Source organism: Hypanus sabinus, chromosome 2 (assembly GCF_030144855.1).
Source record: "Hypanus sabinus isolate sHypSab1 chromosome 2, sHypSab1.hap1, whole genome shotgun sequence".
NCBI lineage: Eukaryota > Metazoa > Chordata > Chondrichthyes > Myliobatiformes > Dasyatidae > Hypanus > Hypanus sabinus.
In genome coordinates, this window is record NC_082707.1 from 95,474,951 (window position 1) to 95,748,661 (window position 273,711).

Consider the following 273,711-nt stretch of genomic DNA (forward strand, 5'->3'; position numbering starts at 1 on the left):
TAAGAAGCTGTTCCTGAAATATTGAGTGTGTGTCTTTGCCAGTTGTAAATTCTATAACTAGGGTTAAAACACTTGCATTGTCTCTACTAAGTCCTCAAGAGTATTGTGTTTTAAAATAAGCTTGTAACTCTCAAACTTCAGCCATCACAGAGTGATTCTAGTCAAATTTTCCTAATAGATCAGCCCACACTTCCCAGGCAAGAATATTCTTGCTAAAGAAGCCTCCACTCAGCACATCTACATGGAGTGCTGTCGCAGGAAAGCAGCACCATCAAGATCCTCCAGCATCCAGACCATACTCTCTTCTCATTACAGCCATCAAGAGCTTCAGGACCCATACTACCAAGTTCAGGAATGGTTATTGCCTCTCAATCATCAGCTCTTGAACCAGAGGGATAACTTCACTCATCCCAACAATGAACTGTTCCCACAACCGATGGGCTCTCTGTTCGTTCATGTTCTCGTTGTTTATTACCATTACACTTGCACAGTTTGTTATTCATTGATTCTGCTTACAGTTACTGTTCTATATTTTGCTAACTATGCCCACAGGAAAAAGAATCTCAGGGTTTTATGTGGTAACATGCAAGTACTCTGAAAATAAATTTTACTTTGAACTTACCACCAGTACGTCTTTGGACTGTGTGAGGAAACTCACAAGGTCAAGGGGAGAACGTACAGACAGCGGAAGAAATTTAAGGTGATTTCCAACAAGAAAATGAATCTCAGGGTAGTACGTTGTGACATATGTAATTTGATAATAAATATAGTTTGAACACCACCAAAACCATACATAGCATACAAACAAAAGAAGTTGGAGTGGCCCAGCTAACCGCGTCAACTGCCTTACCATTCTGATTTAAGATGACACCACTGAAGATGGGCGACAGCTTACTAGTAGTTCATAATAAATACAACTAAATACTTTTAACAACACTTTCTCTGTGGAAATTGTGGTAAATGGTCACTACAAACAATGAAAAGGCAAGTGAAGGCAAGGCTGACTTAAGGGTTGAGGCGTGCGGTGCAATGCAAAGTTGGTACGAGGCCAAGGCATATTTGAGACAGAATCAGAGTAGGGGGCAAAGTTAGAGCAAGCGGGGCAGAGGAGTTTTGGAGCCCAGCCACCAAAACCAAGAGCAAGGTTTGATTCATCCAAGTACTGGACTGATTTGGAAAGATTGGGTACGGGCCGGAATGAGGTAGTGGGCTCCATTGCCCAGAGCACATTGATGCAGTGGGGCCCGGGTCCTAGTGTGTGGTGTGACCTGGCGTTTGGACACAAGGCCAGATGGACTGAAAAGGCAGGGTCTCAGGACTACAGGCGCGGGTCAGGCTGGTTCTGCTCACTGCTTCGTGACATTTACTCCACTTTCCATGGTGCTGATGCTGTGTCCTGCTTTGGCTGCTCTGGGCTTCGTGTCTGTGAGCTTTGTTACAATTTACCCCGCCATGCAACAGGCTGAGGCTGTGGGCCCACTTTTGTTCTGAATGCTGGTGCTTGTTTTTATTGTTTGCATGATTTGCAGTTTGTTTCCTCTCTCTGCACATTGATCTTTTTTTTAAACTGGTTTCTTTCGAGTTTTGCAGCTGCCTGTAGCAGACAAATCTTAAGGTTGTATAATTTATACATACTTTGATAATAAATGTACTTTGAACAATACAGCAATACAGATTATTACTCTGCCCACTATAATCTTTCACTGCCTTCTTTATCAGTGCATCTCCACTGATTTCACATTATTCAAAGACTGCTTCCAGCGATCTTTGAAACAGAGTGTTAAAAGATTCATAACACAAAAAATTGCATCTCAGTTTGAAGATAGTTATAGATAAGGATAACTTTTATTCTCAAGAGAAAGACTAATTTTAACAGTATTAGGCAGGAACTAGGGAGGGGTGATCAGGAGCACCAGGATAAATTAACATCTAACACATGGGAATCTTTTAAAGGCCAAGTGGTTATGAGTTCAGTTCCTATGAGGATACATGGTCTGGGGAACCTTGGATCTCAAGGGATATTGTAAGTTCAGTCAGAGAAAAAGAAAGCTGGTTTAGGAAGCTGAAATAAGACAAAGCTTGATGAATATAAAGAAAACAGGCAAGAACTTACAAAATTGGGGCTGAAAGGGACAATGAAATATACTTAGCAAGAAGGATTAAGAATCCAAAGGAACTTTATACATAGCAAGAGGGTGACAAATGAAAGGGTAGATTCACTTAAAATTCAGGAGAGAATTTATGCTTGAAGCCAGAGGAAGTGGCTGAAGCTCTAAATGAGTATTGGTATTCATCAAACAGAAGGGTACGGAGAATATAGAGATCAAAGAGGGTCATATTTAAATTCTGCGTTAGAATCAGAATCACTATTACTTGCATACTGTATGTTTTGAAATTTGTTGATGGTATTAAGGAGGTAATATGTAAAACATGAAGATATACAAGTCCCCAAAGGCTTGATGAAATCTATCCCAGGAGAGTAAGAGAAGGACATTGCTGAGGGTTTGACAGAAATACCTGTGTCTTTGCACAATGTCTCAGGAGACAAGAGAATAGCCGATTTTGTTTTTTTAAGGGCAATAAAGATAATCAAGCAATTTATAGACCAGTGAACTTTACATCAGTGTTAAGGAGATTATTAGAGAAGATTCCTAGACACACAAGGAAAAGCACGTGCTTATTACTGAGCATGGTTTTGTGTGGGGGAGGTCCTGTCTTGCACACTTGTTGCGGTAGTAGAGACAATTGATTAGGATAGTGTAGGAGATGCAGTCGACAGACTTTAGAAAAGTATTTGACAAAGATTCACAGTGAATTCAGAAGTTGAATACAAAATTGGCCTTGTCAGAGAATACAGAGTATGGTAGAGGACCATTTTTCTGACTGAAGGTCTTTGACAGTGGTATTCCATAGGAATCTGTACTGGGCTCCTCTGTCATTTAATAAAATTATTTTGATGAAAATGTAGGTGGTCTGATTAGCAAGTTTGCAGACAATTTTAAAAATGGTGGCATTGTGTATATTTTAAGGAAGGATTTACCAAAGGTAACAGCAGGATTTAATTCAGTTGGAAATTTGGGTGGAGAAAAATCAAATGGAATTTAATCACAACACATATGAGATGGTACATTTTGGGAGAACAATGAATGCTAGTATCAAGGAATCTTGGGGTACAAATCAGTATGTCTCTGAAAATGGCAACCCAAATTGAGAGGGTAGTAAAGAAGGTGTACAGCATGTAGGTTGTGATGTAGAGTGTAAAAACTGGGAAGTCACATTGTAACTGTCTAAAACTTTGGTTAGGCCACTTTCAGAGCTCTGGTTGCTGCCTTAGGTGATGGATGTGGAAGCTTTGGAGACAGTGCAAAAGAGGATCACTAGGATGTTGCCTGGATTGGAGAACATTAGCCATGAGGTTGACGAACTAAAGTGTTTTCTACAGAGTGTCAGAGACTGAGAGGCAACCTGGTAGAAGTATCCAAGTCACTTACCCAGGTTCTTTTTAAACAAAGTGGTATGTGGTATGTTAGGAAAGGTGCTAGAAGCAGATATAATAGCAACATTCAAGAAGCATTTAGACAGACACACCAACAGACAGTGTGATGAATAGTGAGACACAGATGATGAGCAGGCAGATTGAATTAGTTAGGTTGGTATTGCAGTTGGCACAGTCAGTGGACAGAAGAGACTGTTCCTGTGAAGTACAGTCGGTCCTCCTTATCCGCGGATTCTGAAGTTCTCTCTCCAGCACTCATTGTTTGAGCACGTACAGACTATTTTTTCTTGTCATTATTTCCTAAACAATACAGTATAACGCCTATTTACATAGCATTTACATTGTGGTGGTGGCATCCGTCGGTCTCGAGAGACCATGGATCTGCGCCTGGAGTTTCCAGGGCGCAGGCCTGGGCAGGGTTGTATGGGAGACCGGCAGTTGCCCAAGCTGCAGGCCTTCCCCTCTCCATGCCACCGCTGTTGTCCAAGGGAAGGGCACGAGGACCCATGCAGCTTGGCACCGGTGATGTCACAGAGCAATGTGTTGTTAAATACCTTGCTCAAGGACACATCATGCTGCCTCAGCTGAGGCTCGAACCAGTGACCTTCAGGTTACTAGTCTGATGCTTGCCCACTAGGGCACGCACCAACACGTTTTACATTGTATTGGGTATTATAAGTCATCTAGAAATGACTTAAAAGTACAGGCAGTCCCCGGGGTATGAATGAGTTCAGTTCCTGAGTCCATCTTTAAGTCAGATTTGAAGTCGGAACAGGTACATCCGGTATTATTTAGTGTCAGTTAGTCAAACGTTTTCTTAGTACACAGTATATATTTTATCTTTCTATGCATATAAAACACTTAACATATGTATTTCAATAATATGAGGAGAAAGCATTCTCCTCATATCTTCCCACCAAGTTGCCTTTCACTCTTTGAAATTCCAGCAGAAATGGACCTAGCCTATCCTTTCTTCATAACCCAACTTGCCAATGCTAGGCTTTTTCCTCAACTGCTCACAATAAATTGAGTCCAAATTATACAGAGTCCACCAGAAGTGGTCTCATCAATGCTCATACAACTCCCCCCTTTTGCATTCAAAACCCTTCACAATAACTAAATACCCAAGTTACAGAGATACAATTTCTACAAACTTCCAAATAATTCTAGAGGTACTGAAGACCAAGAAAACTTGATCCTTATTCACAAGAGGGAAAATAAAAAGTACTATATGAAAGTGAGACTAATATCCATTATTGAATGAAATCTTACAATTGATTGAGACAGAGCATTTGGAAAGTCATATCTGATCAGAGTACCACAGCTTCATGGCAGCAAAATGATACCTGACAATTTTATTACAAGCTCTTTGAAGAAATGCCTGCCAGAGAGAAACCAGTAGATCTAATAAGTACAGATTTTTAGAAAGTATTAACAATGCGTCACAAAAAAAAGGCTGGTTTGCACAGGTTGGCTAACTAGCAAACAGCAGCAGATAAATGCGAATTTTCGAGTTGACAACTGTAACCAGTAGGGTGCTACAGTCACTGGATTATAGCTTACAATATAATTATTTAAAGGAAGGGGATAAACTTCAAAAGGGGGCTTGGGAAGGTAGCAGGTAGTGAGCAAGATGCAAGCAATTTAGAGATTCTGATAGGTGAAGTGAGCAAGAGGTTGATAATGGGAAATGGTTCACTTTAGATGAAAGAATGAGAAAACATATATAAATAAGCAAAGACTGCAGAAAGTTGTGGCCCAAAAAATACTGGAGTCCATGTACATGAACCAAAGATAGCTAGTATATAACTGCAGCAGATAATCAGGGAGGCTAACAGAATGCTTGTTTTTATTTGAGTGAGGTTGGAGTATAAAATGGAAGTCTTAAATAACTGTAAAAAGTTTGAGAATTTAGGATATCTGTACAGTTTTGGCTTCTTTATTTAAAAGAAAGAAACTTTAGCAATGGAAGCAGTTCAGTTAGAATAATCAATGTCCGTGCAGGATTGCCTCCCAAAGATTGAAAATGTTGGACTCATTCTATTTGAATTCAGAGGAAGGAGATGATCTTATTGAAACATACCAGAATCAATGTGGATTGGTAGGGTAAATGCTGGGGGGGTATTTCCCCTCACAGGACAGTCAGAAGAGAAGTTTGGTCTCTGAATAAAGGTTTAGTGTGATATGAGGAAGTTCCTTCTCTCAAAAAGTTTCCGAGTATTGCAAATCCTTGTCCTGGAAAGCTTTGAAGGCTGATTTCTTGAATTCATTCAAAGCTAACATACATTTTTAATCATTAACGAAACCAAGGGTACAGTATAAAGAAAGTGGAGAGGAAAAGTTGGATCTTACTAAGTGGCAGAACAAACTTGAAGTTCTTTATTTTTATCGGCTTAACACTTAACTTTCCGAGTTACTTGCTGCACCTTGCACACTAGCAAATCATTAGACACCCAACTCCTTCTGCAATCACTTATTCAGACAATATGCTTTTTTACCTGCTAAATTAGACAAGTTTACACTCCCCACATTATACACCACTTATCAGATCTTTGCCCACTGACTCCTCATATTCTCTTCACAATTTATTTCTCTACCTGCCAATGAATCATCAGCAAACTTAGCAACCGTCTTTCATCCCAGCTGTAAAAGGTTGAGGCATCAGCATAGATCCCTTTGGCAGACCACTCATTGGTTGCTCCAACCAAATGATCCACTTGTGCCACTGTTTTATGAGAGAGAGCCAATCTTTAATCCACACCAATATGCTACTTAGTATTCTTTATATTGTTCTGCAATAACCTTTGATGAAGTACGCTTCTCAAGTGGCTTTTGGAAATTTATGTACATCCGCTTGTTTCCCTTTATCCACAGTAAGCATTCCTTCTTCAAAAGTACTTCAATAAATCAGTCACAATTGCCTTCCTTTTCACAGAACTTTCACTGAAAGGCCTTGATAGAGAGAGGATGTTTCCGATAGTGGGAGAGTCTAAGAGTAGAAGACACAGCCTCAGAATAGAAGGACATCCAGTTAGAACGAAGATGAGGAGAAATTTCTTTAGCCAGAAAGTGGTGAATCTGTGGAATTTGTTGGCACATGTGGCATTGGAGGCCAAATCATTGAACATATTTAATGCAGAGGCTAATAGATCAGGGCATGAAGGGATGTGGGAGAAGGCAGAAGATTGGAGCAAAGAGGGAAATGAATCAGCCATGAAGTGGCAAAGCAGACTCGATGGGCCAAATGCTCACTCTGCTCCTATATTTTAAGATCTAACTACACTGACTCTTTTGATTACCTTAGTATTTTTTGTGCTCAGCTGTAACATTGCTTTTAACATTTTTCTATGACAGATGTTAAGCCAACTAGCTTGTAGCTCCCTGCTTTCTGTTTCCCTTTTTGATTAAATGAGTAATATCTCCTATTTTAACAAACTATTGAATTATTCTCTGAATCTTGGAACTTTAGCACAGTAAAACCATAAAAGAAGTGGCTAATGCAGTAGTATATAAGTGTATTATGAAGTTCAACAGGATATGGGAAGTTTTTCAGCCTGATGTTCCAACAATTTACTCAGTAACACCTCCCTGGTGATCGCAATTATCCTGAGTTCCTCTTGATTTCTGATTTACTGCTATTACTGGGATGTATTACAGTGAAGAATAATGCAAGATGCCTGTTTAATTCATCTACCATTTCCCTATTTCCCCTTACTGATTACCCATACTCATGTTCTGTGGAACAAACATGCACATGGTTAACTCTTTGCTAAGCATCCAATTTTTAAAATTTATAACCTGCTGTGTCTCGTACTCAAAGCGCTCATCCCATCTAGCCTTTGGTACCCCTTTTCTTAAACAACAAACTACTTACAAGAAGCACCAGAAAATGTTTGCATTCCTAACTGCCTGCTGTACCTGTATATTAACTTAGTTATTTATGTGCTTTTAAGTCTCTCTGAATACCAACAGTTATGTGTCTAACCTTTACTGTTCTAACCCGAACAGAATAGTTGAAGAGCTGAATGTCAGGTAGTATTGTTATGTCGAGGCCTATCCACCAGAGCTGAGAAAGTGAGAGGACTGCCTACCTACCAGATTCCATCATCTACAACTTCTTTTGTCATTCCAATTGCTAATTGACAAGGTTACCTTTCAATTCCCAAAATTACAAACCAACTTCCTCCTTGCCGTAGCTGTCTATATCCCTTCTGGAATGTGTTCTTCTCACAGTTCATCTCCAAACAGTGGTTATGGGATACAAACTGCCAATTCACAAGCACTGATATTTGTGGCAATGCACTCATTATACTCCACCAGCTTTAAAAACGATCCACTTATTCCTTTTCCATTTCTAGCTTGTCATAGCATTTTGTTCTTTGGCAGGCTTTTTGTGTTGAACATGACTTAATTTAACGATGATTCCATACAAGTGACTATGCAGGATCTTCAATGCTGCTACAAATGGTAATTGGTTTAGATTGAGGCAAACAGATGAGGTGTAATTGGTTTAGATTGAGGCAAACAGATGAGGTGTAAGGATCGCAACAAGATAATTGAGAGATAAAGTGCTCATCCATATCATATAAGAGGCCTTTTCAAGAATTGTTTAACAGCTAGATATAGTTTTTGAGCCTTGTGGCTCATGTTTTCAAGTTTTTGTACCTTTTGCCCAATAGAAGGATGGGGTGGGGGGGGGGGGGAAACTTAGGTAAAAAGGGTCTTTGTTTATACTTCCCACTGCCTTGGGAAGCAGCTAATGCAGTCAGAGTCCAAGGAAGAGGTGCTAGGTTATGTGATGGACTGAGTTATGTCCACAACTCTGAAATTTCTTGCAGCCTTGGAAGGGGGAGTTGCCAAACCAAGCTGTGAAGCATCTGCATAGGATGTTTTCTGGGAATCATCCATTAAAATAGCGTCAAGCATGTGGACATGGCAGCCACATTGTTAGGGACACTGGCTTTCTGATGACACCGATATTGAGATATTCATACTGCCTGCAGATCTGGAGAATTTTGCAGAGGTAGTAATGGGGGTACATCCCTATTTCTGAGGCAAGGATCACAGACTGCATCGCCAATGTGGACTGGACAGAAACAGTGACAAACTTTTGAGAATAGCAGAATTTGAAATAGATTCTTCATTATTTGTCTCAGTTGAAGGAGCAAAAGCTTTTGCACAAAAAATTTTAAAAGACCATGTACAGTGGCTAATATTGCCTCATACACTTGAACAGCAAATGCCACATCCACTACAAATAGAGACAAGCAGAGTCTGCACTGAAATCTTGGAAGCAGCACTGTAGCCAGAGGGAGGTGGCAATTAAATCCTCTCCTGTGTCAAACACGAAGACCTGTCTATAATTATTCCGTGAGCTTATCTCCTTCCCTGAGGATGGTTGCTCAGCATGCTTGCCACTTCAGAGACAGAGCCATGAATCCTTGATAGCAGTACTTCTCTGCCATATTTTCATACCTCGACAGGAATCTGAGCTATAGAACAGTCTTCTCAAACTCTTGCTGGGGTATGGTTGGGCCCTGGTTGGATGCATTGAATGGAGTGTGGAGTGCCCCTTCCAGCTGAACTTGATGACCTTTATCGATCTCTTCCATCCTTGGCTTTACATTTGGGCCACAGTGCCATCAAGACTGTGAGCAAGTTCTTTCCATCAAACATCTGTAATTTAGGTTATGATTTTTGTTAGTCTTACAGTATGTTTTTTCAAGGCTGCATTAGAATTCCTTGTCCATTGCTTCTAAAGTCAGGGATCATTAGCTAATGAGAGGAGCATGCTGACTTTGTGACATAGTGAGATGAAAGGACATGATAACATTTGGTTCATTCCACAGGAAATATCACTCAAGTATAAAAGTTCCATGTAGGAGGCATTCTCTGCTTTTCCCTTCCAGGTGTGGATGTCATCTTGTTTTTTTAATCTGATTTATTGCCTGCTGTTTGATCTTACTTGGGATGGTAGTATCCATGTGCAAAATTTCCAAGCTATATTTGAGAGTGACACAGTCTGTTTCTTCTGGGTTTGTTGTGTGCACCTTGACATTTCAAGTCCTCTAACTATATTTTGTGGAATGGAATTCGTCTGTGTGAGATTTTCATTAATGTGGAGTGCCACTGGCTGCCACAATATTGACATAAGGAAATCTTGGAGCTATATAGCAAGGACATACCAAGCAATTGGAGAACAAGTGCAGACCAAACATTCATGTGGATACCTGTATACTTTCTCACTCACATCCTAGCTGCACAAAGCAGCATTCTAATTCCTTGGACACACACACACTTGCTTATACTCTCTCTCAATGCACCCCACCAACCTCCTACCACTCTTAACACATCTTCACCCTCCTTCTCTTTTCTATACCAACCCAACTCTGCTCCCACTCTCATAATCTCTCAAACTCATGTCCTTAAATAGTAACTCATTAAATGCTTTGTTCTGAAAACAGTCATTGTGACAGTACTTATTTCTTATTACATCTGTGATGCTGATGAAAGAAAATTAACTACCAAGGTCTCCAAACAACAGGACCACACATTACATGAACACCCAATCAGAAAACTTCTCAGTCAATGGCGAGCATAGCCAAATTCTTCCTCAAGAACCACCAACCTTTCTTCATGAGGAAATTTTTAAAAAAGTAATCTGTTTTTGGAGCCTGGGTTTTGAAGATAAGGATGCATTTTTGATTAACTCTAGCTTTTACTTAACTTCAGAAAATGGGAACCTAGTAATTGCTTCAGGCACTAATTCTCAAGACCATGGTCCTTCTAAAATCAGTGGATCTTCCAAGATCTGACCTCGCAACGAGGATAGAGATGAACATATCTGTGTCAGGATGAAATTTGACTTTGTAGACGTCACTGCTTCCAAGATATTGGGGTCAATCTTTGGAATCTTCGGATGGTAACTGCTCGAAGCATCCACCAGGTAGTTCCTTTCACCAGTCCCTGACCTGATACCTAAGCTCATAGAAGTGTGTTATCTCCTGTTGTTATTTCAGCTACACAAATCCACCGGAAACTTGTATTTTGCATCATTTATTGCTAATAAGCCTGCATAGAAAATAACAAAGAACAATTCCAGTGAAATGTCAAATACATTGAACTGTCAAAATGCACAGCTAATTTTGGTGGAATTAGTGTTTCTAGATAGTCTCTCCTAACAAGGATCATTTGCTTCTCTCCGGTCCTGTGGGTTCCGAAGTGGCTAATAAGGCTAACGCGGGACTCTGTTCAGATGGAGCTGGTGAGTAGAGATGGGAATTGATGGGCTTCTGCTGCTTTTGTTGGGTTGCTGCTGCTTCTCATTGACATTCTTAATGCTGCTCCCTTTTAAGTGATCATGTAGTGTTACACTCACCACTAACTCAGAAATTCCTGGCCCATTATAATTTAAAATGGAGAACTAACAATTGTCCCATGGAGGCTTTGAGAGCATCAAGTCATTTCCTTCTGAGCTCAGAGTGTGTTTTAGGGAGGTTGTGTCAGGTTTGCAAATTGTGTGCCTGCCCATGTCAATTGGTTAAATGTATTCAGAGCCATGATGCTGGCAACATTAGTGTTGGCTTGACACAGCTAATGGTTTGGTTATCCTACCTGTGATTTGGAAATTTTTTCAGCGACAGCTTTGGTGGTATCTCTCCCATGTTTGTTGTGGGTAGTGATGCTACATTTGTCATGGGAAGAGGTTACAGAGAGACAGAATAAGATTCATGAATGTGCACAAAGCCTTCCTAAAGAAACGCAACATGGGAAACTCTAGGCCACAACTACTTTAAAGAACTGCCTCCAGGATAGCCTTGAGAACTAAGGACATGCTCTGGGAGCACACAAGAGGTTCTGTGTGAAATCGTTTTCCACATTAGTCACTGCAGAATGCACACAACCACAGTGGAACGGTCAGTCTCAAGGCTCTGTTTAAAAAGGCTACATCTCGGAAGTATACCAGAGGTCAGGGATCACTGTGGCCTGTATACGAGAGCTTTGTGCTAGGTTTGAGGTTTTGATCTTCAACCACATTTTTCAGATGTCCATAAGGATGCACTGGTACACTGAAGTCAAGGCTCATCATTAATGTCTGTCTTTACTAAGGATGACCATTGAAATAGGAGAACAGCCAACATATTCTGGAATCTGCTCATGGAGCTACATCATCCAGAGATGGTTTTACACAGCAGAACTACGGTGGTACAGGATGAACAGTTTGTAGATGTTTTATGAATTGACCTATTTTAGTGAAGGACTCAATAAAGTGACTCCATGCAGTCACATACTCAAGCACCACCTGTTTACATAGCTAAATAATGGAGGCTGAAATTACCTTCTTTCCAGAATGAAGGTAGATTGAGCAGCTTTTTATTTGCCCTGTAAATTAACTCCACTCTAGTTGGAAGCAAGGTGCAGTTTTGCAGGGAGTAAAACAGCTAAATATTAATGTGACTGGAGCTTTAATCCAACATGTCTTTCACAAATCCTAACACATCAACAATGAAACACTAAGATATCAGCTCGAAACTAATTAGAATCTTTCAGTCACATTTGACAACATACAGTAGAATGTCTCACACTACACTTATGACCCTGCTCAGCACTAATTAACAGTTTTGTCATTTCCTTTACTTGAAAGGAAGTTGTTTTACAATGACAAGCTTTTCTCTGGTGCAAGTATATCCCACTATATTCAGGTTGAATCTATACAACATCTCAAATGGTCTGACGGAGGTTCACTGCTGCCTTGTGCTCTTGCTTTCGAGAGCTGATCAGCTTAATGCTTTCCATGCGATAAATTCTACACTTCAACTTGTGCACATACTGGTGCTTTAAGGAAATTAACCTTGATGACACCAAGCCACAGAATGATTATACTTTCCATTGAAATTTCCAAATACCCAGTACTGCCCGGTAATGCCACTTGCTGAACGAACACTATCTGTCAACAAACCTCTAAGTACCACTGTGCCATTCCTCTATGGGTTCATTTACATTGTTAATACATGCTGGTATTTATCTACATTTTATTCCAGATCTATACTTCTAACTTTGTTTATTCTATATAGCTATTAAGCGTTGTGTTTTTGTTGCATGTAGCACCAACACACCACAGCAGTTTCCCAATACATGTAAGTAAAGTTGAATAAAGTTGTCATGAATAAAGTTGAAATATATGTGAATAAAAATCGATCCTTGTCAATATCTACTAGTGACAGAAAAACTTGCTGGAAGTCTCAAGATTTTCATTTTAGAACTCTATGGCATTTGGTTTGGTTATTGACATGCAGTGTATCAGCCTGCCTTGAAGAGAAAGGAAGGGAAATGAGATCATTTCACAACAAACATCTTCATCAACAAAGAAAGAGAAAATCTATCCTCAGGCACCAACAGTCTATATCATTAACCTAAAGCCCCAGGCACAAGCATCATCATTACTAATGGATTCACAGCAACACCCTTTCTTCAAATGAATCATGGCTAGAGCTCAGTACCAATGTTTCTTTAACTGTTGGCACTCAGTAGGTCAATATTTAGAGTGCTGTGATGTACCCAAGAGAATGTAAGTGGGAGTTATGTAGGGAATCATGTATGTAGACAGAACAGAGGCATTCAGCAAGCAGCCTCTTAATTTGTATTTTTTCTACATAATAATGAGAAGCTAACACAGGAGAGTGACGACAGTGTACCACACAGGAAATACATACAAGGTAGAAAGGAAACTGTATACAAGATATGAGGCAGTCCTTTGTAAATACGATTTGTCAGCAACAAAAGATGTACCTTTTTTCAAACCAGAAAATTTGCAGAAGCTGGAAATCCGAGTAACACACACAAAATGCTGGAGGAACTCAGCAGGCCAGGCAGCATCGATGGGAAAAAGTACAGTCGACGTTTCGGGCTGAAACCTTTCTGCAGGACTGAAGAAAAAAGGCTGACGAGTAGGTTTGAAAGATGAGGGGAGGGGAGAGAGAAACGCCAGGCGATAGGTGAAACTTGGAGTGGGAGGGATGAAACAAAGAGCTAGAAAGTTGATTGGTAAGAGACAGAAGGCCATGGAAGAAAAAAAGGGGAGTAGGAGTACAAGAGGGAGTGATGGGAGGGGGCAAGGAGATAACAAAAGAGAGGGACAAGGGGATGGGAAATGGTGCAGGGGGGTGGGGAGGCATTACTGGAAGATGAGAAATCAATGTTCATGCAATCAGGTTGGAAGCTACCCAGACTCCCTTGTCCATTCGTCCCTCCCCACTGATCTCCCCTCTGGTACCTATCCTTGCGAGCAGAACAAGTTCTACACCTGCCCCTACACCTCCTCCCTCACTACCATTCAGGGCCCTAAACAGTCCTTCCAGTTGAGGCGACACTTCACCTGTGAGTCTGTTGGAATCATATATCGTGTTCAGTGCTCCCAGTGTGGCCTCTTGTATATCGGTGAGACCCGACATAGATTGGGAGACCGCTTCGCCAAGCACCTACGCTCCATCCACCAGAACAAGCAGGATCTCCCAGTAGCCACCCGTTTTAATTACACCTCCCATTCTCATTCCAACGTCCATCCATGGCCTCCTCCACTGTCGGGATAAGGCCACACTTAGGTTGGAGGAACAAGACCTTGCATTCCATTTGGGTAGCCTCCAACCTGATGACATGAATATCGATTTCTCAAACTTCCGGTAATGCCTCAACCCCCTCACTATTACCCATCCCCTTGTCCTTATCTCATGTCATCTCCTTGCCTGCCCATTGCCTCACTCTGGTGCTCCTCTCTCTCTTCACCCCCATCTTTTTCTTTCTGCCATGGCCTGCTGGCTCTTTCATCAATCAACTTCCTAGCTCTTTTCTTCATCCCTCCCCCTCCAAGTTTCACCTATCACCTGGTGCTTCTTTCTTCCTTCCCACCCACCTTTCAAATCTACTCCACAGCTTTTTTTCTCCAGTTCTGCTAAAGGGTTTCGGCCCAATACGTTGACAGTACTTTTTTTCATAGATGCTGCCTGGCCTGCTGAGTTCCTCCAGCATTTTCTGTGTGTTACCTTTTTTTCAAATCTCCAATACAGATAGCACTGAGAAAGAATGTACAGTGCTGGCTTACAACAGTAAGAACCATGTACAAAGATCATCCAGTCATGAGCAGCCCTTCACTGGTTACAGTGGTATTTGGCTAAAAACTGCTCCATCAACAGTAGTATACAATAACTAAAGTAATGACTCAAGGAAGTGATTTTTTTTAAGATAACCAAATGCGAACTTCAACATACTCAGCTTCTTCATTCACAATGCTGCCATTACAGCAGCCAGAGTTCACCTCACTGCTATCTGATTCCCAGTTTAGTGAATTTCAAACCTTGGTATCGTTATCACCCATCAGTATTTTCAAGTTACAAACTGCATCCAAGGATCCAGCATGTTAACTTGTGACTGCATCAATTTCCTGAACACAGTCAGCAATGATGCCCGATGCTGACTATCTACCATATTCCTGAACTTGCAGGTGAAGAAGTCGTCTCAAATGAGAAAAAAACAATAATGTCATGCATATTTTCTCCACAATATATGCCATTTGATGGAAAACCAGATTCCTGGTTACATCATCTTAGAAAGCATCCTATTACTGCAATTTTTGGCTTGATTGATTGCCCTCTGCAGCTCGGCAGATGAGTGCATTTGCTACTTTAATGGCTAGAAGATCTATTTTATTGAATTGGAAAGAGATGAATCCTCCAACTACATTTCAATGGTTTTCCCAAACCGTATGCTGTTTAAATTTAGAAAAAATTAGAAGTGGTACCTTTGATCCCTCGGTTAAATTTGAAGAAACTTGGTGGCCTTTTATTCAATACGTTCATAGAATGTAATTTGACCTTTTCCGATTCCTTTATATCATTCATTAATTTGAGTAGAGGAACGGAGTTGACGACACTAATGATTTTATTTCATTTAATAGAATAGCCCTGCTTTGTTTAGTTTAGTTTCGTTTATTTTGTTCTTGATTTTTCAATTTGAGGTTTTTTCCATCTTTTTATTTTTTTTCGTATCTTGTTTATATCAAGGGTTTGAGAGGTCAATTATATTGGCTTTACCTATAGTTTTTACTCACGTATTAATTGCCAACAATGTAATCCCACTCCCTTTATACTATTAAGACCTTTATGTATTTGTCTTTGAAAAATTCAATAAAAAGATTGAAAAAGAAAGCAAGCATCCATCTGGATACATTACAGCTTGGTGCGGCAACTGCTCTGCATGTTACTACATGAAACCAGCCTCCACTCCATGAACTCCGTTTATACTTCTCTGCGGCAGTAAAGCAGCCAGCATGATCACAGACCCCACCCACCCAGACATTCTCTCCTCTCCCCTCTCTCATCAAGCAGGAGATAACCAGAAAGCACGCACCACCAGGTTCAAGGACAGGTTCTATCCTGCTTTTGTAAGAGTATTAAATGTTCTCTAGTCTGGCCTCTTGGCCTCATTATAGTCTCTCCACACTGCACGTTCTCTGTAGCGGTTAGACTTGATTCTGCATTCTGTTGTTTTACTTTGTTCTACCTTTGTGTAATGATTTGACCTGTATAAACAGTATGCAAAAGCTTTTCACTATACCTCAGTACAGAATGAATAATAAACATCTTTTCACAAGGTTCCCGAGGTGACCGTGATGGCGAGAAAAAAGGGAAGGCATCTGAAATGGCCCCAACCATTTCATACAATCTCTGGAAGACACTCTGAAGTCAGAGTTCATTTATCTCAGTTCAGCTTAAATGGATTCACGACAACTCTGAAGCATGTGGCTAGCACATAACATTATTCAAAACAAAATAAGCATAGAAGACAACAAAATTCGTTGCATAAATGTAGCCTTCTGTTAAATTTGTATCTATTGTATCTGCTTAGAAGCACAAATCACATTGTGGTTTCAATTGGTTAGTAACTGAATTTTAGATGCATTTCCCTTCACATTTTCTCAGAATCTCCCAATCAGAAGTTTCAGTGCACCTTTTCCTGTTAAAATACAAGAACTGGTAGTTCAAATTGCAGTGACTGTCTTCATTTTCCTCTCAAGTGGAACTGCATTGTTTTCTTCTGGGTCATTTCCGTAATGAGAAATTTTCCACACTAGGCATAGTTTTAAAAGCATCCTAGGCAATTTTTTTCTGACTGGCTCAGATCTTGAGGCCCAAACCGATGGTCTCTCACAAATTTGATCACTGCAAGCATAGAACAGTTGCTTCATTGATGAACACAAAAGTCCATAGACCTTAGAATCCAAGCAACACACTCAAAATGCAGGAGTCAACAGGTCAGGCAGGCAGCATCTAGCAGTCGACATTTCAGGCCAAGACCCTTCTTCAGGACTAAGGAGGAAGGGGGGAAGATGGCAGAATAAAAAGTTGGGGGGAGAAGGGAAGCTTTCTGGAAGGTGATAGGTGACACCAGGTGGTTGGGAAAGCTCAAGGTTTGGAGAAGGAGGAATCTGATAGAAGAGGAGAGTGGACCGTAAAAGAACGACAAGGGGGAGACACGGGGGAGGGGGAATAACAGGCTGGTGGGTATCACAAAGTCATAACCCACAGAAACAGCCTCTTCGGCACCAAAGATCTGTTCAAAGATAAATTCTACTCTAACTCAGTTTATTCTTTCCACATTCCCATCATCTGTCGCCATCTACACTGGGGTAATTAATTTACCAAACTGCAGCTCTTCCGGACATGGGAGGAAACTGGAACACCGGGAGGAATCCATGTGATCACAGGGAAAACAGACAAACTCCACACAGTGCCCAAGGCTGGAGCTGAACCCTGGTCTCTAGGATTGCAAGGGAGCAGCTCTCTCTAGTAGCTGTGCCACTGTGCTGGCCTTTTGAACAAACTTGCTCAAAAGCCTGAAGATATTCACAGTGTTATGTCCGCAGCCCCCTCCTTTGTGAGAATCGCAAGAGCCCTAGTTGAGGGGGGGGGGGGGGGTCAGTAGACCCAGGAAGTGGGAGAGAGAGAGAGACGTGCTGAATAGACACAGGAAATGGGACAGAGAGAGACGTGCCGAATACCGTGTTCCACCGGGATGCAAAATAAGGCGACATTGACTATTGGCTCATGGAGACCACGTGTAAAGCCCTCGGGCAAGGTGGGCTGGTTGAGAGAGAGATTGCATCATCTCAACCTGATTGACACTTGCGACCCCGTGAGGAAGTATAAAGGAGGGTCTGGGGGGGACAACTCCTTCAGACGCACCAAGAAGACACGATAGCGATCCTGTCGTAGCGGGAAGCCATTTTGAAGGAAGCCACGTGTGTTAGATTCCGCGCCTGGAGTGTGGCTGAAATCACGGAAAACCGCCTTTTAACTTACATCGGGGGGAGCCCGCTCCCCTGATTCAACGGATTTGCTTCATAAAGACCCGGGCAAGTTTTCCTTTTCTCACCAATCTCTCTCTCTCTCTCGCCAACACGTGAAACCCAGCGATTCCCAAAAGGCTGAAGCCTGCAGACTTCTGAGAGACTTTTATATTTCCAACGGACAATATATTATCCCCTAGACAACAGTAGAGCTTATTTCTTAATGATGATTATTACTATATGCGCGCTTTAGATTGAGTATTGATGACGTATATTATCTGAATGTTTGTATTAACCTTACTTTTGTGCCCCTTTATAAATAAAAACGTTTTGAAAATAGTGCCATCAGACTTCAACGGACCTCTCTATCTTTGCCGGTAAGTGATCCAGTTATGGGATACGTAACAACAGCAAGTGCTCTTTGTGAAACCATGCAGAATCCCTCTTAAAGATGAACAATATAAGTACTATCGGGAACAGCTAACAAATTATCAGCACTGGAAATATTTCAGGAACAAAGTTGTTTTAAGTGAATTAGTAATCAAATCAACTAATTTCCTTCTGGTGATATGAGAATGTGCAGCATTCCCATGTATTCAGTCTGTGCCTACACCGCTACCACTAACTGTAGATCAAACACGTGTTACTTTGCACTGGCCTAACCACATCTGAAGGCGTTGCTTTCCTGTCAGTTGCTGAACAGAAACCCTGAGGAAGCAGCCAATCAGGATCACGCTGAATTCTGTTCTCAAACCTGCCTTTTTTGGTGCTGCCGGTATCATGGTGCCCACTGCAACTACAGCACGTTGATGTTTCAGCAAGATGCAACACTATTGGTCACATTAAATTTACCTTTGCGCTGATAAAATGGCAATGTGGTATGCTGGTGAATTAGTAATCCAGTATACTGGACTGATAGTGTTGAAAATAAGCACTGAAGTAGACTGAGAAATTGAATTTACCTCAAAATAAAAAGGAGCCTTGAGGATGAAATTAAGTGATTGTTGCAAAACCCAACAGGTTAACAAATGTTTATCTTACTTTACTGAGACACACGGAGCGTGGAATAGGTCCTTCCTGTCTTTGAGCTATGCTGCCTGGCAACCTGATTTAACCCTAGCTTAATCACAGGACAATAGAAAAGCAACAATTAACCTACAAACTGGTAGGTCCTTGGACTGTGGGAGGAAACCAGAGCACTTGGAAAAAAACCCACACATTCACAGGGAGAATGCACAAACTCCTTACAGATGACGTCAGATTTGAAATCCAAACTGACACCCCAAACTGTAGTAGTGTTGCTTTAACCGCTGTGATTAAGGAAGCAGTGCAGCTATTGTATAATCTACATCTGGTGTCAACCTCACAAACATGAGTCTTTGCCAACCTATGAAAAAGGGTTATGAAGCCACTCAGTCGTATTAAACCACTGCATACAAGGAAAAAGTAACAAAATTTAAATTATCCTTATTTTATCAGGATAAATGTACAAGTGTTTCCCACTATAACAGACCATTTAGTAGGTGATTAGACAAGCACTTGATCCATATTTTGTACTAGTGTTGAAAGACGGGATTCAGACAGATGGATGCCCACTGGTTGGCATGAATGTAGTGTCCTTCTTGGCCTATTTCCACTCTGATTCACTGGAATAAGTACAGGAGATCCATCTCACAGACTAGTCATAAGTGTTCAAAGCTCAAAGTAAATTTATTATTACAGTACATAAATGTCACATACAACCTGGAGATTCATTTTTTGCCGGCATACTCAATAATTACAATAACCATCACAGAAATAATCAAAGACCACACAAATAGGGCAGACAACCGAGTGCAAAAGACAAACTGTGTAAATGTAAAAAGAGAAAAGGAATAGTAATTTAAAACAAATAAACAATAAATATTGAGAACATGGGACATAGAGTCCTTGGAAGCGAGTGCACAGGTTCTGAGAACAGTTCAGTGACGGGGCGAGTGAAGCTGAGTGAAGTTATCTCCTCTGATTCAAGACCCCTGATGGCAGCAACAAGAAGAGAGCACATCCTGGGTGTTGAGGGACCTCTTATGATGGATGCTGCTGTCCTGTGACAGCACTCTGTGTAGATGTGCTCAGTGGTGGGGAGAGCTTTACCCATGATGGACTGAGCTGTATCAACTACTATTTATAGGCTTTTCTCCTATAAGGGCATTGGCGTTTCCATACTATGTTGTGGTTGTCAAAGTATTAGATGTCATGTGGAATCTTTGCAAAGTTCTAAGAAAGTAGAGGTGCTGCTGTGCTTTCTTCATAATTGCACTTAAGTGCTGGACCCAGGACAGATTCTCGAAAATCAAAACACCGAGGAATTTAAAGTTGCTGACCTTCTCCACCTCTGATCCCCTGATGATGATTGGCTCATGGATCTCCAGTTTTCTCCTCCTGAAGTCAATAATCAGCTCCTTGGTCTTGTTGACATTGAGTAATATGTTGTTGTGGCTCCACTCAGCCAGATTTTCAATCTCCCTCCTATACGCTGATTCATCACCACCTTCGATTCAGCCTACAACAGTGGTGCTATTGGCAAACTTGAATATAGCATTGGAGCTGTACTTAGCCACACAGTCAAAGTATAAAGCAAGTGGAGCAGGGGGGTAAGCACAGTCTTGTGATGCATCTGTGATGATGGCGATTGTGGAGGAGATGCTGTTGCCAATCCAAACTGACTGGGGTCTGCAGAGAAATAAAAAAAGTAATCAAGGATCCAATTGCACAAGGAGGTATTGAGGCCAAGGTTCTGAAACATAGTGACTAGTTTTGAGTGTATGATGGTATTGAATGCAGAGCTGTAATCGATAAAGAGGATCCTGATGTATGCACCTTTGCTGTCCAGATGTTCCGATGAAGGGTTCAGTGAAGAGCCAGTGAAGTGCTGGTAGGCAAATTGAAACAGATCCAAGTAGCTTTTCAGGCAGGAATTGATGTGTTTCATCACCAATCTCTCAAAAGACTTCATCATGGTGTATGTTAATGCTACTAGATGATAGTGAGGCAGATTACTACACTCTTCTTCAGCACAGGTATAAATTAAACTTGCTTGAAGCAGACTTCCAAAGTGAGAGGATAAAGATCTCAGTGATCACTCCAGCCAGTTGATCAGCACAGGTCTTTAGTACTTGGTCAGGTAGTACTCCGTCTGTGACGGACAGATTCGCCCTCAGAGACTGAAATCACAGGGTCATCAGGCGATTGTGGGAGCTTGTGATGGATCCTTCATGTTTTGACGGTCAAAGCTACCATAGAAAGCATTGAGCTCATCAGGAAGCGAAACCCTGTTGTTACCTATCTCGCTTGATTTCACTTTTAAGAGGTGATAGCATTCAACAGCTGTCACAACTGTCAGTCACAATTGAATCAATGAAGGATATCACAATTGTCACCACAAACTTACATTACTACTATGCCTAGAGAAACAAGTCTATTATAAAACTAGCACCTCAAAACCAGACATTCACAAAGGAATGCGAATCATCAGCAGGAGAACAGCAGAGAATAACAATCTGTAAATTAATGATCAGGCATTTCCAACCTGACTCATTATATACACTGTTGGTATAAAAAGGGACCCAAGAAATCAAGATGCCAATATGGGAACACTTGAAACATCGAGAGTAGAGGAAACAGTACGACTATAAGCAGAATGTAAGTGATTCAACAACCAACAGATCAAGTTCAAATACTGCAGCTCCATCACATCCAGTTGCAAACATCACAGGCTTTCTGAGGGGCTGAAACAGTTCCCAGGAAGTCCCATTAAACAGAATGAGTTGAACAGGTGTATGTGTGTATTCTCAGCAGAACATGAACAATCACAGTTCAAAAAGGAGTTTGTCCTGGAACAAACATTTAACTAAAAACATAACGATCAATTGAGGGATCCTGTAAACAAATTGTCGCATTTAACTGCAATACAATTGCAACTACATTTCAAAGTAACTGACTGAAGTACTCTAGAACATCCTGGAGTAACAAGACGTACAAAGTTTTTATTTGACTTCTGTCTTGGCCTACCTCTGTGCCCCCAGCAACACAGCTGACAAGTCTTCAGTCATTCTGATGCACTACATAATGTGTAGAAATAGCCAAATGCACAAGGCACTTTAGCAACCTCATTCTGACTCACGCGCTGAACCTCTGTAACAAACTACACGGTAAGCTGAATTGTTCCAGGACTATGGTATCTGATAATAGGGATGTGCACTGTGCCCCCATGTGCACTAACCACAAGACAGCAAAAAATCTGTTGAACTAAATACCTCTCCATCAGCCCGATCCCAATCAGAAAAAAATGTCAACAATGCCATCAAACTCACCAATTACTTTCTCATTACTACAGCACAGTCTCAATATAACTCGCCTCACTTTATCTCATCACTAACGAGAAAATCTGCAGATATTAGAAATCACACAAAATGCTGGAGGAGCTCAGCAGGTCAGGCAGCATCTATGGAATAAAATACAGTCGACATTTCAGGCTGAAACCCTTTGGCTGAAGAAAAACAGCTGAAGGGTATATTTAAAAGGTGGGGGGGGGGGGGGGAGCACCAGAGGGAGGCGATGGGCGGACAAGGTGAGAGGGGGAAAAGGAGATGGGGAATGGTGAAGGAGCTGGGTAGGAAGGGAAGAAGTTTGAGAAATCGATGTTCATGCCATCAGGTGGAGGCTACCCAGATGGAATATAAGGTGTTGCTCCTCCAATCCAAGTATGGCCTTATCCCAGCAACAGAGGCCATGGATTGACATATCGTAAGGGAAATGGGAAGTGGAATTGAAATAGGCGACCACTGGTGGATGGAGCGTAGCTGCTAGGCAAAGCAGTCTCTCAATCTACGTCAGGTCTCACCAATATACAGGAGGCCGTACCAAGGACACTGGGCACAGTATATGACCCCAAACTCACAGGGGAAGTGGTGCCCATTATCGCCCTTTGATGCTCCTCCGACCTTTTTTTTTCTCTTCCATGGCCTTCTGCTCTCTCCAATTGGACTCCCCCTCTCAGCCCTGTATCTCATTCACCAATCAACTTCTCAAGTCTTTGCTTTATCTCTCCCCCTCCCAGTTTCACCTATCACCTTGCACTTCTCTCTCCCCTTCCCCCACCTTTTAAATCTACTCCTCAGCTTTTTCTCCGACTCCTGCTGAAGGGTTTCAGCCTGAAACATGGACTGTACTCTTTTCCATAGACACTGCCTGTGCCTGCTGAGTTTCTCCAGCATTTGTGTGTCACTTGACCTCATTTTTGCATGTACATCAAATACACTATTTCCACAAGATTGCATTTCATTGCAATTACATAGGATAAAATCTATAGCCCCTTGTTGTATTCTTCAGTGTGATTGACATTACTTCAGCAGAGTTATTTGGTACCATTGTGACAGAGATCAAGATTCCAGACTGATTATTTTATCATTGAATACATCAAACATGGACAGGCGTATTTGCACTGCTATTGATCATGTGAATTGTTTGAGTACCCACAGTCAACCCCCGAAGCATTATTTCTAAGTGTCTGGTGATGTTGGCCTCAGATAGCTTTTAAATTATTGATGTGAACTGCTTTGTCTGTGTCTGATGCTCGAGAGTTAAATGGTGCTCCAATCATACCTAAACCAAAAATATTGAAGTAAACCATGTAATTTCAGTTACTGAAACACTATTTAATCACCAGCTGATAACTTTGTGCTTAAAGTACAAAAATCTGATGTCACTTGGAGGTCAGAGAGATTCAACCAAGCGAGCCTCCCATCATCTGGCCTCTGTGTCTGTGTGTCAATCTACAGCTCCAGTCTCCATGTGGCTTGAAGCCCCAAATTATAGACTTCCCTCCTAACATAGGAATTAAAGTAATCTGCACTGTCAAAGATGCACTCTACGTATAGCACAGAACCATCCTTTCTTGTCTAACTATAGGCATGAATTCCATATTCATGTCTCCTTCACATGCTCTGTGTACCTGGTAGGTGACAGTAACAATCACTTGTGGGTGACAATCACTTGTGGGGAACAATCTTCAGCGGTGAGGAAACAAGTGGAAAAAAATTGAGGAGCAGGATCAATCTGCACTTGAAGTAGGGACTGCCCTGGAATGGTCAGCATAGCTTTAAGAGATATTCTATCTCAGCCTTTTATCAAAGAGGTAAAAAGATTGAAACAATAAGACTGATGTGGTCCTCAGCAGGGCTTTTGACAAGGCCTTATGTTTAAAAGTGGTCAGAGGTTAGAGGCCCTGGGATCCACAACAATTGGTACTATTATCTTGAGATACAGCAAGGAATAGGCCATCCAGCCCTACGGACCGCACTGCTAGTAACTCCCAATTTAACAGCAGCATAATCACAGGACAATTTACAATGACCAATTAATCTTTGGACTGTGGGAGGAAACCAGAGTACCTGGAGGAAACTCACACATTCCAAGAGGAAGATGCCCAAATTCCTTAAAGACGATGCCGGGATTGAACTCTGATGCCCCAAACTGTAATAGCATCATGCTAACTGCTACACTACTGTAAAGGGGGTTTCTTCTTTTTGTTAACTAGCAGGAATGCTAATTTACTGATAACAAGAATGGTATTCCTTTGTAAACCAAATGGGGATTAATGTTCTTTCTTCTGAGTCTGTAAGCTTTTGTTGACAGGCTTTTGGGCAGATTGGCACGAGGGGGTCGAGAGAGAGAACGCAATGCTGTAAGCTGGGCGAGGATTGGACCCCAAGCGGGGGTCCGAGGCCGGGAGGTACTCCGAGGAGGAGGGATGAAGCTAGATGTGCTTGGTTGACCACTCGGAGGGTCCTGAGCTGCGAGGCAAGGAGTTCGGAGGGGATCGAATGGCGGCCAAAAGACTTCAGTAATTGAGCTCCAACGGTTGTGCACGAAGTGGTTTGGACTTTGATAAGTTTGGCGCCTGTTCTTTATTTTTCCTCTTCAAATATACTGTATCGTTATTAATCACTTAGTTATAGTAACCTTTATAAATTGTACTCATTTAATCGCTTATGGTGTACTGTCTGTTTTTGGGCGAGGCGGGGACATCACATAGCATCCACACCAGCTGATTACCCAGTTTGGCGGGGCCGAAGGCTGCTCCCCCTAGACGGAAACGAGCTGAGCGAGCCTGAGGCGACCCAGGGGGTTACACTACCATAGTGCCAGTAATGATCAGTGTGGCTTTAAGAGGTTATCCTTTTGATAGTGGGGAGTGCAGGTTGGCAACAGAATAATATTGATCAGTTGACAATATGGGCAAAGAAATAGAAGATGGAAACTAATCCAGAAAAAAAAATGTGAATTGCGACATCTTTAGAGAACTAATGAGGCCAGGATTAATGTTACAACCCTAGGAAGTACCAAAAAAGAGGGAGCTGGGTATATACACTTCATGTCCACTTTATAAGGTGCATCTGTACACCTGCTCAGTATTGCAAATACAGTGGATTCTGGCTAATTGGGATGCATCAAGGCCAATACATTTGGCCCAATTGAGCAACTGTCCTAATTAGCTGAAAATTCATGAAAATAGTTTAAAAGTTATTAAAAATATAGTTTAACTGAGTAACAAATGATGTATTTAAATGAAATACAGAAGTAGAGTATTACTACCTCTACAGTACTATGTATTAATTCCTAATAGTTATCAGAAGAATCTATACAGTGTACGCTGGATTGACTGTAAATGAATAAAATCAACACAGACACATAGTGCAGACAACCATACGATGCTTTTGACAATTGTCCCCACCAAATCTCTTTTCGTTGTGAAATTCAAGACGATTATCGAATCTTCATATTCTTTGTATTCCTGAATTGAAGTAGGGAAATCATTTTGCTTTCACTCTGTTTCTGGCATCTCCAAGCCTGAATGCTTGAAAATGCAGTGAACAAAACAGTTCTGAATTGCCTCACTGCTATCAGTGACAAGAATCTCTGCTTTTTGAACACAAGCACATGCAAATGACACTAGTTAAAAATTGTTTGCTCTAAGCACAGATAGTCTGAACAGCCACACAAGTGCACGCTTCTGATGTTAGAAACTGTTCGGCAACAGTCTACTGCCCCAGTTAAGCAGCATAGTGTCCCATATAAACAAAGGGAATTCCAGCTATTTTCTTGATTCAATTTTGTTGGTGTTTTTTTAAAAAAAAAAGTGTTGCTCTAAAAAAGCGGCTGCCAGATTTACCAATGGCCCAGTTAACCAGAATCCACTGCATCTAATCAATCATGCGGCAGCACCTAAATGCATAAAAGCAGGCAGACATTATCAAAAGGTTCAGTTGTTTAAAGCAACATCAGAATGGGGAAGAGCTGTGATCTCAATGATTTTGACTGTGGAATAACTGTTCGTGCCAGATAGGTGGTTTGAGTATCTCAAAGACTGATCGCTTGTGTTTTTCACGCTTAGTCTAGAAATCTAGAGTTTACAGACATTGGCACAAAAAACAGTAGTGTGGCCAAAAATGCCTTGTTAATCAGAATCACGTTTATTATCACTGGCATGTGTCGTGAAATTTATTAACTTAGCAGCAGCAGTCGTTCAATGCAATATATAGTATAGAAGAAAAAGTAAAAATAAATAAATGAATTGCAGTGTGTGTACACTGAATAGATTAAAACCGTGCAAAAACGGAAAAGTGAGGTAATGATCACCATTCAGCAATCTGATGGAAGGGGAGAAGAAGCTGTTCCTGAATCGCTGAGTGTGTGCCTTCAGGCTTCTGTACATCCTCCCCAATGGTAGCAATGTTAATGAGAGAAGTCAAGGAGAATGGCAAGACTGGTTCAAACTGACAGGAAGGTGCTAATGACTCAAATAACCATGTGTACCAACAGTGGCGTGCAGTGGAGCATCTCCGAATGCACAACGCGTTGAACCTTTAAGCGTAGTGGTCGCCAACCTTCTTCAGCCCAAGATCCCCTACCTCGGCCTTAGTGAAAGGCAAGATCGACCTACTAAATCGTTTAGGGAACAAAACAGCTCAGATTGTACTTCTGACTTGAGGCCCTTTATTTGGGCTAATTGTATTTTAATTACATAAAATGTTTGTCAAACTTTCAAATTAATTTAACCAAGAAAACACTGTAACTGCATATTAAACAGGCCATAGCAGCATCAAGCTCATCCAATAACGCCTTGAATAAGCGGTGTTGAAGTGCTTTTGCTTGAATCAAGTTTATCAGTTTGACAACCAGTGTGATTACATGAGAAAAGTCCACAACTTTCCCAGCCAAGGCCTGCTGATGAATCACACAGTGATAATCCAAGAAGTCGGGAAAAATCAGGGTCATTACGACACATGGCTATAAAAACCAATACGTACACCGCACATTGCTGGGGCCCCAGCAGTAGTAATTGCCACCAGTTTATGAATAGGGATGTCATTTTCACAGACATTTTTTAAACTCATTGTAAATATTCTTACCTCTTGTTCTCTCCTTTAAGTGCAAAGCAGTAAGGAAGTCCTCCTTTTTTTTATATAAAATCCTGGAAAGCCATTCTGAGAAATACAACAAGCTGAGCTGTTTGCATTACATCCAGGGATTTATCGAACTACCGCGAAAAATATTCACAGAGTGACAGGTCCTTTAACACTTGTCGATCCACGTCCTCTGAGCAGCATGTTTGCTTGGCCTTCAACCCCGATTTCAGCTCCTCAACTTTCCTGATAATGGGAAACTTACTAAGACAGAAGTACGCAAGCTAATGACACCACTGTTTTTGTTTCCCATTTCTTGTACATTTAGGGAATGTTGGAATTTAAAGGGGGAGAAGGGTCGTAATGTGAGCATTATAAAGATAAGTTAATACCAATTAGGATCATGGAATTATAGCAATCCTCCTGCTACAAAAACTGTTCGTAAAGAGAGTTTGTTTCCAGGGTTGCGGGGTTTTCCTTCCGGTCTTTTCAGCCTGCTGCGCATTAGTGAAAACCTCGGTATGCGAATACCATTTTACCATCCTTGATAAAGTTGTTCCTTTTGGGCATGAAGTTGTTGAGTGTTTCTTTTTCAAAGTAGAGGTTACTACATATTTGCATCAAAAGGTTTATCAGGCATAATATACTGTGTATTTATTTTTCTTCTTTTTTTTCAGGATCTACTGCGAAAGTCTCAAGATTGACCGTCGATCACGATTGACTGATTGGCAACCACTATTTAAGTAGATGGGCCACAGCAGCAGAAAAGCACGGACACACATTCAACGGCCACTTTATTAAGTAAAACAGCTACTCTAATAAAATGGCCACAGAGTGCTTGTCCAAGGATCTTTAGGAACAGCAGTACAGAGTACAGATAAACAAGGTGATCAACTTGCATATGGAATACTTGCTTTCAATAGCCAGGATATCAAACAACAGATGGACCACTATTCATAATAAAACACGAATTACACCGCAGCTGGGGTACAGCATGCAGTTCTGAGCACCATGCAACAAATACTGGAGAGATTGCAGAGGAGATTCACCATTATGTTGTACAAGATGGAATATTTTAGCTAATTTTAACTGGAAAGACTGCTTGTGTTTTCTTTGAAGAGAAAACAGAGTGGTGACCTGATGCGGTATACTAAATTATAAGGGACACAGATTGGGCAGTGAGAAACAATTCCACTTCCAAGTTCAAAATTCAAAATAAATTTATTACCAGAGCACATATACACCACTATATAAAACACCGAGATTCATTAGCAGAAGTGTCCATGACCAGAGGGCACAGGTTGCAAAGAAGGGGTAAGGGATCCCATGTGGAGTACTGGGAAACAAAATGACAATAGAGATCCCTGATAGTCAGCATACATAGGGTGGTCTGAAGGGCCTGTTTCCATCCTGCATGGCTCTAACTATTGAAACGGTGTACAATGGAAGAGGGGAAACAATGGGGGAAAAGTGCAACTATGGAAAAAGCCGATCAAAGCAGATTTAATAAGTTGCAGAAAGAAAAAAGAAAAACACTGATGAAGAATTTACAGGGATCTGGAAAAAAGGGGGTACTCTGCAAATGGTTTGATTTAATCCCTTGAATGACAGGAATGCATGTCCACATTATGGGTGCGTTTTCCATCTTAAGTTACAGTTTGCCTCTTGCAGAAACCCCCATTCATGCCTTTTTTTTAAATCCTAGTCTGAATACTCCTAACATATTCCTTAGCTTCCATCTTCACTATACACAAAACAATTTCAGATCCCCTGCTGCCTGCGTTCTCACCCACGGAGCTCCAGTATTCAGTGACAGCTTTAAGCAAAATCTTCAAACGCCAATGTCCAGAAATCCCCCCAAAACACAAAGTTTTCTGTAAAGATGCACTTAAAATGCGCCTCGCTGTATCACTAACTAAACTTCATCTGGTAACTTTCCTGCAGAGTGCCTTGGGACACTTTACAATATTAAAAGGTAGCCTATAAACACAAGTTGTTTTGGTTGTTGTAATTTTTTTCAGAGTATGATATAAATGGTGTCTTTGTGTTGTGTGATTCAAGAGTACCAATAAAACTAAAACTACTGGCACCATGTAGAATACTCCCCAGCACATAAATAGGAGGATTCAGAAGCCTCAAGCCAAAAATGCCATTCAGAAAGATCATGAAAGATTCTTTCCTTTGATGCAACTTTCTAGCATTGCCTTCATGCGTCTTGATTCTCTTCAAACCCAGAAAAGGCTCAATATTCCTGTTCTAAATGAATGCAGTGCCAGGGTAAAGAATTCCAAAGATTCCCTACCGTAAATCGAGAACCACCTCATCTCATACCTACCAAAAAAAAAAAGGATCTGGACTCCTCAACCGCAAAAAAAATCCTCTAAAATTATTACGGGGTTTGTCAGGCAAGATGTAAAGTTACACACACAAAATGGTGGAGGAACTCAGCAGGTCAGGCAGTATCTATAGAAATGAATAAAAAGTCAACTTTTCAGGCTGAGACCCTTCTTCAGATATATATGGTGGCTGGTTAACTGGCTACTGCAAGTTGCTGTGAGCATTTGACATTGGCAGAAGGGGTGGTGTGGGGAAATGATGAGTGTAGAGGGGTGACATTTTGAGCCGAATGGCTCATCTCCTTGGTCACCAGAGTGCAGGGTGATCTTGAAAGGGTAATTCACTTTTGATGGCTCAGAGAATGCACACTATATACAACCCGAAATCCTTACTCTTCAATGAAACCCTGCCACTAACTCTCAGGGACAAATGATTGATTGTAACCAATTCTTCATTCAGTTATTAACATTGCAAATCATGAAATCTTCCCCCAGTGTCCTGGGGGCTCAAAGGAGAAATGAGCCACAAATTGCACTGTAACTGAAGCATTCTCAAATCCTACAATTCAGCAATGAATGACTTGCTCCCTACTTCCCAAAACTTCTCAAGTACCTCCAATACACGCCAGGAAATGCACTGGGATAATCTACACTCCTTTGAATGTGCACAGTTGCTCCAGCAAAATAGGTCACAATTACCCACCATCTCTACACAGCAAGATCCAAAGACGGCAGCTGACCAGATACAAAAAATGGGACAATTAACATTTGAAATAAGTATATCACTGGGAAATAAGTTCCAATTTGGGAATTGAAGGGAAAAACACAGGTTGCATTAAATAATTAGGTCCGTAATAGGGTAGGGGAACAAAAGAACATACATAGAAACAGAAATCTACTGCACATTACAGGCTCTTCAGCACACAAAGCTCTGCTGACCATGTAACCTACTCAAAAAACTGCCTAGAATTTCCCTGCCACATAGCCCTCAATTTTTCTAAGTTCCATGTACCTATCTAAGAGACTCTTAAAAGACCCTACTGCATCCACCTCTACCACAGTGGCTGGCAGTACATTCCACACACTCACCACTCTGTGAAAAGCTTACCTCTGACATCCCCCTCGTATCTACTTCCAAACACCTTAAAACTATGACCCCCCTCGTGTTAGCCATTTCAACCCTGGAAAAAAAGCCTCTGGCTAACCTAAATTGGTGAGGTTAATAAAGCCAAAAATCAAGTAAACCATGAACAGTAGTTTTGGAACATGCTTAACTTGTGATGCATTATAAAGTGTTCTGGTCTGCTTGTGTCATCAAATTATGGGGGACTGATGAAGATCCAAAAGATTATAACATAAATGAAGATTAAATAGTCCAGAGCACTTTTTTTTTTGAAGTAACCAGAGATTTATTAATACTTATTAAATGTTTGATGTTGAAACATTTTCTGCCTCGCCACCTTTGGGAGGCAATATGAGAGATCACTTATAAATCTAATGGGGAAATCAGAAGGAGCTTCATTACTCAGTGTGGTTAGAAAGTGGAACCTGCTGTTAAATAGTGTGGATGAGATAAATTGAACAGAAGCATTCAAGGAAAAGTTAAATAAGCATGCACGAGCGGTGAAGATGTAGGTTATGGTGTTAAAATAGGATGAAAAGGGTTGGGAAATTTTCATGAAGAGTATCAACAGCAAGCCAAGAAGGGCCACTTGGACCAAGTAGTTACCAACATCTGCAGCAGATTCCAATAGGTTTCCGAGCCAATGGGCAGACCTCCTTCTGCCACGGATTCCTCCAATTCCATTGAAATTTTTATGGAATTCAGGGCCTTGTGACTCCAACAAAGCCACTGATTTAAAGATTTCTATGAAGGTGTGTTATTGCTTGTGAAGAAAAATGTTACTGAAAAGGAAGCAACCAAACAGGTCACATCGTGTCTGATCAAAAGGTTTAGAGCTATGACAGAGTGTTCTCCCCCCCACGCCAGCACTCTGCACAGGCAGACAACCGTGCAGTACTGGAATTTGGTGCTCCAGACTGCAGCTGTCTCACATGTCAAGGCTCATCTGTTTATGAGGATCAAATCTATCTGCCAAGTCTCTTCTTGTTGTCAGCTGCAGCCCATGCTCTCAAAATGGAATCCAAACATCCAGTTTAAAGCTCAAGGCTATATAATTCCTCCCATAATCTTTGAACACAGTTAAAGCTGTGTTCTTCTAAAGCTGAAATTTTCTCTTCACATTATGTAATCTTTAAATGTGGTGTAATCATCCTATCAATCTCATTTTACTTGTAACCCATCCAATCTTCCCTTTGTAACTACCACCCACTGCCCTGATCTCTTCTTGGAAGTATTCATTACATAACTGGACAGCTAACCATAGACTGAGACTGCAATCATAACAGTGACTTCAACTCCACAGCAGTTTAGACCAAAATGGGTAATGGAGGTGGGTAGGGTACTACTGTTGCTAAACTTTGAACAGAAAGTGAAAATTCCATGTCAGATAAAGAGCAAATCCATAAGCTGCAATGACAATAATACTTAACTCCAACTCTAATTAACCCTTCCCTTTAACAGGGACAATGTAATTGGACACAGACAAACAACCTGATGTGCAAAGGAGGAGGAGCTAAAGACAGTACCACTGAGCGACTTCTCCTAGTCCATCTGCAAAACAGTTTAAATTCTTCTCTGTAATTTCCTTTTCAAGGTGGTTGGGGGCCTGATGGAGTCCATAATCTACAGCGGCACTCACTGCGGTTCTTCACAGCTCTCTGATCAGCCTGGAAGATGTGCACATTTAGGGCGTGGCCTTGTGCAGCTCTATTGACAATCCAATTCCTCGCCGAATGAAGTGCTGTGGAAAATCGGAATATCGAGACAAAGGGTGTAGCAGTCAGAGGCCTCTACGCTCGAGCGACTGCTCTCTCTCACACAATGGTAGGAAAGAGTTTGTTGCCAGAGAAACTCAAATAAGTGATGCTGTAGTGTGTAACATTGAAACAGCAAGCTGTTGGCAGGAGTGAGTGCACGTGCACGAAGACAGACACACACACAGTGGCACGTCAACACGCTGGAGGAACTCAGCAGGTCAGGCAGCATCCGTGGAAACGAGCAGTCAACGTTTCGGGCCGAGAACCTTCGTCAGGACTGGAGAGTATAAAGAAGGAGGGGGGAGGCATGTCAAACTGCTGAGATGGACTGTAGCTTTTCTTGGTCTCCAGATGACTGTCTTTTTGGGGGGCTTTGCTATTGCTTGCATGCCAGGTGGTGGGAGGGATGAAAGCTGGGGTTTTAAAGTTTTCCTGTCATTCATTCTTTGAGGTGCTTTTCCCCCGTTTCACAGATGTCTGCAGAGAGTAATAATTTCAGGTTGTATACTCTATACATTCTCTGATATTAAGTTAAACCATTGAACTTAGCCAAGACCTAATTTATATGAAACAGTAAAATTAAAAGGCTAATACATTTCTTTGCAATATTCTCACGTCACTACCTTGTCTACGATTTAGAGAAGCCAATGCCTCTATGATAGCCAGCTAAGAGAATCTTATATTGCCCATATTGTACCCCAGCTTAATAGGAAATGTCCCATGCTAACCTGATCCCAGTAGGAACTGTTATGCTTCATGCAATAAACAAAACATTTAATGAACAGAAACTGTAAACTTCAGTAAACTTGCTCCATGGAGAACAAAAATTATGTACCCTGATTAATACTCAACATAATTAAAAATAATTTCTCACAGGATTTATTTTCTATCTTGGCTGATCCTCCCAACACTTTCAGGTTGACTAGAAAGCTGGATGCAAGAAACCCAATGTCAGGCACACTGGTGTACAGCATTCCAGAAAAAGGAATTTTAAAGAATGATAGCACTGCCCGATCTCCCCTCATATATAACATGTTTTTAAACAACAAAATTAAAACCTATTACTGAAAAGATCCTGCTCACATCACCTGATGTGGCTATACCCCAAAGGATCATGTTGTTCATGCTCTCCAAAGACTCACTGGTCTCATTGTATATTACTTTGTTTTGATTTCAGATTAACAGATTGAGTAAAGCAATAAGAGAATTCTAAATACTTTTGAGAACAAAAGATCTCAAAATATCTGTTCCCCAAGAGGGTGAACCCTCGCAAGGCAACAGGCCATGATGGAATACCTGGCAGGACTCTGAAAACCTGTGCCAACCAACTGATGGTAGTGTTCAAAAACATTTTAAATATTTTTACTGTTGGAAGTTCCCACCTAAATTACAAGTTCAATTATGCCAGTGCCCAAGAAAAGAAGGGTGAGCTGCCTTAACAACTATCGTGAAGTGCTTTGGGAGGTTGGTTATGGCTAGAATCAACCCAAGAACCTGGTTGCACTGCAGTTTCCCTTTCACTACAATAGATCTATCACAGATGTGAACTCGCAAGCTCTCCATGCAACCTTGGATCACCTGAACACAAATATGCATGCCAGGATACTGTTTACTGGTGACAGCTCAGCATTTAGCACTATCAATTCTACAATTCTGATTGTAAGGCTCCAGATCCCGGACCTCTGCAACTGGATCCTCGACTTATTAAGCAGAAGACCACAATAGGTGTGGATTGGAAATAATATCTCCACTTTACTGACAATCAACACTGACCCACCTCAGGGATGTGTGCTCAGCCCTCTGCTTTACTCTCTCCATCTATGACTGTGTGGCTAGGCACAGCTCAAATAGCATCTATATATCTGCTGATGATACAACCACAGATGGTGAATAGAGGGCATACAAGAGGAAGATATACCAGCTAGTTGAGTGGTGCCACAGCAACAAACTTGCACTCAACATCAGTAAGACCAAAAAATTGACTGTAGACTTCAGAAAGGGTAAGAGGAGGGAATATACACCAGTCCTCACAGAGGAATCAGAAGTGGAGAGAGTGAACAATTTCAAGTTCCTGGATGTCAATATCTCCAATGACCTAATCTGGACCCAACATATTGATGCAGCTATAAAGAAAGCACTACAGTGGCTATAGTTCATTTGGAGTTTTAGGAAATTTGGTATGTCACCAACAACACTGACAAATTTCTACAGATGTACTGTGGAGAGCATTCTATCTGGTTGCAACACTGTCTGGTATGTGGGGGAGGGAGCTACTGCACAAGATCAAAGTAAGCTGCAGAGAGTTATAAAATTTGCAAGCTCCATCATGGATACTCGCCTCCGTAGTATCCAGGTCATCTTAAAGGAGCTGTGCCTCAGAAAGGCAGCGTCCATCATTAAAGACCTCCACCACCCAGGTCATGCCCTCTTCTCATCAGGAAAAAGGTATAAGAGCCTGAAGACACACATTCAACGATTCTGGAGTAGCTTCTTCCCCTCTGCCATCCAGCTTCTGAATGGATAGTTGACCCATGAACATTACCTCACTACTTTTTATTTCCTATTTTTTCCCCTACTTATTTAACTATTTAATATATATGTTTTACTGTAATTTAGTTTTTTTCCTCTTATGTACTGCATTGTACCGTTGCTGCAAAGTTAACTAATTTCATGACATATGCCAGTGATATTAAATCCAATTCAGATTCTGAAAAGGGGCAGCAATAACTCACAACCTTTCACCAATTCATGTAATTGTTCTCAAAAAATTTCATTAGTAATCTGCACAAAGTAGCCTAATACAAAATGATGGCAGTTTGCAATCTTTATTACTTCTCACCTGAAAAGGAACAAAAAAGTGTGCCAGCGAACTTGTGCAAGAATTCCACACAGAGTCAGCTGCTAAGAATTGTGGAAAAGCAAAATTAAAGAAAAAGTTAACAAAAGATAAGGTGGCTTTTGCAGAAGCAATTTACAAGAACAATTCAACAGATGAGGGAACAACAACACACACAAAATGCTGGTGGAACACAGCAGGCCAGGCAGCATCTATAGGGAGAAGCACTGTCAACGTTTCGGGCCGAGACCCTTCGTCAGGATTAACTGAAAGGAAAGATAGTAAGAGATTTGAAAGTAGTGGAGGGGAGGGGGAAATGCAAAATGATAGGAGAAGACCGGAGAGAGTGGGGTGAAGCTAAGAGCTGGAAAGGTGATTGGTGAAAGTGATAACGAGCTGGAGAAGGGAAAGGATAATGGGACGGGAGGCCTCAGGAGAAAGAAAGGGGGGGGGGGAGCACCAGAGGGAGATGGAGAACAGGCAAATAACTGAATATGTCAGGGATGGGGCAAGAAGGTGAGGAGGGGCATTAATGGAAGTTAGAGAAGTCAATGTTCATGCCATCAGGTTAGAGGCAACCCAGCTGGTATATAAGGTGTTGTTCCTCCAACCTGAGTTTGGATTCATTTTGACAGTAGAGGCGGCCATGGATAGACATATCAGAATGGGAATGGGACCTGGAATTAAAATGTGTGGCCGCTGGAAGATCCTGCTTTTTCTGGCGGACCGAGTGTGGGTGTTCAGCTAAATGGTCTCCCAGTCTGCGTTGGGTCTCACCAATATATAAAAGGCCAGACTGGGAGCACTGGACGCTGTATACCACACCAGCAGACTCACAGGTGAAGTGTCGCCTCAGAACAGATGAGGGTGTTCAGTTATGTGGGAACACTGGATAAACTGGGATTATTCTTCTTAAAGGTGGTTGCGAAGACAGGTATTTAAAAACATCACTGGCAGTACAGAGATAAAAACTTCCATTGCCAGAGGGGTTAAGGAGAAACAGACTGAAGGTGCTTGACAAAAGAACTAAAAGAGAAATGAGGAAAAATATTTTTACACAGCAAGTGAGTGGTCAGTTTCAAGGTTGGTCCAAATGTATCATTCAGATACTTACTGCAGCATCAATTTGAAGGGAAAGGACTTGCAGGACTGCAGGGAATAGAACTAGCTGGACTATCCTTACAAAGCTAGTACAGACTCAACAAGCTGAGGGGCCTTCTTTTGCATTGTAACCATTCAACCAAGATCATCCCTATTTGACAATTACATCCCATACTCAAGGGGTCTCATATGAGACTGTTCTGCACATACTTAGTGGAAGCCTAAATTCCTGGTTACTTCTACAAAACTTGCTTCAATACATCTCTTCAAAGAACAAAGTACTATGGATTCCAGTTAATTGGACCATTGGTTAATCAGGGCAGTCGCTTATTTGGGACAGCACTTTAAAAAACAGGAAATAGCCGGGATTGGCTTCATTATTTGAGACATGATGCTACTTAATTGGGGAAGGGCACTGTTGAACTATTTTTAACTAGCGTCAAACGTGTGCACTTGTGTGGCCATAAAATACTGCACTGTGCTTAAAGCGAACAGTTTTTAAATAGCATCAGCTGCAGGCGTTTGTGTTCAAAAAGCAGTGATTTTTGTTGGCAAGAAATAAGATAATTCAGAACTGCTTTGCTCACTGTGTTTTCAACCATCCAGGCTTGGGAATGCCAGAAATGGCCAGGAGTGAAAATGAAACTATTTCACTACTTCAACAAGTTAGAAACTATGAAGATTTAGAAAGTATTGACAATCAACTTGAATGTTACAATGACAATTCTCTGAATCAAAGAACTGTAGTGGCACTGATAGTGTACTAATTTGTCCTGTGCTTTATTGAAATACATAATTTGTTGCTTAATTAAACAGTAGTTCTTTTTAAAAATACCTTTTTAAGTATTTCAATGAAACTTCAGCTAACTGAGGTAGCCACTTAATTGGGCCAAAATTTAGTAGAGCCAATGTTTCCTAATTAACTGGAATCTACCGTGTTGTCACAGCAGAAACCACAGCATCCCACACAGCCACACATATGCATGCAAACTCATTTACATACACTACTCACAGGTGACATGGAGTGGGGGGGGGGGTTGGAGGATAAGAATTCAAACAGGTTAACTGGGTCACATTTTATTATGAGATTAGCATCTCTAACAGAGTAGAACTCCCTTGGTGTCAGCCTAATCATGACTCATGTTTAAAACCCTGGTACATTCAATCCAACAGTTTAATGAATCAAAGGCCAACTGGCCTAGAAGGATACTTCTTCACTCACACACATTGTGGTTAGCACAATGCTTTACAGACAGGTAACCTCAGGTTCAATTTCCAGTGCTGCCTGTAAGGAGTTTGTACGTTCCTCCCATGACCACATGGGTTTCCTCCAGATGCTCTGGTGTCCTCCTACAGTCCAAAGATTAATTGGTCCCATGATAATGCTAGGGTTAAATAGGGAATTGTTGGGCATATCCATTATAGGAGACATAATATACACGCAGCAAAACACTGAGAAAAGCTAAACTGCTAACAAACAGAACTGTTAGATTCCTTAATTTATTTACACACTTCAGCTGTACATAACAACTAATGACCAAAAAGAGCATCTCAGAATAACAGGATTTCTCAACATAACCTCAGAGGAAGTAATACCAAACTGCACAAGGTGGGTGTCGCAGTGTGGCCATCTATGGGATCACCTTGTTTGAATTCATTTGCTACTATAACACACTGCATTACACTTACATATCCTCGCAGCAAATAACAGAGACCCTTCCTTCAAGAGGTAGAAGAAAGCAATGTCAGAAAACAAGGCTTGAAAGATTTTACTCTTTCAAAGAATGGGCTAATTCATAGAAAACTATTATTTTGTCCAAGAAGATACTGAATTGTAACTGATTAAAAAGAACTGCTAATGTAAAATAAAGACATGCCAGTGTTTAACGTTAGAAAGACACTTGAAAGAAAGGAGGCGGGAAACTGCCAGGTATGGAGAAATGAGCTCTAGCAAGGGATCTCTTTCCAGCCAGATACAAAGACGCCCCCTTAGAACTGAGATGATGAGGGAATTCTTCAGCCAGCAGTTGGTAAATTTGTGCAATTTACCGCCACACAGGGCTGAAGAGGCCAAGTAATTTGGTGCATTTAATGCAGAAATCAATGGGTTCTTCATTGATACATGGGTTAAGGGAGAAGACAAGAGAATGTGGTAGGGTAAATAAAAGTCACAACTGAATGATGGAGTAGGCTTGATGACCTAATTCTATTCCCTTGCCTTACTAACCAAGGCTGATATTCCAAATTAAAAGCAAACAGGTTACCAATTTGCCCAATTACAAAGCATTGGCACCAGTCTACAGGTGTAAATCACAGTTTATGAACCTTACAAAACAGTAGCACAGCCTCGGCCTGAAAGCAACCTCAAAGGGCCTTGCACAAACTACTACAATTTTGCAATTAACTTTCTGCTAACAGGATATAGTCTGGACTCATGTTATCAGACAATTCTCCGCTTTCAACGCTGTCTGAAAACTAACTGCTGCAAGAAAGCACTAACTTTTCGTCTGTAGAAGTTCCTGGCTCAACATGTATTAGCAGGTTCCCAAAAGCCACTTTCAAGTTGAAGAGAAAAGGAAGTAGCTCACTCGGAGTAGAGAAAAAAGGCTCTGCAGTTAAGGAAACAAAAGCAACCAGGACAAAGTCCAAAGTTGGGTGGGGAGTGGGGGTGGGGAGGTTCTGTTGAGCAAACTTCCAATGGCTCTCCAGGTGAATAACTAGCATTTGTCCTGACCTGCACTTTCTACTCTTAAAAGCTTTCCACTTATGCAAGAGGCAGTGGAAACTGAAGGAGGAAGCCACACAAGTACAGAACAGAACAAAGAACCTCAGTTCCTGTTATTGCAAAGCAACAAACCCATTAGGTGCAGCAGAGAAACTAATCACAGCAAAGTAAATATACCACCTTCGCAAGCCAGGTAAGTGAAGCTTGTTCTGTCGCTGATGCTGATAGTGATTCCGGTTCAATTTAAATTACCCTAAACTCTGCTCCTGCAGATAATTATTGCATTTGTGATAAGCACTACTTTTACTGAACCTCAGTCAAAACAGCAACATCCTCTATACCAGTTCAGTGCCATCACCCACTCCAATTCAATTCCCTCAATTCACATCAGCCAGTTCATTTCCATTCATGAGTTCCATGATGACTACTACTTTTACATAAATCGCAGAAACAGACTGCACATCATGCCAGTTTACGGACTTAATCAAACTGGCTAGAAGAACTTAGTAAACTTTACGAGACTTGTGGAGAGGCTAAAGGATTTAAGGTTTATAGAGCCATCACAGCTCTAAAATAGTATCCATTGTCAATGGAAGCAGCCTTTCATGACCACCTAAAGCACTCTGGAGCCATTGAGTGCTTTTAAACTGGAGTCATTTCAGGACTATAGGAAGTGCAGTAATTAAGAAACAATGTAGAGCACATTCATGCTTGCTCACTGGTAGTGTTGAGAGACTGGAGGCAATCTGAAAGACACACTCCTTTGCTTCACCCTGTGTAATAATGAGGTAATTCTAATGACATGTCTTCCCTAATCAATGGGGAATGCTTTCTCTTTTTATGCACTGCAACATTCAACCTTATCCCTGCCTGTATGCTACATACCACAACACTAGTTCATACAGTGATATATTCCTCAAACCCAAATCCAGGTCTAATGAGAGATGGCAAGCTGCAGAATAATGAGCACAGAACTGTCATACGCAACTGGATTTTTACTCAAAAGGTTCCAGGGAATAACGTTTAATAAAGACTAACTGGATAGCTCTAAAAACAGTACAGATACAATGGGATACCATTCTGCACTTAGATTCAAAGTTGCTCTAGTTTTTAAACCATGCCCATACCTGACCAAAATGCACCCAAGTCATTGAACCAGATCATGCCCCTTTGGTTTCCAAGGATGGACATCACAGACTCATTTAAAGTTCAAAGTAAGTTTGTTACCAAAGTACGTATATGTCACCGTATACTACCATGAGATTTATTTTCTTGCAGACATTTACAGTAAATGAAAAGAAACAATAGAATCAAAGAATAAACTGCATGCAACACAGACAACCAATGTGCAAAAGACAACAAATTGTGCAAGTACAAAAAGGAAAAAAAAACAAAATAATAATAAGTAATAAATATTGAGAACGTGAGTTACAGAATTCTTGAAAATTAGTCCATAGCGTGTTGGCACGTGGCCAAGTGGCTAAGGCGTTGGCCTAGTGGTCTGAAGGTCGCTCGTTCGAGCCTCAGCTGAGGCAGCGTGTTGTGTCCTTGAGCAAGGCACTTACTCTGCGATGACACAGGTGCCAAGCTGTATCGGCCTAGTGCCCTTCCCTTGGATAACACTGGTGGCGTGGAGAGGGGAGACTTACAGCATGGGCAACTGCTGGTCTTCCATACAACCTTGTCCAGGCCTCAGTCAACATTGAAATCGATGAACAGCCAAAGGAGAGAAGATTGTGTGTGGAATCAGTTCAATGTTGGGGTAAGTGAAATTATCCACACGGATTCAAGACCCTGATTGTTGAGAGAGAATAACTGCTCCTGAATCACAGGAACTTGGTGCTGTGGGACCTGAAGCTCTCATACCCCCTTTCCTAATGGCAGCAGTGAGAAGAGAGCATGGTCTGAGCAGTGGGGGTCCTTGATGATGGATGCTGCTTTCCTGGGACAGCACTCCATGTCAAACTGCTCAATGGTGGGGAGGGCTTTGCCTGTGATGGCCACGGCCATATGCACTACATTTTGTAGGCTTTTGCATTCAAGGACATTGATGTTTCCATACCAGGCCGTGAAGCAACCAGTCAGTACATTGTCCACCACATATCTACAGAAGTTTGTCAAAGTTTTAGATGACATGATAAATCATCTCAAATTCCTAAGTAGAGGCACTGCCGTGCCTTCTTTGTAATTGCACTTACTTATAGGCTGCAACCATGACAGATACTCTGAAATGATAACACAGAAGAATTTGTAGTTGCTGACCAGCTCCACCACTGAAGACCTGAAGAGGACTGGCTCGGGGATCTCTGGTTTCCTCCTCCTGTAGACAACATCAGCTCTTTGGTTTTGCTGTCATCTAGTGAGACTTTATTGCTGTGGAACCATTCAGCCAGATTTTTAATCTTTCACTTATATAAAGGCGGAGCAAAGTTAAGATGGTGCTAAATGGTGATTCCTTTGCTTGCACCTTTGGAAACAGCTCCATTTCCATCTTTAATATTTTTATTTTTCCCTTTCAAGGTTCTTTTGAAGACCCTGATCTGGAGTTACACGCTGACTTTGGTTCTTTGAGGGAATGGGTCCCCTTCTCGGGGTTTCAGTTCTGGATGTTGTTCAGCCTGAGAGTTTGGCTCAAATTCCGAAGCCTAAGATCTCGGGGCTCTGGAGACAGGTGGATCGAGGGTCAGCGTCACGGCAGGAAAACTGTGTGTTGTCAGGGGATTCGGGATATCCGCTGTGGGCCCAAAGACCCGGGATCTTTGCAGGCCCATAGCTCAAAAAAAGTGAATTAACGAACTTTTAACATCATATACCAGCAAGTTGCTTGTTATGTCTCCCCAATTGCTGGGAAAATGGAGACATCTTTCTCCTTATTAGGGAGAGAGAGCTTGTGGGATGTTGAGTGCCAGATGAAACATGAAGTGTTTGGGGTAATGGTCCTTCAATACCAGCTCCATAGCCAAGAAAGCCCAGCAGTGTCTCTACTTTCTGTGAAGGCTGAGAAAAGTCCATTTCCCCCCCCCACCACCCATCCTCACCACATTCTATAGGGGTTGTATCGAGAGCATCCTGAGCAGCTGTATCACCGCCTGGTTCGGGATTTGCACCATCTTGGATCGCAAGACCCTGCAGCGGATAGTGAGCTGAGATGATCATCGGGGTCTCTCTTCCCGCCATTACAGACATTTACACCACACGCCGCGCCCGCAAAGCTAACAGTATTGTGAAGGACCCCTCGCACCCCTCACACAAACTCTTCTCCCTCCTGCCATCTGGCAAAAGGTACTGAAGCATTCGGGCTCTCACAACCAGACTGTGCAACAGATTCTTCCCCCAAGCCATCAGACTCTTCAATACTCAGAGTCTGGACTGACATCCATATCATTTATTATTATATTGAAATCTGTCCTCTATTGTGCCTATTGCCTTGTTTATTAATTATTGTACTGCCCTGCACTGTTTTATGCACTTTATGTAGTCCTGTGCAGCTCTGTAGTCTAGTGCAGTTTTTATGTTGTTTTATGTAGTCTAGTGTAGCCTTGTGCTGTCTCACATAGTCTAGTGTAGTTTTGTGTTGTAGCACCAGAGTCCTGGAGGAATGTTGTTTCGTTTTTACTGTGTACCGTACCGGCAGTCTATGGTCAAAATGACAATAAACTTGACTTGAACTACAAGCAGGTCTGTGCTTTGCTCGTGCTTGGTGCGGCACCAACGCTTGCTGATGGGGGAGGGGGATTGGTGCTCACTGCCACTTACGTGTGGGAGGCAGGAGAGCTGAGGGAAGGGACTTTGGGGTTCCTATGTTTATCTGTTGTTCTTTCTTTGCAGCATTTCTCTGTCTTCTTGGATGTTTGCGAAGAAAAAACATTTAAGGACATACATTGTATACATGCCTCTGACACTAAGCTGGACCTTTGATAAGCTGATTCGTCACCATCTTTGATTCAGCCAACAACAGTGGTATCGTCAGCAAACTTAAATATGGGGGTTGGAGCTGCGCTTAGTCTCACAGTTACAAGTATAAAATGAGTCGAGCAGGTGGCTAAGCACACAGCTTTGTGGTTCACCTGTGCTGATGGTGATCGTGGAGATGTTGTTGCCAATCCTGCCGCTGGCTCTGTGTTCCCATGACAGCGTGGTTTCCTTCGGGGGCTCCAGTTTCCTCATACATTCCAAAGCCGTACTGTTTGGCAGATTAATTGCTCATTGTAAATCGTCCCATGACTAGGCTAGGATTACACTGGGGATTGCTGTGCAGCTCAGCTCAAAGGGTCAGAAAGCCTACTCCACGCTGTATGTCAATTAACAAATCCAAACTGACTGGGGTCTGCAAGTGAGGCCTGGGTGTCAGAATGGATTGATTACTTTTGAGGGGATGATCGTGTTGAATGAAGAACATCTTCACTGACCAGAGCTCCAAGGTTGAGTGAAGAGCCAATAAGATGGAATCTGCTGTGATGGGAGACAGATCCAAGTCAAACCTCAGGAAGGAGTTGATACGTTTCATCACTAACCTCTCAAAGCACTTCATCACAGTGGAGGTAAGTGCCACTGGACGATAGTCATTGAGGTAGATTACCACATTCTTTTTGGCTAACAGTATGATTGAAGCCTGCTTGAATCAGGTGGGTACCTCTGACTACTGAAGCAAGGGGTTCAAGGTATCAATGAAGATGCCAGTCAGTTGATTCGCATGAGTCTTCAAAAGTTTACTGTCTGGGCCAGATGCTTTCTGGGGGTTCACACTCCTGAAGGATGCTGTCAGGGCTGACTCAGAGACTGAAATTACAGGTTCGTCAGGGACTTTGGGAGTTTGTAAGTCAAAGCACGCATAAGAGGTATCAAGCTCATCTGCGAGCAAAAATGTCGTCACAAATTATTTTGGTTTCACTTTGTAAGAGGTGGCAGCATCCAAGCCCTGCAACAACTGTGCAACATCCATCTGTGATTCAAGTTTGGTCCAGAATTGCCATTTCTCACGTAAGACAGCATTCCAAAGGTTGTACCTGGACCTCTTACATTTTACTTGGTCGTCAGATCTTAACACCATTGGTCTGGTTGTCAGCAGATTACGGACTAAAAGAGCTAATGTGAGATGTTATAATTCATTATCATCCAGGATACAGATGCATTCTGATATATGTCTATAGGCCAACCTGAATGGCAATTGTTTCACCAGAGATGCTGCTTGATCTGCAGAATATTTTCAACATTTTTTTTATTATTATTCCAAATTTCAGCATCTATATTTTGCTTTTGTAACAGACCAAAGATTGAGCCTTACAATCAATTACTGCAGAAGTGGTGCTCTCTCCAACTAGGCTACCTCTTATACTCAACATTACTAATTCACAAATAAGAGTCTCCAAAAACCGTTTAATGCACAAGAGCAGACTAGCACACAAATGTAGAAGATATTCAAATGATGAAAATAAAAATACCATCTTGGTTGAGACCACACTACTTACCTCTGAAACAGAAGATCTTGGCTCAAGCATTAATTTTATTGACACACTGTGGTATTGAAACAATGCTACAATGGTAGTGATTCATTTCACAGTGCAATATTAAACTGCTCAGTCAAATGGATATTCAAGGTTCCATAACACACGATAAAGCAGCATGCACTATCATAATACCGGCCATCATCGACCATTCAACTAACAGCAACAAAATACAAAACATTACTTCCCTTGTTGTTTGTGAGTTATCGCATTAACAATAAGTTTCCATTCATAACAATAAGATCCTATTTAAGCAGTTATTTCTGTATAAATGCAGGATCGTTCTTTTATTTAATGCATCCAGGCGCGTCTTGATGAAAGCAAATCAACCTGTTTATTGCAATTGGGGAACACACACACTTCAGTCCCATTGTTCTTATATCCTTGTACTTTGAAGAGCAGACCCATGGAACTTTGAGAAACTAAAACGAGTGAGTACAAGTTCAAGCTTGCGTGCTGAATTGGAATCCTTCACCACTAGCTATGACCAAACACAAAACCTTTGCTCAACTCCATGACCGAATACAGTGCTATAAATACAATTACATGCCCAATATAAACCTCACTGCTTTACCGTGTACATTCTACCTGTAACTAAAATAAGGGCATAGAGTCATGCTGAAGGATAGCATTTTTTATGTTTCCTGATCCGAAACCCTCACTCACCGGTTAGTGACCTGCTTCAGCTTTCCAACAAAATAATTTCTTGACAAAATCTTCATTTGCTCAAATCACAGAAATCTCTCAACATCACCCATCACATAATGACACAAAACTTTTCCAATGTTGTAATATCAAGAAATGTCACAGATTCCCTCCCCCAACCATGTAATCGCTGCTGCCCTTGTAGTTGCACCCCCACTCCAATTCCCCTGCTGTTGGATGTCCATTCCCCCTCCACATCCTTGCCCTCAGTCACCCTTGACCCTCCACCTCCTTAAGTCACCTGTACCCCTTTCTTTTCGGACAGCCATGGTCTCTCCCCCACCCTTGGCCACCAGTAATCTATCATCCTCCTCCACATTAAGGCACCCATAACCACTCCTCCTCCCCCATCTTCGTACACCCACACACCCCTCCTTCCCAGCCTGGGGCACCCGTGCCCACTCCTCCTCCTTGGTCAGGTGTACCCTTCCTTCTATCTTTTTGAACACCTGCTCTCCCACCTCCTCCACACTCACCCCCACCTCAACCACCCTTGGGAGACTGTACCACCTCTTCTGCCACTTCAGGCACCCGCACCCATGCCCCCTCCTCCACCATCCTCAGTGTCTGCACCCCTTCCTCCCGTCCTCAGGCAAACTAACCTGCAGCCCTCACTCTTTCTTTTCGGACACCTGCTCCCCCATTTCCTCCACCCGAGGGAACCCGCGGCCCCTCCTCCGCTCAGGTGATCCCCTTCCTTTTTGGACGCTATTCCCCCCCCCCCTCGGCTCCCTCACCCCCTCCTCTTTGACCACCTGTAAACTCTTCGGACACCTGTGCCCCCACTCCTCCTCTGCCACCCGCAACCCCCTCGGCCGCCCCTCTCCAAATCTTCCGCCGTCGCATGCCCGCCCCATCCTCGACCACCTGTACCCCTTCCACTTCCCATGCTTCTCACCCGCAATCTCTCCTCCGCCTTCGGACATCCACACCCCTTTTTCCTCTCTCTTCCTCCTGCTCGGAACTTGGAGAACCCCGCTTCCTTCTTCCAGCAACAAACACTGGTTGCAGGCACCACCCGGCCCCCTCACATGCCTATCCACCCGTCCAGTTAGTGCCGCATTCTGAGACTAACCCCCTCTCTGTCCCCGACATCTTTCACTCAAAGGCAGCAGGTGCCGGTCGGGGCAAAACAAGCCGCCGGAGCCTCGCTGCAACAGCGCACACTCACCCGGTGTGTAGGGCCGACGCTCCGGCAGCTTGGGCTGAGCTGCTCCAGATTCCTGCGAACGGACAGACCGACACGAACACACAGGGTAAACCGCCACCGAATGGCGGAGGGAAGCGGAAGTCAAGCCGCAGCCAGGCCCGGCACGGCCCAGGAAAGGAAAGGGTGGGGAAAGGGGCAGTCCTTGACTGGGTCCGACCCAAAATCCAGCTCCTCCTTTCACCAGCTCTCGTCCCGTCTCAGACCAACCACAATCCCATTGCATTTCGGGAGATGCAGTCCATTCTCAGACCTTCGATTCCGAGCATAAGCGTCTCTCATTCAAATTGACTACATTTCCCAGAATGCACAACGGCACACCAGCGTAGCGCTTGTTCTCACAGGGATGTGGCGCCCTCTCTGGCCATTGTATGAATGGCACACTCATCTGGATAACGCGCTCTTCCCTCAAACTGAAATTCAGCGTGTCGTTCCCCCACAACATCATGACCAGTAGAAACCTGAAGAGATGCCACCCAAGTACACACAGACTCTGCTTAGTTACGAATGAAAACTAAAAAGGTGTAGATGCTCGAAATCTGAAGTCAAAGCAGAAACCTTCGCCAGCTCTGACAAAAGTTTTGCAGTTTCTTCTACCAGAAGATGCTGCACAACCTGCTGAGTATTTCCAGCGTTTTCTATTTTGATCTCTTTTTATCCATGGTCCACTGTGGTTATTTTGAGAATGGGGTTTAATATCACCAACATGTCATGAAATTTGATGTTTTGCAGCAGCAGGACAGTGCAATGCATAGAAAAAACTATAAATTACAATAAAGTATATTTAAAATTAATTAAGTAGTGCATAAAGAGAACAACGATAGTTCACGGGTTGGTTCAATGTCCGTTCAGAAATCTGATAGCAAAGGGGAAGAAGCTGTGTTCCTAAAACGTTGAGTGGGTGGCTTCATGCCCTTAGATCTCCTATCTGAGAGCATGCCCTGAGTGATGAGAGTCCTTAATGATGGATGACACCTTTTTGAGGCATCGCCTCATGAAAATATCCTGGACGTTGGGGGAGCTAGTGCCCATGATGGTACTGGCTTTTTCTGATCCTGTGCAGCAGCCCCTCCACACCAGGCAGTGATGCAACCAGTTAGAACACTCTCCACAGTACGAGGGTGAACATTTGTCAGAGGCTTTGGTAACGTAACAAATCTCCTCAGAGTCCTTATGAAATGTTGCCACGGATGTGCCTCCTTTGTAATTGCATTAATATGTTGGGCCCAGAATAGATCTTGAGAGGTGGTGGCCCCTGGGTAACTGAAACTGCTCACCCTTTCCACTGCTGACAGCTCAGTGAAGACTGGTGTGTGTTCCCTCATCATCCCTTTCCTGAAGTCCACAATCATTCCTTGGGCTTACTGATGTTGAATGCAACGTTGTTGTTGCAACAACAGTCAACCAGCTGATCTGTCCCATTCTTGTACACCTCCTCTTCACCATCTGAGAATCTGCAAACAACAGTTATATCATTGGCCAATTTACAGATAGTGTTTGAGCTGTGCCTAGCCACACATTCATGCATGTAGAGAGAATAGACCAGTGGGCTGAGCACGCATCCTTGAGGTGCACCAGTGTTGATTGTCAGCGAGGAAGAGATGTTATTGCCGATCTGCACTGACTTTGGTTCCCAATGAAGATGTCAAGACTCCAGTTGCAGAGGGAGGTACAAGGGCCCAGGTTTTGGAGCTTGTTGGTCAATACTGAGGGGATGATGGTGTTGAACGCTGAGCTGTATGTAATAAACAGCAGCCTGACATACATATTTGTATTGCCCAGGTGACCCAAGGCTGAGTAGAGAGCCTATGAGATTATATCTGCTGTAGAGCTGTTGCAGCAGTAGGCAAATTGCAGGGGGCCCAGGTTCTTGCTTAGGCAGCAGTTGATTCTAGCCATGACTAAGTTCTCAAAATACTTCATCGTAGTTGATGTGAGTGCATCTGAATGATAGACATTGAGGCAGCTCATCCTGCTCTTCTTGGGCACTAGAATGATTGTCCTTTTGAAGTAGGTGAGAACCTCCGACTGCAACTTTGAGAGATTGAAGATGTGCTTGAATACTCCTGCCTGTTGGTTGGCACAGGTTTTCAATGCCCTACTGGGTACACCACTGGGGCTTGCCACCTTGCAAGGGCTCACCCTCTTGAAAGATGTTCTGATGTCAGCCTCTGAGGCACAGGGTCACCAGGTACTACAGGGATTGACACAGGTGTTGTTTTGTTTTTCCTTTCAAAGCATGAGTAAACGACAGGAGCTCATCTAGGAGTGAAGTATCACAGCCATATATGATGCCTTGTAGGAAGTAATGGCCTGCAAACCCTACCGGAGCTGACAGGTAACTGATTTTGGTTCTAACTTCAATAGCGACTGCTTCTTTGCTCTCGAAATAGACTTCCTTAGGTTGTACCTTGACTTCTTGTATACAGACTGGATTACCAGTCCTGAATGGCATTGATCTAGCCCTCAGCAAACTGCCAATATTCTGCTACATCCAAGGCTTCTGGTTTGCATGTGTCCAATATGTTCGCAAAGTCATACACTCATGCACACTTGTTTTGTATGAAAATGGTGGCATATTCAATCAGATTCAAAGGTAAACACCCGAGTACTTTCCAGTCCGCCAATTCAAATAAGTTCTGTAAGTACTGCTCTTCCTCCCAATCACCACTGATACTGAGTCTTCAGTTTCTGCCAATACACCAGGAGTAGATGTACAGCCAGATGATCGGACTTGCCAAAGGGCGAGCGTAGAATGGCATGGTAGGTGGTGTAACAGTGGACAAGTTCTCAGCTCATCACACTGAGATGACACAAGAATATAGGACAGAGGTCCCAATCATAATTCACTGTATTATATTTAATGCAGTGATTTACTGGCAGCTTCTTGAACAGAAGATTGCTCATCATATGAAAGGAAAGATCTGCTGCTTCACAGAGCTTATCCACACAGCTACGCAGTGAGTTAAACAACTTCTCAAAAATCACCAAAGACAGAAGTTTTCTTTCAGCTTTTAATGAAATCTCAGTTGTAAAAAGATATTGTTGTTTCAAAGGCAAATAAAGAGAGAATGGAGATGAATGTCTTTCCACTGTGCTTCCAGTTGAATCAAAATTAACCCACGCAGGTAATGATATAACAAAGCAGCTTGCAGGCAGGAAGTGATGTTCATATAAAACAAACTGTGCCTCTGTAGGCCAGAACACTCCTCCTGGCATCCATAGAATGTCAAGTTTAACTACTGAGACTTTAATCCACAAGACATAGGAGCAGAATTAGGCCATTCAGCCCATCAAGACTGCTCTGCCATTCCATCATGTTTGCTCTTGGATCCTATTCAATCCCATACACCTGCTTTCTTGTCATATCCTTTGATGCCCTGACCAATCAGGAAACTATCAACTTCTGCCTTAAATATGGGCACGTACTTGGCCTCCACCACAGTCTGTGGCGGAGCATTCTACGGATTTACTACTCTCTGGCTAAAAAATATTCCTCCTTATCTCTGTTCTAAAGGGTCACCCTTCAATTGTGAGGCTGTACCGTTCAGTTCAGAATACCCCCATCATAGGAATCACCCTCTCCTCATCCACCCTATCTAGTCCTTTCAATGTTCAGTAGGTTTCAATGAGACCTCCATGCATTCTTCTAAATTCCAATGAGTACAGGCCCAAAGCTGCCAAACACTTCTCATATGTTAACCCCTTCATTCCCAGAATAATCTTCATGAACTTCCTCTAGACTCTCTCCAATGACAACACATCCTTTTCAAGATAATGGGGTCCAAAACTGTTCACAATACTCCAAGTATGGCCTGACTGGTGTCTTATAAAGGCTCAACATTATCTCCTTGTTTTGATATTCTATTCTCCTTGAAATAAATGCCAGCATTGGATTTGCCTTCTTTACCACAGACTCAACCTGTAAATTAACCTTTTTGGAGTCTTGCACAAGGACTCCTAAGTTCCTCTGCACCTCTGAGGTTTGAACCTTCTCTCCATTTAGATAATAGTCTGCACTATTGTTCCTTTTACCAAAATGCATTATCATACATTTCCCAACACTGTATTCCATCCGTCTCTTTTTTTGCCCATTCTCCCAATTTGTCTAAGCCCTGCTGCAATCGCATTGCTTCCTCAGCACTGCCTACCCCTCCACCGATCTTCATATCTTCTGGTTGGCTGCTGGTGACCAGTAGTGTTCCTTCAGTCTCAGTATTGGGACCACTGCTTTTCACATTGTCAACGATTTAGATAATGAAATTGATGGCTTTGTGGCAAAATTGCAGATGATACGAAGATCCCTTTTATTCCCACTTGTTGCCTCCTGCCTGTCAGCCATTCCACTATCCATGCCAGTATCTTTCCTGCAATGCCAATGGATTTTAGCTTGTTAAGCAGCCTCATGTGTAGCATCTTATCAAACATCTTCTGAAAATCCAAGTAAATGACATCCACTGCTTCCTTTGTCCACCCTGCTTGTTACTACCTTGAAGAACTCTAACAGTTTTGTCAGGCAATATTTCCCTTCTCAGAAACCATGCTGACTTTGACTTACTTTATCATTAGTCTCCAAGTACCTTGAAACCTCCTCCTTAGTAGTAGACTCCAACACTTCCACTGCAGTTGGTTGCTTTCCTCTCTTCTTAAAGAGTGGAGTGATATTTCAATTTTCCAGTCCTCCGGGACCATGCCAGAATCAAGTGATTCTTGAAAAATCACGACCAACACATTTGTTATCTCTTCAGAATCCTCTCTTAGGACTCTGGGATGCAGTTCATCTGGTCCAGGTGACTTATTCAACTTAAGACCTTTCAGTTAGCCTAGCTTTGTAATAGCAATGGCACTCACTCCTGCTCTCTGTTACTCACGGAGCTCTGGCACACTGCTAGAGTCTTCCACAATGAAGACAGAGCAAAGTACCCATTTAGTTCATCTGCCATTTCTTCCCCCCCCCCCCCCCCACTTCTTTGGCAAAAGAAGCATAGTCTCAGAGAATGTTTTTGAAAACAGTGTTTATTAACCAGTCTTGAACTGGTTTCACTTCAAAAATATCAGCCTTGATAAAATTCCTGGTGGGGTGAGCAAGAAATGCTGGGCCAGATAACCTCTTGTGGCAGGATCAGCCAGGTTGAGATCAGTAGGAACATAGTTCTGTTAGCTCTTCTGAGTTGATTGCCTCACACATTGGATTCTATTAAGTACATAAATGTCAAATCTTGTTTTATTAATTATATAACTGAGCACAACTCTGTTGTCAGTAAAGAACTTGATATCAGAATGTATGCAGGCAATGAGTGAACCCAAGTGCAGAGGAAAGACAGACTTCCATGTGGAGACATCAGCCAAATTGTTCATAAGAGTTCCAGTAAAACCTCAGTGGCTCGGCAGAGCAGCACCATGAGATGTAACACTCAAAGCTAGGACCCCACAATAAGCACTAATCAGGAGCCTGCTTAAGTAATCACAGAATATGGAAAATCCATGCCTGTCAAAATAAACACATCTAGATTAAACAGAAAGCACCAGGAATGAAAGATTCTCATTAAGACAACAATTAGCAAATTCAGGTGCTTGAGAAACCTTGAAGGCAAATGCTCTCTGGCTCTCTGCACAGGCCTGAAGAGCTCATGACAGTACTCCCCTCCCTATGGCTGGCATCTGACGGCCCAAGTAGACCTGGGGAACTCCAGACATAGAATAAACCTAGCAAACATTAAAACATGGAATAAACCTCAGAAACCTGAACGACCACACTATGACCTTGAAATCCTTGGAGAAAGCAATGAATGTAGACTAGAGAAGTTCAGAACATGGACTAGAGAAACTCAGAACATAGACCAGAGACACTTGGAAACCAACCAATGTCAAAACACCACTGTACCTCAATCTCATGCACCTTCAGGAGTGAATGTTGGCACCAAATTGGGGGTTTCCCCATAGCAGTTGCCATTAGAATTGTGGAGTTAACAAAGAAAGGTAGTTTTACATTAAGAACTTTACCATGTTGATGCCTCATGATGCCAACAAGTTTGCCCACCAAACTAAAATTACTACCCTCATCAGTTTTTCCACCCCATATTTCTGCTTTTCTAAGGAAGACATCATTTGTGTTCCTTGCACAAAAAGCTGGAGGAACTCAGTAGGCCAGGTAGCATCTATGGCAAAAACTACAGTCGATCTGTTGGCCTGAAATGTTAACTGTACTTTTTTTTCCATAAATGCTGTCTGTCCTGCTGAGTTTCACCAGCATTTTGTGTGTGTTGTTCAGATTTCTGGCATTTGCAGATTTTCTCTTATTTGTGTTATCTCGCTACTGGAATACAGGCCTTTTGAATAATTTCCAAAGAACTGAAAATGATAAACATAATTGACCAATTCAAGTAAAAGAGAGAAATCAATTAATTATTGAACTATTAACCTGGGATCAGTAGTACAGAAAGTGCTAGAATCTATTACAGGTATCATGTTTTCCAGCAAGTGTACTTAGAAAATCTTAAAGACAATGGTTAGAATCAACAGGAATTTATAAAATTAAAATTGCGTTTGGCAAATCTGCTGGAAAATTTTTGAATAACGGGCCTCAGGACTCACACCACCAGGTTCAGGAACAGCTCAACACCCCTCAACCATCAGGCTCTTGAACAAAAGGGGATAATAACACTCGAGCTTCACTTGGCTCATAATTGAAATGTTTCCACAACCTATAGACTCACTTTCAAGGACTCTTCAGCTCAAATTTGGAATATTTATTGTTTATTTATTTATTATTTTATTTTTGTATTTGCACAGTTTGTTGTCTCTTGCACACTGATTGACCGACCAAGTTGTGCACTATTTCAATGTTTGATAGGTCACCCCTCTTTTTTCCCTAAATTTCAGTGAATATAGGCCCAGAGCCATTAATGCTCTTCATATGACAGGTCATCAAATCCTGGAATCATTTTCATGAATCTCCTTTGAACTCTCTGTAGTGCCAGCACATCATTTCTAAGATAAGGGGCCAAAACTGCTCAAAACTCCAAGTGAAGAATCACCAGTGCTTTATAAAATCTCAATGTTACATGCCTGATTTTATACGAGGGGTGATTGATAATTCATGGCCTAAGGTAGAAGAAGTCAATTTTAAAAAACCTAGCACATTTATTTTTCCTACACTTACACATTTGTCCAGCGGTCATGTAGCATACGGATCCCTTCTTTGTAGAAGTCAGCGTCTTGGAATTCCAGAAGTGGTCCACAGCAGGGGTGATAAGTTCATGGCTCAAGGTAGAAGGAAATGAGTTATCAACTTCAAACTGCCTGTATAATCACTCAAAGAGTTGAACTGCACGTGCATGTAACGAGAGCTGTATAACTCATCTCCTTATGGCATGAACTGATCAATCACCCTTCATATTCTCGATCTCTTGAAATGCATGCAAACATCGCATTTGCCTTCCTCACCACCAATTTAGCCTGCAAATGAACCTTTAGGGAATCCTGCACAAGGTCTCCCAAGTCCCTTTGCAGCTCAGGTTTTTGAATTTTATCTCCATTTAGAAAATAATCAACCCTTTGATTTCTTCTAGCAAAGTGCATGACCATACAATTCCTGACACTGTATTCCATCTGCCACTTCTTTGCCCATTCTCCTAATTTGTCTAAGTTCTTCTGTAGCCCCTCTACTTCCTCAAAACTGCCTGCCCCTCCACTCATCTTCATATTGTCTGTAAACTTTGCAACAAAGCTATAAATTCTATTATCCAAGTCACTGACCTATAACATTAAAAAAAAGTCCCAACACCAACCCCTGTGGAACACTACTAATCACCAGCAGCCAGAAAGAAAAAAGCTCCCTTTATTCCCACTCTGCCTCCTGCCTATAAAACCCTGATTTATCCATTTAGTATCTTGCAGAATTCCAACAGATTTAATAGACAAGATTTTCCCTTGAGGAAACCATGCTGACTATGGCCTATTTTATCATGTGCCCCCTCCCCCAAAACCACATCCTTAGCTGACCTATAATTTCCTTATCTCTGCTTCTCTCCTTTCTTAAAGGATGGAGTGACATTTTCAATTTAACAGTTTTCTAGAACCATTCCAGAATCTCATGCTTCTTGATAGATCATTGCTAGTATGGCCACAGTCTGTTCAGCCGGCTCTTTCAAAACCCTGGGATGTGCACCACCTGGAGTCCAGGTGACTTACCTACCTCCAGAACTTTAGGTTTCTCAAGTACCTTTGCTATAGTAATCTTCGGGCCCCTTCACACTCTCAAACTTCCAGCATACAGCTAGTGTCTTCCACAGTGAAGACTGATTGCAAATGTTATGAATGTACCACAGCTCTGAGGGGCCGGGGGCGGGAGCAGCCCCCTCCTTCTGGAGAATCGCAAGAGCACTATTAATTTGGGTCTCAGACCCAGGCAAATAAGAGACAATGTAATGGTTTTGGCCAGGGCTCTTAGAGGCACCTGTGCTAAGGGCATGACCCTGCTACGTGACAGCTACCACGGATATGGACACCCTCGGGCAATGTGGGGGTGGGGATTGCATCACCCTACTTTGATGGACATCTACAACTCTGCAAGTCAAGATAAAAGGGGACTGCAGAAGGCGGTACCGCAGAGAGACGCACCAGAAGGACTCAATCGCTCAACGCTCCCGTGATAGCTGGAAGCCAGTCAAAAGCCACGTGCGCTCCGTAACTTCTCTACCTGGGCAGCGGGTGGCTAATAATACCGAGAAGGACTTCAAACTAATAACAGGGAAACAACGCTCCCCTGATTCAATGGAGTTGCTTTGTCAAAGACCCGGGCAAGTTTTGTCATTTCTCCTCACTTTCTCTGAAACACGTGAAACCCAGCGATTCCCCAAAAAGACTGAAGCCTGCAGACTTCTGAGTGACTTTTATATTTGCAACGGACAATATATTATCCCCTAGACAACAGTCGAGATTATTTCTTAATGATGATTATTGCTATACCCGCACTTTAGATTGAGGTTTGCTGATGTATATGTTCTGAACATTTGTATTAACCTTACTTTTGTGCCCCCCTTTATGAATAAAACCGTTCGAAAATAGTACCATCAGACTCCAACGGACCTCTCTATCTTTGCTGGTGAGTTATCCAGTTACGGGATACGTAACAACTTGGGGGCTCATCCAGGATTTGACACCAAATTGGGAGGCCAGTGAATCGGGCTTGTAGTCCAAAACTTGAATCTGGTTACGCGGGTAGCCAGACGGGAAACCAGCAAAGATGGACGTGGGTGAATTTATGAAAAACCAGACTGGGATTTTTGTGGCCGCTTGAAGTGGCCACCAAATCAGACTTGTTAAATTTGGCGAAGGGGTTGAACCTCGCAGAAGTGAGGTAGTCCATGAAAAAGTGGGAGGTACGAAGGGCCATAACCCAGTATTACATTGAGAAGAAGGTGTTTGAAGCTGAGGTATTGGAAGATATCCCTGAAGAGGTACCATCAAGTGGGACAGTTCAGTTAGAGGTGGAGAAATTAAGGCTGGAACATGAAATTAAGTTAAAAGAGCTGGAAGCGGCTGATAGAGAGAAAGAAAGGGCTGAGAGAGAAAGGGACAGGCAAAGACAGCATGAAATTCACCTAAAGGAGCTAGAAGCAGTTGAGAAAGAGAAACAGAGGAACATGACTGTGAGATGGAGAAGGTAAGGAACGAGCGAAGAGATCAAGAGTTAGACCGAGCGGAGCGGTTTAATGTTAGTAGGGAGTTGAGATTGGTACCCCCATTCGAGGAGACAGATGTCGATAGTTATTTCTTGCTTTTTGAAAAGGTGGCAGTAAATCAGAAGTGGCCAAAAGAGCAGTGGGTGGCGTTGTTACAAAGCGTGTTAAAGGGGAAGGCCCAACGAGCATATATGGCGTTGTCCCTGGAGGAGGGAGAAGCGGAGAATTATGCTGAAGTAAAGGAGGCCATTCTCCAGGCTTACGAATTGGTACCTGAGGCCTATAGACAAAAGTTTAGAAATTTAAGGAAAGGGTGGAATCAAACGTATATCGAGCTAGCCCATGAGAAGGGGGTGCTCTTGGACCGTTGGTGCACCGCAGAAAGGGTGGACGAGGATTATGGGCGTCTCAGAGAGTTACTGTTGTTTGAGGAATTTAAAAGTTGTGTTCCGGAGGAGATCCGGATGTATTTGAATGAGAGGCCGACTAGGTCTGTCGCAGAATTTGCTAGGTTCGCAGATGAATATGTCCTAACTCACAAGACAAAGTTTTCCTCAACAAAAAGTTACCCGAGACACCGTGGGAACGGTAGGGAAAGCCCACCGGCTAAGGTAGAAACTCAGCCGGGAGCTGGCCGGAAAAGTGAGGATACCAGGCCAGAAACCTGGAGATTTCCTGGTTTGACCTGTTTTAATTGTGGAAAGGTGGGACACATTGCATCTAAGTGCCCCACTCCGAGGAAGGAGCCGGAAAAAGGGAAAGCAGCTATCCCTATAGGATGTATCGCCTCGATAGGAAAATTGGCGAGAGGGCCCCCGGTAGATGGAGTACAGGAGGGGCGTGAGACGTTTAGTTCCGTAGGAACCGTGTCCCTGGAGGAGGGAGGCCCACAAATTCCAGTATGGATCTGGAGAGACAGTGGAGCTGAGCTATCATTGATTAGCCGTAAAGTGCTAGAGTTCGGATCTTCGACGGGAGAGGTAGCCCTGAGAGGCATAGGAAAATGGACCGAAGTGGTACCCTTGCATAGGGTCCTTCTAGATTGTGAGTTGGTGTCGGGACCAGTGGAGCTGGGGGTCCTGCCGGAGTTGCCGGGCGAAGGTGTGGATGTCCTTCTGGGGAACGACCTAGCGGGAGGGTAAATGGGAGCAGCCGTGAAGCTGACAACGCAGCCTGCGAGGATTGAGGCCCCTCCCTCAGATCTGAAGATATACCCCACCTGCGCGGTCACTCGCAGCATGTCGAAAAAGACAGCTGAGAGAGAAAGCAGTCTAAATCTGGCCAGTTTTGATTTGGCCAACACGTTTTTACCTACTCTGTACCAGCGAGGGTTCGAGGAAGGTAAACCGGAGAGTAAGGAGGGGGGAGAGAGTAAACAGGGGGAGGTAGACCTGCCCTTAGCCAGACGAGAGTTTGTACGGGAACAGGAAAGGGACGAGGAGCTGATAGCCTTGAGAGAGTTGGTTCTTTCGGAGACCGTGGTTGAAACCGAGCCCGAAGGTTACTACCTGAAGGAGGGTGTGTTGATGAGGAAGTGGAGGCCCCCCAAGGTGTCGGTCGATGAGGACTGGTCGGTGGTACATCAGAAAGTAGTCCCGAAAGCGTATCGGGACGAAATTCTGAACTTAGCTCATAAGGGACCGTTAGGTGGGCATTTGGGAATAACGAAGACAGTGGATTGGGTTCAAAGAGAGTTCTATTGGCCAAACATGAGAAAAGAGATCACTGAATATTGTAAAAGGTGTCATACCTGCCAAATGGTGGGTAAGCCGAACCAAGTTATCCCTAAGGCACCCCTCCAACCCATCCCCGCGTGCGAGGAGCCTTTCTCCCGAACCATTGTAGATTTTGTGGGACCCCTACCTAAAACTGCGAGGGGGCGGCAGTATATCATGACCATGATGTGTGCCGCTACACGATTTCCAGAGGCTGTGCCTCTGGGTAATATTAGGACCGCTGTGGTGGTGAGGGCCCTCATCAAATTCTTTACCACAGTGGGGCTGCCTAAGGAGATACAATCGGATCAGGGGAGTACCTTCACATCTAACGCATTTCGGCAGATGGTGACCCAGCTAGGGGTCAAACAAATTCTAGCCTCCGCGTACCACCCGGAATCCCAAGGGGCGTTGGAAAGGTTCCACGCTACACTAAAGACCATGCTTAAAACTTATTGTCAGGAGAACATTTGAGACTGGGATGAGGCTTTACCCCTTCGGTTATTTGCCGTCAGGGATACAGTCCAGTGCTCACTTGGGTTCAGTCCGTTTGAGCTCGTTTTCGGTCACAGGCCCAGGGGCCTTCTAACCCTCCTGAGAGAAAAGTGGTCTAGCCCAACCGTTCAAGTCAGTGTGATCGACTATGTTCTGAAATTCCGGGAGAGACTGCATAAAGTATGCGCCTTGGCAAAGGAAAACCTTAAAGAATCCCAGAAAAAAATGAGCCAGTGGTATAACCCAAGAGTGAGAGAACGAGAGTTTTACGTAGGCGACAAGGTTTTGGTCCTATTTCCGGTAGTTAACCATCCCCTTCAGGCGAGGTTTCAAGGACCATATACAGTGCGTAAAAAAATAGACTCGCTGAATTACGTGATTGAAACTCCCGATCGGCGAAAGCCGACCCAGTTAGTTCATATGAACACAATGAAAAGGTACCATGACACTACCCCCGCGGTGGTCGGTGCAGCCATGAAAACTGATCACAACCCGTTGGTATTCCTGGCCAATATGGAAAATAAAAACAGGAGGTTATTGAGCTGGAGTCTGATGCTGCAGGAATTCGATATTAAGATACAGCACATTAAGGGGAGTGATAATGTGCTAGCGGATTGTTTATCCCGATGCTAAAATAAGTGTATAACTGTATGGCTCTGTAATTAAAAAGAAAAAGCTTGGGTATTGTGTTAGATTAAAAACCATGTAAGACTCTGTACAACTCAGTTTTTAACCGCTGGTAAAAAATGTTTTTTTAGAGGGGAGGTGTTATGAATGTACCACAGCTCTGAGGGGCCGAAGGGGCGGGAGCAGCCCCCTCCTTCCGGAGAATCGCAAGAGCACTATTAATTCGGGTCTCGGACCCAGGCAAATAAGAGACAATGTAATGGTTTTGGCCATTGCTCTTAGAGGCACCTGTGCTGAGGGCATGACCCTGCTACGTGACAGCTACCACGGATATGGACACCCTCGGGTAATGTGGGGGTGGGGATTGCATCACCCTACTTTGATGGACATCTACAACTCTGCAAGTCAAGATAAAAGGGGACTGCAGAAGGCGGTACCCCAGAGAGAGACGCACCAGAAGGACTCGATCGCTCAACGTTCCCGTGATAGCTGGAAGCCAGTCAAAAGCCACTTGCGCTCCGTAACTTCTCTGCCTGGGGAGCGGGTGGCTGATAATACCGAGAAGGACTTCGAACTAATAACAAAGAAACAACGCTCCCCTGATTCAATGGAGTTGCTTCGTCAAAGACCCGGGCAAGTTTTGTCATTTCTCCTCACTTTCTCTGAAACACGTGAAACCCAGCGATTCCCCAAAAAGACTGAAGCCTGCAGACTTCTGAGTGACTTTTATATTTCCAACGGACAATATATTATCCCCTAGACAACAGTCGAGATTATTTCTTAATGATGATTGTTGCTATACCCGCACTTTAGATTGAGTTTTGCCGATGTATGTTCTGAACGTTTGTATTAACCTTACTTTTGTGCCCCCCTTAATGAATAAAACCATTCGAAAATAGTGCCATCAGACTCCAACGGACCTCTCTATCTTTGCTGGTGAGTTATCCAGTTACAGGATACGTAACACAAAGAACTTATTCAGTCCATCCACTATTTCCTTGTCCCCCATTACTACCTCTTCGGCATCATTTTCCAGAGGTCTGAAATCTACTCTCTAATATTAAGAAATCTTCTTTAATATTATTAGCTTCCATCTTTCCTTCTCAATGACTTTTCAGTTGCCTTCTACAGTTTTTTTTTTAAAAGCTTCCTAATCCTCTAACTTCCCACTAACATCTGCTGTTATCTGCCTTCTCTTTGGCTTTTATGTTGGCTTTGACTTCCCTTGTTAGCCATTGTGGCATCATCTTACCTTCTTCCTCTTTGGGATGTACACATCCTGTGCCTTTTGAATTGCTTCTAGAAATTCCGGCTATTGCTGCTCTGCCATCATCCCTGCCAGTGTTCTTTTCCAATCAATTCTGGCCAACTCCTCTCACATGCTTCTGTAATTCCCTTTACTCCACTGCAATACTGATACATCTGGATTAAGAGTCTCCTTCTCAAATTGCAGGGCAATTTTGATCATATTACATTAATTTTCCCCTGTCTAATCAATTCCAGTTCATTGCACAACACTCAATTAAGATAGCTGATCCCCTAGTGGGCTCAACCATGAGTTGCTCTAAAAAGCTACTTTGTAAGCCTTCAGTCCTGTATTCCCCCTTTCCAATTTTGTCCACCTTTTACATTGCAATTCATCCTGTTGACTGCAATTTTGCCCTATCATCAACCTATTCTTGTTCAAAATCTCTCTTCACACTGCTTCTGTTTGTGAACAAACTACCTCATCACTATCACTCTGATTCCCATCCCCTGCCAAATTAGTTTAAATCCTTCTGAACAACTCTAACAAACTTGCTGCAAGAATATTGGTCCCCCTCAGGTCCAGATGTAACCCATCCTTTTTGTACAGGTCATACCTTCCCCAGAAGACATCCCAAAGATCCTTAAGTCTGAACCCCAGTTCCACAGCCATCCATTCTCTTGCCAAATCATCATATTCTTACCCTCACTGGCATAGGCAGCAATCCAGAGATTACTACCCTGAAAGTACTGTTTTTCAACTTTCTACCTAGTTCCCGAAAATCTCTCTTCAGGACATCCTCATCTTGTCATTGGTGCTTCAATGTCAGGACATTGAAGCAGGGATCCGATTGCAAACCCAGCACTGTGCACACAGTGGTATTAATTGAGTAACAAATCCCGAGGTACAAAAAAAGTCAGGATCTAAGTTCAGGCAGAGATCAAAACATCCAGAGAAATCCAAAGACCAGAATCAGGCAGAGTCAATATTCAAATGGACAGAGTACAGATACAAATGCTGGAATGGCTCAGGAAAACTCGCTGGCACAATCTGGCAACAAACAGGTGAAAATACAGGACTGAGCTACACTGAGCAATAAACAGAGAGGCAGATGATAGGTGGAGCACAATGAGACACAGGTGGCAGCAATACAGGTAATAATGAGAAACAGATGAGAGACGGAGTACTCAGTGATACAGGGGCTGGAGTAGCGCAGGAACGGGGACAGAAGCACATGGCAATACAAAACCACAGACTGACAGCTAGGGGGAAACACACAAAAAGACAGCATTCACCTGGAGGTACTGACAACCAAGACTTCCAGTTGCACCCCCCTCTCCCTTGAGAATGCAATGCACCTGATCCGAGACATCCCTGACTCTGAAACGTGGAAGGACACATACCATTCAGGAGTGTCTATCATGCCACGGAACCTCGTCTGACTATGGAATGAATTGTTTGTATAAGTAATGAATAACAGAGATCCCAAAACTGACTCCTTGAGCACCCCGCTAATCCTCTATGGGGAGTAAACTCTCTGCTTCCTATCATTAAGCCAATTCTGAATCTATCTCATCAGTTCCTCCTGAATCCCATGCGACTAACTTTCCAGATCAGTCTGCCACGCGGGACCTTTACTAAAGGTCCATATGGACAAGCTCCATTATCCTACATTCATCTATCCTCTTAGTTACCTCTTCAAAGAACTCTAAAAAATATTCTTAGACATGACCTCCCATGCACAAAACTATGATGACTATCCAAGTCATGGTAGATCTTGTTCCTAAGGATTCCCTCCAGTAACTTCCCTACAACTGGAGTCAGGCTCACTAACCTGTAGTTCTCTGGCCTGGCCTGGCCTGTCCTTGCTACCCTTCTTAAACAAAAGAACAACATTAGTCTTTGTGGTGAACTACATATACCTGTCTGGACATGCCCCCCCCTGCTGACTGCTCCTGTGGCTCCTCCCACAGACCACGGTATAAAGGCGATTGGAGACAAAGACCATTCCTCAGTCTCCAGGATGTCGTGTGGTGGTCACTTGCTGCTTGTGCTTTCTTCCAGCCAATAAAAGCCTACCTTAATCCATGTCTCAGAGTTACTGATGGTGCATCAGTCTTCTAGAGCTTGACCAGTGACAAACGATGAAGCAAGTACTGTTTTTCGATAAGAGCCTCCACGATTTCTCTCCTAGCCTCCTATAAGGTCCGGGGTGCAACTGGTCAGGTCCTGGGGACTTAATCTTAATACCAATCAAGGGTGTAAATACTTCCTTCCACACAATATGCATATGATCCAAAATCTCCCTTCTTACTCTCCTCATTTCCCTCTAGCTGAAATCAGAATTTTCAACTTGTTGATGGATGTAAAAGTGCTTTTTTTTGGTAGGGCCAGGAACATTATAAATTCTGAGTTATTTTTATTATGGCTGTTTTATATCCCAGGGTGAATTAAAAATATCTCCGGTGTTTTTACTGTAATTGAAATGTTTAAGCAAGAATGTAAGTTAACCATACTCACAATCACTAACACAGCAATATCTTATGTCAGTCTTTCACCTCTGCACATTTAACTTACTTTTATAGTCCAATGAAACAAAAATAAATGGCTTTGAAGCCACATCAATTTTCTATGTTCTGCAGGAGTGTGAATACTGTATATAGTATGGGTTCATTTGGCCTCTGTTAAATTCAACTTATTTTTACCTACTTGATTATCAAATTTGAATGAAGAACTAATACAATCAGACACAAACCACAGAAGTGTAAAACAAAAGAAACATAGAATTATTCCAATTACTAGCAAACATTCTGATTTACTGTCTTGGATAGCATCCATCAATGCTACATACATGGCTGTAGTGGGATAGGTGCTATACTCCTGACATAGTGACTCAAAACTTCTAACAGTTTACAAAACTGTATTCAGAAGGTCTTATAATTCATAATATCAGTAACGTTGACAAGCTAGATGTGGAGACAGAACTGGGGCTGGTGTGCAGCTGGAGCCAAGAGCCAGGGATGTGGGCTTTGTGTGTTTCTGGAGTCAGTAACGTGGGCTATAAGCTGAACAGCTGGGTCCAAGTCATTGGAAACATGAGTCTGGTGTATAGCCTTATCAATGTAGGACAGAAGCTGGGAACATGGACCTGATTTGTGGCAGGAATCAAGAGCTAAAAGTAATTTAAAAAACTAGAAATGTGGCACAGGAGTCAGGTGTTTTAATTATTTAGCAAAACAGTGTGGAATTAGCTGTTCTGGCCCTTTAAGCAGCCAGTAACCCCCAAAACCCAATTTAACCCTAATCTAATCACAGGACAATTTATAATGACCAATTAACCTACCTGGTGCATCTTTGGACTGCAGGTGGAAACTGGAGGATCCAGGGAAAAGCCAAGCATTCCACGGGGAGGACGTGCGGAGACCCTTTACAGAATGGACACCAGAATTGAGCTCCAAACTCTGGAATATCCCAAGCTGTAATTGCGTCGCACTAACCGCTATGCTACTGTAGTGCTCAGGTTGGAGTGCAGTGTGAACACACGTTGGGTGTGTGCCTGGAGCTAGGAGTGTGGATAGGTAGGTAGCCAAAGACACAGTCTGAGAATGGGACCGGGGTCAAGAGCATGGATAAGATGCATAGCTGGAGCTGGGAATGTGGGTCCATAGGAGGACGAGGTCCTCCTGTGCTCTGAAGAATAAAGTCCCAACCTGTCCAGCTTCTTGTAAATATTTGTTGCACTCAGTGTCTTTCCTACAACAGGGTTATCAAGGTACTGCACAACCATTCATTTTGATTCTTTGCCTTGCAATATTGAACTAAATCATATTGAATTAATTCTGTAAGCAGGTGACTTCATTTGCGAATTGTTCTAACCATTAGCATTCTGAAAACAGGCAGAAGATGAGCTATACCAACAGTTTCCAACATTTTCAGCCTACATTCATTGCAGAGTGATTAGAACATAGAACTTAGTCCTCACTCTAGGAAGCCTGTGTAATACCTGATTTCCCCATGTTAATGGAAACACACAAAAACAACTTATTTTATCTTTAATCGTGCTTCTGTGAAAACATTATACCAGTTTTTTGCAGTTTAATTGGTGGAATTAATGACTCTCCAAGTAGTTTATTGTCACGTGCACAAGTGTGGTGAGATACAAATACAATAAAAATCTTGCTTGCAGCAGCATCACAAACACGTCAGTGAAGACAATACTCAGAACAGAAATTACACATAAATTATACAGATCACTGAAGAAAAACTCCAACCAGAGCCAGTACCAACATATTAAAAAGTAATGACCATGCCCATTTCATGTCAAAGGATTTTTTAAAAAGTTGAATTTCAATAGTAAAATATACTTTTTATATTGTTATGTCTACTGGATTGGGATTAGTTTCAGATTTTTCAATTTAATTACAACCAAGTGTGTGTACTTTTGTTTCATTTCTAGCTCCTATACATAAATCTGGCCATAAAACAATAAACAAGAGTGGCTGGGACTATAAAAGTAGCTATGCCAGTTTAGAAAAAAGTTCTTGAAAACAAAAGGAATTGCGAACCATTGCCATATTAGACAAGATTGGGCAATTAAAAATGGAAAATAAGGAAATGACAGGTACATTGACCAAAGTCTACCTATCTTTATGACAGTGGACACTAAAAGCAACCCAACAAAACATAAAATTAAGCAGCAAAAGGAAAGGAAGAGCTTAAAACAATTATTATCACAAGGTAAGTTACTCAACAGATAGATGCATCTAAAAGCTGTGAAGTGCCCTGAACCTCACAACTTGCTTCCTAAGGTCCAAAAACAATGGCAGCAGATGGTGGTTGTGATCTTCCTAAATTCGTAGATTTGGAATGGTCTTAGCATATCATAATACAATAAATGTAACACAGTATTCAATAAGGAAGGGGGAAAGAAAGCAGGAAGCTTCAGGCTTGTTAACCCAAGAGCTGTTGTTTGGAAAATAATGGGATATGTTATGATAGTTCCAATAGACAATAGGTGCAGAAGTAGACCATTCAGCCCTTCGAGCCTGCACCGCCATTTTGAGATCATGGCTGATCATCTACAATCAATACCCGGTTCCTGCCTTGTCCCCATATCCCTTGATTCCCCTATCCATAAGATACCTATCTAGCTCCTTCTTGAAAGCATCCAGAGAATTGGCCTCCACTACCTTCTGAGGCAGTGCATTCCAGACCCCCACAACTCTCTGGGAGAAGTTTTTCCTTAACTCTGTCCTAAATGACCTACCCCTTATTCTCAAACCATGCCCTCTGGACTCTCCCAACATCTGGAACATATTTCCTGCCTCTATCTTGTCCAATCCCTTAATAATCTTATATGTTTCAATCATATCCCCTCTCAATCTTAATAATCTTATATGTTTCAATCAGATCCCCTCTCAATCTCCTTAATTCCAGCGTGTACAAGCCCAGTCTCTCTAACCTCTCTGCGTAAGACAGTCCAGACATCCCAGGAATTAACCTTGTGAATCTACGCTGCACTTCCTCAACAGCCAGCATGTCCTTCCTTAACTCTGGAGACCAAAACTATACACAACACTCCAGATGTGGTCTCACCAGGGCTCTGTACAAATGCAAGAGGATTTCCTTGCTCTTGTACTCAATTCCCTTTGTAATATAGGCCAACATTCCATTAGCCTTCTTCACTGCCTGCTGCACTTGCTCATTCACCTTCAGTGACTGATGAACAAGGACTCCTAGATCTCTTTGTATTTCTCCCTTACCTAACTCTACACCGTTCAGATAATAATTTGCCTTCCTGTTCTTACTCCCAAAGTTTCAGAGCGTTTAGAAAAAAAATTCAAATGCACATGAGGATATAAAAAGCAGATAGATAAAGGGGAAACAGCAGATATAATCATGGAGTCATATAGTCAGACAACACAACCTTCAGCCCATCCTGTCCATCTTGACCATCAATTATTCACAGAGGATTTTTGGATTTCTAAAATACTTCATCACTGTTGCCATATAAAAGGATAAGGCACGAGGTAAGACCTTGTGGTGTTGGGGTAACATATATGATTAAGGATAGGCTTACCCACAGAAAACAGGGGATCAGGATAGATGGGATATTTTCAGATTGACAAGCAACAATAAAGAGAATGAATGTGTTGCAGCTGCACTTGCTGATTGAAAAAGTAGATAGACTGGTTGTGAGGAGAACAATGGAAAAAGATAGATGAGTTGAGAGGGCAAATATTTGATGGAGGATACTGTAAGGAGTATAAAGACAGGGAAATCCATTGTGATTCTCTTAGACAGTGCCTGGGATCAAGGATGACTTGCCCCCATTCCAGTTCTGTGGGTGACAACTTAGCCTAATGTGGAACGTGCAGACCCTGCCACAGAATCAGAGTTATTATCACTTTCTCATGTGACATGAAATTCATTGTGTTGTGGCAGCAAAGACATTAAATCACTAAATAAAACAAACAAATGAAGTAGGAAGACAGGTAGTTTGGGCGTTGTAGTATTCCTTCCTCCATTTTCAATGGGCTTCTGCAAGGCTTTGCTTCAGAGATTTGAGGTTCTCAGTGTCATGCAGAGTTCCTCCATTTTGATTGGTCGCAGGCCACACTGGGTTTGATGTGAATGTTATACTGTCTTCAGAGACCTTTATAAAATCCATAATGCTTTTCTTCTGTCCTCCTGGTTATCTTTTGCAGTGATAGATAGATAGTAGGATCATATGAACTTATAGCCTGCTCAACAAAGCTTACCGAATTAAGGCCTAAATCCTGGGCATGTTGACTGGGAAGTGTACACTATTGATGGTTCACCTCTCTGGAAGATTTGGAGTATTTTACAAAGACCACACTGGTGGTTTATTTCCAGTGCCTAGAAGTGCCTGCTGCAGGTGGTTTAAGTCTCAGAAATGTTGAGGAGTAGAGGGATCATTGCTGACCAATAGACCATGACCTTTGCATGAGGTTTGAGGTCTTTATTTTCAAGTTCCACTTTACTCTGACAACCAAAGGATGTGCAGGAACACTGAAGATACTAATTCACCTCCCTACTACCCACACCACCTTCCACCCTTTACTCCATGCTCCACTTTCCTCTTCTATCAGATTCCATCATCTTCAGCCCTTTGTCACTTCCACTGATCATAATTCCACCTACTGGCACTATTCCCATTCTCACTTCACCCACCTGCCCGTTACCTGTGTGTTATGTTTTGTAACTTCAAAACATTGAACTAATTCAAGACTCAAGAGTACAAAATGTGGGTCTAACTTTAAATTTATTTTTTATTGAGGCGACCACTATCACATGGTAGCATGATGATGTATGCAATCCACATATTTATTCATATAACCCATAATAAATTCTTTAAATGAACAGGAATGCTTAATGAACCTATATATATATATATATATATACATACACACATGCAAGTTTACTCAAACATTACAGAAATATTGAATACGCAACACTCATCCACGCTTAGCTGTAAACTCCAACTCAATAGAGAATGCATTTCAACTATATACATCGTATACTATATAATACAACCACTATATACAGGCATCCACAGTATAGTAAATTTTTAAATTGACCCATCCAAGCCTTAAGATTTAATCATTGTGGTGGATTTCTTACTCTTGTGGGGTAACGTCTTGCCTGAAAAGGGAGGTCACTCCCTTTTCATATATATGGTGTATATGAGCCCCTGCTGCAGCAATAACACAACTTGTTCAGCCTGGCCAGTTTCTGTTCAAGTGTTGCAATTTTATTCACGGTCACTTTCATTACTGACTGCAACTCAATTGCATCTCTGTCTGTAGATTCCATTGAAACAGCAATTTTAACTGTTCTATTAAAGTAAGTTGTGCCTCAGTCGGGAGTCATTTTTGAATACTTCCTTGTAAAATTCCACAAACTACATGATCTCTCTGTGCATCATTAAGACGATTATCAAACTGACAAGACTCAAGTCTCTTTAATTCAGCCACATATGCTGAAATGGACTCTCCTTTCTAGTAATTCTATTTATGAAACCTAAAGCATTCTGCAATCAACAATAGCTTCAGTCCTAAGTGTTCCTGCATCACTTTTACAATATCAACAAAACCTACATCTGCTGCTTTGGTTTTCAAAGCAAACTGTCATGTATTGCCCTGGAGGAGTAGCTGGGGTGACGGAACCTAGCTACTCAGCGTACCACACACTCCCTCATTTGTGCTTATCATCCTGTTTAGTGAATGGACAAAGTTCTCCCCATTTCTCTCTTTGCATGCTCCATGAGCTTTCTCACAATGGAAAAATTTGTTCCTACAAGAATGGAAACTTCTCCCTTTTTAACCAGATCCAGCCAGATCAACACTGGTGTGTCAATGTTGAGGTTTTATAAGGCACTGGTGAGACCTCACTTAAGAGTATTGTGAGTAGTTTTGGACCCCTTATCTAAGAAAGGATGAGCTGACATCAGAAAGGTTCAGAGGAGGTTCGCGAGATGATTCCTTAAATGAAAGGGTTACCCAGTGAGGACCGAATGATGGCTCTGGGCCTATATTTACTGGAATTCAGAAGAATGAGTGGGGATCTCATTGAAACCTATCAAATACTGAAAGGGCCTCAATACAGTGGATGTAGAGAGGATGTTTCCTATTGTGGGGGAGTCTAGGACTGGAGGCCCTCAGAATAGAGGGATGTTCATTTAGAGGAGGAATTTCTTTTGCCAGAGCGGAGTGAATTTAGAATTTGTGGCCACATGTGGCTATGGAGGCCAGGCCATTGGGTATATATAAGGCACAGGTTGATAACTTCTTGACTAGTCCAGATATGAAGGGTTTCGGGGAGAAGGCAGGAGATTTGGACTGAGAAGGAAATGGATCACCCAGGATGAAACAGCGGAGCAGACTTGGTGGGACAAATGGCCTAATTCTGCTCCTATGTGTTCTGGGCTTATGATCTAATTATCTCAGTTACTCCAACATCTGCTTCTGAAAACTCCAGTTTCAATGACAAGTAACCATTGTACGGGTACTCATCAGTGCTAAGCCCCCAAGTCTCAAGGGCACTGAGTGGTGTCAAGGTAAATGTGCAAACTACCAGTTGTAAAAGGATCTATAAAGCAAAGTAACTTAAGAACCTGTGTCAAGTATGGGTGTAGCAAAAACACCTTTAATCCATATGGATACATTAGAGCTTGGTCCCACTAAACCTGCAGGAATAGTAATTTGCACTTCATTTCCCTAGGTACACTGATTGGGATATACTGTCTTCTGGACACCAGCCCACTCCTTCACTGGATGCCTCCCTAGGTTTGCCTCTTTTCTTCTCTGTTTGATTATCCAGAGCCATCATCACGTAACAGTGTGCCCTTCACAACCTGCTCCACCCTCAAGCAATTTCTCTCAGACAGCTGAATGTCCCCTTTGTGGCACAAACAATGCAGCTGTTTCTCCAACCTGAAAAGCTGTGCAGACCGCTTCTCCCCTTCCTCCTGGAATGTGTGTCTAAGCTTCACCCTAAAATCAGCTGCACTTTCAGCAATGCCAAGAGTTTTCAAGTAATTAGCTGATGTGGCTAATGGGTCTTCTGCCTCTAGGAACCTCAGTATTTCAGCCACTGTACACTTTAAGCTCTCTACCAGTTTTTTCATCTTATCAGAGCACTTCCATTCATCCAGTTACTGGGATGTCTGCTCAGACCACGTGTTTCATATTCTTCTTCCCCAGTGGGTGTGGGCTCGACTCCAGAGAACACTCCCAGCCTATGATAATTTTGGCTCTCTGCAGTTACGCTTCAGCATTTATTAACCAGTGATGTCATAGCCGAAACCAGCTCAGATTTAAATCAACCGCTGAAGGAGCCATTATACCATTCACATCAGACAACCCCTTTCCCTTACTTCACAGAAGCCAGAGCAACTTGGCTTTAAAGTCTTTACCCTCAGCTACCTTCCCCCTTTCTCCTAAAATATGGACAACCCATGGCCCCACCTCTCCAAGGTTTTCTAACGTATCAGGCAGCGTGACTTCAGTCACATCACTGCTAGTCTGGAAAGTTGGGCTTATGTTCCATTGACCTTAGAAGAATGAGAGGTGATCTTACCCATAGGATTTTGCTTTTATGTTGTCTTTGGCTTCCCGAGTAAGCCATGTTTGCCTCATCCTCTCATTAGAATACTTCTTTGGAATGAATCTATCCAATGTCTTCTGGATTGCTCCCAAAAACTCCAACCAATGCCATTCTTCCATCATCCCTGCTATTTTCCCCTTCCAATCAACTTTGGCCAGCTCCTCTTTCATGCCTCTGTAGTTCCCTTTATGCCACTGTAATACTGATAACTCTGATTCTAGCTTGTCCCTTTCAAAAGTGCAGGGTGATTGATGCCTCCTAACGTTTCCTTTGCTGTAGGCTCCTTAATTATATCTGGTTCATTAGACCAAAAGATCATAAGACATAGAAGCAGAATTAGACCGTTCGACCTACGGAGTCTGCTCCACTATTTCACTATAAGCAGCACACCTGAGGACAGGGAGAAATTCAGAGTCCAGCAGAGGAGGACAAAGGGCTTAATTAGGAAAGGGAAAAAAGATTATGAGAGAAAGCTGTCAGGGAACATAAAAACTGACTGTAAAAGCTTTTATAGATATGTGAAAAGAAAAAGATTGGTTAAGACAAATGTAGGTCCCTTACAGTCAGAAACAGGTGAATTGATCATAGGGAACAAAGACATGGCAGACCAATTGAATAACTACTTTGGTTCTGTCTTCACTAAGGAGGACAGAAATAATCTTCTGGAAATAGTAGGGGACCGAGGGTCTAGTGAGATGGAGGAACTGAGGGAAATACATGTTAGTAGGAAAGTGGTGTTAGGTAAATTGAAGGGATTAAAGGCAGATAAATCCCCAGGGCCAGATGGTCTGCATCCCAGAGTGCTTAAGGAAGTAGCCCAAGAAATAGTGGATGTATTAGTGATAATTTTTCAAAACTCCTTAGATTCTGGATTAGTTCCTGAGGATTGGAGGGTGGCTAATGTAACCCCACTTTTTAAAAAAGGAGGGAGAGAGAAACCGGGGAATTATAGACTGGTTAGACTGACATCAGTGGTGGGGAAAATGTTAAGAGTCGGTTATCAAAGATGTGATAACAGCACATTTGGAAAGTGGTGAAATCATCGGACAGAGTCAGCATGGATTTGTGAAAGGAAAATCATGTCTGACGAATCTTATAGAATTTTTTGAGGATGTAACTAGTAGAGTGGATGGGGAGAACCAGTGGATGTGGTATATTTGGATTTTCAAAAGGCTTTTGAAAAGGTCCCACACAAGAGATTAGTGTGCAAACTTAAAGCACACAGTATTGGGGCTATGGTATTGATGTGGATAGACAATTGGATGGCAGACAGGAAGCAAAGAGTGGGAGTAAATGGGACCTTTTCAGACTGGCAGGCAGTGACTAGTGGGGTACCGCAAGGCTCAGTGCTGGGACCCCTGTTGTTTACAATATATATTAATGATTTAGACGAGGGAATTAAATGTAGCATCTCCAAGTTTGCGGATGACACGAAGCTGGGCAGCAGTGTTAGCTGTGAGGAGTATGCTAAGAGGATGCAGGGTGACTTGGATAGGTTAGATGAGTGGGCAAATTTATGGCAGATGCAATTTAATGTGGATAAATGTGAGGTTATCCACTTTGGTGGCAAGAAAAGGAAAACAGATTATTATCTGAATGGTGGCCGATTAGGAAAAGGGGAGGTGCAACGAGACCTGGGTGTCATTATACACCAGTCATTGAAAGTGGGCATGTAGGTACAGCAGGCGGTGAAAAAGGCGAATGGTATGTTGGCATTCATAGCAAGAGGATTCGAGTACAGGAGCAGGGAGGTTCTACTGCAGTTGTGCAAGACCTTGGTGAGACCACAGCTGGAATATTGTGTGCAGTTTTAGTCCCCTAATCTGAGGAAAGACATTTTTGCCATAGAGGGAGTACAAAGAAGATTCACAAGATTGATTCCTGGGATGGCAGGACTTTCATATGAAGAAAGACTGGATTGACTAGGTTTATACTCACTGGAATTTAGAAGTTTGAGGGGGGATTTTATTGAAACGTATAAAATTCTAAAGGGGTTGGACAGGCAAGATTGTTCCCAATGCTGGGGAAATCCGGAACGAGGGGTCACAGTTTAAGGATAAAGGGGAAGCCTTTTAGGACAGTGATGAGGAAAAACTTCTTCACACAGAGAGTGGTGAATCTGTGGAATTCTCTGCCACAGGAAACAGTTGAGGCTGGTTCATTGGCTATATTTAAGAGGGAGTTAGATATGGCCCTTGTGGTTAAAGGGATCAGGGGGTATGGAGAGAAGGCAGGTACAGGGTTCTGAGTTGGATGATCAGCCAGGATCATACTGAATGGTGGTGCAGGCTCGAAGGGCCGAATGGCCTACTCCTGCACCTATTTTCTATGTTTCTATGTTTCATCATGGCTGATCTATTTCCCTCTCAGCTCCATTCTCCTGCCTTCTACCCATAACCTTTTACATCCTGACTAATCAAGAACCTATCAACCTTAGCCTGTGACTCTGGCTTCCACAGGCGCCTGTGACAATGAATTTCACAGAATCACCACCCTCTGATTAAGGAAATTCCCCCTCCCCATCTCTGTTCTAAATGGTCGTCCCTCTATTTTGAGACTGTGCCCTCTGATTCTAGACTCCTCCACCAAAGGAAATATCCTTTTCACATCCCCTCTATCTAGGCCGGGGGTCGGCAACCCACGGCTCTTTTACCTCTGTGCTGCGGCTCCCTGTTGCTTTGGGAAATAATTGGTCTTTTGCAGCATCCGCGCCCATGGGGGCCAGGTTGAGGGAGGCTTAAAAGCAAGGCTGTTTAGTTCGAATGAAGTTATTCGACTGCAGTTTACTGACTGCGTGAGCACACCGCTACAATGTGTTTTTATCGCTATTAATATACGTCACCACTGCCAATACCTGACACCCGTCAGCGCGCAATTTCTTTAATTTTTCGATCCAAGGTAGGCCAACTATGGAGAATTCTAAAAAAAAGAAAAGTGACTGAAGAAAACAGAACGTTTAATGATACATGGACAGATTCATTTGCTTTCACTGTTGACGAGACTGGTTTACCGGTATGCTTAATATGCAATGAGAAACTAGCAAACAACAAAAAGTCAAATGTTGCAAAGCATTTCTAGAATAAACACGCAGCCTTTGCTCAAAAATATCCGGATGGAGATGAGAGAAAAAAAGCCGTTTCGGAACTGATGCGGAAGGTTGATCTGAGCAAAAATCATTTCAAGCAATGGATGAAGTCCGAAAAACCAACGACATACGCTAGTTATATTGCCGCTTAGGAAATAGTCAGGCACGGGAAGCAGTTTACAGATGGTGAATATATAAAAGAATCTTTCATTAAGATTTCAGAACATCTATTCACGGACTTTAAAAACGAGTGAAATTGTGCAGAAAATCAGGGATATGCCCCTCTCTGCAAAGACTGTCAAAGACAGAACCATAAAAATGGCAGAAGACATCACAAGACGGCAAATTAAAGACATCAATTCAGCTGTGGCCTACTCGATTGCCTGTGACGAGTCTAAAGACAAAGGTGATATTGAACAAATAGCGTTGTTCTGCCGGTATGTAAACTCTGCCGGGCCACAAGAAGAACTGATTGAGTTGATACCTCTAAAAGACCAAACACGGGGGGAGGACATCTGTGAGGCTGTCTTGAATTGTTTAAGAGCCAAAGGAATAAAGACTACCCACCTGGTGTCAGTAGCTACTGATGGGGGCACCGAATACGACGGGAACGCACAAGGGAATTGTGGCTTTACTGCAGAAGTCGCTGGACAGAAAGCTGCTGATTTTTCACTGCATCTTGCACCAAGAGGCACTGTGCGCTCAAACATTTCCTCCGGAATGCACAGAAGTAATGGATGTTGTCATTCAGATTGTCAATAAAATAATGGCAAAAAGTTTAAATCACTGTCAATTCCGTTTGTTACTGGACGAGCTGGAAAGCGCATATTCTGATCTCCTGCTGCACAACAAAGTCTGGTGGCTGTCCAGAGGGGAGGTGCTGAAACGCTTTGTCGCGTGTCTGGAAGAAGTGAAAACTTTCCTGGGCAGCAAAGGGCTGGAAAAGCTACACTTCATGGTAGACACGACAGCGCACCTGAACACGCTGAACACAGCTCTTCAGGGGAAAGGACGTACAGCCCTACACATGTTGGAGGAGTTTTAGCATTCGAGCGCAAGTTGACAGTGCTTGCCAGAGATTGACAGAAAGGCACTTTGTCTCACTTCCCCAATTTGAGAGAGTTCAAACAAGGTCACGACATGATAAGTTCGGAGTATTTACATTCTGCAATCATCGCAATGCAAACATCGTTTGGGAAACGCTTCTGTGAGTTCAGAGAGGAAAAAAAAACACATTATCCTTCCCGGTCACTCCCCCAAGCATCGATTCATCTCTACTGAATACGACTGCATTGGCAGGTGTGAGTAAACCTGATCTTGAGATGGAACTGGCCGAAATAGCCGACAAAGACATATGGGTGTCCAAGTTTAGACGCTTGACAGCAGACCTTGAAGATGTTGCCCGTCAGAAGGCCGTTCTTGCTCAGAATCACAAATGGAGTGATATTGAAAACCTCCCTAAACCGGACAAACTTGTGTTCGAAACATGGAATGCTATCCCCGACATTTATGTAAACATTAAAAAGTATGCGCTTGGAGTCCTGTCGATCTTTGGATCCACATATGTATGTGAGCAGGTGTTCTCCAACATGAACTTTATTAAAAACAAACATCGTGCACGCCTCACAGATGACAGCTTGCGATTCTGTGTAAAGATGAAGGTGACGTCATACAGCCCTGATGTGCAGATGCTGTGCGCTGAGGTCCAGGAGCAGAAATCCCATTAACCGTATGATACATATTTTAATTGCCTATTATTTTAGGAATATTCATATTTTTTCATTGTTCAGTGAAATAGTCCTTTTATTTTTCAGGTTGACAGCTGGCTGATGTTATTTTTGGTTTGCTGCTGGCGGAAAATTTAAGTTCAGCGTTTTTCATAAATACAAGAAGAACTCAAATAGACATTGAGTATTTTACTTAAAAGTAACCTTCAACCCAACGTCTTTTTTTCGGAGTTCAAAATGTTTTTGTTGCATGCAGAAATGTAATTTCGTTTTCTCTGCAGGAGTTCATCAATTTCATAAATGCAACACATTATAGTTTGTTTATACATAGCATAAAGGCAAAAAAACGTTGTATGCAGTGTTATTTCATTTTAAATGTCAAACGGGTTTTGTGGCTCCCAGTGTTTTCTTTTCTGTGGGAAACGGGTCCAAGTGGCTCTTTCAGTGGTAAAGGCTGCTGACCCCTGATCTAGGCCTTTCAACATTCAATAGTTTTCAATGAGATTGCCCCTCATTTTTCTAAATTCCAGTGAGTACAGCCCCAAAGTCTTCAATCACTGTTCATATTATAACCCTTTCATTCCTGGAATCATTCTCGTGAACTCCCTTGGAATCCTCTCCAATGTCAGCACATCTTTTCTTAAATAAGGGGTCCAAAACTGCTCATGAACTGCTCATGATACTCCAAGTGAGGCCTTACCAGCGCTTTATTCAGCCTTTACATTACATCCTTGCTTTTACGTATATTCTAGTCCTCTTGAAATGAATGCTAACATTGCATTTGCCTTCCTCAACACTGACTCAACCTGCAAATTAACCTCTGGAGAATCCTGCACAAGGACTCCTTATACCCTTTGCACCTCAGATTTTTGAACGTTCTACCCTTTTAGAAAATAATCTATGTTTTTGTTCCTTCTACCAAAGTGCATGACCATACACTTCATGACACTGTATTCCACCTGCCATCTCTTTGCCCATTCTCCTGATCTGTCTATGCCCTTCTGTAGCCTCTCTGCTTCCTCAACACTACCTGGTCCTCCACGTATCTTTCTATTATTTACAAACCTGGTCACAAAGCCATCAATTTCTTCATCCAAATCATTAACATACAATTTAAAAAGAATCGATCCCAACATAGACCCCTGTGGAACACCACTAGTTACTGGCAGCCAACCAGAAAGGGCTCCTTTTACTCCTACTCTTTGCCTTCTCCCAGTCAGTCAATACTCTATCCATGCTAGTATCTTCCCTGTAATACACTGGGCTCTTACCTTGTTTAGCAGCTCCACGTGCAGCACCTTGCCGAAGGCCTTCTGGAAGTCCAAGTACACAACATCCAGCAATTTTCCTTTGACAATCTGCTTGTTATTTCTTCAAAGAATTCCAACAGATTTGACAGGCAAGATTTTCTCTTCAGGAACCTATGCTGACTTTGGCCTATTTTATCATGTACCTCCCAGTACCCCAAAAGCACCTCCTTAGCAACCAACTCCAACATCTTCCCAACCACAGGTCTTTTCCTTTTTTTGTTTTATTTTTAAAACTTCCCCAATCCTCTAACTACCCACATTTTTTTGCTCTATTATCTGCCCTCTCCTTCGCTTTTATGTTGGTTTTGACTCCCCTTGTGAGTTACAGTTGTGTCAAACTGTCTTTAGAATACTTCCTCTTCTTTGAGATGTATCTATCCTGCACCTTCCAAATGTGCAGTCACTGGAGTAAAATAGTGAAGGTCCAAGGGCAAGATTGCTATATCATAGGGAAATGAGAAATTGTTCTGTTCCTTGTTTGAACCAAACGTGGCTTGCTCCCAGCACACCGGATTCAGTAATCAAACCCGAAGGTTCTCAATTCACAGGATGGACAAACTATTGATTCAGAAAAGGCAAAAGGTGGAGATGTGTGTTTCATGATGGTTGCGCTCTGATGAGGTGATTTTGTTGCACTCGTGTTCTCCTGACCTTGAATGCTTAACAGTCAAATGCCATCCATTCTATTGACTTACTTAGGGAATTCTCCTCCATAATTTTGACTGTAGTTTACATCCCACCAGTGGCTGACTATAATCAACTGCATGATGCTGTCTCCAAACAAGAAACAGTCCATCCTAATGCATTTCAAATCAGAGCTGTGGACTTCAACCAAACTTGTTTGAAGAAAACCCTATCCAATTACCATCGGCATATAACCAGAGGTCCCAACACACAAGACCACTGTTATACTAAGACAAGTATGCCTACCATTCCATGCCCAGACTGCATTTCGGTAAATCTGATCACTTCAATAGTTCCATTTAAAAATCAGAGAAATGTATCCAATATAGAACTTGAAATTCTTACACTCCTCAGACATCCTTGAAACAGAAGAAAAACCCCCAAAGAAGGGATGAAAGAAAAAAAGAAGCAAGAACCCCAAAGTCCCCTGTCCCCCTCCCACACACAAGCAGCAGCAACTCTCCCCCTTCCCCAAATTATTCTGGCATAAAGCATCAGCATTCCCATCACCCACCTTGCAAGCAACAGTGAAGCCTCCAAAGAGAGTCCATGGTCTACCGTATATCAAAAACTAAAACTGTTCACTTCAACTACTATTTGTCTCTCTTCTTCCCTCCCTCCAGATATTGCTCTTTCCATAGCAACAGGGAATAAAACAGTTGCTATTTTGATGTTACAGTCAGTCTGAGGCGTTACTTTTTCATTTCCAGATAACCTGACATGAGAGTCAGCAAATCAATTACCGAGTGCAGAGCCCTCCAAGGGCCAACCTCGCTGTCTTTGATGTTCCAACTCCCGCTATGCTTCAGAATGCGACAGCAGCGAGAATTTGTGTCCACAGGGTCACGCAGGCCAGGCATTGACCTGGACATACCGAGCTCCAAGAACGGGAACACGCCATCGTGAAAACACTGCAGTTTTTGAGTGCCGCTGTAGATCAAAGATTCTGATAGGACCCCAGCCACCCTGAAAAGGAAAACAGAGACATTTAGAATAGGAAGAATTTAACTGCTCACTGATGAGTTGGGAGAAGTCGCCTTCCGGTGCCATCTTTAGCTCTGACCACTCTTGGCTATCCTTCTACCTGCATATAGGCCAAGGTGAAAGGGCAACACTCCGGAAATTAGGACAACAAAGAGGTGTTCTTGGGAGGCAGAGGAGCAGCTATGTGATTGTTTTGAGTTAGTGGACTGGGTCGTATTTAAGTACTCCTCTGTGGATCTGAATGAATACACCATGGTTGTAATACACTTTATTAAAACAGTTGTAGATGAGTGTGACTCCACAAAATCATTCAGAGTCTTCCCCAATCAGAAGCCCATGAGATCTACAATCTGCTGAGGGCCAGATCAGAGGCATTCAAGTCTGGTGACCCAGAAAGTTACAAGAGGTCCAGATATGATTTCAGAAAAGCCATCTTAGAGGTGAAGTGGCAATTCCAGACTAAACACGAATCAACACAGTATGCTTTACTGTTATGGTAGGTTTGAATACTATCACCTCTTATAAAATTAAATCAAGTTTCATAGATGATAACAGGGCTTGCTTCCAGATGAGCTCAATGCCTTCTATGCTTGCTTTGACTGTCAAAACATAGAAGAACTATCATGAACTCCCACAGCCCCTGACATTCTTGCGATTTCATTCTCTGATTGTGCAAGCAGCAGTCAGGAGGGTTAACCCATAAAAAGCATCCAGCCCAGATGGGGTACCCGGCCAAATACTAAAGACCTGTGCTGATCAACCAGCAGGAGTGCTCGTTGAGATCTTTAAACTCTCACTTTGGCAGCCTGTGGTATTAACCTGTTTCAAGCAGGCTTCAGTTACCTAGTCCCTAAGAAGAATGCAGTAACCTGCCTCAATGACTGTCATCCAGTAGCACTTATGGCCAGTGTAATGAAGTGCTTTGAGAGGTTGGTGTGAAACATATCAACTCCTGCCTGACAGCGACTTGGATCTGCTTACATTTGACTACCGGAACAACAAACCACAGCAGATGCTGCCTCACTGGCTCTTCGCTCAACCCTAGACTATCTGGATGGCAAATTTTCATATATTAGGATGCTCTTCATTGACTACATCTTGGCATTCAATACCATCAACCCTTCAAAACTAATCAATAAGCTTAAAGACCCAGGCCTCAATACCTCCTTGTGCAATTGGATCCTGGATTTCCTCACTTACAGACCCCAGTCAGTTTGGATTAGCAACAGCATCTCTCCCATGATCTCCATCAGCACCCCAAGCCTGTGTGTTTAGCCCCACGTTCTACTTGCTTTATACTTATGACTGTGTGGCTAGGCACAGCTCTAATGTGATATTCAAGCTTGCTGACGACACCACTGTCGTAGGCTGAATCAAAGGTGGTGACGAATCAGCATTTAGGAAGGAGACTGAAAATCTGGCTGAGTGGTGCCACAACAACAGCCTCTTATTCAATGTCAGCAAGACCAAGGAGCTGATTATTGACCTCAGCAGGAGGAAACCTGAGGTCCATGAGCCAGTCGTCATAAGAGGATTGGGGGTAGAGAAGATAAGCAACTTTCCTTGGTGTTTCAGAGGATCTGTCCTGGACCCAGCAAGTAAGTGCAATTATGAAGAAAGCAGTGCAGTAACTTCCTTAGGAATTTGTGAATTCAGCACATCTAAAACTTGTTTATTATTCTATTAAGGATTTATTGAGTATGCTTACAAGGAAATGAATCTCAGGGTGACACATATGTACTTTAATAATAAATTTAGTTTGAACTTTTTCCTCACCTGAGAGTCACCCAGCAACCTGCCTCCTGCAATGTAGAGGTGACTACTTCACTGCAGCTTCTATCAATCACCTTCTCATTCCCCATATGAGCCGGAAGTCTTCCAGCAGCAGCTTCAGTTCACTAACGTGATTTGTAAGGAGCTGCAGATGCAGTTATGATGGAGTCTGGAGATCTCTCAGAATTCCCACATCTTAGAAGAAGACACCACTGACCCTGGACCCATTCTCACTGTGCTAGCTATGAACTAATAGACAAAGAAAGAAAGAAACCTACCAGAAATTTATCTTAGCCTTCGCCTCTTTTCACCAAAGCCTTAAACTAGCCACTTCTAAACAATAATTGGTGCACAGCCGTGAACATTGTGGATAAACACTGCTGCATGGACTTGGAGCTCCTCGTGGTAAGGTGTATACCGTTCTTTCTCCCGAGGGAATTCACGACGATAATAATTATGGATGTAAGCTATGATGGCCACAAGCTAAAGCTAAGTTAGCATTGGAAAAGCTACATGATAGCACCAATAAACAGCTCATGGCTCACCCGCATGGAATGATCATTGTAGCAGGGGACTTCAATCACACAGATCCTAAACTGGTCATGCCCAAATTTTACAAAAATGTGGATTTCCCAACGTGAGAAAATAACATACTAGACCAAGTCTACACAAATATTCCAGGTGCATTCAAAGCGACCCCATCTGCACACCTAGGACAATCAGACCATATCTCCCTCACACTGACCCCAGCTTACAGACCACAGATCTGCAGAGTAAAAACAACTATCAAGACAGTACATGTGTGGTCTGAGGAAGCCACCTCAAGGCTACAGGACTGTTTTGACAACACATATTGGGGCTTGTTCGCAAAGGGAGCAGACCTGGAGGAATATGCTGGTTCAGTCCTAGGATATATTAAGTTTTACTCAGAGAATGTAATAACACAAAAGACAGTTAAGGTGTTTCCCAAACAAAAGCCATGGATTAACAGCAATGTGAGGGCACAACTCAGGGAGCGTAATGCAGCCTTCAGGTCAGGAGACAAACAAACCTTCAGTGAAGCATGGAGGAATCTCCGCAGGGGCATCAGGGATGCAAAGCATAAATACAAATTGTGCATTGAAAATCAGTTTGATAACAACAACCCCCACAGTATGTGGAAAGGTATCAAGGTGCTGACAGACTGCAAAACCAATAATCTGCTGCCAGATGATGACGCCACACTGCCTGATATCCTAAACCAGTTCTTTGCCTGCTTTGATAATCAGTGGGAGGAGGCTGCTCCACTCATCAACCCACCTGATGATGATTCCACACTGGTCCTTAAGCAACACCAGGTGAGATCCACCCTGAGGAAAGTGAATGCATGTAATGCAGCTGGCCTTGATGGAGTGCCCGGCTGGATACTGAAAGCACGTGCTGACCGGCTTGCTGAGGTGTTTACAAGTATATTTAACCTCTCACCAACAAGCTGCTGTTCCAATATGCCTTAAAACCTCCACCATCATCCCAGTGCCTGAATGATTATTGCCCTGTAGCACTGCCACCCATAGCCATGAAGTGCTTTGAGAGACTTGTGCTCTCACACAGTAAAGCTATAATCCCACCTGATCTGGACAAACACCAGTTTACCTACCAGGCAAACCACTCCACAGAGGATGCAATCACAACAGCCCTCCATATTGCTCTGACTCACTTAGAGGAACCAAACACATATATGAGGATGCTATTTGTGGACTTCAGTTCTGCATTGAACACAGTCATCCCGCATAAACTGGTCAGCAAACTGAACACTCTTGGCCTTGGTTCCTCCCTGGATGTAAGATATAATGGCCATAATGGCCAGTTCAGTTTGCTGACCAGTTTATGGACTTCCTCACAGACCGACCACAGCAAGTCAGAGTTGGTGAGCACACCTCCACCACCCTCATCTTAAACACAGGCACCCCGCAGGGCAGTGTGCTGAGCCCTATGCTCTACACACTCTTCACACACGACTGCACCCTCGTCTACACCTCCAACTCCATAATTAAATTTGCGGATGATACCACAGTGGTTGGCCTGATCTCGGACGAGGATGAAACAGCCTACAGGCTCGAGGTGGATCATCTGACGGAGTGGTGTAAGCACAACGACCTGGTCCTTAACACTTCTAAAACAAAAGAGATGATCATTGACTTCAGGAAATCAAAGGACAGAGTACACACACCCCTTCCATATACATGGAGAGGTAGTGGAAAGTGTGGAAAACCTAAAGTTCCTTGGAGTTATGTTGTCAAAGCAGCTGACATGGACCACCAACACCTCGCTGACATGGACCACCAACACCTCGCTGACATGGATCACCAACACCTCGCTGACATGGACCACCAACACCTCGTTGACATGGACCACCAACACCTCGCTGACATGGATCACCAACACCTCACTGACATGGCCCACCGACACCTCGCTGACATGGACCACCAACACCTCGTTGACATGGATCACCAACACCTCGCTGACATGGATCACCAACACCTCGCTGACATGGACCACCAACACCTCGCTGACATGGACCACCAACACCTCGCTGCTTGTATAAAAGGCACAACAAAGACTCTTCGTCCTCAGAAAGCTGAAACAGGCCAAACTCCCACAAAAGCTGTTGCTTAACCTCTACAGAAGCACAATTGAAACCATCCTGACCAACAGTGCCACAGTGTGGTGTGTCAGCTGCACAGCCACTGAGTGACAAGACCTGCATCATGTGAAGGTGGCCCAGTGAATTGTCAGGATGGAGCTCCCAGGACCGGACACCATCTATTCCAGCAGACTTAGGAGGAAAGTAATCAGCATAACCAGAGACACCACACACCCCGGCCACTCCCTGTTTGACCCGCTGCTGTCCAGCAAAAGGTTCAGGACACTAAAAGCCAGACTGAGGAACAGCTTCTACCCCAGAGCTGTGGCCTCCATCACACCACTCGCACAGAACAATGACTGAAACTGTGAGCACACACATGCACACACAAGAACTCAAATACTTGCACTAACAGCACTTTGTGCATTCCTATGATGTTCTGATGCTGCTTCAATTTATTTTCTGCTACTTAGCTATCTAATATTGTTTTTCTATTACTGTCTTGTTTTTATCTACCACTTTGTTTGATTGGCTGAGAGGAAGCCAAACAGAGTTTCATTGTACCTATGTATAATGACAATAAAGATCATTCAGTTCAATTCACTTTCCCTTGCAACTGCCAAGTAATGCAGCACCTATTCTTTTATCTCTTTCCTTCTCATCAGCATTCACGTGTATTTCTTCCAATCAAGTTCACTGCATTCAGTGTTCATAATCTGGCTTCCTCTACACTGGAGAGACCAAACACAAATTGGATGATCACTTTGTATTCATTCCTCAGAGATGTCCCTGAGCTTTCTATCACTGTCACTTTAATTCCCCATTCCACCCCAACTCTGACCTATTGGTCTGTGATCTCCTGCACTATTATTATGAGGCCCATTGCAAGCTTGAAGAATAGCACCTCTGTCCTCTTGGACTCCATATTGAATCCTACAATTTCAGCTGACTCTATTTAATAGTTTTATTTTTTTTTATTGATAATAGAAATAGGTCCTTCCGGCCCTTCAAACCACGCCACCCAGTAAACCCCCATCCTGATTTAATCCTAGCCTAATATCTATTGTCTAAATGTAAAAAAAAATGGCTTGGCTCGATTTTTCTCCCTCTGGGAGTGGAGGGCACATCCAGCCAGATCTGCTGAGCATGTCTTCCAGTTCTGCATATTGAAGCTCCTACATTCCTTTATTTCTGTTCTTTTGTCCATGTTCTTTGTGCATCAAACATTAATTGGTGCATCCTTGGTACCTCTCACTCAAGGTGTATATATAATCCAACCTATCAGTCTGTGACTTCCTTCACTGTTATAACAAGGCCGATTGTAAACAGCATGAGAATGAAGTACAGATGTTCAATAAAGGTAGGAACCCTGAGTGAAAGATTTAGAGAAGGCTGAGTACTACAACTCTGACACATCACCAGTTGCCTTTGTAAATGGAAACCATGCAATCCGTGAGCACTTGTGCTTTGCCTTATAGTTACAATCTTGAATAAAGTATACCCTTCACCAGTTTTTAGTTGTGTGACTCTAATGGGATAGTGAATTTGACACCACCTTGGTTTTGAATGTATCCACCAGCCAAACAGTTTTATCATTACTTCTGAGATTAGATCCACTTTCACAGGAAGCTTGCAGGAGGTAAAACAGATTGAGAAACAAGTAACAACACTGCCATCTATCTGCCAATGTGAAAAATTGCCCAGGAATGGAATTGTGGGACCAGAGATACAGCACAGAAACAGGCTTGTTGTCTCACAGAGTTGGCAATAACCATCCACATTCATTTTCACAAATCTATGTTAATTCCATTATTCTTATTCTCTTCAGATCCTCATGCACAGGATTCTCTCCCATTTTTCACCATTCAACTACTGACTAGTGCAAAGTTACAGCAGTCAATTACCCAACCAGAATTCATGCCTTTGGGATGTGAGAGGAAACTGGATGAAATTGGTCACAGCAAACATACAAGCTCTCCCAAAATATACTAAGGTCATGATTTAATCTGGGTCTTTGCCACTGTGAGGCAGCAGCATATCTCTGCAGTGGTTGGAGTCTTCTGCTGTCCTGCAATATGTTTGTAGATGTTGGAGATCAAACATTCCATCCCTAAGATATCACAGCAAGAATTACTCATAGTGGGGTTCAACGTCAACCATCTTGAACAGCTTCATCACTGGTCTTTCCATAATAAGCTCAAAATTAGTGGCATTTGCTGATGATTATCTATTGGATTCACTGTCTGCAAAGACCTTAACTCAAAATGAAATTTTAAGCCCTATCGACAAAGGTATCTATGGGTACTCTCACTACAGGGAGATCATACTGCATCAACCTTCTCTTCAAAGACTAGTTTACTTCCATGTCTAGTCTCTGTGGTGAAGTCTAGCTGAAATATCCACTACTTGAGTGGGTGGTGGGTCCCCATCCCTACCAAGGAGGAGATACTTCTAGTTATCTAAGTTTGAACACAGATGAATTTATTTTTAATGATAAACATTAAAATTTAGACAAATAGTTCTTAACACACTTAACACCAATGGAGGATTTTTGATTTATATAAGATTTCCAAATTACAAAAGATTTATAAACTACAAAGGATTTACAAATACAGATATAATTCTTAGAACTAAAAGAATATACCATTAGGTTCCAGACGAACATGTTATTTGTCTCAGAAATTCAAGGTCAAGGAATGAATTTTGGTTCTTCTTTCTGTCACGCCATCTTTCTATCATTCTCCTTGTCATTCCTAATAATCTCCAATGCTTTCCAACATTTACACTGTTTTACACGTGATGTTTTTCTGATACTTTTGATATTATCTGCATGTGATGTTTTTCATGGGACAAAGTAATTCACACAGATGGTCTAAGGGTTTCTGGGGACAGAGATCCCAGACACCCAAAATTAATACTGTGAGAGCTGACTCACTGAGTACAAAAATATCCCAACTCTTCCTTGATCAACTCTACGTGTGACCATGTTTGATGTGCTAAATGACAAAATCAGTCTGGTCTGCAAACTTCCATTAACTCGGTCACAATGGTGCAAATACTTTGCCAGTGTTTTCTAATTTGAAGCAGGCCAATTAACATAACCCCATTGTTTTACATTGATTAAACAGGAGCCTACAAGACCTCATTGTTTACCTGTTTACAAGAAACTGAGTAAGGAATATTGGTTAGAAGTTTAACTTGGTCACTATCAACTCTGACCCTTTGGAAAGGTCATGCTGTAATGCTAGAAAGTTGAGGTGAACAATAAGCCTCTCAGATCCTGGAAAGTGACTATCCATCACAGTTGCACAATGTCCAGTTGCATTGGTAACTCTGTAGCAAAGTGCATGCTGTGTCTGGACAATATTAATGTATGAGCTGATAACTGGCAAGTCATGTTCAGGCCACAAAACTGCCAGCCAATGACTATTTTAACTGCAGAGTTTAACCATCTATCCCTCATATGCAATGATATTAGAGTTACTAAGTTCCCCAGTAATAATATCTTGAAGGTCAGCAATAACCAGAAGCACAACCAGAAGATCCACACATATGTGGATAAGGAATAGGCCAGAGATTGTGCATCCTGTGGTTAGTGACTGGGTGAATAAGTGTTGCTCTAACAACACTAAGCATGTTCAAAGCATCCAAAGGCAATTATTGTTGAGTAATAAATGCTATCGATTTTAGCAATGCCTTATTTCTTCAAAAATTAATTAAAATAAATCACTCTCCCTCCCCCCCCCCCTTCCCTATCTCCGACTAGTCATCCATGTCATGGATATCTTTTTGTATCAGGTAGCATCATTTGATTTAGATTGGTGGATAAATTCAAGGGATTAAGAGACCAACTCCTGCTTCTGTTTCCACATCATATCCTGAAATGCTAAATCTAACTTTCACCAAAACTTGTTCTTTCTTTTCGGTTTTTAGATCATCTATAGCAAATAAAAACAAAAACAATCACTTTCCTGCTGGAAAACAATTATGGATCAAGCAAAATAAGTCTTGAAAATAGAGAACACCAATATCTTTCTGGGTTCAGGAGGAAGGATCAATAGAAAGTCTCTGTAGAATCCTTTTTACATCACTGGATTGATATCTTTGCAACCAACATCAACATCAAGAATTGAATTTATTCAATGCAATTTACTTACCAAATCATTCCAAGATTCTTCATGGAATAATAACAATAAACTTTGAGAAGAAGCCCCATTACCAATCTTAAAGCAGATGATTAAAAGTGGGTTAACGAGATTATTTAAGAGGCATCTTACATTTTACAGCCAAGAAGTGACTAGCAGAGCCATTGATGGATGTTAAGGAGCAGCAAATATATGGAAATCAGGAGAGGATAAGGATAGCTTTTGTTAGGTCAGGAAGAGGACCTTTGTTTTTAGTCCTTAAACTACACTGCTTGGACAAGAATGGAACCAGGCAAATGTAGACACCAATTGAAGTATGTTGGAGGAGGAAAACAGTAAGGATAAGCAAGTATAAGCTGCCTCTAACACAATCTTATCAGATGGCATTAGTGTGGGAACACAATTAGAGGGATGCACATTCACTTTAAGGCAAAAGTTTTGAAGGACAAAGGGGAGTATTTTGGAGGCAGAAAAAATGAAGGACTGGCAAATTACTTTCTAGAGAATCATTAGAAAAAATCAGCAGGCAGATGAAGTCAGGTGGGGAAGGTATACGACGAGTAGCATGGTGCGGACAAGAAGGGACTCAGAAAGAACATGAGGGGAAACAGCAGAAAATAGAACAAGATTTGAGTTCAGGGATTGGTTGTTGGGTGGGGAGAGCCTAGAAAGGCACAATGCCACTGATGAGAAGTCTATGAAGTGAGGGATGGACAGAAGCTGAGAGTTTTAGACTCTGACCAAGTCCATTAGACCCTCTTCCTTGTATGAGAAGAGAAAGGAGAAAGGATATTGATGCAAAGAAGACAGGAGTTATCTCTGAATTCCAGGATAAAAAGGTATAAATGAATCTTTGAAATATCTGTCAAACCCCTCAATAAATATCTAAATTTAAGATGACAAGGATGAGAACAATCGGCGAGAGTAGCCTGAATGACAGATGACAAACTGTCCTTACAAATGAGGCAACACGTCACCTGCGAATCTGTTGGGTTTGAATACTGTATCCAGTGCTCCCAGTGTGTCCTCCTCTACATCAGTGTGACCTGACATAAATTGGAGGACTGCTTTTTTGAGCATCTGCAAAAAGTGGAATTTCCCATTGGCTAACCATTTTAATTCCTATCTCACTCTCATTCTGACATGTCAATTGAAGTCCTTCTCTTCTGCCACAATGTGGCCACTCTCAGGGTGGAGGAGCAATACCGCTTATGCTAACTAGGTAGTGTCCAATGCAATAGCATGAACGTCAATTTCTCCTTCCAGAAATTTTTTTCCTGCCCCTTCTCTCTTCTTCTGTTTCTGACTCTGGCCTTTTACCTCTTCTCCTCACTTGCCTATCACCTTCCCCTGGAGCCCCTCCTTTTTCACTTTCTCCCATGGTCCACTCTCGTCTTCTATCAGATTCCTTCTCCTCCAGCCCTTTACCTTTCTACCTATCTTCAACAAAATGTGCATTACCATTGCCCACTGAGTTGGAAGGTGTAGCAAAGGGACAGGAAGTATACCCACTAAATTCACCATCCCCCCCAAAAAAACTCAAAAGATATCAAAAAGTTTAATGTTTTTCAGAAAGTCAAATACACATATATACATTACGATGGCAGTGATAGCCTAATAAACTTTCCATGTTTAACTGTGTCTGTCCCAAATATCTCAATTGAGCAATTGGATGTTTCCTCTCCACATCATAGAAACTGCATTCAAACTGGGGCACTGTTTCTTGACAAGTGCACTCCACACAGATGCCAGTATCATGCATATTAATTCTGAACAGGGAATTATTCAACCTAGTATGTCCAATACATAAACATGTAAGTATAACGTCACATATCCTTTTATACCCCTCTCCCATTTGACTTCCCACCATCCTCTAAATTTTATACAAATGCCATCCTTTCTTTTCCTTATCCCAACTTTGTTGCCAAAGTAATTTGATGGACTTTTTAATTATGGCTTTCGTCTCCCCTTTATGAAAAGCCACTACATTTTTTCCTTAATTTTGTGATTACTTAGCAAGCATGTCTGCCATCTTGTTTCCTTCAACCCCAACATGGGGGGGGGGGGCAGGAACCCGTATGAAGTATATAGACAGGCCTAAACCCTAAAGCTTCTACAGATGTCGTCCAAGCTCAAGGAGAACGTCTGGCCTACAATTTGAAGTGCTTGATTTAATAGATGCTTAGATTGAGAATGAATCAGAGCACAGTAGTACATAATCAGGGCTTATTTCTTCAACCTGTTCAAAGGCTAGAATGATAGCCTTGGAAACAGAAACACCTGTACAACTTGTCACTGGATCTTTTGAAACATCCATGTAGATATGTAAGAATCCATAATATCTGCCCTGCATATATAACATCCTTGGCTGGCGAGCCAAGCTGGCACATGAGCTCCGGTAACTCTACCTAATAGCCACGTGACTCAGTGGTGAGCAGGCCCACCTTCTAAACAATATGCATCTAGGGTTGGTATGACTTAGGGTTCAACCAAACAGGAATGCTGGGAATTCCAATTAAAGAATCCTCAATTTGAGAGAATGCTGTGTAAATTCTGCCCATACACAATTATAAGTCGCCAAGAAATTAGATTGTACGCAAGCATAAAATTATCAAGAAAGTATACTTACTCATTTCAGCTTTATCAAGCAGTTAATAGGAAAAAGAAAGGGGCCCATTACAATTAAACCAGTCTAAATGTATACCCAGTGTTGGAATTCATGTCTGTAATGGTTGGGTGTACCACTTCACTCATCGTGCTGAATTCTCATCACAAATTACAGGTAGAACTTCCCTTCTTGGACTCTGTCTTGTGAAGCACTCCTTGTATTAAGGTCTTCCAATCACAAACAAGAATATCTGCAGATGCCGGAAATCCAAGCAAAACACAGAAAATGCTGGAGGAACTCAGCAGGCCAGGCAGTATCTATAGAAAAGAGTATAGTCGACGTTTTGGGCCGAGACCCTTCAGCGTGGCTTTCCTTGAGATAGGAACTTCCAGGCATCTTCCCAGATCCTCTCCTCTCTGCATCCCCTACCAAAAGACCACGAACCCGACTGCTGTCCATCAGAAATCCCTCTCTGCCCCACACCCTCTAGAACCTTCTCTCCATCCCACCATCCTGAATGGCTGACACAACATTCTTAAATTGAACAGTATGGCTCCTTATCTTTAGTTGAAACCAAAACACTTTCACCAGCAGAACATACTGCTTTTATATAAAGAGGCTAAAATAAAATATCTCACAGCATAGCAATAGAACTAGGGCATTACATTCTTCCCCACCACGCCACCCCCCCCCCCCACCAAAAATAGTCATGTCCTCACGACTTTGGAACTTATTAAACCATTATTAATAACACAGTATTCAAATGAATTTTATGAGTTCAGGACCCCCCAATCCATTTGTAAGGCAGTAACATATCTCACTATTGGGATGGATGCAACACCATGTTTCCCTGGTGCATCATATGCCAGCTTAACTCAGGGTTTCCTGACTCTCTGCGACTTTCTTAACTCATTTTCAGCTTCTTCAGACTCAGGCACTTCTTATAAATGTTCCTGTTTACTTGTGGATGCCTCCCCATCTATCACTTCTGATACCTCTTCTGATGACTCAGGTACCCTGGACATCTGACTAAACTCAGCTTCATTCCATATTATATTGGAGTCCAGGTTCTCCTCACTGTCTATTATCACGTCTGCCTGTCCACTGGTAATCTTCCCCGCTACACCTGAGTCAGGGCTGGGAGATTCAGAAATCTTTTTGTCAATTCTTGGGGAGTTTGCCCAAGTTAAAGCATACCATACTCTCACGTCCTCATCCTCTGAGTCTATATAGTACTCAGTGGCTGGTCCCTCTTCAGGTCTTTCCACTGAAATCACACTGTTGTCAGCTGGATGCCTTTCTGTTCTTCCCCTTCTGCACAGAATTCTCCTGCTAGATGGAGGTTCCATGTCAGGCTCTGGATCAATACATACTTCCTGCCCAAGGTGTAGAACGTGATTCTGATTAGAACTATGACAAGATCATTCCCATCCCCTGGCTTCACGCAGAAAACTGGCACATTTGGCTTCTGGTTGTCTACTATCTAAGGTGTAGACACCTAGTGGTCAGCCAACTTATGCTTTCCTGGTAGCCCCAAGTTTCTTATTAAAACTCAGTCTCCTGGCATCAGTTGAGAGAACCTAATCTTTTGATCATACCTCCTCGTTTGTTTGGTTTTGCTTGGTAGCAAAAATCTCTGCCAACTCAGAAGGTTTTTGCAGTTCTTTCCTGATGTCAAGCATATACCTGAGAAACGTCTTCTGTAGCAAGTCTTCACTCCCAGCTTCAAAACAGAGATCTACAGGTAATCTTGCTTTGTGCCCGGACATCAAATAGTATGGCTAATATCCAGTAGCTTCATTCTGTGTACAGTTGTAGCAAAGTACCAAATGCCCAATACGCTGACTCCACTTGTTATTTTTGTTAGCATCCAGGGTTCCAAGCATGTCTAGTTAGGTCTGGTTGTACCTTTCAGGCTGAGGATCGCCCTGAGGGTGATATGGTGTGATCCTTGACTTCTTGATTATAAGCATAACCAGTAACTCACATATGAGCTGACTCATAAAATCCCTACCCTCATCACTGTGTATCCTTCTTGGGAGGCCATAATGAACAAAATACTTCTCCCAGAACACCTTAGCAACTATGGATAGTCTCTAATCTTTTGAGGGAAAGGCTTGAGCATATATGGTGTAGTGATCTGTGATGACCAAGACATCCACAGCATGACTGGAATCAGGCTCTATGGAGAGGAAATCCATATATACTAAATCAAGTGGTCCCATACTCTGTAAGTGAGATAATGGAGCAACTCTCATAGGCAGCATCTTCCTCCAATTGGATACATGACTTACAGTACTCTTCAGCCTTAGACTTCATTGGGGGCCAATAGAACTGATCTCGGATCAATCCGTAGGTCTTGCCAAACCCAAATGACCTGAATTAGCATGAAGTAACTTTAGTACAATCCTCTGGAACTTCTCAGGCAAAACCAACTGGGAACACTGAGGTCTGTCTGGAGGAGATATGACTCTTAATTGGGCAAATCCCTTTTGACAATAGACAACCAAATTACACATATACAAGGCATGTCTCACTGGGCTGCTGCCAATTCCACAAGACTCGTCAGGCAACTGCTTCATATCCAGAGCAGTAACGTTGCAATGTGCTTGTGGTATAGCACAACTAAATCATCCACAGCTCCATCATGCTGCAAGCTTGCCTCTAATTTCCCCACTGTGGAAAACTGACGCGTTACTTCAATACCAGAGTCAGGAACACCCTTCCACTGTCCTTCCATTTCCAGCACCTCATGCGAACACAGGGACAAGCATCAGCATCTATGTTCCAACTCCCCGCCAATACATCAGGCTGAAATCACCACCAACACCACCAACCAGCAATGACCAGTGGCATCCAACTTCAGTGGATTGTTGTCAGCCTTCATCTCAAACTTGGCACCATACAGATGGTCACTTAACTCATCCACCATGACCTATTTCAATGCCAGAAACTCCAATTTATGCATAGGCTAGTTTTATTTGGAGGGTGACAGACTTGGGCTGATGAAAGAATCAGGTCTCAATCCTTTACCTCGGTCCTGATACAGAATACTGCCTAAGCCCTCATTGCTGGCAACTGTATGCAGTACATACAGCAACTAGGGTTTTCCAAAGGCCTGCACACGTGCTTTAGTCAGCAACTCTTTCAGCAGCTGAAAGGCCTCTTCATATTTTGCATCCCATCTTTCCCAATAGACTCCAAAGGGCTAAGATAAACCTTGCCTTTTTCATTCATTGCCCTCCCTTTCTCCCCCAAAGGTTGTGGGGGGGGGGGGGGTAACTATACAGAAACTTATTCAAAGGGTGGCTTACTCTGGAGTAGTCCTTCACAAATCTCCAGTAATACCCACAGAATCCAAGGATTGAGCGCAGAGCACTCACATTCTTTGGGCCCTGGCCATGCGGTCACCGCATCTGTCTTGGATGGATCCATAGCTACTCCGTCCTGTAAAACTACATGTCTAATGTAGTTGACTAGCATCTTACAGAACTGGCACTTGTCCAGTGACAGTTTTAACCCTACAGCTTTCAGGCAGTCTAGTGCCGTCAGTAGACTCGTTCACATGTCCCTCGAGTGTGCACCCAAACACTATGATATTGTCCAAGTGCACCAGTACCTCCCAAAAGTTCATGTCCCCAACAGGACATCTGATAATACTCACTCTTTAGATCCAACACACAGAACTATTTTGCTCCACTCAGGCAGGCCAAAGCATCCTTGATCAATGGAACAGTATATTGGTCTGAGACTGTATGTCGGTTCCGTGTCGGATAGTCAACACACATTTGTACCTTCCCATTCTTCTTCCTCACCACCACTATGGGAGACACATAGGAACTCCTGACTCCGTGATAATGCCATCTTCCCTCAGTTTTAACAGGTGCTGCTGAACATCTTAGACCTCTGCTGGTGCTAACCATCGAGACTTCTGTCTGAAAGGGGCATCCTCCGTCACTCAAATAGTGTGGAAAGTTCTCCTGGAGCAATCCACATCAAATTTGTCAGTAGAAAAGACACCCTTGAGCTTCAACATCCTCTCCGTTAGTCTCCTTTTCCATTCCTCAGGTACCAGAGTCATCAAAGTTGAATGTCTTTGCTGTTAACTTTCCCAATCCAGGAAACTGTCTCTCTCCTGGTTTTCTCACCAGAAAACTAGGTATTATGGTCAGTCCGGATCGGGAGCAGCATCTTCAACACCATCACACTGAGCATGGGGGCTCCCCAGGGCTTCGTGCTCAGTCCACTGCTGTTCACTCTGCTGACCTATGACTGTGCTGCAACACACAGCTCAAAACATATAATCAAGTTCACTGATGACATGATCGTGGTGGGTCTCATCAGCAAGAATGAGGAGTCAGCTTACAGAGAGGATGTGCAGCGGCTAACGGACTGATGCAGAGCCAACAACCTGTCTCTTAATGTGAACAAAACAAAAGAGATAGTTGTTGACTTCAGGAGGGCACAGAGTGACCACTCCCCACTTAACATCGACAGCTCCTTGGTAGAGATCATAAAGAGCACCAAACTTCATTTGGCAGAGAATCTCACCTGGTCCCACAACACCAGCTCCATAGCCAAGAAAGCCCAGCAGTGTCTCTACTTTCTGCGAAGGCTGAAGAAAGTCCGTCTCCCACCCCCCCATCCTCATCACATTCTACAGGGTTTGTATTGAGAGCATCCTGAGCAGCTGCATCACTGCCTGGTTCGGAAATTGCACCGTCTCAGATCTTAAGACCCTGCAGCAGATAGTGAGGTCAGCTGAGAAGATCATCGGGGTCTCTCTTCCCACCATCACAGATATTTACACTACACGCTGCATCTGCAAAGGAAACAGCATTATGAAGGACCTCATGCACCCCTCATACAATCTCTTCTCCCTCCTGCTGTCTGGGAAAAGGCTCCGAAGCATTCGGGCTCTCACGGCCAGACTCTGTAACAGTTTCTTCCCCCAAGCTATCAGACTCCTCAATACCCAAACCCTGGACTGATACCTTGCCCTATTGTCCTGTTTATTATTTATTGTAATGCCTGCACTGTTTTTGTGCACTTTTGTCTAGTGTAACTTTCTCTGTGTTATTTTTTTTAAGTAGTTCAGTCCAGTTTTTGTACCGTGTCATGTAACACCATGGTTCTGAAAAAAGTTGTCTCATTTTCACTATGTACTGTACCAGCAGTTATGGTCGAAATGATAATAAAAGTGACTCGACGACTTGACTTGACCAGGGAAAGATGTGCCATTGGTATCCCACATCTGAGGGTGACCTCTCTCTCTCGAGGAGTTTCTGACAGTCACTGTCATCCTGTTTACATGTACAGCCAAAGGTTTCTCCTGTTTAGGTCCCACCAGCATTATAGCAGGTAAGCATGACTCTTTATTGTGATCCTTTGGAGCATCCACCAGAAGGGCCTCAGCATCAGGCATTCCAGGGAATTTGGGCTTTCCCATCACTCAAGCTATTTTCCCAGGATGTAATATGGTGAGTTTTGACTGGGTGTACCATACAGTTCCTTGTTTATGCTCACCATCCTGCTTAGGAGGAACTTGCACGTTCTCAAAAACAGCTCTGAACACTGGATGGATAGATAAGGTTTTCAAAAAATTCTCTCCATTTTCTCTCCTTGCGTGCTCCCATGAGTCCTCTCGCAATGGGACTATTTGTTTCCACAATAATGGAAGTTTCACCTTTTCAACCAGATCTGGACAAACCAACATTAATATTTCAAAGATCTCAGCTACTCCAAAATATGCTTCCAAAAACTTCTGATTCAATGACAAGTAACTACTGTATGGGTAATCATCAGTACTAAGGCCCCAATTTCTAGGGCATTGAGTGGCATCAATGGTAAATGTGTCAAATAGGGTTGTAAAAGGATCTGTAGAGTTGAGTAACCTGAGAACCTGTGTCAAGTATGGCTCTAGCATAAATACCCTCAATCTGTATGGATACACTCAAACTTGGTCCCACTAAGCCTTCAGGAATAGGGTTTTTCACTTTAGTATTTCCCTTGATAGGTTGATTAGAGTATGTTCTCTCCGAGATGCCAATCTGTTCACTCTAATCTGAAAATGTAGGCAGAGAGTTTTTCCCCTTTCTTCTGGAATGTGCCTAAACCTCATTGTAAGCTCTGTCATTTTCTAATGCTTGCATGTAGTCCACAGACATAACCAACAGGTTTTCAACCTTTAGGGACCTCACCACCTCAGCAGCTGGACCTATCAGACTCTCTACCAGTCGCTGTCTTTTCATATTATCTGAGCACTGCCACTCATCCAATAACTAAGGTGTCTCCTCTGACCAAGTCTCATATCCTTCTTCCCCATCGGGGGTAGACCTGACTCTGGAGAACATTCTCAGCCTCCAATAATTTTGGTTCTCCACAGGTATGCTTTGGCATTTATCAGCTAGTAATATAATTGCCAAAGCCAACTCAGAATTTAGATCAACCACTGCAGGACCCAATAGACCTTTTACATCTGACAACCACTTTCCCTCACTTCGCAAAAATGAGAAGAACTCATCTTCACCCTCAGCTACAAGCAACTTGTCTTTAAAGTCTGCACCCTCAGCTACATTCCCCCCTTCTCTAAGAATACAGACTGCCCATAGCCCCACCTCTCTAGGTTCTCCTAATGCATCAGGCAGTGCAACTTCAGTTACATCACTGTTTTCTGGGCTAACATGACATCCTTACCAGCCAATTAGTCAAAATGCCATTCAACCAGCATAACTTACCCAATTCAGCACTCTGAGTAGCAGGTCGTTGGGACTTTAAATATCCACCCTGCTCAGAACACAACTACTGTTTATGGATAACCTCTTAGAATCGCACCAAACCTTTATCCCTGCGGCATCCATAATAGTGAACAGTAATTACTTTCCCCGACACTAGTTTAAACACTGGCTTAAACACACAAACTGCTTAATCAATCCTTAAACAGCAGTCACAGAGCATTTGAATCCCGGATGAGCCCCCACAAATGTAACACCCTCACCAGAGCTCATATGCCAGCTTGGATCTTTAGTTAACTCTGCTAACAGCCATGTGACTCAGCAGTGAGCAGGCCACCTTTCTAAACAATATATGTCCAGGGACGGTATGATTTGGGGATCAACCAAACAGGAATGTTGGGAATTCTGATTAAAGGAACTTCAATTTAAGTGAATGCTGTGTAAGTACTGCCCATACACAAATATCATTTGCCAGACATAACAGATCATACACTGCATAAAATTATAAAGAAAGTATATTTACCAATTTCAGCTTTAGCAAACAGTTAATAGGAAAAAGAAAAAAAAATAAAGGGCCCATTACAATTAAACCAATCTAAATGAGCACATAAACTTTGGAGCTCTTGTCTGTAATAGTTGGGTGTACCACCTTACTTCCTGTGCTGAATTCTCATCACCAATCAGGGGTAAAACTTCCCTTCTTTGTCTTGTGAGGCACTCCTTACATTAAGGTCTTCCCTTCAGATAGGATCCTCCAGGCATGTTTCCTGATCCTCTCCTCTCTACATCTCCCTCTAAAAGACCACAAAACCGACTACTGTCCATCAGAAATCTCTCTTCACCCTACTCTCTCTAGAGCCTTCTCTCCATCCCACCATCCTGATGGCTGACACAACATTCCTAAACACTTTCACCAGAAATCTTAAACAGGGTAGACACATTTGCTGAACTTTATGTGTCACTCATTCTTCATCTTGATCTTTTCTTGAAGGCTTAAATCAACCACAGACAAAGGGAAAAGCCATGGAGAAGTGGCAGAAAAGGTACATTGGGACTATATTCCACATTAAACAACCCAAGATTTTGTGCCCATTCATTTCCCATCCACCCAAAAGTGAAGACCTTACCAATGCAGTGCTCCCAACACTCTACTATTGATGCCAATGTTGAATGATCAACCTTCTGCCCTCTTATATTAACCCAATAAACCATTGCTAACTGTAGCCTGCATAGATATAAGAGTACTTTGCCCATTTCTACGAGTAGTGGTGAAATTGGGGATGATTTAATTGCACCACAACATAATCTCAATGCTTGAGCTCAAACTTTATTTAGTCAGTTTGGCACTGCTGGTGAGGCTGATCCATAAGCAATACATCCATAATCAAAGACAGATCTGAGTAAAACAATATACTTTTGTTGAAGTGACCTTCTACTCGCACTCTGATCAAGTAAGGGCTTTTTTACACTTCTCTTTTTCACTCACATGCATCTTTCATGTTTCCATCCACAGAAAGATAGAAAACCTACAACACAATACAGGCCCATCGGCCCACAAAGCTGTACTGAACATGTCCTCACCTTATAACTACCTAGGCTTATCCAAAGCCCTCTATTTTTCTATGTACCCATCCAGGAGTCTCTTAAACGACCCTATTGTTTCCACCTCCACCACCACCGCTGGCAGCCCATTCCACGCACTCACAATTCTCTGCGTAAAAACTTACTGGATGGCAGAAGATGACATTAATGCAAGACTCTTAGCAGCGTGGAGGATCAGATGGTTCTTGGGGTCCAAGTCCATAATACACTCAAAGCTGCTACACAGGTTGACTTTGTTGTTAAGAAGGCATATGGTGCATTGGCCTTCATTAATCATGGGATTAAGTTTAAGAACCAAGAAGTAATGTTGCAGTTATATAGGACCCTGGTCAGACCCCACTTGGAGTACTGTGCTCAGTTCTGGTCACCTCACTACAGGAAGGATGTGGAAGCCATAGAAAGGGTGCAAAGGAGATTTACAAGGATGATGCCTGGATTGGGGAGCATGCCTTATGAGAATAGGTTGAGTGAACTCGGCCTTTTCTCCTTGGAGCAACAGAGGATGAGAGGTGACCTGATAGAGGTGTACAAGATAATGAGAGGCATTGATTGTGTGGATTATCAGAGGCTTTTTCCCAGGGCTGAAATTGCTAGCATAAGAGGACATAGTTTTAAGGTGCTTGGAAGTAGGTACAAAGGAGGTGTCAGGGGTAAGTTTTTACGCAGAGAGTTGTGAGTGCATGGAATGGGCTGCCAGCGGCGGTGGTGGAGGTGGAAACAATAGGGTCTTTTAAGAGACTCCTGGATGGGATGGGTACACTTTTAAACATTTAGGGTCCACAACTTTTCCCTGACTAAATTATTTTTAACTTGGTCCACAGATACATCAAGCCACTGGAGATTATTCCCCAAACCCACTGTCATTCACTATAATTTCTTGGGTGTTACTTTCCTTCCTGCCACAGCTTTTAACCCCAAAGCTTTCTCACATTGCTTACTATCTTTACAAAATACTGAGTGTCCCATCTCTTAAAGGTTTTGTGCCCAGAATACCTCCTAATGCTTTTTCAAATATTAATTAATCTAATTAGATTGATATCAGAAACAGGTCCACATTTAAAACACAACAAAACCTTAAATTCTGCCTTCCTTCTTTTATTTAAATCCAGTCTACTCTCATTATCTCAGGATGATAAAATACCACAATCCTCAATCAGCAGCTGATTTTCCCATTTCCCAGAAACCTGCCATTTGCCTTCCTCCATACAACTCCAATCACCCAAAACTACCTCCCAATCTTTCTGGACACCAGACCCAACAAGTTCCCCTCCACCACTACTCTCCTCTGTCTGGTGGAACTGGTCCTCACGCTCAATAATTTCTCCTTTGGCCCCTCCCACTATGGTTGCCTTTTGTTGGCTACATGAAACAGTCCATGTTCTGAGTATACACTACTGGTGTATACTTCATTGCCTAACTTTTCCTGTGCTACATTGACAACTGTATCGGTGCTGCTTCCAGAACCCATGCTGTGCTCTTCAACTTCATCAACTTTGCCTCCAACTTCCACCCTGCCCTTAAATTTAGCTGGTCCATTTCCAACAGCTCCCCCCACCCCCCACCTTTCTCAATCTCAAGCACACGCACTCTGTGTCTACAAAGCCATGCTGTTGTAGCCCGTGCAGAATGTGGTCTGGCATTGTCCTGCTGAAATAAGCATGGACGTCCTGGGAAGAGACATTGCCTTGATGGCAACATATGTCTCTCTAAAATCCTAATATACGCCTCAGAGTCAATGGTACCTTCACATACATGCAACTCACCCATGCCGTGGGCACTGATGCACCCCATACCATCACAGATGCTGGCTTTTGCACCTTTCGCTGATAACAATCAGGATGATCGTTTTCATCTTTGGCATGGAGAACTCGACGCCTGTTTTTTCTGAAAACTAGCTGAAATGTGGACTCATCTGACCACAGCACACGGTTCCACAGTCTTTCGGTCCATCTGAGATGAGCTTGGGCCCAAAGAACTCGCTGGCGTTTCTGCATAGAGTTGATGTATGGCTTCCTCCTTGTGTAATACAGTTTCAAGTTGCATTTCTGGATGCAGCGATGGACTGTGTTAAGTGACAATGGTTTTCCAAAGTACTCCCGAGCCCAGGTGGCTATAATTGTCACAGTAGCATGACGGTTTCTTAGGCAGTGCCGCCTGAAGGATCGAAGTTCACGCACATTCAACAGTGGTTTCCGACCTTGCCCTTTACGCACTGATATGTCTCTGAATTGTCTGAATCTTATCACAATATTATGTACTGTAGATGTTGAAAGACCTAAATTTTTCTGCAATCTTGCATTGAGAAATGTTCCTTTTGAACTGACTAACAATTCTCTCATGAATTTTGGCACAAAGGGGTGAGCCACGACCCATTCTTGCTTGCAAAGACTGAGCCTTTGATGGACGCTACTTTTATATCCAGTCATGATACCTCACCTGCTACCAATTAGCCTGCTTAGTGTGGAGTCTTCCAAACTGGTGTTACTTGAATATTCTGTGCACTTTTCAATCTTAACTCTGTCCCAACTTTTATTGAGTGTGTTGCAGCCATCAAATTCTAAATCTGTGTATATTTACAAAATACAATTAAGTTGGTCAGTAAAACTATTGAAAATCTTTTCTTTGTACTTTTGTCAGTTAAATGAAGGTTCATGTGAATTAACATATCACAGATTTTTGTTTTTATTGCATTTTGGAAAATATCACAACTTTTCTGGAAATGGGGTTTGTACTTCCCATTCCCATATGTCAGTCCATGCCCTCTTCTACTTCAGCAATGAGATCACACTCAGGTTGGAGGAGCAACACCTTGTATTCCATCTGGGTGACCTCCAACCTGATGGTATGAACATCGATTTCTCAAACTTCCGGTAATTACCCCCACTCTACCTCCTTCACCATTCCCTCTCTCACCTTATGTCCTTGCCTGCCCATCACCTCTCTCTGGTGCTCCTCCCCCTTCCCTTTCTTTGATGGTCTTCTGTCCTTTCCTATCAGATTCCTCCTCCAGCCCTTAATCTCTTCCCAGGTCTTTACTTCACTCCTACCCCTCTCCTGGTTTCACCTATCACCTACTGATGCACCATCAATAACTCACTCTGAGACGTAAAGGCGAGATATGGGCTTTTATTGACTGGATGAAGGAACAAGCAATGGTTGACCACCATACTACACCCTGGAGACTGAGAGGCTGGGTTCAGACCTCAATCGCCTTTATACCAGGGTCTGTGGGAGGAGCCACAGGAGCAGTCAGCAGGGGGCATGTCCAGACAGGTATATGTAGTTCACCACACCTACTATCTTGTACTTTTTGTTCCCCTCCTCCCACCTTCTTGCTCTGACTTACACCCTTGGAGGTCGACGGGGGGAGGGGGTGGAAGTGCTACCTCCCTGAAATTAGTTTTTGCAGGTTGAGATCTCTACTTTACCTATTACCTTATCCTTCCCCTCCCCTATCTTTTTTTCTTCTGGCACCTTCCCCTTCCTTTATAGTCTAGATGAAGTGTCTTGGCCGAAACACTGAACGTTCATTCTTTCCATGGATGCTGCTCGGCCTGCTGAGTTCCTCCAGCATTTTCTGTATGTTGCTAACGAATGGGTGCAATACATCCGCAGGAATCTCCGGATTTTGAACAGACAAAAGATTGGGACATTAACGTAGCACAAAAAAAGTGTACATTTCTAGCTGAAGCCACGCAAGCCCGGCACTGAAGTTACTCAGGATAGATCGGTGCAATAAGCAAGCGGCCGCCATCCCTCCCCGGCATCGCCGACTCTGCGCATGCGTGTTGCCCATTTCCTGTGAAGATGGCGGCGTGCGGCACCGAGGCCCGAGTGGGAGACGTGGAGGAGGACGCCTCGCAGCTCGTCTTCCCCAAAGGTAGCCGAAGGCGATGGGCCCGATACCCAATGAAACCTGGCGACAGCGGCAGGGACACGGGAGGGGGGATGGCAAGGGCCGAGCCGAATTTTGCTACTGCATCATCTCCCCAACACTTATAACCCCCCTCCCGTCTACAAACCAATTCCCTCCTTTCACTCCTCGCCCCACCGCCGGTCCTCGTCCCCCTTCGTCCTCTTTCTCCCCCCCCCCCCGCTATGCCCCCTCCTCCAACCCTGCCGATCCCTCTCTTCCCTAAATTCCACCCCTCCCCCTACCGTCCTCTCTTTAGACTGGAGAGATCTTAGACAACAAAAAAATCTTAGAAGCGATTTGATTGGAAAAGTTATTTGTATTGGCATAATTTGGATGAATTTTGTGTTCCCTCAGAGTTCGAGAGTTCAGAGACACTGTTGAACTCTGAAGTTCATATGCTGCTGGAACACAGGAAACAACAGAATGAGAGTGCAGAGGATGAACAGGAGCTTTCAGAGGTTTTCATGAAAACGTTGAACTACACAGCCAGGTTCAGCCGGTTCAAAAACAGGGAGACCATTGCAAGTGTGAGAAGGTCAGTGTGTAAGCTTTTTGAAGGCCGAATGCCTCATTTACTGAAGTCTGACCTTAATATGTTTTCTCAAAGAGGTGGGGGGGGGGGGTAGGATGAGATTGGGTCTGCTGCACACTTCTGTGAAACTATATTCTTCATCATTTCTATGTGCTTTTCATATCTGTACTAATTAGTAAAGTTGCTAATAATTGATTGCAATTGAGGAGTCTTAAAAGTATGAAGATGTACAGTAAAATTTTGATTATCTGGGACTCTTGAGACTGCTGGTCTGGGAGACTTTCAGGTCTGTTGGAGGTTATTTAAACACCCAAACACATTTCAATTCACTTTATTTAGATATTACTAATAAATTTTTCAGTGAACCTGGTGAGTTTAGAAGGACAGTATAAAGTGGATCCCTGGTGATTTTAGAAAGAGTCCAGAAACTGAGGTAATGGCAGTTAACTGGGTGTTCTGAAACAGTGGTGCCGGAGAGTTGGAGGGGAGCAGGGGAACTGGAACCCTGATATGGGAATGGGCTGTGGAAAGGCAGGTGGGAGTGCAGGAGCTGGGCAGCTGGTGAGTTGCAGAGCAAAGTAGTAAATATTACCTAGTGAGCTGATTGAGGATATTTCCAGATGGTTGAAGAGCAGGTTATCTGAGTTTTATTGAGTGTGTAATTGGTACTTCAATGTATACAAGTGCACACAATGAAACCTTGGGCTCCCAAGTTGAGCACCAATATATAAAGTTTAAGTGCTCTTTATATTGTAATATTGTCACAGTTACGTGACATATTGCTCCACCTTCCTTTGTAATTTTGCTTAGTTTGTCACTAAACAAGTAGCTAGAATCTCTCGTCTGTGATTCTCAAGGTGTTACTCCTTACTACTTAATAACACTCAGTTTTTATCTTCAGTAATTCATCAATTATCCCTAAACTCTTGCATGTACTTTATAGTTTCACAAATAAAGGTGAAGAAATCTGGTTAACTCTATTCTCTCACCCATGCTCAGACAATTATCAAAATTATTTTAACTTTTCATCATTATCTCATCTTGGCTCCAAAGGAATTTTTTGCTGCTGTGGACATTGTCTTGACTGAATTTTTAACTAAGGTTAATTTTGTCATATGTAAGTGTCACTGAATTATTGACTTAATTGATTCTAAAAAAAAATGCAGGTTGAAGAAGCCTGTATATGGATAATGTTCATACTTTGGGAATGAATCATGTACCTAACTTCATAGGATACCTATAAAAATGGAGAGTACAATCAATTCATTTTAATAATTACTTCATTATCACCAAACAATTGATACTAGAGCATACAATCTTCACAGCGATATTTGATTCTGCGCTTTGCGCTCCCTGAAGTACAAATCTGAGTAAATATAATAAAAATTTAAATTATAAATCATAATTAGAAAATAGAAAAGGGAAAGTAAGGTAGTGCAAGTCAGGTCCGGATATTTGGAAGGTATGGCCCAGATCCGGGTCAGGATCTATTCAGCAGTCTTATCACAATTGGAAAGAAGCTGTTCCCAAATCGGGCCATACAAATCTTCAAGCTCCTGAACCTTCTTCCAGAGGGAAGATGGACAAAAAGTGTGTTGGCTGGGTGGGTTGTGTCCTTGATTATCCTGGCAGCACTGCTCCGACAGCGTGGGTGTAAAGTGAGTCCAAGGATGGAAGACTGGTTTGTGTGATGTGCTGGGCTATGTTCACGATCTTCTGCAGCTTCTTCCGGTCTTGGACAGGACAACTTCCATACCAGGTTGTGATGCACCCTAGAAGAATGCTTTCTACGGTGCATCTATAAAAATTAGGTAGGGTTTTAGGGGACAGGCCAAATTTCTTCAGCTTTCTCAGGAAGTAAGGGCGCTGGTGGGCCTTCTTGGCAGTGGACTCTGCTTGGTTAGACCAAGTCAGGTCATTTGTGATATTCACCCCGAGGAACTTAAAGCTTTTGACCTGTTCCACCTGTGCACCACCGATGTAGATGGGGTCGTGCGGTCCGCTACTCCTTATGAAGTCAACAACCAATTCCTTAGTCTTGCTGACGTTGAGGGATAGGTTATTGTCTTTGCACCATGCCACCAGGTTCTTAATTTCCTCTCTGTACTCAGACTCATCATTACCCAAGATACAGTCTACAATTGTGGTGTCATCAGCAAGTTTATATATTGAGTTTGATGGAAACTTGGCTACACAAACATGGGTGTACAGTGAGTACAGCAGGGGGCATATGAAGTATTCATGCTTGGAATTTATTCACTTGTTATGTCTAATCATGCAGTGACAACTGAAAAGAGTTGATGTAGTGTAGTTTTATTGGAATGCCTTTCTTGCAGTCTGCTGTTACAGAAGAAATTGCACAAATTTGAGCTGGCCAGCCTGGCTAACTTGTGTCCTGAAACAGCTGAAGAGGCCAAAGCTCTTATTCCCAGGTCAGTGTTCTATCTGCTCACGTTATAAGAATGCATAATATACGGATGTTTCCAGACTTTAACTTTGCAAATTAATTATCAGCTGTATTTTTAATGAGAATGCTACCACTCTAAACATTCAACTATTAGCTTCTGGATTGTTTTTGCAATGGTGATCTTGTGGAAATTGTCTAAATGACAATCAGTGCTTGTTAAGCCATGGTCGGCATCACCCAACTTGAGAATCCTGTTTGGGATGTCACTCAAAATGCGGCTAAAGAAAACAAGTTAAGACTATAAGTAATATTTTCAGAATGGTCAAATTTAAGAGGTCCTTTTTATACTTGTGCTTGGATTTCTAAGGACAAGGTTTATGTTCATTCTTTTTGTCTATAAAACATCGTCTGAGTGTTTGCCCTTAAGGAGACTGAGCTCACTGTGGTCCTGTGACTAATTGTGCCAGCTTTTAGTGCAAATGATGTGTGATTTTTGTCTTTGGATAATTTATTGATCCTTGTAGAAAAAACGAACCATAGAACATTACAGCACAGTTCAGGCCATTCAGCCCTCCGTGTTGTACCGACCCATATGATCCTTAAAAAAAAGTACTGAACCCACACTACTCCATAACCCTCTATTTTTCTTTCATCCATGTGCCAGTCCAAGAGGCTCTTAAATACCCCTAATGTTTTAGCCTCCACCACCATCCCTGGCAAATCATTCCAGGCATTCACAACACTCCGTGTAATAAAAAAAATACTTACCCCGATGTCTCCTCTAAACTTCTTGCTTGATAGAAATGAATGAAACACAAAACGGAAGAATACTCAGGATGTCATGCAATATCTGTGCAGAGAGAAACAACTAATCTTTCAAGTTGGCTTTGTATGAAATGGATGGATTTTGTAATAGGGTCTGCAAAGGTTGCAATCTATTCAAAGCAACACGCAAAATGCTGGAAGACCTCAGTAGGCCAGGAAGCACCTACAGAAAAGAGTAGACAGTCGATGTTTCAGGCCGAGATCTTTTATTAGTCCTGGTGAAGGGTCTCTGCGTGAAACTGTCTACTCTTTTTCCATAGATGCTTCCTAGCCTGCTGAGTTCCTTCAGCATTTTGTCTGTGTTGCTTTGGATTTGCAGCATCTGCAGATTTTCTTGTGTTTGCAATATTTTCATATCTTGTCTTTTTCTTCACCGTTTTCCATTTCTTGAATTCAGCTTGGAAGGTCGATTTGAAGACGAAGAGCTGCAGCAGATTCTTGACGACATTCAGACCAAGCGAAGCTTCCAGTATTAATATTACTGGCTCCAGTCAATAACTCCTTCCAATGTTTTTCCATTGGAAATTGGCACTGGTGCTTCACACTGGCACCAAGTCGTTTTAAAAAGTGAAGATGGAGAAACTGTGGCTTGAACAGACCAAACAAGTCACACAACCTGAAGACCTGATAATCTTCTGGGTTATTTCTACATCCAAAGTCATTTAGTAGCACATTTGATGAGTCCCTGAATGTAAATATACTCTGGAATTGCTACAGATAAGTTATTTTTTTTACTCAGATATCCAGGTGCCCTTGTGTGTCAATTTTCTAACTGTCACTACTGACAAAGTGAAATCTTGTGACCCATTCTCAGCACCCTGGCTCCTTTTTTGTTTCATAGTAGGAATGCACGCAAGCTCCTTGGGGAGAGGTTAAGGCCAACTTTGCCCTTCCCTCACTGACTAAACTCATCTGAGACTGGTTATGGTCTGAAGATTGAACTTGGGGAGTGTGCTTACATTTTGATGTTGAGGTGAAGACCTGGTGTCTCAACTTGCTTTCTACAGTTTCATTAAAAGATTGACATTATTTGATGTACTCATGTAAATCTTCTGGCTCTTGTACTGTTTTTCTAAATCTAATTTGCTGTAAATTCTTCACCTCTAGAAATGAAGTGGAAAATGTTATAAGTACCATTTGTCTTCTCTTCACGAGTAGTTGTTGAAATAAAACTCCTGTGGAGTTGGTCAAAAAGTTCATGTACTGGAGGTCATTCAGCCACACAGCTCCATGCCAGTGCCTATCCCTTCAGCTTGCTTTCCACTTCCCTAAGTTACATTTTACAGTGCCAGTTAACTAATAAGCGTGTTTTTGGGAAACAAGACAAAGTCAGTGCATGCAGTAGAAGACCCAGCAGTCAAAAGAAAACATGCAAACTCCACAAAGACAGCACCCATTTATCAGAATTGAATACAGGTTCCTGGAAGTGGCAATACTACATGCTGTGCCTTGCATTTTGTACCAACAATGCTGCTATTTTAAGACCCATTTTCAAAACCAGCTTTGCAACTGAGTGATTATAAATTAAAGACATTTTATAGGCTTCTGCACACTTTGGCTTTTTTTTTGCAGGTAGCAAGCACGTGGTTGAGATTTCAATTCAAATAGTAGCTTATGAGGTGGCAGTGCGTGTCGATCCAAAATGTTCAAGTGTTCCAGCCACTTTTTCTGCTTTTTGTATTTGTTCTCTCTGGATTCATGGTTAAGTACTGCTGATTGCTTTGGGAACAATGACTCAGTAATAAATAAATTGTTCAAGTCAGCTTTCAAATCATATTGGCTAAAGGCCATTCAAATCAATGAATGGCAGGGCAAAGAAAATAAATGGGCATGAGACTGGGCTGTGGTTGAACAAAAAAAAACTAAAAAGTGGATTCCGTTTATATAAAAAAAAGCAAAGTTATTTTGAGCTAGTATGTGTAGCTAGAATATTCTGGGCTGGAGGGAATTGAAAGTGACAGTTATTTAAGCACATAAATGAAAGTAAAGTGGGGTCCTTGAGGAGAGGCTCAGTTTTTGAAAGCTGATGACCTCTTTATGTATTTAGTCTTTTGCTCTATTGGTGTTCAGTAAAACAATGTTCACATAGTTCAGTGTTCCCTTTCGAGAGAGGCAAATACTGAAGGTGCTGGAAATAAGATTAAAAAAACATGTAAGAAATCGCAGACATGTCACCAACTGTAGCAAGAGAATAATTAAAATGTTTTAGTGCATGATTTATTGTCATCCATTGGCCTATAGTTTTCATTCTGTTTCTTTCCAACAGTATTTCTCGACTAGAATATCTGCTGCATTTTCTGATTTTAGTCTGAAAGATGTGTTATAACCAAAGAAAACCTTTATTGTCATGTGCTGTAGTATTGCATCAATTTGTATCCTGTAGGCTCCAACAAGTAGTGTAATCATGACTAGATAATCCATTAATTGAGGGACAAATGTTGGTTGAGATAGCAAGGATTGCTCCCATACTCTTCAAGTTAATGTCTTGAGATTTGATAAGTCACAATTTGACCTCCCAAGTTAAAGGTGGGACTTCCAAGGTTGCAGTGCTCTTTCGGTACTGTACAGGGCACAATTTTGTGTTCTCTTGAGTGGGACTTGAACCCAAAGCTTCCTGACTTGGGAAAATGTGTTACCAATTGAGACATGGTTGAGGAAACATGGACTTCAATTCTAAAGAGAGTGAGAATGAAGTGTGCAGTATTATGATGGATATAATGATTTTGGATAGGAAGATTAATTCCCTCTCCTACTCAGATTTTTTGTTTATTGCTAACAACTTTTTGTCACTTATAAAACCAATCATCAAATCTAAAAGTAAAACGGTTTTATTTCTGTCATCCCTTCTAAATAATGTTTACTGCAAATTATCAATCTTGGCACTCATCTCTGAAGTACACTCACTTGTTTCTTCTATATTTGGACAATTTTTTTTCCTCTTGAGTCATCCAGTTTTTAATGGATTTCAAAAATTACACCACATTCTAAGCTAAAGGACCAATTTTCTGTATGGTCCGGTGTTAAAATCATGACAAAAATGTAAATATACTAAATAATAGTTGAGAGGCATTTTAAACATAACCAAATCTTGCAGTGCTATGTTACTAAAAAGTGATAAGGAAATTGTCACAGGAAGATTTCTTACGTTGCTAATAACAATCTATAACATTTGTAAAATGATAATGAGGTTTTGTGAACCTGGAGTTGAGATGTACTTTGAGAAACAGCACCTGAAAATCAAACATCTACATTGGACTTTGGGCCATTAGCCATAGCAGGCATGTACATAAACATGATTTGTAACCTCCTGATTCTAATAATACTATCAAGCAAAGGGTTATGACCTCATTTAGTGAGGAGAGTAGAAGGCCATGCCTGCTCTTTCTGGAACATGTTCCTGAAATTCACTTCAGATCAGCAAAATCCCAGCACAGTGAGGGCCTTCTGCAAAACAGTGGGCTCTTCCTTCAGAAATATTTTGACAGTTGTTTAAGCCATACCCCTAGGCTGACTGGCTGTCAAAATTTGTCAGTGGCAGAAGATTTGTCAGTCAAAACTAAATCCATTATAAGTTATAACTGCAAAAATTAGAATGTAAAGATTTAAAGTATAAAACGCTCAAACTACATTAAGATCAAGAGATTAAAGGATTTTAATAATTTTGACTAATTTTAAAAACAATCACTAAGATTAAAAGTAGCACTCAAAACTTAAATGCATTAATATAAAGTTATTAATGTTTAAGTTCTAATTCAAACAATTCCTCATTATAAGAGTTAACCAGATTAAGAAAGAGTTCTGATCCTGAGAATTGTTCATAACCTATGTCGAAATTGAGCCAGCCCGAATGTATTTAAGTAAAAACAGGCTAACTAGGGCGTATAACTCTATTCAGGTTTCTTTGCCAGGTAATGTTGCCGTGATCTAAGCCCCGCAGCGGCAGTCAAATCCATTCCACTGATCTCATAAACACTCGTTCATAGATAGCTACGGGCTGAGTCTGTCAGGAGTTTTTAATCTGAGGAGGATCTGCATTTGAAATTTCCTATTCTCGCTCGCAGCCATTCGGATGAACATGCATCAGAATTTAGGAAATGGAAAATTAAATACAACTGCAGACACAAAGGAGATGGAGGAATGTTCCGTTCTTCCAGCTCCTTTGTGGACGTGCTGAGTTCCTCCAGCTATTTTGCTTTTTGTATCTGATTTTCAGCAACTGCAGTCTTTAATGTCTCCAAAACCTGCCAATGTTGGAAATCTTCAACAAAATCCGAAATATAGCAAAGGAGCTAGGATTCGTGAAAAGAACAGTTTAAACGAGTTCTTTCTCTTTTCCCATATGTTGATTGACCTGCTGAATGCTTCCAACATTTTCTGGTCTCATTCAATAAGAAACATGAGTGGATATAACTCGTTTGGTCCTTTGTTATTTAATTAGAATAGGGTCAATCTTTTACGTCAATGTATTTTCCTGCCTATATATTTTGGTTTCTTTACGTTCTTCAAGCACCAAGCTGTATCTACCTTGGTGTGAGCAACCAGATTTTCCAGCAGAATGATGTTTCACTGCTGCCCACTATGCACAGTCCACCCTCGGAGTTAATACTAGGTTAGAGCATGTCATTTCAGTTGACTGCTCCTCGGAGCACTGGGATTGTTAGCTTGACTTTCCCCGCAAATAGATGTGGGCCGCGGGGGGATGTTAAATAGGTTATTTGATTTAGTTTGGCTACTGAAACAATTATATTCAGCGTGCATAGTGTCACTCCGGAATGGCTGGAAGAAACAAGGAAACTCTGACGGCAAAGTAACCGCGCGCGGTTGCACGCGTGGGCCGGACGAACTGCGTGTGCGCGGGCCACGGATCCACCCCACGCACGAGCACGCTTTGACGTAATTCCGGTGCAGGCGATGTTTGTGGAAGATGGCGGCAGCAAAGAGACCCGTGACTTGAGGAACGAAAAGCATCGGCAGGAAAACGAAGTGGGAGTAAGGTCGAGCTGAAAAAGGCTGCAGTGTGGTAAGTCAGAATGGTGTATACTGCAGTGCCGTACCTGCTCTCTTCAGCCACCCAGTCAAGGCGGCGAGGCTGGCGCAATGCGATCCGGCCACCGCCATTTTGGTTACGGGACAGGGAGGGCCGCTGGGCCGGAGTGGAACAGCGGGCTCAATGTGCTGTTCAGGTACACCGTCAACCGCTCTGAATCTCCTAATTCCGTATTTAGTGGTGTGTTCGGACGAAACACAGTTTGCCCTCCTGCTTAGGGCGGGAATGTTTAATTACACCTGGAAGAATTGAAATAAAATGATCTGAAGATGGAGTGCAGGTGGCCGTATTTAAATATGACAACGTTTACATCCGTGAAACATTTCATAGTGCACCTATTTGGGGTTTACTCCTTATCCGCGTTCTCGAAAGTAAAATCTGATAAGGCTGGAATCAATTATGTCACATTTAAATCCATATACATTTCCTTTGAAAGATGCGTTTGAAATCAACGTGGCTTAGAGACAATGTTGGGAGCACAGTTGCTACCAAAATCTGAATTCTTATTTCTGACCCACGTGCTGAGAAAGATGATGTGAAATTCTGAAAGCCTTGGTGCTCGATTCCAGATTGCCACAGTCAAAGATATTGTGTCGCTTGTCCTATAAGAATTCCTTTTGTGTATTTCTTAAAATATGCTGAAATTTGATTGACATTGCGAGAGTGTCAACTAAAAATACTTGATGCTGCGTAATTATGATGTGGATTTAGCAATTGAGTGCTGAGGAAATTTGTTAGGATAACTTGAATTATCATCCAAGAGATATTGGATAGCTTGAGTTTCTATTTATTGGATGGAGTTCAGGAGAATGTGCGTTGACTTTATTCAAACAGTCCCAGTCGATGTAAGGATGTTTTCATGAGCAGAACAGTCCTGAACAAGGGAACATGATTACAGGAAAATGAGCCAGATGTTTAAAACTGAGGTGCATAGAAATCTCTTCTCAAAGATGCTGCATTTCTAGAATTCTATCTTGGAATAAATATTTGATTAAAGAATTAAGGGTTGTGGTGAAATAGTACAGAAGGGGAGTTGAGGCTGACCGAAAGAAAACTGGCAATGTTTGGGGAATAAATTCCAGATTTTTCAACTTTTGAAAATACTCAAGGCCAGAAATGAAGGAGCACAGCAAATAAGTGAGGTTAAAGACATTACAGAGTTTGAATGGGCAGACCATGGGGGCTTTTGAATGTGAATTTAAAAAAAAACAAACACAGCTTAGAAACATTGGGTGAACACGCGACAAGTGAACAGAGTTTTTAGTTGGAGAAAGTTGCCTCTCACTACTGGATGCCAGACAATGTAGAAATAATATGTTTAAGCATATATTGATTAGCAGAAAGAAATTATGGCAGGAGAGAAAGGAAATTCAGCTCAAATGTTATAAATAGAATGACTAATAATTTTGAGAAGTAGTCATAAACTTTTCCTGGGCTTCCAGCCAGATCCAGGTAAGCCTGAGAAGAGTTTATGATCATGTACACTGGGAAATCGCTAATCTTTTTTTAAAGGTAGTCATGTTGGTAAAAGCCTTATTTTGGGGGAAGTATCAATATCAAAGTTTGTCTTATTGTTACCTGTACAAAGACGGTGGAAACATTTCAGCCACCCTGGCAGAAATAAGTTTCTCAAAGCCTCAAAGAATATTGCATGGCAAAGGAGTAACTAATGCCACTGGCGAAGTAGTATGAATAGCATTCTGGATACAAATCTCAAGAGAGTAAACATTAAAGGTAGTTATTGAAAAGACTGAAGTGGAAAACTACACAATTGCGGAGACCATTGTACACTACTATATAAATAATTTAGGCTTTGCAACAATTCATCTGATTCAAAACCTTGGCATACCAGTGTAGTTAATTTGTTGGTGATAATCTATTTAAAATTCACTGAGTAATGGAAGTAAAGTTTAACATTATTTAGTCAATCTGAAATCGGTGTATTGAATATAAACAAAATATAAAGCATGAGTTGACTTTAAGATTTGGGGAAACATACTTTACTGAAAGATGTTGGTAAATAAGCAATGGCTAGCTTTTTAAAGAATTACTACATACTTTGCAGTATATGCTTTTAAGAATCAAATATTCAATTGGATAGCTGTAGTTTGCAAGTAAAGTTAAAAGTTTTACAACTGGCAGTATACACTACTTCTTGAGCTACCTCTCTCAAAATCATCCAGGGATTTCAGCAGCCATTCCAAAATAGGCAACGATTAATTTCCTCAAACTTTGAATACTGCATTCAGTGCTCAAAGACAGATAAGATGGCTGATTTGCAGACCAATGTGCCCTTTCCATGATGGCCATTCACAGCTCCTGGCTGCATTTTATTTCAGCTTCCCTCTTATTCACACATCCCAATGTCTTTTCACAGTCTTCATAGCAAAGGTAAGGGCCAAAGCAAACTAGAAAAACAGCACTTCATATTCTATCTGGATAGTCTACAACCCAATGATTTTCAATTTCATTTAGCTCATATTTCCTGTATTCAATCTGTATTTATCTCCAATCCATTTCTGATATCACTCCCATTTTCATTCCCTTTCCTATATCCCTTTGAGACTCCCATTACCAATTTTGTTCCTCTCTCTCAATTGGTTCTATCTGCTTTTCAACTATCCACTAATGGTTCCTATTATCACCAGTTTTTTTTCTCTCCCTTTCCTCCTTTTCCCTCAATTGGCTCCATTGTCACTTTTTGCTCCACTGTTGTCTGTTTCCACTGACTACCTATTTTCTTTTATCTCCAGCTTGCCTCCCAACCCTGGTTCACTCTGCCCTTCATCCTTCACCCCTCCTCAGTTCAGCTGTCACTCTTGGCCCTGGTCTCATCCCTACTCCTGTCAATACTGCGACGATCTTTCTGCTGTCAATTCTGATGCACAGATGGTGCTCAACCTGTCTTGTTCCTCCAATAGGTTGATTGTTGCTCCAGATTCCAGTATTTGCATATTTTTGTATCTCAGAAGTTTTATTATGTTGCCAAATGGAGAAGGAAACTTGGGGGGGGGGGGGGGGTGGATTAGTGCAGTTCTAGAACTTGGCAAAGCTGGGCCAAGATATTAATAAGGGAAAGCAGGATAAAGAAGTGTTCCAGCATGAAGCATAAAAAAAAATTTAAAGCATCAACAGATAATGCAGGTAGGAAAAGGTTAGCAAACATTAATTTGAGATGGAAATATATTAAGGAATAAGAAATGTTGGGCAAATTGTGTATTTTGTCAGAATTCACATAAAATGCAGAAAATATCTTTAAAATGGTAGAGAGCAAAGGTTTGCAAGTAATCATTGGGACTAAAAGCTGGTTAAGTCCTTGCAGCTAGGACCAGCATCTCAAGGACTTGATAAAGAGTTGACAGTGGAGGTAGTGGACACAATTTTTCCTCTCAGAAAATTCTGTAACTTTTAGAACTGTTCCTACAGATCAGAAGGGAGCAAATATAACCCCAATATTAAAGTAAGGCAGAGAATGACATATGAACTAACTTGGTATTAGTAATAAAGATGTTAGAATATATTGTTACGGTAATACACTAGGAAAATAGTAATGGAATTGGACAGTATTAATATAGATTTATGAATGAAAATAGTTTTTTTTAGGTTAAAATAGATGATGGGAAACAGGTCGTGCATTTGGAAGTTTGGAAGACCTTTGAACTGGCGCTCTATGTGGTCGTTGTTGATGTCTGAGGTGTCCTGAAGATTGTTCAACAGATGAAAAGAGTAGAAATAAGTTACTCTTGGGTTGGTCTTGTTTGATTAGTGGGGTATGGAAAGGGTTTGTGCTGATGTCACAGTTGCTAGAATTTATTTTAATGAAGTTTGAGAGGACCATCCAAACTAGGTGGCAGGCACAGCAGAGGGAAGGATAGTGAATGCTGAGTAGCATCAGATGTCATGATGATGGCTGACCTCGATATGATAAGATTGTGGGGAAATGTGCAGGCAATTGTGCACCTGATTTATTTATTGATGGAAGGCAAGGAAAATAATTATGAAAAGGTACAGCATTTAGTCAATTTGATTTTGGGAGCAAGTCACTGAAGATGAGTGCACATTGAGAAGAAGAACTGAAGAATTATCTAAATATCTGAAAGGTGATCTAAAATATTGTCATTAAATTTATTTGATTTTATTTTTTAACACAAACATTCCTCAATTCTCAATCAAATTTGATTCTTCAACTTGAGGGGTGGGGCAATAGTTTGGTTGTTTTCAACATTGAACAACTAGGATGTTTATCAAAAGTATACAGAGATATATTTATGAATTTTGGGTTACACAAATGCATTAACTTAAGATTTTATAATAAATTACAACTAAAATTGAAAGTGACATAACTGCACATTTGAAGATAGCTGTTATTGTTTGCATTTTTTTCTAATCCAGACATGTCACCTTTAACTACCGAGTTGCATCATTGAGAACTCTTTAACTAAGCTTCCAGAGCAAGTGCATTTAGTTCGATTATTTGTGCATCTTCTTCACCCTGAAGCCCTATTTTTACACCAAGTGCATGGTTAAATAACACTAAAACCAAAGCAATCTTAAGCTCTTATTTTCTGTACAAATGATTGCTAAAAAAATTTGGACCACCGCTTTCATTAAAATAGTGTTTCTTAACTGGTGATCAATGTTATATACAGTATTTTGTAGTTTTTCGTGCTTTTGCAGGTTTCCAAAATCGCTGGAGGAATTTTTATCTCTGATGTGAATGGAATTCTAAGCATAGAAATATGTTATGTAGTCCGACCAGTCTAGTTGCAGACAAGTTTCCTTCCACTCAATATATGCTGCTATTGGTATTATGTTACTGTTTATTATAGATTAATTTGAGAGTAATTTGTCCTTTTCCCCTTTAGTTTTAGGTTTGTCTGGAAGTGGAAACATTTCCATTTGAAACTTGATCAACATTTTCAGTTTATCAGCATCTGAGGCTTCTCTAGATTCCTTTCCAATTAAACCTTTACACAGAAGATGCGCTCTCTCTGTGTGAGCTCGTACTGGACACTTCTGACCAATTTCTGGTGTACATTCACATTATGCTGAAACATTCATTGTATTTTTGTCAAGAGTTTTCCTCCATTGTTAGCTGTCAGTTGATGCGACATGTTTTTAAATGTTTTCACAATACCAAATAGCCATGGTCTCAAACATCCCTAATTTGGATCACTCGTTGCTTCTGTCCATCCAAATACAGGGATTCTGGTTAATTTGGACCAGTACATTTTGTCCCAATTAAGCACCTGCTCCAATTAGACAAAGTTTCATGGAAATAGTTAAAAAGGTATATACAAAGCAAACTACTGTTTGTGACTAGCAAATTATGAATGAAATACAGATCAAATTAGAATACTACCAATATAGTACTATAAAACTATTAGTTCCTAATAGCGCTGGAGGAATTCATGCATAGTATATTGCTGTTTATTTTTGATTGCAAATGAAGGAAATCGGTGCAGATAGTGAACTGCCTTCATATACTGCCTGCAATGTTTGCATCCTTCAAGACTTCATTTCCATCATAACATTCAAGATGATTGTCAATACCTTGATTCTTCGTGGTTTCTAACTTGAAATTAAAGAACCCTTTGCTATGCAAACTACTCATATAATGAGAGTACAGAACCTTTAACTATTGTGTGGAATATTGCCACCATGAGTGATGTGGAAAGTCAGAAGAGTCACCTCTGTAAAGGCGCAATAAATCAAAAGCAAACCATGATGTTCTGACGGGCTCAAACTTGCAAGCTGTATATCAAATGGCTTTTAATTGCCAATTGCTTGAGAATGCAGATTTTGGAGTTTTAATTCAATTTTAAGTGGCTTGTTTATTTAACAGATTCCTTTCAATCAAAAAAGATTAAACGATACTGTTCTTTACAGACCTGTTGGGAAGACGGTCTACAAATGTATTTTTTACCATTCGTTGTCATGAGTGAAGTCGTTGTTAAGCAACAAATTAATTAAAATGCTTTGTTATACCAAGATTCATTAAGTAATTTTTTATTAAACATGGGTGAGTTATATTGGCCAACGATGGTCATTTGGAGTACTGTTATCTAAATGCTTCAGTTCTGCTGGAGTCCTGAGACAATAGCTCTTGTAGCAGAACAGACTGGCCTCTTTGGGGGAGGGGCAATAATAATTTCAAATCATTTCCAAAATAATTGTGAAATTATTTTGTAAAACAGAAGAACAGATGGTTTGTTTCTTTGTGGGCATATTTTCTATTAATCCATTAGTGTTTTATTTGTGTCTGTGTGTGAGCATTGTTGTCTGATATCTGCATACCTTGTACAGAAGTAGTTTGCACTTCTAAAGAGATTGAGTTTCCGAGAGTGTTTTCAATTTAGCATTTTTTTTAAATTGAGAGATGCAAAGCAATTTACAATGACCGGTTAACCAATGATTTGTAATGTGGGAGGGAACCAGGGCACCCAAAGGAAACCTGGGCATTCATGCTTATAAACTTCTCACAGACAATATTGAAATTGAACTCAGAAGTTCGTCCTGAGCTGCAATAGCATTGTTCTAACAGCTTTAACACTGCAGCACCCCAGGAATTTTATTTAATTTAAGTATGCAGCATGGTTCTAGCCCAACAAGCCCTCACTGCCCATTATACCCATGTGACCAGTTCACCTACTAATCCTTTGGAAAGTGGGAGGTAACTAGAGCACCCAGATAAAGCCTACATGGTCATGGGGAGGACATACAAACTCCTTGTGGATAGCAGCGGGAATTGAACTCAGGTTGCTGTTGCATGTACCAGCTGCTATGTCACAATGCTGCCCCTGTGATGGATCCGGTGAATTCTCCATTAGTTTCCATACAGTGACTGCACATAAATGTCAGTGTACTGCTGTATCCTTATTTTATTGGGCATTTCTGGTTGATTTGTAATTTTTGCTTTTGAATAAATGAAACATACGACCTGTCAAGAATTTGTTTCTAATATCATGTTGAAGTATAAAGCAAATAGCATGCAAAATAAATGTAGATCCCTTTTTAAGAAAGTCACATTTTCACTTAAATTTCTTTTCAAAGTTCAGTATATCAATGAAGTAGGGAATTGTTCCATTCTTACTGGTCTACAATGGCAATTTTCATTCTAGTTGAGAATAGAGAAATTTATAGCCAACAAAGCTGACTAAAAATGTGTGCCTATACCAGGTTCTTAGTATTACATTTTCTGGTGCTACATGTTCATTCTTAGATGGTTACTGGAGGAAAATTCAATGGAAGTCATCCAGTACTTCAGCTCCATGAGTGAGTATATATTGCATGACGTGACAGCTTGTTTGTGAGGGTTGTTCTGAGTGACCTGAATCTATCTGTTTGATATTTGCACATTTCACTCTGGAACAAGAGAATTTGGGGTGGTGAGATTAGCAAGTTGAAAAATTCTACTGATGCTGTAGCTGATGTCAGTTAGTTTAGAACAGGGTGCAAAATATAAGCGTTCTTAGTTGAGCACTATTTTTAAGTTGAACATCTTCACGTCAAAGCTTTGAAAAGCTGGTAGAAATAATTGTAATTCAAAATAAAGTTATAACAACTAATGGATTTTTGGTAAGAATATCATCAGGTACATTCATTGATAATAAATATCCATTCAGGTTAATTTCATATTTTTGATAAAATTGTTGATTTCACCTGAGTTAACTTCAATTCATCACAGTTGTATCTAATACTTCTCATAATTTGAACATGTTGAACAATTTAAAATAAAATTAACCAATAGATTTGCCAGTTATTGTATTAATCCTTTACTTCTACAGCTAGAGGTAGCAAGGACACTTTGTTTTGAATCATTGGGATCTAGACTTCATGCTCACCAGTTGAAATCTAATCATTCTGTACTACCAGCAGTTAGTTTTCCTAATCCCTCTACTGCCCTATTCTCAGTTCCTTGCAACAGTGCGCTCATTCCTTGTTTTTAATTGAGTTATTTATCTTCACTAGCAGAATTCTGACAAGTACTTGTAAAACCCATTCTCTTCAAATTCTGACTATTATAAATGAGCTATGACAGAATGGTATTTTTAAGCCTGATGGTATGTTTTTGTAAAACTCCATTGGCATAGTGTTGAAGGCAATTGGTATTGTAGATTCTTTGTCAATGCTCTTGAAATACAGTAAAATGACTTACAAATGTGTGATAAATCTCATCTTCAGTAATTATTTCTACTGGAGACAGGATGTATCCATTGATTTCATTTGTGGAGTTAAGATTTCTTGCTCACTTAACTGACAGCAGTTATAAGATATTACTAAAAGTTACTAATTGTTTTTAGAATATGCAGAAATGTTTGTAGTAGGCAGTGCAGAGAAATTAAAGGAATTGTATAAAATTTCAGCTGACAATTCATATGAATTTTTTTCCTTTGCAGATTTGTTAGAAGAATTTTATCACCATGGCTTTGGAAATAACCTCACCTCCTCGATTTTTTCACATGCCAAGGTTTCAGCACCAGGGACCACGGCACACCTTTTACAAGCGACCAGATTTTGCCCAGCAGCAAGCAATGCAGCAACTGACCTTTGATGGCAAACGTATGAGAAAGGCTGTGAACAGGAAGACGATCGATTATAATCCATCAGTTATTAAATTTTTAGAGGTGAGATCAGAATAACAGTGAAACTGGTGCACTACTAATAGTGAGTTTGAGGTGGAATGCACTGCACTTAATTCAAAGTGCAAGGGTTTGGTACCATTCTATATTTATTTCTGATATAGTTGTGAATGTGTAATATCACCCCTGCGCTGACTTTTTCTTTCTAGGGTAAGCAATTCTTTCTTGTCAGTGTTTCAGTGACATAAATATCCTAGTCATCAGTGCAGTGTAAAATAAATTATGCACGTACTACAGCTAAAATTATTCCTAACATTTATTGCTTATTTGTTAATTTCTGCTGAGCAGTTGGTGTCTCTACAGTCTTGCAGATTGGTAGTTTTAAGATTCTTGCCCATTGACAATCAAGATAGGGCACTAGATTCTGTGAGACTGGAAAGAGAACTTCAGAGGCGGCGGGATTTCCAAGTGTCTGCTGTTTTTGTCCTTGTCCCTGATGGCAACTTTGGGCGGGAGTCTTAAATGGAGTGCATCTTGGAGATAGATGCATACTATTGTTGATCACATTCAGTGGAAGGAGTAGCAATCAAGTGGGCTGCCTTTTCTTGTATGGTGTTGATTTTGTTCTGTGCTAGTAGAGAATTTCATCACAGTTCTAGCTATCATGTAACACCAGCCTCTGATCCTTAGATCTAACCACAGTATTTATGACTGGTTCTATTAAGTTTATAATCAGTGTGGACTCACTAAATGTTTATGGTTTTGGGTGGCTTTTTTCAATAGAAATCTTACATTTCATGGGGAGGCTGTTAGACCTGTAGGAATGATAGTTATTTCTTTGTTATTGATTGGTACTTTTTTGTATGTGGATGATACTTGTTCTATATCACTGTGTTGAACATTGTTTGGGACTTGCTGCATGAGTGTGTAGATTGCTTTCTTATTTGAGCAGTGTACAGCAATTTGTGAATATCACTTCGCACTTTGATGGAATGGAGGTGCTTGTTGAAGCAGCAGAAGATCAGGGGACTCTTCGTTGACAACAATAGGCTGGTTCTGTGCTGAATGATATCCATTGCCACAGCTATCTTATGCCTGTAATGAGCAACCAAAGTAACTTTTACCACAATTTCCTATATGCAAAAAATTTACTTGAGCTTGTTAACACTACACTATGTCAAATGCTGCAAAAATAGTCATTCTGTCCATGCCGTTGGAGTTTATCCGTTAATGTGTACTATGGCCAAAGTGGAACTCAAGCTGAGCATTTGAGGAAAAAGTGCTGCAGAAGGTCTGTGATACCTTCCGTCACTCATTTAAATTTGTCTTACTTTTTGTGAACGTGATTCTGCGCCTACTTTGTTATTTGCATAATGCATATTAAATTGGTGTTAAATAACTATAAGTTTGTCAGGGAATCTTGTCAGTTTGGAAGAAATATGTAATGTGTGTTAAGGTGTTTTTTTCAGAGGAATCATTATTTATGGGCTTGAGGTGATACATTTTTGCAATTTCAGAATGTGATTTTCTTTGTCTAATGCCCTTGCAGCAATCCAGAGTGATGGAATTCAAACATGAAATCATCTCATCTGCACCATCTAGCGATTGCATTGTGCGACTCTAGATCTTGTGCACTAATTTCCTGGACCTGAATTTCCATGTGATTGACACTTGGGAAGATGGAAGTTTCTAGTTACTACTACACCAGGAATCTTCATTTTTTGAAGCATTATCCTGCCAAATTTTGTACCTAAAATGACAGATTGAGCAGTCTGTTGAAATAATTTGGGGAAAAAAGTTTCCATTTGTAATTTTATTACTTTAACATTCCTTTCCTCAAGTTCTGTGCACTTGGTGGGTGTATTGAAAATAACTACCAATGAGTACCATTTACTCCGAAACTTAGCATAAGGGCAAGTTTTCAATTGGTAAATATGGATTAAAACAGCTTTCACGTGGGGAGCTGGGGCATAAATGACATTATGTTCTATTTCTTAACCTTGGATGATTGAGAGGTGGTGTGATGACAGCTCAACCTGAAAATGGCTTTCTAAAGTTGAAAATTGCTAACCTGCCAATCTAGTAGCAGATAAATTTTATTTACTAGGTTTAAGACAAAATGTACAAACAAAAATGAGAGTCACATTCAAATTTATTTGTTTCTGTAAGCATAGTCTTTAAGTTTCAGGTAAAAACTTTTCATTCTTAGTCAGTTTAACTAATTTACTTTTTCTTTTGAAGTCTTCCTACTGATAGTCTAGCTCCTGCAGTTTTGCATCTCTTCATGGCCTCTATGGCTTAGCCAGTTAACACTTCGTGCTGTTGACAATTGTTACAATTTTATTTTAAAATATTTCACCCTGCAGTTGAGAAAATATTTTAAATGTGCATTACATTGAATTATTACATGGTATGCAGTTCCAACCTTGAGACCAAAATTAATTCGAGATTCCATCTAGGTTTTTAGTTGAATGTTCCAGTGCCAATGTTAAAGGATGCCTAGAATTTCTTGACCATTGTTTCTCACTTTTTCAGAGCCTTGAGGAAATAGACAGGTTTGTTTCTTATTAATCTTTATGATGTTGGTGATTTAGAATTGTGATCACCTTTGCTGACAAGATTTAGTGGTTTAAAGAAAAATTGGTTTGGGCACCCTCTCTGTGAATACACTCAAGTACACCCTCAGAGAAGATTATGGAAATTTAATGTGACCTCAGCCTATAAAAGTAGTACTAATATATTTCCATACAACAGGCCTTTACCTCCAAGCATAAGTCAGCTTTGAAGTATTTATCACTGAGAAAGGGAGATGGTTTTAATTTCACAACCTGCCTTAACTTTATCAGTAGACCAAGGACCATTGTCTGTTTCCATTTACTTTAATTGTCTCAAAATCTAAGCTCAATTGCTGTTTGAGTGTTGCCTGCACATATTTATTTATTCCACTTTTGACGGGGCTCCAATGTCATGACCTAGATTTTCATTATTTCTCAAGCATGGTTGAGATATTTGATATCCCCTTCAGTGCTTTAATTGCTGTAATAAGTGTTCAATTTTTTTTGTCCAAATTTTTGTGGAGTATCTGGCTGTCTCATCCCAACTGTAAGTTCTTACTTTGTGTCACCCCTGACTTGTAGTGATTAATGATACAAACATTCAGTAAATTTGAAATGCAGTACAGTTGGCCCCCCTTATCCGCGGGTTCCACATGCACGGATTCAACCAACCGCAGATCAGGAAAACCCAGAAGTTCCCTCTCCAGCACTTGTTTGAGCATGTACAGACTTTTTTCCCTTGTTATTATTCCTAAACAATACAGTATAACAACTGTTTACATAGCATTTACATTGTTTTAGGTATTATAAGTAATCTAGAGATGATTTAAAGTATATGGGAGGATGTGCATAAGTTACTGTGGATTGGAATCGGGGGAAAAAAAAACGCAAGTTCTCTCTCCAGCACTAGTTGTTTGAGCATGTACTGTACAGACTTTTTTCTTGTTATTTCCTAAGCAATACAGTATAACAACTATTTACGTAGCTATTTACTATTTATGTATTAGGTATTATAAGTAAGTCGGAACAGGTGCATCCGGTATTCTTAGTCAGTTAGCGTCAAACGTTTATCTTAGTTTATAGTGTATATTTTACCTTTCTATGCATATAAAACACTTAAGAAACGTATGTATTTCAATAATTAAACAACTGCATTGCTTAGTAATAATTGTAGCTTTCATTGGGGCAGGGCCTTTCACATGCTCCATTATTCTCACTTTATCCTTTAAAATTGTTCCGATCATTGACTGACTATAATCTAATACTTTTTCAATGACCGATGGCATTTCACCTCTTTCCGATCGCTTTATTATTTCCACTTTATTTTCAATCGTGATCATTTTCCATCAATGGAACAGAAACACTAAGGATTCAGCTGCGGGCGGTGCGTCCCGAGCTCTGCCAGGTCCTAAAGTCCACCACAGTGAGACAGGTTAAATAAGGTCCGGAGCTCTGCCAGGTTCTAAAGTCCACTGCAGTGAGACAAGTTAAATAAGAGACTTGAGCATCCGTGTTTTTTGGTATCCGCGGGGGGGGGGGGGGGGGGGTTCCCAGATCCAAAACCCCACAGATAAGGAGGCGCCGACTGTATATATGTACACATGGCAAAAGTTCAAGAGGAGGGGCGAGAGTATATACTGCCTTCAATATGGTTGCATTCCTGGAATCACATAACCACATAACCATAAACTAGGATTTTGAAAGAAAAGTGTATTTTCATGTGGATTTTCTAGCTGCAGTTTTTGGAATACATCGTCTAATGTTTGCCATTTTGTAGCAAATAATATCTGTGTGTAAACTCACAACATCTCATGAAGAAAATCTTTGTCTGCTAAAGTGTACACAACATCCACCTTTTTGATTTAAGTAGGCTGTGTGAAAGAACTGGATGGTACTTATGAACAATTATCGCAGATAGCTGTTGCTTGCTTCATCACCTGAATTGCTAAACTGAAGTTTATGGGCAGTTTTAAACTAATTAACACAGAATGAATTCCATCTCAAGAAGAAAAAAATCCAGATCAGTGAAACTTGAACTGCAGCTTTTGGACTGTATGTGCCATCTGTCTTGAGGCTCATCATGTTCTCTATTTTCTGCATTAGAATACTAAAGCTGATTATACTTTAGGATATGGTAATTAGACTGCATCTTTCACTATAGATGTCCAATTCTATGACTATTTTGAAATTATTGTAATATAAAGACTTAATTTGTATTAGTTAATATAATACCCTGTGATAAAAGCAAAAGAAATGTCTTCAGTGAACTTACAGTGAATGCACTGATACTTCATAATTGGATTTGAAGTTAACTATGTAAACAATGATGACTCTTAACAAAAACTGCGATTATTATACAGAAGGTAATTATGACATGGGAAGTAATTATGATATTTCCATGAATTGTTCCTCTGTGTGCGTGTATGGAGTTTTTCAATATTAGGACAAAACAAATGTAATGTGGGTACTCATTTGATTATCATTGACAATTGATAATCGTACATTTCAGAGACCCTTTGGGCCACACCGTCCATGCCAACCATCTGGTATCTGTACTGATCCCATTTACCAGCACTTGGTTCATGTCCTTGGTGATTCAGTTGCTTATCCAGATACTATTTGAATGTGAGAGAAACAATTACACCCCCCTTTTGGTGCATTCCAAACCCCAATCATCCTCTGGGTAAAATTTTTTAACATCCCTTCTGAGCTGCCTCCTTACTCTACCATACATTTTTACCCTTTGGTTATTGACACCCCTGCTATGGGAATAGTTTACTGCTGTCTACCTATCTGTGCTCTTATTTTTGTTAATCTCTGTCACGTTCCCTTCATCAATCACTGCTGCAAGGAAAACAAATGCAGCTGAATCTGGTATCTTCATAACTGAAACACTCCAAGGTAACGTTTTAGTAAATCTTGCAGTGTAATCATATCCTCTTTCTAAAGTGACTGAAATTGTCCACAGTTTTCTAGATGTTGCCTCAGCCAGTGTTTTATAGAAGTTGCACCCTATATTACCCCTACTCTTATATTCTGTGCTCCAGCTAATAAATGTAAGTGTCCCATTTTCCTCTTTATCTGTATATGGTTCTGCCTTCAGCTATGCTGAGGTCCCTTTATTCCTCAATACTCTGGGCTTTATAAAGCGTGTATATTCCACCCTTATTTGTTTGAATGAAATGCACTACTTCATTGTCTGAATTAGGTTCTACCTGCATTGCTCTCTCCAACTTAACAACTGATCATTATCTTTCTGCACTTCCTCACCATACACAACAACATTTTGTGAAATCTTGGGAGCAAAGGGCTAATAGTACCTCCTATATTAACATCTGTCATTATTCATAACCAACAGAACAGATCGTTGTGGTCGCTTTCTGTTCACAACCTTCCGTTATTGCCCATTGTTTCCTGTGATCTAGCTATTTTGCCTTGTCTCACAGTTTTTAACTTTTTGGAATCTTTGGCTATATCTGCAGTTAAGTTTATACCTGATGTTTGCTGAAGTGGCGTGCAGGGCATATGTATAGCCCTTTTAGCTTCCAGCTATTATGAATGTGGCTCCAGAGTCATTACAGAGAGTTAATGGTGTTGCAGTTTCTGTTCTTTTCCTCTCGTCTCACTACTTGCAAGGACTTGGGATTGTGGATTGAAGATTCCAACACATTTCAGAATAGCACTGACCATCTTGTCATTTCACTTAAGTTTTATGACCTTATTTCAGCATTCTAAAGTAATTGTGTTATTCACATCTATAAAGTAGTCATATCTTCTATGCTTTGTTAAGTATTGAAGATCTCGTATGCAGTATTTTCTAGCTATTGCCTGCAACTCTGGAGCCAAGTTATACTCATTCAGTTTCTGGAATTGGTTATGTAATTTCCAAATTGTCTTTTTGGAAAGGAAAATAATTACTGTAATATGGATGCTTTTAAAGAAAACATTTGACTAACGATTAAGATGCATAAGAAGAAGGGAAAAATAACTGTACAATAAGAACTTAAATATCTGACTGGTACAATTGAAATATGTAACCAAAACCTTTGTAATTGCGACCTATGTTGCTTGCATTGTGGTTTACATGTGGGTGAAAGAATCAATGCTGCAGAAAACAGTGTGAAAGAGCCATATAGGAGAAGTGCTTGGAGTTCAGTCTTCTGAGGCTGTTGAATTTGAGTCGATGACATAATAGAATTTGGTGCTTGGGGAAGGCACTGAAATACTTCAAAAAGCAGGGCTGCAGCTGACCTCCAGCAATGGTAGTGAGCAATGAATGCTGGCATTGCCGCTGTTGGTATCAACCTCACAACCTCAATGTAGTTTGGGGAAAAAATACGGTAAATGTAAATTAGGTGGTGTTGGGAGGAGTAAGAAGTTCAAATCCAAATTTTTGATTTTATGGACCAGATAAAGAATCATGTTTCAATTATATGATCATTCCCCCCCTGCCCCATTGTATTTTCCTTTTCTATTTTGGACAATTGTAATGTCCAACTTTAAAATATTACCTGAACAACAGGAAGATTGTTTATAAAGTTCCAATATATTTTAACTTAACATCTCTGAGGTACATTCAATGGCCACTTTATTAGGTACACTTGCACACCTTGTTAATGTAAATATCTGTTCAGCCAATCAGGTGGCAGCAACTCAGTGCATAAACACATGCATATATTGTCAAGATGTTCAGTTGCTATTTGGACCAAACATCAGAATGTGGAAGAGATGTGGTCTGTGTGACTTTGACTGTGGAATGATTGGTGCCAAACAGAGCGGTTCGAGTTTCTCAAACTCTTGATCTGAGATTTTCGTGCCCAACGTTTTCTAGAGTTTATAGAGAATGCTGCAATAGTGAAAATGCCATGTTGAGCAAAGTCAGTGAAGAAATGCCAGACTGTTTAAAGTGGACCGGAAGAGAACAGTAACTCAAACCGTGGTTGCAACAATGATGTGCAGAAGAACACACACGTCGAACCTTGAAGTGGATGGGCTACAGCAGCAGAAGACCATGAACATACGATCAATGGCCTTTTTATTAGGTACAGGAGTTTTCTAATCAAGTGGCCACTGAGTGCTTTTCTAAAAGGTAATTGAGTTCATTGTTAAATTTTATAAGATCTGTGATATTCCTTTAATAATAATTCATCTCTACTCCATTAAGTCATTCCAGCAAGTTCCATTAAGACATTGCTTTACTGAACAAATTAATCTTTTCAGTACAAATTTATGTACTAGATGTTATAACTTGAAATGATACTTAATTCAGCTTTCATGTTGTATATTTTTAAGTGTTTATCTGTGGCAGGTTGACATTCTGAGATGCAAACATAGTTTTATTTCTTTTAATGTATAACGTTCAAAGATCTCTGGGTTCACTTATATTTTCTCTTTGATAACTGCCACATCCTGGTTAAGCACAGTGCAAAAACAAAGAGCTGGGTTTGTGCAAAAATAAATTGATTTGGTGTGTAACTAATGCTCTCGAGATAATGAGTGCCATTAATTTTTTTTTTCAGAAGAAAATTCTCCATGGAATTCTACAAGACTGAACCATTTTGTCCCATGGGATATATATTGTAAATTCATGGAAAGTTAATTTTCAGTGAAATGAAATGGAGTGAAGAAGTAGAAAATCATAATTTTTCTGATCAGGAAATGTGAAAATCTGACATTTAAAGACTGAGGAGGGAGTTTACCCAGTGTCCTGGCTAATGATATCTCATTCAGTACCAACATCAGAGCACTTCAACACACTCTCTTGCTGTTTTCTGGAAACACATACAGTCGGCCCTCCTTATCTGCGGATTCCATATGCGCGGATTCAACCAGCCGCGGATTGGGAAAACCCGGAAGTTCTCTCTCCAGCACTTGTTACTTGAGCGTATACAGACTTTTTTTTTGTCATTATTCCCTAAACAATACAGTATAACAACTATTTATATAGCATTTCCATTGTATTAGCTATTATAAGTAATCTAGAAATGACTTAAAAGTACAGGCAGTCCCTGGATTATGAATGAGTTCAGTTTCCGAGTCCGTCTTTAAGTCAGATTTGAAGTCGGAACAGGTACATCCGGTATTATTTAGTGTCAGTCAAACGTTTTTAGTATATAGTACATATTTTACCTTTCTATGCATATAAAACACTTAAGAAACATATGTATTTCAATCATTTAACCACTACGTTGCTTAGTAATAATTGTAGCTTTCATCAGAGCAGGGCCTTTGAAATGCTCCATTAAAATTGTTTTGATTGATGACCGACTGCAGCCTAACGCTTTTCTAATGACTGATGGTGTTTCACCTCTTTCCAATTGCTTTATTACTTTCACCTTATTTTCAATCATGATCGTGATTATTTTTGTAAACAGAAACACTGGGGATTCAGAGCTGCACCGCCAGGTCCTAATGTCCACCACACAGAGGCATGTTAAATAAAGTTTGGGGTTCCGCTGGGTCCTAAAGACCACCGCACTGAGACAGGTTAAATGAGGGACTTGCGCATTCGCGAATTTTGGTATCCGTGGATACCAAACCCCCGTGGATAAGGAGGGCAGACTGTATATCATGTCACTGCTTGTGTGTTCTCAAATCTGTCCCCAAATATGTTGTGATTTCTCACCTTGTCTAAATTGTTTTTGTCTGTAGTCAAAAAATTTAACAGAAACTTCACTTCTGCAGGCTTCAACTTATAGGCAATAAAAGAAATCACATCTGGTTCTTCCTGTTTGCATTTTTTTCTGACCCCGTAACTGCTTTCATTCTCATAATTTGTTCGTTTTAAACCTAAACTCAATTTGATTTCCTTGGAGAGATCGATTGGTCCTCAGCATAGGTCATCTTATATCTTTATCCCATTGAATTTTGAACTTCCCTCAGTGTCAGCTGCACATCTGTTGCCTTTGCGTTCCTGTTGACTTCTGCCACTATTTCAGTCATTTACTCAAACTGAAATAAATAATCTGAAATAAAGGTGAAGGAAATTCTCAACAGCTCAATTAGCATTGGTTGAGAGTAATTATTGTTTCAGTTCAATGATCTTTCATCAGAATGGTTGTGATTTGTTTCATTTTCTCTACTCTGTTAAATTCATTTGTCCTAACGTGCAGCACTCTAACCTCACAGAATGAGATTTAACATTATCATTAAGTTTATGGAGAAAATGATCCATTGCTGTTTGGCAAACCTGTGCAGTAATGTGAATTAACTTACCCGGAGAACTGCTTTCAACAGCATTCAAACTCCTCCCAAACCTGAACATTCAGCTTTGAATCATCAACCACTCTTCCCCCCCCCCCCCCCTACCCCCCTCACCATCCCATAAACAAACAGGACTGCTCTGGGAGGTGCATGTCTTTTAAGGTTCCTATCTCAGTTCCAGTAAAGTCTCCATTTTCAACAGGATGGAGTTTCAACAGGGAGTTTTTCTCCTTTAAATGAATTTCGATTTGGTCATTGCACCATATTTCTATGTATTGCACATTGTATTAAACTAATTTTCCTTTGAATCCAATCACTCCCATCAAATGAAATTATTATTAATGCATGTATCTAATGTCATACTTTTCATGGGGTACATCAGAACTCCATTCTGTTTATGTATTATCTCTCATACCTTTCCAGTACTGCTGACTTTATGCACTGGTACAGGGGTACATTAGAAATAGGAGCGAGATGGTTCATCCATTTTCTCCATTCACCAAGGTCATGCTGATATTCTGCCTCAGCACTTTTTCCTGTAACATTGCAATATCCCTTTATCATTTTGGTCAACAGTATGCAGAAACATGTCTTTTTATTGGGTCACCATTTTCCTTATCTACCCTTCCACCACGTTCAGAGAGACATTCTCTGGTACTTCCAAAACATATGCCACTAAATACATCTTCCGAGACATTCTTCCCTTCATTCTAGAGAAACAGTTTCTCCTTTGGTACCGTGCTTTGCCTTCCTGTTGCTTTCCCTGGTGCTTGGCAATCATTGTGGAAAATACATCAGTTGGTCTTCATGAGAATCCAGGTTCCTGAGCTTCATTTTAGGGAAATTGATTTATTTGTAAAATGCTATTTAGGCTGGAGCTATAGTTCAAACCTTGATTGTACTGGCCATGTTCTCAACCTCTTGTGTTACTTTTAGTGATGCTCAGCAAAACACAGAACATGTCAGTTTTTAAAAATTAGTTGTTTTTTTGGTCTTCTGAATATGGTGTAGACTTCATTAACTTCAGGTCATAAATGTTTACCTTGCAGCTGGTGCCCAGTACTCTTATGGTAATCATCCTTATTTTCATGCCTGACAGAGACTTGTGTTCTTTGCTCCCCTCGTCCTCCTCTGAACCCACTTTCCTAGACTTTATTTGTTATCTTAATGATTGTGATAGCTATCCCTCCTTTTACTTTTCGAACTATCTGCAACCTTTGTCAGTACTTACCCTGTCGTCATCGTTAAATTTCATTGACACATTTGGTGGTACTGGAATTATGCTGATACATAGAATTCTGCATTGGCCAATTTTCTAATCAACTGTTGGCTTTGGTGCTATCTCCTGTTCCTTACCCCAATGCAGAATTCTGGCAACGTTGACTGAAAATAATCCATTTTTACATGTATACTGATGATGCCAGCTGTACCTGCACCAATTTTAGTGACTTAACTGTCAGACTTGCTGTCCAATATCCAGACCTGAATAAGAATATTCTTCTTCCAACTAACATGATCAAGATGTGGTTAAATTCCAGTTGCACTGAGTGTACAAAAGTTGCGAGTACAGCAGGTAACATAGTTCATGGTAGAAACGAAGATTTGTTAAAGGAGAGGATTTTTGAAGAATGAAAGGTTATCTTATTGAATCCTACAAAATTATTGTAATCTTCATGGAGATGAAAGGATTTAAAGTATGTATACAACCCTGAGACAGCCACGAACGAAAGAACCATCATGGAACTCATTCAGAGAAAAAGATTGAATCTTTCGCCCCATGCGCAAAAAAAAACACATTGCACAGATGGCAACAACAAAAAAAACCCAGAATATTAAACACAAAATCAAAAGGCATATTTCAGTTCAGCTCTGTTCATTATTTGCAGGCCTTCCATTTCATAAATCGTCCAAAAATAACAACCAAAAGAAGTGACCAAAAAATAGAACACGTCATAATCTCAATTACTGTCCAATTTACAAACTGCCATCGATTAAACCTTAGTCCGGTACCATCTCCAACAACATTGAGGGAGAGAGAGAGATCATTTGAATGCAAGACCTTCCCTCAGTAGCAGCAAAAGAAACCATCACACACCGACATCTTTCTCCAGCAGCAGCAAGTGAGAGTCTGGTAGATGGTGCTGAACACCTACGTTAGCATCTGCCTCGATGATTTCAATCTTCCTCAGCACTTTAATCGGTGAGATCAATGAGAGATGGAGTCAATCATGGGCTTGCGCCCTGTCTCCAGGCTTCTTGGCATCCATGCTGCACGCTTTGCTCGCAGCCTGTTGGGGATAGTGAAGTGTCAGACTGCCCGATTGGCCCAAAAACACTGCCAGAATGTAGATAACAGTCTCCCAACCTTAGCAGAACCACATCTGAAATAAGATGTGAAAGGAGTTGTTTCATCACCCAGCTTGAGAATGTTGCCCTTGGTAGTAGTATTCGCTGGCTCTATGTTTGGTAAATGAAGAGTTGATGTTTTTTTCTGGCTGTATTAGTCTCAAAATAAGAAATTAGCCATTCAAAGCAGAGGAAGTATTTCTTTTACCTGGTTATAAATTTTCATGTCACAGTTCAATAAATAGTTTGTCCAGAGTGCATTTGCAAAATTTAATGGGAGATTATGGGGTTAAGTGCAGGAAATTAGAACAGAAGGAGATGATCAGCCAAGATCTTAATGATGCAGAAAACTAAAAGGTGTCTTTCTGCTACTCAATAATATGAAATTAAATCAGATCTTTAAACTCACTTTGAAAATCTCAACCAACAAATTCTCTAAATCTGGGAACTTTGGAAAGGATTTGAAATATTTGACAAAATAACCAGAAGAATGGATTTGTAACTTTGAAAAGAACATTGGATATGTTCTTGAAAAGTTCATTTTATGTACAGCAGAATAACAAAGTTGGGCAATGGACAAATGGTTGGGAATTAACTAATTATTGACAAAGATCTGACACATGCAAGTTGTGCCTTTTTAAATTACCACCTCATAACTGTCAATGCTCAGTGGTTAGAGTTTGGGGTATGTGGAACGGAAAGGAGTTATCATTGGGAAATGTAGTTTCACATAAAAGTAGTGTTCAACTTCCATGGTATACGTTTTATTTTAAAGGGACTCCAGCCAAGAGGTCACTCTGGTTTGAGGTAATTCTGTGGCACGTGTCCATAGCTCAGAAGTTGATGAATTTCAGATGACAGCTGTTTATATAAAGAAATTTATCTTTTAACCTCCATAGTTTTTTTGTGTACCTGCATTTAACAAACCAACATATTCAAGTTTTTCTAGTAGCATACAGGCAATCACTTCTTGAAAAATATTTTTCTTGCTTCTGTTTTACGCAAGTTCTTATTTTACTGCAAACTCCATGTGACCACCTTCAATTGTGCATTTTGCTGCAAACCAGACAAATATTTAACTTTTGGCCACTGTGTTCTCTTGATATCGCCTTTTAATGGGCCTAGATTTCAAACAAATGCTACTTTTACATAGTTGTAGGAGCAATTTAATTATTTGTATATTTTGCTAAATTATTCTCAATTAATGATTTTGAGATGATGATCCCTGGTTGTTAGTATTAACCCTCCAGTTTAAGATGGCGCTGGTGAAACAAAATGATGTCTTGCAGAAAACAACTCTATTAACTACTTAAATCATATTACTTTTTCTGGAGAACTATCACTGGAAGCGATAGCCTGTAACTTCCCTTTCGGAGTTGAGCTTCTGACCCGCCTGTGCGACCTGGCGTTTTTGCGGTTTGAACAGATGTCTCGAAGATGCAGGATTGTTGCAGCACGGCGTGGATGGGCTGAACTGAGACAACAGGGCTTGGGCCTGAGAACAAGGAATGTGGCCATTGCTAGAGTGGACTAAGAGCTGATTTGAAGCAGTAGAGCCAAGACAACAGGGCCCAGGCCTGAGTGCGAGGAAGGAGCTAATGTTTCACTGATTTTTAAGCACTAGGCCAGATTGGATAGCTCAGATATGGACCAAATCAAGTGGCTGGGCCTGAGTGTGAAGAATAACCTGATGATTGGCTGATTTAAGTGCCGGGCCAGATTGAAAAGGTCGGGTTATCAGTGTCGGAGGAGGTGAGGGACAGGCTGGTGTTCTGCTTGCTGCTCAGTGAGGTCTACTTGTCTGTGTTGAACTGAGGCTGTGGCTTGCAACTGGAGCTCCTGGACTGACTGCAGCAATGACTGTCTTCGTGGTTGTGAACTTACTTCCGTGAACTTCAGTTCAGAATGTTATTTGCCTACTTATTGTTTACACAATTAGCTGGGGGGTTTTTTGCACATTGGATATTTGATGGTCTTTTGTAATGAGCTCCTTTTTGTGGCTGCCTGTAAGATGAATATCAAGATTGTATATAGTTGTCCATATTCATTTTCCAACCCTATTTGAACTTGTTACCTGACGTCATCTGAAGTGATTTGCCTTCTCCCCTTTAAAATCTATCCTAAATAATTTCTAATATTGCACAGTATGTTTTTGCTGTTTACTATCCTGTCCTTTTCATAGCGGTACTGGAGCTGATCTAAGTTTGCTTAGTTAGGATTAACCTTAAATCTGCAACTAATCAATAAGTTGCTGAACATTGCACATTGAATACTGGTGCATTATCACCTCATAGTTTGAGTATGTCTGCATTGCTGGTTTTGCTATCCAAATTTTCAGGTTTCCCATTATTGACAAAGTTTGGTATATATTCAGCATGGATTTGAATACTTAAGAATTATTTTGCAAGTGTCAGTTTTGACTTCAGTTGGAAATGAATGATTTAAGTGGCAAATAGTTGCTGCAAAATTCCTCAGAATAAACACTCATCTTGTAGTTGCGCATAAACATCAAGTGCCCTAAGGTGGCATTTTGAGCAGAAGGCGGAATTTTTAGTTGACTGGTTAGCGTCTGTTTTTGAAAAAGCTCTCAAAAGAAATGATATGTTGTAATCTGTTTCCTCCTGGGAAGAGTATAAAGACAACTACTTTTAGTTAATGTATGAGAAATTTCAGTTTTTTATTTTGCCTTCCAATCCCAATTTTTCCCTAAGTGTTCTCTACAACAGAAGATTTCAGCACCAGGAGACCAAACAATTTCACTTAACACCAGCACTAGCAGAATAATGCTTGAACTTAAGAGCATTTACCTGACTAATCATAAGTTATCATTGAGCACAATGTAAATACACAATAAAGTTCACTTTATCTTCAACTTAGAAATAGTTGTGAAAAGTATTCTGCGACATTAGAGAGTGAAATGTTATATGTAATCTTGTTAACACAAGTGAAAACCTGTTTCAAAATGGAAGTGAGGAAGGAAATGAGAGCATGAGACAATGGCAAGAATCATAAAAAGGAATTGAAAAAATCCGATGTGAAAGTAAACAGGAAATGAATTGTAAGAGTATAAAATGGACCAATCGGAAGTTTACTCATGAAGATTGAAGTTGCTGTTGAGGTACTAAATGCGTACTTTGCATTAGTCTTCAGTGATGAAGTTGCCATGGTGTCTAAGCAAATGAAGAACCAGTTAGAACACTGAGTTAAAAGTCTAGGAGGGAATGGGAGAAATGTATGAACTTTCAATTTGATTTGATAAGGTTCCTTAGTGTACACTTGTAATCTGTTGCAAAACAGATATTTCTTAATAAAGCTCAGGACACTAGACATTTTTTCCCTCATTCAGTCTGTCATTATTATATGCCACTTTAATCTCATCAGTTTGGAGATTGTACCATTTTATGCTTAACAACGGTCACTAAACTTGTTATAATAGCAAAGTTGCTGCGAAATGAAGTGAAACAAAGAACGGGAATCAACAGCTTGCATCAGGTACAACAGAATGTGATGAGGCAAACTAGCATTCCTACTGTCAGCATATGGAACACTTATTCCACATATGGAAATATGGAATATTTCTAATATTGTTAATATACACATTGCAGGCCAGGGTGCAACTGGTCTCACATCTAGCCTTCTGCCATGACTGACTTAGAAGCAGCCTTTCTCCATCGTGGTGAGATTCATAGAGTTGAGTGCTTGCTTGAGGGCATGGTTATGTCCCTGCTGTCCGTCACTGGGACTACATGCTGAATGCTAAGTGAGGAAAGTGGCATGTTACATCCATTTCAGGATGGCACACATTAGAAAAGATGCAGAGTTTTAACGAGTGTAGGAGACTGAACAAAATGATCCCCAGGTTCAGAGACTGGCAGAGCTGTGGTATTTTCCTTTGAAGAATGGAGGCTTTGAGGTGGAGAGGTATTTAATATAAAAGTTAAAAAAGGTATAAAGAAATTGATCACTTTAAAAAAGGGATCAAAACACAGTAAGTACATAGAACAAAATATTTGCCGAAAAGAACCAGAGTAGCTGCTTAGCATCTAGAATGCACTGCAGGCTGAGTGAAGGAGGTAAACTAAAATTGAACTGCTCAAGAGAGTCACCTAAATATCTGAGATTAGAATTTTCAAGATAGCGGAGAGAAGATGAGGAGAGGAGCTGACCTGATTGCTCGTTTGGAGCCAGTGTAGAACCATGCTGCAACAATTCGGAACTGTTGTGGTTCTGTACAAAATTTGCTGGGACTTAAAGTGGCTGATTTGAATTATTATAACCTCTGAAATGGCCAAGCTACTCAAACACAAGAAAGGCAGAGATGCACGTCAGCAGAGATGTGGTATTTATCTTCCCTTTATCAATGATTAGAGGTGGAGCTGATTGACAGTTGCATGTATTTCACTTAAGTTTGGGTGGCTGGAGTGCTTCAAGCCCTGGGCAACTTCAGATATGGACACATAATAAAAGCCAGGCAATGACAGTCTCCAACAACAGATTGTCTCAGCCTGTCCCTTTAATGTTTCAGCAATTCTCCATTGCCAAGTCCCACCATCCAGGTCATAGTAATCAGTATCGATCAGCAAGCTACAAATCTGGAGTCTCCAAAGCTTTTAATCCACATGGACCTAATCAGGACACTGATTTACACTTGTCTTTCTTGAGATAAATGCAGCTCCTAAAACACTTGAAGCTTGACGTTGTCAAGATTTTGGCAAACTGATCAACTTTGGATACACTAGCCTAAGCATTTGCCCATAACATGTACAATATTAGGTGATTATTAGAACACAATAGTGCACATTTTGAATAGGAGATTGGAATGCCACCACCTATCCTGACAGTCCTAACAACAGGCCTAAGCTAATAATGCATATAAGACGATAAGAAAAAATAACACTAAGAAAAACACTGAATAAGAATGGTGTTCATGAAAGGACGGCAAGGAGGAAACCACTGTCTTAAAAACAAATTGCTGCATGTCTCAACTTTGCAAAAGACCACCTGAATGTTTCACAACAATTCTGGGACGATATTCTGTGGACAGGTGAGACAAAAGTTGAACTTTTTGGCAGAAATGCACCCTGCTATGTTTGGAGGAAAAGGACCCTGCACACCAACACCTCATCCCAACTGTGAAGTATGGTGGAAGGAGCATCGTGGTTTGGGGCTTCTTTGCTACTTCAGGGCCTGGACAACTTGCAATCATTGAGGGAGCAATTAATTCAAAATTGTATCAAGGCATTTTAGAGGTCAGGGTAGTAGTCTGTCACCTGAAGCTTAATAGATGGTTGATACAACATTGATGATCTGAAACACAATAGTAAATCTGTCCATACTGTCTTTTAGCCTTACCAGTCATGTACTTGAAGAAACTGATTGTAACATTTCTACAGTAAACCCAACTTTCTGGGTTTGCAGGTGAAGGGTTGCAATTGGAATCTATAAATGTGTGACTGTTAAGGCCAAACGATAGTATGGATTTGATAACAGCCACAAAATTTCCATTGTCATGAGTAAATCGACAGAATGCTCTTAAAAAAAAGAGAGAAGAGGATTTGTGTTTTGGAATGACCAAGGCAGAATCCAGACCTTAACCCAATTGAGATGTTGTGGCATGATCTGAAGAGGGCTGTTCATGCGAGGTATCCCAGAAATATTGGTGATCTTAAACAGTTTTGTATGGAGGAATGGCCTTAAATTCTCACCGTTGTGCAATTCTGATCAGCAGCGACAGGAAATATTTAGTGGAAGTTATTGCTGCTGAAGGAGGTTGTACCAGTTATTAAACATAAGGGTTCACATACTTTTTCCGGCTTGGACTGTGAGTGATTAAATAATATGTTCAACAAAAACACAAAGTACAATTGTTTTTATGTTATTAATTTAGCCACATTGTGTTTGTCTATTATTGTGACCTAAGTGAAGATCAGACCATTTTTAATGAGCAATTAATGCAGAAAAGCAGGGAATTGCAAAGGATTCACAAACTTTTTCTTGTAACTGTACCTGAACAGAGTCACTGTTTCAGTCTGAGATTTCAAGAGTGAATCTACCTAGATGGTGTCCTGGATCCTGTTCAGATCAACTGGTGGGGGTATTTGCAGGCATTTTTAAAACCTCTCCATTCTTCAGTATGAGGTTACCACCTATTTAAAGAAGACCTCTTGGATTCTGATGTTTTAATTCAAGATTCTTTCAGAAGTCAGGAAAGAGGCACAAAACTGGTTCATTGCAATCATTTTATTAAGTGTTGATAGAATAAAAGAAAATTGAAATGGACTGTGATATAGAGATCACTGCAAAGGAAGCAGAAAAAACTAACATGGCACCATCTTGTGACGCAGCTATTTTTTTATACTCATAGATGAGAAGCATTTCATTCAGATTTGTAGGTAAGTGACAAACAATGAGGTATCCCTTCCCCATTCAAATAATGCAGCATCAAGAAAAGCTTCCAGGAGCATACATATGTAACCAGTAGGGGTCACACTGAACCACCACATATGCACACTGTGACAATTAGGAAGCATGGTAAGCAGTTACTTGTATATAAAATACAAGCTGACAATTGTTAAACCGCAAAGAAATTAAGAATTAAGCAGTTGGATCCAATACCTCTATCATCCCGTTTGCTCAGAAAAACAAATGTGCCTTAATGGTTACTGCCTGGTGGCTTTGAGATCCACCATCATGAAGTGCTTCAGGAGGCTGCTCTTGTCGCACATTAACTCCAGTCTCCCAGTTAACTTGACCCACTGCAATTTGACTACCGATGAAACAAGTCTACATTTGTTGCATTTCCCTTGCCCTGAACTCATCTCTGTAGCATCAGGACAATTAAGTATTGTTAAGTAAAGTTGGACCAGTATTTTAAGGACATCTTTGAAAGGTGGTGCCTCAAGAAGGTGGCATCCATCATTAAAAAGCCTCACCACCTGGGGCATGCCCTCTCTTCATTACTACCATTATAAAGGAGGTACAAGAAACTGCAGACAGACACTTGTAGCAATGGTTTCTTTCCCTCTGCCATCAGGTCTTTGAACAGTCCATGAACACTACTTTGCTATACCTCTTTGGCAGTATTTCCAGTACTTATTCATTTCACTGTAAGTTAGTAACTTCGAGCATGTCTCCTTTGACCTTCATCAATATTTATTAATGCACCATTGAAAGCATCCTGTCTGGGTACATTATGGCTTGGTTTGACAACTGCTGCGCCCGTTATCACCAACTGTGGAGAGTTGTGAACACAGCTCAGCACATCATTGAAACCAAATTTCCCTCCATGGGTGCTGTCTATACTACTCACTGCCTCAGTAAAGCAGTCAGCGTGAACAAACATCCCACCCATTCTGGACATTCTCTGTTCTTCCTCTCCCATAGGGCAGAAGATAGAAAAGACTGAAGGGACGGATGACCAGGCTCGAGGATAACTTCTATCCTGCTGTTATAAATTCTATTGTATATTTCCCGAGTATGATATGTGGACTCTAGACTTCACAATCTTATCGGTGCTTGCACTGCACTTCCCTTGGACTGTAATGCTTTTATTCTGCACTTCGTTGTTTTACCTTGTACTACCTTACTTAATTCACATTTGTTTGATTTATCTGTATTGAAGGTATGCAGGACAAGTTTCTCACTATTCCTCAATTCATGTGATAATCACTTTACCTTGACCAAGTGTCTTTATGCCAAATGAAAACTACAGTTGATAACAAGCTGGGGGACAGATTAAAACTGATCTGATTAGTTCATACCTCTTCTCTACAAAGTATACTGATGCAAAGATAGCAACAATTGCATTATATAGAACTCTTCAGAAGAAGAATGCTCTGAAGTTGCATGTTTTATTTAACTTATTTAAGAGTAAAATGTGGAAATATTTTACTTTGTAGGGGATATTGTTTACCAGTTTTTATGACAACGATCTTTAACAAGGCTACAAATAGCCCAGTCTTGGAATTGTTTTCTGTTTTCCCCTTTCTTCACTGTCAACTTTGTCACCGCTCCTGTTTATACTTCTTCCTTGACTGTTTTTGTTGCTGACATCTGCTTTTTGGTGAATCATTGAAGAAGTATCTTTCTGGACCCAGTAGTCTATGGGTGCCTGTTGTTGCCCACTGTAATTCATGGTGATACGGGGCCTGGATGTCAGTGTGTTGGGTCTACCCTGACCACAAAGGGACAGGTCATCCTTGCACATTGTGACTGCAGTGCTTACCATCTAATAAATTCATTGCAACAATATACCTGTGCTTCTGCAACATGACAACCTAATCTTCAACCTCTAGCACTTAGGGCAAGGGCAGCAGATGTGTAAGCGCCACTGTTTGCAATGCCCCCCCCCCCCCCCCCACCCGTAAGTTCAACAGCCTGACTTGGAAATACATTGCAGTTCTTTTATTGTCACTGGGTTGAAGTGCTAATTGCTCATTCACTAGGGCTGTGGGAATGCCTTTGTGAAGAATGCAATGGTTCACAGTCAATTTTTGAAGGGCATTTAGGGACAGGTGGCAATATTGTCCTTGAGTTGTGGCCATAATTGTTTAAAGAAGTAATGAAATCCCATGGGTACACAAAAAAAGACCGATTCACCCCACAAACCACATTCTACATGAGGTGCATCCTGCTTCATCTGTGGAAGTGTCTGCAGTTCCCATATTGGCCTTATCCCACAAGAATCTATAAAACTAGAATGAAACAAGTCATCTTCAATCCGTAGGGAATGTGTAAGAAGATTGAACAAGTGTCCAGAATATATTTTGGAGGCTTTTTGCTAACAAAGTGAATTGGCTAATAGCTTGTGCTATGTGGAAATGTTAGATTTAATCACTTAGTTGTCAAGATGTATAAGAATATCTGGTTATGTTAGTCCATCCACTTGACATAGCACTGGAGTGAAACACGACTAGACCAGATGAGAATGAGCAGCTTCCCTAAAGATTATAGTGAATCATTTGGGTTTTGTAATAATTGAAGTTTTGTTATTAGCTTTATGATAGTCCATGTCAGTTTCCAGATCATTGAACCGTTTTGCAGATTATGTGATTGGATTAAAGAAGCATAAGAACGCTTTCCCAGCCATTCCCTGCAAGTTTAATGATAGAGCACACAGATGAACCAAATCGAGTAACAAATCTAAGCAGACTTTGTAAGTGTATTGTTGTACTAAGAAAAATGATGGTGCAAGTGATGCTTAAAGCCCTGCCATCCCTTTCACTTTAATAATTTCACAGACATGCTTGAGGTATCTTCTGAAGATGGTCTTTGGTGTTCAGGCACAATTACACAAGCAACTCTTACTGCTTACCCAGATGACCATTCTTTTGAGCCCAGTGAATGAATATAATAGGCTGACTGATCTGGAAGGCAGCTTTTTTCAAGCCACAAACTGCCTGCCACTTTTGACATATGGTGTATCTGACATTTTACTACCTCTTCAGGGGTTCATATGGTTGAAAGGGGCTTTACAGCCATTAATGTATTTTTAAATGTATCATTGTTGTAATATGGGAAATGCAGCAGTCATTTTTCTATACTGGCTTTCGCAAACAACAATGTGCCATTGAAAGGTAATATCTTGTACTCCTTGAAAGTACAGCATTTCAAGAATGGCAAAGATTCTCAATGTTTCATCCCTACTCTTCATTATTCACTCATCCTCTTGCCTCAAGCTGATTAACATTTGAAGTTCTGATAGACAAGATAGCAGCTATCTTGAGATTATACCTCAATGAGAGAAGAAAAATGACATTCTCTTCTGAATTTCAGTGCTCCTATTTACTGAGAGCTTAGAAAACCTGTTTATGAAGTCATTAATGCAGGAGTTGGTAAGCAGAGGAGTGATATCTGTCATATAGAATCAGAGAATATTTATGACCCAGGATGATTCCATTTGGAGCATTGAGTCTGTGTCATCTTTAAATAAAACAATTGCCTTGGACCAAAACTGTGTATGCAGTTTTCTTCTGAAGACCGTGATTTCTCTCCAAGATCTTAACTTGTTAAGTAAAAATTTCCCTTCCTATCGACGAATTATTTTTCCCTAAATCTGTACCCACTGTTCTTTGAACTGTTCTGATAATGGAACTGTTTTTCTTGAACTGATTGTTTTAGCCTTTCAAGAGCAATTATGGTCTAGTGTATGTCTGTCTAAATGTGAACTACTTTGCACCAAAGAAAATTATCCCTGCATTTTCCATTTAATTTTGTATCTGAGATTTGGAGATGATACCCTATTTGTGACCTCAAAAGAAAGTCTTGTCTGACTTCAGCATGCTGCTTCTTGAATGAAAAGACAGCATAAGCATTTCTAACTGTCTCAACATATCTTGCCCCTTTCAAGGGTTAAAATACATACACTTCTTATCCTCAGCATCTTTTGGAACTACTGTTTAGCCTGTCATTATTCTGTCAATCAGAACATGTAACTTCATAGTTCTTGCTATTAAATCTGCCCTTTTGGCTGACTATTCTCTTCACTGTTCACCGTATTTCTAAGCATGATACCACCCGCATATTTACATTGTGTGCCCATGTCACATTTATTAACATTCTGACAATGTTGTAGGGGAATATTTTTGCTGTTACTGTATTTCCATGAATCTCAGTATTGCCATCCTGAGGTTTGTGTGAGTGACTTTAATGCCTACCATGCAGGCGTCATCTAATGAATTTCTTTCAGCTGTGTGTGCTGTTCATCATTCATTCTCCAGTAAGACCATGACATTAGTTTATATTGTTGAGATGTGCATGGAGATGGCTGATAAACTAATCTGGGTGTAATAGTCTCAACAAAATATCCAATCAGGGTAGCCAAATGTGATTGCCTCTAAATAGCTTTTATTCAGCAACTAACTCAAACTTTTTCAAGTTAAAATTTTCCTTCATTGTTTCTCAAACCTGATTTTCGAACATTGCCATTTTCACTTTTCAGCTCTCTGATGCCTCAAGTATATCAAGAAAGGTTTGGAAGATCATTAATCCCTGCCCCCACATTTTCCCATCAACCTAGGTCATCAGCTTGCATTTTATCTATTTTCCCTTCTGAGATTTTGCCAGTTTCCTTTTCCTTGGTAAAGACAAATAGAAAATAATAACTTAGCAGTCCAGTTGTACTGCTTTTGTGGTTATCATGAGGTATCTTTACTCCTACTAAATATTTATGTGCTTACAGTAGACTTTGGATTCTCTTTTATGACAATAGCTATTTTTATCTCATTATGCTATTTTCCTTTTCACTTCCTCTTGTATTGCATCTGGTTCTTGCTAGAATTATTGATGAAAAATCAAAATAGCTGCTTGAATACTGTGGTAACTGCAAAACTAAATGTTGTTTATTATATATGTAAGCTCAATTATCAGAGTACTGTTGTCTTTTATAAGAGCCAAGTGAGTGTTAGAGCAATGCTATTTGCTGATTGTTTCCTTTTTCATTTTTAGAACCGAGTTTGGCAGAGGGATCACAGAGACCTTCGAGCAATTCAGCCTGATTCAGCTTATTATAATGACGTAAGCATCTCAAAGGATGTAAATTGTAATTTGCCTGTACTGGTTTTCTTGTTTTTCTGGTGGTGCTGTTTACAAATTTGTTTTACCAGTGGTGCTTTGAATAGTAAGTACAAATATAGTTCAGTCATTTTAGGAATGAAGTTTCATTTTGTGAATGTACTTCTTAGGTTATGAACTCCAAAGAAGCTGTAATAAAAATAATTAAATCATGCTGAAACATCTGAATGTTGCTAGAATAGATTGGGTTAATTTAAAGAATCAGTCTTGTATTTAAGTGCATCGTCGATAGTCTGGGGGAAAAAAATAAGCAATAGCTATGGATGTATTGGAACGTATTTGTCATCATCCACGATGCTGTGAAATGAACTAAAAGTATATTGTTTCTGCGCCATGATATTTTCTGTTCCACTAATTGTAGACCCTTGCGTATTCCTTCATCACATTAATAGTGGCTAAGAGGTCCATTATCAAGGAGCTTGCATAGATTCACATTTTAGTCAAGACGATATACTCCAGATGAGTTACTGCAAGGTTAGAGGAGGGGTGAGCTATTTAGGCTGTTCTGAGTCTTATCCATTCCTGGTTTGACATTGTTACTTTTCAAGTGGTCTGGCTGTAGGGAGCCTAGCTTGATGAGGATAAACCAGAGTTAGTTTCATGGTGATATAAAGTACATCAGTCAGCAGTAGATCAGATTGGAAACCATGTGATGTGCAGTGAAATGGCTTTCAACCAGTCCTCCAGCAGGGCCAAATCAATGGCCAAGAGAAGAGATGCATTAACAGATCAAGAAAAATGAAAACTTGATGCTGAAAATCTGAAATAAAAAAAAACAGAAAATGCTTGAAATATTCAATAAAACAGACAACATATTTGGAGAAAGAAGTAGACTTTCAGGTCTAAGGCCCCTCATCAGAACTGGAAATGAAGGTAAAGGTGAAAAGACTTAAAACAATTGTTTCTCATACTCCAGATAATACTTGATCTGCGTGTTCCCACAATTTTCTATTTATAGATCAAATCATCATTCCACTTTTAATCAAAGGAGCTAAATTCAGTTGTTTGAACCAGATCATGCCTGGTCTTTATGTGTCTTTGTGTCACATCTGCTTGTTTATGTTGCTATCATGTTCCCTTCATTATTAGATTTCTGTCAGTTCATCCTTTGCTCTTTTTGCTTAGTTTTCTATTACCCCTATGCCCCATACCTCATCTCCTTTTCCCACCTTGTAGTCCTGCACCTTATTCTGTTGTCCTCTACCTACTCTTACCCTGTCACCTTACCTCTCAGTGCACTTTTGGCATCCTGTATGAGTTCATGAATTTAGGCAAGTCACACCATCGTAGGACTGTTACTTTGAATGGTAGGTACTAGGGAGTGTAATGAAACAGATGGACTTAGGAGTAAAGGTGCATTGTGATTGGCGTGAACTCTTTGTGCCAAAGGTCCTGTATCTGTGCTGTACAACACTGTAACTCCTTTCCTGCCCCAGAATTCATGTCTGTCCTCATGCTCTTCCCTATCCAAACCTCATCCACTCATTTCTATTATTTACAGACCTCTTAACAAATTTAATTCGATACCAGATGCCCAAGATTCTATCTTGAATGAGAAGCAAGACCCACTCCCAGCTTTTCTTTCTGGCACACATTTCAGATTTTTTGGGTGGCAGGAATACTCCTACCAGGTCCTCATTACTATTGGTGACTTGGGTGCAGCAGGTTTGCTTCCAGTCTTCCAGTCATAGTGAGAGAACTGATTCTGAGGAATGAGGTAGCTGATCACAGGGTGGATATACTTGAGACACAGATGGGTGGATTATTTGATGTAGATTAATGATGGTGAAGGGCAAGCAGAAATCTAGCAAACAGCATAATTGGAAGATCATTGTCAGTGGAAAGCAGGGGCTTCTTCAAAATGAAGTGAAATGCATATCACCAGTGCTAATGCAACAATTGGGTGACCCCTTTCGGGTGCAAGCGAGATACATTCCCGCAAGGGAGATTACAGTAATCAAAGTCCAAAGGTCCCTTGATGACAAGAAACAGGAAAGATGAAAGAAAGAATATGTATGATACATGTCAGATGAATAACTCCAATGAGAAGCAGGCTGAATATAGGGGGAATTAGCTAGAAATTAAGATAAATAAAAAGAAAATATCAGTGTATCTATAGACATATAAGTTAAGAGGAGAGATGGTGGTGTTTTGAGATAATGAAGATGATCCTCCTTGACTTGGATGAACACGTTGATGTCATGTGGAGATGTGTGCTTCAAGGACTATCATGCAATGCCAACTCAGGACACCCATGTTGGAATGGCTCTGGAAGAGATGCTAGATGAAGATTGATCCAACCCCAGTTGTATCGTCCTAAACAGACAGACTTATGTTTGCCCCCCCCAGGCCACTCATCATGAATTAAGCCAACCAGTTAGAGGTGTGAACACCTGCCATTCAAAACAGCAACAATAAAGCTGATTTTGCCTAGAAGCAGAGGTGTAGTTGGAATATCAAAGGAGAACTTGATATCAGCCTTTACCAGAAAGGTGCCATGAGCAGCTCAGTAAAAGGAGAAACAGAAGGGATAATAAGTCAAATGTCTAGGAAACCTGAAAACACTTAAATAAACCTCTTCTACAATTTATCTGAATGGGACGCAACCTCAATTTATGTAGGAGGTTGCAGTAGAGGTTGAAGAAGGAATCCCCAATACCTTTCTATTACTGGATCAGAGTGAGATGAAAGGATCACTTAATGTATCATTGTTTTTAAAAATGGTGTGTAAGAGCAGGCAGCTGCAGGCCTGGGCTGAGGAACCCATATATAAGTATAATCAGGGGAAGTTTTGAGTTGATGCATGGATTCATTTCCTAGAGCAGCTTGAGTTTCTTGATGCGATAATGGAACAATGAGGCATATGGCATTTATGTAGATTTTTTTTTGAAGGTTCTTAAAAATTCCCCACAAAATGGTTATCGACAAAAATTGAGACTAAAGCAATTGAAGTCTCAGCAGCTGCATAGGTAGAAAATTTTCTTCAAGGAAGAAAGCGGGGAGTTGTATTTCCAACTAGAGAATTATAGACCTTTCAGTTCCATGGAGTTAGTACTGGGATAAAATCTGTAGGTGACTTGAGGTTTGAGTATGTACAAAAGAGTACGCATTAGCTGGAAAAAAGGCAAATAGAAAAAATGGGGGATGATATGGATAGAATGACATTGGTCTAAATTATGGGCAAGTTCCTGGGCATAAATAAAAATTCTTGAAAGTAACAGCACATTGACAAATGCGTATGGGATGCTGGGATATTTACATGGAATCATGGAATTCAAAAGATTAAGTTAAAGCTGTTTAATCCACGGTTAGAGTACTGCATCCATGTCCAAACTTCAGGAATGTTACAGCGATGCTAGAGAATGTGGAAAAGATTTATTGGAGGGCTTCAGGGGATTGGTGTCACAATTTTTTTCCTTCCATTTCTGTTGCAAGAGTCTGAAATTTCAGAAAGGGGGAGTCTTGTTTTCTGTGGCTGCAACTCATCACAATTTAGTCAAAATATTAAAAATTAAACAATACTAGTTATTTTTGAACAGTGAAGAGGAAATTGTCTCAGACGTTGAATTGAGTAGGTTGGAGAATGGTAAGACTGCTATCCTAAGCCATTGATAGGGTCATAGATGGTGAATTAAACCAAGACCGACTTTAAATCAAAGGAGCTATGTGAATTCTGACAGGGAGAGGTAGGCATCCTGTTCTGCCTCTTCACTCTTCTCTATTGCTTCCAGGTGTGAGTGCCAAAAATCCCATAATACTGTGACTGGCCTAGGTGTCAATGATGCAGCATTGTGGGGTGACAGCCAGTCTGATGTGTTGGGTCATTTGTGGCCTAATGAATACAAATGACCTCCATGTTACGAAGGGGTTGCATTCCTAGAAAGTGCTTTACTTTGCGATTTCTACAATGCATACCCCTTTTTTCTCCATTGGGTCCCATGTTATAAGTGGAGCTGTGTTCCTGTACGATGTTTTTTTTTTCCCTCAGTTACAAAACACCATGGCACAAACAAATGTTCTTTACCCCTTCTAGCCTATGCCAGACAGGTCGTCTGCCTAGTTCCATCTGCCTGCTCCCGAACCATAGCCCTTGGTACCTCTTTCATCCATTTACCTATCCAAGCTTCCCTTAAGTGTTGCCACTGAATCCATGTGTACCATTTCTACTGGCGCCTCATTCCACACTTGCACCGCCCTCTGAGTGAAGCTCTCCTCAGATTCCCGTTAAATATTTCACCTTTCACGCTGAACCTTTGACCACTAGTTTTAGTCTCACCCAACTTGAGGGTGAAAAGCCTGTATGCATTCACCCTATCTATACCCCTCATAATTTAGTATACCTCTGTAAGATCTCCCCTGATTCTCTTGCACTGCAGAAAATAAAATTCTAAAATATTCAACCTTATCTTATAACTCAGGCCCTCAAGTTCCAGTGATATTATTGTAAATCTCTACACACTTTCCTGTAGGTAAGTGACTAGAACTGCATGCATTCCTCCAAATTCAGCATCACCAATGTTTTATATGCATTTTCAATCTTCTAACTCCTGTGCTTATTTCCCTGATTTACAAAGGCCAATGTGTCAAAAGCTCTAAACAATCGTATCTACCTTTAATGCCACTTTCTAGGAAATATGGATCAGAACTCTCGGGTCCTTTTGTTCTATCACACCCTGCAGTGCCACACCACGGTTTGTCCTTCCAGGGTGCAACACCTCACACCTGCATTCATTAAATTCCATTCCATTCTGCAGATGTTAGAAATCCAAAGAAGGACAGACAGAGGCAGAGAGAGAGATGCGCGCGCGCACACGCGCACACACACACACACACACACACACACACACACACACACACTCCCTCACACACTCACACACTCTCACACTCTCACACTCTCACACTCTCACACACACACACACACACACACACACACACACACACACACACACACACACACTCACTCACTCATTCTTCTGGAGGAACTTAAAACAGGTCAGGCAGCATCCAGGCAGAGGAATAAATGGTCAACAACATTTTAGTTCATCAGGACTGGAAAAGAAGGGGGAAGAAGCCAGAATAAAAAGGTGGGAAAGGGGAAGGAGAACAAGCTGGCAAGTGACAGGTGAAATCAGTTGAGGTAGGAGTGGTCGGCAATGAAGTGAGAAGCTGGGAGGTGATAGGTGGAAGAGGTAAAGGGTTGAATAGGGAGGCATCTAATAGAAGACAGCAGACCATAGGGGAAAGCGAAGGAGGAGCGACAGTAGGGGAAGGTGATGAGTATGGGGAGAGGGAAGGAGTAAGAATGTGGAATGGAGGCAAGGGGGAGAAATTAAAGGAAGCTAGAGAAATCGATGTTTCTGCCATCAAGTTGGAGGCTCCCAAGTTGGAATATGAGGTGGTGTTCTTCCACCCTGTGAGTGGCCTCATCACAATTGAGAACGCGTCAGTCCATGTCTGATTAACTTCCAGTTAATGCCTCCCCAGCCTCATCTTATGTTGACTGTTTATTCCTCTCCATAGATGGATCCTGACTTGCTGAATTCCTCCAGCATTTTGTGTGTGTTGCCATTTTCCAGCTCATTTTCCCAGATGGTCCGTATCACTTTGCAATCTTTGATAGCCATTCTCATGGCCCACTGCACTCCAATCTTGTCATCCACAAATTTTCTGGTCCAGTTGAAGTCATATAAAATCATTTCATTAGCAATGATGAAAGGACCTAGCAGAGTTGTTTCATATCTGTGACAAAACTCATAGATAAGAAATGAATTTTGAAAGTGGGATATCAGAAAAAGTGTTACGATTAGTGAATAGGGATTCAATGCGGAAGGGTGGTTTAGAAGGAGTTCATGAAGGTAGTAGGTTAAAATATGGTGACTTAGTGAAAGTGGGGTAAGGGCTGAGGGATTACTTTCAGGAGGCTGTGTAAGATGCCGCTCCCCACAGTGCAGCATGTCAGAGACTTTATTTGGCAGATGAAGAGCTTGGCAGCACTGTGCTTGAAATGACTTAACATGTCTTTAGGCTGAATAAGTTGTGGCAAAGCAGGGATTAACCGTGACGGCCAACTGAAGTAATGTAACATCTTGTCCAAATTGTGTTGCCCTGCCATATGAGTGACTACACATTTTCTTTTGAATTTTGTGTTTCTTTTTCCACACTCATTCCATGAAGGCATGTTTTTGTTAACTCGAAGTGCTGCAATGTGATGGTTGCCTGTACCAATCTTCATGCAGCCCAGTATATATTCTGTGTAATTCAAATTGGGACTAAGGATTGAGGGACTTCACCTGCGCATGGTATGAAGCAGTTTAAGAATTGATTAGATGGAGATGTAAGAGATCATGACTCTTTCAGGAAGGATAAAAGATGTAATGTGAATTTCTCCTTGAAAGTTAAAAATAGAACCAATGAGTGCATTCATGGCGGAAATGGATTAGGCACTTATCAGACAATTTGCACTGTTTTGGGGAAAGAGATGGATAAATGTGACAGGGATTGCTCAACTGGGAGCCAGTGTTGGCTGGAAGGGGTATCTCCTGAACAGTTACAATTCTTTGATAATTATGAGTGGGCATGGGCGACATTGGTAAGACCATTTCAAATTGTTTAATGTTTATATTGTGCAATTTGTATAGTTTAATTTCAGTCAGTTTTTGTTAGTCTTAGAATTATCCAGCACAGGAACAGGCCTTCCAGCTCTACCAGTTTGAGTGCTTTCTATAATCTGAACTGTTTTGATATACTATTGAATTGATTTAGTCATTTATGATGTTAGGTTGGTTCTATTAATGACTTTATGGACGCTTGATTATCTTTGTGTTACTGGTTTCCTTGTTTGTCTAAAAGGATTTTGCCTTTGTCATTGGTTCTTTTAATTGATCCTTCCACTTTCTAAAGAAGAGAAACTTGTGTTACATCTGTGTCTTCAACATATTTTGTAGCTGGTGCCACCCATGGGAATGCTGCACAATCCAATGAATGCTGTGACAACAAAATTTGTGCGAACCTCAACTAACAAAGTGAAGTGTCCGGTGTTTGTTGTCAGGGTAAGTTCTCAAGGAAAGAACATTTGAGTTGTGAATCTTTTGGGCTTGCCATGTCACTGCATGGCAGTAATTAGCAAGGTAAAATGAATAACAAGGGGAAATCCAAACACTTTAAAACATCCTGAACTTGACCAAAGCATTCTGAGATCATGATTGACACGTGGAGAAGTAACCAAAAATACAGAGGCAAAGGAAAGTTCCGATGGTGCAATGATGTTGGCTCTTGCAAAGGAGATCATGATGTTTCAAAAACTGGGTAAAGATGTTTTGGAGGCAGAAAATTGTACTTGTGTGGAACTGGACACCATCTTTATAACTACAACGTTGCTTTAAATGGTTTACACTATTCATCCATAAAGGGATTTGTCTAATTAAGTTCCTTATTACAATGAAGGAATTGGTTGACTTCAGTCAGTTTCTGATTCATAAAAGTTGTGAAGCTGGTAAATAGTGTAAACCATTTAAAGCAACATTGTAGTTATAAGGATGGTGTCCAGTTCCACACAAGTACAATTTTCTGCCTCCAAAACATCTTTACCCAGTTTTTGAAACATCATGATCTCCTTTGCAAGAGCCAACATCATTGCACCATCGGAACTTTCCTTTGCCTCTGTATTTTTGGTTACTTCTCCACGTGTCAATCATGATCTCAGAATGCTTTGGTCAAGTTCAGGATGTTTTAAAGTGTTTGGATTTCCCCTTGTTATTCATTTTACCTTGCTAATTACTGCCATGCAGTGACATCATTGGCACTCAACTCCATTACTACTTTTAACCTGTCTTATGTATTAACACTTGCTACTTAAAATGCCTTTTTTTTTTGTTCACTTCATTTTATTTGTGCTACTAATGAAAACCTCATCAATGTTGTGATGGCAGATAATCCATTCTGCTTCAGTTCAATTACCGTAGATTCCGGACTACAGAGCGCACCTGATTAAAAGCCGCACGCTCTAATTTTAGAAAGAAAATCAATTTTGTACTTGTACAGGCTGCACCGGATTTTAAGCCGCAGGTGTCCCACGTTGTAATATGAGATATTTACACAGAAAGATATTACTCGTGAGGATTTTTTAACTTTTAATTAAATCCGTATGGTAACATAAATATATATTGCAAATGCTTTTTTTCGAACAGTGCCTGTAACACAGCTACTTTTAAATATACATACGTATCGGTAACACAAATTACGTTGCGTATACTTTTTTACTGAACAGTGCACGAACAACATTCCAATATCTCCTAACGACTGGTAAAAAAAATATATATACTGCAGCCTACCAGGAAAAGTTATTGATCGCCTTCTTCATCTTCCTCCTGCGCACTAAAACCATCAAAGTCCTCTTCTTCAGTGTCCGAATTGAACAACCTCAGGATCTCGTCACTCACTTCAGTCTCTTCATTGTCGCTCTCACTTGAGCGCACGCGGTCCTCTTCATCACGCAGCAGTCCAGCCTTTCGAAACCCGTTGGTGATGGTGGATGTTGTGACACGGCTCCACGCATTTAGGATCCACTGGCAGACTTGAGTTAAAGATGCTCTTCGCATGCGTCCTGTTTTGGTAAAGGATTTCTCGCCGCTCGTCATCCAAGCCTCCCACTCAACGCGCAGCGCCACTTTAAATGCCCGGTTCACACTGATGTCCAGTGGCTGCAAATACTTCGTGGTGCCCCCAGGAATCACAGCTGGAATTGAGTTTGTACTCTTGATGGCAGCTTTCACTGAACTTTCATTGTCAGCCGCTTAAAAATCACCATCGGTGGAAGCTTTAGTCCGGATGCTGTGCAGCTCAGAACACAAGTAAAATGCGTTCTCTCATGGCCACTTGTTTTCAGTGTAATGGACGAGTCACCTTTTTTAATAACAGTCCGAGTGAGAGGCAGGTCAAATGTCAAAGGTACTTCATCCATATTTATGATATCATCTGGCCCGATGGAATTCTCCGCTATCTTTGTTTGAGTGACTGTGCGGAAGTTAGCAAGCTTTTCCTCGTGGTGGGGAGGGAGCTGCTGACACAGAGTCGTGCGTACCCTGACGGACAGGCCTTTTCGTCTCATAAATCTAAAACACCACGATGGCCCACCTTTAAAATCTTCAATTTTCATTTTGGTGGTGATTGCTTTAGCCTTCAGTCTGATCTGCACGGTAGAAACACCGTGGCCGCCTGCTCTCTGTGTGTTAACCCAGTCTTCAAGAAAGTTTTCAAGTTCGGGCCATCTGCTATGATTACCACTGAAAGCTTTTGTTGTCTGTTTGCATTGACTCAGTTCTTCACGCTGGCGTCTCCACCGTCTCACCATTGATTCATTTATGCCAAGATTATGTGCAGCAGCTTGATTTCCTTCTTCAACCGCCAGATTGATTGCCTTTAACTTAAAAGCTGCATCATATGCTTTTCTTCGAGTGTTTTCCATGTTGATGAGGGTGAGTACAAATGACTGATTTACAATAATTTAATTGTGAAAGTGCGCTTGATTTATCGTACAATTTCATTGGACCTCTGTGAACTACTCATCAATTTTATTGGTCTACTGTTACGAAGCAAAATGTTTTTGGCGGCATGAAAAAAAACATGCATTAGCCGCACCGTAGTATAGGCCGCAGTGTTGCCGCAGTGTTCACAGAGTGGGAAAAAAGTAGCGGCTTATAGTCTGGAATTTACGGTAACCCCTTCTTTGTGCCTGTGTTAGTATTGGCAGCAAAATTTTTGGTTTGACAGTAGCTGTTACCTTTGCATGAGATCTGCATGTGATGTTATGTAAGCTGCTGCCATGGGAATTACAAATGCCTGGCATTTAAATTTGACCGTGCTTGCATGGCAATATTAAACGTGCATTCTTATTGTTAAGGTGTGTTCCCAAGCTCATGTATTTGCTTTCATTTGATGGGTGGGTCTCAGCTTTGAGGTTGAATTGCAGTAGAATATTTCTATCTTGAAGTCTTTGTATAGGTGCCATGTGAAACAAGAGTAATGTACCTGTATATACCTACAAAGTAATCAAGTTTTTATTTGAAAAGTGGTCTAATATTTAATGTTACTGTCTTTAACAAAATACAAACGTTACTCTATGCCATTTAATTTTTTTTGGGAAAACGAATGTTTAGAAACCTAAATTTCTTTTCTACTAACACTAATACAGAAGACAAGAAATAAACATCTAAAACAAAAAGTTTATAAAACATTTGGGGTGCCTAAGACTTTTGCACGGAACTGTATGATCTCTGTTCAGCACTATAGTCAAAATCCATTTAGGTCTCCATTAAATCTTGAACGTATGACCAAAGCCTATGGCTCTGTCATAGACAAATTAAAAATATTTAGGTGATGGGCATATAAAATGTTTGAAATCCTGTTCCTTTGTTAGACAGTTGTACAAATTTACCTGATTCTTTTGGTTGCTGTTTATTTATGTGTGTGAATTTTTGTTTTTGTTCTGATTTAGTGGACTCCTGAAGGAAGACGTTTAGTTACCGGTGCTTCAAGTGGAGAGTTCACTCTCTGGAATGGGCTGACATTTAATTTTGAAACAATTTTACAGGTATGAAGTGGGAGATAGGGAAAGGAGAAAGGTTTGTGAATAAAAATGGAGTTGTGTAATGTGTCCTGTGCTGTAGCAACAAATTTTTAACAAGTTTTTACTAATGTTTCCATTGAAATGAAGCATCTGTTGTGGGTTTCAACAGATCTATACTTACGTTGATTAACAAATAGCCATTTGTCAGTTGTAGTATTTAGGCAAAACAATCTCATTTGATTAGGGTGGTATCCACTGATCTTAAACAGTTATCCTGGGTTATTTTTGTCAGAAGTGCCAGTGATATTGCAGTTGCTCCCTTGCTGTGTGTAAGTTTTATTTTCACATATTCAAATCCTTGTCCATTTAGTTTGGCACCTTGTTTCAAATTTCTGCCCAGCTATTCAGATATGCGAAGATGGAGAAGGTTTCTCATTGTAATTTTACCTGATACTATTATCTGTTGGTGGTCCAACCTGATATTGTAAACCTGACCTCAGGGAAACTATGGCATAAATTATGCATGCTTCTTTCTGGTCAGGAGCACACCATGTATCAACTCACATGCCTGCCATGTCAGATGCCATCTGCCCCACTGTTGCAGATCCCACGTTAACTATCACAGAACTGGAGTAGAAGAATTCATCCAACGTATCTGATTGCATGATGGAATTGGGCATTTTGTTATCAACATTATTCAATAGTACTATTTAGTTGCTGTGGACACAAATAAAGTAAAAGCAATTATTCTCATGAAGTTAAATTAACGGTCTTGTTTGAACACTTCAGTTGTTCCAACTACACCAGCACTAATGACTTCAATTTATAGTAGTAGTCCTGCCAACAATGCAAACAGAATATTTTTAAATTTGTCATCTCCATATTTTTAAGATTTTTCCGCCATTGACTGATTAATCCATAACTTTTGCCTCTTATTTAAGTTCCTGATATACTTAAGTATTGTTACTCACAGTCTATTCCCTATTGAAGTAGTTGATTCTTAACAGTGATGAGCTATTAAATTGGTTTCTTCCTTTTGCCATTACCTGGAATGATAGATTTGTCCAGTACCATATTTTTATTGAATGTTGTAAATAATTTTAATTGCACAAAACAAGTTGGTGAAACATCGGGAAGTTTTGTCTTAATGATCATATTATTAACATCAGAGCTCTTAATCTGTGATTCTCTTAGAGATCATGAGTATTTACTATTTTTCCATGCTCTTCAGTTTGCATTTGATTTTTGCACTTTCTGCTTTTTCTTCCTATTCATGTTGTTCTGAGAGGATTAACCTCAGTTGTTCAACTTCAGTAGTTCCATCTAGTTTGCCCATAGTACTTAGAAATGAGATTCTATTCAGAAATTATGCCTCTGTACCATATCTGCACTGGGTAAAGTAACCGAGCCACCCTGGCTGTTAATCAAGGTTACATGTTAGTTTGAGGTCATTGTTGCTGGTGTTTGATTTGTCATAATGTACAGAAGCCTACTCTCCAGCATAAGTGTCAAATACCAACAGATGCCAAAAGCTCTCTCCCCCCATTTTTGGTACAGTTGCCTTCAAATACCCTTTCCAACAGTAGGAATAGCCTCATATTATGTATTATCAGACCCATGTGCAAGCAGATTCAGAGAAATATCAGTGAAAGTTTATGGTTGGTACTGGTGTACTGAGCTACAAATCAAGAGCTTATTAGATTGTTAGGCTGTTCAGGTACTCCAGAAGTTAGCAACTAAAGTGATGTTGCTTTAGACAAAATAAATGTTCATGTGAAATGGAAATTTAATGTTTGTAAAGCATCTTAAAAATGTATTCTGCATTTTTTTCTCTCAACAGGCTCATGACAGTCCAGTTAGAGCCATGACCTGGTCTCATAATGATATGTGGATGCTGACAGCTGACCATGGTGGATATGTGAAGTATTGGCAGTCCAACATGAACAATGTGAAGATGTTCCAAGCTCACAAGGAGGCGATTAGAGAGGCCAGGTGGATTAATGCTATGCAGTTTTCTGTAGGGATTGGTATAAATATATTGTCATTTCAATGTATTCTAGGTGAAGTTGTGCATGGTTTCAATGAAACCCTGGGAGTGATGCCTCAGATTTTATGCTCAATATTTTTATTTGTCTCCTCATTTATACAGAGAACCACATTGTCTACTATAGAACCATGGTGTGGTATGGATACATTGCCATTTTTGAGAAATGTGGATGTTGGCAGTATGCTTTACTGCTCAGAGTTTTGCTGCAGTGCTAATGTGTACAAGTATTCCTTTTATGAGTTCTTTGTAAAGCAAGATTTGACATTTTAAATAAAGTATTTCCTTTTTTTTCTAAAACTGAATAAAGGTTAAAACTTCAGAAATAAAGCCAGTTGCATCACCAAAGTAAAATGGTCACCAGGGTCCAGATGATGGTGATCTATGGAGGAATTAAAAATAAATACTAGGTCACAGACATCCATCTACAACCAGTGACAACCGAGATTGAAGAACTTCAAAATGATAAAATTTTAAAATCATTTTAGTGTTTTCACCATAAAAGCAGTAAAATTAAGCGGTGGGTTTTGCAGCTTGTAACATTTACTTATGGTTTGATTTCACTGGAGAGCAGCAGATTTTTTTTAGGAATCTTTTATCCCATTTCATCTATGTACCCATTACATTGAGCATGTCGTGTCAGTGAACACATTTTAGTATCACCAGATAATACTGTAACTTACCTATTTAGACCATGAACCAAAGCAAGTCAATGAGCAATTAGTAAGGCCAAAGGGATTTTCCATCATTGCCAGGACTGGCAGTCTTTGAAATATTCTTCAAAATTTTTGTGCTGACAGATTAACATCCTGGTTATGTTCTGATTATCGGGCTGTTATCTGTTGACACAGCATACTAGAAGAACCAAACGGCAGCACAGGGATACTGCACAATTGAGCACAAATGTGATCAGATGTAGCTATTAGCAACAGCATTCATGTGGCTATGACTGTTGGCGCCCAGATGTACAACACTGTGATACTTGTGCTTGGTGTGACTAAGTGAAGCTGTATCTTTTAACATCTGGTGCTTTCAGAACAGCAATGTACCTTTAAATTTCACATTTACAGATACCTTTCACAAGTCATAAAAAATCACAACCTAACTAATTTGATTTAATTGACAAAATCTCATTGTTTTTGAAACTGAGTTTCACAATGATAGAATTTTGCTGGTTTTCTTTAACCCACTACATTACTCTTGCTAAATTCTGCAGCCAACATGTATTTTTATAACAAAGCCCTATTCCTTTGCTTCTGTGAATGACATACTTGGGTCATTGCTTTGATGATGAGACAGATATGAGAAAGTGCTATTTACCATTACTGCCATATGGAAAAGCATTCATGTATGGATTCAAATTTTATGCAGATTTGCTATGCAAACCTTAGTATACATTTGTAGCCAGTGCTTATTCATCTTGCAGTTATCACCTTATGTGGAAGTGTATACACTACCCATGGCATTGCAAAAGCTCAGCAACCTAAGGGTTTTTAACATGCTGGAACTTTGATTATAGGCACACCTGCAGTCAAGACACTTGATTTCATTGGAGTCTGATGTGGTTATGGATGATCTAACAAAACAGATAGTGGAGTGTCCTTGTTCTGAACTTTCACAATTAAGTATTTTTTGTTATGGGTGATAAATAATTATAATCACCATCATGGCTTTGTGTCTGGCTGGGCAGCTGTAGATGGGGCTTCATGTTGGGGAGTCCAACGCCGGTGGGAGACCCGCCATGGTGATGGCCTCGACCTTGGGAGACCCGTCATAGGTCTGGCCTCATTCTTGGGAGACCTGCCATAGTTATGGCTTCAACTCTGGGAGGCCAGAGCTCTACATCTGGGTGCAGAGTGGGAGTTTTGGCTCAACATGTTTGTCTCCAGCAAGAGTTGGTTTGATGATATTTCAGAATGCTTCATTAAGAAATCTTAAATAATCTAAATAAATCTGTTGGAAATTGGGAGAAAAATCTTGCTGTCAAACTTTGTGTAACAAGACTTCAGTCAACCAATTTCTGTTTTCTCCTAATGGAGGATGCACTCCCATGTTAGCAGTTAAGTGAGGTTCCAGGCTAAAGCATTGTGGTTATTCTAGTTAACTTCTGGATCCATTTGTACAGAACACTTGTATGAGGATGAGCCAGATTGGGCTCTGTTCGGCTCGTGTTAAATGCTGACATCTTTCCCCTACTGTGTGTCTTCATGTAACAGTTTCTCACCTACGGATAATAAATTTGCCACATGTTCTGATGACGGCACTGTTCGAATTTGGGACTTTCTTCGATGCCACGAGGAACGTATACTTCGAGGTATGTAAAGCAAAATGCTACTATATCATTTTTATACTGGGCCGACCAGTTTAATTAAGGGTGTTCATCCTGGTGTTCAAAAATCCACCACACAATTGCTTAGATAGGTTCTAACAGATTAAAATGTCTGCAATTTACACTTATCAAAGTGATAAGGAAAGCACATCTTTTATACCTACGATTCACATTTAAACAAAACTGACATGCTCGCTAATTCTTAATTCTGCACCTCCTCAGCATGGTGCCATTTATTTCCCTCTATCTCTCATATATGTGTCTTCATTTGAGATGATGAATTTATAACGTGGGGCATCTCACTTTGTAATTTGTGTTGGGCCAGTGTGAGAAGTATGGTTTTATAACCTTGGGGGTTAGTGTTTCACAGTTGAAAAATGCATGTGGTTATTGTCCCAGGACTTTCAGCAGAGAATAATACAGAATCTAAAACTTTTGCTCTCCACTGTCAATCATCAGCTATTACGGGCAGTTGATAATAAATTATGCACAAGATCTATTCTGCAATTTAAGCATCTCAGTTTGAACACTCTGATCTTGATTTGTTACTACAATACTATAGTTTATTGCCAAATGGAATTTGATAGCAGATGGGCTTGAATAAAATATGTGCTTTTCAGCACTGCTTTACCAACTGTGCAAACAAACACACTTTGAAATGTTTCTGCTCAGCCAGCAGTATTCCCATTGCTCAGCGAGCTAGTTTCAGGTTCAAAAAAAACAAATTCCAGAGCACAAAAATCTAGGTTGGCAATTCAGTGCAGCACTGAGGGAGTGTCACACTGTCTTAGTACATCTTTCAGATGAAATAAGTAGCTGAGGGTCCCAACTGCTCTCTTGAGTGAGCCGAAAATGTCCTTAGTTGTTATATGTAGGAAAATCATTCCTGTTGACGAAGCCAGTGTTTATTTCTCATTCGGTAGCATTTTAAACAAGTTATTACCATTTATTAAGAACTTTCTCTTTAGATTACATTTGCCTTTGCTGATTTTTCTTTGTTTAAGCAGTTAGGCTATTTCATTGAATACATTGGTTTGTCATATGGTTGTGACAAGAGCTGGTGTTTTTCTTCTGAATGGATAGGGAGTGAGCCAAGTTCAGTAAATACTGCATCAAGATTGTGCTATATAATTTCCATCTACCTGAGATGGCTGACAAGACTAAGGCTTAACATTTCATATGAAAGATAATATCTTGCACCATTCTCTGACCCATAGTCTTGCCTAAAGTTGGTGTTCATCTGCAAGTGGGGCTCCAACTAATGATCTGGCATCGGTGAGAACAAAGAGCAAAAATGACAGCTACTGTTCATGTCCAAATCAAGCTTAGGGTGATAGATGAGGTACACGCAGAACTAACCTACATTTAATATTAATTGTCTCTCTATTCTACTTGTGTGCTGGGAAGTCTTAAAGAGCCTTTAGAATTTTCAGTGTCAAAGTTAATTATACAATGCAAAAAAAATGCATTCAAATTTACTATGGTAAGACAGCCTGGTTTAACACTAATTTGTTATCTGTTGTCAACTGACAGATCCTTTGGTTAGTCATACAGATTTTGATCATGGAATGGGTGCTTTCTAGTGATATTTGCTTTATTGTAGTTTATGGAAAAATCTGCATCAGAGAGCTGGGCCTCTTCCAGCATCTATAATTGCTTATGTTTCGTGGGAGGGTGCAGTGGGGATGAATGGTCATTATAGTGTTACTGGAGGATGAAGTGAAATGCAGCATGACCAAATTGAAAATTGTGTTAATATAGCCTTTAATGTGTATTAGTTGAAGGGCAGCATCTCCAATAATACAGTATTCTTTGCTATCATTCCAAATCCTCAACCCTTTGACCCATGAGTAAAAATATCATGAAGTAAGCAAGAGTGATGTATAAGTCAAAAATCAATACTTCAGGCGCTGAAAGGCTGAAATTATTTTAAGAGAAAATTCAGCAAATACCTAGGTTAGGCAGCACTCACAGAAAAAACAATTGTTTTTCAGTTTGAAAACATCAGAAATGGAAAGGTAGGAAAGCAAGTTGTCACGAATCTGCAGAGGAGATGGAGGAAGTGATAAATAGGACAAAGTATCTCTGATCAAAAGAGCAGAGATGCCCGAGTGGACTAATGTTTACAGAGCCATCTGAATCACAGATTAGTATGTTAACAGCAGTTGTATTAAATGTGCTCATTGCTGCTCTTTTGCATAAATCAGAGTTTGAATATGGGACCTGTCCTTCCTTCTATCACACCATGCTGTGAATGTTTTCTAAAGCTGGGTTCAGAAAGTGCTGTTCAGAGATGTTAAATTTTGTCATCCTCTACAACTTATACATTTCTGAAAATTTTCAAATGTTCTTGCAGAGTTAAAATATTTTCATAAGTCTTTAGAATTTTAGGGAGATAATGCGATGGTGAGTTTAATCTCTGAAGTTTCAGTTCAGCCCTGACTTAAGTTTTTAGTACAACAATACTGTATATTAAATTACCAACAAGAGATAATCTGCAGATGCTGGAAATCCAAGCAGTGCTCACAAAATGCTGTTGTATATTAAGTTGCTGGATTAGTATCCAGATACCAGCTTCATTAATTCAGAGATGTTCAAGTTCTATCATGGCAACAGGAGAGTCTAAACAACAAATGAAAAATTGAATAAAAGGATAGTATCAGTTATGGCAACCATGATTGTTGTAAAAAATCCATCCAGTCCACTAATGGAATTCTACCATCTTTGTTTGATCTGGCCTGCATGTGACTCCCAACAATGTGAGTGCCATTTTTGTTTTTACTGGCAATTTGGCTAGTTAGGGATATCAGAATAGACTCAAAACTGATAATGTAGAATTAGTCCACATTTTAAAAAGTTTTATTCAGTCAACTTGCTCTGCAAATTACCGACATCTGAGGTTACTTTATAGCATAGGAACATAGAAAATAGGTGCAGGAGTAAGCCATTCGGCCCTATGAGCCTGCACCACCATTCAGTATGATCATGGCTGATCATCCAACTCAGAACCCTGTACCTGCTTTCTCTCCATACCCCCTGATCCCTTTAGCCACAAGGGCCATATCTAACTTCCTCTTAAATATAGCCAATGAACCGGCCTCAACTGTTTCCTGTGGCAGAGAATTCCACAGATTCACCACTCTCTAGCATTTTATGTTGAAATTGAATGTAATATATGTATCTCTTGTGGATGGAAATACTTTACCTTAATTTTTCTAAATTTTTTTGGGAATCTTGAGTGTTATAAGGCCAGCATCTATTGTCTATCCCAAATGGCCTTAAGATGGGCAGTGGTGTGCTGCTGCTTTGAATGACTGGTTCTTCTGGTGAGTATATCCCCACCCAGTGGTGCTGATCAACAGGGAGTTCCAAATCTGGCAACATAGAAGGGCCAGAAATAAATTCCAAATCAGGACCTGTAAATAGCAGTGTTACCATGCACTTGCTAAACTAGTTCTATTTAGCAGTTGAAGGATTGAATGGTGCCTTCATGAGTTAACAGCAGTGAACTTTGTGAATGATGTTCACTGCAGTTACCATGTTGTAAAGGGAATAAATATTTAGGATTATTGATTAAGTACTGAATGCTTTCTCTTGGGTTGTGTCAAGCTTGACACAGTCTTGTGTCTTGTAGTTAGAAAGGATATAGAATTTGAGGTAGTAAATCATTTATACCCTCAGAGGCTGACAGGATATTCAGCCTCCGAAGGTATGAATTAGGAGTAGGCAACTCTTCAGTTACCCGATATGATCATGCCTGACCTGCTTTCATTTTTGTGGCTGGTCCACTTGAGTTTCTAGTGGTGATCCCAAGGTTGTTGATTGTAGGGCTGTTGGTAATATCAATGGAAGGTGGTTAAACAACCTCACTAGAGATGAACGTTCTTTGACCTGTCTGTTGCATAAATGCTTGGGCATTTTTCATTCCTTGTCTAGAATCTGTAAGGTCTTGCTGCCTGCTGGAATGGACATGTATAAAACAAAACTGCTTATAGAAACAGGTAGCATCTATAGAAGCAGAAGAATGGACTGCTTCATTTGCTGAGGAGTTGGGAATTGAATGTTTCCTCTTTGATTTTACAATAGGAGGAACAATAGTAATGAAACAACTGTAAATGGCAGGGTGCAGGCTACTGCCCAGAATAACTCCTGCTTTGATGACCTTAGCTGAATAGTTGACATTTGGCAGCCAAAAACACCTTTGTGCAAAATATGATTCAAAACATTGAAGTGTTTTCCCTTTGATACCCATTGTCTTCCATTTTAGCTGAGTTCTTTGATGTCGCAATCAACTGCTGCTTCAATGTCAAGGGCAGTCACACTAATTTCTTTTGGAATTCAGCTCTTTGGTCTGTGTTTGGACCAAAGCTTTGAAGAGGTCTAGTGAAGAGTGGTCCTGGTGAAACAAGCTGGGCATTGGTGAGCAGATGACTGCCACTTAAGAGCACTGACATTCTCCAACACTTTTGAGTGTAGTTCACTGCATGTGATGTGAGCTATCTTTTATAAACAGTACATATGCAAGTGATTTCCACACTGCTGTGTAGAATATTACTGTAACCTTAAAAAAAAATTAAGAATGAAAATTCTCTCTCAGAATATATTTCATGATGCTCTCAGGTAAACATCTAGCTTCTCAAGGATAATCCAATGTGCTGCTTTTTAAATCCCATAATGAGCTATTAAGAACAGTCTGTCAAATTTGGCTGATTATGGTTTCCTTAACTCTATCCTGAACTTACTGTACAGAAGATAAAGGGCACTTGACCAACTGTTTTAACTTTTTCGAAAGCAATTACTTTTCGTCTGATGCTAGTTGCTGCTATCACCTTTAACAGATAAATTCCTGTTTCATATTGATTTCCTTAGCTGTTCTGGTAATCTGTCGTTCAGCATTATACCTTTTCTGCAATCTAGATTCTTGAAAATAAATACACATTTGAAATTAAATTGGTGATATTTTACAATCCAGAAGCACAACCACCCTATAATTGTGGAAATTTCAAAGCTGGGGCCTAGGCTTGAAATACACACATACATATATCCTTACCTGCCAAGCTAAGTTCTTAAAGGTACCATTTTTTTTAATGCTAAATCCATCATGATGACTCTTTAGCACTGATTCATATTTGCATTAAATAATTGTGCACATTCTATTATAAATACAGAATAAGTGAATTTTAGATGATCTTAAAGGCAAACACGAGGAAATCTGCAGATGCTGGAAATTCAAGCAACACACACAAAATGCTGGTGGAACGCAGCAGGTCAGGCAGCATTTTGTGTGTGTTTAGATGATCTTAACCTTATTTTCCTCTATACTATCATCGTAAGCTTGATCGATTTGATTTTTCTGAGTTTTTTTTATTGCAGTGACTCCTAATATTGACATTGTGCCTGAATTGCAACAATGTCCTGTGAATGACATTAATGATTCAAGGATTTGACATTTCTGAAATGTTTTACAGTAATTTGTTAAATTTACATTCATCTCCCATGTGCTTTACAAGTCCTTACTCCTGGAGGTCACATTTTGTTGAATTAGGGTTTACGCCTAGAGTGAGTTTAAACTGTGGATTGACTTGCTCTTGTGTTAATATCAATCAGTGTATAATCTTTCCAAACGTTTGTAGAATTTATTAATTTTCAGTCTCAAATTACTTTGTTTTTTAGCTGTGAGCTTGTGTGGCTTCAAATATGTAAATATTCACTGATTTAATTCAGAATATTACAACATAAGCCCGAAGAAGCAATCAAAAACAATACTGACTTCTGAAGTCATCCATATTTTAATTGACACCATATCAAAATTAAAATGGATGACTGATTTAAAAAAAAGAGTTTTAGATTGTCAGCCAGTGCAATTTCATTCATTGAGATTGGGGAATTCTGCACCAGAGGTGGAGCTGGACTGTCTCTGCCCTTTCCCTGCTCCTTCAGACTTGATCTACAAACGTACACTAAAACTAACACACACAACACGCTGGAGGAACTCAGCAGGTCGGACAGCATCCATGGAAACGAAGTCAATGCTTCAGGCTGAGACCCTCCGTCAGGCCCGAAGCATTGACTGTTCGTTTCCATGGATGCTTTGACCCCAGCATCTGCAGAGTGTTCTGTGTACAGTAAAACTGATCTTTAGCCAAGTTCCACATGCAGCCGATGGCCATTAATACTTATTTAAATCTAGTCATTGTTTGTGATTCCAACCTCACAGTCATGATTTTGTTTGACCAATGACACGAGCAATGCACTTTATTTCTAGATCTTTGCAGTGATCAGAACTTAATGAGTTCACTTTCCAAGGTCTTGGACACACATTGCAAAACCCGCATTTATGACCTATTCCTTACTGTTCCGAAGTTGAGTGGTGTGATTTTGCTACTTAGGGGCATTTAAGAACGAACTATATGATGGGAATGGTGTCATATTTAGGCTATACTTGGTTGAAGGACATTCAGCAGGTTTTTTAAGACATTCGGCAATTTTGCGGTTATCATTAGTAATGAAGTTCTTCAAAATTCCAAATTTATTGCGTTGAATCCACTGGCATATAGATAATAACCTGGTTGTGAACACTTTTAGAATGCTGATCAAAGCAGACAGTTGTAAGTGAAATGAATAATGATCTCAAATGTTTACTTGAAAGATATTTTCTTGCTTATTCACATTTTATAATTTCAACATATTTTTGCACAAAAAAATTTGACCTGTATTTTTCAGATTTTTCAAACAGCCTCCAGTCATATTGAAAAGCAGCTTTGCAAGGCTTTTACATCCCTGTTACTGCTTTAGGTACTTGAGGATTTTCTTCCTTTGCAGTGATATAGGCACCATGGTGTAGATCTGCATATATGTGTGTTTTAAGTTTCCTTTATTTGAAATACCCACGTTTGGAGGAGTTGGCATTATAAGGAGCAGGTGGAAGTGTAAGAAACTTTGAAGATTATTGTTGCACTTTTGCCAGCTGTTGAGGGAAGAAATGCTAAACCTATTCCTATAGTGTGGTGAATTGTGACCTAAATGAGGTTTAAAAGACCAAGAGCATTCACAGCATATTAGCTAACAGTAGAAAGCAGTTAATAGATACAAATTATAGGTTTCAGATTGAAAGAAAAAGCATTTATAATTATGGAGGAATCAAAAACTGACTTCAGTGCATATTTACTCCAGACAAGAAATCAAATTCTGTTTGAACATGTACGGTTAATGACAGGGACCTTATTGTTAATGTACAGAGAGACCTTGGGCGCAAATCCATAGCTCAATGTAAGTGGAAACACAGGTTGTTAGGGTAGTGAAGAAGACATTTGGTATACTTACCTATGTAGGCCAGAGCATTGATTCTTCTCCAGTCCTCAACCGTTCCCACCCACCTGGCTTCACCTATCAGCTTCTAGCTAGCATCCTCTGTTCCCCGTGCACCCCCCCCCCCCCAAAACCATCTTTTTATTCTGGCATCTTCCCCCTTTCTTCTCAGTCCTGAAGAAGGATCTTGGCCTGAATTGTTGATTAATTTCCATAGATGCTGCCTGATTTGCTGAGTTCTTCCAGCATTTTGTGTGTGTTACTTTGGATTTCCGGCAGCTGCAGAGTTTCTCAGGTCATTGATTACATGAGTTGGGCTGTTATGTTGCAGCTGTGCAAAATGTGGGTCAGGCTCTTATCTTGAGTATTGTGCACAGTTCTAGTTGCTGCACAATTGCAAGGCTATGGTAGTGATAGAGTGCAGAAGAGACTCAAAGAGATGGTGCCTGGAATGGTGGATTGTAAAAAGGATACATTGGAAAGGTGGTGTTTATTCTCATTAGAATGTAGGAGGCTGAGGGGTGACTTTACAGAGGTTTATAAAAATACATGTGGGATAGACTGAACCTTTTTCCACAGAATAAGAGTTTAAATCTAGCAGAAAGGGTATCAGGTGAGAGGGGATGAAATTTAAAGGAGATATGAGGGGTGAGTTTTTCCACATTTGACCAGGCACTTGAATATGAAAGGCATGGAAGAAGATGGCCTTATTGCAGGCATAAATAGGCATTGTGGTCAGCATAGAGGAGGTGGGTCAAAATAGCCCATTTCTCTGCTATACAATTCTATGAATTTGAAACTTCAGGTTACAATGATGAATGAAAAACATCTATTTTATTTAAATTGAGCAGTATAATGGTCTGCAGTAAAATATTGCTGTGATCCATCTTGTTACTGCAGAATGGCTCATATAGCCAGTGCAGACCATTGCATTTACCAACAGGCCTGACAGAAGTAATGAGATTTTTGAGTTTTGTTCAGAAAGTGGGATTTGCTATTGTAAATTGTTTGAGGCAAAAAATGTAGGTGCTTGTAAAGGAAAACTAAATGATTGAAAATAAATCAGTCAGTATTACTGAAAGTTTGAGATGATTTTTAAATCCAAGTGTATACTGGTTGGAGCATTATGGCCTGCTTTTATGTTGTCTATAGTTCTGCAAAGTTATTATATTCTGTGTGTCCAGTTCAATTTTACATCAAATGTTCTTATCAGCAATATCAATGCTGTTGCTGAGTATTTCACACTTTTCCTGCTTTTTGTGTGTAATTTCTTTGTTTTACCTTTTTTTTGCAATTGTTTAAAGCCAGGTTCTTTTTGTGGATTTTTACAAGGTCGGTGCTTGATAAGGTCCGATAGAATTTTGGCCTGGTTATTTGATTCACTCATTTCTATGTGGTAACTAAGTGGCCACAGGCATGCAAACAGAGTCCCATACATGTTGGATTGCTTCCCTTACTCAGTGTAAAAGTGATGCAAAGACAAAAACCTGTTGCTGCAGAAAACCAAGTTGCATTATATTAACTGCAGTAACAGGATGGATCACACATGCATTTAGTGAATACCATAAAAAATAATTTGTTTGGAATGTGTTTCACTGATAATTGTAATCTAAAATTACAATCTGAAGGCATCATTGAGCTCAGCTGACAATAAAGGTCACACTTTTCAAGGTATATCCCATGCTGCAGCTTTACACCACAGCTCGCATGGCCTTGAGCAGCAAGCTCAATGTGATGTGATTGCAAATTGTACTTAGTTGGGTAAGGTTAGAGCCAAGTGCATGTTTATAAACATATGGCATGACCAATTAACACAAAACAAGTATTGAATCACCAGATACTGCTACAGGGTTTCTGAAGAATGACTGCTTAATTGTGTAGTTTCATTTTTGGGCAGAGAAGTCTGCATCCACGCAGCTCACCATTTTCCTTCATTTATTCTTAACCTTAATTGTCCCGTGCTGACTAGAAGTACTATTATTGACTGCAGGAGGAGGATACCAGAGGTCCATGAGACAGTCCTCATCAGGGGTGGAGAGGGTCAGCAACTTTAAACTCCTCAGTGTTATCATTTCAGAGGATCTGACCTGAGTCCAGCACGTAAGTGCCATTACTACGACTATAATCTAAAACTTGGACAAACCTCCATGGATGGGTGGTGGAGAGTGTTTTGACTGGTTACATCACAGTCTGGTATGGAAATACCATTGTCCTTGTATGGACAAGCCTACTAAAAGTAGTGGACGCAGCTCGATCTATCAAGGGTAAAGCCATATCCACTTTTGAGCACATCTACACGGAGGGCTGTCAGAGGAAAGCAGTATCCGTCATCAAGGCTGCCCACCATCCAGGCCATGCTCTCTTTTCATTGTTGCCTTCAAGAAGAATATATAGGAGCTTCAGACCCACACCACCAGGTTCAAGAACAGTTATTACCTCTGACCTGTCAGGCTGTTGAACCAGAGGAGATAATTTCACTTGCCCTATTGCTGAACTATTCCCACAACCTATGGACCCACTTTCAAGGACTCTTCATCTCATGTTCTCTATCTATTTACTTATTTGTTTGGTTATTTTTGCTTTTGAACAGTGTTGTCTTTTGCATATGGATTGTCTGTCCTGCTGGGGATGGTTTTCATTGATTCTATTTTTCTCCTTGTTTTTACTGTGAATGCCCACAAGAAAATGAATCTCAGGGCTGTATATGGTGATATAATATGTACTTTGAAAATAAATTTATTTTGATCTTTGAAGCTATTGAGTGCCTTCCTGAAATGCATTAGATTTAATGTTCTAACACCTGTGCTGATCTGTGAAAGAAACATTTACTGATACTCTGAGAGGCTTAAAAATACTTCTATATTTGTACAACTCCAAAACAGGTGAAATACGTTCCCTATTCAGCAGCTTGGCTGTAAGTACTTTTACTACTTCTGTTAGCCACCCTTCACTTTAGTATCCATTCCCTTTACCACAGTGAGGGGAGAGTAACGAAGTTGATGCTTTTTTGATGTATTTAAATTACTTGGTTATGAGACTTTGAAATGCCATTTAAGAGGAGGGAAATACAGATCAGAAAGTGCATATTGCAGTACTGGTAGTGAAAGTCAGTGGACTTGGAAATTTGAAATGAACCCGAGTAGTAGTGTATAAATATCGATCCTTCAGTCTGGCTTTTCAGCAGTAGCCTTTAATTGCAGTTTATAAGGATTTTTTTTATAAGGATTTTTTTGTGCCAGTCAAGCTAGTCATACCAATTACATCAAGTGTGATGGGAGAAAAAAGATGAAAAGTATGCTTTGTACAACTGTTCACGTATGACATTTCAGGCACAGGTTTGCATGACTAAAAGGCATCGTATAAATACTGTTTTTCAGTGGAAGGAAGTCTTTATTAAAGGAAAATTAAATGTGATGTCAATGCTAACACTGTGATGTCTTATTAAAATCTAACTATTTGGTAAGGATTCCTTTAACTCGATAGAAGTCAAAAATCCAATGATAATTTTGCTCAGCTGTGACAATAGGTTGGAAGCAGGATGCATAGTCTCACTTCATTTCAATGAATACCAATATTTGAAATGGTGTTTAATTTCTAGTGTGTGTACAAACATATTTACAGGCATAGGTGTGAAATCCAGTGTTAATCATCATAGTATATCTCTGATCTGATTCTGTATGTTGGCTTTGCATTGTTACAGTTGACATAATATCAGTTGCTGTTTGCTGAAAAGATTTCCAAATATCTATCAACCTTCTATTTGTAGCTGTTTTATAACTTCATTAATGTTAGGTCTGAATCTGTTTTTACACTGTCCACCCAAGTCAACCGTCATGCTTCCTCCCCCTCCCCCACCCACAAACTGGAGGAAATGACTTTTTCAGTCTTCTTGGGCCCTTAGCTCCCAAAGGAGCATAGGCCATTGGGTGATAGAGAGATGGGAGGAGATCAAAGTCAATAGTATGGTTGGAGTTCATCAATGTTTCTGTAATCCATTGTATACACTGTATAGGGGATTGACCTATATAAGACCATAAGACAAAGGAGCAGAAGTCGGCTATTTGGCCCATCGGGTCTGCTTTGCCATTTTATCATGAACTGATCCATTCTCCCATTTAGTCCCACTCCCCCACCTTCTCACCATAACCATTGATGCCCTGGCTACTCAGATACCTATCAATCTCTGCCTTAAATGCACCCAATGACTTGGCCTCCACTGCCACCCGTGGGAACAAATTCCACAGATTCACCACCCTCTGGCTAAAAAAATTTATTCACATCTCTGTTGTGAATGGGCGCCCTTCAATCCTTATGTCATGCCCTCTCATACTAGACTCCCCCACCATGGGAAACAACTTTGCCACATCCACTCTGTCCATGCCTTTCAACATTTGAAATGTGTCTATGAGGTCCCCCCTCATTCTTATAAACTTAAAGGAGTACAGTCCAAGAGTGGTCAAACGTTCCTCTTATGTTAACCCTCTCATTCCCGGAACCATTCTAGTGAATCTTCTCTGAACCCTCTTCAACATCAGAACATCCTTTCTTAAATAAGGAGCTGAAAACTGCACACAAACTGCAAGTGAGGTCTTACCAGTGCCTTATAGAGCCTCAACATCACATCCCTGCTCCTATACTCTATTCCTCTAGAAATGAATGCCAACATTGCATTCGCCTTCTTCACCACCGACTCAACCTGGAGGTTAACCTTAAGAGTATCCTGCAAGAGGACTCCCAAGTTCCGTTGCATCTCAGAACTTTGAATTCTCTCCCCATTAAAATAATAGTCTGCCCATTTATTTCTTCTACCAAAGTGCATGACCATCCACTTTACGACATGGTAATTAATTTGCCAGTCCTTTGCCCATTCCCCCAATCTATCTAAGTCTCTCTGCAGACTCTGTTTCCTCAGCACTACCGGCCCCTCCACCTATCTTTGTATCATCAGCAAACTTTGCCACAAAGCCATCTATTCCATAATCCAAATTGCTGATATACAACGTAAAAAGGAACGGCCCCAACAGCTTCACCAGAGCCCTGTTGGCTGACATTAACAATTTCTACCTCTCACAACAGGGACGTAGGGTTGGACTTTGCGAGGCACTACATCTTCAGTGCCTTCTGATAACTTCAGTCAACTTGCCAATTAAACCTTTAAATTCCAGAAAACACGGCCTTAGTTTTGTATTTTCTCCTTGTAATTTAACCCTCTGAATCTTAATTTCATTCTAGTAACTTCATGTTGAGCTTCCTCCTCAGACAATGTTTACTTTCTAAGATTGTCCCAGTCCAAGAAATAAAAATCATTCTACCTTTTGTTTTTTTAAGCAAATTTTTGCACTGTGCATCTCCTTCAATTCCTTTAACACCTAAAATTCTATTGATTCTGCCATGAATATATGCAGTGACAGACCCTCTCAGCCCTCTAGTGTTGGAAAATCTAAAGATTCACCAACCTCTAAGTGAAGGAATTTATTCTTATCATTCCCCCAAATAGCTGGCCCTGTTCTTTTAAAACTGACCTTTAATTACAGTCAGTTATTACCACAGTATCAGTCTTGCTGAGCTCCTTAAAAGTTGAATTGCCCAGAATCGATCTGAGTATTTGGGGTGAGATTCAACTGGGGCTTTCCATAGCTACAGCATAATTTCTATGTCTTCATAGCTCATTTAAAGGCCAGTGTTCCATTTGTATTTTTCTGTTTGTGAGATCTAGATAATCTCTGTGTGGTCCATTGCAGTCTCGTTGGACCTGCACTGGTTTATCACCACCAACTTCCCCGTGTTGAAATCTGATGCCAAAGTTTTGTTGCAATGTATTAATATTTTTTGTAATTTAGTTATTTTAATCTGCAGTGTTTACAGTTTGTGTTATTCAACTTGGAAATGTTGTTTTCTGTGTCAGTCACTTCTTACTATAATGAGTTGTTGCCTCAACATATGTCATGGGCCCACAGTCATGGCTTGCAGATCTGAGTACCTGCTCGTCCTTACCCTGTCCTATGCTCAGCCAATTTCACATTGAGCCCAATAAATTACTTTCAAACCCAAAGGGATATTTGGAAGTAATAATAATTTATTTATAGAGCACTTTTCAAACAGACAATATAGTTCAAATTGCATTACAATGGAATAAAGTACAAACATGAAAATAGACGAGAAAAAGATGTTAGTTAAAAGCAAGGTTAACAAATAGACTTTGAACTGATGTTTAAAAAGAGTCAATTGATTCTGTATCCCTTACAGTTTTAGGTATTGAGATTAGGAGTGTAGTTCACAAAAGGCTGAGCTGCCTATTTTGAGGGAGTTTGTTTAAATGAAGTCTATAAAGATAATGTCCATACATATTTTCCTCACCATCACATCTTCCATGTCAAGATTGGCCTTCCAATTGTAATACAGTCTTGTTCTATCTGCTCATATGAAGATCTTAAAACATCTTTTGTCATTTTTTTCTTCAACCATGGGCTAAGAATTCGGCAAAGTAATTCTCTGCTCCTCTTTCCCCACCCATTTTACAATCATTTGGCAAATTATGAGAACTTATAAAATTATAGCGAGGTCATCAGTAGTGTCTAGTGCTTTCTGTAACACCCTGAGACGGAACCTTGCTGACTCATCATTTCACCATAGCTTTCCTCTTTTTGCTAGTGGTATTACTAAAATAGATTTTTTGGCATGCCCTCATTCAAGCACTCATTTTTATGTCACCACAATTTGATTTTAGAGTGTCCACATAACGTTATGATTTTTTGAGGACATCTTTGCAACTTCCTTTTTATATTCCTGATTGGTTAATAACTGATTTCTTACTTCACTGCTTGTACTTGGAATCTTTCTCATTTACCTGAATTTGTTCCATTCTGTTTGCTTTTAGTTTTGCGTGGTCCCTTTGGTTGTACATGGCTGTGCTTGAGGATATAAACTTATTCTCTATTGCAACAAATTATTTTATGAATAGTCCTGACTGCTTGATAGGAGTTATACCAAGTAGCAGATTTATCAAGTTCATCATGAACTTCTCTCCATCACTGGATACGTGCAAGTGTGGCTTCTGAAATCGAGAATTGTGACCAGTGATTCGCATTTTCTCACTTGGACAACTATATTAAAATAATTTGAGATAGTTGCATTTCTAGGAGCATTCTGGAAATGTGTAAAAGTGCACACCATTGTTTCATCCTTAATGAGAGACAAACTAAATGTAACCCCAGTAATTTGATGGTAATAATTCTATAGAACCAGAATGTGCTGGTCAAAATATGTTTAAAGGTTAGTTACATTAATTACAAATTTATGACCTAGTCTTGAAGCACATTTGAGATGGTGCCCAAACGAGCCAGAGTGTCAGAAATGTAGCATGCCCTTTGGCCCAACCAGTCCATGCTGACCAAATTGCCCACTCATTAGTCCATTTGCCTGTTTGGCCTCAATTTCTAACCTTGCTTCCTCAAGTACTGAACAAATATCTTTTAAATGTTGATATTGTACCTGCCTCAGCCATTTCCACCTGCAGCTCATTTTGTGGGGAGAAAGAAGTGTTTCTGCCTAGGTCCCTCTTAAATCTTTCTCCTCTCACTTTAAACCTTTGCCCTCTAGGTTTTGGTTCCTATTCCCTAGGAAACTACTGTGTGCATTGAAACAGGACCTTCAGCCATCGTCTTTTATATCATGTCCATATGTAGTACAGCGCAGTACAGGCCCTTCGGCCCACAATGTTGTGCTGACCCTCAAACCCTGCCTCCCATATAACCACCTACCTTAAATTCCTCCATATACCATCTCTTTTGTAAAAGTTTACATTAGAAATTACTATTTAACACAGTAATGTGGCTTACATTTTCTTCTCTTCACGCATTCTAGATATTTCAGTCTTTCAGTGTAACTTACCATTATTCACATGTGAGTAATGTTAGCCAGTCATGTCAAGGCATACTTGTCTTTTTTGTCTATCCAGAGGTGAATACTATATTTAATCAGGTCTAATTTTCCTCCCATGATGACAATAGAGCACTCCTGCACAATATATCTCAAACTTGCCACACTACAAATTTAAGGAAATAATGTGAATTTTGCCATCCATGTGTATGAGCCCAGTGAGGTAGAGACATTTACTAATTAATCATCCTGGGAGAACTTATGCAGAGAATTTTGTCAGTTTCTATTTCTAGGGACAGCATGACATGGTTGCCACTGATACCACTTACTGTAAACTGGTTTTATTGCTTGCTCTTTCTGATAGTGTTTCAGGTTTGTTTTGCTGGATGTTTGGCATTTATAGTAGTCTATACTCTATGGCCCCTCCTGTACCTAATAAAGTAGCCACAGTGTATGTTCGTGGTCTTCTTTTGTAACCCATCCACTTCAAGGTTCAACGTGTTGTGCGTTCAGAGATGCTCTTCTGCACTCCACTGTTTGTGGTTATTTGAGTTACTGTTGCCTTCCTGTCAGCTTGAACCAGTCTGGCCATTCTCCTCTGGCCTTTCATTAACAGGGGGTATTTGACCACAGAACTGCCACTCGCTAAGTGTTTTTGTTTCTCGCACCATTCTCTGCAAACTGTAGATAGACTTATATGTGAAAATCCCAGAAGATCAGCAGTTTCTAAGATTCTCAAGCCACCCCATCAGGCACCAACAATTGGTCCATGGTGAAAGTCCCTTATGTCGCATTTCTTTCCTGTTCTTATGTTTGGCCTGAACAACATCTGAACCTCTTAACCATTGAGTTGCTGCCACATGATTTCCTGATTAGATATTTGAACTAAAGATCAGATGTACCTAATAAAATAGCTATCGAGTGCATATGCCAGAAACCCAACACATTAATTTTGCTTGTTTAGAAGAGGATTGTTATTGTAGTTCAATGACAGAAAACATTTGATGGTGGAGGTTTACCTTTATTTGATTGAGAACATTTGAAGATATGCAACTGTGGGAGATGATACAGTGTAACTGAGACACACGAATGGACTGGAATTTGCTATTATCTCAGTCCTCCAATAACTTGATATTTTAAATTTTCATAGAATAATTTATTTCAAGTATAGTGACAACATAGAATACACTAGGCACATCCACTGAATATTTGAACTGCTTGGATTTGATTTAATTCAAAATTTAAGGTTCAGCTAATTCTGATTTTGTATGCTACATGATTGGCTCTTGCCCTTCAATTAGGAAAGAGCAAAGTCATTTTGTTTTTAAACAAGGGAAAATCTACAGATGCTGGAAATCCAAGCAACACACAAAATGCTGGAGTCTTTTTCATAGATGCTGACTGGCCTGCAGAGTTCCTCCAGCACTTTGTGTAATTTTGTTCTCAAATATAATATAGCCATTCCTGTTTGTTCTTAATTGTGTGAATGTTGTTTCAGGTGTAGGTAGGTACTTGATGGTTGGCACAGACTAAGAGAGCTAATCTTGTGCTCTGTGAACCCCATGACAATATTTGTCTCTTCTGAAGTGCCTTTTCTGGCATTAGCCGCTTTACAAAGATTTTGAATCTTGTCCCATGTACCCAGGATTTGTTGTCTTTAAGAAGGGTAAAAATCAGGTTTAAAAAAAAGACTTCTTAGAGGTGAATTGTGTAAAATAGACACTGGAGGGCAGCATAGGTTTACTTGTTGAAAGTGTTCTGTTCTGAACTTGAAGTGCTTTACTAGTAATTCCAGAGGACATATAAGGCACAGTTTTTCTTGATCATATATTTTCTGCCTGTATTGAAATAATCTCTGATCTTATAGAGACCTGATATATACATTTCAACATGTCTGATAAATTGTTTTACACTTCAGTCTTTTGGATTTTAATCAACTCATCTTTCCCATTTTTTTTTAATCCTATGATTTTTGGCAAGAAGTATTTCCTCTCTGGCACAACTGATCATCTGGGAATAAAAAAAAGTAATTTATACCAGCTCACTCTACAGTGCAGCTTTGTGGACTGGACAAATTTGGGATAACCTCATTAATAGAATGTGTTGCACTGTGTAACACAGTAAAGAAGTTACAAAAAATGTTTTCCCTTTGGGTACCCATTTTGAATACTATTATTTTACTAAGCACCTGGTGCAATAAAATGGGGCAGTAATGTTCATGACAGTATATTTTTCCTACTACTATTAACTTGCACCTCTTGACAAGAGATGTGATTGCTTGCCGCCTTATCTTCCTTGCAGCAGTTCCTTGCATGGTGTTGACCAGCCGAGTTAGAATGGGGTCTGACTTGGTTGTAAGTACAATTTTTTTTTGATGATTGTTGGCTCTGATTTTTTTTTAAAGATTTTTCAAATTCCTCTTCCTGTTCTAATACATCAGGCAAAGCCAAAACCCATAAGTGCATTCATTCAGGTTAGAATTTAATCCTCAACTACATACAGAAGTTCATTTTACATAATATCTCACCCTTCATTTTGCAGACATCAGACTCTGTTCATTCAGTTTTCATAAAATTCAAACAATCCCAAACAGATTTAAAATTTTGTTTTATTTTTGAATCCTCTGTTCTTTATTCTAAAACAAAATCTAATCCTCACATGTTGAAGCCCAAGGGTTCAAATGGTGTTCTTGTCTGGCATCACTATTCTGTGTTCGTGACTTTCCTTAGTGCCAATGACACATACAGCATTTCAGTACTGAAGGTTCTTGATCTCTTCAGGTCACCATGGTTTCACAGTACAGCATTAATGGGGCCCCAACTGTATTTCATCTGTTATCCTTTGATAGTTGTGTTTCAAGCTATGTGAACACAATGTATTTTACATGAAGGGATATCATGACATTATGTTCTCCCCAAAAGTAGTGAGGTACAGGCTTGGGTATGTTGCGTTTCTTTTTCTTCTGTTTTGTACAGACCATAAATAAACTGATGGAATAATGTGGCTTTAGTTCTCCCTTTGCAACTTCATAATTACAGCACATAATTATGAAATGCAAGCTTAACATATCAAGTTCTTCCAGTGAAAATTTCTCTTGGGGGATGGTACTCAGCCTTGGCTAAAAATCAGTCCAAGCAAAAAATGTAGAAATCTTATATGGTGTCTGCTAACCTTTTGCATTGAGGTACATTCTTTACTGTTACAGACAGTAGACCCTCAAGTGTTAGCTTCCAGCAACAAAGATTTGTTAAATTTACTTCTAAACTCTAGCTGATAGGAAGTTTCATTCTAAGAGATGTTTCTGGTTAAATCAAAGCATTTCTTTGAAGATATGTTTTTTCCCCCAGTATTTAGATCATACAAGTTTTATTAGATCTGTTCTCAACAAAAGTAATTTAAAACATGAGAAACGGTACTCTTGAGTTGCAACCTTAATAATTAAAATATGCCTACTTGAAGAACTATATTAAAGGTATCTTGAAAATAGAATCTTTTGTGCAAATTACACTGTTAAATGTTCTCAGCATATACTAATCAAATTAAAATATACAGTTTTTTTCATCATTGTAGTTATTTTTAAACTCCCAAAAGTTTGAAAAGCCATATAAACAAGATATTCTGCAATATGTTGGAAAAATACAAAATTACAAAATACTGGAGGAACTCAGCAGGTTTGGCAACATCTATGGAAAGGAACAAACGACCGATGTCTCAGACCAATATGCCAACTATTTATTCCTTTCTATAGACACTGCCTGACCTGCTAAAAGCTAGTCAAATCTTTTATATTTTTCTTTTTTAGGTGGTTCTCATTTGAAACAATTATTTTCTTACTTAACAGAATCCCTTTGTGGTTCAAGCACCCCATTCATTTGTTTAGTCGAATTTAGATATAAGAGTCAGTGTATCTTTACTGTGATTACAAAAGTATGGTTTGGAATGTGACAATATACAAAACCATCCTTCTGTAATTGTAGTATTAAGTGGCAAATTACTGTTGAGATTTAGACATGACAGAATCTGAATAACAGAGTTTATTCTGCTGGGAAGAAAACTACAACATTCAAATATTATCTTTCATTACCTTTGGAAGTTTCATTGTACTTAGAGGTGGTGTAGTATATTAAGTTCGTGAATGGGATGTGCGAGTTTGTATAAAGCAATATTCCATAAATGTTAGAAGATGAAAGATCAAATAATGTTTTTAAAGCATTTGTAAAACAGTTTAAAATAATGCATCATTTTATAAATGAAAGCATAAAATTAAATTATTCTAAATCAATTCCAAATGCATTGTCTAATAATTGGCCAGACAACCAGTGATGAGAGTATTTTTTTAAGGCTTTGAACTATTACAGGAATGCATTGAACTGTAGATAGAAAATAGCAACTTTCTGGGTGAATTAGAAACATTTGCAAATCTTTGGGGAAATATCAGACCAATTAGATAACTATATTTCAGAGCCAGCGTGAGCTTTATGGTGTAAATAAATACCTGTGCAATATCATATGCTTTTTGGTGTAGGTTCAATTTTTAAAATTTTACTCTTAGCTTACAGGCACTGACATTTTTAAGGCCCTTCTCTAAATGGTGGTGTATCCTTTAACCCTTCACAAACCCTTGTGGTAAAGGTCACTTCCGTATTGCAATTATATGGAGAATCCCTGGAATTTGAGCTAGTGATGAAGATATTTTTAGTGATGTGCTTTGAATAAAGCTAGCAGAGCTCTGGTATATCAGCTAATTTCATCCTTGGCTTTCATGTGGAATATTGATATTGAGGCAAGGAGAAATAAATTCCTTTTTAAATTTGGCATGACATTTTGATGTCTACTTTGGAGGGCCAGCAATGCTTTGGTCTAACATTTCATTGCACTTCCTACAATGAAGTTTGAACCTCAATTTGCTTAATGCTGGCAGGCTCCCAACAGAGCTGAGGCTGCTATAGAAAAGGTTTGTAACTCTGAAATCCAAGTTATTTGAAAGAAGAGCTTCATTTTCCTGGATCACAAAGTAACTCAGTCTGATAGTTCTATCAGTAGTTGTAGAATTTGTAACTTCAGTCTCCTTCCAACCAAAAAAAAGCTGATATTGGAGATCTAAATTAGAAAGTTCTGGAAACATTTAGCAAGTCAGCAACATGAGTGAGAAGTGAAATGGTTAACATTTCAGGTTGAAAACTCTTCCGAAGAAGTCAATCAGGTTTATTATCATTGAAGTATGTCATAAAATTTGTTAATATGCAGCAGTACAGTAATTCACAGGGTATAACAAAATAAAAATATCAAATATACATTAAAATAAAATTAAATAAGTAATGCAAAAAGAGCAAATATGGTGAGGTAGAGTTAATCAGTTCATTGTCCATTCAGAAATCAGATGATAGAGTGGAAGAAGGTATTGCTAAAACAGTCAGACTCAGCATTTAATATAACTGGCATATGTCATGTAGATAATTTCTTAAAAACTATAAATTGCAATAAAATATTTATAAAAAGTTAAATTAAGTGATGCAAAAATATGGTGGAGGGGAAGAAGCTGTTTCTGAAACATTAAGTGTGTCTACAAACTACTATACCACCACCTTGATGCTAGCATTAAGAAGTCATGTCCCCGGTGATGGGGGTCCTTAATGATCGATGTGGCCTTCTTGAGACATCAGGTTTTGAAGATGTCCTTGATGCTGGGGTGGCTATTGCCCATGATGGAGCTGGCTGCATTTACAACTACCTGCAGCTTTTTTTGATTCTGTGCTGTGGTCCCTCCATACCAGACAGTGATGCAACCAGTCAGAATGGAGAAATTTGCAAGAGTCTTTGGTGACATACAAGTCTCCTCAAACTCCCAATGGAATATAGCTGCTGTTGTGTCTTATTTGTAATTGGGCCCAGGATAGATCTTCAGAGCTGTTGACATCCAGGAACTTGAAACTGCTCACCCTTTCCACTGTTGATCCCTTAGTGAGAACTGGTGCATGTTCCCTCATTTTGCCCTTCCTGAAGTACACAATCAGTTCCTTGGTCTTACTGACATTGAGTGCAAGGCTCTTGTTGCAACAACAAGCAACCAGCTGATCTATCTCGCTCTTGTATGTGTCCTAGTTACCATTTGAAATTCTGCCAACAAATTTATCAGCAGCAAATTTATAGATGGTGTTCGAACTGTGTGCGTGTGGAGGGAGTAGAGGAATGGGCTAAGCATGCGTCATTGAGTTGCTGATCTGCAGTGACTGGTCTTCTAGTGAAGAAGTCAAGGATCCAGTTACAGAGGCCCAGATTTTGGAGCTTGATAATTAGAACTGATGGTATGTTTGTGTTGAATGCTCAGCTGTAATCAATAAATAGCAGCCTGACATAGGTATTGCTTTTGTCTAGGTGGTCCACCATCAAGTGGAGAACCAGTGAGATTATATCTGCTGTAGACCTATTGTGGCAATAGGCCAATTGTAGCAGTCCAGGCCCTTACTCAAGCAGAAGTTGATTCTGGCCATTGCCAACTTTTCAGCACTTCATAGTAGATATGGGTGCAATTGGGTGATAGTTGTTGAGGCAGATCACTCTGCCCTTGGGCACTGCTATGATTGTCACCCTTTTGATATAGGAGGGAGCCTCCGACTGCAGCAGTGAGAGATGGAAGATGATCCCTTGAACAGTTCTGCCTGTTGGTTAGCGCAGGTTTTCAATGCCCTACCAGGTACACCATCTGGACTTGACATCTGGTGGCGGTTCACCTTGTCGAAAGGTCTGACGTCAGCCTCCAAGACTGAGATCATGGGGTCACCAGATACTGCAGAGATTAGCACAGGTGTAGTTTTATTCTCCCTTTCAAAGCTAGCATAAAAAATGTTGAACTCATCTGGGAGTGAAGCATCACAGACATTCATGATGTTGAGCTTTGCCTTGTAGGAAGTAATAGCTTGTAAACCATGGCCAGATTTGATGTGCATCTGATTCCAACTCTTAACTTCAATTGGAATTGTTTTCTCACCCTTAAAATAGCCTTCCATAGGTTGTACTTGGACTTGAATAGTTCTGAATCACCGACCTTGAATGCCATAGATCTAGTTCACGAAAGCACACAACTCAGCCACACAGGTCTTGATGAAGTTGGTGACAACTGTGGTGGATTCACTCTGATTCAAAGGTAAGTTCCTGAATATTGTCCAGTCCACTGACACAAAGCAGTTCTGTGAGCCCTCTTCCACCTCTCTTGACCATAATTTCTTGGACCTCACCACTGGTGCTGCAGTTTTTACTCTCTGCCTGTATGTTGGGATTTGAAGGTGATCAGACTAGCCAAAGTGTGGGCGTGGGATGGCAAGGTAGGTTTCCTTGACAGTGGTCAAGTGCGTTGGCTCCTTTGGTTCCACAGGTAGAAATGTTGATGATAGTTGTTTGGAGACTTTTTCAAGGTGGCCTGGGTGAAATCTCCTGCAATGATCAGGATGAGCTGTTTTGTAACTGCTGATCACAATGCACACCTCCTCCTGAGCCTGTTGGACTAAGGTGAAATGTACACCATTACTAGGGTAATGGCAGAATACTCTCCACTTTTAAGCAGAAGGTGGTTCATTGTCATGGCCAGAAGTGTGACAGATGGTGAACTCCCAAGCCAGGCTGAAAAGCAGGGGAATGAGACCTCCTTCACCCAGAACCTTGTTAGCAAAGGCGCAGTTGCTGGAGAACAAGATTGAAGACCTGAGGGCAAGATTATTGTATCAGAGGAAATTGAGGAATTGTTATGTTCTATGTCTTACTGAGAAATGGCTTACTCCGAGCAAGCCAGATTGGACGATAAGACCCGAAGGCTTCTCAAAACACTGGATGGACCAGAAATCTTGATTCGGAAAAGGCAAAAGGTGAAGGGTTGTGCATTTCATGATAAACACTCTGTGGTGCTCCAGTGTGGAGGTTTTGCCATACTTGTGTTCTCCCAACCTGAAACACATAACAATCAAGTACCTGCCATTCTTTTTACCAAGAGAGTTCTCATCCATGACCCCTATCGCACTTGACACACCACCATTTGCTGACTGTAATCAGGCACTAGAGATACTACATGTTGTCAACACCAAACAAGGAGCAATTTACTCTGGCACATTTCAAATCATAGTTGGAGACTTCAAACAGGCTTGTTTCAAGACATCTCTGCCCAAATACCATCAGCATATAACTTCACTTCTGATTAAGGGTTTCGGCCTGAAACGTCGTCACTACCTCCTCTCATAGATGCTATCTGGCCTGCTGAGTTCTGCCAGCATTTTGTGTTTTTATTCAGCATATAACCTGTAGCACCAGAGGTCCCAGCACATTTGACCACTGCTGTACTATGATAAGGGAATGCCTACCATTCCATCCCTAGACCACATTTCAGCAATCTGATCATTTGACTGCCCTCTTAATTCAGGCAGAGGCTAAAGAGCAAGGCTCCAGAGATGAGGACAGCAAAGAGGTGGTCATGGGAGGCAGAGCAGCAGCTGCGGGATTGCTTTGAGACAGTGTTCAAGGACTTACCAGCGGATCTGAATGAATACACCACGGTTGTCATGGACTTTATACAAGCAGTTGTAAATGAGTATGTCCCCACAAAAATATTCAGAATCATCCCCAACCAGAAGCTCTGGATGGACTATGAGTCTGCTGAGGGCTAGAATAGAGGCATTCTTACTAACCCACCCATCTACATTTTCATCCAGGTCATTTATATACATCACAAACAGCAGAGATCCCCACACAGATCCTTGTGAAACTGACCTTCAGCTCACTTCAACTACTGTCCTCTGTCTTTTATATGCAAGCTAGTTCCTGAATCCAAATACTTGATTTGCCGCAGACATAATGCATCCTAATCCTCTGGATTAGCTCCCCATGAGGGACTTTGTCAAATGCTTTTCTAAAATCCGTATCGACAACATCCACTGCTCGACCTTCATCAGTCTCTCTCGTCACCTTGTTACAAAACTAGTTGAGTTGGTAAGACGTGACCTGCCCCGCACAAAGCCATGCTGGCTTTCCTTTATTATTTTACACATCAAAAGTAGTAGGACATTAATCAAATTGGGGAATAAACATTTTATTTAAGAAGGAATTATGTCATTTCAGTTCATACCATATCCCAAGGCCAAAAGTGTTTCCTTTATCAGCATTCAATGTTTGACATAAGATATCAGAAATTTTCTTCATTTTGCTTTCCTTCAGGGTTATATTGCATTTAAGATGTATGATTATTTTTTTTACAATGTACAAATTATAAATTATTTTAGTAACCAATTTGCAAAATCATTTCAAATACTTTTCCATATTAGCAAATGGCATAAATGAATCCAGCTCAAATGAGTCCTCAGACACTCCAAATCTTATTGTCTACTATTTTCTTGCAAACTGTCAATGAGGTAGTATCTTCAGCCTTTATTTGGCTATGTAAACAAGCCACTATGTAAACAACATAATAGTTGGACTAGGGAAGCAATTTCTTTGAAGTGAGATTATAAAGTTTCAATAAATGCCCAAAGAACCAAAAGGAAAGCAAGTAGGGATCAGGCTATCAGAACCTTCTTTAAAATGACTCCTTTAATCGTATGATTCCTTGCCTATTTTTCAGAAGAAAGACAAGATTTTTTTAATGGTAATAGGAAAATTTCACTTTAAGGCAGAGTGCTAAATTATAGAGAAGCAGAATGGAATGAAAGTGGCCATTTGTTCCAGCAGACCTAGTTCCTGCACAGATCATATCCAACCTGTCATCAGTACTTCCAACTGAGGGGCAGCTCTGTGAAGTTTCTGTATTTCTCTTGTACCAATCCAATCCCATCCAAAAAAAAATAAAAGCTTTTAGATGCTGCAATCCTCTCATTTATTGCTCAACTACTTTTACCTTCCCATTCTTCCATGAAAATGATACAGTATTTAAGGGACAGTGGATTCCAGTTAACTAGTCTATAGGTTAATCAGGGCAGCATTTATTTGGAACAGCTCTTAAAGAACAAAACTAAATAAAGAAAATAGCTGGAATTTCTTTCTTTTATTTGGGGCACTATGCTGCTTAATTAGAACTGGAGACTTTTGCCGAACAGTTTCTAGTTAACATCAATCGTGAACTTGTGCTGAGAATGAACAGTTTTTAAAAAGCGTCAGTTGTGTGTGTTTGTGTTCAAAAAGCGGTTGATTTTTTTTCAGTGATAGTTGGCGAGAAATAAGCAGTTGAAGCATTCAGGCTTGGAGATGCCAGAAATGGGTGGGAGTGAAAGTGAAGCTGTTTGGCTGCTTCAGTAAGTTGAGAATTACAAGTAATTTGAAGATATTCGCAATCATCTTGATTGTTAGAATAATAATGAAAGTTTGGAGGATGAAATTGCCAAAAGCATTGTGTGAAGGCAGTCCACTATCTGCACTAGGTGTCTGTGTTAATTTTGTTTGTTTAAAGTCAGTCAAAAGGACACTGCTGCTTGTTGATTGTCCGTCGTATCTGATGATGACAGTGAAACCAGTGCAGGAGAGTGGAAAACTGGAACAGTACCACTCTTCAGAAGTCTGAGTCGAGTAATATGAGTAGATGTCACAAACTGGGGTGTTCCCGTGGTCACAGTGCAATAACCGTGACTAGTTCCATGCCTTATCACACCCTTCTCTCTCCATGAAGCATTACAGAACTGCATTCTTGGCTGTTGGATCTCACTGTTGATCTTATCTGCTCAGTCCACTGGAGCTGACTTCACATGCTAGGACAGGCATGTCTCTGTTTCACCAGGTTATGAGGTCCACCAGCTACCTTCACCTTGTTTAGCCCACCTTTCTGCTGTCGCATGTGGACAGCTACTTGGAGCCGTAGGTGAGAGCTGAATGTCCGCTGGGTACTAGTGAGTGAGCAGCCCCAGAAAGGACTCGACAAAGGTGCTACCCCTTCCTGAATACATGGCAGCATGCATTGGATGAATTCCTCCATTAATAATTATTTGGAACTAATACACAGCTTTATAGTCTGGTGGTAGCATTGGTGTATTCTAATTCATTCTATATCTCAATTGCATAATTTGTTACTCAGTTAAATGGTAATTTGTCTTTTTATATCCTTTTATCTCTTTTTGTGAGAATTCAGCTAATTGGGTGAAAATGTACTGGAAGTGATGTGTCCTAATTAATGAGAATCCACTATATATAATTTACAATTTTCTTTAAAAGTTAGCATTAATATGAATGGACTTTTCTTTTTAATTCCATTTGGTGTAATACTTTGTGTCGCACTAATTACAACACTCTCTGCATTTGCCTTGTTGGAAAACTTTCTACTCCATTGTCTAAATTGTTTATAAATGTGAAAATCTTGCAACCATAACTCAGCCTTGCACGGTACCTTTCTTAATGTTTATGTATTTATATCAAATAAACTACCAGTCTCATCCTCGCCTCACCTGTTTCATCAGTGAAAGAGAAGTCATGGTTTTGCTTATCTTTGTGACTGGTCAACAGCATGTAACTCTTGATAATTTTTTCTAAATTTCACAATTAGAAAGGAACTTTTAGGATGTGATGTTATCACTATGAAGGTATTCTTTATACCCTATAGCTTCATGTGACTTGGGCCAAATTTGGATTTGGACCATCTTACAAATAACTACTTCCATATAATCCACAATATAAGATCATAATGTATGCCATAGCCTGTGATCTAAAATAAGTAATCTTGCATCTAATTGTTTACATTGCAAACCAGTCCACTTGTTCCTAAGTCTTTTCACTGCAAGGCTGTTAGAGATCATAAATGATTGGGAATAGTTTCCATAACATTTAATTTCCTAATGAAAACCAAGTTGAAATGTTTCAAATGTTTATGCAAGCCACGAAGCAAAATCTCCATGGAATTTATGGTTATCTGCTTCTGCCTCCTGTTGGACATTTTCCCGTTTAGTTATAAAAGATGCAATTTAAATATTTCTTTAACTACTTTTAAAGTTCTTTCCACAAAGGATATATTTATACTTGAACATATCTCTACTGCAGTTTAATAAAGAAAAGCGAGCATACTTCTGGCTGCAAGGTGGCTCACTATGTAAAAATGCACTGCAGTCTAGTACTGAGATCACAGATTCCATTCCAATAATGATAGAAAGATTAAAACTTGACCTTTAGTAAAGTGCATGAAAAACATTAACCAGTACTCTGTAGATTTTATCTTAAATTTAAAATGATTCTGGCCTTTCTCATTAACCTTGTATCATTTAATTCACTAATGCAGTGTCTAAAATGTACAAGGCATTGCATCTAGAAATCCTTGTACGCAGATGGTTTCATATAAAGTTTGTAATCAGCATTGTGGGGAATAGAAAAAAGAATGAAATTAGCAAAGGAAAATACTGAACACTAGAAATGTAAAATGCAGCTGTTGGAAGTGCTGATCTAATTGCTGGAATTGCTGTTATCTGTAAAAGTTCGAAATGTTCCCAGTCAGAAGATGTGATTGACCACTCTGAGAGTTTATTTATTTAGTCCCTGCTTCTGCCTTCCTGCTTGTTTTTTGTTTTGGCTGTTGGTTCCTTTGGTATGGTCCAAGAAAGGCCCTCATATAATAAGAACAAATGAAGCCAGTCCAATGTATTTAAAGAGAGTTCAGCTAATGGTAGTGTGTTCACCTATTTAGTATTTCTAAGATATAATTTTGACAAGTTTTTCTACTACTCAAGTTGCACAATGCACACCAAATGGAATGATGAAATATAACAAAACTTTAGGGAAAGGAGCTTTCCTAACTTGCCCTGACAATCTTCAAAACAGCATGTAAATATACCCTGGTCTTTATGACTTGCACTCTTAAACTTTTATTATCTTTTGTTGTTCTTGCATGTTTGGTTAATTTTATCTGCCACATACATGTCCAGTCCACTAGCCTTCCTGTCTGGCATGGTCATTATTCTTCAAACTCCTTGCTTTCAAGTTCCATGCCATTAGCACGTCTTGAAGATATGCTACAAACCATTACTACATCAATGCAAGTGGTGGTCCTGAAGAATATCACTGTCTTTTTTTTCCATTCATTCTAAAGATGGCAGTGTCCATTCTTTGTCCCTTGGCTGGTATCTCTGTTGGTATTGCCTGTTTAGTTTTGTTAACAAGTCCATTCTGTGACACTTTACTACCAGTAAAAGATACAAAAGTAGAAAAGCATTAGCCCTTTTCGAGTGAAAGATATAACCCTTTCTGCTTCCTAACCAAAATACAGGGTGGTTACACATAGTTGACATCTAACATACTGGTGTGGACTTCCTTAATTATGCATTCTCAATTGGCTATTAATTTTGCCCATCTGATTGATTCTGATGGTGCTGACCAGTCTGTGGGTTTATTCTTGCATCTTTTTTGGATAAAATCATAACAGTCTCAAATATTCAATGGTTTGGTCTTGTGTTTACATATTTTCCACTAAGATGTAAAGACTACAGAGAAAATTTACAAGGATGATGCCAGGATCTGAATTATAGAGGAAGGTTGAATAGGTTAGGACTGGGTTTTTTTGGTGTGTTGGAAAATGAGGGCAGATTTGATAGAGATATACAAAATTGAGGGATATAGATTGGATAAGTGCATGCCATCTTTTTCCACTGAGGTAGGGTGAGGCTGCAACTAGAGGCCATAGGTTAAGGGTAAAAGGTGAAATATTTGGGGAATGTCACCACTCAGAGGGTGGTGTGACTGTAGAATGATTTGCCAGCAGAAGTGGTGGATACAAGTTCAATTACAACAATGGGAGGGTTTATGGTGGGCTATGGTCCAGGAATGGTTCTGTAACACCAGGCAGAATATCAGTTTGGCATGTCTCATGGGGCCAAAGGACCTGTTTCTGTGCTGTAGTATTCTGACTCTTCCTTCAGCTGCATTCAGATCCAGTGACATATCTGCTGTTTGTACAGCCATCTTTTTTGGTACCTTGTTCTTCAATTTTTGCATAATCGTTATCTCAATGATTTCCCTTGACTTTGGCTTTGACAACTTCTATCTACAGTAGTAGAAATGGCAAATACTCATTTAGAACATCTGCCGTGATCTTTAAGTTTAATCACAGGTTTGATATTTGGTCCTTAACTGGCTATCTCAGTTACTACTTGTACACATAACAAAAAATTAAATTTCATTTTACATTAATTATCAGTATTCTGTGTCAATCTTTAATACTTTTTGTTTCATTTTTACTTTAAACTTTTTATATTGGTTCTTAACTAGTCATCAATATAAAATCTATCATATTTTCTATAATCTCTTCCATTATCTAGAAAACTTTCTCTCTGGCTCTCCTACCTTTCTTCATGTGGGAACTTAGCCAAACTGTTTCCTCTTTAAAGGGTATCCATTGCTCATTTGGGTTTGCTTATCAATCCTTGTTGCCATTTTATCCCAGCCAGGTCGCTGAAGTTGGCTTTCACTAATTAAGTATTTTTATTCTAGATTGCACTAACCTTTTCTATAGTTAATCTAAACTTTATCATGGAAAAAACATTTTGTCTTTATGTTCCCCTTCTGACATTTGTAATACTTGAATTGCCTTATTCCCAAAAAACAGAGATTGAGGATAACTTGCTTTTTCATTGGGCTAGGAACATACATAATAAAAAAAAGTAAGTTTTCTGGAATATGGAATCAATTTTTCACTTTGCAACATTATTACCCAGATCTTCATAACTCCAATATCATCGCGTCAAAATTCTTGCACCCATCTATCTTGAAAATGAGGTCTAGACTGTAAACCTGAGGGACAGAATTTCAGTTTGTTTTGTTTTGACAAGTTAAAGCATTCCTTGGTGCTGTTACACAGTGGTGAACCCCATCATGGATATACAATTGCAGCTTTTATGTTGTTGCCAGCAGCACTTTCTTTTATCCATGGGAATAATGTGCCCCTAGCCATTACAAATAATTTTGTAGTGTAATGTAGTGCTCATGCCATTCTCTTTTCCTATTTTTCTCTTTTGTGCATGGGCTTTCTTGTCCAGAAGTGTTTAGTAGCCACACAACTCTGGAGAGTTCAGGTCAGAATTTATGGAGTGATGAGCAGTCAGTATTTCAGGTTAAGACCTTTCATCTGGACTGAGCTAGTACCCAGTGTTGCCTTTTTTTCTAAGACAGTTTTCTGTTATCAGAACATTCCATTGTAACTATTAATGCCTGTACCTCATCTACTTGAATGCACTGTAAGGTTAACATTAGACATTCTTTCTAAATTAGATTCTCCCTAAAGCCATACAATTTCTATCACTAATACATCTTGTTTTTCCTTTTTAATGCTCCAGCTTAATGCTCCCCTCACCCTGCCAAATTGATTAAAACCTTGCCCATTGCATTTATTTGAAGAACTTGCCTCAGGTATTTGGAGACACAACCAGTCTGGCTTTTATAGAATGTTTGAAGAAAAGCTGGAGAAATTTCAAAAGCATCATTGGCTTGTTTTACAAGGGAAGGCTATCAGAGTGAGTGAGGAAAACTGGAACACCGATTGTTTCTATTGTATCTGCGAGCTTTCTATATACTAGTAGTTTCATTTCAAACACGATTGGCCACATATCCAGAGCATGTATAAGTAGCGAGTGATGAATGAAACAGAGAAAAGAGAAATAAAAGTTATTGCAACTGAGGGATACAGAACATGGCTATTGCTGGAAAATGGAAACAATCAAGAATGTTAGAAATATTCAGCAGGGCAGACAGCATCTGTGTAGAGAGGGGTGCCACCAGTGGCGAAACAGTTAGTACGATGCTATTACAGCTTGGAGCTTTGAATTCAATTCTGGTGTTGTCCTATAAGGAGTTGGTACTGTATGTCCTCCCCATGAATACGTGGTTTTCCATCAGGTGCTGTGGTTTCCTCCCACATTCCAAAGTCGTAATGGTTAATGGGTTAATTAGTTATTGTAAATTGTTAACCCCAGCAGGCCCAGACATCTCCTGACCACGATCCCTGCTGACCCTCAATGGCTCTAACAATCCAGGGCATATTCTAAACCTGGATTCCACTGCTATCAATGCGGGTTCTAGCGACCTCGGACGCCTCCAAAGTGCTGATTGTGCTCATTCCAATATGTCTATCCATGGCCATCTCCACTGCCATGATGTGGCCACACTTAGGTTGGAGGAACAACACCTTGTATTCCATTTAGGTAGCCTCCAGCTTGGCTTGATAGCATGAACATTGATTTCTTGAACTTCTGGTAATGCCCCCCCCCCCTTAACCATTTCCCATCCCTCTTTCCCTCTCTTACCTTATCTCCTTGCCCAACAATTGTTTCCCTCTGGTGCTCCTCTCCACTTTTCTTTCTTCCATGGCCTTCTGTCTCTTTCACCAATCAACTTACTTACTTACTTTACTTCATCCCTCCCCCTTCAGGTGTCACCTGTCACCTTGTGTTTTTTCTCTCTTTCCCCTCCCCCACCTTTTAAATCTACTCCTCCGTTTTTTTTCCCTAGTCCTGCTGAAGGATCTTGGCCTGAAACGTTGACTATACGTTTTTTCTGTGGATGCTGTCTGGTCTGCTGAGTTCCTCCAGAATTTTGTGTCTGTTGCATGGATTTCCAAGCATCTGCAGATTTTCTCTTGATTGTAAATTGTTCTGTGATTAGGCTGGGGTTAAATGGGTGGGTACTGCATTGGGCTGGAAGGGTCTGTTCCACACTGCATCTCTAAATAAAATAATTATTGAAATAACACTGCAACTTGATGACCTCAGAATTTGATTAAAATAGAAAATGTTGGAAATTGCCAGTTAGTCAGGCACTATCTGCAGAGAGTGAGAAAGGCTGATCAATGACCCTGCTTTTATTGTTTCCAGATCTTAAGAATCTTCATCCTTTGCTTTTCATATATGCCTGAATGATACCATTCTGACACAAACTGGAGATTACTTGATATCGGTGACTTCAGTTTTGTATCCTGAGGGCAGCAATGTGGATAGAAGAGGAGTTGGTGTTCCTGTTCGCATTGAACTTCATTGGAAAAGCTGTGGACAGAATCAGAGATTTAGTGGAGAAATAAAGTGACATAGGACTAGAAACTTAGGGTCATCTTTACAGATTGAACAGAGATGCTCTGCAAAGCCATTATCCAATTGGTGTTTGGTTTCTCTGGAGGGGTCCATGTAGTGAGCACTAAATGTAGAGTGGAAGAAGTTTAAGTAAACTATTGCTTCACCTGTAAGGCATACTTAGGTTCCCAAAAGCTAGAAAAAAGAGAGGTGATGTGCTTTGCAGTCGCTGGTTGCCATATTAAGGGAAGTGGTAGTGAATCGGACAGTTATAGAAAGGCTTGTCCATTTGGAACTCTGGGAGAGTAAGGAAAAGCTTGTGTGTTGGTATCTCATTAAAGATGGTAGAAATTATGAGGGTGATTTTTTTTTCTGGATATGGAAGCTGGAGGTGTGGAATGCGAGGACAAGGAAAGCCCTATCCCAGATGTGGATGGGTTCAAGTTTGGTTGAGAGCAAAGTCGACTGTAATGGAGAAGGAGCCATGGTTAAAATAAAGGAAGATATCTTAAATGCACTGATGAGAGAAGTCTCAACAATACAGGTTGGACAAAGCCAAAGCAAACTGGGAGGAGGTGTGATCAAGATATATGTGAAGTCTGTGAATTTGTAATGGCTATTTGTAACTCAGCTTTGCCTTGTGATGGTGATATAGAGGTCTAGAGGAAGGGGAGAATTAAAAAATAAGAAAATTACCCTTTGGTAACATTCTCGGTGCTCTGTAATTTTGCAGTTTGTGACTTTGAATAAATAAATCAATACTATCTTTTACTCCATAATCATATAATTACATCATAAAATATTTAATGTCACTTAGTCACAGAAAATATCGCTTCTGAAAATGTCTTAACTTGTATTCAGCACATGCTAAAAATAAATCCACGTTAACAAGATGAGAAGCTTTAAAATATACAGAAGTTGTCCACATTATCTTCGAACTGCTCCTCAACTCTACAAAGCCTAACTTAATTTCTTGTTATACTTAGTAGTCTTGCATCATGGATTATTTCAGTCATGTAAATCCCAGCTAAATCATTAAACTATTGGGGATTGTAGAATGTTGAAACTTGGGGAAAAGTGTAAAATTGCATACAACATAAACCAAGTATGAGATAACATAGAGCCTTTCTAAGTAGCTTTGCAAGTCCCGTACATTGCTGGCATCACTCTTTTGCACATTGACGATTGTTCATCCAGTCATCATGTGTCATTGTACAGAATTAGCTCCATAAATTCTATCCTATGATATTCTTTCTTCCATTCCTTATCAAAAACAGTATTAGGGTAAAGTATGCTATTAAATGATCCATATTTGCATTAAATCAAGAATCAATGTTTAGTTCGTAATTTTTGTTCCAGCAACAGCAGTTGTAGATTTTGAAAAGCAGTTCATAACATTGTAGCTGGTTCTGAAGTACAAAGTTCCAGGTTCAAGTCCATCCACAGGAATTTAATCAAATTTCTTTGACCAAATCACAGGCTCAACCCTCCCCACCATTGAGAACATCATCAAGAGGTGGTGCCTCGAGAAAGCACCAGTGCAGTATTGAGGGAGTGCTTAACTTTGGGGATGCCACCTTTCAGATGAGATGTTCCCACCAAGGCTCTCTGATGGGTAGCAAAGGTTCTTTACTAAAAGAAGAGCAGGATGAATTTTGATCAACTTGGATAAATTGGGCATCAAAAAGATTTTAAGAGTTGTTGGAGAGGAAAGTGCAATCTTGGAGCAAAGTTTTAGTATGTGTTTAAAGAATCAGATTTATTATCACTGACATATGATATAAAATGCATTGTTTTGTAGGCATACAGTATGAGACATAAAAATCTATAAATTACTCAAATAATATTAGAATAAAAGTGCAAAACATAGTGCAGTAATGAGGTAGTGTCCATGGATTTCACCTGCAAGCCATTTTATTTAAATTGAGCATTTGCATTTTTTGATATTTTACTTCCAACTTTAAATAACCAATGGGTTAGATGAGTTAGGACTTTGTACATTCTCTAAGTGAATTTGGTGAATAAACTCTGTTACCTAATTCCTGTGAGTTTAGTGAACTCATTTGGATGTTTGTGATATGGTTATACAGTTGAAAGAGAAAAAATCGTGACACCTTTGCAATTACCTGCTTTTCTGCATTACTTGCTCATAAAATGTGGTCTGATCTTTAAGTCACAATAATAGACAAACTCAATCTGCCTAAGCTAATTGCACGTAAGCAATTGTACTTCTAGTCAATACTGAGTACATCATTTAAAGAATCGCAGCCTAGGTTCAAAAAAGTGTGTGAACCTCGGGGGTAATGCCATCAAAAAAAGATATTTGAAGTCAGATATTACAATCAATGAGAAGAGATTGGAAGTGTGAGTTGTAAAGGTCCCCTGCCCTTTTTAAAAAAAAAGACACACAAAATTAGGTTACTGACAGACCGTGCTCTTCTAAAGAAAGATCTGTTTATGTGCACCATGCCTTGATCGGAATAATTTTCTGAGAATGTTAGAAGAATTGTAGAGATGTGTGCAGCTGGAGAAAGCTACAAAAATATTTCTAAAGATCTGAGTGTTCATCAATCCACAGAAAGAGAAATTGTCTACAAATGGAGGAAATTCTGTACTTTTGCTATTCGCACTAGGAGTGGGTATCCTGCAAAAATCACACCAGGAGCACAACGTGCAATGCTGAAGGAGGTGAAATAGAACCCCAGGGTAACAGCAGGAATTTCTAGAACTTACTGAAGTCTCTGTTTATGTGTCCACTATAAGAAAAAGACTGAACAAGAATGGTGTTCATGGAAGGACACCACGGAGAAAACCACTGCTCTCCAAAATATATTGCTGAACGTCTCAGGTTTGCGACAGACCATGTTCTACAACGCTTCTGGGACTTTGTTCTGTGGACAGCTGAAACAAAAGTTTAGTTTTTTGGCAGAAATGCACGTTATGTTTGGAGGAGAAAGGGTACTACACGCCAACACCAAAACCTCATCCCAACTGAGAAGCATGGTGGAAGGAGCATCATGGTTTGGGGCTGCTTTGCTGCTTCAGGGCCTGGGAACAACAAATTCAAAATTGTACCAAGGCATTTTACAGGAGTCTGTCAGGGTAGCAGCCATCACCTGATGCTGGATGATAGAAGTTGCATGATACAACAAGGCAATGATCTGAAACACCAGAGTAAATCTATCCATGTTATTGTTTGGCCTTAGAAACTGATTGCATGTTTCAACGGTAAACCTGACAATCAGTATCTATAAGTGTGTGACTGTTAAGGCCAAAAGATGGTATGGATAGATTTGATAACAGTCACAAAGCTTCCATAGTCATAAGAGTAAATCAACAGAATGCTTGTGTTTTGGAATGGCCAACTCCGAGTCCAGACCAATTGAGATGCCATGGCATGTCCTGAAGAGAGCTGTTCATGCAAGGTATCCCAGAAGTATTGATGAACTGCTTGAATAACCTTAAGTTTTTCCTCACCATTGTGCAATTCTAATCAGCAGCTACAGGAAATGTTTGGTGGAGATTATTGCTGCTGATGGAGGTTATACCAGTTATTAAGTACAAGGACTCGCATACTTTCCTGAGCATGGACTGAATGATTCAACAATGTGTTCAATAAAGACATGAAAGGTACAATTGTTTAGGCAGTTTGTGTTTGTCTATTATTGTGACTTGGAGGAAGATCAGAACACAGTTTATGAGCAATTAATGCAGTAAAGCAGGTAATTGCAAAGGATTCTCAAACTTTATTTTGCAACTGTAGATGAAAGATGGGGATTTTCTGAACCAGGTTAGCTTGTCTTTTCTTTGCTTTGATTTAATTTGCTGTATATTGCTAAGAGGAAGGGTAATGTTACTTAATGAGCTTAGTAGAAAGATGGACTGCAGTGTGGCTGGCCATTGCTGGGGTTAAAGTACGTTTCAGAAGTACAAAGGATGAGTTTTTTGTGTCGGGTTAATAAGACAGTTACTATATGGTCACAGGACGTGAAGCCAGTTTGATCTTATGCTGTTGTAGCCCATACACTTAAAGGTTTGACGTGTTGTGCATTCAGCGATGCTTGTCTGCACATCACAGTTGTAACGGGTAATTATTTGAATTACTGTTGCCTGGTGTCAGCTTGAACCAGTGTGGCCATTCTGCTCTGACTTCTCGTTAATAAGACATTTTTGCTCCCTGGATGTTATTTGTTTTTCACACCATCCTCTATAAACTCTGGTGACTTGTGCATGAAAATCCCAGGAGATCAGCAGTTTTAGAGGTACTCAAACTGCCCCATCTGGCACCAACAATCATTGCACAGTTGAAGTCGCTTAGGTCACGTTTATTCCTCATTCTGATGTTTGTACTGAATAATTGAACCTTTTAACTGTTCTCCATGCTTTTATTCATTGAGTTGCTGCCACGTGATTGGCTGTTTAGATACTTGTATGATTAGACATTTGCAAGTGTACCTAATAAAGTGGCCACTGAGTGTAAGTGCCAAACTTATTTATTTATTGGTTGATTGAGATACAGTGTGGAATAAGCCCTTCTGGTACTTTGAGCCAAACCGCCCAGCAGCCCCCAATTTAATCCTAGCCAAATTATGGAACAATTTACAATAATCAATGGAAACCCATGCAGTCATGGGAAGAATGGACAAGCTCTTTTCAAGCACAGCAGGAAATGAACCCAGGTGCCTGTACTGTAAAGCAATGTACTAACCACCACATGCCACTGTGCCTCCCCTTTTCTGATCATGTGGATTGATTGACTGAGTTCCAAGTGCAGTTTAAAGAGAAGGTTGTAAAGTAGTTTGCTTTGAATAATACTTGTAATATATTTGTGCTCTCACTAGGACATGGTGCTGATGTGAAGTGCGTGGACTGGCATCCCACCAAGGGATTAGTAGTATCTGGAAGTAAAGACAGTCAGCAGCCAATCAAATTCTGGGATCCTAAGAATGGTCAAAGTCTTGCAACACTGTAAGTCTTGATGGTTTCAATGTAAATACTGTTCACAATATATTGCTCTCTAGGCCACTAATGGGATTAACTCAGCTAGAAGGCTAGCAGGGAGAAAGTATTTCCATTGAAGCTAAAGAGGAATTTCAAGCTTTTAATTTCCTGGCGTCTCAGCCAGCAAAATTTGAGACACAAACGAAGGAAAGTATTGATTCTGTTTAATGGATTCTGCATTGTTAAGCTCTGGCCTATTATGGTCCAGACAGCAAAGCAATATTTCGGTTCTATTGCGGTGGACTAGAGTTACGGTATTTCTCAGTTGAAAAAGAAAATTTCAAATAAGTCATGATTTAGATACTGATCACAGTTGAGGCATGTTATTAGTCACTCACATAATTTCTTCCTGGCGTGTATTCCAAATTAGAAACATTTACTATTATTTTTGGCCATTACTGTGGTATTTATTGCTACAGGAACTGGGAGTAACATATGGTACCTGTTGTGCAGTCAGGTCCAGGTTTGAAGCATAAAGAGAGAACAGAGCTCTGGGAACTGTCAGCTAAGAATAGAGGGTTGAGGCTCTGTAGGCAAGTGTGTGTCTGAGAAAAGGAGCAGCAGACTGCAGATTTTGTTACAGTTTTTGTAGGAGATTAACTGCTGAGCATAAAAAAGGGTATATTCCAAAGAATGCAGTGAATATGTAATTTGTATTGGAGGATTGTAGGCAGGTAGTACAATACCTGGGATAGTAAATATGCAGCTTGACATACTATGTAATGTATTCATGGCTGCAGGTAAAAGTACATGATACTGGGAAAAGAATTTTGTGTTGTATTAAGTAGTTGTGCAGATAATTGCAGTACAGGAGTAATGACTTAATAGATGGAAAAGATTAATTTTAAGTAATCTTCCAGTTTTGAGCACTCAGTTTAAAGGCATCAGACACCCTAGTATGGTATTAACTAGGATAGGGAGAGAGTTAAGATGTTGGACAAGTAAAACATAAACAAAAATTGAGGGAGGGGATTTAATAGTAGACTTTGTTTACTATTTAGAATTCCATTAAGTAAGTTGGGAAATTTTGCTTTCTCTTGTAGTTGCAAGCCACAATTTAAAAACATTTCAGTGAGATTAGATATTAGGCAAAATTTCTGTTTGTTGAAGTGTGGGTTGTTTTTACTGATGGTGCATTATTTGGTCGGGACAGAGATGATTGTACCAAACATTTAGATGCTTATAGAAGCCAAGATCATTGCAAGGTTTTTGGATAAAAGCAGAATAGTGAGATTATTTTAGTACTGCTTCTTTAAAGAATGACTTCCTTATGTGCTGTACCTCTGCCGTATGGACGAAGATTGCTGCATTGTTAGAAAAACCTAAACTGGTTCACTATCTTCCGGGAAGAAATCTTAATATTTTTACCTAGTCCAACCCTGGAAATATAGTTGATTCCTAACTACCACCCTAGAAATGGGCAAAGTCCAGTCCTACCACTGATTTCCACATTCCATAAATGTGAAAAAAATGTTGACATTTGTACCATTGACCTGTTTGAAATAATGGTTAAATTCATTGTGCTTTGCAGTGTTAGATTGGTAATTGTGTTTCAGTAGTTCAAACTCTGATTATGATGTTTCTTCACAGTCATGCTCACAAGAACACAGTCATGGAAGTTAAATGGAATCAGAATGGTAACTGGCTTCTCACAGCATCGCGTGACCACCTCTGTAAAATGTTTGACATTCGGAACTTGAAGGAAGAGCTTCAAGTCTTCCGAGGACACAAAAAGGAAGCTACAGGTCAGTAACAGTTGTCTTTACCAAATCTGTGGATGTTAGGAGCACAGACTTCTAGAGTCAAACAAAATCCTAAATTCTCATAATATGTGTGCTGAGCACAATGCCTAATCTAAATTTCTGCCCATATCCCTCTATTCCCTGTAAATTCATTCATGTGCCAATCTCCCTTAAACTTTCTACTGAGTTGATGAGGGACCCAAACTTGGTGTTTCATAGAGCAGAATGTGCTCATTAAACCCAATCAGGTGTAACGATTGTCTATGGTTGCAATGTATATGACCATATATAAGATATTTGGCAAAATCCCTTAGAAGAGATTGTCACTGCTGTAAATCACATGTGATGGAAAGCATTTTGTTAATGTGGCGAAGAAACAGGTTGAGCATCAGGAAGTAGGGACTAAGGATGGTAGCTAGGTACTGCTTGTGGCAGGAGGTTAACGGCGTCCTGGAAGTTGATGGAAACATGAAGTTACAAGGATTTATTAAACAAATAGGAAGAACAGTGGGAATTGGAAGGCAAAAGTGATATCAACACTGAGCCTAAATTTTCAAAATGGGGAAATACTATAAATATTGTAGGCTCGATGTGATGTACATCATAAGGCTGTTTATATATCATAAGGAATGAAAAGAGGAAATTTTACTAGAAACTGAAGGTGGTCGAATTTGGAGCTCCTTTTTTGCTGCATGTATACTCTACATCAGCATGTTTATCCAAATTTGTGTTTCTCTCATAGTTTTCACAGGATTTTGTTTTTATTTACTAGTTCACTTGAATGTGAATGGAGCTGTATCCTAGGCCAAACTGGATAAAGATGACCTGTTTCCTTCCCAGATGGCTTTTGGAACAGCCCTGTAGTTTCAAGGTTACCATTAATGAAGCACACCTTTCAAAGGATTCAAGCTTGTGATTCCAGATCAACACTGAAAATTCATGGATATTGGTCCAATAACTCAGCCATTATTCTGCCATGCCTTGTCAGTGATTACCTGTTTTAAGTTTTATTTTTTCCTTGGGTTTCAACAATACCACAGAACCCAACATATTGATATTGAGGTTGGGAGCCTATTTTGTGTCCAGTTTGGAGTGTTGAATCCATTTTGTATTCTATTGGTGTCTTGGTTGGTCTTTCATTCGTTTAATTTGTCCACAGCTATCAAACTGAATAGATTGAATGGAAGAAAATTATCTGCCCTTGATACTATGTTAAAGGAGACTAAGTTCCATCTTGTCACATAGAGGATTAAGTAGTGACAAATACTTGCTTCAGTGTTTCAAATAAAAACATTCCATGCTAATCAACCCTATAGAGTCAACCAGGACTAGAAGTGGGAGGGGTGGGGTGTGGCAGCTTCTTCCTGTTTTCCTAAACAGTACAGCTTAATGATTTTAATGTTACAGTGAAATAAACCAACACAAAAATAACTATCACTGCACTTAGTTGGGTATCTCCTTTTGATTTTTTTTAGTTCTTGCAAGAAATCCCCAAGGTCCAGTTTGTCATTACATACAACAGAGTAACCTGTATGTTAAGTATAGTCTTGTTTTGATCTGATGTTTATCAACAATATGCGGAGTGAAAAATAAGCACAATCCTCTGTTAATTTGTAAAGACTAATTCTGTAGGTTTTTACCCTAGACTTGAATCTTCCTCTGGTATCTGCAGTGTAAGCATTACTATCTGAACTTTCTCTTGGTAAATGGTTCCTGTGCTCAAGAGAGGGATAGATAAGAAAAGGTTCCAGGGCACTGGAATTTATGACAAGGTTACTATGGGATTCATAAACACCTATCTGCTTGAACACATTGTATCAGAAAGCCTATGGGTTGATGATAATGATGGAAACTAATATGTGATCAGACCATCAGACCATGTTCAAGTTAAAGCTAATACATCTACTTACAGATCCTTACATGTGCAGATACTAGAAGAAAATTCATATTTATTCTTGCAGTGTACTGAGGATTGTATTTATTTTTCCCTCTGCATATTGTTGGTAAATATAATACAAAAATATTCAAGGTCACCCTGTTACTTGCAATTCACAGCAAAAAAAAAAGGAAATCTGAAAGAACATGAACAGTAAGGTCAATGACCTGAAATGTTAGCTTTTGTTCCTTTTTCCATAAATGTACCTACTTAGTATTTCTAGGCTGTCTTTATTACTAATTATGCTCATATGGAAGAACGTAATTAAAGATAGAAACTCGTTAACTATGAGCTTCTCTTCAAATCATATTTGTAACTTCATTGATGGCATCCATCTGTCTTGAAGGACAATGGGTGTGAGCTATGGGTCAGTCCATTGTAGAGCTGACCACTCCCGGGCACAAGCCTGAGCAGAAGGAATGAAGATCCTGGTATGCCCAGTTGTCAAGTTCCCCTTCTTGGCCTCATGTGTAGTCCAAAGGAAAGCACCAGCTTGGCCGCAGGAGCTGCTGGAAGGATGTTCAGTGACGTCCAGCCATCTTAGGGGCTCTGCTCTTGATTTTCTGTCTGGGTTTACTCCTGTAGCCTTTGACGCTCCCAAGACTGCCCACAAGGCAGTGAGACTATTTGCCCATAGTCAGGAATCTGGTTCACGCTCTGGTAGACCTGCATCCTATGTGTGCAGGTTGCAGACTACTTCCACTCGTCCTCTGTAGTTCAGCCTGAGTCAGAATGGAGTTCAGTTTCTGTCTGTCGCCAGTGAGAAGCTACATGTAGCTTGCTGTTGGAGAGGCTTGCGTTTCAGCTCTCCTTTTCGTAAGACTGCTAGCCAGCAATGGAAGCTGTAAGCGTGAGCTACAAACACTACCCACTATACTACCACTACCAAAATAGATGTGTCACAACAACCAATGTGACACCATTAATCATCATTAATCCATGCAATTTGCTAGCATGTAGGTTAAAGTGATTTTCTTGATTGATATCACCCTATTTTATTTCAGAGGAAATTGAGCAAAAATGAAGTGGTTTTCATTCTTTAACGTTACTTTCCTGTTAAGTATCAGCATTGATCCAATTTATATCTAAGCAGATTATTAGGATGAATTTGTTTTTCTCAGTTTTAAGGCTTGCATTTTAAAGAGCAAATGCCATACCAAAAAGCAACATAATATTTATAATTTTTTTTATTGGCAGTTGTCAGAGTGAAATAAACTGCTTAATTTTATACACTGATTTGATTTAAAAAAAATGTTAGATATGAAAATAATGTTGTCCAGAAGTTTCTTCAGAAATCCGAAATGAGGTGAAAATGTTATGGTACAGCTGTTTTATTAGATGTTCGTCATAGTACAGGTCAGACAGGGTCAGCCTGTACCAGCAAGCAAGGCTGTAAAGTAACAAGAAAGTTGTGAGCAGTAACTGATTCACACTTCAGCTTTGCAGACAAATGAACTGCAGAAGTACACTCACTGGCCAATTTATTAGATACTCCCTTTATCTATCAAAGTGGCCACTGAGTGTATGTTCGTGATATTAAGCTGCTGCAGCCCATCCACTTCAAGGTTCAACGTGTTATACATTCAGAGATGGTCTTCAGCATGCCACTTGTAACACGTAGTTATTTGAGTGTCTGTCATCTTCCTGTCAGTTTGGACCAATCTTCCTTTGACTTTTTTCATTAACAGGGTGTTTTTGACCACAAAACTGTTTTTCACAGTATTCTCTGTAAACTCTAGAGACTGTTGTGTGTGAAAATCCCAGTAGTTCCTGAGATGCTCAAACCACCCTTTCTGACACCAACAATCATTCCACGGTCAGAGTCAGTTAGATCACATTTCTTCCCCATTCTGATGTTTGGTGTGAACAACAGCTGAACCTCTTGACCATGTCTGCATGTGTTTATGTATTGAGTTGCTGCCTTGTGAATGGTTGATTAGATATTTGCATTAAAAAGCAGGTGTTGAGGTGACCCTAATGAAGTGGCCACTGAGAGTATATATTCTATAGAGCTGGAAATCTTGAGCAACACACTCTAAATATTGGAGGAACTCATCAAATCTCGTGGCATCTATGGAGGGAATCTGGGTTTCAGGCTTAGACCCTTCATCAGGACTGGAAAGGAAGGGAGCAGAAGCCCGACTTGTTGGGTTCCTCCAGCATTTTGAGTCTGCTGCTACAGAAATTAGTACACTTTACTAAAAGATTAAAGACAAATGGGTGATTGTACAAATGTAAAGAAGCAAAAACCACTAGGAAAAGCATAAAAACAATTATCTGGCCCCTAATCCAACATAACTTTAAAAAGTGTTTTTAAATCACATTTACTTGTCTTTTTACAGAAAAGAGAGTAAAAATCTCTCTAAAAATCTTACAGTACAATTAACAGAAACATATTTGTAAGGTGATTTAAGTCTGTATCCTCTTTTAATTCCTGACTTCTATCTGCTTATAGCTGTGGCTTGGCATCCAGTGCATGAGGGGTTGTTTGCCAGTGGGGGATCTGATGGCTCTCTACTCTTCTGGCATGTTGGGTGAGTAAAATTCAAAATAATATTCAAAATAAATGTCCTCTGCTGTTTTTCTGCCCTTTTGACTTATTCAGTTAAAAGTAGGTGCATATATAATTTTTCTCGCCTGCATCTGAATACATTGTAATCAATACCACACAAACCCACAAGAAAACAAGTCCTGCTCTCATGGCCAATATCTCTTCAGACCATGTTTGCAAGACTTGATGATGACCTGTATTTTTATGCTGTTCTCATTAATGTTCCACATTGTACCTTAACTAATCAGATTTTGTTAATGGATTTATTTGATTACAGTGTGGAGAAGGAGGTTGGAGGAATGGAGATGGCTCATGAAGGAATGATCTGGAGCCTGGCCTGGCACCCACTTGGACACATACTTTGTTCAGGATCCAATGACCACACCAGGTATACTTCAACTGAAAATAAATCAGAGGACCTATTGATTTTCCCAGATGTGTCATGCATAGAAATTTACAGTCAGGAAGGAGGTTATTGGCTCATTATGTCCATACTGGCCAAAGTGAGAGTTATTCAGATTGATTCCACTTCCTCGTTCTCGATCTTTAGACTGGAGTTTGCAACACTTCAGGTGGTTTTTGAATACAACAAATATTTCTGTCACCATGCATTTCAGTTCTTGAGTTCCAGGCCACCACCACACCACAATTTGTATGAAAGTAATGTTCCTCCAGTCTTTCTTCAACATATCAAGGCTATGCCTAGTGGCCACTTTATTAGCTACCTCCTATACCTAATAAAGTGGCCACTGGGTGTATATTCACGGTCTTCTGTTGCAGTAGCCTGTCCTCTACAGACTGTTATGCATGAAAATTGCAGGAGATCAGCAGTATCTGAGATAGTCAAACCACCATGTTTGGCACCAACAATCATTCCACAGTCTAAGTCACTTAGATCACATTTCTTCCCCATTCTAATGTTTGGTCTGAACCTCTTGACTATGCCTCCATATTCTTGTGCATTCAGTTGTTGCCATATGATTGGCTGATTAGATATTTGGTGTAGAGCAGGTGTACAGATGTTCCGAATAAAGTGGTCTCTGGGTGTAAGTTCCCAAATTATGCTATTGGAAATAGGTCAATCTGTTTGGCATACTGAGGTCTTCAATATTGTTTCAGCTTCCCCCAGCCCATCAGACCAGTGATCCATAACTGAACTTCTTTGGCATCATGTGCTGTACTGCCCTTGTATCCTTCCCTGTAATCTAACACTGGTAATTGTACTCTAGCTGTGGCACCAGTGTTTTATGCAGTTCTGGTGTGGTCAAATTGATTTTCGAATCTTTGTACTGGCTAATAAATGAAAGCTTCCCTTAAGCATAATAATAATTGTTTATCTTGCTGCCTTAAGTGATTTAATGCAGGTCATTCCAAGATCCATCCTTTCATCTGCACACAGGATCCTACCATGTATTCCGTATGTCCTTGGCTTGCTTTTCTTCCCAAAGGTATTACCTCACCATTCACTCATTCGTACAATGCAGAAGCATCCTTCTGTCAATCATGTCCATCCAACATTATTGGATTACATTTTGTTTTAGGTTTATCACATATCACATAACTGATGCCTTCCTGCAACTTTCGTCTCTACCAGCTGCACTGCTACTACAGCCTCACAACAAACAGCTTTAAAACTCATTTGTGCTTTCCCTTAGTTTGAGTAATATATGGATTCAACTCGTCAATTTCTTTGTTCCCATGGGTTTCTCTTTATTTGAACCTTGTAAGACACTTTACTAGCATAATATAGACATCATATACACAAAACTCATCAACCTTTTTACTTCATCACGTTTATTCATGATCTTCCATTAATAAATTAATGCTGCCACTTAATTAGCCTTTAAGGGCTAATTTATTCCATCCCTTAATAATCTCAATACATTACTAACAGTCTATTAAATGTTCTGTAATAAAAATTGTAAATGCTAAAAAAACAGCAGATTGAGGAGAGTTAATATTTTAATTGTCCACCCTTATTTCTTTTTAAATGAAGGATTATCTTTGTAGTTTCTGGTCCTCCAGGAAAATATTAATAAGCACTAAGAATTAGAAAAGAATTGTGCTTCAAGTCTTCCCACATTTTTTCCTTCCTGAAGGCTGTCAGAAGTCTTTTGTAATTACCAAACTAATATGAAAGTAGGTTGGATTTAATTCATTCCCCTAATTTATTATTGAACAATGCACTTTCCTGAGCCTTGGCTCTGATTACACAGTCTGCCTGTCACATCTTCAAAGAATTCAAGCAAATTTGTTAAACATGTTTTATCTTTCATAAAAACAGGTTGACTCCACTTTCCTAAATGAATACTTACTGACTAGTATCTTGTATTAACTAGTAATTATATAATTATAATTATTATATAATAATTATATAATTATCTTATATTGACTAGTATCTTTATTATATATGTAATAAATACTAACTGGCTTTGAGCAAGGGACTCATGTTGGCTATTTTTCAGTCTTCTGGTTCATTCCTGGAGTTTAGGAGGTTTTGAATAAATTCAACTGCAGCCACTTCCTTAAAGATGCAGGCTACTGAACCCTTGTAATTTGTCTGTCTCTAGCCCTCTTAAGTTTCTATAATATTTTATCCCTCATGATTTCAAATAACAGAGAGGAAATTGTAAAAATCTCAATCACAAGTAATGTAAAATCCCACTGGGCATATACACGAAATACTCTATGGTGAAGACTGATGCATGAACTAACTGCCATTTCTTTGTTTCCTGTTATTAATTCATCAGCTTCATTCTTTTGAGATCCCATGAAGTCATATGACATAGGAGCAAAATTGAGCTATCCAGCCTATTGAGTCTGCTCTACCATTCTATTATGGCTGATTTATTATCCCTCTCAACCTCATACTCTTACCTTCTCCCTGTACCACTTTACACCCTGATTAAACAAGAACCCATGTCAACCTCTACTTTAAGTATACTCAAAGACTTGGCCTCCAATGTAGTCTGTGGCATTGAGGTCCATGTATTCACTACTTCTGGCTAAATAAATTCCTCCTCATCTCAGTTCTAAATGGATACCCCTCTATTCTGAGTCTGCCTAGACTCATCCACTCCATGTCAGCCTTTCAATCTTCAACAAGGTTTCAATGAACCCCACCCCATTCTCTGGAAATGAATGCTAATATTTCATTTGCCTTCCTTACTACCAACTCAACCCTCAAATTAACTATTAGGGAATTCTGCGCAACAAATCCCAAATCCTTTTGCACCTCTGAGTTTTGAATTTTCTCCAATTTAGAAAATAGTCTACACTTTTATTTCTTTTACCAAAGCGCATGACTATACATTTTCCCTACACTATATTCCATCTGTCACTTCTTCGCACATTCTCCTAATCTCTCTAAGTCCTTCAGCAGACTCTCTGCTTACACAAATTTACCTGCCCTTTTATCTATCTTCGTATAATGTACAAACATGGCCACAAAGCCACCAATTCCTTTATCCAAATCATTGATACATAACGTGAAAAGAAGTAGTTCCAGCACCAGCCCCTACAGAACACCAGTAGTCTCTGGCAGCCAATCAGGAAAGACTACTTTTACTCCCACTCTTTGCCTTCTGCCAATCAATCAATCTACTAATCCATGGGCTCTTGTTCAGCAGCCTCATGTGCAGCACCTTGTCAAAGGTCTTCTGCAGATCCAAGTACACAAGATTCCCTGATTCTCCTTTGTCTATCCCATCTGTTATTTTCTCAAAGAATTTCAACAGATTTGTCAGTCAAGATTTCCCCTTAAGGAAGCCATGATGACTTTGGCCTATCTTATCATATGCCTCCAATTATCTCAAAACCTCAACCTTAATAACATCTTTCAACCATTGAAGTCAGACTCAGTGGCCTATAATTTCCTTTGTTCTGCCTACCGCCCTTCTTAAAGAATGTCACTCACATTTACAATGTCCAGTTCTCCGGAACTATTCCAGAATATAATGATTTTTGAAAGATCATTGCTAGTGCCTCTGCAGTCTCTTCAGCTACCCCTTTCAGAACTCAATCTGGTTTAGGTGACTTATCTACCTCAGATATTTCAACTTCCTAAGCTCCTTCTCCTTGATAATATAACTACACTCACTTCTGCCCACTGATACTCCTGCCAGTATTTCTGGCATACTGCTAGTGTCTTTCAGTGAAGTTCTTGCACCATTTCTTTGTCCTCCATTATTAACTCTCCAGCATAATTTTTTACCGGCCTGATATCTACTCTTGCCTCTCTTTTACTCTTTACGTCTGAAAATTGTTTGATATCTTCTTTTATATTATTACCTATCTTATCTTCATATTTCATCTTTTCCCTCCTTATAGCTTTTCTAGTTGCCTCCTATTGGTTTTTAAAATTTTCTCAATCCTCTTAACTTCCTACTAATTCTTGCTATATTATATGCCCTCTCATTTTATGTTGTCTTTGATTTCTTTTGTCAGGCTCAGTTGCCTCATCCTCCCTTTAGAATGCTACTTCATCTTCAGGATGTATTTATTTTGTACCTTGCAAATTACCCCAGAAACACCAGCTGTTGTTGTTCTGCCGTCACCTATGCTAGTGTGCCCTTTCAATCAGCTTTGGCCAGTTCCTCTCGTACCTGTGTAATCCCATTTTACTCCATTGTAATAATGATACACCAGACTTTATCTTTGTTCTCTCAAAATACAGGGTAAATTCAATCGTATTATGATCACTATCTCCTTAGGGTTTCTTTACCTTAAGCTCCATATTCAAATCTGGCTCATTATGCAACACCCAATCCATTTTGGGTTGCCATTTTTTCCAGAATTACCATTTCCCTAGAGGGCTAAACCACAAGCTGCTCTATAAAGCCATTTTGTAGACATTTTACAAATTACCACTCTTGGGATCCAGCAACTGCCTAATTTTCCCAATCTACCTGCTTATTGAAATCTCCCATGATTGTCGTAACATTGCACTTTTGGCATGCATTTTCTATCTCTGTTGTAATTTGTAGCTCACATTCTGGCTACTGTTCAGAGGCCTATATGTAACTCCCATCAGGGTCTTTTTACTTTTGTAGTTTCGTAACTATACCAACAACAATTCATATTCTGATCCTCTGTCAACTCTTTCCTTCTGTACCAATGGAACCATCCCACCCCCTCTGCCTACCTGCCCATCCTTTCAATATAATGTGGATCTTGGGATGATAACCTCCCAACTAAGATTTTCTTTCAATCATGTCTCAATGCTGCCCACAATGTTATACCTGCCTATCTAACTGCTTTACAAGATTGTCTACCTTATTCTGCATACTGCATACATTCAAATATAACACCTTCAGTCCTGTATTCATTACCCTTTTGAATTTTGCCCCCATGTTGCACTTCATCTCATTCCGCAGACTGTAGTTTTGCTCTGTCTTCCTGCTTGTCCTTCCTCACAGTCCCACTACACTGTGCATCTACTTGTATATCGGCTGCCCCATCTTCAGCCCAATCACTCGTGTTTTACAAACCCCTGCCAAATTTGTTTAAACCCTCCCCAGCAACTCTATTAAACATGCCTGCAAGGATATTGGTTCCTCTTGGTTCAGGTGTAATAGATCCCAATAATACAGATATTTGAAACCCTGCCCCCTACACCAATTCCTCAGCCACATGTTCTACTGTCATATCTTGCTATTCTTGCCCTTACTAGCGAGTGGTAAAGATAACTACCTTGGAGGCCCTGTTTTTCAGCTTTCTACCTATCTCCTTAAATTCTCTTCAGGACCTCCTCCCTTTTATTATTGAGGAGAACAGCCGCAGGGTACTCTGCTCTGCCTGCCTATTCATTTTCTCTCCTGTGTACCTGCCTCCTGTAACTTTTGGGATGACTACCTCCCTTTAGCTCCTTTCTTAGCGAAGACCTTCTTTAGTCAGGCTTGACTATGAATGTTGCGTCCTAACTCTCTACACGATACGATACACAAACCAAGGCAGTACGATATGGAGAGCATGCTGTTGCCTATGTAGCAGGCTCGCCCCACTCCACACAGTTGATGAATCCAGACCATACAATTATTAAGGAAGTATATTTATGAATGTTAGCTTAAACAAACAGTTATGAAAGAAAAAACAAAAGGCTCCATCATAATTAAACAGTCAAGTGTGCACAGGTTGGAGTTCAAATCTGCAAAATCTGTTGTGTCTGTTGTACTCACAGCGCCAACTCCTGGTAGAATTCCCCCAATGAATTGCACATTCCCACCAGATTCCTACTGCTGGTTCTCTCAAGTTTCTCCTCTCTCCATTTCCCACCAGAAAAGACCTTGACCCACCTCAGTGTCCGTCACAAAATCTCTCCCCCAGCGTTCTCAAAAACCTTTTCCCATTTCCACCATCCTGATTGGATGACATTACATTTCCTAAGCATCCCTTTATCTTTTTACAGGAACCCAAACACTACCAGCAGAATACACTACTTCTGCAGAAAACCATTACCTGAAGTACCCTATAACATTAGCAGTGAAGTCTTACACTCTCCTCCCACCAAAAATAGTCATGTTCTCATGACTTAAAAATTTATCAACCCATTATTAATAACACATTTTTCAAAGGAATTTTGTGATGTCAGGATCTCCAATCCATTCGTAAATGGTAGTGACATATTTCGCTAAGGGGATAGGCACAACACTCTGTTCACTCTGTTCTCCTGGTGCAGCATAGACCTGCCTCTGTGCAACATATCCATAAATCTTTGCAATGCCCCTAGCCCCACCATACAAAACATTGATGCAGCCAGTTAGAATGCTCTCTGTGATACATCTGTAGAAATTTGTGTGTCTTTGCTGACATACCAAATTTCCTCAAACTTCCAATGAAATATAGCCACTTATCGTGCCTTCTTTGTAACTGCCTTGATATGTTGGGCACAGGATAGATCCTCAGAGATGCTGACAACCAGGAACTTGAAATTGCTCACTCTTTCCACTTCTGATCCCTTTAGGAAGACTGCTGTGTGTCTTACCCTTCCTGAAGTTCATAATCAATTTTTGTGGTCACTGATGCTAAGTGCAAGGTTGTTGCTGTGACACCAGTCAAATAGTTCATACATCTTGCACCTCTTCATCACTGTTTGAAATTCTGCCAACAATAGTTGTCATCAACAAATTTATGGATGGCATTTGAGTTATGCCTAACCACACAATCTTGTGTGTAGAGAGAGTAGAGCATTGGGCAAAGCATACGTCCCTCAGGTGTGCCAGTGTTGATCATCACCAACAATTGCCACTTCGTATTTCCTACATTTTCAATTTAGCGTTACTCTTGACCTCTTGTTAAACACAGATTGTGCCTCATTCTCACGGAATCCCTCAGATTGGGATAAGTTCCTGCTGAGCATTAGGGACCAGTGGCTTAAATATTTGTGCTGTTCATTCACTTCTCTCATCCTATTTTCTTAGTCCACTTTAAACAACCTCTCCTTCATACCTTTATAAATGCCCTAATTAAGTTCAAGACCATGATTATAGATAGTCAGAGGCTTTTTCCCAGGACTGAATTGGTTGCCACAAGAGGACGCAGGTTTAGGGTGCTGGGGAGATGTCAGGGGTAAGTTTTTTTACTCAGAGTGTGGTGAGTGCATGGAATGGGCTGCCAGCAACGGTGGTGGAGGCGGATATGATAGGGTCTTTTAAGAGACTTTTGGATAGGTATATGGAACTTAGTAAAATAGAGTGCTATAGGTAAGCCTAGTAATTTCTATGGTAGGGACATGTTTGGCACAACATGTGGGGTGAAGGGCCTGTATTGTGCTGTAGGTTTTCTGTGTTTCTATTGTGGTGCCATGGTCTTCACCCTCAGACTGCATCTAGAATTCTATCATATTTTGGTCGATATTTCCCAGGAAATCTTTAACCACTAAATCTAAAATAGCTTCCTCCCAGGTTGATTCTGCAATATGCTATCTTAAGCAGACATCTTTGATACATACTCCACAGATTTTATTCTGTAAGATAATCTTGCCAATTTGGTTTGTCCAATCAATAAGTAAAATAAAATCACACATGACAATTGTAGTACCTTATTGAAGGTCACATTTGTGGAATCCGTAGACTACTCCTACCTATGTATTCTTTCATGATTTCAACCCAAACCAATCCGATGTTACTACTCACTGGTCTGTAACGTGACTCAGCATCCCTCTCGTTCCATCCTTGGTGTGCCTCCTTTCCCCTTTGGCCTGTTGTTTTGGACTCTACAACCATATCCCTGTTATTAGTCATACTCATTTGTTGCTATCTGTGGCATCAGCCTATCTACTGCTGCATGCATTGAAATAAAGACAGTTAAGCTTCGATTTTTTTGCAGTTTTTCCTAACACTATTTGCTTTTTGAGGTATATTTTCTATCCCAGCCTGATGCACTTTGCTTCTCAATTTCCCCAACACTATCCCATTTCTCTCCCATTTCCTTGTAATCTATTAAAACATATGCTCTTGGATCCAATCCCCTTCCTATTTATTTTAGTGCAAAGTCTACAATCCTATTTATGCGGTTTGTCGGGACAAACCAGCGCAATTGAGGAGAAATCCATTCTGTTGGTAGAACTCTCATTTCCTGGTGTTGGTTCCAGTGCCTCATGAATCTGAACTCTTGTTTATCACAATGAACTTTGAACCATGAAGTTATTTTTCTAAACCTGTTTATCCTTTGCCAATTTTCAGATGGCCCAAGGTAATAATCCAGGGATAATCATCTAGTTTTGTTTCCAAGCTCCTTTCTAGTCCTAGCTATGTTATTAGTTCTTACATTGAATCCTATCCCTCTCTCAAGTTACACACTTTCTCAAGTTCTTCTCTAGCCTAGAAGCAATGTCCTAACCCTACCACCAGGCAGGCAACACAATCTTAGAGATTCTCTGTTTTGTGTCAGTTCCCCTAACTCTATCCCCTGTGACTTCCATCTGCAGCAAATTCTGGACGAGAAATAGACCTGGAGATAAAATGAGAGATCGCTACAATCTCAACCTGCTTCCAGGAATGTCGGATGAAGCTGTGGGAGAGTATGGTAAGTGAGGAATATGCAATGGTAGCATACATTATGCAGTGTTTTACAATGGAATAAATGGCAGAAGCAACCAGACTGTAATGTTATTGCACTTCACATTTGATTTCTACTTTACAATGTAACCTGATATATTAATGCATAACGTATCATAGTCTTTCCACCATAATTGTTTCTGTGTATGATTGAAATCTGATTCTTCCAGTTATATCTGGAATTCAGAGAGCACAGAAGATTTTTGAAGCCTCTTTCTTAGAAAGTTTCACAGGGCTGAGAATAACTTCCACTCCCGGTCTGTACTCTGATGTGATTGGTAAGACCAGTGTGAGACAAATTAATTCACAGGTGGAGCAAGAAATGACAACAGGTGAGGCATAGTTTGGAAGGTGTGCACACTCCCTCCACCTTTTTCATAGGATTCCTCTTTGCTTCCGGTGAACAGACTCCAGGATCTAAATGCCTCTTCTCCATTGTGAGTCATCATGGAAAAGTCTACTCTAGTTTATAATACCTCTTGTCCAAATAAAGTGATCATAGTGGAAAGAAACATTTAAATATAATAGTACATAAAGATGTAAGTCTGTATAAATCCTGAAGTTTTGTTTATTTTGGAATTCCGCAGATGACATTGAGCCAAACAGTCTATCCAGTATTCCTGGGATGGGCATTCCAGACCAGTTGAAACAAGCCTTGGAGCTGGAACAGACCAGTAAGTAGTCCACAAATAAGTTAAGGTTAACAGCCAGGAGACCAGCTTCACCATGTTTTACTGTGGCCTAGTAGTCATAAAATAGCTGCAATTGATTTAAGTTTAGAACTTACACTGAGTAAATGGTCTGGAATTAACTGAAAAGCTGTGATTGACCTTACCTTAGAAGGGGGAGGGTCACTGTAACTTGAGAAGTTGTTAGTAGTTTGCTATATTAACTTTGTGCTATGTGTCACCTCATGGTAGGCTCAACCTCTAAGGAAGATGCATGGGATCCACAGTGACTTGGATGTTTGCATTCAGAATTGGCTTGTTCATAGGATAGTGGTTGATGGGTCTTATTCTGGATAGAGGTCATGACTACTGGTGTTGTAGATAAGTTAAAGAGCAAACACACAGTTAATGACAGGATCCTTAACAGTATTGATGTACAGAGAGGTCTTAGAGTCCAAGTCCCTGAAGGTGGCTGCACAGGTTGATAGGATGATAAAGAAGGTGTATAGTGTGTTTGCCTTTAGTAGTCGAGGCACTGAGTTCAAGAGTTAGAGTCGTACAGTACAGAAGCAGGCCTTTCAATTCAACTGATCCAAAATTCCCACTTAAGCTAGTCCCACCTGCCTGCAATTTTACACATGTCCTTTAAAAAAAAAAATACCTTTTCATTCCATGTACAGACCACCCTCTTGGTGAAAAAGTTGTTTCCTTAGATTTCTATTAAATCTCTCCTCTGTCACCTTAAATATCTTGATTCCCCAACCCTGGGAATAAGAGTGCATGCATTCAGAATCAGGTTTATTGTTTATGACATATTGTGAAATTTCCTGTTTTGTGGCGGCATTGAAGTGCAGGCATAAGAAATTGCTGTAAGTTATAATGAAAAATAAGTAAGTAGCACAAAAGAGAAAAGGCAAGATAGTGTTCATGGACCATTCAGAAACCTGATAGCAGAGGGAAAGAAGCTGTTGCTATAACATTGAGTATGGGTCTTCAGTCTCTTGTACATCTTCCCTGATGGTAGTAATAAGAAAAGGAGATGTCCCTGATGGCAAGGGTCCTTAACGATGGATGCCGCCGCCTTGAGGCACTGCCTATTCTTAAAAGTAGGAGGCTTTGCCCGTGCTGGAGATGGCCGAGTTCACAATCCTCCGAGGCCTCTTGTGCATTGGCATTTCTGTACCAGATAGTGATGCTCTCTACAGAACATCTGTAGAAATTTGTTGGAGTCATACTAAATCTACTCAAATTCCTTCATACCTTCATCGTGATTACGTAGATATGTTGATCCCAGGATAGATCCCCTGAGATGTTGACACCTAGAGCATGACTGAACAACAGCCATTTTGTGGTGGGAAGTCGTAACATAGCTGAGAAAGGAAAATTTGAGACAGTATGGTGGCAGATGGAGTTGAAATCTATGACTTATGGTGGGGAGGGTGATGGTTTGCATCAGCCATCAATGGCAACCAGAGTTCAGAGGAAACATGAGTTTGGCATTGTGCAAATCTTGAATTTGTTTTAAAATTTGCTTTTCTTTCACTAACATTTAAAGAAATTATTGTGTTAATTTGCAACTGTGCTAATCACACTGTCACTAATTGGTAGCCCAAACAATTAATTAATTACTGAAGGAGGTAACTGCTTTGCATTGTTAAGGGTCAATATTCTCGCAGTTTTTCCATTTCAATAGATTTTGGCTGCATTTGTGGTATGGGAAATGAGTCACTCCAAAAATATTTTGAAAATATTCTGCCTAGCTTCATGGCCTTATAAAGCTTGATTTGTTTACAGACAAGGAAGAGGTGAATGATGTGGAGATGGCAATCCCAGGATTGGATTGGGGCATGGATGAAGTGTTGTTAAAGGATCAAAAGAAAGTAATACAGAAGAAAGTCCCTTATGCAAAGCCCATTCCCGTACAGTTTCAGCAGGTTTGTCAAATCCAATACACTTCATTCCTATGTAGCACTGACCTATATAGATTGGCTTGCAAGAAACTGCACACAGTTGACAGTGACACTGAGCTTGATGGGTGGGGAGTATCTAGATTTACTATTTGCTCAGTGCTGGTTTAGCCAAAGTCATTTAGAATGCAATGAGAGTTTAATGCTCTAGTGTTTGCAGGAAGGACAGAAATGAAACTTAACACAGACATTTGATTTCACCCATGGCGATTTCTGCTGAGAATCTAGTTTCTTGGATTTATAAAAAAGGGGCCTCTTTGAACATGAAAGTTGCCTGTTATATTTGAATACTGCTGTGGCTCATAGAATCCTATTCCCATACTGTTTTCACCATTCACAAGTGTGCCATGTGAGAGGAAGAATAAATGGAAGTGGGGGGGGGGGGGGGGGGAGAATGCCAGTTGGCATGAAGAGTATTCCCAATAGGCAGGGAGTGGGGTGAAAGGAACACTTTTCATGTGCTGAGGATGTTTCAAAGCACTTCAGTACAGAAGTTATATTGAAACTAGTCCAAATAGGATATGAAACGTGAGAGATGATGTATATACTAGAAATGAGATAAAATATAGGACACTTCCTTACCAAGCTAAGAACTACACATGTCTTTCAGCTTTTATGTATTAATGGCAGTTCATATTCATAGCTCCAGATAGACAAGTAACACCATGCTTGTACAACAATGAACAGAGCTTCCTGTCGATTGAGTGAGGTGAAATGGTGGAATTCAAAGTGATGGGGTGGTGGTGGGAAGTTTGAAGATGAGAGGGAGATATCAATTTATGTAATAATGTTCTTATTTTATCGACAGGCATGGTCTCAGAATAAGGTTCTCACAGTCCCTGTTGAGGAGCCAAAGATTGAGAGAGCAGAAGAGAAGAAAAAGGATGAAAAGAAGAAATCTCAAGCAGAAATTGAACAGGAGATGGCTGCCCTCCAGTACACCAATCCACTGCTCCTGGAGGTTAGAGAGCTCCTTCATTGTCTAAATCCTTTTAATCTGGATAGCTTGTAACCTGATGTCTATCAGTTTCCAGCTAACAAGGAGCTCACAACTTTTAGATGTGTTGCCATGTTTTTGTTAATTTTTGCCCTGTTTAATATTTAAATACAGATCAATTAAATGTTTGATCCAATATGTGTCATAAATAACATGTAGGATGTTACCTCATGCATGTTGTATCTGCACACAATGGTTTTGTAGTCTTGGTTGGTCAGGATAGGAAGGCTTAGTTAAGGTCAACAGAGTAATGGGGATTTCTGCCCCGGGTGGTGTGCAGTTCCCATTAGGAAATCATATCAGAATCCAGCACCCAAACATTTTATTGCGATCTGAAACTTCAGGCATTCCTTGAGACAGATACACTATAGCCATTTTGCATGTGTCAATGTCAAACACATTTGCAGCTGATGTAGCCACAGACAGGGGACATGAACTTTGAGCCCCACTCCTTTCTCACAGATGTACATTTCCAGAGGTAATGGTTCACCATTGGGGTGAACCCTTCCTTCCTTCCATTTGTAGCTCTTTTACTAATTTAAGATTAACAAACTCAGCAAATTCAGCTGATGAACTGAGGCAAAAATCTGGATATCTCCCATCAGGGCCAAAAACCTATTTACATTGTAGATTTATTTCAATAGTTACGATTCTGTTATTGTTGTTTACATTGTGTTCAGTATAAAATAATGGGAATTAAAGTAGTGTCCATTGTGGTTGGAATCAGAAGATTAAAAAATAGCATTGTCTGACAGTGTTTCAAGCTCTCCATTATACAACCCCTTAAAGACTGCCACATCAGCCTATATTATCCACTAGAATTCTTTGATACACTTAAATTGTGATACATTTACAAATTGTAAATAAACTTCTATTTTCTTCTACATAGCAACTGAAGATTGAGAGGATGGCACAGAAGCAGGCGGAACAAGTTCAGCAACAGCAGCAGCAACAGCAAGGTCCTTCTTTGGCACCACAGGCATTTCCGGGACAAGGATTTATTCCACAGGGTCCACCAGGATTTCAACAGGCACATCCACCTCAACAGATGCAGATGAACATGTCTGTTGGACCCTCAGGACCACAAGGCAATTTTAGAGCACCAGCACCTCCAGGACAAATGGGTCCTCAAGTCCCTCCGCTAATACAGGGACCTGTTGGGTCTCAAGGATTAATGGGACCCCAAGGACATGCAGGACCACAAGGCATTCATGGTCCAGGAGGCCATCCAGGACCCCAGGGTTACCCAGGACCCCAGGGTCACCCAGGACCACATGCCTCACAAGGTTTTCCAGGTCCTCAAAATCACCCTGGGCCACAAGGACAGCAAGGAACCCATGTTCAGCAAGGTTTAGGACCCCAAGGACATCAAGGGCCCCAAGGTTTACCTGTGGGACAAGGAATGCAGGGGCCATCTGGTCCAAGAGGAATGCAAGGCCCTCCACTGCAGGGACCTCCACAGGGAATGCAAGGACATCCCCAAGGAATGCAAGGACATCCCCAGAGCATGCAAGGACCGCAGGGGCCACAGTGTGCAGCAGGAGGACCACCACATTCTCAGCAGGGTGCTTCAAATACACAAGGGCCACCTCATCAAGCATCTTCCTTTCAACAGCCAACTAAACCATCATTGCTGGGTGATGGACCCAGAATGCCATTTAATCAGGTGAGCCATTCTGTGAATACTAGGTGTCCCACAATATACAAAAGTTATATTCATACACTATACAAAGAAACTAAAGATCCAACGAAGCTTACATTTATTATGTTTCAGTTGAATTGTTGTACACTTGTGATGATTCAAAATGCTATGGAGATTTTAAATAAGCTTTCGTCAATCTGGATAATTGAAATCACTAATCCTTTGCTGGTGTTTTGCTGAATCATATTTCCACTGCTAAATTTCAGCTGTTAACCCCCAAAATGGTAAATATTGGCAGCTTGATTGACGTAATGGAATGCCAATTGCAGAGACTCAAATGCAGAAAAAGTACCAGTGACTGCTTCAGTGAGGCAGCATTGATGAATGTATTGTATTTGGCTATACACAGAATCCCTGTCTTTCTAAGCTATTGAATGTATTTTGCAAAGTAAAAGCTTATGTTGCCATACTCTAGAACAATGTTACTGTGCTGAAGTAAAGGTCATTCTTAGAATAAATTCCTTGTTGGTAGTCTCCAATCTGATGTCTCAACGCTGAGATCACTAACGTCCGGTAATCACTCCCCTCTGTAACCCCCTTCTCTTCCTCCTCCCTTCCTTTGTTTTCACACACTCCTCTGGCCCCTCTACCCTCTTTTTTTCCTTCCCATCCTAATGAGAACTACCTTCATTTTTCTTTGGTCACCCACCTCCTTTACCTTTTTTTTCATGGTCTACTATCCTCCCTATCAGATTCATTATTTTTCAGTCCTTTCAGTCCTATCATCTTCCATCTTCTCATGTCACTCCCTCCTCCATCTTCCTACCTGCCAACCTACCCCCCTCACCCATATTCACCTATCACCAGCGAGCTCATGCTTCTCTCCTTTTCTCCTTTCACTCTGTCCTTCCAGTTGTGATGGAAGGGTTTCAACCAAAAATATTGATTGTTCATTTTCCTCTATAAATACTGCCTGACCTGCTGAAGTTCTCCAGTGTTTCGTGTGTGTTATTCCAGATTTCCAGCAGTTTCTTTTGCATCTCTTGGAATAAATATTCATTTTAGTGACAGTTTCTAAATATATTAAAAACAGAGTTTTAGCATTTTACCCTAATATTCATGGTCTGTCATGTGCAAACTGCTTTAATATTTGCAGGAGTATTCTAACATTGCATTAAAATTAATGACTAAGAGGTCTGCATCTCTGAGGAACTACTTCAGCTGCAAGAGCCCGCATTAGATGTAGAACAATCTTAGAAAATGTGTAAGACAATCTGTAACTCAGATGCATTCAGTAAACTCTAAGACAGCCCTTGATCTCAGTGAAGTACATCTGCTTTAAAGACTCGCCATACTTTAAATATAGGCCTCTTGTATTTCGGATCTATGCAGAGAAGCTTGAAACCTTAATATTTTGGCTCAGAGATGAGTTCTGCCATCTGTTTCATACCAAAGGCAGTGCACATGTTTGAAGTATTTAAAAATTTCTTTGAAGTTGGGCAGATAGACACCACTGAGCTTTTGCCTTACCTTTTGAGGTTTGCAATTTCAAACACGTGGCTGAGAGTGTATGCACCATTTCTCGGTCTAGTTCACTATTATTTAAGTGATGTATGTGTTGTATGCAAGGCCAGTATTTTTGTCTGCCTATATCTGTGAGATGTGTGGCAATTCTAAACCCATACCCATAACTTCATTCATATTTCTTCAGGTCTGAAGTCACATTTCTTCCCTAAAAGGTAGTAGTGAGTGAAATGGGAATTTACAACAATTTTGTAGTTTCACCATTACTAATCAAGCTTTTTTTCCTGAACTAAATTTTAAATTTCTCAGCTTCTCAGGTGGGATTTGAACTTTTATATCTGGATCATTAGTGCAGGCCTCCGGATAACTAGAGTAATCTCCAGTAATTGCTCTACACACTACTGTATGGTGTCGTGATTTGTTTCTTAATGTACGTTTCTTTTTGGATACAAAGTTTTATTTCCTGCAACATATCTGTGTGTTGTGAATGGTAAATCAGTTAGCAAATCAGTCAAAGTTTTACATCAAAATTCATATAATGATGTAGATTGATAGTTTAAGTCAACAAGCTTTATTGAAAAATTGTGGAAGTGTTTTATCATCTTCTTGACTGTGACCATGTATTTATCAAGCAGATTAGTTCTGATTGATGGTGAAGATCCTATGATAGTATTGGAAGAGGTCCAGACAGCCACATCATCAAAAGTCTTAGTTCACAGAGAGAGCATTCTGTGCAAAAGTGCTATAGTATTGCTAATAGAATGGCTGTAATGACTGTTCAAAACATTCCTGGCTAGCTTTAATGATATCTCTTCTTTCACCATGATGCTGCCTTGTCTTAACCCACACTCAGCCCCATTCTGTTACCATTGCTGACTTACAACAGTTCCCAGCTGAGCAATAGGTCCATTTTAAAATTCCCATTCTCATTGAATCCTTTTACAGTCTTGTGTTTCTTTGTAATGTCCTCTAAGTTTTTTGTTGCCCTTCAACTCTGACAAGACTGTGACTTGTGTATAAGATTCCAACCTTGCCAATATTTGGATGTTATTGGACCTCTCCCTAAAGATGCAAAAAGTGAGCCCTCAATAATCTTGAGGGTTCTAGTAGTTTTCTCCTTTTGTAAGGTATAACAGGGTACTCTGGATAGATGTTGCTGAATCTAATAAGTTCTGGAAGCCAGAGTGAAACTATTGTACTGATTCCTGTTGTCACAACACCATAGAGTCCAGGGAATATGTGATATAACATCATTGTACGCCATGCATTAAAGGAAGTATATAATGCCTTATAAAAGTATTCAAAACCAAATCCTTTGTTTACATAGATGTGTATTTCAACCAGGGATTTTGATCAATTTATTTTAGAATTTCTATTTATCTACCACACGATTTTTTTCCAAGTTGAGCCCCCCCAAAAATAGAGAAAACGCTAAAGCATGAAAAACTAAAAATTCAGAAAACTGAAATGTCAGTAGTTCAAAGGTACTCATCCCCTTTTAATTCAACTTTGTTGAATCAACTCTTGCAGCTATTACAGCCAGTATTCTTTTTGGATAAGTCTCTATTAGCTACTTGCTCAATGTGATGGAACAAGATTTGCCCTTTCCTCCTTGCAAAATTGCTCAAGCTGTGCCAGGTTAGTTGGGGACAGGTGATGGACAGTAGTCTTGAGGTCTTGCGTGAGATGTTTGATTGTGTTAAGGTCAGGACTCTGGTCCACTCAAGGACATCAATTTTCTTCATCTGAGGCCACTCCGTGGTTGCTGACAATGTGCTTTAGGCCCTTGTCCTGCTTCCACCTGGCAGGAGCTAGTAGCTTTTTATCAAGGATCTCTCTGTATTAAGCAGTATTCATCTTCCCATCAGATATCCAGTCCATTCTGCTGAAAAGCATCCCCATAGCATGATGCTACCTCCACCATACTTTACAGTAGGGATGGTGTTATCTGGCTGTTTCACAGTATTACCTCTATGTTACACATACAGCTTAGTGTTGAGACCAAAATGTTCCATTTTAATCTCATCCAACCACAAGACCACCTTCCACATCTCTACAGTATCTTGTAAGTAATGCTTTGCAAAGTCATTCTGGGCAAGGATGTGCTTTTTTTTAGTCAGCGCTGCCTCCTTGCTAATCTTCCATAAATACCCATTTTGTGCAAGGCCACAGAGATTGTGAAGCCATGAACTTCATCTCTAGTTACGCCACCGACTTCTGCAGAGTGATTGTTGTTATCACGGTAGCCACACTAATAAGTGTTATTCTTTTCTGGCGACTAAGTTTAAAGGGACAGTCTGGCTTAGGCAGTGTGGCTGTGGTTTCATTTTTTTCCCACTTTTTCACAATGAGCTCCAAGGTATGGTCTTTGAGATGGTCTGGTACCCTTTCCCAGATTTGTGCTTCTCTGTTATATCCCTGACTTGTCTTGAATGCTCTTTTGTCTTCATTTTTGTTTGGTGTGATGAAAATCTACAATACTGTTGGACCTTACAGAGAGCGGGGAGTATTTATTCTTATGAGGTGATTCTCCAATTTTCTACATCAACAACTTGAGTGAGTTGGCAAGGTAATGTATTGCACCTGAGGAAAGTTAGTGTAGTAGTTACAAAGGGGATGAATACTTCTTCAGCCTCAGATTTTTTATTTTTTAATTTTTAGTAAATTGTTGACAGGTTTTGGAATTTTGATTTAACATAATGCAAAATGTTTTGTAGATTAGCTCAAAAAAATGACACAGTAAAAAGTATGAGGGCTGAGTACTTTTTCAAGGCATTGTGAGTATGCTTTTGAGCACTCTTTATTCAAATAAAAAATATTGATACATCTGTTTACTTTTTTGGAAGCAATACTTACATGTGATTACCAAAACCTAATGACTTGCTAGAAAACTGAGAGAAGCTCATGAGCCCAGTAATTGGAAGAAAGTCATAAAGACACACATACGTTTCTGTTACCCCCTTTTGCAGGCAAATTGAGATGTTGAGGATTGGAATTCATGCTGTGCACCTTTCTTTTGACCCCCATTTTTGTCTTTTCACTATTTCTAAAATATGGCTCCATAAACCTTCCTTTATGGGTGACTTAATTTCTATTCAACATCTGCAACTTCTGGTTGGGCAGCGTCTATGGAAAGAGAAAGTCTTAATGTTTCACGAAGATGAATTCTTGTTCTGATAAATTTTCATCATTCAATGAAGTTGGATTTAACAAAAATTGATGTATATAATATATTAAGTGTTATCTCTTTTTTGTTTTTGTGTCATATGAAATTTATTGAGTCTTGTTTGTTAAACAAGAGATTCTGCAGATGCTGGAAATCCTGAGCAATGCACACAAAATGTTGGAGGAACTCAGGCAGTATCTATGGAAGGGAATAAACAGTTGATATTTTGAGCCAACACCCTTTACAGACTGGAAAGGATAGGGGAGAAGGCAAGGTCCATTTGTAAATTTTGAGTTGCTTTAAGTTTATCTTGGTCTCATAGTTGACTCACATTTTTTTTTCCTAACAAAAGGCTTCAAACCAGGTGCCACCGTTGATGATGGTGGGGCAGGGACCAGTTCGTATGCCTGCTTCCAATCAAGGGGCTCCAGGTCCTGGGCCAAACAAAGGTGAGAAGAGCAACAGAGCATATGCACAGATTTATTCAACAGAAACGGAGATCATCTTCTCCAAACTCATGCTGCTTTGTTAAATTATATTGTATATGAAGGTTATTAAAGAAGCTTGAAAATCCTGAATTATTAGTAATTCTGTTTTATACCGTATCATTTAGCTTGTGACAAGAGGGAATAAGCATACGCGATTACTATGTGTAGGACTCTTGCCGAGCTGGTGGGATGGCTATAAACAATTTTCAGTGTGCCAGATACATGTAGAAGTCTCAAAATTAAAATGGGCTTTACAAATGATGTTACTGACCTTGTCACAGTTCTAAATAAGATTCAAGATGCATTTGTGTTGAAAGCCTTGGTATACTTTATATCAGAATATAAGACCCCAATTGTGACGGGATGCTTTTTGCCTAGGTCAATAGCTGTTTTATTTTGAGTGATTATTTTTTAAATAGGAAGTGACTTTTGCAATAAACTGCATACAGCTGCCAAAAATACTCACTAACCTGTATCAATCATTTGTTATTAGCCAGACAACTGAGTGCTATTGCATATGAATTGTTGCATTTCCAGTAGATTTCCTACTAAGCTTTCATGAGATAAATAACATTTAATGATTTATAAACTTTCTCATGCACAACTGAATTGGACACTTTTCATTAAAAAAAATCAACAAAGCTAAGAAGGCTTTTTTTTAAACACTAAAGATTGCCATTGCTTCCAGGTTTCTCTTCTGCCGTTCAGCTTATTCTTCAATCAATAAAACTGTCCAAAACTAATGTACAAAGCCAAATAGAGCTGCAAGACTGTTCTGTTTGACTCACCTTGGTAATGAGTTAGACCTCTGTGACTCAACAGACCCACACTTGCATTTTATCTTCACCACTCATGCGAAGTGCCAGGCTGGCAGTGAATTTCATCAGTTATCAGTGGAGACTCCCTTCACTCAAGAATAGATCTCGCCGCCCATAGGTGCTGTTCTACCCAGAGCTATGAAGTTCCAAGGGATGACTGGTTATTAACCAGTGCTTGGTTCTTACCATGTAGAAAATAAACTGCTCCTGTCTCTCTGAAAAGCATAGTGTGGAATAACTATATCTAATATCTTCATGCAAAGGTGACTGAGACATTCCAGCCCCAACCCTGAAGCTAGTCCCTGATTGACAAAGTCTACGAGCACAGAGACCTTGTGGTCACTTGTCTCCTTGCTTCCTTCCTCCCTCCCTCCCCTATTCCCCTGATAAGCTGAGCCACAAAACTCCAAGCTTATAGGGTCTGAGCTACCAAAGGTCATTGGTGTTTACAAACATTCGAAGATGATCAACTCCAATTAAAATTAACCATACTGTTTTGATTTCAACGTCATTTATAACAAACTCAATTATTATCATAAAGAACCATAGACCTCTTTGTTTCACTAGAAATTATTTCTGTCCATCCAAGCTCTAGATAGTCTAACTCAGCACATGTTCAACACCAGATTTCCCAGCACAACAGAAATTGACTGCTGTGTACCTCCATAAGTCGTGTACAGTCATTGTGCAGTTGAAATGAGCGGTGAGGACCTCTCAGGAAATCTAGGCCCTCAAAAGTGTTTTGAGTTAACTTTCCATTAAAAAAAAATTGCTTTACACTCATTACAAAATAATTACTTTTTGAAGAAAAAAGATTATAAGTTCCTATGATACTTGCTCTTGAAGCAGTCTTGCACATTAAGTTTATAGAATTCATTTCTACTCATGGCATGTGAACATTTGCAGTAATACCAGCATAAATTGTATGCTCCTCCTTGGAACCACTGTTACCCAAACAGTCTATACACTACCATGATATTAAGTAGGAGGTTTCAGGATTTTGACTCAGTGATGTGCAGAAAGATGTATACTATATATTTTAAGTCACGATAGTGTGAATTAGAGGACAATTTCCATTTGGTGATATTCACATTTTCTTGTCCTCATTCCTTAGAGTAGAAAAGTGTGCAGGTTTGTGTAGCGGTGTGAGAGCAGCCAGATAGCTCACACCACAGCCAGGGCTGCTAATGAATCAGTTATTGTGGTAAATAGAGCACCAGTCATGCTGGCCCTTTTTTATTCTGAGTGGTCTTGGGTTTCTCGAGTATTCTTGGTGCTACAGTTATCTCTGCAAGTGGAATCCATTCGATCACAGTCTTGATTCATGGTGATCAGGGTAGGTCATAAACAGCAGGACAGCCAGCTTTTGTTTTACCTGGTAGGTAGTTCTGTGAAGTATCTGATCTGTATCAACCAGCAGGGCATTGAAGGGGATCTGACAATAGTAAAGTTGATGATGCAGCTTTTTATTTCATGAATTTTCAGTGTTGTGTAGTTGGCATGTCTAGTATGTTACAACATTTGAAGAGCATTTAGACAGGTACATGGGTTGGGAAGGCTTAGAGGGATGTGGACCAAAGGAGACTAGTTCAGAAAGGTAGTTTGCACAGTTTTGGGCTAAAAGAGTTGTTTGTTTGCAATATACCTCTGACTCTACAGCGTATTGTATTTGCTGGTTGTTCTTGAGTAAGTGAACCACACTGAACCTCTGCTTTAGACAAGGAGAACAAGGAATTTGACCCAACAATAACAAAAGAAAACAGTATTGTTGGGGAATTTGCGCATAATGTTGCTCCCATACTCTTAATATCTTTGTTCTTTGAGATATTTTGGTGTGATACTGTAGCTGTAGGCGAGATTCTGCAGTGTGTATTGAAAAAGTCTTCAGCACACATGTATAGCTAGCGTGCCTAAGACATTTGCACAGTACTGTGGTAATTTTATGTATTGCACTGTATTGCTGAAAGAAAACAACTTGACATATGTGAGTGATGATAAACATGATTCAAATATAGGTTTCTAATGTGGACTGAGAGTGAGAGAGGGGAATTGTGGGTGGGGGGGGGGGAAAGGGAAGGGAGAGAGGAGGGGAGCAGGAAGCACCAGAGAGACATTCTGTATGATCAATAAACCAATTGTTTGGAATCAAAAGGCCTTGCCTGGTCTCTCAGGGCTGAGTGTGTCTGCACCCATGCCACCCTTCACGCCGGAACTCCTTCTCTGCTACCTGTCCCACACCCCTCCCACGGTACTCCACCCTCACCATTTCCACCAGATTTACAAATGTAAATGCTTCATGATGACAAACACAGTACAGTCGGCCCTCCTTATCCACGGAGTTCTCTCTCCAGCATTTGTTATTTCAGCACGTGCAGACTTATTTTTTCTTGTCATTATTCCCTAAACAATACAGTATAACACCTATTTACATAGCATTTACATTGTATTGGGTATTATAAGTAATCTAGAAATGACTTATAAGTACAGGCAGTCCCTGGGTTATGAATGAGTTCAGTTCCTGAGTCCGTCTTTAAGTCGGATTTGAAGTCGGACCAGGTATTATTTAGCATCCGTTAGTCAAACGTTTGTCTTAATATATAGTACATATTTTACCTTTCTATGCATATAAAACACGTAAGAAACATTTGTATTTTAATAATTAAACCACTGGTGTTGCTTAGTAATAATTGTACCAGGGCCTTTTACATGCTCCGTTAAAATTGTTCCGATCATTGACCAATTGTAGCTTAATGCTTTTCCAATGACTGATGGTGTTTCACCTCTTTCCGATCGCTTTATTACTTCCACCTTATTTTCAATCGTGATTGTGATTATTTTTGTGAACAGAAACAAAAGCAGGGAAGCTGCCATAGGATACCAACTTCTGACTGAAAGTAGCTACAAGGATTCTGAACAAGACAAAATCTTCAGATCCTAGAAATCCAAGCAACACACACAAATTGCTGGAGGAACTCAGCAGACCAAGCAGCAAAAGAGTATGGGCGTCGTTTCAGGCCAAGACCCTTCATCAGGACAGTCCCCAATCAGTCCACTTCTAGTCATTTCCAGATTGATGGTGATGGAGTCATCACCAACTCACTGATTAATCTCACTGATGGCTAGTTTGGACTTAATCCTGGTTCCAGGCCTCATCACAGCCTTGCTCCAAACATGGTATATTTATTTAGTGATACAGGGCCTTCTGGTCTTTCAAGCTGTGCTGCCCCTGCACCTCCCCAAAAACCCCAATTTAACCCTAACCTACCGTAGATTCCGGACTACAGAGCGCACCTGATTAAAAGCCGCACGCTCTAATTTTAGAAAGAAAATCAATTTTGTACTTGTACAAGCCGCACCGGATTTTAAGCCGCAGGTGTCCACATTGTAATATGAGATATTTACACAGAAAGATATTACACGTGAGGATTTTTTAACTTTTAATTAAATCCGTATGGTAACATAAACAAATACATATTGCAAATGCTTTTTTTCGAACAGTGCCTGTAACACAGCTACTTTTAAATATACATACGTATCGGTAACACACAAATTACGTTGCGTATACTTTTTTACTGAACAGTGCACGAACAACATTCCAATATCTCCTAACGACTGGTAAAAAAAATATATATACTGCAGCCTACCAGGAAAAGTTATTGATCGCCTTCTTCATCTTCCTCCTGCGCACTAAAACCATCAAAGTCCTCTTCTTCAGTGTCCGAATTGAACAACCTCAGGATCTCGTCATTCATTTCAGTCTCTTCGTTGTCGCTCTCACTTGAGCGCACGCAGTCCTCTTCATCACGCAGCAGTCCAGCCTTTCGAAACCCGCTGGTGATGGTGGATGTTGTGACACGGCTCCACGCATTTAGGATCCACTGGCAGACTTGAGTTAAAGATGCTCTTCGCATGCGTCCTGTTTTGGTAAAGGATTTCTCGCCGCTCGTAATCCAAGCCTCCCACTCAACGCGCAGCGCCACTTTAAATGCCCGGTTCACGTTGATGTCCAGTGGCTGCAAATACTTCGTGGTGCCCCCAGGAATCACAGCTGGAATTGAGTTTGTACTCTTGATGGCAGCTTTCACTGAACTTTGTCAGCTGCTTAAAAAATCACCATCGGTGGAAGCTTTAGTCCGGATGCTGTGCAGCTCAGAACACAAGTAAAATGCATTCTCTCATGGCCACTTGTTTTCAGTGTGATGGACGAGTCACCTTTTTTATTAACAGTCCGAGTGAGAGGCAGGTCAAACGTCAAAGGTACTTCATCCATATTTATGATGTCATCTGGCCCGATGGAATTCTCTGCTACCTTTGTTTGAGTGAATGTGCGGAAGTTAGCAAGCTTTTTCTCGTGGTCGGGAGGGAGCTGCTGACACAGAGTCGTGCGCACCCTGACGGACAGGCCTTTTCGTCTCATAAATCTAAAACACCACGATGGCCCACCTCCAAAATCTTCGATTTCCATTTTGGTGGTGTTTGCTTTAGCCTTCAGTCTGATCTGCACGGTGGAAACATCGCGGCCGCCTGCTCTCTGTGTGTTAACCCAGTCTTCAAGAAATTTTTCAAGTTCGGGCCATCTGCTATGATTACCTCTGAAAGCTTTTGTCGTCTTTTTGCATTGACTCAGTTCTTCACGCTGGCGTATCCACCGTCTCAACATCGATTCATTTATGCCAAGATTATGTGCAGCAGCTCGATTTCCTTCTTCAACCGCCAGATTGATCACCTTTAACTTAAAAGCTGCATCATATGCTTTTCTTCGAGTGTTTTCCATGTTGATGAGGGTGAGAACAAATGACTGATTTACAATAATTTAATTGTGAAAGTGCGCTTGATTTATCGTACAATTTCATTGGACCTCTGTGAACTACTCATCAATTTTATTGGTCTACTGTTACGAGGCAAAATGTTTTTGGCGGCATGAAGAAAAAAACATGCATTAGCCGCACCGTAGTATAGGCCGCAGTGTTCAAAGCGTGGGAGAAAAGTAGCGGCTTATAGTCCGGAATTTACGGTAATCACAGGACAATTTACAATGACCACTTAACCTACCTGGTACATCCTTGGACAGAGAGAGAAAACCAGAGAACTCAGAGAAAACCCACACCTTCCGGGGGAAGGTCATACAGACTGCTTACAGGTGACACCGGAATTGAACACCAAACTCTGATGCCCCGAAATTGTAATAACTTCATGCTAGCCAGTATATGACTGACTGTGGCGTCATTGAGCCTCTGTAAAACAGGTTAAGAACATTAAGGGAAAAGTGTGCTAAAGGTTAGGGCCATTTCTAAATGCAGCAAAAGTACCTGTGGCTTTAGGAAGTCAATCATTCCAGTTCCAGGACACTGCTACAGGAATTCCTTAATGCAGTTTCATATGCCCAAACACTAGTAGCTGTTTCATCAATGACCTTCCTTTCTTTCATCTTAAGATCAGAAGTATGGCTCTTTGTTGATTGTACAATATTTATTTCCATTCTGAACTCCACAATAAATGAAGCAGTTAATGCTGGTGTGCAGCAAAAGCGGTGGTTAATAACTGGCAAGTAACATTTTCTCCCAACGGGGTCATCTTCGACAAGAAAAAAAAGTTAACCACTACTCAATGTTCATAAACAATATTACTACCAAATCTTTCTCCATGAATGTTTGGGGTGGGGGAGATGGAGAGTTACCTTCAACAGATATGTAACCTATTTCTTTACGCTTGAAAGCCTTTCCATCAAGGCACAGGTCAGGGATATAATGGAGAACTCTTCATTTGCCTGGATGACCACAGTTCCAACAAAATTAGTTCCATGTAATATCAGAAAAATGTATGCAATATGTATCCTGAAATTCTTGTTCTTCACAGACATCCGTGAAAGCAGAAGAGTATTCCAAAGAATGATTGACAGTTAAAACATTGGAATCCCAAAACACCCTCCCACACACAAGCAGCAGCAAAACAACGACCCTCCCCACCCTGACCCACTTTCTCAAAAAAGCATCAACACCCTCCACCCACCAAGCATTTGCAATAGCAAAGCCCCCAATAAAGACCATAATAAACACAGGACAAAGCAGTCTCCTCAACCACCATAAACATTTCCACAGGCATACCATGTGCCATTTACATAGTCCATTGTAATTATTCACCTGAACTGTTCTAAACTAACACCCCCCAACCTGTAACTAGCACCAAGAAGAAAACCATGTGGGATTACCACTACCACCTGACTCCCTCCAAGTCACACACTATGAAATCTTATGGTCCTTCTTTGTCAATGGGTCTAAAACCTGGAACTTCCCACCATTCCCTTATGGAGCACTTTCATCAAAAAAGGTTTTGCAGTTCAAGAAGGTAGCTCAATTTTTGTAGGACAATTAAAGGTGGGCAGCAATGCAGGTTTTGTTAGTAATACCCATGTGCCAAAAATGTGAAAATGACCTCTTGTTCTTAATCTAAAGAGGTCTGGCATAGCACAAACTGGGCAGGTTACCGGTGATGAGAGGATAAACATGCTTATGGATCGTATCCTGGTTTAGTCTTTAATTGTTCACTGCTATTTAGAGCTTTCATATGACCTATTACTGCTGGGACTCCTTCACTGACTCTGTAACATGCTACATCTATTACCATTCCTGTGTTGTAGCTTCACCAGTTGGCAGCTCTGAGATGCATGGTTCTTTTGCCAGCACTCTCTTATGCTCCATTTGTACCTGATTTGGTTGCCTAATTTAGTGACCATGCTAGAATGAGGAATGTAAACTCATGATCTGTAAATCATGAGTTTACAGATACACTTTTGTAGCTAATCATAAACACACAAGATTCTGTAGATGCTTGTGTGTGTTGCTCTGTGGCTGTAAGGTGTCCAATTTTGACTTGCTAGACTTGTTGCAGACTGTCCCACGAAGATAGTGAACGTGTCGCCTGTCAGGGTAGAAGAGGTCCCCACAAGGGCAATGGTGCTGTAGGCAAGTGAATCAGTAAGGACAATGTGTACTAAGTATTGGCTCATGCTGATTTGTTCATTATTTGTCGTAGGCCCAGTTTCATTTTTGTCACTCGGGTTTCTTCAGTTTCATCAATGCTGGAGTCACAGAAATGTTTGGTGATGAATATTTAAGTCTGCCACCCTTTTTGTGCCCTTGTGTCCCCAAGTGCTGCTTCTGTAGTCTTCAATTCAAAGAGTTCATCTTAAGAAAGAAGCTTCCTTGAAGATGGTTCAGAAAATATATTCAATGTTGACAGCTATGTAATGTGACTCAGGTGTACAATTTAAGTTGTCAGTCTTAGCTGCTGTATTTTTTTAGCAATGTAATAGAGTCATGATTGTTTACATTACACATTTAACGACAACAGTCTCAGATTGTTGTGCCTGTGTGTTTATCTGTTTGAATTAAAATAGTTAATTTTATCTTGACAGGTGACTCTCATGGTCCGCCAAACCATCACATGAACCATCCACAGGAAATGAGGCGAGATCAGAGTACTGAGCGTGATCCCGAGCGGGGGCCTCCATACAGGGGATCTCAGGACTGGGGGGAGCCCCGAGAAAACAGAGGGTCTGCAGAGAGACATGGCCCACCCCAGGAATTCCACGATCGCTTTGAAGGACCTGATCAGTTTCATGATGATTTCCGCAAGGATGAACGATTTGGCCACAGACCGCGGGAATTTGAAAACCGCATGGGCCCAATGCCTCATGAGGAGGGTTGGCGGAGAGGCCCTGGTCCTCAGCGGGATTTTCCTCCTGATCAGGAGTATAGGGACTTTGGGGACCCTGAGCACAGGGGCCCAGGCCGGGGTCCACCCCAAGGATGGGATGGAAGGAAACCCTTAGATGATCGATTCTCACGGGAGTCTGAAGATGCACGTTTTCGTGGTAGAAGAGATGACAGGTAGGAATAAGTTCTAGACAATTGGCAAGTGGGAGACTAATACGATTTTTTATTTAATTAGGAATCCTGTCTCTTTTTACTCTCAGTTCTGTAGATTTCAAAAGGCATAGTTTGATTTGAGGTCCAGCCTACTGAATCCTTCCATCAAAGTGCATCTTAAACATTTTTGTAACTTAAGTCACAGCAGGTAACAGGAGGGTGATAATTACATTAGTGGTAGACTGAAGAGCCAGTGAGTGTTGGGTCAAATTATTAATGAAAATATAGCACATGAACTCTTCCTTTATGGAATGGAAACCTGTGAACAGTTCCATTGATCATAAATGAGAGCAAGATGCACAAACACATGTGCATGCCATCAGAAGTTAGTGAAGAATATGTTCCAGAGAAATGTTTCTGGTACATCACAGTCCCTACAATTGTAACATAATACTTGAGGAGAGAGATCATTGATCCTGTGATGTGCTTAGAATTCCTTAAGTATTCCACTGCCAGAAAACTGGAAGCCAATTTTTTCAACTGTTCAAAGAAGCATACACACTGAAGAAAGTAACATAATCTAAAAATCCACATTGGGAAAATTTGAGAGCTTACCATGAGATTCTGATGCTTGGGAGTTTCCAAATTTAAAATCTGCCCATCAACTTATTTTGAAATGGATCAAGCAAAAGTCAACAAGAAACACATACTTTTAACTGTAAACGTGATTATTGAGGTTAAAGACAAAGCTAACATCAGATGGTAATAGAAAGGGAGTAATAGAAACATTAGCAGGGGATAACAGAACCCATGTGTCAACCCAGGAGAATGTACACAGATTTCCAGAGTTTTTCGGAGGAGGTGATTATGTTAATTGTTTATTATCAGTCACTTGCTCGCAGTTCAGAACGTATCTGTCAATGTTTCTTGCATGACCTGTCAAGAGGGATTGAGGAATTATTTAGCAGCTGAAGCTGGTGATAATGTAACATATCCTGTTCTGTGAATTATGTGGGAATCAGAGCTGAAAATGTGGTATGTTTGTGAGCCTGTTACTATTATACATGGTCTCTTGCAGAATGGCCCACACAGTGTGGGATGGCACAAAGACAAACCTCCTGAGGTTCAGCCTGTTTATGCTCTATGAGAGCCCATCAGGATTTGTGTCTCCAAATTGGTTTTAATGTAAACAAATCTGTCTCAAAGTAATTTTTGAAGGTTTGAACACAGCTTGATCAACATGACAATTGGTGGTGCCCACCTCAGGGCAAACAAAAACCAGATTTCAATTCACGTGATCATTTTGAAAATTCATGAGTGTTTTGCAAATCAAATGTTAAATGTCCACCAAGCTTTGCACCACTGGAACCTCTTAGAAATAGGAAATGGAAGTGCTTCTTCAAGCTTGGCTGCAAGCTGGCCACAAGCAAGCAGCAAATCAGGCCATTGCACAGTTGCACCAATAGCTAAAACAGTTTATTCCCATTCAAGCCTAGCCTAGATATTTCTTTTGCCCAGCAAGAAAAGCCCACTGGCAAATATTTGCTTCCTGGGATAGCTTGTTCAAGGAGAGCTGTGAACTCCTTTCTTAATACTAGATAAGATGTAGAGATTCCAATATAACTTGTATTACTTTGGAAGAATACCATCAGTCATGTCAAATCATTTGGTAAATATCAAAAATAGGAACATATCTGTTTACAGAAGCACCAGTATAAATACCCTACAGGATCATTTTAGACTGGGTGATATAAGCACTCAAGTCTATTGATAAATCCTTTACTGTGCTTGAAATCAAAGTGCTATGTTAAAAGAAGCAGTGACCTTATCTTCTACTAGGTCTATTGAATTGCATCCTCTCCCTCCTCAGATAAACTGCTTGATGCTGACAATCTACAAAGTCAGAACCAGGAATTGAGATGATATCAGTGATTGTTCATTGTTGTGCACAAGTGTATGTTTGGATTGCTTTCTAATTTTCCATTAATGGATCGAAATCAGCAGCCATTTTAACAATTACAACAATTGTTTCTACTGGTATATCACTCGTGATGAGTTTCGCCATCAAAATGTTCATAAGTCTGGGTTAGCCATCCCTTATGGTTTTGTACAGTCCTTGACCTTCCAGCCCTCAGCAACTGGGCAGCTTTCAAAACTAGAAGATAAGGAGACTACACAGGTTTGTAAAGAATTTATCTTGGACAGAGTGCCTCATTAATCAGGAGTTCTACACCAAAGCACCAAGATTTGTGCTAAGGTGTACAGCTAATGCCCAGTATAAATAATTGTGACTTAGCTGCAGAACTGACATCTAATAGACAATAGGTGCAGAAGTAGACCATTCGGCTCTTCGAGCCTGCACCGCCATTTTGAGATCAATACCCGGTTCCTGCCTTGTCCCCATATCCCTTGATTCCCCTATCCATAAGATACCTATCTAGCTCCTTCTTGAAAGCATCCAGAGAATTGGCCTCCACTACCTTCTGAGGCAGTGCATTCCAGACCCCCACAACTCTCTGGGAGAAGAAGTTTTTCCTTAACTCTGTCCTAAATGACCTACCCCTTATTCTCAAACCATGCCCTCTGGTACTGGACTTTCCCAACATCTGGAACATATTTCCTGCCTCTATCTTGTCCAATCCCTTAATAATCTTATATGTTTCAATCAGATCCCCCTCAATCTCCTTAATTCCAGCGTGTACAAGCCCAGTCTCTCTAACCTCTCTGCGTAAGACAGTCCAGACATCCCAGGAATTAACCTCATGAATCTACGCTGCACTTCCTCTGCAGCCAGGATGTCCTTTCTTAACCCTGGAGACCAAAACTGTACACAATACTCCAGGAGTGGTCTCACCAGGGCTCTGTACAAATATGCTGCACTTTTGGTTTGTGTTGGACAGTGCAGCACAGGATATTGACATAGGAACAGTTTATACTGCTTTCACAACCCCAATATTCAATGGGGCACCATGATAGCAGTTAATGCAACGCTATTACAGCTTGGGTGTCCAAATTTGGAGTTCAATCCCAGCAACTTCAAACAAGTTTGCACGTCCTCCCCGTGCAATGCATGTGCTTTCCATGATTGTCCTGGTTTCTTCCCGTAGTTGAAAGACAAACTGGTTAGTAGTTTAATTGGTGGAGGGACAGGTAGTGTTCAGGAAGCAGGGAAGCTACAGAAAGCCTTATACTGATTAAGAGAATGGGTAAAGAGGTGACAGATGGCAGACAGTGTCAGGAAGTGTATGGTCATGCACTGTGGTAGAAGGAGTAAAAGCACAGACTATTTTCTAAGTGGGAAGAAAATTCAAAACTCCAAGGTGCAGAGGGATTTAGGGGTCCTTGAGCAGGACTCCTTGGAGGTTAATTTGCAGGTTGAATCAGTGGAGAGGAACGCAAATGTAATATTAGGATTCATTTCAAGAGGACTAGAATATAAAATCAAAGATGTAATGTTCAGGCTGTATGAGACATTAGTGAGGCTTCTCTTGAAGTATTGTAAACAGTTTGGGGCCTTTTATTTAAGAAAGAATGTACTGGCATTGGAGAGGGTTCAAAGGAGGTTCATGAGAATGATTTTGGGAATGAAAGGGTTATATGAGCAGCAATTAAAGACTGTGGGCCTGTACTTGCTGGAATTTAGAAGAATGAGGAGGGATCTTATTAAAACCTATTGAATGTTAAAAAGTCTAGATAGAGTGGGTGTGAAAAAGAGGTTTCCCCGGTGGGGTGTCTAGGACCATATAACAGTCACAGCACGGAAACAGGCTATCTCGGCCCTCCTAGTCCGTGCCGAACTCTTAATCTCACCTAGTCCCATCTACCCGCACTCAGCCCATAACCTTCCACTCCTTTCCTGTCCATATACCTATCCAATTTTACCTTAAATGATACAACTGAACTGGCCTCTACTACTTCTACAGGAAGCTCATTCCACACAGCTATCACTCTTTGAGTAAAGAAATACCCCCTCGTGTTTCCCTTAAACTTCTGCGCCCTAACTCTCAAATCATGTCCTCTCGTTTGAATCTCCCCTACTCTCAATGGAAACAGCCTATTCACGTCAACTCTATCTATCCCTCTCAAAATTTTAAATACCTCAATCAAATCCCCCCTCAACCTTCTACGCTCCAATGAATAGAGACCTAACTTGTTCAACCTTTCTCTGTAACTTAAGTGCTGAAACCCAGATAACATCCTAGTAAATCATCTCTGCACTCTCTCTAATTTATTGATATCTTTCCTATAATTCGGTGACCAGAACTGTACACAATATTCCAAATTTGGCCTTACCAATGCCTTGTACAATCTTAACATTACATCCCAACTTCTGTACTCAATGCTCTGATTTATAAAGGCCAGCGTTCCAAAAGCCTTCTTCACCACCCTATCTACATGAGACTCCACCTTCAGGGAACTATGCACTGTTATTCCTAGATCTCTCTTTTCCACTGCATTCCTCAATACCCTACCATTTACCCTGTATGTTCTATTTGGATTATTCCTGTCAAAATGTAGAACCTCATACTTCTCAGCATTAAACTCCATCTGCCAACATTCAGCCCATTCTTCTAATCGGCATAAATCTCCCTGCAAGTTTTGAAAACCCACCTCATTATCCACAACACCTCCTACCTTAGTATCATCGGCATACTTACTAATCCAATTTACCACCCCATCATCCAGATCATTAATGTATATTACAAACAACATTGGGCCCAAAACAGATCCCTGAGGCACCCCGCTAGTCACCGGCCTCCATCCCGATAAACAATTATCCACCACTACTCTCTGGCATCTCCCATCTAGCCACTATTGAATCCAAAGTGCACAGCCTCAAAATGGAGAGGCATCCATTTAGAACAGAGATGAGGAGTAACTTCCTCGTGTTTGAGGAGCAATTTCTACAGGTTCACGCCCCTCTGGCTAAGGGGATTTGGGAGTGGAAGTGGAGGCTGATAGGTTCTTGATTAGTCAGGGCACAAACAAAAGGTGATGGGGAGAAGACAGGAGAATGTGGTTAAGGGGGAAATGGCATGATGGAATGGCAGAGAAAATTTGATGGGCTGAATGGCCTAATTCTGCTCCTATGTCTTATGGTCATTGTAAATTGTCCCATGATTAGGCTAGGGTTAAATTGGGTTTGCTTGGGCTGGAAAGGCCTATTCCACACTGTATTTCTATACTCTGAGAACTGTGTGAAAATTAAACTGTGGATCCTTATTCTTAAGCTGATCCTCTCCACCTCTGAATCCCCAATGGGGACTAGCAATGGACCTTTGATTTCCTCCTCCTGACTGTGCTTGCAGCAAAGTTTTTAATTAGCGTCAGTTCGGTGTGTTTGTATTCAAAAAGCAATGATTTTTTGTTACTGATGATTGGCTAGAAATAAGCAGTAAGACAGTGTGGAACTGTTTTGCTCAAAGTGGTTCAAGCATTCAGGCTTGGAGATGCCTGAGAGTGAATGCAACGATTTCACCACTTTAAGTTAGGAATTATGAAGAATTCCAAAGTATCAACAATCATCTTGAATTTTACAATGAAAATGAAGATTTTGTAGATGCAATCGTTGAGGGCCTTGTATGACACAGTCCATTATCTGCACTGGCTGCTGGCACTGATTTTGTTCATTTACAGTCAATCAAAGGGACATGGCAGCATACACTGGATAAATTCCTCGGTCAATAACTATTAGGAATACATAGTTTTATAGTACTATGGAGGTATTGGTAATGTTCTCTATTTAATTTAAATACATACAAACCCCAGAAAATTTCCAGAAAAGTCGGTATATTTTCCAAAATGCAATAAAACAAAAATCTGTGATATGTTAATTCACGTGAACCTTTATTTAACTGACAAAAGTACAAAGAAAAGATTTTCAATAGTTTTACTGACCAACTTAATTGTATTTTGTAAATATACACAAAATTAGAATTTGATGGCTGTAATACACTCAACAAAAGTTGGGACAGAGGCATGTTTACCATTGTGTTACATCACCTTTCCTTTTAATAACACTTTTTAATCATCTTGGAACTGAGGATACTAATTGTAGTAGACTTGCAATTGGAAATTTTGTCCATTCTTGCTTGATATAAGACTTCAGCTGCTCAACAGTCCGTGGTCTCCGTTGTCTGATTCTCCTCTTCATGATGTGCCATACATTTTCAATAGGAGATAGATCTGGACTGGCAGCAGGCCAGTCAGGCACACACACTCTGTGTCTACAAAGCCATGCTGTTGTAGCCCGTGTAGAATGTGGTCTGGCATTGTTCTGCTGAAATAAGCATGGACGTCCCGGGAAGAGACGTCCCCTTGATGGCAACATATGTCTCTCTAAAATCCTAATATATGCCTCAGAGTCAATGGTACCTTCACATACATGCAACTCACCCATGCCGTGGGCACTGATGCACCCCCATACCATCACAGATGCTGACTTTGCACCTTTCGCTGATAACAATCAGGATGGTCGTTTTCATCTTTGGCATGGAGAACTCGACACCCGTTTTTTTCTGAAAACTAGCTGAAATGTGGACTCATCTGACCTCAGCACATGGTTCCACAGTCTTTTGGTCCATCTGAGATGAGCTCGGGTCCAGAGAACTCACCAGCGTTTCTGCACAGAGTTGATGTATGGCTTCCTCCTTGCGTAATACAGTTTCAAGTTGCATTTCTGGATGCAGCGACGGACTGTGTTAAGTGACAATGGTTTTCCAAAGTACTCCCGAGCCCAGGTGGCTATAATTGTCACAGTAGCATGACGGTTTCTTAGGAAGTGCCGCCTGAAGGCTCGAAGATCACGCGCATTCAATCGTGGTTTCCGACCTTGCCCTTTACGCACTGAGATGTCTCTGATTTCTCTGAATCTTTTCACAATATTATGTACTGTAGATTTTGAAAGACCTAAATTCTCTGTAATCTTGCGTTGGGTAATGTTCCTTTTGAACTGACTTAACAATTCTCTCATGAATTTTGGCACAAAGGGGTGAGTCATGACCCATCCTTGCTTGCAAGGACTGAGCCTTTGATGGACGCTACATCCAGTCATGATACCTCACCTGCTACCAATTAGCCTGCTTAATGTGAAGTCTTCCAAACCGGTGTTACTTGAATATTCTGTGCACTTTTCAATCTTATTTTAACTCTGTCCCAACTTTTGTTGAGTGTGTTGCAGCCATCAAATTCTAAATTGTATATTCTGTAATTGTTCTGTGTCAAAATGCTAAATAATCCTTTAATGAAGAATTTTGACTAGTTTACCATGTGCAGTCAGCTGAGAGAGCATGCCTGTTGGAATATGCAATATTTAAATGATGGTTTGTAGTATTCAGATGTTGCAGCACTTTCGAGTGTTATCTAAAAGCAGTAAAGTTCTTCAGATAGAGCTTGTGTAAATGACATCACTAGTAGTTACTGTGACTGTGTACTGGTGGTGACTGTGACAAGCCTGTCTTCCACTGGTCCTCTGGAGCTAGAACAGTGGAAGATCAGGGCATGTCCAATGATAACCTTTAAATTCGTGTTTTTTTTTTCGTTTTGAAAAGATCTGAAGCCTTTAGGCAGTTTCTGGTCACAGTGAGATGCAATCACGAGGGTCAGTGAAACTGAGTTTCTAAATGCTTTATTTCTAGGTTCCGGCCAGTTCGAGGGGGGACTCGGCATGATGGTTGTGGCCCACGAGGGAGAGATGCTTTTATGAACATGGATGACTTCATGGGCGAAGAGGAGTTTGACCAAACAGAAGAGAGTGCAAGGGGTCGTGACCCAGGAGGGAGAGGACGAGGTCGTGGAGCAATGCGAGGTACAGCTGAATGTTGATAGATCATTTCTCCATCCACAATTTTGTGGAAATAAATGATAACCGTGTAATCAATTTATAAAGCAGCTCTAACATGTAAGTGGTCACCAATACTGATCAACCCTATTCTAATAAATATAGAGATACTCTCTGGGTTACAAGCCCCAATGTGCAGTAAAATAGACTGAATCGTGGACTATTTTGAGAGTAACACCTTGAAAGGATCTAACCATTGATGGCTGGTCAGCCTGCCCACTGTCCTTACTTCTCATAAGTATCAAACACGAGGAAATCTGCAGATGCTGGAAATTCAAACAACAACACACACAAAATGCTGGTAGAACACAGCAGGCCAGGCAGCATCTATAAGGAGAAGCACTGTCGACGTTTCAGGCCGAGACCCTTCGTCAGGACTAACCGAAAGGAAAGATAGTAAGAGATTTGAAAGTAGTGGGGGGAGGGGGAAATACAAACTGATAGGAGAAGACTGGAGGGGTGGGATGAAGCTAAGAGCTGGAAAGGTGATTGGCGAAAGTGATACAGAGCTGGAGAAGGGAAAGGATCACACAGCTACGTGGACTATTCCTTTTCCCACTCTGTCTCTTGCAAAAAGGCTATCCCCTTCTCACAATTTCTCCGTCTGTGCCGCATCTGCTCTCAGGATTAGGCTTTTCTTTCCAGGACGAAGGAGATGTCTTTTTTAAACAAAGGGGCTTCCCTTAGTCCACCATCAACTCTGCTCTCAAACGCATCTCTCCCATTTCCCGCACATCTGCCCTCACCCCATCCACCCGCCACCCCACTTGGGATAGGGTTCCCCTTGTCCTTACCTACCAGCCTCCAGGTCCAACATATAATTATCTGTAACTTCCGCCACCTCCAACGGGATCCCCCTACCAAACTCATTTTTCCCTCCCCCCCCCCCCCCCTTCTGCTTTTTACAGGGATCGCTCCCTACGCGACTCCCTTGTCCACTCGTCCCCCCCATCCCTTCCCACTGATCTCCCTCCTGGCACTTATCCTTATAAACGGAACAAGTGCTACACCTGCCCTTACACTTCCTCCCTCACCACCATTCAGGGCCCCAGACAGTCCTTCCAGGTGGGGCGACACTTCACCTGTGAGTCGGCTGGTGTAGTATACTGCGTCCGGTGCTCCCGGTGTGGCCTTTTATATATTGGTGAGACCCGACGCAGACTGAGAGACCGTTTCGCTGAACACCTACGCTCGGTCCGCCAGAAAAAGCAGGATCTCCCAGTGGCCACACATTTTAATTCCACATCCCATTCCCATTCTGATATATCTATCCATGGCCTCCTCTATAGTCAAAATGAATCCAAACTCAGGTTGGAGAAACAACACCTTATATACCGGCTGGGTAGTCTCCAACCTGATGGCATGAACATTGACTTCTCTAACTTCCATTAATGCCCCTCCTCCCCTTCTTACCCCATCCCTGACATATTTAGTTGTTTGCCTGTTCTCCATCTCCCTCTGGTGCTTCCCCCCCACCCTTCTGTCTCCTGAGGCCTCCCGTCCCATGATCCTTTCCCCTCTCCAGCTCTGTATCACTTTCGCCAATCACCTTTCCAGCTCTTAGCTTCATCCCTCCCCCTCTGGTCTTTTATCATTTCGCATTTCCCCCTCCCCGCACTACTTTCAAATCTCTTACTATCTTTCCTTTCAGTTAGTCCTGACGAAGGGTCTCGGCCCGAAACGTTGACAGCGCTTCTCCCTATAGATGCTGCCTGGCCTGCTGTGTTCCACCAGCATTTTGTGTGTGTTGTTGTTCTCATAAGTATACTGGTTTACCACACCATTCAATCAGAATATCATTGATCCATATTCTAACTTTTATCGAATCCTAACTCCACAAAATCCTGTCAGTCTTTATTTCAAATTTTTCATAATTCCCCCTTATCTCGAACTTTTTTAATGTGATTTTGGGTTCTTCCAACCCTTCAGGAAGAGGTTCTTTTGTTCTAACTTCAGGCCATGCTCCTCTTTCTGAACTCTCACTTCAGAGGAGGCAATTTCCTTCCATCCATCCTGCAAAGTCCTCCAACCATCTTAAACAACTTGTGACACTCCATGATAGTGAGGCACCAAAGATACCAAGTGGCTCCTGAGTCTGATGGAAGTTGCTTCATTGTCAGTGTCTAATGTGCTGAACTGTTCTACAGGTGGGCGAGGAGGTCTCCTTCCCCTACCCGGCCATGATGAGTTCCCACGCTTTGAAGGTGGCCGTAAGCCTGAGAAAAGGCCATTGTCTCCAGGAGGTCATCGCGATGGCTGGGGTGGCAGAGGGGACCGTGGAGAAATGCATGAACCTGTCAGAGAACAAGGTTTGTTCGGGGTAACCTCCACCGTCCACAGTCAAAAACTGTCTGTAGAGGAACTAAACAGCCCTGAAGGTGGTGGTGTCATGGTGAACTGCCCACTTATCCTGGCTTCAACAGGCCTTAATATTATTCATAATGCAAACCCATATGATTGTCCACAGCTATTTTAAGAAACTACCTCTCCCTCAGTTAATTAGTTGAAAAGTTTTGTAACGATAACCTGATATCCTCAAGATTAACTTATCCTAATGTAAAACATTAATTTACTTTTTCTATCATTTTTAAATATTAATCCATTCAGAAATATGAAATGGGCCAGGAAAGTGGGTGGGTTTGTGTCCATAGCTGGGGTTCAAAGTGCCTCCCTTCAGCCTCACAGGGTTCACTGGCTGATTTATTGCACCACTGTGTAACATGTAAAAATTATGAAATAAAGGTTTGTTTTGCTATTTGTAGCAGTAGTAACTAGTAGTCTGGACTGATTAACAGTCTAGCACCAGCAAACTCTCCAGCATGCCATACTGTTGGAATTTTAATATATAAACCAAAGGGCCTGAGTCACTGAAGGGGAGAATTTGACTGCAGTGGGTTGCCCATTCAAGGACAGGGGCTCCAGGGGGTTTTAGAATGTATGCACTAGGCCAAAACTGCAATCACAAAGCAGTCATCTGAGCAATCGTCCACACTGCTGTCACTTTCAGTCCAAGTATAAGGTCTTGACCCAAAATGTCCATTTCCCTCTATAGATCATGCTCGACCCACTGAGTTCCTCCAGCTTTTTGTGTGTTGCCATCAAATTAATTTTGTTCTGTCTGTGCTGGATTTACTTCAGGTGGGAATTGAGTTAACAGTTACCATTGTAAAGCAGCATGGCAAGAGTGACGGACTGCAGTGTTGCTGCACATCCACATGATTGAGAGCTCAGGTGGAATGTTTGTTCTTGACTGAAGATTTTACTGACTCATTGATTGCTGAATAAACATCCTTGTTGAATATGGGGCACTTTGCTGTTTGCTTGAGATCGGTGGATGTGCAGCTCCTCCCAGTGCTAGGAGATGCAGCAGGAAAACAGCTGTTCAGCCAAATGAGTCTGTGCTAACCCATTTGCACTAATTCAGCGTTAGTTAATCCCATTTTATTTAACACTACATTCTAATCAACTTGCTCCAGCTTCTATGACTCATCTGTACACCACGGGCAAGTTTATAGGAATCAAATAACTTACCAAGCTCTACAATAAAAGCACTCAGACACAGGGAATGCATGCAAACTCCCCACGGAGGTCAGCGTCGAGCCTGCATCTCTGGAACTGTCAGGCAATGAATAACTGTTCTGCTCAGTAGCATCACACACACTAAGAAAGGATAGTGTGGGCTGCTTTGTCATCGGTGATTACAAAATAATCATCATAAGCAGGAGTTAGAATTTAAACTAACCTGTGCCTATATTGTGTTTTACAGGCCGAGGTGGTCCAGCTGTATCACCGCGAATGCCTAAAACTGGCCGTTCCAATTCACATGAGGGAGATCGACATGATGGCTTTCACCGAGACGACGGATTCAGTGGGCCAGGAGGACCCCCTCCACGGGGTGGTGCCAGGGGTGGACCTAGCTGGGGAAGAAGTGGGAAGAGCTCGGTTCCACCTTCACGTCGAGGGCCTGCCAGAGGCAGTAGAGGGAGATGAGCGAGCAACAGTACTGAGCAAAGGGATTTTACTCAAGATGTCCTGGGGCATGTATAGTCTTTCAACCGAACCTTGCACGAGTAACCCGTGCAAGAGTCAGGCCCTGGGAGAAGCAGCAACCTTTCTTTTTTTTTCATTTTTGTACAGCTGGCAGCAGTGTTTGTTGTTAAACTCCAGCAGTTTTAGTGTTGTGAGGTCTGGAGCACTGCCACACATGCACACATGTGTCAGATCAAAGCAACTCTGACTCGATGTACAGTTTGTCTTGAGTGTCATTTTGTATGACTACACAATATAATTTGTGCAAAATTTAACAGAAAGTTTGAGACCTGGTCTGCTTTTATTTTGGCGTGTCTTGTTTTACATACACAAACACATCTTTTAACCTCTGAGATCCTTCTCTGAAGCACAGATGAGGAAATAAAAATCGGTTTAATTGATTTCAATCTGTTTCAGGGATTTGGACAGTAGTTCCTGGTGCTAACTCCAAGGGAAGCATTGGCTTTGCAATATGCAAAGGACTACTGACAGCTTGTGAGAGAGAAATGCTTAACAAGACAAGAGGACTGCTTGCCTTGCAGCATGTGTATCACGCCTGCCCAGACAGTCAAATGTCACGCCTTCAGTAACGCTGCACTCTGCTGGCACTGTAAATAAATAATGTACTCAGATCCTGAAGTGGGATTTCAACCTAATCAACGGTCATTGTTATTATGTGCTGTGTCGTATGATGTGGGTGATCATGGTCTTTCCATAATAAGCATTTCAAAACTTCTGTCTGTCCATCTCTTGATGTAACTCATGAATATCATGCACTACCAACAGCAACTTCTATTAATTTTCCCATCACTGCAAGATGTTCAAGCTTCTCTTTCCTCAGTATGTGTCTATAGCTGCCATTTCCTGATTGGTGATATCAACTCTCTTCTTATTCTGGTTTTTTACAACTTCTTCATTTCTTACTCTTGTCCTTCCATGATATTTTCATCATTCTTCTCAAAAGCCACATTTCCGCAGCTTCAAGTCTTCCCTAATTTTGCTTTGATATTTTCCAATATTCACTTCCATAGATTAGTGTGGAATACTTACAGCATCGTAACACTGAGTTTTGTATCTATAAAAATAATGTTATTCTTTAGGAAGGCTATTAATGCAACCAAGATAACCCACTAGGGATAATAGAGTCCCATGCTCGGAATAAAGCTTCAGATAATCCAAAACACAAATCATAATCATTAGGCATCACAGAGCAGTCACAGGTCTTGACTGAAGATTTTACCGACTCATTGATTGCTGAATAAGCATCCTTGTTGAATATGGGGCACTTTGTTGTTTGCTTGTGATCGGTGGATGTGCAGCTCCTCCCAGTGCTAGGAGATGCAGCAGGAAAACAGCTGTTCAGCCAAATGAGTCTGTGCTAACCCATTTGCACTAATTCAGTGTTAGTTAATCCCATTTTGCTTTGATATTGTCCAATATTCACTTCCATAGGTTACTGTGGAATACTTACAGCAGAGCAGATCGCAGATCGAAGACTGACCTCTGGATAGCATTTCATTCACAGAGAGAGAGAAAGTGTTTGTTGTGCAAACACAGTGCTGATCCATTTGTGCACAGCTACTGAAAGTGTAAGATGCATTGGAGAGGCAAAGGAAACTCAGCTGTAGGCAATATATTGTACAAATGGTGCAATATATTGCACCAAGTTTTAGCCATCTAATAGGATCCATTCAGATCAGTTCATCCCATCAGTGCATTGAGATAGTACAAGGGGAAAACTAAAACTGCAAAGTGCTGCAGAGAAGTTAGCATACCGAACATCCGGATAGGATGTGTTCGTCCTGATGGTCAAAGGGGGCATGCCAAATGTATTATTCTCGAGGAATGGAGTGTCCTATATTCAAGATGATACAAATCTGGTGGTCGGGAGGCATTGTGTGTAGTGAGGAGGAACAGAGGAATTCGGAGGCACGATGTGTGGAGAGTGGGAAGATGCAAGGTCACTAAAAGAAAATTGAAAAGCGGAATACTGTACTTTGTTTAAATGGTCAGTGATTGAAAGGTGATTTTGTTGGGGGTGGGGCGTCACTGCTGGAATTTAAGGTATAAATACAGTAAGAAATTAAGATCCTAATAAATTTAGTCTTTATTGTAAGAGGGTTTACGAATTAACCGCAACAACGTAAGTCCGTGGTGAGACGGTGCAGGGCTGATGTGTACAGGTCTCGTTTCCCTTCCTATGGAAGGTTATACTTCCGATAGAGGGAATGGTGTGAAGCTTCTCCATGTTGGATCCTGAGGTGGGGAGTGATTAGTCTGAGCCTATTCTGCACCGAGTTTAGAAAGATTAATGATGCTCCAGAAACATGGACAATTCTGTGGGTCTGTAGGTTGCTTAAGAGATGACATTTCTAGTTGAGTGGGTGTCCAGAACCGATGCTGGCCCATTCGGGATTTTGCTCTCCCAAAAGATGGTGAAGATTTGGAAAACTCTACGCAGTGGTTTGTGGAGGTTCTGTCGCTGAGGATGTTCATGAGGAAATTTGTAGAGTTTTGGATGTTTGAATACAAGTATAATAACTTACAGAGAGCTTTTCACGCAATGCGTTTCAACGTGCTTTATAATAGGACAATGCAAGCATAAAAATGAAAAGGTGTTAGTTCAACGCAAGGTTAAACAAATAGGTTTTGAGCTGGTATTTAAAAGTGTCAAAGTAAAAGATAAACTATGAGCAGACAGGCAGGGCGAGTTGCTCAAATAAATAAAAACCAACGGAACAATGGAGGGTACGAAGGGCCGAATGGCCCATGGTTTTGTCGGATGTATTCAAGATGAGGCACGGGTATTTGTTTGAATCCCGGATATTGGAACAAGTTCGAGTTAACAGCAATTTGGAGTGCTAGAACAAGAGCACTCCGAGTGAGAGGCCAGTCTGAATACCCCCCTTTGGGGAGTATTGGCAATCTTCAATCATAGGAGGAATCGAGGCAGTACCTCGTCCCTGGCCAAAAGCTAAGAACAGATTCTCGGGTGGTATTCTCACCAGCGTAGAGGGCTGTATATGGGGTGGTATCTGGCTGAATAGAGGCAGAGCCCTTGTAGATCAGGACGATATGACCAGGCCATTAAGAGTCGCAGAGTTTCTGCTGTTCACGTTCCCACGGGGGTAAACAGTCCCTTTAAAGCGCCTTCTCTCAGATTCCGATCTGGCTCAGGGCTCTGGGCTGTTTACGAGATCTCAGTAGTTACATTCCCCCTGGGAAGTCGCCCCGTGGTTTTGCCAAGAGCGCACGGCAGCCCAGCGCTCTCCTTTTTTGGGTTGAAAACTCTCGGTAGAGTTACTGTCTCCAGGCAGTGAGCGAGCGGGGAGCCACGCCGAGGATCATGACTGGGAGGTGAGGAGACGGGTGGTGCCGAGCAGGAGCGTTTCGGGGAGGGTGAGGGTGAGAAAATGTGGAGAGGGCAGTATGAGAGGGGAACGCGAGAGAAGTGTGAGTAGGGGCGTGGAAGAGAGCGTGACTGTCAGACAGGGATGGAGTGGGAATAAGCAGGGGCTTGCAATGAAAATGCGAGAGAACCAGTGTAGAAGGATATAAAGAGAGAATAAAGGAAATGTGTGGAGAATCAGTGACTGAGAATGGACAGAGTGCGTGGAGAGCTACATCACCAAGTGCTGACACATCGGGAACTCTGATTATAATCTTCCAGAGTTACGGGTTCTGGAATCGTTCTTATGAAAAGGGGAGGGGGGGGGGAAGGCGAGGCAAAACAGGGAGCTTCTGAAATACTGTAGGGATTGGGGAAATGTTGACGTCGGTAGTAAAGGATGTAATAACAGAACAACTTGAAAAAATAAGCAGGAGCGAAAGGAGCTGTTTATGAAAAGGAGCCCGTGTTAGACTAATCCAGTAAAGTCGTCTGAGCATGTGCGTAATGGAAAGGGAGGGGGTGCCAGTGGCTGGGTGGCGTTGGTATTTTCCGAAGGCTTTCAATATATTGCCAGCCAGGCCAGCCCACCGAGTGTGGGAATAAGGGGATCCTCAAGTTGGCAGGCTGACACGGACTGGGTAGCCGCCCACCGTGCCAGGGGACCCAGGAGACGGGTCATGGCTCACCGATGATTCTGCATCTGTGGACAGGATGTAAAAAGGTTTCAATGGAACAAGCTGAGAGACTGGGCAAGATTATGGTGGATATAAGATAATATTTTAAAGCATTTATTATAATGCCGGTTTTTAAAGAAAAAAAGTGATAGATTCCTGTTCACAGCAGCAGCAACCCTTTTGACACACCCAGCTCCAAAATGCAGGTGTTGCAAGCTATATTGAGAGAGAAATGGTATTGCTGTGGTCTCTGTGAGGAGGTTTGAGTACAGTGTAAAGCGTCTTACTGAAGTTTTACAGGACCTTGTCAAGACCGTAGATGGAGTATCATGCAGTATATAGTTTCCACAGAACGAGTGAAAATTCATCAGTAATGCTGGGATTGCTGTATGAGGGTCTGGGTCTGGGCCAGGTATTTACTGTTGAGTTGAGATATTCATTCACTCGAGGGCTAGAGGAGTGGAATGAAGTCAGTGACCTCATTCGAAGCAGAGATCCATAGAACGGATATTGAGACTGGGCGGAAAATGTCACTGGGGTAGCTCAGCCCAGAGCTCCGTGGTGGAGCACGTTTGAGGGGTGATAGTCTCCACACGTTCTATGTGTTTGGCTGCATGAGCGAGAGAAAGTCTGTCTCAGGTACAGGAAACGCGTCAGTGTTGCAACAGTGAGTGTGAGTTGTGTGTTAATATTGATTTGCTGTTAGCATCAATGTTCAGTAGGAGTGTGTGTTGGGGTGGGCGTGAATGTATCAGTGTTGGTGAGTGTGACTGTGTCAGGATTGTAATAGGTGTGAGTGTTTTAGGGTGCTACGGGTTGAGTATAGGCAAGCCAGTGTTCGTAAGCATGTCAATATGGCATGGGAAATAGTGTGTTGGTGTTGGTTAACTGTTGAGTGACTTAGTGTGAGTGGTGTGTCTGCGTGTGGGCTGTGGGTATGCCAGTGTGAATAAGTGTGTCATTCTGCTGTGAGGTTGTGAGTGTGTCAATGTGAGGTTCTCAATCTGAGTGAGTGGATGAGGGTGAGTAAGAGTGTCAGTGTGCGTGTATCAATGTGAATGTTGTTACAATGTGCCTCACTGACTCCCACGTTTTGGGTTGCCCTGGGTGCTGTGGGCAGTGGCAGAACCTCCCTGGTCCACGTTGGCCTCCATGACTGGCTATCTGGTGGTCCAGCCCCAGGGTCCAAAGTCTAGGATCTCCCTCTCCCCTTTCACTGCAAAGCACACGTTTTGGCTGTAACTCCACCTCCCTCCGTGCCTGAGCTCAGAATCCTGTTATTCCTGTCAGGAAGGAAGCCAGAGGCCGACAGGACAATCTCCGCTTTTGAGATTGTGCAGCTTTGGTCTGGCCAATCACATCACTGGGAATGGTGTTGGGGGAGGGAAACGGACTGTCACCTTGTCCTGGCAAAGCAACGGCGCCTTTTCTGGAGAAGAAATCGCTCGGAAAGCCAGGCTGGGGTAGGCCAGGAAATGCTGGTGGGGCTGATGGCGGGGGTGAAGCTTCGCGAATTGTCTTCGTCCCAGCTCTACCGCCGTCGCTACGGACGCCACAGTGGGCTGCTGGAGATGTGGGGTTCCAGATCCGAGCCCCCAACACCAGGGTAGGTGGAGAAGCACAAGCCCAGGCAGTCAGTCTGAGAGCTAGCAGTCAGGGAAAGGGCAATCAACAGTCCAACCCTCTCCCCCTCTCCTCCCAACCTCAGGCCTTGCGTGAATCATGCAGGACAGTTCAGCCCTCGCAGTCAGGGCACTTTCTCCCTCCCCTCCAGACCTGTCCTGCCCCATGGAGATTTTCACTTGGCTGTACATCCTGTCTGGAAGCTGGGGAGGTGGAGTGGTCAGGGGCCAGCAATCAGTGGTGGTGGTGTTGGGGTGGGCGTGAATGTATCAGTGTTGTTGAGCGTGAGTGTGCCAGAATTGTAATAGTTATGAGTTACCAGAGTTCTGAAAAGTTCGGTTCGGGATCAGGGGATGGTCAGGAGTCAATAGGGGTGATCAGGGTTCAGTGGGAGTGGTCACAGGTCAGTAAGCATTGTTAGGGGTCAGAGTTTGATAGGATGGTCAGGGATTGGTGGGGTGGTCAGGTATCAGGGATCGATGAAGCCTCAGTGCTTTGGCCTTGTCACTGAATAAATGAAGACTAGGACAGCAGGGTCCCAATGGCCTGTCCTATGGCCTAACAGGCAGAGGATTGGTCCTAGTCAGCAGGCAAATGGGGGGAGGGGTGGTGGGGTCTCAGCTGGGGTTGGAGGTAAAGTGAGCAAGAGGACAGAGGGATAGGGTATGTGGGGTGGAGGGAGAGGGGAGAGAGAGGGAGATGGAGGAATGATGGAGGGAAGGGAAGTGGAGGCAGGGCAAGGAAAGGAGATGGGGAGTTTAGGAGGGATGTGATGGAGGTGCTGAGGAGAAAAGAGAGGTGAGTGATAGAGGGGTAATGACAGGAAGGGACTTGAGGATGAGGAGAGGGAAGGAGTGATGGAGAGGGTGGGTAGAGGAGGGAATGGAGGGATGAAATACAGAGGGAGGAGTAGGTGGGATAGAGGATAAGGATTTAGGTAAGAGGCAGGGTAGGAGGATGGTGGAGAGGTGATGAGAGAAGGGAGTAGAGGGGTGGTGGTCTAAGTGATAGAGAGAGGGGAGAGGGGCTAAGGGGCAATAGATAAAGGTGTTATGAGAGGGTGATGGAGGGATGCAGGAGAGGGGAGAGCTGATGGGGGAAGGATGCTGGAACTAGCTGTTTCCACTGTAGAGTTAGTTAGCTTTCGAATGGCAAAATGGACACCTGTGCTGTAAGGACTGAATTTCAGACAGAGAATGGTGTAGTGGGAGAGGGAGAAGAATGGTTGTGTGATCCCTGGTGTGGGGGGTAAGATATCCTCCCCCATGGGAGGGGTGCAGGCAATTGAATACTCTAGGAACCTTTGTCGATGAGTGGTGATGAGGGGCTTGTCTGCATCGGCAATTATCTGTAGAGGTTTGTCCACAGTGGGAATTGTGGCTCTGGTACAGGGAGGGTGATTCATGCTCAGTGTGAGGTGGGGAGATGTTGGTATGGAAGTGTTTATACCAGGAGAGGGGCAATTGGATGTGAGTGGGAAAGCTGAAGGGGGTGGGCATTGCATATATTGGGAGTGTGGCCATGTCTTGCTGACCCGGGGGATCCCTTCGTGGGATGACAATTCCATCCAGCACCACATTCACAAGGAACCTACTGCTTCAGGACTACTCAGCCTTGGTCCAAACATGGATCTAGACTCTGATTCCAGGGGTGCATTAACGGGGACTTCCCTTTGGCATTTCACTCTACATGACTTCCAGGAGCCCTGGTGAAACTGAAGTCATTGGTCATCAAGAAGAAACAATTCGATGGTTGTAGCCAAACCTCACACAAAGGAGCACAGTTATAGCTGAGGATGTCACTACAGGACTTCACTAGAGGAGTTCATGGCTCAACCATCTTCAGCTGCTTCATCACATGTGCAAAAGTTCATTAATTCTTGATTAGTAGGAGTTCCAAAAATTATAGGGAGAATGCAGGAGAATGGGGTTGGGAGGGAAAATAAATCAGCCAAGATTGAATGGCAGAGCAGGTTTGATGGGCTGAATGGCCAGGCCTTTGCTCCTATGTCTTAAGGTCTTATGATTGCACAAGGCTCAGTTCAGGCAGTGGTTGGTAAGTGGCAGTAACATGCACACCAAGTGCCAGGCAGTGACCAAGTCCTTCAGATAGAATCTAACCTCTGACGTTCAATGGCATTACTACCACTAGCTTTCCCCTGCACCCCCATTAACATCATGGGGTCACCACTTAGGTGAATCAATAACAAATCCCGTGGTTACAGCAACAGCTGAGAGGTTGACTGTAGAGAGTGACTCTCCAAGGCTTTTCCACCTACAGGGCATAAGTCAAGTGTGTGAAGGAACAGTCTCCATTTCCCTGGATGAGTGCACCTTCCCGGCTCCCAAGAAACTCAACACCACCCCTTGAATGATACCCCACCCACCACTCTGAACACTCCCTCCCTCCATCACTGATGAGCAGAGGCTGCAGAGTGCACCATCTACAAAATGCACTGCACTTACCCTGGTCACTCCGAGAGCACCTCTCAAACCAATGCCCTCTGCACCCAAATGGGCTAAGGGCAGCTGGGGAAATCACCTCCTGAGGGTTCCCTTCCAAATCTCACACCATCCTGATTTTGAAATCATGGCTTATTGACTTTTCCAACTTTCTTTTGAATTCACAGCTTAAGAACAGGAGAGGATATTTGATCCATTTGTAACCTCAGCTTAATGGTCTCATCTACTCCAGTAATAGAGCAACACTGGACAAGCCATTCAGTCCATGGTATTGTGCTGACTTACAAAATAGGTCCTCCTGTGGACATCTATACCCCTTCATTCCCTTCATAATCTTTCATCCACTCGCTTGTCAGGAATCAGCTCCCTATGCCTTAACAATATCCTCTGCCTCTGTTTCCACCTCCTTTCAAAGAGGAGGTTTCCAAAGATTCATGATCCTGTGTGAGAAAAAAAATGCGTTAAATAGGCAAACGCTTATTTCTAAACATATAACCCTCTTCAGATTCTTTCACAAGGATGATTGGCCTCTCCATATCCAGCCAGCCAGTAATTTATCGTGAATCTGCGTGTCACTTTTGCAGAGGCCAGTAGCAATCATGAATGGGTTAAGTTATGGAATCTCTTGCTTAGGTTGTGATCGTGGTGTTCTAATTCAGATGAAGGGAAGTTGGGGGAAACAAGGTACTTCCTCTGGTGGTTGTTCATGAGGCAGATGCTCAAAATAGGAGCTAGGTCAGTCAAAGGTGACTTCAGGGGGAAGCCTTCACACAAAGCATTTTCATACAGAGGGTAATGGTCATGTGGAGCGAACTGCCAGGGGAATCTAGAGACCACAAGGGCTCAGTGGGGAACAACCACAATATCTGGTTGTTCTGCTACTGGACAGGGAGGAGTTGGATTGGTTAAGGAAGACCCTCAATTATTATAGTAGTCTACCTCCCCGGGGGGCCACATGAGTTGCAGCAGTATTATCGGTTTTAAACAATGCAATTTAATACTAAATACATTGTCTACAAATGCAAGAATGAAAAAGTGTTACACAATTCACTCTTGTAAATTATATTTATTATGAATAAAGTTTATTTTGGCTGAAAAACTAAGTAGAGGACATAGATTTAAGGTGCAAGATTTAAAAGGGCAACTTCTTTACACAGGGGATGGTGCAGACATGAAATGAGACAGGAAATGATTGAGACAGATTTTAAACAATGTTTAAAAGATACTTAGATAGGAAAGGTTTAGCAAGGGACTTGGACCGCACGTGGGCAAGTGGCTTAGGAAGCTCAGCATGGGTGCCAAAGGCTCTCCTTCTGTGCCCTATAACTCCAAAAGGATGTGAAAACCCAGAACAATCTGTCCAAATACTGTTGAGATTGGGTTAAATCAATTAAAAATGTCAAAGCTGGTGTGTTTTTTTGGTGAGGGATATTAAAAGTTATTGAAGCATAACAGTCAAGGTGCAGCTGAGTCTTGAACTGAGGGATGGAATAGGCTCGAGGAGCAGAATGACGTAACTCCATCGTGTGGTTCCTTGCTCTATGGGTCTTTGCTACGCCCCGACTCTCCACGTTCCCGACTTCTGGAACAGGTGGCGATCTCTGAATGGGAGAAGGCTGCTGTCTATCACAACATGGATGCTCAGTGGGACAGCGGGTAGCGTGTTGCCTTACAGTGCCCCACGCCTGAGTTCGAGCTTGATCTCAGCTGTTGTCTGCAGGGAGTTTGCATGTTCTCTCTTTGACCATGTGGATTTCTTCAAGCTGCTCCGATTCTCTCCTACATCCCCCCCCCCCCCCCCCGTGGTTAAATGAGTGGTAGAATTGGTGCGGGGGAAACTGCCCCTAGTAGAACTTGCGGGAAGTTGATGAACCATAGAACATTACAGCACAAAAACAGGCCTTTTGGCCCTTCTTGGCTGTGCTGAACCATTTTTCTGCCTAGTCCCACTGACCTGCACCTGGACCATATCCCTCCATACTCCTCTCATCCTGTCCAAGTTTTTCTTAAAGGTTAAAAGTGAGTCTGCATTTACAACTTCATCTGACAGCTCATTCCACACTCCCATCACTCTCTGTGTGAAGAAACCCCCTCTAATGTTCCCTTTAAACTTTTCCCCCTTCACCCTTAACCCATGTCCTCTGGGTTTTTTCTCCCCTAGCCTCAGTGGAAAAAGCCTGCTTGCATTCACTCTATCTATACCCATCATAATTTTATATACCTCTATCAAGTCTCCCCTCATTCTTCTATGCTCCAGGGAATAAAGTCCTAACCTATTCAACCTTTCTCTGTAACTCAGTTTCTCAAGTCCCGGCATCATCCTTGTAAACCTTCCCTGCATTCTTTCAACCTTATTAATTTCCTTCCTGTAATTTGGTGACCAAAACTGCACACAATACTCCAAATTCAGCCTCGCCAATGCCTTATACAGCCTCACCATAACATTCCAACTCTTATACTCAATACTTTGATTTATAAAGACCAACGTACCAAAGGGTCTCTTTACTACTCTATCGACCTGTGACGCCACTTTTAGGGAATTTTGTATCTGTATTCCTAGATCCTTCTGTCCTACAGCACCCCTCAGTGTCCTACCATTTACCTTGTATGTTCTACCTTGGTTTGTTCTTCCAAAGTGTAATACCTCACACGTCTGTATTAAACTCCATCTGCCATTTTTCAGCCCATTTTCCCAGCTGGTCCAAATCCCTCTGCAAGCTTTGAAAACCTTCCTCACTGTCCACTACACCTCCAATCTTTGTATCATCAGCAAATTTGCTGATCTTATTTACCACATTATCATCCAGATCATTGATATAGATGATAAATAACAATGGACCCAGCACTGATCCCTGTGGCACACCACTAGTCACAGTTCTCCACTCAGAGAAGCAATCCTCCACTACCACTCTCTGACTTCTCCCATTGAGCCAATGTCTAACCCAATTTACTACCTCACCATTAGATTAAAGAAAATTGTAAAGTACGATTACTGTAAGAATAATGTAAATGGGTCTGCAGAGACTCGGTGGGCGGAGGAGCCAGTTTCTGCCCTGTAACTGCACGAAGGAATCCTGCTCCCCAGGAAGCTCTCAAGAATGAGCTTCCACCTATTCCCTGTTCAAGACCAGAAGCTCAGTTGTAGATCAATCCCCTTAAGACCCAGCAGTGATAAAATCTGTGGTAACTTCTGCTCAAATAGATTTCAAAGTAAACAAAAGCATCTGCTGTGTAAGAAGCTGGATGAACTGTCTACTGGAACAAAGACTAAGGGAGATGTTCCAGAGTGATTGTGTGGGGGAGTGGGTTAGAGTGGACCAGTAGGTCTTCAACAAGTCTGTTTACTTATTATGGTGAAAGTTATTATCTTTTAATACTGTTTTTGTATTAGAATTAACAAGTTCCAGCATAGGTCATTGATATTATTGCTCATATAAGGAAGAGGATGATTCGAGGTGAAGATACTTAGGGCCCTTGGGGAGGGGGGCTGCAATCTATTTATCACACTGGCTGCCTATGCTCTGCTGAGTGTCATTTTTAAATTCAAGTTCAAGTTTATTGTCAAAGGCATACCTGCCCAGGTTCAAAGTTCAAAATAAACTCATTATCAAAGTACATATCCAACCCTGGGGTTCATTTTCTTGCAGGCGCATGCAGTAAATCCGTTACAGAGTAACAACCATAATAGAATAAATTTATTTGAAGTTATTATTTGAAGTTTATTTGAAGTTATTTAAGCACCACACTTATTTGAAGTTTATCAAAGTTTTAGATGTCACGTTGAATCTTTGCAAACTCCTCAGGAAGCTGTAGTGCTTTCTTTGTAATTGCACTAATGTGCTGGACTCAGGTCAGATCCTCTGAAATGATAACACTGAGGAATTTAAAGTTGCTGATCCTCTGCATCTCTGGTCCCCCAATGACGACTGGCTCTGGTTTCCTCTTCTTTAAGTCAATAATCAGCTGCATTGAGTAAGAGGGTGTTGTTATGATAACACTCAACCAGATTTTCAACCTCCCTCCTATATGCTGATTCATCAGCAGCTTTGATTTGCACTGGAGCTGTGCTTAGCCTCACAGTCGTAAGTGTAAAGTAAGCAGAGCACAGGGCTCATCACACAGCATTGTGGTGCACCAGTACTGATGGGGATTGTGGATTATGCTGTTCCCAATCCAAACTGACGGGGGTCTGCAAGTGAGAACATTGAGCATTCAATTGCACAAGGAGATATTGAGGCCAAAGTATTGAAGCTTATTGATTAGTTTTGAGGGAATGTTGGTATTGAATGCCAAGCTGTAGTAAATAAAGAGCATGCTGATGTACACATCTTTGGGTTGAGTGAAGAACCAATGAGATGGAATCTGCTGTGGGCCTGTTATACCGGTAGGCAAATTGGAGCGGATCCAAGTCGCTTCTCAGGCAGGAGTCGATATGTTTCATCACCAACCTCTCAAAACTCTTCATCACTGTAGATATAAGTGCTACAGGATGATGGTCAGTGAGGCAGGTTACCCCATTCTTCTTAGGCATTGGTACAGGTAAAGCCTGCTTGAAGCAAGTGGATACGCAGACTGCCAAAGTGAGAGGTTAAAGATCTCAGTGAACACTCCAGACTGTTGATCAGCACAGGTCTTAGTACTTGGCCAAATACTTTCCGTGGATTCACCCTCTTGAAGGTTGTTTGCACGTCGACCTCAGAGATTGAAATCACAGGATCATCGGGGGCTGTGGGAGCTTGTGATAGTTCACGTTTTGACAGTCAAAGTGAATGTAGAAGGTATTGAGCTCACCTGGAAGCGAAGCCCTGTTGTTACCTATGTCACTTGATATTACTTTATAAGAGGAGATAGTATTCAAGCCCTGCCACAACTGTCAAGTAACCTCCGTTGATTCAAGTTCAGTCCGGAATTGCCACTTCACCTTTCCAGAGAATGTACCTGGTTCATTTGTAACTTTCTGGGTCACCAGACCTGAATGCCTCTGATCTGACCCTCGGCAAGTTTCATCCAGGTTACAAGTGCCATGAAAATCAGCAGCACAGTACGTTACAAACATGACAAACAGGAGTAACCTGAACTTAAATTCACATCATTTATATACAACAATCAGCAATATAAATTCAGTAGGAGAATGGCTGATAGGGCATTCAATTTCACTTCTCTTTCCTTACAGTCTTGAGTCCTCCACTGATTAGAAATCCATCTTGGCTTTAAACATTCTCAAGGATTCCACCTCCAAACTAGAACTTCCAAAGATTCACAAACCCAAGGGAAGAATTTTTCCCTCTTAAACACAGAGTCTGGCCCTGGGGCTCAGAAGGGTAGGGGAAGGAAGAAGATGGCAGCTGCGATAGGGGACTCTGTAGTTAGGGGTCAGACAGGCGATTCTGTGGACACAGGAAAGAAACTCGGATGGTAGTTTGCCTCCCAGGTGCCAGGGTCCAGGATGTTTCAGATCGCGTCCATGATACCCTGAAGCGGGAAGGTGAACAGCCAGAGGTCATGGTACATATTGATACCAATGACATAGGCAGGAAAAGGGAAGAGAAAACAGACCACAGGGAGTTAGGAAGGAAGTTGAGAAGCAGGACCTCAAATGTAGTAATCTCAGGATTACTCCCTGTGCCACGTGACAGTGAGTATCGGAATAGAGTGAGGTGGAGGATAAATGTGTGGCTGAGGGATTGGAGCAGGGGTCAGGGATTCAGATTTCTGGATCATTGGGACCTCTTTTGGAGCAGGTGTGACCTGTACAAAAAGGATGGGTTGCACTTGAATCTGAGGAGGACCAATATCCTGGCTGGGAGGTTTGCTAATGCTGTTGGGGAGGGTTTAAACTAGAATTGCTGGTGGGTGGGAACTGAACTGAAGAGACAAGGAAGAAGCAGTTGGCTCACAAATCGAGAAAGCTTGTAGGCAGTGTAAGGGGGAGGATAGGCAGGTGATAGAGAAGGGATGCACTCAGACTGCTGGTTTGAGATGTGTCTGTTTTAATACAAGGAGTATCATGAACAAAGCAAATGAGCTTAGAGCGTGAATCAGTACTTGGAGCTATGATGTTGTGGCCATTACAGAGACTTGGATGGCTCAGGGACAGGAATGGTTACTTAGAGTGCCAGGCTTTAAATGTTTCAGAAAGCACAGGGAGGGAGGCAAAAGAGGTGGGGGTGTGGCACTGGTGATCATAGATAATGTCATGGCTGCAGAAAAGGAGGAAGCCATGGAGGGATTGTCTACTGAGTCTCTGTGGGTGGAAGCTAAGGACAGGAAGGGGTCAATAACTCTACTGGGTATTTTTTATAGACTACCCAACAATAGTAACAGGGACATTGAGGAGCAGATACGGAGACAGATTCTGGAAAGATGCAATAGTAACAGTGTTGTCATGGTGGGAGATTATAATTTCCCCAGTATTGATTGGCATCCCCCTAGAGCAAGGAGTTTGGATGGGGTGGAGTTTGTTAGGTGTGTTCAGGAAGGTTTCTTGACACAATATGTACATAAGCCTACAAGAGGAGAGGCTGTACTTGATCTGGTATTGGGAAATGAACCTCGTCAGGTGTCAGGTCTCTCAGTGGGAGAGCATTTTGGAGATAGTGATCATAATTCTATCTCTTTACAATAGCATTGAAGAGGAATAGGAACAGACAAGTTAGGAAAGCGTTTAATTGGAGTGAGGGGAAATATGAAGCTATCAGGTAGGAACTTGGAAGCTTAAATTGGGAACATATGTTCTCAGGGAAATGTACAGCAGAAATGTGGCAAATGTTCAGGGGATATTTGTTAGCATTCTGCACAGGCACCTTCCAATGAGACAGGGAAAGGATGGTAGAGTACAGGAACCATGGTGTACAAAGGCTGTTAAAAATCTAGTCAAGAAGAAAAGAAAAGCTTATGAAAGGTTCAAATACTAGGTAATGACAGAGATCTAGAGAATTATAAGGCTAGCAAGATGGAGCTTAAGAATGAAATTAGGAGAGCCAGAAGGGGCCATGAGAAGGCCTTGGTGAGCAGGATTAAGGAAAACCCCAAGGCATTCTACTAGTAAGTAAAAAGCAAGAGGATAAGATGTGAGAGAATAGGACCGATCAAGGGTGACAGTGGAAAAGTGTGTATGGAACTGGAGGAGACAGCAGAGGTACTTAATGAATGCAGTTGGCCCTCCTTATCCACGGGGGATTGGTTCCAAGATCCCCGTGGATACCAAAAGTCACGGATGCTCATGCCTTATATAAATAGCGTAGTATTGGCATATAGCCTACGCACATCCTCCCGTATACTTCAAATCATCTCTAGATTACTTATAATACCTAATACAATGTAAATGCTATGTAAATAGTTGTTATACTGTATTGTTTAGGGAATAATGACAAGTAAAAAAAGGCTGTACGCGACATGCGAGATGAACAATGCTCAAACAACGAGTGCTGGAGAGAGAACTTTTGGGTTTTCCTGATCCGCGGTTGGTTGAATCCGTGCATGTGGAACCTGCGGATAAGGGAGTAAAGAGAGCCCAGGAAAGGGAGTAGAGAGAGCCCAGGAAATTATAGACCAGTGAGTCTTACTTCAGTGGTTGGTAAGTGAAGGGATGGGTTAGTAAATTTGCTGATGACACAAAGGTTGGAAGTGTTCTGGATAGTGTGGAGGGCTGTCAGAGATTACAGTGGGACATTGATAGGATGCAAAACTGGGCTGAGAAATGGCAGATGGAGTTCTGTGCTCAGTTCTGGTCACCTCACTACAGAAAGGATGTGGAAGCTATAGAAAGGGTGCAGAGGAGATTTACAAGGATGTTGCCTGGATTGGGGAACATGCCTTATGAAAATAGGTTGAGTGAATTTGGCCTTTTCTCCTTGGAGCAACGGAAGATGGGAGGTGACCTGATAGAGATGTATAAGATGATGAGAGGCATTGAACTTGTGGATAGTCAGAGGCTTTTCCCAGGGCTGAAATGGCTAACAGGAGAGGGCTCAGTTTTGAGGTGCTTGGAAGTAGGTACAGAGGGGATGCCAGGGGTAAGTTTTTTTATGCAGAGAGTGGTGAGTGCGTGGAATGGGCTGCCAGTGACTGTGGTGGAGGCGGATACGATAGGGTCTTTTAGGAGACTTCTGTATTGGTACATGGAGCTTAGCAAAACAGTGGGATATGGGTAACCTTAGGTAATTCCTAAAGTAAGTACATGTTCGGCACAGCATTGTGGGACAAAGGGCCTGTATTGTGCTGTAGGTTTTCTATGTTTCTATGTTAAACAGATACCACCTTATTCTGAAGCTGCTCCCTCTGGCACAGGCTCTCTCATGAGAAGTGCGTAGAAGAGGTTTAGCAGGATGCTGCTATGATTAGAGGACATGGAGAGGTTGAACAAACTTGTGCTGTTTTCTCTGGAGTGGCAGAGGCTGAGGGGAGATCTGAGAGAGGTTTGTGAGAAGCTCCGGTTGAGAGGACAGCTGGCGTCTCTTTCCCAAGGTTGAGATGCCTAATACCAGACAGCATGCATTTAAGGTGAGAGGGCATAAGTTCAGAGGAGGTGTGTGGGGCAAATTTTTTACACAGAGTGCTGGGCGCCTGGAGTGAGCTCCCTGAGCTGGTGTTCAGAGGTGCTTAGACAGGCTTGTGAATGTGCAGGAAGTGGAAGGATATAGACATTGTATGCACAGAAGGGATTCGTTTAGTTGGGCATTTGACTGCTGATGAAAAGACCTGTTCCCCTGCTGTAAGAACCATCCTCCCAGCAGTTCCCCAGTCCAGAACCCTCGGAATCTTACATTTTCATGAGATCACCTCTCATTCTTCTGATCCACGCAGAGTCCCTACGTTGCCCCATGGGGCAGCCACTCCGTATTCAGAATAGTTCCATGAAATGATGTTTTTTTCTTCAATTGGATGAGCAAAATTGTTCATCAATCAGCCTGTAGTTCCTCATTTCTTGCCTCACTCCCTTTTGAACAGTGTTATTCACATTGACATTTTTCCAATCCCCCTGCACTACCTCCACAACCTGACTTTTAGAAGAGCATAGCTTTGGCATTCCAACATCCAATTGTTCAGGCATCCAGCATCTGGCTCAGTCATTTTATCATTGTCACGTACACCGAGATAGTGAAAATCTTGTCCAGCAAGCCATCCAGAGAGAGCATTTCATTGCAGAGGTAATATGAGGGAAAACAATAACAGAATGCAGAATACAATTACAGAAAAAGCGCAGTGTAGTCAGGCAATAAGGTGCAAGTTCATAATGAAATTGTGAAATCAAGAGAACAAAGAGACTTCAATAGTCTTTTAACAGCAGGATGGAAGCTGAAAGTAAAGAAAACCTGCAGATGCTGGAAATCCAGAGCAACACACACAAAAAATGTTGGAGGAACTCAGGCAGCCTTTGTGGAAAAGAGTAAACAATTGATGCTTCAGATCCTTCATCAGGACTGGAAAAAAGGACTGGATGAGAAGTTAGAGCAGGGAGGTGGGAAGGAGGGGAGGAAGAAGTACAAGCAGGTAGGTGATAGAAACCAGCAGAGGGGGAGGGGTGAAGTAGAGTTGGGAAGTTGATTAGTGAAAGGGATAAAGGGCTGGGAAGGGGGGAATCCGAGAGGAGAGGACAGAAGACTATGGAAGAAAGGGAAGGAGGAGGAGCACCGGGGGAGGTGCTGGGCAGGTAAGGGGATAAGGTGAGAGAGGGAAATGGGAATGGGGAAGGGTGAAGGGGGTGGGGAAAGGCAAATACCAGAAGTTTAAGAAATCTATGTTCATGCTTCATGCACAGGTTGGAGGCTACCCAGACAGGTGTTACTCCTCCACCCTAAGTGTGGCCTCATTGGGGCAGTAGAGGAGGCCATGGACTGGCATGTCAGAGTTGGAATGGGAATGGGAAGTAGCATTGAAATGGATGGCCACCAGGAGATCCCGCTTTTTCTGGCAGACAGAGCTTAGGTGCTTGGTGAAGCAGTCTTCCACTCTACGCCGGGTCTCACTGATATACAGGAGGCCGCACCGGGAGCTCCAGATACACAGTAGATGACCCCAACAGACTCACAGGTGAAATGTTTCCTCACCTGGAAGGACTGTTTGGGGCCCTGAGGGAGGAGGTGTAGCACTTATTCTGCTTGCAAGGGTAAGTGCCAGGAGGGAGGTCAGTGGAGAGGGATGAATGGACAAGAGAGTCATGCAGGGAGCGATCCCTGTGGAAGGTGGAAAGTGGAGGGGAGGGAGGGAAAGATGTGCTTGGTAGTGGGTTCCTATTGGAGATGTCCTTGAGCCCGGTGGTACATGCTTTCAAGCTTTTGTATCTTCTGCCTGTTGGGATAGGGAGAACCACACACAAAATGCTGGAGGAACTCAGCAGGCCAGGCAGCATCCATGGAAAAAAAGTACAGTCGATGTTTCAGGCTGAAACTCTTTGAATATACTCTATCCCATAGATACTACCTGGCCTGCTGAGTTCCTCCAGCATTTTGTGTGTGTTGCTCGGATTTCCAGCATCTGCAGATTTTCTCTTGTTTGGGGATAGGAAGAATGCTGGGGCTAGTGGGGGTCTTTGATTATATGGCTGCTTTACCAAGGCAGCAAGAAGTGTTGACAAAAGTCCATGAAAGGGAGGTCGGTGTCCATAACTCTGTGCAATCCCTTTCATCCAGTGCAGAGCATACTAAGCCAGGATGTAGCCAGAAAGGTGCATAAGTACAATTTAGTCTAGTCCCAATACAGGTTATCCCCAGGAAGTTACGATATCACCATTCCTTGTCATACATGGTGGTTACAGTATTCCTATTACAGTACTCCCAAGGGGTTACAGTATCTGCATTACAGGGTATACCCCGGGGGTATAGAATCCTCAGTACAGGTTATAACCTGGAAGTTACAGTATCCACATTACAGGGTATACCCCGGGGGTATAGAATCCTCAGTACAGGTTATAACCTGGAAGTTACAGTATCCACATTACAGGGTATACCCCGGGGGTATAGAATCCTCAGTACAGGTTATAACCTGGAAGTTACAGTATCCACATTACAGGGTATACCCCAGGGATATAGAATCCTCAGTACAGGTTATAACCAGGAGGTTACAGAATTCATATTAAAGTCCCACAAGCAACAAACAATCTGCAGAAAGATTTCAGCGGGACCAAGGTGTCAGCGGAAAGTCAACGTTTCGGGTTGAAACTCTGCATAAGGTTTGAACTCGTACGGTACATCCACAATTCCTTTCCTCCCACTGCTGGGCCCACTGAGTTCTTCCAGCACCTGCATATTCTCTTGTGCGTCCGGGGAATTCACTATCCCGTTACGACCGTTTTACCCAGAGACAAGCGGTGTTAACCAGTGTCCGTCAGAAACCCAGCTGGGGTCCCACAACTGGGACCGGACAACTCCGTGCTGACCTCGGTCTCCGCGACCGTCCTACCAGGTTTACAGACTACCTACCCTGTATGCTGTTGCAGGCAGACCTGGGATTTGAGCTGATGTGGTCAGTGCACACCGCCGGATGGGCACTGTGGGGACCGAGGCCTCCGCCCAAGGAAGGGCGAGTCCTGAGTACTGAGTGACTGTACACGGGATGTATCACATTCCCACTGCCAGTTGTTCCTCGAGGTCTCCCGGGAATGTTGCGCCGTGACTCTGTTATTCTGCATACAGGAAATCAGGACTGCTTGACGGCTCCCTACAAACTCCTGTTGTCTCGGTTTGGGTGGGGCGGGATTGCTGGTCTGTAAATCACAGCAGACCGGGGGATGGGAGCACAGAGACATGGTAGCCCACTTCACCGTAACACAGTGACTATACGTACCGAAGTCTGCCTCGGCCTCCCTCATCGCTGTACTCAGACCCGGTACTGACTGACTGACTGAGTACGGGCAGAGAGACTTACAGAGTTATTCAGACTGACTCTGACACCGGGTGTGACTCCGAGAGACCTCGGAGGAGTTACGTCGTGAGTGAGACACAGAAAACTACAGCCCAGAAACAGGCCCTTCGGCCCATCTAATCCGTGCCGAGCCCTTTAAATTGCCCAATCCCATTGATTTGCTCCCTGACCAGAGCGTCTTTCCATACCCCTTCCGTTCATTGTCCTATCCAAACTTCACTTAAACGTTGAAATCAAACTCGTATCCACCAGCTGGCAATTGGCTCCACACTCTCACCACCCTCGGAGTGAGAGTTTCCCCTCATGTTTCCCTTGAAAGAAACTCGGATGGTAGTTTGCCTCCCAGGTGCCAGGGTCCGGGATGTTACAGATCGCGTCCAAGATATCCATCTTGGCTTTAAACATTCTCAAGGATTCCACCTCCAACTAGAACTTCCAAAGATTCACAAACCCAAGGGAAGAATTTTTCCCTCTTATACACAGAGTCTGGCCCTGGGGCTCAGAAGGGTAGGGAAAGGAAGAAGATGGCAGCTGCGATAGGGGACTCTGTAGTTAGGGGTCAGACAGGCGATTCTGTGGACACAGGAAAGAAACTCGGATGGTAGTTTGCCTCCCAGGTGCCAGGGTCCGGGATGTTTCAGATCGCGTCCATGATACCCTGAAGCGGGAAGGTGAACAGCCAGAGGTCATGGTACATATTGATACCAATGACATAGGCAGGAAAAGGGAAGAGAAAACAGACTACAGGGAGTTAGGAAGGAAGTTGAGAAGCAGGACCTCAAATGTAGTAATCTCGGGATTACTGTCTGTGCCACGTGACAGTGAGTATAGGAATAGAATGAGGTGGAGGATAAATGTGTGGCTGAGGGATTGGAGCGGGGACAGGGATTCAGATTTCTGGATCATTTGGACCTCTTTGGGGCAGGTGTGACCTGTACAAAAGGGACGGGTTGCACTTGATTCCTAGGGGGACCAGTATCCTGGCGGGGAGGTTTGCTAAGGCTACTGGGGAGAGTTTAAACTAGAATTGTTGAGGGGTGGGATCTGAACTGAACAGACCGGGGAAGAGGAGGCTGGCTCACAAATAGCGAAAGCTTGGAGACAGTGCGAGAGGGAGGATAGGCAGGTGATAGAGAAGGGACGCGCTCAGACCGAAGGCTTGAGATGTGTCTATTTTAACGCAAGGAGTGTTGTGAACAAAGCGGATGAGCTTAGAGCGTGGATCCGTACTTGGAGATATGATATGGTGGCCATTACAGAGACTTGGATGGCTCAGGGGCAGGAATGGTTACTTCAAGTGCCAGGTTTTAGATGTTTCAGAAAGAACAGGGAGGGAGGCAAAAGAGGTGGGGGCGTGGCACTGGTGATCAAAGATCACGGCTGCAGAAAAGGTGGATGTCATGGAGGGATTGTCTACGGAGTCTCTGTGAGTGGAGGTTAGGGACAGGAAGGGTCAATAACTTTACTGGGTGTTTTTTATAGGCCACCCAATAGTAACAAGGATATTGAGGAGCAGACAGGGAAACATATCCTGGGAAGGTGCAATAATAGCAGAGTTGTCGTGATGGGAGATTTTAATTTCCCAAATATCGATTGGCATCTCCCTAGAACAAGAGGTTTAGATGCGGTGGAGTTTGTTAGGTGTGTTCAGGAAGGTTTCTTGACACATTAAGTAGATAAACCTACAAGGCTGTACTTGATCTGGTATTGGGAAATGAACCTGGTCAGGTGTCAGATCTCTCAGTGAGAGAGCATTTTGGAGGTAGTGATCATAATTCTATCTCTTTACAATAGCATTGGAGAGTGCTAGGAACAGACAAGTTAGAAAAGCGTTTAATTGGAGTAAAGGGAATTATGAGGCTATCAGGCAGGAAATTGGAAGAATGTTCTCAGGGAAAAGTACGGAAGAAATGTGGCAAATGTTCAGGGGATATTTGTGTGGAGTTCTGTATAGGTACGTTCCAATGAGAGAGGGAAGTTATGGTAGGATACAGGAACCTCAGTGTACAAAGGCTGTAATAAATCTAGTTAAGAGGAAAAGAAAAGCTTACAAAAGGTTCGGAGTGCTAGGTAATGTTAGAGATCTAGGAGATTATTAGGCTAGTAGGAAAGAGCTTAAGAAGGAAGTTAGGAGAGCCAGAAGGAGCCATGAGAAGGCCTTGGTGGGTAGGATTAAGGAAAACCCCAAGGCATTCTACAAGTATGTGAAGAGAAAGAGGATAAGACATGAAAGAGGACCTATCAAGTGTGACAGTGGGGATGTGTATATGGAACTGGAGGAAAGAGCAGAAGTACTTAATGAATACTTCAGTATTCACTATGGAAAAGGATCTTAGTGATTGTAGTGATGACTGTCAGCAGACTGAAAATCTTGAGCATGAGATATTAAGAAAGAGGATGTGCTGGAGCTCTTGGAAAGCATCAAGTTGGGTAAGTCGCCGGGACCAGACAAAATATACCCCAGGCTACCATGGGAGGCAAGGGAGGAGATTGCTGAGCCTCTGGCGATGATCTTTGCATCATCAATGAGGATGGGAGAGGTTCTGGAGGATTGGAGGGTTGTGGATGTTGTTCCTTTATTCAAGAAAGGGAGTAGAGATAGCCCAGGAAATTATAGACCAGTGAGTCTTACTTCAGTGGTTGGTAAGTTGATGGAGAAGATCCTGAGAGGCAGGATTTATGAACATCTGGAGAGGTATAATATGATTAGAAGTAGTCAGCATGGCTTTGTCAAGGGCAGGTCATGCCTTATGAACCTGATTTAATTTTTGAGGATGTGACTAAACACATTGATGAAGGAAGATCAGTAGATGTAGTGTGTATGGATTTCAGCAAGGCATTTGATAAGGTACCCCATGCAAGGCTTATTGAGAAAGTAAGGAGGTCTGGGATCCAAGGGGACATTGCTTTGTGGATCCAGAAATGGCTTGCCCACAGAAGGCTGTAGATGGGTCATATTCTGCATGGAGGTTGGTCACCAATGGTGTGCCTCAGGGATGTGTTCTGGGACCCTTACTCTTTTGTGATTTTTATAATCCTGGATGAGGAAGTGGAGGGATGGGTTAGTAAATTTGCTGATGACACAAAGGTTGGAGGTGTTGTGGATAGTGTGGAGGGCTGTCAGAGGTTACAGCGGGACATTGATAGGATGCAGAACTGGACTGAGAAGTGGCAGATGGAGTTTTGTGTTCAGTTCTGGTCAGCTCACTACAGGAAGGATGTGGATACTATAGAGAGAGTGCAGAGGAGATTTACAAGGAAGTTGCCTGGATTGGGGAGCATGCCTTATGAGAATTGGTTGAACGAACTCGGCCTTTTCTCCTTGGAGTGAAAGAGGATGAGAGGTGACCTGATAGAGGTGTATAAGATGATGAGAAGCATTGATTGTGTGGCTAGTCAGAGGCTTTTCCCCAAGGCTGAAATGGTTGCCACAAGAGGACACAGTTTTAAGGTGCTGGGGAGCAGGTACAGAGGAGATGTCAGGGGTAAATTTTTTACTCAGAGAGTGGTGAGTGTGTAGAATGGGCTGCCGGCAACAGTGGTGGAGGCGGATACGATAGGGTCTTTTAAGAGGCTTTTAGATAGGTACATGGAGCTTAGTAAAATAGAGGGCTATTGGTAAGCCTAGTAATTTCTGAGGTAGGGACATGTTTGGCACAACTTTGTGGGCTGAAGGGCCTGTATTGTGCTGTAGGTTTTCTATGTTCTTATGTTTCTATGTTAAATATTTCACCTTTCATTCTTAACGCATGACCTCTCATTGGAGTATTGTCTACCTATACCACTCATAAGTTCATACAGCTCTGTCAAATCTCCCATCAATCTGCTATGTTCTATGAAAAATAAATCTGTGTAGCTCAGGTCCTCCAGTTGGGCAGCTTCCTTGTAAATTTTCCCTGTTCTTTCAGCCTTGTTTACATCTTTCCTGTAGGTAGGTGACCAAAACTGCACACAATACTCCTAATCAGGCCACACCAACGTCTTATTCGACTTCAACACAATATCTCAATTCCTGTACTCAGTACATTGATTTACAAAGGCCAATGTGCCAAAAGCTTTCTTTGTGACCCTATCTACCTGTGATGACACTCTCAATGAATTAAGGACCTGTATTCCCAGATCTCTTTGTTCTACCACACTCCTCAGTGCCCTACCACTCACTGTGTATGACCTACCCTCACTGGTCCTCCCAAAGTGCAACACCTCACACTAGTCTGCATTAAATTCCATCTGCCATTTTTCAGCCCATTTTTTCAGCTGGTCCAGATCCTGCTACAAGCTCTGAGAGTCTTCCTCACCATCCACTGCACCGCAATCTTGGTCTCTGCAAATTTGCTGAACCAGTAACCGCATTATCAACCAGATCATTGATATAGATGACAAACAACAATGGACCCAGCACTGGTCCCTGCGGCGCTGTATTAGTCACAGGCCTCTACTACCACTCTCTGGCTTCTCCCACAAAGCCAGTTTCTAATCCAATTTACTACCTCATCCTGAATGCTGAGCAACTGACTTTCTTGACCAACCTGCCATGCGGGACCTTGTCAAGTGCCTTGCTGAAGGACATTTTGATAACATCCACTGCCTTGTCTTCATCCACTTTCCTGGTAACTTCCTTGAAAAATCTCTACAAGATTGGTTACTCAAGCCTTACCATGCACAAATCCATGCTGACTATCCCTAATCAGTTCCTGTCTACCTAAATAATTATATATCCGGTTTCTTAGGACTAGGAAGGACTAGGTAGGGTGGATGTGGAGAGGATATTTCCTATGGTGGGGGTATCCAGAACTAGAGGGCACAGCCTCAAAATTGAGGGGCAACCTTTTGGAACAGAGGTAAGGAGGAACTTTTTTAGTTAGAGAGCAGTGAATCTGTGGAATGCTCTGCCACAGACTGTGGTAGAGGCCCAGTCCGTGGGTATACTTAAAGTGGAAGTTTATATTTTCCTGATTGGTCAGGGCATCAAAGGATATGGCGAGAAGGCAGGTGTATGGGGTTGAGTGGGATCTGGGATCAACCATGATGGATCAGCCAGACTCGATGGGCTGAATGGCCCAATTCTGCTCCTATGTCTTGTGGTTTTAGAATACCTTCCAGCTACTGATGTCAGGCTCACCAGCCCATCATTTCTTGGTTTACTCTTAGACCCTTTCTTAACAGCAGAACAATGTTAGATACCCTCCAATCCTCTGGTACCTTCCCTGTCACTAAGGATAATTTAAATACCTCTGCTAAGGCCCCTGCAATTTCTGCACTTGCCTCATACAGGGTTTGAAGGAACACCTTGTCAGTGTCTGGGGATTTGTTCAGCCTAATTGGACTCAGGACAGCAAACACCACCTCCTCAGTAATCTGTACTGGTCCATGACCTCGTTGCTGCTTCGCCTCATTTCTATAGACTCTGTGTCCATCTCCTGAGTAGATACAGACACAAAAATCCATTTAACATCTCCCCCATCTCTTCTGGCTCCATGCATGGATTACCATTCTGATCTTCCAGAAGACCAAGCTTGTCCCTTGCATTTATCTTACTCTTAACAAATCTGTAGAAATGCTTCGGATTCTCCTTCACCTTGTCTGCTAGGGCTTCTTTCATCCCTCCTGACTTCTTCCTTAAGTGGTCTCTTGCATTTCTTGTGCTCCATAGTGCCTCATTTGTTCCTACTGCTTTGCACCTTTTTTTTTCTTAACCAGGGCTTCAATATCTCTTGAAAAACAAGGTTCCCAAAATGAGTTATTCTTGCCTTTTATTTTGACAGGCATATACAAGCTCTGTACTGTCAGAATTTCACTTTTGAAGGCCTTCCACTTAACAAGTACACCTTTTGGCTGAAAACAACCTGCCCCAACCCACACTTACCAGATCCTTTCTGATACATCAAAATTGGCATGTCTCCAATTTAGAATCTCAACCGAGGACCAGACCTATTCTTTTCCATAATCACTTTGAGTCTAATGACATTATTACAACAAGATGCATAGTGTTTCCCTTCTGTCACCTGCCCTGAGTCATTCCCTAACAGAGATCAAGTATTACACACTCTGTCATTGGTACGGATCAAGGAAACTTTCCTGAACACATTTGAATGACTTTCTCCCATCTAGTCCTGTTACAGTATGAGGTTCCCAGTCAACATGTGGAAAGTTACAATAACCTACATTCGCAACCTTATGTTTCTTGCAACAGTGATCTGTCTACAAATGTGTTCCTCTAAATCCTGCTCACTGTTGGGTGTCTGTAATACAACCCCATTAATGTGATCATACCTTTCTTATTCCTCAGCTCCACACATAAAGCCTCACTAGATGAGTTCTCCAGTCTGTCCTGACTGAGCACCGCTGTGACATTTTCCCTGAGTTCTGCTCTTTCATGTCTAAAACAATGGAACCCAGAATATTGAGCTGCCAGTCCTACCCCTCTTGCAACCAAGTCTCACTAATGGCTACAATGTCATAATTCCATGTGCTGATCCATGCCCTGAGCTCATCTGCCTCTCTTCCAATACTTCTTGCATTGAAATATACACTACTCAAGATGTTTCTCTTGGGTCTGGTCCAAAGGCTGAGATACAACAGTGAACTTCACGTGGATGGTCACTTGTTGCCTCAACTTCCTTCTACATGTGCAACTTCCATGTTGAGTACCTTAAAAACATCTCTTCTTTCATGAATTTTGACAACCTAGTAGAAATCCAATGCTTCTTGTAATCAAACAAACCTCTGAAAACCAGTCTGTAATTGCTATTTCACTGGTGCTGATTGGATGGAATAGCAAGATGGAGCTTTTCTCTGTAGAGAAAAGGAGAAGTGAACCTTTTCATTCCAGGGGCCATTCCTTGAACCTCCTCTGGACCCTCATCAATGTCAGCACATCCTTTTTTTAGATAAGGACTGCTCACAATATCCAAGTGAGGCTTCACCAGTGCATTATAAAGCCTCAGCATTACATCCTTGCTTTCATATTCTACTCCTCCAAAAATGAATGCTAACATTGTATTTGCCTTCCTCACCACAAACTCAACCTGCAAGATAATATTTAGGGAATTAATATTTAGGGAATATTTAGGGTCTCCGAAGTCCCTTTGCACTTCTGATTTTTTGAATTTTCTCCCCATTTAGAAAATAGTCTATGCCTTTTTTCCTTCTACCAAAGTGCACAACCATACAATTCCATACACTGTATTCCATCTACCATTGCTTTACCATTCTCCCAACAGGTCTAAGTCCTTCTGCAGACTCTCTGCTCCTTCAATTCTACCTGTTCCTCCACCTACCTTCATACTTCCAAATCATCCGCAGACAGTGTGAAAAGAAGTGGTCCCAACATCGATCCCAGCAGACCACCACTAGCAACCAGCAGCCAACCTAGAAAAGGCTCCCTTTATTCCCACTCTTTGCCTCCTGCTGGTCAGCCAATCTTGTGTCCAGGCTAGTATCTTTCCTGTATTACCATGCGCTCATATCTTGTTAAGCCTCATGTGTGGTACCTTGTCAAAGGCCTTCTGAAAATCCAAGTACACAACATCCACTGACTCTCCTTTATCTGTCTTGCCTGTTATTTCCTCAAAGAATTGCAGCATCTGGAAATCTCATTCTCATCCATACAACCTCCTTTCTGTTCCCCTAACTAATGAATCCCCCATCACCTATTCTTCCCCCTTCCTTTCTGAACCACAGAGCCGCACTCAGTGGCAGAGACCTGACTGTTTTGACTTTCCTCTCTAAAATGGTGAACCTGTTGTTGAGGTCACAGGGGTATTCTGCACTGGCTCCTTAACCCCTTTCCCCTTCCCAACTGTCACACAACTGTCAACTGCCCTGCACATTGGGAGTAACTACCTCTCTTTATTCAGAGTTCATCCAGTTCCTGATCCAACACCGTAACGTGGATTGTGAGAAGCACTTTCCACTGGTGAAATCGTAAGGGACACTTGGAGAGACTCTGGGTGTAACCCAAAGGGAATCTGGGAGTGTCTCTGTGATGCTGGAGTGACTGTAAGAGTAATTCAGACACTCTGGGAGTGATTTGAAAAGAATTTGAGGATATCTCTGGGAGTGATGCTGAGGAAGTTGTTGGGAGAAACTCAAGAAGTGACACAGGGAGGGTTGGGAATGATTCTGGGAATGACTTCTTGAGACAATCTGGGTGTATATTATGATCTGGATTTGTCCATCAGAATGTCGTTGAGCGAGAGCTGCTGCTCATGAGCTTCCTGCAATCCAGTCTTCCCACATTTCATACACTTTGAGATACATTTTATCTTCCCACAGCTCCCATCTTCCTGATTACTAGTAAATCAAATACTTGGCATAGAAAAGTGCTGTGGTCAGCTCTGCCACTGGACCTTCCCACAGGGAGACCAAAGGATGGGGCGATTCCACAGGGAGGCGAATGGATGGAATTCCATGGGGCGATTCCACAGGGAGGCGAATGGATGGAATTCCATGGGGCGATTCCCCAGGGAGGCGAATGGATGGAATTCCATGGGGCGATTCCACAGGGAGGCGAATGGCTGGAATTCCATGGGGCGATTCCACAGGGAGGCGAATGGATGGAATTCCATGGGGCGATTCCACAGGGAGGCGAATGGATGGAATTCCATGGGGCGATTCCACAGGGAGGCGAATGGATGGAATTCCATGGGGCGATTCCACAGGGAGGCGAATGGATGGAATTCCATGGGGCGATTCCACAGGGAGGCGAATGGATGGAATTCCATGGGGCGATTCCACAGGGAGGCGAATGGATGGAATTCCATGGGGCGATTCCACAGGGAGGCGAATGGATGGAATTCCTTTTTCTTTTTCAATCTTTTTATTGAGTTTCATATATTAAAAAAAACATAACATAATAATGAATAGGTTATAAGTGCAATAGACTTGAAATTACATTAATAATAAGATAACAATATCCTATTAAAATATCAACAAAAAATAGTACATTAATCAATCAAGCCTATAGTAATTATATATGAAAAAAAATAAAAATAATCATCAAAAGAAAAAAAATTAAAAATACAAGAAAAAATATATATTGAGAAAAAAAAACACTAAACTAAACTGACATGGGCAATAATAACAGTTTATATGTATATGATAGTGTCAAAAACTCCGGAACTCCATACCAGAACAAGAATAAGCAGAGAGAAGGTCTGGAAGAGGCCAAATTAATTCATATGAAAATGTCGAATGAACAGTCCCCAAGTTTCTTCAAATTTAATTGATGAGTCAAAAATAGTGCTTCTAATTTTTTCCAAGCTCAGAAAGGAAATAGTTTGAGAGAACCACTGAAACGTGGTAGGAGGATTTACTTCTTTCCAATTTTGTAATATAGACCTTCTGGCCATTAATGTTACAAAAGCAATCATTCGTCTAATTGAAAGGGAAAACCGATTACCATCCTCATTTGGTATACCAAAAATTGCAGTAATAAAATGAGGTTGTAAATCAATATTCCAAATTGAGGAAATGGTAGCAAATATGTCCTTCCAATAGTTATGTAAAGTGGGACACGACCAAAACATGTGGGTCAATGAAGCCACTTCTGAATGACATCTGTCACACTGAGGGTTAATATGAGAATAGAATCGAGCAAGCTTATCTTTAGACATATGAGCTCTATGTACAATTTTAAATTGTATTAAAGCATGTTTAGCACATATAGAAGAAGAATTAACCATTCGTAAAATTTTTTCCCATTTTTCTGTTGATATATTATATTGAAGTTCTTTTTCCCATTCTTGTTTAATTCTACCTGATATTTTTGGTTGTATCTTCATAATCATATTATAAATAAAAACCACTAATCCCTTCTGACAAGGATTTAAGGTAAAAATCAAATCTGAGAAATCCATTGAAGTTGAATTGGGGAAAGATGGTAGAACTTTATGTAAAAAATTTCTGATTTGTAAATATCTAAAAAAATTAGATTTAGGTAACTTAAATTTGTTGGAAAGTTGGTCGAAAGACATCAGACTATCTTCAAAAAAAAATCACGAAAACATTTTATACCTTTCCTTTTCCATATGCTAAAAGCTTGATCTGTCAAAGAAGGTTTGAAAAAAAAATTAAGTAAAATAGGGCTATCAAGAACAAAGTTTTTCAGAGTAAAAAACTTATGAAATTGAAACCAAATTCGTAATGTATGTTTGACAACAGGGTTGGATATCTGTTTATTGAATTTAACTAAATCAGCAGGAAGAGAAGAACCAAGAACGGAGAATAGAGAATATCCCTGTGCATCATTGCATTCTAAATTTACCCACTGTGGGCACAATGGTGAATCCAAATCTAATTTCCAATATATTAAGTTTTGAATATTATTCGCCCAGTAGTAAAATCTAAAGTTAGGTAAAGCTAAACCACCATCTTTTTTAGATTTTTGTAATTGCCTTTTACTTAACCTGGGGTTTTTATTTTGCCACACAAATGAGGAAATTTTTGAATCAATGTCATCAAAAAAAAGATTTAGGAATAAAAATTGGTAAAGCTTGAAATATATATAAAAATTTTGGTAAAATCATCATTTTAATAGCATTAATCCGACCAACTAATGATAAGGATAGGGGAGACCATCTTGTAGTAAGTTGTTGAATTAGATGAAGCATAGGTAAAAAATTCAGTCTAAATAAATCTTTATATTTCTTGGTAATTTTTATACCTAAATAGATAAAGTTATCAGTAACAACTTTAAATGGTATCCTATCATTCAATAAAGTTTGCGCATTTAAAGGGAGTAAATCACTCTTATCCAAGTTTAGTTTATAACCAGAAAAACTACCAAATTGAGCCAACAAGGATAAAATAGCGGGAATAGACCTGTCAGGATCAGGGATGGAATTCCATGGGGCAATTCCACAGGGAGGCGAATGGATGGAATTCCATGGGGCGATTCCACAGGGAGGCGAATGGATGGAATTCCATGGGGCGATTCCACAGGGAGGCGAATGGATGGAATGGATGTTTAAGGAATGGAGCTCCAGGGTTCCCTGACAAGAGTGAGGGCGAGAGCTGCAGGGTGGAGTGGCCAGGGTGTGAGAGGGTAAGGTGCAGAGTCAGAGGGTGAGGTTCAGCGAGTGGAGGTCGGGGTACAGGGGTCAAGGTTTGTGGGGTCAGAGTGTAGGCTCAGGAGGTGGCTAACAGGGTGAGGGGTCAGGGTGTGAGGAGTTGGGGAATGGAGACCAAAGTGAAAGGGTCAAGGTATGAGGGAAATTGGAGGGAAGGGGTCAGGGTGCAGAGGTGAGGTTGTAAATGGTCAGGGTGAGGGTCTCATGGGTTAGTGGACTATTTTTGCTGGGAGCACCCCGTCTCCTGTGTACATAGGCACACACCCTGCAGTGTGCTGAGGGAACCCACGGATCCCTGTCGCGGGGTGGAATGTGCAGGGTGGGAGGGCGGAATGGAGAGCGGGATGAGGCTCAGGGACGGCGGAGAGTGTGGGGAATATTCTTTGTCTAACGACGGCACAGTGTTTGCACCAGTGATCAGTTCACCGCCTTGGCTGTCAGAACATCCAACTGAGCACTGTCCTGCCCTGCATTTTGTCCTCATCACTAAGCAGGTTCAGCTCATGGACACTGGTGGGGGAGAAAAGAGAAGAGGCAGACAGAGAGAGGGACAGGGAGAAAGAGTGGGACTGAAGGAGAGGGAGAGGGAGCTGCTGACTTGTTAAACTGAACCTTACCTCACTGCCCTGCTTCCTGTTGTCATAAACCCTCAATGGACGCCGATGCCTCTGTCTGTGATCCACTAACCTGTGGTCTCCCATAACCCCCTCCACCCCACCCCCACCTCCTCTGCAGCAACATGTCGGACGCCTTGGCTAGTGCCACCTGCGGGCACTGCCACTCGCACTTCGACCCCATGGAGCGAATCGTCAATAGCAATGGGGAGCTCTACCACGAGAAGTGCTTTGTCTGTGCTCAGTGCTTCCAGCAGTTTCCAGGAGGAGTCTTTTATGAGGTAAGGGCTTTTCCTTCAGTGGCTGACAGTGCAAAAAGTATCTAGACGAGCTGTTAGATCGCCAAAGCACAGACAGCCAAGGGCCAAGTGTGGGTAAACGAGTTCAGTATGGAGTACTTGCTGGTGAACGATAGGGCGAAGGGCCTGTTCATTAGCTTTCTGAACCCTACAACCCCACCAACGCTTAAAACTGCAAACTCTTGAAAACCAGAAAATGCTGGAAACACTCAGCCTGCCGGGCAGCATCCATGGAGGGAGAAATAGTGTTAATATTTCTGGTCTAGGGCCTTTTGCCAGAACTGGGAAGGAGATAATATGGGTGGTTTTAAGTTGTAAAGAGAGTGGGGTAGGGATGGATAGGACAAAGGGCGAGTCCAGGGTTACCATGAAGACAAGTCATCTAATAAAATAGATGAACTGGATGGTTAGACACTTCCTTGCCAGGGTTATGGGACGTCCACATTACCCAGAGGCGGGCTGTACAAACGGAGTGAGGTTATCTGAACCATTAACACGAGTGGAGGGCTTAACGCATCAGATACCAACAGAGCCCAGCTCTGACCCCTGTTGGCTAATCTTTACA

The 273,711-nt window shown here is 41.2% G+C and overlaps 4 protein-coding genes across 7 annotated transcripts in view; 3 read left to right on the forward strand and 1 right to left on the reverse strand.

Moving 5' to 3' along the window:
• The window catches only part of LOC132381254 (serine/threonine-protein kinase PAK 2-like), a 90,093-nt gene extending 43,390 nt beyond the window's left edge, over positions 1-46,703 (reverse strand). The window contains exon 1 of the mRNA XM_059950636.1: positions 46,542-46,703. The gene's annotated coding sequence lies outside the window, so the exon portion shown is untranslated. The remainder of the gene's footprint in view (positions 1-46,541) is intronic.
• A 54,181-nt stretch (positions 46,704-100,884) lies between these two features.
• On the forward strand, positions 100,885-106,979 carry polr2d (RNA polymerase II subunit D). Its single transcript, XM_059950735.1, has 4 exons — positions 100,885-101,629; positions 102,020-102,200; positions 104,534-104,629; positions 105,827-106,979. The coding sequence occupies exons 1-4, from the start codon at positions 101,557-101,559 to the stop codon at positions 105,903-105,905; spliced, it is 429 nt and encodes a 142-aa protein (XP_059806718.1). The 5' UTR covers positions 100,885-101,556; the 3' UTR covers positions 105,906-106,979.
• Positions 106,980-110,315: 3,336 nt separating this feature from the next.
• Positions 110,316-241,556, forward strand: LOC132381298 (pre-mRNA 3' end processing protein WDR33-like). 3 transcript variants are annotated; one of them, XM_059950679.1, is made up of 21 exons: positions 110,316-110,449; positions 118,876-119,103; positions 142,608-142,676; positions 149,678-149,782; positions 153,226-153,321; positions 155,138-155,289; positions 157,558-157,655; positions 194,698-194,824; positions 196,448-196,602; positions 200,991-201,069; positions 201,364-201,474; positions 210,013-210,110; positions 210,730-210,816; positions 212,605-212,744; positions 213,586-213,738; positions 214,664-215,440; positions 220,459-220,555; positions 228,827-229,301; positions 236,918-237,087; positions 239,268-239,429; positions 240,887-241,556. In XM_059950679.1, the coding sequence occupies exons 2-21, from the start codon at positions 118,900-118,902 to the stop codon at positions 241,108-241,110; spliced, it is 3,579 nt and encodes a 1,192-aa protein (XP_059806662.1). In that variant the 5' UTR covers positions 110,316-110,449; positions 118,876-118,899; the 3' UTR covers positions 241,111-241,556. The 3 variants fall into 3 exon arrangements, with proteins under 3 accessions (XP_059806662.1, XP_059806673.1, XP_059806668.1); XM_059950685.1 differs by having other exon boundaries at positions 110,324-110,449; positions 118,947-119,103; XM_059950690.1 differs by lacking the exons at positions 194,698-194,824; positions 196,448-196,602; positions 200,991-201,069; ... (9 more) ...; positions 239,268-239,429; positions 240,887-241,556 and adding an exon at positions 166,969-167,731.
• Positions 241,557-244,127: 2,571 nt separating this feature from the next.
• Positions 244,128-273,711, forward strand: part of LOC132381319 (LIM and senescent cell antigen-like-containing domain protein 1) — a 337,779-nt gene continuing 308,195 nt past the window's right edge. Inside the window, exons 1-2 of one of the 2 annotated variants that reach the window (XM_059950700.1) lie at positions 244,128-244,506; positions 272,969-273,128. In XM_059950700.1, the coding sequence (XP_059806683.1) occupies positions 244,496-244,506; positions 272,969-273,128 (171 nt within the window). In that variant the 5' untranslated portion in view covers positions 244,128-244,495. Of the gene's footprint in view, positions 244,507-244,866; positions 246,821-272,968; positions 273,129-273,711 lie in introns of those variants that run through there. The other variant, XM_059950693.1, reaches the window with a different exon arrangement.

Coding starts and splice junctions, on each gene's coding strand:
- polr2d (XM_059950735.1), top strand. CDS start 101,557: ATGGCGGCGTGCGGCACCGAGGCCCGAGTGGGAGACGTGGAGGAGGAC. Junction 101,630..102,019: donor GCAGCTCGTCTTCCCCAAAG/GTAGCCGAAGGC, acceptor GTGTTCCCTCAG/AGTTCGAGAGTTCAGAGACA. Junction 102,201..104,533: donor ACCATTGCAAGTGTGAGAAG/GTCAGTGTGTAA, acceptor CCTTTCTTGCAG/TCTGCTGTTACAGAAGAAAT.
- LOC132381298 (XM_059950679.1), top strand. CDS start 118,900: ATGGCTTTGGAAATAACCTCACCTCCTCGATTTTTTCACATGCCAAGG. Junction 119,104..142,607: donor CAGTTATTAAATTTTTAGAG/GTGAGATCAGAA, acceptor TTTCATTTTTAG/AACCGAGTTTGGCAGAGGGA. Junction 201,475..210,012: donor GGATCCAATGACCACACCAG/GTATACTTCAAC, acceptor TTCCATCTGCAG/CAAATTCTGGACGAGAAATA.